This window comes from Platalea leucorodia (genome assembly GCF_965183815.1).
Source record: "Platalea leucorodia genome assembly, chromosome: 23".
NCBI lineage: Eukaryota > Metazoa > Chordata > Aves > Pelecaniformes > Threskiornithidae > Platalea > Platalea leucorodia.
In genome coordinates this window covers 1,779,514-2,016,760 of record NC_138845.1, presented here as the reverse complement: position 1 = coordinate 2,016,760, position 237,247 = coordinate 1,779,514, and the positions used below count along the sequence as shown (strand labels likewise).

Genomic DNA, 237,247 nt, shown 5'->3' with positions numbered 1-237,247 from the left:
TACTCTTAGAGCAGTAGAATGCAACTGCGCTAGTAGATTTATACCAGAGAGGAGAATCCAAAGAAATATTTTCTGTCTTCTCAGTCCTCCCTTTTTGATATTTCATTTAAGTGTCTAGCTTTTGGTGTAGCAGCTCTTCCTGAGGGAGTCTGCATTCTCTGACTGATCCTCTGATTGTTGGGGCTGCCGAACTTTTTACAGAAGAGGCCCAGCACTAGCAGATAGGGTAAGGCAGCTGCTGGAGAAAGGCTCAGTGGTATGGACAATGCTCAGACACCCACATGGCTTTTTTGTGGTTTTGAGGTCTCCACCCAAACAGTGAACTTCATGTGACCCCTCCCAACAGCACCACTGGTTTGTTTAATCAGTGATTAAACTGGAATTTTACTTCCATTTCCAAACATACTTTCTCAGTCCTTACATTCCCTTTTTGTTTTTTAATAAAGCCAAGGCACTAGAAAAATACAACAATCATTAAAGTACCATGGCATAACTTTACTAAGGAGGCATCACACATCTGTATTAGATGCGGTGACTTTAGGGCTGAAGAGCAGAAGCTTTAAACACTATGGAAAGCCGCTATTCCAGGAAGCGAGAAGATACAACCTAGTATCTCTTGAACTTAAGTTCCTGCACAAGTGCCCCGTCAGGTCCTGGAGCCCCTTCTGAGCTCTCGTTCAGGCAGGCAGTTCGGTTCTCCAGGATTCCTTCTTCCAATAGCACGTGTGTCACCTCGACCAAGAACAAACCTTAACTCCGAGAGTGAAGTACAATAGAAAAATAGGTGTGGTGGTATCCTGCAAGATCAGCACAGGTTTTTTCCATGTTGTGTTCCTTTTACAAAATATTTCTTGTTTTCTAACCATCAGTGACTGCAGAGCTGAATACCCCATAATGATTCCCTGAGCTCCTTCCTGAGCGAGAGAAGCTAACTTAGAGCCCATCCTTGTCTCATTATAGTTAGGCTGGCTTTGCCCCTGCATCTTCCTATTCGTTAGCATTTCATTTTGCCTGCAGTTTGAATGCCTGCATACTTGGTGTCGCGAGATCCTCCTCTGGCTCTTTCCAGCCAGTTTGGATATCCCGAATAATTTTGTGTCATCGGTAAACTTTGACACTTCATCGTTTACCTCTTTTTCCAGCTCATTGATGACTATATTGTACAATTCAGGTCTTGGCACAGATGCATGCTTCGTTATAGCACTACACCTTGGAGGCTTATAAAGCAAAAGCTGCTGTTACTTCATGATGAAGGAATCCCAACCTCCCTCCAGTACGGCGACACCGTTTCCTAGCAGTACCGGCAGGACAGCCTCATCTCTCCCCCAGTGTGTTGCAAGCCCCTTTTTGTCTGCAGGTAACTTTAACTACGCAGTTGCTTACTGTGAGCTCTTTCATTCTCGGACACTCACAGTTGCTTCTTTTTCTTGAATTACAGAATTCATTCTCGCTCAGCCCTCTCGGGGACTGGGAAAGATATTGGATCTACCTGATGAACACAGTTATGGGTTTCTTCCCTTTTGTACACATTTCAGGTTATTGCAAAGGCAACAAATAGAAGGGATGAATAGATTCCCTGCAGGATGTATGTTCTTTGCGGGACGAGAACTGCTGAACAGTTCTCGTAGAGCCCTTTCCTGGCAGCTCATGGCTGTTCTTGGCATCAGCGGCTAGAGCTCTAGCCTTTGGAGCCTGTAAGCGTGGGTTCCCATCCGAGAGGCTCCACTAAGTGTTCGTCTAAGAAGTGAGTATTTCATAGGCACTAATCTAGTGATCTGTTTTGGGATCTTCCCAATTGCCACTCATTAGGTGACTCTTGCATTAATAGAAGTTCAGGAAGCACCATCCCCACTTTACGATGGGCGAAGTGAGGAACAGGAACCTGAAATGGCTCTTGAGTAGCCAGTACCAGAGCTGGGATTAAAGTCTAGGGCCCTAGCCCTACCTTTTAGGCATTATATGCTCTTTCTTACCGAGACAGTCATGTCAAGATTTAAATGCCCTTGGGAAGAAGAGAGAGAGATGGAGAAAGAGAGGACAGCGAAAAAGCAGGCGGCTCTGCAGTGCTCCTTTGGAGATCACTGATAACAATATTTCCGAGACAATTAATGAGCTTTTCCCTGTTTATGGTGTCAATCTGTCTTCCTGAGTTGGTGTTCTCAGTGAAGTGCAGGGCTGGGGAGATGAACTGATTAATGCCATTGGTTTTATCCATCTCTTTCCTGGAGCTTATCAGATGTTGTAAGGCCCTTTGGACTTAATGGCCTTTTGAAGGGCCCAATTGCTGACCTGACCGCTGAGGTACTGTCACCAGCACGGCTCCTGGCGAAGCAAAACGTCTCCTGCCAGAAGCCAATGAGTCTTGGACCCCTATTGCTAAATAGGGGACTTCTGGTGGAGTTAAACATTAACATCCTTCACAGCTCCCGTCTGTTCAAGGTTCAAGAAGGGAGCCATGCTGAGTCAGCCTGCAGCTGTACTTCCTGCTCCAGCTCTCTCCTCCCGCTCCATGATTCACTCGCTCCTCCTCTCTGCCAGGAGGTCTTAGTCCTGGACGAAAGAATAAGGCGGCGGCAGAGGGATGCATCAGCTATCTTGCACCGTGTCGTTGGAGATCAGCTCCTGATAACTTGATACCCTGGTGGGTTTCCTGGCTGGCCTACAAGTAATCTTGGTGCAACAAGAAGGGAAACTCATGGGTACCAAAAGACCCCCCTGAGCTGCAGAAGAAGTTTCCTTCAGGTGTTAGCAATGCCACGCTCATGTCACACAGCAGGGCTGTGCTCCTTCCGGGCAGCCCTGGGCAACGGGCTGTGAATTCGTAGGGCAGCTTATTCTTGTCTCGCTGTTGTTCCCTGCGTGGATTGCTTTTATATGGGCACTTTAAATAAAAAGGTAAATCCTTTTACCTGTGGCAGTTTCAAGAGAGTGGCCCGGTAGCAGGGAAGGAGGGTAGGCAGATGAGAAGAGCTGTTTTATTTAATATTATTGCCACAGTGTATACACTCCAGCACTGCCAAGTCGTTGGGCGTAGCCGGAGTCTGACATGGGAAATTGATTGTTCAGTGCTGTTGCCTGGCTGCCTCTTGGAGCTGGGGCTTTGTGCCGATTGCCTCGCGCTGAAGTGCGTTGGAATAAGACCCAGCAATTGCTGCTCATCAGCTCAGAGGCTGCCCGAGGCACCTATCCCATGCTGGTGGGACTTAGTTTTGCCTGGAAAGCAAATCGTTTACTTCAGCATCGATGGAAGCTTGTGAAAATGCAACTGCACAATCTCTGCTGAGCTCAGACCTAGAAACAGAGCCAAAAGTCTCGCTGGCTTTGGATAAAACTTCGCTGTGGTTACAGGCGTCATGGGATCATGTGATGGTGCAGCTGATCTTTCCAACATCCAGCGCTCTTGCTTTAGGCCTCTTTTCCTGCACAATAACACATTTAGAGTTCAAAATGTCGCCTCCTTGCTAGGGTTGTCATTTATCAATACCAGAATTATTGGTCAGGAGTTGTTGAGAAAACTCCTCTGCCTCTGCTTGTGTTCCTGATTCTCCCAGGCGTCTTCCCAGTGTGCCAGCCCATCCACAAAGCCTTCAGCATCCTCAGCCAAGGGATTTCTAAATAGACACAGCATTTCCCGCCAGCACGAAGGCACTCTCTTTCCTACTCGGGACAGCGTGCCACGTCTATCTGTTCCTCAAGTGCTTGGGTTCTCAGTCCAGTGAATTAAGGGAGAAATCACATCTAAGCTGGACTCTGAGCCCCTTTGAGACATGTTGACAGAGAAATGTATGCCTTGAAGCAACTTGAAAAGAACTCTAGGGAGGGAGAAGAGCAGGAAAGTGTCAGTTGTGAGCTGCCGCCCTCTCCCGAGACCTTTCCTCCTGCGAAGAGCACGGCCCTGGCTCTTCAGTGAACTCTCTCTTCCTGCAGGGTAGTGCAGGGTAATGGCAGGCAGAAAGTCAGCTGCTCTGCCACAGGGTTAGTCCTCCGGATAGATGAAAGGAAAGTGGTTTGGTGTCCAAATGAATGTCATGGCTTTAAAGAAGAATTAAAGCCAGATGTTTCCAGCAGGCCTGCTGAGACCAGCCTTTTCTGACATATTTACCAAGCCACCAAGGAGGCCCCGCCAGTGTCTGCAGAGCTCCATGTTGGGAACACCCTGTAATCCCAAAGGCTCCACCGCCGTTGCTGGAGGCACCCTGGCTGGCTGGAAGGACGGCCCACAAGAGCTGAGGCAGAGATAGTGCTGCCAGCTCAATATTTATTCAGTGTTTAAAAATATTTATTCCTCGCTGATAATGGTGATGGTAGCAAGGGTAGAGTAACCAGACCAGATTTAGCACCTTCGGACAAAACACCGGGGCCAAAAGGTGATCTAGCTGTGCTGGCATCAGCTCTAATTTCAGCGGGGGGCTTGCAGGCACAAGGCAGTGTATCGCGGTTAATGGAGTCCAGAACATCATCCCTGTCCCAGGGACTGCCCTCGGACAGGCTGGTGTTCAGCCTGACAGACAGGTAAAGCTTTTGCTGCGCAGGGACTTCATCAGAACCAGGGAGAATGCATTTTATTCTTGCATCACACATGGTGTTTGTATTCAGCTGTGACTGACACTAACGACCGTTCCAGCGTGGGTAGAACAGAGGTAAAATACTAGGAAAAGGGAAACTGAATCCTTGTCTCAGCGCAGCCGGGGAGAGAGCAGCGTTTCTCGCTTTGCTAGGGAGTAACCAAAACCTCAGGACTGCTGGGTGTGTGGTTCCAGCTCACACCCAGCAGTAATTAATCTTTTTGCCAGCATAGCTGCTCCAGGCTTCTGACTACAATAGGTATTGCTCTTTTGCATTCATCAGCCTGCCTGGTGGTTATAGCATTCAACTTCTGGCCTCGTAAGGACAAATTCCTGATGCTGTGCCCTCAGCGCTACCTCGAGGTGGAGTTTCCTCTTGCGAAATCAGCGGGTGCTGAAAATGTCCTGTTGGCTCCGATGACTGGGAAAGGCTTAGCTCGCTGTTTTAGGCGTACGTTCACGGTCCTCATCTTCCTCCTGCCCCATCCCGACTGCTGGGATCCTTGCTGCTCTAGAGTAGCAGGTGAGATGCCCTTGAGATCCAGTGTGCTGCTGGAGCACTGTCTTCTGCTGGGGAATAAAGGATAAATTCAGAAGGTGCACCCGAAGCAAGCAAAATTAAATAGAGCAGAGGAAAGTTAGGTGGCAGGAAATCCCAGTTTTTATTGGCACCCGCTCGTATCAGATAATTTGACCTATAACAAAACTAAATCCCTCCGTAGTCCAGTTCCACAAAGCTGGGCAAATGACTGCCATAAAAAAAGCAGCTTTCTGTCATGCCCTTCGTTTGTTCTGACAATCTGACATCTCATTTCGGTGTGTGCGTCGGTTCGTTCTGCTCTGTAACATCATGGACAGAAGGCACAATTGTTTCTGCTGTGCTTCCAAAACCAACTGTCGAGAGAAGGCCTTTGGGAGAAGAGCAGTGAGCCAGCCAGCAGCGCCCTGGCAGCGCTGGATGCAGTTCAAGGAAAATTGTTTGCCTCGCCATCCTCCTGTAAGTTAACAGTGGATGGTGACTAACAGGCACGAAACTTCACCATGGTGTAAACACAAAGATGTTTGTATTTGCCTTCCAGATAGGTATTAACGTTATCTGATTATAGTGTGTTCTGTTTCTTGAATCGTGTCGCTTCTGCATGGCTCCCTTAGAAGCGAGAGAATTGTTAGGAAGCATGAATTATTGACTAGCTCTATAGACCGCGCCTGTTCCTCCACCCCATCTGCACTTAAAGCCGATGAGGTTGTAAGCGTGGAAGGACTCTGCCAGCACGGGCAGTGTCTTGACCGACGTCCGTGGCCCCTTCACCGGCCGGGCATTTCAGTTAACCGGGGAGCTCTCGCAGGAGCAGGGCAGAACCAGCTTCGGGAGAATTATCTAATCTGAGCATTAGCGATAATTTACATCCCGTCAGGGCCTGGTTTCGGAATCCTGGGCTCCTGTAGGATAGCCAGGTACTCAGCTGGTTTGGAAACGAGGCTCAGAACTATTTTGCGCTGCCATTTCTGTATTGCTTTGATATCTCAGTTTAAAGCGATGAGCACACTAAAAATTAATGAGCAGATTTGGAGATAGAGAGGTCTGTAAAACAGGGATAATGCTTAACTGCTTCACAGGGGGCAGAAGGATTAATGAGGTAATGTTTGCAAAGCGCTTTGAAGATGAAAAGTGCTAAGTCTGATTACATCTGGTGGGTGCAGTAGCTGAGAATGAAGAAGAGGTTCTCAATTCCGTCCTGTAACTACAAGGTCTCGCTAAATGTCAGAATAAATTCCGATCGGAAGATGGCTTGCTCTCGTGCTGTCCCTGGCGGTTTGTACTCAGGTCGCCCCTGGCAGAAGATGGGTTTCCAGAACGAATGCCGCAGTCTGTAAGCAGTCACTTCTCATTTATTCTGCTCCAAGTTACGTATTTGCTTTCTACTACGTTAGTTTGCTTTTCTTCCATTCGCGCGTGTGTCTCGGAGATGCTGGCCAGTGAAAAGCCCACGGCACCCGCCAGCTGGACCGCCAATTTGCAGCGCAGCTTGCGCCACCATTTCTAATCTCGTCAAGGGACCCTGATTATTTCGCCGGCTCTAACTTACCCACCCCGATTTGCTGGACCGTAATCGCAGGCCATCGTGTTTGTTACACGGGGCCTGGGTTCCCTGGTAGGGCGAGCGGCAGAGGGATCCACGCGACGTCCCGCTGCCACGGGCCCCGAGGGCTGAAAACCGCGTCCTTCACCCAAACCACCCCCCTACAGGCACGCGCTCTTTAACAGGACGCTGCTTGATCGCCCGAGATCCCCTGAACAACCCTCGTTCCCCCAAACTGGCTGCAACAAGCTTTGTGGATCTTTCCCTCTTGCTCTAAAGGGAAATGGCTTCAGGGTGGTTTTTTCCCCGCAGGAATCCCCTCCGTGGCCTCGCTCTCCGCAACGCCAGCGAGCCCAGGCGCAGGCGAGCAGGATTCTTGTGTTGGGGGCTTTCAGTAGGTGAGATGTGGCCCTTGCTCTGTCCGTCCGCTGCTCCCACCTCGGGCGCGTCGCCTCCGCAGCGTGAGCACTGAACGTGCAACGCGCGGAATGAACGGTTCTGGCTCCCGCGGGCCCAACCGAGTCCTGCCCAGGGAGGCGAACTGGTTTTATGGCCTGGCCTGGCAAAGGCGCTGCAGGCGGTTTCTGCCCTTTCCAGCTCGGCGCTGTCTGGAGGAAATCCTGCGTCCTGTGACGCTCTCACCGGAGCCAGGGCTCCTCTCCTCGCTCCCGGCGGTGGAAGCCCCGCAGCCGCCCCGGCCCTTCCCCTTCCCCTTCCCCGGCGGCGGACGCGCGGTCCCCGCAGGCGGGCGGGGGGCGAGGCGCGCCGTGACCGCTCCGGCCGCGGCTCTGCTGGCGGGGGCTCGGCCGCGGGGCCCCTCCGCCCGGCGCGGCGCGGCGCGGGGAGCCGGTTCGGCAGTGACCCCTGCGGGCTGCCGCGGGGCGGAACCGAAACGAGGGGAAAGCGGGGAAAAAGCCGCCGGTGCGGGGCCTGGGCGGGCTCTGCTGCGGGGGGGGGCCCGGCCCGCCGCTGGGCGGGGGGGTCCGCCTTCGTTTTGGGGGAGAAAAAAAAGCACTTTGGGCTCTTTCATTTAAAAACCCAAACAAACCCCAAACCCTCGAAATTTATACAGTCCGCGCCCCCCCCCCCCCCCCCCCCCCCCGCGGCTCGGCGGTGCGGGACAGCCCACTCCCGCCGCGGGGGGCGCCGGCGGCCCCCGCCCCGTGGTGCAGCCGCCGCGCCCCCTGGCGGAGCGGTTCCTTCCCCCCCTGCCCCGCGCAGGGAATGGGGCGGCCCGGCCCCGCCCGTGCCCCGGAAGCGCTCGGCGCGCTCCGGAAGAGGCGGTGGGCGGCGGAGGGAGGGAGGGGGCCGGGCCCTGGCGGCAGGAGCCGGAGGCGGAGCCCGGGCGTCCTTATCGCTGGCGCTGGCGCGGCCGCCGCCGGGCAGCGGGGAGCGCGGCGCGGATCGCGGGCCCGCCGGCCTGGGCGCGGGCGGCAGGATGCTGCTGTTCGTGGAGGTGAGGCGCGGCGGGGCGGCGCGGGGCCGGGCCATGTGGCGGGAGGCCGCGCACGCCGCTCCGCGCCGCCGGCCGCGCCGGGGGGAGGGGACGGGGCTGACACAGCAAATCCGGGGGCGGCGGCCGCGGGCCCGGCGGGCGGGGAGGGGGGGGCTCGGCGCTCTGGAAGGTTCCGCCGGTGCCGGGGCCTCCGCGTGGGGGCGGCGGGGGGGGGGGGTGAAAGGCACCGCGGTGACCTTCCGGGGGAGCCGCCGCACCGCGGCCTGCCGTGAAGGTTACGCGCGGCGCGGGCCCTGGGGCGGCCGGGGCCGCCGCGCTCGGCGGCGGGCGGGACTCGCGGGGCCTCCTGCGCCTCGCGGGGGCGGCGGGGAGCGGAGCGGCCCTGGCACCGGCGGGGCGGGCCCGGCCCGGCGCCTCTCGGTAGCACACGGCCGCCCCGCGGGGCTGCACGCCGGCGCTTTCCGCTGGGCCCGGGCGCGCTGGGAGCGGCGGCGCGGCCCGGGCGCGGCGGCCGCGTTAAACGCGTTAATGAAATACTCGGGGTCGATGGGGGCGGGGGGTGATTTACGGCAGCGGGGGGAGAGGGCTCGGCCGGCGGAGCGACCCGGCCGCGTCTGAGCGCGGCGGGCCGGGGGCCGTGTGGGGGCGAGGAGCCCGGCTGCGAGCGCGGTCGGCCCGGCCGCAGGCGTGGAGGTCACCCGGGGAGGGCGCGGGGGGGTGGAGGCGTCGGTGTGTCCGTCCGTCCCTGCGCCACACGGCCGCTCCGCGCGGCAGGAGGGGCGGCGGGCAGCGCGTGGGCCCGGGCCTGGGTCTGCAGCCGCCGCCCGTGCCGGCGCTTCACCGATTTACGGCGTTTCACGGGATTCGGTGAAGCAGTTTCGGCGTTTGCCGGACAAACCCGGGCAACCGCGCTGCTGCTTTAAACTTTGCAATAAGTTTTGTCCAAAAAGTGTACAAAGCCAACAGCTGCTGGGTTAATTAAGAAATGACTGAGGGAAGCCCGTTGATTGCTAGGGGTGTATTCAGTTCAAGTACGATGGTGGTGTCGGTCTTTTACATGAATACCAACGTATATTCCGCAATTAAGAACCTCTAAATAAAAAGGTTTGGGCAACACCACCTCTTAAACTAATTGCCTCTGTTCTGAACCAAATGTTACTTGACTTCCACTGAGAGGAAAAAAATGTGTCATGAACACAGAATGACAGGTCTTAAGATCTTGGTTTTACAGTATTTAACTTGAAGAGGAACTGTTCAAGCTAATCGGAGCTGCAGCCTGATGACCGCAGCCGGGAGCTGCGAGCAGCCGACCTCACCCGAGGCCGAGCGCGGCGGAGAGGAGCCGAGCCTGCGAGACGGAGGTGGCCCCTCCGAGCAGCGGGCGCGCGAGGCAGGTTCTGGAACCCGCAGCGGTGGCATGGAGCGGTTGCATTGTGGATGGGGCTCGGGCTGCTCAAAGGGAGCTGAAGCAAATCAGAGCCTGCGAAGCCAGGCAGCGCGCGGCTGGGTGTTTAGTGAATCCTTTTAAAGCACAAACTTGACTTTGGTTGCTTTGTTTGATCTCCTTTCTCTTCCGCTGATAGCGTTGTGAGTTAGTTTCTGTGATCTTCATTCAGGAAGCATCAATAATGTTTAATTTTGAGCTCCTGAGGACAATCCGGACTTTCTGAAGGTGCCTCTTCGCTGCCAGGACAGGGAACTTGAGCTCTTAACAAGGTGTTCTGAAACACTGTAGTCGGATGCTTGAAAGCAGAAAGCAGCTTTTGTCTCAGGATCTCTGGAGTTGCCTGAAAAATAAGGTACAGCACAGGATTGTGTTAGAAGTCCTGAAGCTTTCGAGAGGATTAGCTGACTTGCTTTAGCTGTCAGCGTTGTATTTTAGACTTAACTGAAGTGTGCATGTGGTGACTGTGAATTGGTCCCTTCACAGTGTGCACGGTGGAATTCTGTTTTCCTTGAACATCTTCTAGCTCAAAAAAACTCACTGCAGCGAGGGAGTGGTGTAAGGCTCGTGCCGGGCCAGCGCGCTGTTGGCAATCGATAATTAAGGTGCATTGGGAATATTATTAAATGCGTTGTGGAAAATGTAATTGATGATGGCTTGCTGTGCTCGCTTTGGGTTCTGGTCAGTTGGGTAGATGTTCCTAATTTAATATATTAGTGATTTATTGGGAAGATTGAAATCTGTGCATTTCAGGTGGGTGAAATGCTGCCCTAATTGTTGCCAGCAATGTTTCGTAGCTAGAAAACCAGGACTGCGTGAAGCACTGAGTATTGCTGGCCCTCTTTTTTAGCAGGTGAGGCTTCCCGCTTCCCTCTAGGTGCCAAACCCCCCAGATTGTCACAGTTTGCACAGAAGTGACGGACACCATTGACGCAGGTGAGGGTGGTACCATCTCCGTACGGCACAGCTGCGCGTTTGCTTTACCGAGGGATGACGGAGGCACCCCTCGTTCTGGGGTGCTCATACTGGCTAATGAGAAAACCACGCTGCATTCAGTGGGAGTAACTCTCTTGTGACCATTAAAGTTAATGTGTGTGCTGAGAATTACCTGGGACGTTCAGAGTGCTGAACCGTTGTTACGTGATATCCTGCAGTCCGGTCCAAAGGAGTTCTGCGTGTCGCTTTTAGCGTGACACCAGCTTTCCCCTCTTTTTTGGTTTGCTTCGGAAAGGCGACAGGTAACTACACTGGGATGTGTCCGAGTCCGCTGCAGATGCCTATTTCCCTACCTGTCGTGGCCCCCAGCCAGCACAAGGCTTCTCTTTGCCAGCCTCCCATAGGTTTGCTGACCTTCGGGGTTTTTTTTTCCCTCTGCTTACATTTCCACTTCTGGAAAATGTTTAGATTCTCACCTCACAAGTTTTATTAAATTCTTTCCTAGATTTTTCCACTTAGATTCCCTTTTAGAGAGGCAGCCTGCTCTGGGGAATGTGTCGCAAGGTCAGTGTTAATATTTTGGTTGCGGGATAATTTGAATTAAAATAGAATGCTTTAAAAGAAACCCTGTCATTTTTGTTGGCTTAATTCAATCTGTTAAATGTAGTTTAGACTGTTGCAATAAGAATAATATTCTTTGCCATCCTTTCAAAATGAGGTAGATGCTTCGATAGTCAATTTTGAGGAGTTGCTGGAGGAGAATCTTTGATCCACATTTGCTGAAAGTGAGGTAAACTAACGGGAAGCTCTGCTGAGGAGGACAGCTTTGTCAGCTCGTGGATACCAGCGAGTGTTCCTAACCTTTGTAACTCTGTAAAGCTTTAACCTCATCATGAAAGTTCCCGATAGCAGCTGGGAGGATTGTTCTGTAGCCAATCAAATGAGCTCGGTATTTGTTAGCCTCAGTTAAATAAGCAAGAATTGATATTTTGGCCTTCTCTTCAGAAGAGCCGCTTGCCAGAATGGAGTGGCACTGCTCCTGGAGCATAGCAGACTGTATTTTCAAAAAGCTTATGTAAATCAGGGACTTTTTATCCCCTCGGAGTCCATGGTGTCTTGCTATTAAGATGCATGACATCAGGGCTGGGTCTCGCAGAATTGCATTACATGTCATTAAGTGTTTCTAGAACAAAGAGGAAGTAGCCCACGCTCTGTTTCAGGTGTGTATTTCAGCCCTGGTATTAATAGGTCCATTCATCACTCTATCAGCCTGACTCTGTTTAGTTTCTTAGCACTTGTCACTTGGACCTGTGATTTCTGAATTTCCGTGTTACCACGTGTGTCTTTCGGTATTTGCTAAAGTGAGTAACCTCATCTGCCATACTCAGAGTTGCTTTTTACTTCTGACCATCTCCAGAAGCGTAGTAGTCTCCCTAAAGTGTTTCAGTTTCACTTTATCATCCTTATTCCTTAAATTTAGTTTCAGCTTGAGCTAAACGCTAACCTCAAAGACGTAAGGTGGTGAGGCAGTGTTTATTTCTATAAAATAATGAATCATCTCCTGGACACATCTTGTCTTTTTTGCTTTGATGAAAAGTAAATTCAAGGAAATGGGATCTGCTGGTTTTCAGTTCCCGAGCGGGTGCCCACGCTGGCAGGTATGCTGCGCCCCGGGAGTGACCAGCAGTTGAGCCGAGTTAAGTTTCGAACTTGCTGAACTGCATTGACAGTGAGAGTATGTGGGTGCAACAGGTTACCGGGTTTTTCTTCTAAGGTTGTTTTGTTGGAGAACAGCTACTCTGAAAACTAAGAAGGGAAACGTGCGCGTGTCCTTTCACGCTGAACTGTTTCTAGCTCTTCTTTCTCTTTCCAGCTGTACTCTTCTGCTAAGAGTAACGGAAGGGGGAAGACTCCATTGTTGTGTGGATCAAATCAGTTGTGCGTGGGGGATTTTGAATCCCAAAGAGGGCCTTGCAAAAATTGTGATCTTTGTCGTGATCTTTGATCCTTCTGTCCTGATCGTCTTGAACCTCTCCAGTGTTGGGAGGCTTTTTGTTATTAAATTTGGGCTTGTCCTTGCAGCAAATCGCTGTGGAACGAGGTGTGACCTTGGCAGAGGAATTATCTCTAAAGCTATTGCAACTCCTTCCTTATCCTTTTGCTTTATGTTTGAGGCCTGGTAGTAAGCCACTCCTTAATTTCAGAATCCAGGAGGCTGGCCTCTGAAATATCAAACTTCCTTATTTGTGAATTTGTGAGATATGAGCTAGGATTAACGGCTTTCGCCTTTTAAATTCAAGCAAACGGTGGGAGTGAAGTGGACTGTCGTTCAATGTCTGAGGGAACCCATTTGGAGGAAAGTGTATGAGTTGCCTGTAGGATGTTAGGAAGTCTTGAGAGGAGAATTTTTGCAAAAGCGTAGTTTTCTACGTGGAAGGAGTTAGTTTTATCGTGGTAGAGCGAAAGCCATTACAGTGCCTGTCCTCTGTGCTGTTGCTGGGTTATTGGACTCCTTACCCAAATGCCTTTGAGCTTCTGAGCAGCTCTCAGGAAGGAACCTTGGAGGGCGCCATCTTTTGCTGTAGAAATAAGTGTTGGTCGGGTTCCAGGTTGGAATCCAGCACTTTCTCGTCTAGATGTCTCATTGTTTACCCTCTTACTCTAATTACGGTCCTGGTTGCCCAGTCTCAAAGTGAGACGATCCTGTTCCCCCCTCCCAGCAGGCTGTGGTGGTGTGTATGTTTGTCTTGGCACTTCAAAAACTTTTCATCTCCTTGGTTACAGGTTTAAGGAAATTATTAGCGTACATTGATGTGTGTAAGATGTAGGTAAGCGCATGGGGAAATGGGGTAGTACTCAGGTAAGTTCATGAGGAATGCTGGCATAGCATAGGTGATGCTTGGTTGGCATAGATGTCACTAATTCAGTAAGTCATTAGTTTCTTCTCCTTGAAATATGTTTTTTTACCTTCCTTTCTAGGAAGGGGTCTGGAGGAGGGAAAATTTCCCTTTCTGGTGAAAGGGGACTGGAGCATTATGACAGTCAAGTCTTTAAAAGCTTGTGAGTTACCAGAGTCCTTGACGGCTAGCCGCTTCCTCTGCTGATGTTGTCGGATGTCAATAAAGAGAGGTTGAAGGCAACACTTCTAATGGAGGTAGAAATGAAATACTTGGAAAATACCAAGGATTTTCCTGTTTTGATTAATGAAAAATCACATAGGTGTTTAATAGCTGGTTAGACATTTGAGATGTGGAACTCTATAGAAAATCACTAAATTCACCTGTATTGTTTGCCTTGACTTCTAAAGCATCTTTGGATTATTTTTCCTAATAAAAGTGTTCTGGTCTCTTCAGCAGGTAACATCGAAAGGTGCTGGCTTAAACCCTAATGCAAAAGTGTGGCAAGAAGTACCCCAAGGGAGTGGTGAGGCTGTGCCACCGACAAATGGCGCAGAGCACTCGTGGCAAGAAACGGCGGCTGCACAAGGGACTCACAGCGAGGGTGAGATGTCGCGGGCCCACGTTTAAACGCTGGCCGTGATACGTCCCTTGCTAGGTAGCACTGAGGGCTCTCTGTAAGAGTTCAGCAGCAAGAAGCAACCACTTGCTCTCGTCCGTGAGGTGGTTGGTGCTGATGTAGCCACAAGTATGAAATGGTCGTGAGAAAGCAGTAGTAGAGATTATAGGTCTGACGAGTGAGCTTTGGTTTAGGGATTCAAGGCGTCCAGAGCTGCGCTAGGACAGAATGCTTCAGCAGGTAACAGGATCCGAGGGGCCCAGTGATGACTGAGTAACGCGCTAAGAGGGAAACAAGATGCTAAATGTGCAGAAATGGATTCATAACTTGTCTTGTTTGCCATTGCTGCACTTTAGTATACACTTGACCCTGTGAACAGGAAGATAAGATCTGAGGGCCACCTACAATCCTGGTAGATCACGGAGGTGCTGCCGAGAACTGTTAGACAGTAGCGTTCGTACTGGAGTAGAAACTGCAAAGCATCTCTCGTTAGCTCCTTCCAGTTTAGTCCGTGTTCCATTTCAGTCCCCATTTTCCATCCTTACCACGTGGTAAGTCCTGTCGTCCAGAACTACATATTCAAATGGTTTAACTCTTCTGATTTGGCTTAGAGTTGATATGAAGCCAATTGTATGGCTGAGGTTGCTCAAAATACGGCAGAGGCCTGTGAGTAGGAAGCAGAAGATTCCCTGGAAAAAGGTTCAGGGAAACTTAAGGGTAAAGAAGGAGGGATTCAGTTTGTGTGGCCCTGTCAAAAGTTTCTGGTAAGTCAGCAGAAGTGAAGAGAGGGCACTGAGTTTGTGCATTGGCTGAAACTCATTTGTCTCTTGGTAACAATATGAAGCAATCATGGCAGTGCTATGCTGCTGGAGAATTAAAGGCAATTTTCCCAAATATGTTCTTGCTTTTAACCAATTTCTAATGTAAGTAGTTGAACAGTATCTCTTTTCAAAGTATGTTTTTCAGTGGATTCATCATTAGTATGGAAAAGATCTAGCAGAGCAGTTGATTTTTTTTTTTTTTTTTGAACAATCTCCTTTGCCTGACTGTCAGATTGAACTGCAGTGGCGCTTGTTTCTCTCTCAAGCAGCTGTGGTGAAGACTAAGCTGCGGTGTCCTGAACAAGAGTGGCCAATTTCAGTGTCATTCCACTGTTTTATAGCAATCGCTAGATGCCCCTGAGTCCTTTATATAAATAAGAATCATGTAATGCATTGATGTAAGTTATTTTAGTGCTTTGTTTTTAGGAACCTCATTTAAAGATTTTAAATTTCAGGTGGAAAGCTTGTTTTTTAGACCCTCTGCCACTTCTGGGGGTCTTACAATGTCACGATCCTATTATTTACTTATCCCTGAGACGCTAGTGCAAACCAGAAGATCTTTCTGAAATTGGAGAGGTAGAAAGTGCTATCCAATACAAAGGAGACGCTGAAAGTCTCAGAAACATGGACTAAGTCTAGACGCTTTCAGTTACAGCGTTCTTGAGTGTTTGCTTTAATGTTGGTAGCCAAAATTTTTCAAACGGAAAATATTTTGAAGCTTATAGTAGGTTTTCTGTTGATGATGCGTTCTTTTGCCAGGTAACATAGAAATTTCAGAGGATAGCTGCAAGCAATATGAAGTGATGTATTCCCCGTCTTGTGAAGCCACAAGAAATGGCACAGGAGTTGATGAAGCATCTGCAAATGGAATTGTCCTAGCAACTGAGGATCTCGGATACCAAATCTATGAAGTGTCTGGTGAGTATTCAAGTTGGAATACCACTGCCAGTATCTGTAATCCTCTGAAGGCTGCTGCAGTTACGACGTGGCTTGTAAACTCAGAGTAGGAACTTTGAAATGTTCCGTTCAGTGCATGTTCAAGAAGATCCAAGCCACCCGTAGCACTTGGCCAGGTAGGTGAAAACCGTGGGATCTAAGTCGTTTCGCGAATGCGTAGTGTGGCGCATCACCTTTTCCTCTGGGTTTTACCCAGAAGGATTCATTCGTTTCTTGTACAATGAAACATGTTCTCGCATTGTATTCTTACCGTGAGACTGAGATCTGATGGTGAATGTCGTAACTTTTAGGTGAAGGCAGCTCCACTGTGTCCACAGAAGACATTAGAGAATGTTTGAAAAAACAACTTGAATTCTGCTTTTCACGGTACAGTACAGTGAATTCAGCTTTCTATAAACCCTTTATTAAAATTGGTGACAAATTTTTCCCTCTTTTGGCTTGATATGTGCTGTCATCTCCATAAAAACGTTAACTGGGAGGGAGGGAGGTGGTTGTGATACAAAACAAGATTTGCTAAAATGCTGTAGGCACCCTGTGGTACCTCTCAGCTGTTTCAGTCCTGTCCGCGCATCCTTGTCCTTTAAGGAGAATTCAGTATGACTTCTACACTTGTAAGATGTTGAAATAATTTAGCTGTGTATCACCAAAAGAGGTCTCTCTGGCCATATCCTTTTTGCAGACTAGCACGCAGATCACTGTAACTTTCATGAAGTTTTTTAATTATCTTCTGCTTTGTGTTGATCTGCTAGGATTTTTTCCAGGAGAGGAAATCTGTGTACATTTTGGCTAGAGTTAGCTGTGAATGATATTGGTGAATATTTAAGCCTGCAGTTATCCTGTTGTTTTGAGGCTTTTGTAAGTAAAGTTCAGAATTTTTATAAAATAGTGAACTTATGTCTTTTTAGTGAGAACCTTTCAAAGGATCTTTACTTGATGTCTCAAATGGATAGTGATCAGTTTGTTCCAATATGGACAATTGCCAACATGGAAGGTATCAAGAAGCTGACAACTGATATGGACCTTATTCTTGAAGTTTTGAGATGTAAGTCTGGGTGTTTGGTGTCTGTATTAGTAGAACAAATTCCTTGCTTTAGAGAAATGTGTTAGTCTCTTAGCTGGTTATGGTGTACTGGTCTGGTAAATGGCGACGGGAACCTCGTTCTGCAGAGGTGTTTGAATAAGTCTGGCCGTTCCAGGCTCCTGAGTTCTAGTTATGCTTTATAATAATCTGCCTCAGTAAGAGGCTACTCTAAGATATTACTAGCAGTGGAAGTCTTATTCTGGGAGTGAACCTAGTCTTCTGATTCAGTGCAAAAGTTTGCTAGAAATGATAAAACTAGAAAAGGCTTATTAGAAAAAGTTAGCTAGAATTCTTCTGACATACTGTCCTGTGTTGATTCTGCACGTGCCTTCTTGTGGAAACGGTTATAAGTGAACTTTTTAAGTTGGGTTTGTTTTTTTTTTTTTCCCTCCTCTTATTTAACTTTTCCTATTAGGGCTCTGTCGAGGAATGTTTGTATATCCTACTTGAATGTGACCTGGGGGAGAATTGAATTTGGGACTGAGCTTTTTAGATATCTGAGCTGTAGATGGAGGCAACATCAGACAAACAGCTAAAACGTACCGAAGATCGAGCAGGCCATAGCTGTGATAAAACACTCCTTTACCCTGGATTCAAGAAATCGGGTTTCCTAAACAGTCCACCGCAGTTCTTTGTTACAAGTTGGATCACGGAGTCCAGTACTGCCGAGATGTTTTGCAGTGCACAATGTCCAATATTAAGCCAACTTTTCTATTTTCATTTCAGCTTCTCCTATGGTACAAGTGGATGAGAGAGGGGAGAAAGTTAGACCAAACCACAAACGATGTATTATCATTCTCCGCGAGATCCCCGAAACAACACCTATAGAGGTAAATAAATAGAAAAGAAAGAAAGAAAAGCCTGTTGATGTTTTTGGAAGGTATCTTCAGCAGTGCTTCAAACAGCAACAGGAAGTGTTGCTTAAAAGGTCAACTGGTATTTAATTTGATTAAACACAGATATTTTTCTTGTAAACCACATGAGTAATTTTTTTCTGCCTGGGTGTATTGGCAAAAAAGCCAAAGCAAGAACTTGTTGTCATTGTTGTCCCTTACTAATGCATTAAAATGCTCTTAAGTAAACTTTTTTCCACCGAAAACTGAGCTAGCTAGGCTTTTCTGGAAGGAAGTTTGAACTGGTCTCTTTTCAGATCCAAAAATAAAATCGGTCCAGGGCATAGCTTGGAATTCAGGCTGAATTTTTGTCACAGTGGTAACTTTACTTGAAGTCAGACGGTTGTTTTGGCAGCAAGAAATGTTACTAAACATTTCTCATTCATTGTGACCCAGTGTGAGCTGAGCTCATTATGTTCAGAGAAGGGAGGATAATAAAATTCCTACTGATATTTGGCTAACAGAGTGATTTAGTTCTTTGTTTTTTTTAAAGTAGTAACACAGGGTGTTTGTCTACTAGCATTTTTAATTAGTTCTTCTAATGCAAATGCTGAACGGCTGCTTTGCCCTCTCTTTAAAATCTGATTATTGCGAAGCTGTCAAGTTGCCTTGATTTAGAAATATTTCTTGGAATCATTCTTGTCTAGATGACTCTTCTGATCTAAAGCCGTGTCTTTGCTACCTCTTTTGTATAGAAATATCACCAGTTCTACGCTGATCTTGGTTTTCGTACCAGATGGGCCTGCTACTTTTTATTTGGGGAGCTCGTAGGCTGGGTTTGGTGTTCTTGGGCTCAGGTAGAGGATAATTTGGTGTCCGGCAGACCCGTCCAGGGAATAAAAGAACATCCCTGGTTGAGGGAAAATTGCAGCTGAGGAGCTGGAGTGTAACCTTTTGTTGGGTTAGTGTTCACTTGGCAGCTTAGAGCTAGGTCCCCTTAACTGCCTGACTTCTGCTCTCCCCTAGGAGGTTAAGGCTCTGTTTAAAAATGAAAACTGCCCCAAAGTGATAAGCTGTGAGTTTGCTCACAACAACAACTGGTACGTTACATTCCAGTCGGATACGGATGCGCAACAGGTAAGGCTGCCTTCAGCTGTTAATGACATCTCAGTTTTGTTATTAACTCTTCCCCTGCTCAAGAGAATTGCACGCGTGCTTCCTGCAGCTAAAAGAAATGTTTATTTACTGATCCCCCTTTTGTTATTTTAAGAGGTTATTGGCAAATTCTAGTTAATAGAGAAAAAAGCTGAGAGATTGTAGGGTTAGAATTCCCTTGTGTGCCTCTTGCCTCCGTACTCTCTGCCGTAACTGACATCTCGTATCCTGAATTTGAAGTGTTAATGAATTTAGCTGGGCTAACAGGGAAGCATATTGCTACACATCCATGTTAAATCGTGTAATATCCTTTGAGAAGTACAATTTTGTCAAGATATTCTAAAGTGGTTTTTTTTTTTGTATCCGCAGGCGTTTAAATACTTAAGGGAAGAAGTGAAAACCTTTCAGGGCAAGCCAGTAATGGTAAGGCTGCTTTATATGAGGTTTCTGATCGAACTGAATTATATATCGTTTCTATTTGAATGGTAGCGTGCATGTAGGGGGGACACTAAGGAATCAGCAGTGAGATGGTTCATAACACTTGCTCTGTAGGCCGTTAACTTGAATGAGGTCATGGGTAGCTTTGAAAAATTACAGTTCAGTGGCTGCTGGTTATTCACAGTGCTGCTTCCCGTGAGGTGTGAAGTACGTTCCCGTTTTGCCTTTCCTTCTCCGCTTTCCCCAGAATCTGGGTCTGCAGAGCTCAGGAGAGGGACTCCTGCCATCAGGAGTCTCTAGCTTGAGTTAGCTGCTCTACAAATACGGCTGGAGCAAGCTGTTTGTGCTGTGAGAGGAACTGTCACAATTGGAGTCTGGGTAGTTACTGCTGTAGAAAGCAGTGTTTATCTCAAACTTGACAGATCCTCTAGGTAAAGCAGCGTGTGTGTCCTTCCCTTTAGCACCCCGTAAGAAGGTAATCTGTATCGATCTTTATCAGAGTTCTTATTTCTAAGCAGTAATCCACCTAGTTCCTCTTCACATCCCTTCTGTTATCATTTCAGTAGGCAAGAAGGATTTCTTGTTCTGCTTCTCCTTTTCTCCCAACTAATGTATGTGATGTGATTTGGTATCTTGCAGGCAAGGATAAAAGCCATCAACACGTTTTTCGCTAAGAATGGTTACCGGGTAGTGGATTCCAGTGTCTATACTCAGCCGGTTCAAACACAAGCACAGTTTGCCTCGCCACTCTTTATGCAGCCTGTATATAGTCCTCAGCAGTACTCTATTTACAGCATTGTGCCTCAGACGTGGTCTCCAAATCCCGCACCTTACTTTGAAACACCACTGGTAAGTAACAGCTGATGAAAATGAGGGGAGGTAGCCCAAAACATCAGTAATAATTTGGTTCACAAATCAAGAGGGTTAGTGGGCTTTTCAGCTGTAGAATGCAAAGGTTTTCTAGTCGCGTCCGTCTGGTTTATGATACTTCACGTTATGTCGTGGACCTGATAAAGCAAGGCTGTCGGAGAGGCTGCGTATCTCACCACTGCCTGCCATTTATTTCAAGAAATTTTGGTGTGAAATTATCCGTTATCCAGTAGCGAATGGTGCTGGAAGAGCTTTGTAGCTCTTCCAGGAACAGGAGGACTCTGATGCTGAAGTAGGGGTGCAGACTGTTAACCTGCTGGGGTTTTCTCTTTAGCAGAATGTTTACAACATGCCAGGTATGGTAGCCCAGCGTAGAAGTACAAACAGACTAGATGAATAACTGCCAAAGCTGATCTCATAAAACTGCAAACGTTTTTCTTTTTAGTTCAGCCATTGAGACTGTTCTGTCTGTTGCAGGCCCCCTTTCCTAACGGTGGATTTGTGAATGGCTTTAATACACCAGGATCATATAAAACAAATGCTGCTTCTTTGAGTATAGGTCGCCCATTCCATAGAAATCGGTAAGATAGCTCTGTCGGTCGTTTGCTCTCTGGGAACTTACAGTATTGAGATCCTGAAGTGTTCCTTGCACTTGTAAAATGCAGCGCCTTCTGATGGGACTAGGTTACTTATCTTGTTTATCAAATATGTATGACGCTTTTCAACTTGATTTATAAAATTAAAATCAAGGTGGCAGCTTAAGATCCTAAAATAATGGACGTATGTGCTGGAGAGAGCAAAGGTAATTCTTTTAACAGCCTCAGAGGAATTTCTGCAGACAAATAAATAACTTCCTCCTAAGGTAATACTTCTAATTATGTTTGTTATACGCAGATTATAAACTCGTGCAGCACAAACGTAAGCTTTTCCTGTTGTGTGATTAGTCTTGCAGAGAGCCATTCAGTTTATGCAGCTGAGAGTTGCATGCCCTGACTGCTGTATGCTAAAACTGCTTGATGCTGAGTCTGTTACTATAATTTATTTGCTTTATCCCCATCTTTCCTGATAACTGTAAGGACTCGGATATAAACACTGGGGAGGGGGACACGGCTTTATATTTGCTGGAGCAGTACTCTCTAAATACAATGGAGTAGTAACCTGTTTGTGTGGGTGGAAATTGTTTTATTTGCAAGCTCTTTCGCTGTATTCAGCATGCGGGCTGGTGGCATGGGAATTGCTTTTTATGCTGTTTGAGAAATCGGTTGACAACTGCCAGTACCGTAAGTGGTTTTGTGATGCAGTTAAGGTCTGTGGCTGCCGGCAGAAGGTGAACTTTGGAATTTGGTCTGCGGTGACTCAGCAGAGTCTTGGTACAGGCTGTGAAGCCGGCAGTATGACTCTACGTGGAAGGCAGGGCAGCTGATTCAGTTACAGCTGCTCAGCTCTCAACTAAGATCTTTTTATAAAGGCTTCTATTTTTTTTGCCTTAAATTGTGCCCAAACTTAAAGCCTGTAAAAACTCTCACATACATGGATCGTGTCAGAAGTATGGATGCTGAAACCGTACAAGAATTGTATGCACCCAAATGTTAACATCTTGAAATGCCCACACGTTCACTGCTGCCTTGTAGAAAACATCCGTATAATCCTTAAGCTTTGAAAACTCTTTTGGTTATGTGAAGACTTTTGTTTGTGAAACTTCAGTCATTGTGAAGTTGCAGCTTTAGGGTCAAGTGTGTACAGGTTCTGCTGGTCTGTCTTGGTTGTCTTATCTTTCCTGCCAATCTTGCTCAGCCTTTGTGCTAGTACAGAGCTGTGTTTTTGCAGTAATAAATCTTCATATTCTGGAAGCAGACATTAGTTACGCTTGAGCAGGAGTCCTCTGCAAACAGGAGGCTGCTAAGGTAACAGCGAGGCACAGCCTTGCAGGTTTGGCCCAGTGATGATCAAGTATCGCGCTAAGAGAGAACAGGTCCAACAGTCGATTGTCTGGGCAGCCTGCACTTCATGCTTTTCCTTCTTTCTCCTCTCTCACATCATCTCTCCTCCTCTCTGCTTTTTTTCTTCCTTATCTTTCCTCGTCTTTTCTGCTTTGCTCTTCTGCCCAGACAAGATTGTGGCCTTCTCAATGACGGGTAAGATTATGAGATCTGAGGGCTGAATAATGACTTGAGAATCTTCCATTTTAAGAACGAATTGAACAAAATGGAAGAACTTAGTTAGCTTACCTCCTCGTCCCTCTGGTCTTTGCTGATGGAAAACTTAACCTTATTGGGGCCTTAAAACTGGTTCTTAATGCTTCTTGAAGGTGTGAAGTATGAATTAATCTTTGTTCAGCCTATCTTCTCTTGAACTGCAGAAGAGCTCATTCAGAGAGGTTCATCCAGCTGCTGCTTTGGGCTTTCTGTCCTGGTTCATTAAACTTGATTTGTTCTGTTGTACAGGCAGTTAATAGTTAAGTATTGGATTTTTCTCTGTAGCTAAACATTTGTTTAAGCCCCTCATATTTATTTTGCCCAGATTTGTTGCAACATCCGTGTGGGAAAGGAAGACTGAGTCTTTGTAACAGAGAATCCTCAGTGCTAATATTGGTTAAATTGATATTTTTCTATCCAGCCATCTAAAAGATAACTTAAAATGTCTTTGGTAAAGCAGATTAATTTGACCACTCAAAATGGGGCTATTAAAAGGTGATTTTTGTTCTGCTTTCTGGTTCATATGAAATCCTGCAAAACTTCCGGCTGTTAATTGCGAGGCTGTGGAGAAGCCCATCAGGTGGTGGTGGAGTTGATTTTTAAAATACCACAGGACGATGGCTGAGCAGAGGGAGGAATCTGCCGCTGCTCCAGCCGCATCGCTTACTGCTGTTCCGATTTAGTGCTAGCAAATGATAATTTGTCATTTGTTGAATTCTCCTATTTTGCTTTCTTTTCCTCCCAACTTAAATTCTCTGGCCAAGTGGGAGAGAACAAGTTTATCGGTGGAAGCTGGAAGGAAACTACCTCTTTGTTAGGCAGTCTAGGGCCCGTGGCATCCACAACGTGCCTTTCTGTATTCACTTAGCTTAGAGAAACCAAAAGCTGCATGATTTATGGTCTGTTGAAAGAAAGGACCCTTTTGCAGGCTGCTCCTCGAGATCGTGTAGTCAAGTTAACTTCTCCTCCTGGACAGGAATCATACGTTGGCTGGCAGTGGGAGAATTTCTTCCGATTGCATGGAATGTTATCATGAGATTGTTTAAAAACAATAAGCATGCAAAATCCTCCTTCTGTCCTTAAATTATGAGATGTGCAGAGCTGATCAGAGGAGAAAGATATAGTTTAAGGTCCTTGCCGAAGCTGGTTGGTGCTGCATGGAAAAGACAGCGAGGTGCAGAAGTGGAAAATAGTCTAAGGCACCTGAATGCTGCTCCAGAAAACTGTTCCATGTTATGGTAGGTCAGAGTTTTTCTGGGTAATTCTGCGTTTAAGACCCTGAGCCTTAACTTGCAGAAACACTGAGAATGCACAGCTGCAACCACGTTCAAAGGAAATACAGCTTTAACGCTGCATAATGAATAACTGGGTAAAATGTCTGGGGTATTGTAAACTGCAGAGTCAGTGTTGTGGGTGTTTGATAACAGGAACGGCGCGACTGAGATCCTGGCTTTTCAGGGTCTTGGGGAGGTGGGCGCTCGGCTACGCTAGCCTTATCTCCCCTAGGTAGTCATCAGCCTAGGTAGTCATCATCTACTTCTTGTTTCAGTTCCGTTTTTTTGCTCGTGGCCAGATGAGTTTGTTCCTCAGGCTTGGCTTGGTTCTCCAGATCACTTTCCAATACCCTGTGCCTGTGCTGCAGGCCCAGACAAATGAAGAATCCCTCTTTGGGGTCTTCTGGCTCTTCTACCACCCCTAGGTTTTGGGGGGGTTTTGTTGGTTGGGTTTGAGGGTTTTTCCCCCCCACTTTGGTATCTGTTGGGTAGTGATCTCGATGTTTTTTTCAAATGGCAAGACTTGACAGGAGGGGAGGTTGCAAGAAAACTAGAACAAACGGAATAGGTGGGGGTAAGGAAGAACAATTTCTTTGTTCTTGACAAACGTATGAAGGAGACGACTTCTCTGACGGGGTTCCAGTACTGACTGACCTCCTTCTTTCTTGTCAGTTATGAATTAACTGTAGTCGGTGGTAGTTTTGCATCGTGTTCTTTAAGCTCTGGATTGCACAGCTGCTGCTCTGTGTCCTGCAGTGTGAAGCCTCACTTCCGATCATCTACCAGCTCGGAACACGCTGTGGAGGGTCCAGCTGCCGCCAGTACCATGCCAATGGGGGATGGACCACTGAACAGAACCAACTCAAGGAATTTTGTTATGGAGCGACATAACAGTACGTTAACGGGGCACCAAGACCAAGGTTATTCCCAGAAGGATTCTCCTACCGCACAGATGGAGCAGAACGGAGATTATGGCATTGGCAGGGGCAGGTAAAGAACTGTGTGTACTACTTCTTGCTGTAACACAGCGATGCAGTTGGGACATGATGGTGGAGGTTCGAATACTTGCGTGAGCCAAGGATCATCAACCATTGGCACAAGATATATTTCTGTAAAGACTGACCAGGAGAAAACTGACACTTAAGTAAACCAGGCGTGATAAATACTTAACTGGGAGCATGAATGCTTCCTGCTTGACTGTACAGCTATTAGTTATTCTGACAAACACCTTGCAGTAAGATACTGAGGTGTCTTTACTTCAAAATAACTGCCTGATTTGTCCCGAGAATTAAAACAGTCGCTGAGGTAAAGCTGGTATTTGTATTGCTGCAAATAATAAGCAAATCCTCGGTTGGGGAATTTGATGCTCCTAAATGTTCCTAAAAGATCAACTGGTTTTATCTTTTGTCTGTTAATTCGGGGCTTAGACACTTGCAAATAAGTGACCAAGACAGATATGTGAGAAATCAGATGGATAAGTTTATTACTATAAAATCATAGGCTACTATTCTCTAATATTGTAGTCTAATTGTCACTGTGCTTGTTCAGATACAATGCTCTAGGGTACCTCCTCCACGGGGAGAGAAAAGAGAAATTGTTTCCCGTATTGGCTATGTTCCAAGAGTGTAAGAGCTTTGACCCCTCCTGAAGATGGAGAACATCCCAGAACTGTATCTTGAGAAACATCAGTAGGCTGCTGTAAATCCCCTGCCACAGGCTCCCCTTTGTGCAGATGAGTGCGCACTTCAGCCGGATGAATGCACTTACTGACTTTTTTTTGCCTTTAAAGGAGGAACGTTTTCAGAGGTCGGAGGAGACGAGAAGATGACCGGGTTTCAGTAAGTTCCACTTCCCTTATTGCGAAGAGTTGCACAAAGCGCAATGTGTTGGCTTTGCGTTTGTTGAAGGAATGGCATAGTCCTTAAATTCTCAGTTCACGTTGTGGGTATTCAGCGTCTCTAGGGAATTCCCTGACACTTGCTTGATGATTTTAACGCTAGGTGTTATGGCTCTATTAACGGGTGTTTTCCTTCTCTAGAGACCTCAGCCTTCAGCAGAAACAAAGACTCAGACACCAAAGTTTGACTTGCTAGCTTCAAATTTCCCACCTTTGCCTGGCAGCACAGCAAAAATACCGGGAGAGCCTGTGCTGGAGAGCAGGATGTCCGATATCGTTAAAGGAGTCTGCAAAGAAAAGGTACCCGCTCCCGCCCGTGGCACGCACGCAGGAGTACGCACACGCCCCGTCTCCCTTCTCCCCTGCTTGAAAAATCAGTTTCTGTTAGAGCTGCATGTTAAAATGCTTTAAGCCCCAACATCACACTGTGTTTGTTAATCTAATAGTGCGTTTTCTGTCTTTCTGTTCTTGGATTCCCTTGCCTTTTTGCAGGTATCTCGCTGAAGCTTCTGTAATTACACTGTTGTGAGCTCACTACTGTTGTGGAATAAAGCAGGCAAAGGAGGAGTGTTGGCTGTTGAAGTAGGAAGAGTTTGTGTGTAGTGTAGGCAAGGGCTTTTTCCAGATGAGTCTGGTATTTGAGCTGGTGGGAGTAGGCAGTGATAATCTGGGTGATGGAGCCTGCCTTCTCCTTTTATCCGCTGCTTGTTTCGCCCATATGAAGGGTGATGAGAGGCGGTGCTCCAAAAGAAGTAGAATTCCTATAATCAGTACTTGAGCAGCCTTTGGAATATCCCACTTTTCAGATGTCTTGCACTGGCATATCGAGGAGCAGTTTAAGCACATCTGCGATCTTTCTATGTTTTGCAACTTAACGCTTTCTGTACAGGAAAGCAAAGATTTGCTGCCCAGCTGTCCAGCTCCTGCTCAGGAAGAACAGACGCACAGCACTGTCCAAGAGCCTGTGACAAGTGTGAGTTCGCCAAGTGAGGCCGAAGCTGTGGTGTTAAGGTATGCAGATGGCTTGAATCACGAATGTTAAAATTTGCGTGTTCTAGCAAAGACTAGCTGGTGTCCAGCAAGGTGGCTGTAATGTTTGTTGCTGCTTCTCCGTCTGTGGTAGGCAGCTTCTCTAGAGGCCGCTAGATGGAAATAACAAATCGTGGCGGTAGCAGCTGTACCATCCTGTTCTGCAAAAAACGCAGTTGTGACTTCAAAGAAAGAAAATACTTTCTCAAACATTGATTTCTGTGGTAGCAGGTTTTAATGTTAAATCGTTCTTGATTCAACAGCACAGTTCAGCCAGACAGCAAACCAGAAGAAGCGTCTGCTCAGAAGGATGTTGCAAGCCACGCTTCCCCGCCGGTGTCTGTCTCTCCTGTCAGCGCCGCAAAGCCGCCAAGGACAAATACCACTTCACCTTCTGCTAATGCAAGTGCAGCTCCTGCTTTGTTGATGCAGGTAAGGCCCAGGGCAGGGAGCGAGTGGGGAGCACGGGGAGCTTCCTCTTGGATGTGCTGCTGTAGCCCTCGGGACCTCCGCTTGCCCAGTTTGCCACAGCTGTGGTGCGATGGCTCGCTGTACGTGTTCTCGCGGCTGTGCCTTGACGTTGTGCCCGGGATGGCCTGGAAGAGCACAGCGTGGGTATTCTGGTGCGTAAACCTTGCTCTTCTCCCTTGATCCCAAAGGAGCCCCGCAAGCTAAGCTATGCTGAAGTTTGCCAGAAGCCCCCAAAGGAGCCTCCTCCAGTTCCTGTTCAGCCTCTGAGGGAACACCGCACCAACATAGTTCCCCCTGCCAAAAATGAAGAAAATGGCACACCTGAGAAGGCTCCGGAGAAGGCTCACGACAAGGTCGAAGGTCGAATGAAGGATTATTCTGGGTTCCGAGGCAACGGGCCTCCCAGGGGAGCTGCTGGGAAAATCAGGGAACAGAGGCGCCAATTTGGACGCAGATCATCGCCTCAGGGAGCACCTCGACGTATCGGCAAGGAGCAGTATGTGCCACCCCGGTCACCAAAGTAACACTTGTCCAGCCAATTATTCTCTATTTAATTTGAGCTGTGGACTAATAAGCAGCAAAGGAGACTGTGAGAAAGAAGTATTCATGAAGGGGAATACTGAACTGGAGCGTGGCTTGTGTGGAGAAGTTGTGGAGGGTCCCAAAATTCATCTCTAAAAGTGATTTCACAAATGCTGGAGGATTCCAATCAATATAAATATAGAGATTATAATTTTTGTATTTTTGTTTTTAATTTGCAGAGGGTTTCCTGCTTGAAATCAGTTTTGGGGTTGTGAACTAGCATTTTGACAAAGCGAAAGAATATGAATTGACAAATTAACCTGTCCCTCGGTGTAGGAGGAAAAGGATAAGAGAATATTATTTTTGAAAAATGAGCGTTTCTGTAAAATTGGAACTTTTTTTAACCTATTTAACATTTGGCTTGTCGGATGATGTGTCTGCCATTGATGGCCTTGCATTGCAGAGCACGTCTGCGGCTGGGGTGCTTGGTCGGCGTGTGAGTGGAACGAGTGCAGCCAGATACTGTTGTCATGACTTAGTCACTGATGATAAAAACTGAATGTACTACTGTAGTAAACTTTGTGTTTCCAGCTTGAAGTATAGTCTCTTGATCTTACTAAAAATTCATTCAGCAAGCTTTTTAAACTATAATTTTTACAGGATACTGGATTGTAGATCAGAGCACACGGACAGCAAAAATTGTCTTCTAGACGCAATTGGAAGGAGGCAGAAGGGAGCACGTCAGAATTTTTAATTTGCCCTTTTTCCTCGCCTCTTTTTGAGGGCAACTTCTTAGGTTTGGGGTTTTTTTTCCTTGCTTGTTACTTTCTCTAATCTCTTTATTACAGACTTTTGTGCATTTATCTTGGTATGTTTTCCTGAGGCAGGCCCAGTGTAGGATCGATGGGGGGCTACGCAGTACGGGATGTTAGCTTCGCAGGTCAAGAGCCTGGAATTCCAGTTGCAGATGTGGAATTCTGCCGTGCAGGTGGGACCTCCGGGCACGGCGTTCTGCGTGCCCCACCGGGGTTAAACTGGTGTCCCTCTGAGTGGCTAGCAAATCGGAGACGTGGCTGGGTTTTCTGTATCCTGACCGATCTTTGTGCTCTGGAGTAGGGCGTTGGATGCTGTGTACTAGAAATCAGGGTTATATCTACTGGGAACTCATTGTTTACAGCTGATGTAGTAGCAACTGACTTTTTTTAACTGTTTAAAGTGGAACTAAAGGTAAAGAGTTAAACAGAACCCCTCATGTTCAGAGAAGCTGCTTGAAAGGTAGCCTCTTGCCTAGCTGTATGCTGACTAAATTTGCAACACTATTGGGTAGTAAGTGGTTAAGTTTAAAGGCGATTACCATACCGACTGAAATAGGAAAATTCAGTGCATTAATCTGCCAAAAGCAGCATGCCAGGGTTCAGAGTTCTGTATAAAGTGTTAGGGAACAGTAGCTTCCAGCAGTAAGAATCACACCTTTTTTGGTTTTTTTTCCTTTCTTTAGTGAATAGCAAGTGTACAAATTTAAAGTCGTAAGTTGTGAACACTGGAAAACTCAATTGTGATATATACCGTAAACATCTTAGTAATATATGCTAGTGTTGCCATTAGAATGAATGTAAGTGGCAGTTAAAATAACTGTGAAAATTTTCATCTTCTGATTTCTTAGCCAGATAACCCGTGGCGACTTCTTACTCAGTAGGCATTCTCTATCAACTGCTTTGAGAACACTCATATCTATTTTTATAAATATATATATAAAGCCAGAGTTGTCATTTCTCTAACTTATTATTCAGCTTGGCAATTGCTTTGATTTGATTCATAACACAATATAATGTATTTATGCAGTTAACTGTTCATTTCTACGCATGTTATATATATATACATATATATAAAAAAAAAAAAAACCAAAATCATTATTCACTTTTAAACTACCTGTACTGGGTTTGGGAGGTTTTTTTAATTTAGTAAAAAAATCGTTGATCACGTCTACAGTTTAGGGATGCTTACAGAACCCTTCTTCATTTATTTCGATAATGCTACATTTGTTGGAACGATAGAGAAGTTTTAAATATTTAAAAGTGTTAAAAGTTCTGAAATGAAATGAATTCAAAGTTAATTTTTAATCATTTTAAAGGCTATAAACAATTACTGCAGTCGAACTGGAAAAAAACAAACCTGTGTGATAGTCACAGATGTTTAGGATAGACGTGCGCGGTCACCGCAGAGCTGAGTAGGCGTGGGGATGCTCACGGCTGCCGTAAGCTGCCCGCTCTTCGGGAGGGGGCTCGTGCAGGCGGGGGTCTCCGGCCTCCGTGGCGAAGGCGGCGTGCCGGTTCTGGTCCACGCGGGCGTCCGCTTGCCGTGCAGCGCATAGAATAACCTTGTAGTGCTGAAAGTATCTGAATTTTTTAACAGTTGTGAAATGTAACTTCTTCATTTATTAGATGTGGGAAAAAAAAAAAACAAAACCAAACCTGCAGGTTAATCTTTCTCGTAAGGTGATTGGAAAAACTTGACCGTGGAAAAGATGCTGTGTATGTCCTGGGTGTGCGTTTTCCAGCAGCAGATTATGGCTCTTGCGCAGTGTATGCAAATAAGTCTGTAAACCTGTTGGCTTTTTCCAGCGTATTCAAACTTCTATCGGATTAGGGCGCTCGTAATTATTTATTTAGTACCTGCGTGCAAGATTTAACATTAGCGTTTCCCTTCTCCCCCCTCCCCCGCTGCAATTTATAACTGTGGTTTTGGTTTTTTTCCTTTCTATTCTTTTTTGGGGGGGGGGAATAACCAAGTAAATATAAAGGCTGTGAAAACCATAGTTTTGTGTGCAAGTTCTCCTGCAGTACTTGTATTGCATGGCAAACGTGTAACTTAGACGGGCTAGCTGCTACCTTCTCATCCCGTAACGGACGCGGGCGAGCTCGCGTCTCTCCCCGCCGGGTTTGCCCCTTCTGACAGACCGGGGAAACGGGGACAAGGCGATGGGCTGGGCGCCGGACCGGCTGCTGGTACAGCTCGCTGATTGCCTTGGAGCTGTGTCGTTCTATCAGCAGAGGTGAAACTGTCCCTCGTTCAACAGCCGTGTTCAGCGCGCGCTTGAAGCGACAAAGAACAGCTCTCCGTGGTTCCTTGGTAGCGTACCACATGATGTAAAGACAAGTTTTCCTACTCTGCTGATATTAAATACCAGAAGGTGCAAATCACACGTAACTTTCAGTTTTATGAACTGTGACTTCTTTTCAGAATTGTTGACTTTTGTTAGCTACAGAAGTGTACTTCCCCAGTTAAGTTCTTTTCCAAATTATTGTGCGTGGAAAAGATTGGGCCGCTCTCTTGTACTTCTGCTGGGGAGTGAAAAGAGAAGTAATTATTTGCATGTGATAGTAAAATTAAAAGTGCAAAATTTTTTTTCCTTTTGATTTCTAAAATTAAGTTAGTTTTATAGTATCTTACATTCCTGCTATCTTTTTTTTTTTTTTTTTAAAGTTAGCCTGGCACAGTATGATGGTGCAGTTTTAGCAGTAGGTTAAAAAAAAAAAAACCAAACAAAAAACAACAAAAAAAGAATTTAAAAAAAAAAAAAGTAACCCACTCTATTAACCAGAAGAGAAAGATGATACTGTGGCAGATCAGTAGCAAATAAGTGACTTAATCAATGCTTTACTGTAGTTCAATAGCTATGGCCTTACTACTTTGTCAATATCAGCTTAATTGTCTTGAAAATGTCCGCTATTTTTACTGTTCCCCAAGTGAGTGTTCACCTGGGGTAAAATATCTGGTATGTACAGATGATATTTTAAATTTGTAAAATGCGCCATTGTATTACAGACGATGCAACAGAAATGCACTTCGGGGGGAAATTGCTTCTGATAAGTTTTTTTGTAAATCCTTGATTACTACAGATATGCAATAGAATTTTTGTTTCTAATTTTGATATTTCCTTCTGAAACATAAGATTGTTGCCATTAATCTGAATGATTTATCATGCTCTTCTTTGTGTGTATATATTACATATAGTCTGAGCTTCCTTTAGGATGGTACATAATTTTGGTTTGTTGTAGTATTTTAGTTGGCTCTTCTCTTCAGTGCCTTTAGCATAGGCACTTCAAGAGGTTAACTGAGTCTGTTTTTAATGTACAGTTGGGAGGACTTGAAATGGAGTTAAAGCAACTTATTTCTGAAAAATCCATCTGCAAACTAACCTGTAACAACTTTAAAATTTTATATTTAAGAACCAGAGGTTTATTTTTATGGAGCTTCAGTTATGGATACAGTTTCCAAAAATGCAACTTCAAATGTAAACAGACTGTGCATAAATGGTTTTTGTTCTAATTTTTATAGAATACAAAATATTCAGATAATATATTGAGCTCAAGTTACGACAGACATCTTGTTCCTCCCGGATGAATCCAGCTTCCCCTTGGCATTTATGATCTCTCTTCAAAGTGGTAGGGCTTCAGTGAAAGGAGAAAAAAAGCAACCTATCTGGCTTCTATACTTTGTCTGTTCTGGTATATTCCTGTTGTCAAAACTGTCCAAAACAAAATTTGTGTAAAGTAGGTTCATGCTTTAAATGTTAAAATGATAATACATGTATTTGTATTTGTTTTTGACATTGCCAAGGTGCTATGGGAAATTGAAATAACAGTTAGAAAAATAAAGCTGATTTAAAAGAAAAAAAAAAAAAACAAAAAACAAAACAACAAAAAAAAACCCCAAGCTCTTCATTGTTGTGCTGTTGAACCGGCTCTGTTCTTTTCCTTTAGATACCTCCCGTTCTCCAGCCTGCAAGTACTGTAGCAAATAGCCGCTGCCCTGCAGCGCCCCTGCCCTTCGTGGCCTTTGCCCGCTCTGAGGGATGGCGTTAGCAGAGCAGAGGGGGTCCCGGAGCGCGGTCACAACCTCGGCGCAGCGATCCCGCAGCCTTAGCTGAGGAGCCGAGTTTGAGGTAAACTTTCTTCTTCAACAGGACAGGCAGAAAAGGCTTTTGTGGTTGGTTGTAGGGTGTTCTCAGCTGCGTCTGAGCCGGGGGGGCCTGCGGCCGTGCCTCCCCCTGCGCTGGGGCCTCCTCCCCTCAGGGAAGCGCGGGAAGGGGCGGCCCTTGGAGGCACCTGAGGGGAGGCGGGAAGCGGCGGCCTCCCCTGAGGGGAGCGCGGGGGCTCGTGGTCCCGCGGAGGGGGCTCCGTCCCGCCCGGGGGCGCTCCCTAAGGCCGTCCCGCACCGCGGCGGGCGGGGGAGAAGCGGATCTCGGCCGCCGGAGCGGCTCCGGTCCGTGGGGGAGCGGGCGGGGGGCGGGCGGCGAGCGGCGGGGCTGCGGCGCGGGGCCGGGCCGCGGGGGGGCGCGCGGCGGCGGCGGTGAGGCGAGGCGGGCGCACCGCCCCGTCACGTGACGGCGGCGCTGGGGCTCAGCATGGCGGAGGTGGCGGCCGCTCCCGCTGCGCCCGCGATCCGGAGCCCCCGGCGCTGAGCCGGAGCCGCGCCGAGCCGGCGGCCGGACCTGCCTTCCCCCCCCCCCGTCCTCCCCTCCGCCCGCCATGGCCGAGCCGGTGGCCGCGGGCGTCTCCTCGCTGCCCCGCGAGGTCCGCGAGCAGCTGGCCGAGCTGGAGCTGGAGCTCTCCGAAGGTGAGGAGCGCCGGGCCGCGCCGCGCCGGGATCCCGCCTGCCCTGCCCTGCCCTGCCCTGCCCCGGGGCCTCCCGCGGCGCGGGCGGGGCGAGCCTCCGTGTGAGGGGGCCGGGGCGAGGGGGGGCAGGAGCGAGGCTTGGGGTGGGTTCGTGGGAGAGGAGGCCCGGGCGAGGGCCGGGTGTGTGAGGGGGCTGCGAGGGAGGCTCCCTGTGAGGGGGCCGGCAGCGTCTGTGTGCGGGCGAGGGGCTCCGAGAGGCTCCGTGCGAGGAGGCCGGGGGCGGCGGATGAGGCTCGGGGGCGCCTGCCCGAGGGGGCCGGTGTCTGGCGGGGGCCGGCGGCGTCGGGGGAGGAAGGGCCCTGCCTGCGGCTGGGGCTGGGGGGGACGAGTGTTGGGCGCTTCGTGTGTGCGGGGGGCTCCCCCGCCTGCGCCCGGGGGTCCCCTTGCCCCTCGGGGGTGATCCCCCTCGGGAGGGTTTTCCTCCTTGCGGCCTCTTTTCTGTAGTTGCTGAGCTCAGGACGTGTAGCGGGAGGGAGAGACCCCCGGGACGGCCAGGGGTCCTGGGGTGGGGGAGACGAAGGAACTTCGGGTAGATAACGAAGACATACCCGGTGTTCTTTTCACTTTCTGAATAAGTTGTTTTGCGTAGCCATAATCGGGACAGAGCATGCGCTTTTTTTTGTTTCCTTTTTTGCATGGGTATGTCTTTGTTTCCCAGTGCTTAAAATGCTGTTCTCAATATAGCTTTGTCGTAAAGTTCCCTCGCGAAGCCGGAGGGCGAGGGATGAATCTGAGGTGGAGGGTGAAAGTTGCAGAGCAGGTAGCTCTGTTTTGCATATCTTTAAATTTCCTCCCTCCGTCAGGGTAAGGAACTGGATGCCATGATCAGGGGGGCTTACTGCATGGTTGCAATAATCTCCTAGTATTAAAACTTATGGAAAAGCAAGTTTCGGTAACATCTTTCTTTACTCTGTCGCTTTGTCCCAGAACGTGCAGTGTATAAAGGAGACCTGTTTACTATTTCGAAGATTAGGAATTCATTCACTGAGCTGGGTGCTGTCAGCCCCCGCTGCCCACATTGGTATATTGTGCTCGATGTTTTGCCAGATGAAAAGGCCACGGTAGTGCTTTCTTAACGCAACTTGTTTGTAGCTAAACTGTTAATGTTAGCTGTTCTTTTTTTTCTTTTTGTCAAATGTTTTTCAGATATACTTTCTGTAAACATTTAACTAAAGTGATAATGCTATCTGGTGTTTTGTTTGGGTACTCCATGATAATAAAGAACTGAAGAACATTCTCTCGTGTTGCTCAAAATGTAATATGAAATGGTTTTTTATGTTTTTTAAGAATTTGCTGACTCTTTCAAGCATTTGCTTCTGTTTTCTGAAACTTGTTTCTTGTGATACTGAAAGCCCATTGTAGTTCGACCCTGTAATATGTAGTACTGCAAAGTTTAAAAAAAATTAAATCCTTTTGCTAGAATGGCTGGCTCTGACATCATGCTAATCTTTAACAAGCTTCTGTAATAGCTTAAACTTCAGTGTTATAGAGTGAAGTTTTCTATGTTATGTAAGTAATTCTCTGAATATTAAATCCACCGTCCCTTTGTGGATTTAATACTCAGATTTCTTAATATGCCTATTATGGATTTGTTTGTGCAAATCACTTTTTCTATCAAAAACCCATGAGTACAAAGAATTTTGTGTGACTGTGTCCCCAAGCTCTTGGAAACATATTTCCCAGTATCTCGTTGGTGAGATAACTGAGGTCTGACCTGTAAAGGAGCCGATCAGTCGGTGAGGTAATGTCATTGTATAGTTCTTGAAAAATATGCCCTAGTTTGAGGCTTAAGCTTAAAGATTTTAAGGCGTACGTGTGCATTGTTCAACTGAACGTGACTATGGACTCTTTATAGTAAACAACATTGAACAGAAGCATTTTATTAAAAATGGTGGTAATGCTTCATGTGTAACTGATTAGTTGTTGCTCAGATAAGAACACTTGATCCTTTTTCTCCCACCCCCTTGTTGCAGCTTTCTTTGTCTGCAGGCTTGGCTGTTTACTATGGAAATGTTTCTGTTGGGTTTTCTGGGTAAGAACACCTCGCTTTTGGAACAGGAGAGGAACTGCATCTGCAGCGAGTTCATACAAGTAGCCCAGGGTCCCTGACAGCAGGAACTGGGAGGTTGCTCTGTCCTTGATATATGATCTTACGGTGGGGAGTACCTGAGCACTGTTTGGAAGATGGCTTCAGGTGCAGGAGACTGCAGGCGTTGAGCGTAAACACGTTGTGTGCTGAGCTTCGCAGTGAGTTTTCTGCCATTAACCACCACGGTGTAGAGAATTTATAACAATATAGGGGAAATATAGTATTAAAATCTTATCTGGCGTTGTGGTTGTGAGAGATGCTGTGTCAGCAAGTAGGATGCAAAGTGGAGCAGGATTAGTTTAATGTATGCTTAAAATAGAAATCATAGTTTGCAATGATGAGCCATGAGACTTTCTTCAGGAACAATCTGTGCGGGCAGAGCAACAGGACTAATTATACCTCTGCCATCCCTGGATTATTCCTTACTGAGCCTTGTGGTCAGCATGGAAGTAACAGTAGCCCCATTCCTGACTACGCTTAAAATGTCTACGCAAAATAGTGGAATGTGTTTCAGGAAACAGTAATTGTTACTAATAAACAGAAATAGCATTTCTTTTTTTTTTTTTTTTAGTCTTTTATTGTGTCTCTTTATTTGGCCTCAGTGATTGATTTGAGTCTCACTCATTTATTTCTAAGCGTGGATAAGAATTCAGTTGTCTTCTGTCAACGTGAAGTACATTATATCCAAATCTTAAACATCGCAGTTCATGGAGGCATCTCATTCCCTTACAGAAGGGATCAGTATTGTTGCCTCTAAATAAAAACGTTAAAATGACAATAACTGTATATAAGCAGTGAATTGAGACGTGGAACTGTGTGAAACCTGGAACCTGCTCATTACTCATGTTTTCCTTCTTTTCTCACTTTTGGGATTTTTTTCTTTCCAGTGCTTTTCTTCATCTGTCAGTAACACCCACATTATGCATCACTAATGATGGGAAGGGCTGTCTTTGTATTTGCATCTGCTTCTTTTTCATGAGTAAAAGTTCCAGGGATGTTAAAGACGACTTTTACCCCAGTTTTCACAGTTCTGTAAGTATAGGAGATTGGTTTTACGCCTTTGGGGTCGAACCACAGCTGTGTGTGAAGGTGACTTTGTATCCACTATATGATGCTGTTTCTTAAAATGTTGGCAGCGCGTGCTGATGAGTTCGCAGAACAAAGTAAGGGCCTGAATTTGTCCCGTATTCAGCTGAAAATGTTAGTATTAAAGCACCTCGGCACTCAGCTTGGGGCTGTCGAGGTGCTCTTATACTTCGCGTGACATTTTCAAGCAGCTCCTCTCACGTTAACCTCATCACAGCTATGTTAATAGAGCTGAGAAACTCTGGAATAGCCGGATTCAAAGGTTCTAATTAAGCACGTTCAGTGGATTTGTTTTATACAGTGCATGTTGTGAGCCTATTGTACGGCTTGTGCGGTAAGGTTTGTTCTGCTGGTGCGACGTAGATGGCGGTGCGACGAGAACTTTGGTTTGAAAGTAGGACAGCTGTCTCCCAGGCCGCAGTGTATGGGCCGGCTTGTCTCTGAGAGGGTTAAGTGCTCTCCTAAAGAGCTTATTTGGCTGCTGGTTTTTGTTTGACTACGGTTTCTGTCTTGTCTGATGTTTTTAACTAGTAAAGGGATGTTAGTGGAGTGAAGGTCAGCTTGTGATATCTATGGAAGTATGAGGTAAGGGGCAGGGGGAACTCCACCTAGTAATAACGAGGAGTTCCCCTGTTAGCAGCTCAGGCCTTGAACATAATTTCAGTCGCTTCTAGGCTATGTGACAGCGTTATCGTATCATTGCTCTTGCCTCATGTACAGAAGGAGCTGGTTTCTGTTTACTTTCCTAGTTAAACATACTGTCTGGTTTGTGATTTTGTGTGGGTGTTTCTGTGAATGGCTTCATGCACCTGTGTTTGTTCCTTTTAAAGCTGATTGTCTCTCACTGAAGAATTGAGGCTCTGTCTGCAGCTTTGTATTAGGATTTTCAGAAGCTGAAGAAATAGCAAGGATGGTGGCATGTGTGGAAAAAGTAGTATCAGCAAAACAGTTGAAACCCAGGACTGAAGGCCAGCCAAATAGGATAGAACCTTACTGGAAGAAAACATGTTGACTCAAGCAAGTGGGTAGAGTCTTTATTTTGTTTGGCTTGAAAATTTCCTACGGAATCATGGTATTTTTCTGTTCTTTCAAAAATTGGGCGTTTCAGTTTTCATTCTTTTGATTGCCAGGCGCCTATCAAAGTAGACGAGGATCTTTTTTTATAGATTAAGTAGCTGAAGCACAGAATTTAAATAGATTAGAGAAGAGTCAGAGGAAGTAATTGTCCGAGTAAGGACTGGCTATGTGGATTTTGCTGAGTGAGCAGAAAGGTTTCCCTTCAGTTTCTTCCCTACCACTCAGAGGGGAACTGTAGCTATAGCACAGAAAAGGTTGAAGAGGAGCTTATGAACGTAAGCAAGTCGGAGCTGATCGTCTTGTAGCTAGCAGGACTTACAGGTGGTTTTTGTGCATTTATGCAGCTCTCACCCACAAGTCTTGCATTAGGCAAAACTAGTAATGGGAAAGCTTTTATGTTGCTTCCTTAATTTACCTGCAGGACTGACAGCTGATGGGTACCAAATCTGCTGAGAAATCTGTGTATGGCTTTGACACAGTCTTTCTGTATGCAGCCAACAAAGGTCCAGTTCTGAGGCTGTGGTTTGAAATGCATACAAAACCTTTCGGAGCATGTCATAGGGAGCTGTTCACGCAAATTCAGAGGCGATCATTCCTGCCTTGTTTGGCTTTACAAAGATTCTGATAAGAGCCTTCGCTTCAGATGATATTGTATTTTTCTTAAGCCTTACAACCCAGGAAAAAGTGATGCAAGCATGGTAGCACATGGGTTCCTGGCAACGTCTGTGTCTCACAGGAAAAGGAAATACAGCTCAAGTCATGATCGAGAGGAGCAAAGTAATAAATTTGTCACCAGCGCATCAAACAGAAGGTCCATAAAATGATCACGAATGTCTACTATGCAGATGGTCAAAGCAGAATGATGTAAATGATTAATGGCTTGGAGAGAGAGAGCAAAACACAAATACTGAAAGAAATATTTTGGCTACTGTGAGTGGGAGTAGATTTTACTGTTGGTACATGATTGAAGCATGTAAACATAGTGAAGAAAAGGAATGTTTTTGGAGCATCCAGGCTGGTATAATAAAGAATAACGAGGAGAGTTAAAGAATGTGCATATTTTTGTGTTGTCCCTTTTATTCTTAGGGAATGAGGAGCGAGTTTGGGGCTATTTTTAAAAGCTGGAGCTCTGACCCTTCGCCTTGGGGAGAGGAGGAAATTAGAGGTTTTGAAGAGAGTCCTCCACCTCGTCCCCGAGTGCTTCTCTGAAAGTCTGCTAGAGTTAGAACCAGTTTTCCTCAGTTGGGTGGAGGGGACATCTGGTAGCAATGATTCCCGGTTTGTCTTTTATGATTCTTACTACTTCTAGTACGGGAGGTATTTGCAGTTTCAGCTGGATACTTAGGCTGGAAGTGTTAATCAGACCTGTTAGCCTGACACATCTGCACTAAAGCCGCATTTGCTGTTCTTTTTGTGGTGTCCTAGATAACTGATCGTCAGTTTTCTATTTTAAATTGTGTGGCATGAAATATTAAGTAGCAAACGGGATGGATGGTAGCATAACTGCATGGAGCCGGAGTGCTGGTCTTTCAAACATGCATCTACCTAGACCATACGTGGAGCTCCATAGGGAAGCAGGCATGTGGAGGACTCCTCGTGTTTCTGGTCCATTGGCGATGCTGTGGAAAGGGTGATGGGTTCCTTCCTGATTCCCTCTATCTGATTAGTTTTTGTCATGAAGCTTTCTATTCATTGGATTTATCATGTTTATTCAGTGGCAAGTTTCAGAAGCCAAAGAGTGAACTAATGGTGAGAAGTCCCAGAGGTGCAAGCAGAAGCTGAATAGCATCCTGTTTTCATTTGTTTCAAATACAATGTTCAGATAATTTCTTAAAATGGTTTTCTTTAAACTCCATGTCTCAAAGTTATAAAAAGCATTTCCTGAATCTCTCAGTGAGTTGCTTGGCTGCTTTTTTGGACCTGGATTAGTAGTGAGAGGAACTGAAGCATTCCTCTGTTGAGGTTGATTCAATCCAAAATTTTTCTTAGAGCTTATGAAATCAGGGAAGAGTCATCAGGCCAGGATGTCTCATTCTATTAATTAGAATGGAAGACTTTTAAATTTGCACCATGTGTGAGGAAACAGTGATTTATAGCTAACGGATACTCTGCAGGCAGCAGCATTCCATCTGCTACACGAATTTTCCCATTGCATTTTGATGAAAAGTCTTGGGAAAAGCCTCACACCTGTATTTCTCATTCTGAATAATGTTTGCCAATGCCGGGTTGTTACTCTCGCCTGAATATTTTTTGAGTAAAATGCCTATTTCTATCAGCTTGCATTTTTTCAAACTTCAACGCTGAGAGTTTCTGAAACGCTGCTTAATGTAATCTCTCCTGCCTGTGTTTATTCTTATACCAAAGATAGTAGATGTAAGAGTAACTTAACTTTCCTGCTGCTCTTGTGAGCAAACACCTTGTTTTATTTAGTGTAACTTAAGCTGATTAAAAGAAAAAGACGGAAGAAGCTTGCTTAAAGTTTTAGCGCTTCTCTGCCAACACGAACTTTTTGTAATTCTTGCTGACTTGAGAATTGCTGATACAAACTAGGTCTTTCTGGGCTTTGAATTCCGTGGGGACGGGAGCCCACAGAGCCTACAGGGCATGCATCAATATATTTTGGGAACCCAGGATGTGAGTTACTGCCTCAGTGATCAGCAACTGAGCCTCTCAGAATTGTTCCCCAGCAGTCAGGCAACCTGCTTTCACCAGCTCCGTGTCCCTAGGGAGCAAAAACAACCAGGAGAATTGTATCCCTGCCTGATAAAATTAGGTCTTCTGTAATCTCTCTCAGAACAGCCGGATGGCTGGCTGCCTTGAAAAACATATGTTTTAATGCAGGAATAATACATTCCATTTAGGATGGCTATAGCCGTGGGAGCCGGTTGACTTAGTGGATAAAGCACTCCCATTTTGCCTTTGGGATCAGGACTAATGTCAAACATCAGGTCTAAAGTGCAGCGGTGGAAAAGAATTGTTTCGGATGTTTTTCCTGTCTTCCGCTCTTAACAGGGATGTTGTTCCTGTGCCTTAGTCCTAAAGGAGTTTGAAAACTAAACCGTCCTATTATTGGAAATACAGCGTAAATTGCAAAGAGGAGGAGTTAGTGCATGCCGTTCTAGATTTTAGCTCACTCTGCATTAAGAAAACTTATTTAGGAATAGCAACATTGATGTTCCTCTAATACACGTTTGCAATAAATTTCTCCGAGAGCAGCATAGGTAACTTGCTGGAGGAAGTTCTGCTTTATCCCTGCCTCTCCTGGTAGAGCTCCCCTGCACAGAGGGAAGACACTGCTGTCATTGCAGCCACACGCGTCTCCGTAGGGCAGACAAAGCCTGCTGTTCTGTTGGGAATTGGTCATCATGTGATACTGCCAGCTCCTCCTTCCGAGCTGCTGAATTTCATTACAGGAAGCTAAGAATAAGTATTTTCCCACTAATAATTTTCCATATGAGCCATTGCAGTAGTTGCCGCAAGGATGGACTGTGGGTGACTGGGTGGGTGTTGAGCTGTGCCGCTGGGAGAGGGAAGGGGGGGCCAGGAAGACAAGCCGTTTGTGCGGGGCAAGCCATGGGAGATGACAGAAGTGCTGAGTTTGGAACGGACAGAAAAAATAAGTTGTGACGGGGCATTTGGTTGGCCATAAATCGGAAGGATATGATCTAAAGTGGGAATGATACAGTAGATAAAGCACCAGCTCGAGAGCTGAAAGGTTTGCTTTCAGGTCCTGTCCGTATGTATGGCTTCATTCCGTAGCTGCACAGCCACCGTTCCAGAAAGGGTAGGCAGATGAGGATGTGCTAAAGACGGGTTTGTGTTGCCTGCTCTCCCACCTGTACCTTTAATGCATCAGCTCTTCATTTAGAGGGCTGATTAATCTTTGACATGAAGAGCCATTTCAATATGAAGCACCTTTTCTGGAAATACTGTAACTTGCTCGCTGGGAACAGCAGCGAATGCATGTGTGTCAGTATGGATGTCCTGATAAGACTGTTTTCTTTGCCTAGTGGTTGCGTCTTCATCATCACCTTTCACTGTAATTACCCACTGTGGAAGCTTTGTGTGCTTCTCTGGAAACAATGATCACATAGATAAGCTGACCAGCCAAAAGAAACCCTGAGGAGGAGAAAGAGGCTTTGAAGTTTTCTGCTTACTTTCTAGAAAGAGGTATGAGCAAAGTTAACAAACAGTTGTAAAAGGTCACTCTTTGCCTTTCCGTCAAGAAGGCAAGATGTGTAGCTAGCAGGGGTTTGTGCTGCATAGCAGCAGCTGACATTCCTGCTCACAATGTGCCTTGTCACTGTGGTAAGGAGAGGGAGAGTTGCTCCCAAGAGCTGGGAAGTGACACGGCAAATTCCAGCCTGTGATTATTCACCATGCGATGGGGAGCTGCGTCAGGTGATGTGAGCGGGAGATAAAAGGTCCTTGATCCTCAGCGGTTCTGCTAGAGGAATAAACAGATCTGCAGCTTATTAAGCGATGCTGTCTTTTTTTTTTTTTTCTTCCCTTAATTGAATATAAGCGGAAAATGCCTATTAAAGGTGTTCCATTTCTGGCATTAAAAAAAAAAAAAGAGATTGTTACGTGTCCCCTAGGGGTGGTTCTAGCAAGGTACTGATGGCATTTGCTTGGATAAATGCAGGGCTTCTTGCGGTGCTGTTTATGTATGTGAAAGGAGAAGGGTGTTGCTGAAAAGTCCGAGGAGTCCGTACTGTGTCTCTGAGCTGGAGAAAAGCGTGTGTCTTCCTATGGTGTGTCCTCAAGAACTACGTTCCTGGTTTCACAGAGCCTTTGTCAGCAGTATTGGCTCAAGGTACTCTCACCTCTTAGCACCCTGCTCTTTTCCATCTTGGAGAGCACAGGCACCTCAGCTCTGCATTTTGCAAAGCTGTGAACTTTGGCAAATTGGAGAGGGCAATTGGTTAAACTTTTAGGAAGGTAAGCTTTGTTTCTTAAAAAAATACTGAACCATTTGCTTCATTTCATGAGCAGTGAAAGCATTTGTAGGTAACCAAATTATAAATTACTTTGATACATTTTTTTAACCTTTTGTGGCAATCCTGAAAAAAATACTGAACAACACGAGACCGAAGCCTGTCTTGTGTTAGCAAAAAGTAGATCTCATAATAGTAAAGTGCTCATGTAAATGTTTTTTGAGACTGAGACTTGTGTTTATTCTTAGGGCAGAAACTTTAAGTGATCCCTTGTGGATTAGAAAAAAAAGAACAATTCGTATTGTAATTGGAATGAAAACCTCCGTACTTGGGCAGTTTTGGATTGGAAGTTGCTGCGGTGAAAAGGGGGAAGTGTGGTTATTGTCAGTGCAGGGACAGGAAGCCGAGATGCACAGAGGTGAGGTGAGTCCCGCGCTGACACAAACCAGCAGCAGAGCTGGGATCTTTTGACGCCAGCCCTCTGCTCCATAGATGAGGGTGCGTTATCACTGACAAAGGAAGAGACTTGGAAGTGTGCAGCCTGATAACTAGTAAATGGATGTCTGTGCAGTCTGCTGGGAGCTTACGTGTTCTTCTGCACGTCCAGGTAACCTGAAGTCTAGCTATGACAGTGGTAGTATGTTTTGGTTGAACGCGTATTGATATAAACCAACCGTATGTGTGGAATTTCTCTTCTCTGCTTTAAATTCTTGAGTCCCTCTTGAAAATGTCCTGAATTTAAAAAGTCCTATGGTGCAGAAAAACTCAATTATTGAGTCCCAAACAGGGAGAATCGTGGATGAAGACAAAGCAAATGAGTCAGATATAAATAATCCTATTATGTCTTGGCTGCAGCCACACCTAGAAACCTTGAACAAACATTGCTGTTCTGTTTAGTTATTCCTGCGTTTGATACACTTTACTTGTTAAGTCCTGTTTTAAAATTGCAGCATGTAAAAATTGTGTAGAGCTAGTTGCCATTAGCGTTAAAGACTTAGGAACGTTGTTTTAGTAATTTTGACCAGAGCCATGGCCGCCTGTGCTAGAGCATATTTAATTTGCTCTCGTATTTCCCCAAAATCAGAAAAATAGAAAACCTTGGAGTTGGTGTTGCCTTGGAAAGACTTCCAAGGCAATTCTTTTTGCAGTAGGCCTTTAAAAAAATGTCTGGCTAGAGCAGCAAACAGGAAGATGTAATTACCCTTTGGCTTTTGTGTATCAAAACATTGTTCATTGTACTAAGCTTTGGTAAAACACTTTTAGTAGTGTTATAGGTTATAGCATGGAAGCCATAAAGAAAAGCATTTGGGTCTAGCAAAATCATACTCGATGTATTATGATTACTGTCATGTATCTTACTAGGTAATTACTTACCTAATAGCATGTGTCTCTTTCTTCCCTCTTTTGTGGTGGAGAAGCTGATTTTTATAAATCTGAACGACGCTATTTTTCAGATGAGACTTTGCAGAGAAAAGAAAAGCTGAACCCTTCTCCCTCCGTCCCTCCCTCCTCTGATTCCTAAGTCTTCTGTTGTAGGTCCTGTAAAGGGGGGCCGGAATTCTTGCCTGTTAAGTGTGGCTGTCGCTAATTCCAAGGGCTTTTTAACACAGGTTAGGGTTTGTTTTTTGGTTCTTGTCCAAACATGTACCATTTGCTTTGCATTGTTCTTTTGTACTGACTGCTATCCTTTGGGCTTTGTATGTGGCCTACGAAATGTGATCCTCTGGCTCCAAAGAGTTGTAGAGATTTGTCTTACGCACGCTTACCTGCAGTAATCCTTCTCAGTTTATCGGTGTTGCAGTGTGACAGCTCATGATATTCAAGCCATTCACTTCCCTGGGATGAGAAGGTAATTTCTTGTGTTGAACCTGATGGGGAAAGCCAAATAGAAGTAAAGTTCATGTACTGGCAGCTCTTCAGGGGCTTATTTATGGAGGCTCGCTCTCCTCTACATTGAGTCTGTAGCAAAGGTGACGCTTTCTTTTTTTTCCACATTCTAGAGATTTAAATGGATTCGGCAAAGCAACAAGGCAGCGGGGCACAGAGCAAGGTAGATGATGGTGGCAAAGTTCTCCATGCCATGCGCGATGCCATAACTTGGCCTGTTCTCTTAGGAAAATAATTACTTCTTATGTTCTCTTGTTTAAAATTACAGAATACCTTCCTGTGGACAATAAAATGGTGTGAAAGACAGAGACATGTTGTACGGCACTGCAGGCACACTCCTCTTCCAGCAGAGACAGAACTATCTGGGCAGAAGGATAAAAGGAAAGACTTGGCGTGGAGAACTGGGGAAGGAGTAAATAGTCTTCTATTAGAATTGAGTTTGGCTTCAGGTTATGAAAGATCTGGCAACAGCACAGCTTAGAGCGCGTTTGCTCCTTTCTGTTGCTCTTGCCGTGCAAAGTGACAACCTCTCGGTTGTGCTGGTACAGCTGCTCCTGGGTCTGGATTGAGGAGCTGACAGGCTTAAAAAAATTAACAGTATTGCTGTTGAATACTTGACGTCATGAGAGGATAGCCTGCAGAGTAGTCCAAGAAAGGAAGAATGAAAGGCGCTAGTGAAGTGGAGATCTGGGAGATGTAAGAGCTTTTTTTTTTTTTCTGTAATTCTGCTGTCAAGAATAGCTGTGTAAGAATAGCTTAGATTTTCTGTGGGTGAAATGTGACAAAAAGTCTCCAAGAGTTATTGTCACACTGGAGTAAGCTAGCAGTTGTTGGATCGTTTCCATGTTTTAAAGGGATTGTTTGAAGCTGTTTCATAGATTCCTAGTTGAAAGGTAGATTTCTGCTCCTTCAGCACATTCCGCCCCAAGCAACTGCAGACAGCATCTCTCTTCTTGACTCACTAAACCAGTTAACGTTTGAGCTTTGAACATATTGTCTGCTATTTAAGTGTTACATACTGTTAGATAGGTAAACGAAAAAGACTGTGCTGGTTGTTCCAGGGAGTTACCTCATGGAGGGGAAAAGCTGACTTGGGTTTCCTGTGATATCCCTTACCTCCGATTGTGCAGGGTGCAAATTCAAAGCCGCCCTGCGTTATCTATGGATGGAGGCACATATGAAAAGGAAGAAGGCAGCTAGGCTAGGGCAGCCTGCCAATTGCTTAAAGCCTTTGTTAGAGACTAAAGGAAACCTGCGCCCATTTAGGCCCTAGTACAGCCCCAGGGGCTTTCTTGGCCTCGTATGTAAAGAAGATGAAGGCAGCCACATGGAAATGATTGCACACTTTTGCATGTCAGTCTACATTAGCTCCTTAGGCCCCGGTTGTTGTGTTTGAACGCTAAGATCTTGTTCTCAAATCTCAGGATTTTCATCCTGTGGGTCTGTCGGTATAGCACTTAACCCATCTGTTGAAACTAAACCATGAGGAAAGTATCTTCTGCGCAAGAACGCTTGCAAAACCGGTCTCTTATTGAACTGCTCAGAGCCCGTATGTGACTTCATCCTGATCACAAGGAAGGAGATGTCTCCAGTGGTCAGGCTTTGCTGCGTTACCTCTGGGAAAGGTGTCTGCCTCTGTGATGACTGGTTTCTCCGTATGATAAATTCCTCATTCTCAGCTTGCTGTGTGCTGAAATAAAAAGGAGAGACAAACTCAAGCATCAGAGTAAATGTCAATTTTAAACCAGTGCCACCAAGCAAATTAGAAACGGGCACACTTTCACTGTCAAATCTGCTGTGCTCTGCCATTTCCCTTTCAACTGCATGAAAAGAAGATTTTGGAATTATTTATAGCCGTTATGCCAGTCTCATCAGGACTGCTAGGTACAGTACTGTCTGCTGTAGCTGAGTGGCGGACTTCTGCAGACTGCATTTCTGGGCTAGGGCTTTTTTTTTTCCTTTTAGAGCTTTTAACATGAAATAATCATATCTGTGCACCGCACAATTGATACGGGTATCATGCTTCAGAGAGCCGTGGTGGAGGTGTCAGGGTGTGAGCACATCCTGTGTTTGCGTCCTTTCATGGAGATGGTAGCTACCTGAGTGTGACTTTGGGGTTTCAGGAGAAATTTTGTTGTGTATCCCTCCAGCAGAATTAGCCAGGGCTAGAAGGAACATCTCTCCAGAGCTTCTTGAATAGAGTCTGACGTACTACAGCCTACAAGGTATTTTTTATGGGTGCTCCAGATTGGCTGTCACTGAAAAGGCAGGTCAGCGTGGTATTTGGTAGGACGATCTCAGCTGGGATACCCCAAGGAATTTATTTTGTTTCCATATTTTTTGTACAGTACTGCCTTAGGCTTCTAGAATGCCCAATGCTTAAGAAGAAATGATCCTATTGTACAAGGGGTATTGAAGAGAAGCGGTTGCCTTATTTCCCAAACATTGTCATTTCTCTTAAGAGACTATTATGTAGCACGGCACGAATTTTACTTATATGAAACATATGGAGTCAGCAGACAAGTCTTACTGAACAAATTGGAGGGCAGCAATCCAAACCGATGCCTGTTGTCTACAGTCCTCCTTTTTCAGAGTTTTTGCTTAATTGCAAGCTTTCTATTTGGACTTTAATTCTTTCGTTTCTCTTTCTTGGCAGAATATCTTGTCTTAAATTATTGCTGTCAACGCGTCCTTAGCCCTTCCTGCTCCCCCATCCCCCTAAATTGTGTAGTACTGTCTGTGGTGCTTCAGATTGCTATAAAAAGGCCATTATGTTTGTAGTTGAAAGCAAAGCTTGCTGTGAATATAATATTTTATCAAAAAGATACAAGCATCTCCCTATTAATATTATTACACTGACACACTGGTTTTATAAACATTTTAGCGTTCTTTGAAATGGTTGATATCTAGTGATGAGGGCTCCATTAGGCATAGTAACAGATGGTTCCTATACAAGTACTTTTCATGTTGTCATCTGTAGCAGAAATACTGAAATGAAAGGGACTGTTAAATTCTCATCTCTTCAACGGTAAGGCTGGGAAGTCAGCGTGTGGTGTGGTGGAGCATCTCGTATTAGCGTAAGGTTGTGTGACCGAGGAGGAAGGAAACCGATATCTAGAATGGTGCCGGACGGACTGGAGAGGGCTAATGAATCATGCTGGAGCAAGACAGTAGAGCGCACAGATACTGGAATGTCCTTAAGCCAGTGGAGCAAGACTACGACGAGGGTGATCTTCAGATGGGAAGACCACAGTATTCTGTAGGATTTCCAGGTTTTAGAAGAGGTAGGACTCCTGCAGTTACTGAGTTAGAGGGAGAGGCCTGGAAAGGCCCTGCCTTCTTTACCAGCCAAAATAGAGGTGGAATTAGGCCATGGACACCGGATAGCTTTGCCAAGGTCACGCTGTGGAGCTGAAGCAGCAGCTTTGCCAAACATCTGCAGTTGCCCAGTGCACCTGCATTCATTTGTAGCTTCCATCGTGTTTTTTTCAGCAGGCGTGATGTGGGATTGGAGACCTCTGTGTCCCCACAAATTAAGATAAGTCTAACTTAGCACCCTCTGCAGTTCTTAGGTTGCTTTTTCAGGTGATGCTTTTGTTAAGTTTTGTATTGTTTTTTTGTTTGGTTGGTTGGTTTTTTTCTGGCCATCTTAGAGTTGTATATTCTTAAATTTTGCTCTGTCCGTGCCTAGAGAGAAATTAGCTGGCACTTCAGGGTTTTTCCTGTGAGAACCAGAGAGTTCAAAGTCTTGGGCTTCTGTTTTACATGAGTAAGTTAGAGGGCTTACATGTTTTTTTGCATAGTAATAAAAGCAGGCTAATACTAATTTTTAATAATAATTCTAATGTCAGAATTAAGTGCTAGTGGGAAATAAAGCAATAAAGATTAGTTTGTTGTTTAAAGTAATTGTGCTTACACCTTTGAGGGAGGTGATGCAGTTTCTCTTAGCAATAGCCAGTCACCTTTGCTTTACATTTATTGCAGAATGAAAGATTAAAATATGATCTCACTCTCATTAAAATTAAGTAATTGATGTCATCGTTCAATTAAAAGATTTTTTGGGAGCTTTCGACAAGTCATTCCCGGTTGCTGTTAAGACCTGACCTACCAAGCATCCTTCAGTTGGAGGGAACGGGGGATAGTTCTCTGTTGAGGAACCGAGAGATAAGGGAGCATCTCAACAAAATAACTACCAAAACCAACCAACCCTGACTGCTGTAAGGCAGTGCTACCAGTGTGCTTCTCCTTCGTGGAGAGGTCTGTCGCGCGGTTGGTTAGAGTCAAAGCACCGTTCTGAAGTAGAGTTGAATATATTCCTCTTAATGCGCTTGTCTCTCCCGGCACTCGTCTTGAAGATGAGCGTTCTGAATATGCACGTGCAGCAAAAGCGGGACTTTGAAGGCAGCGATTCTCACTTTATCTTCAGCCCAAGTTTTTCTCATCGTGCTAAACACAACTGTAAGGCCAATGCAGTACTGATAACCTTTTGTCTCTGCTTTTCATTAGCTGGCATTATAACAATTAGCTGTTGTTACTAGTTCACTGTGAGCGCATTTTGCTGGTTGTTGCTTTTTCAGATAGCTTGCAGTTCCCAACCTGTACAGCTATGGCTTGTGTTTTTTTCTGTTTTATTCATAATTCCATCTAGGCATCACTGTTTGCAAGAAATCTTTCATCTCTAGCTCTGGGCTATACAGGACTGGAGTGGCAAAGGAGACTTGTGGTTTTGTGCTGGCTTCATCATTTTCAGAATATTAATATTTAATTTAGGCTTTTTAAAGCTTTTAGCAGATTTGTCAAGCTTTCTTCCCTGTGGTAGTGTATGTGAGGACAACTTGAGAGAGCATTCTGATTAACTTACAATATGGAAAGTGGTTTTATTTATTTTGATTTATGACTGCAATACTTTTAAGAAGCTCATCCTGTTCTGTAAGTAACTTTGCCATAAGCTTAACCGTAAAATAGATCCAGCAGTTTTTCCTTTTCTCCAGCTAGAGTCCAGCCACGCAAATGCTGTATCACATCCAAGTAACCCTTTTTCTTGCCCATAAAGACCGGTCTATATTGTCAGTCTCCAGTGAAAAACAGGGATGCGGTCAGCTGTGCTGCGTGGGGAGTAGCAGGTTTCAAAGAAACCCTCAGCGGCGTGTCCTCTGCCACTGCTCGTGCTCTCGCTCGCTCCGTACAGAGCGAGACACCGATGTTGCGCTTCTGAATCTCAGAGTGATTTTGCCATGACAGAAATCGTTCTGTTCGCCGCTCAGGCCCTGTGTTACTTTCACGCAAGCAAGCAGTGCCAGCACGAGTGTTTTGGTGACAAGGAAGCGGTCGACTTTCGCTTGGTTAGGGCTGAAATGTGGCTATTTACATTGCTGTTATGTGTTTAGAGGTCTATATAAATGATATTTCATAATTTTTGACCCATTTTTATGATAAATTTGATCTTGCAGAGATTGCAGCTTGTTAGCACAAATAACGCCATGAAGTTTTTACCTGTTACTAGAAATAAAGTTTCTTCTCTTCCAAATTCAAGGTATTTAGTTCCAAGTGAAGAGCCCGTGACATGAGGGCAGATCTGGTGCAGGTAGGTTGCCTTTCAGTGCACGAGATAATTTGGCCTGAAAAACATTTGGACCCAGTTTAGAGATTGATTGGTTTTTTCCACTCTGACTGTGCAGCTGCCTTCAGTACACAAGCTCGTAGTTGTTTTGCCTTGTGCTCACTAAGTTCTTGATTAGGCCTGCGCAGGGGTTGATGCTTTTCGGCTGACAGCCCTCTGAGCTGTGACCGAGTCCCACTTTGAGCCTCCTGAAATCTGGTGTCGTGATTCAAGATGGAAACAACAAAGGGGAGACGCAGCCGGCACTTGGGCCTCTGGCAGAGGCTGGTTTTGTTTGCCAGTTCATGTTTCTTTCCAGTTGGCTAGTGTTTGCTGGGTCAGTTGATCTGTTGTTTAAAAGAATTTGTTTATAGCTAAGTCTGTCTTTTGATACTTTAATGCTGAATTTACCAACAGGAGTTCCAGTTACCTGCTGAAAGCTGTGTCATTTCTAGAGGAACATGTTTGTTTTTCTTCCCTTTTTATTACAAATAAACCACAATCAGTTTATTTCCGCTGTATCAAATGTCTCTGGGCTTCGTGGGAGCAGAGTACAGAAGCGTCAAAATCAAATAGAACAATTTGGGGAGTAACTGCATTTAGGTGTTTGCTTATCCAGCAAAGCAGTACTTGCTTGCTGTTCGATATGCCAGGGGCCAGATGTAAAACTCGCTTCCTTTTTCATTGATATTCAGCTCTTGTGTGTAGTTAGAGGGCTGACTCATTAATATTACAACTGTCATACGTATTGTGTTAGGGCCAGTCCCTATTTTGCAGTCCTCTAAAGTGGAGACAGCGTTGTTGGAAGCCGTCCAACGTGTTCTTCACGAGGCTTCTGTCAGTGAGATTATTAGGCTTTAATCTGTCTCATGGTGATAGCTTTGCTTTTCCAGAAGGGAGTTGCTTTTGTGTGCAGATCAGACCACGCCAGAGCTGGTGGTCGGCCTGGTGAGAGGATGCCTGCTGTAAGGAGAAGAGCTCACCTTTCGGAGAGGGGTGAGGGCTGTCGGATTGCCTGAGCAATTCGGAATAGCAAAGCAGCTTTACGAAGTTCTGGCCTAGGTAGGCTGGGGCTGGGGAGGAATTCAGATGAGATGTTTTCTCAGCCTCTCTATCCAGGCTGCTGCGGAGATTGGAGTTATTGAACAATCGCTGCTTTGTTTGCACAAAGCTTTGTGTCATCCTCTGTTTTTTGTTTTATTGAGAGCCTCAATTCCCCACTACTGAGAATTTCAAGCAAGGTGTTGTGGAGTCATTTGTTGTGATTACTCTGCCGTTGTTGCCTGCTTTATTTTTCACTAATGAAAAATTAACAAGATAGAAATTTTCTCATGTAGAGTTTGGTTATGTGAATGTTTGACAAGAAAATGTGATCTCGGAAGCAGCTTTTTAACAAGGTTGCAGTGACGAATTTTGTAATAAACACGCAATATTTTGGAAGCATATTGTATTGTAAATAATTCCTGTATTAATTTGCTGTCAAACACTTAAGTTTTCAAACTAAATCACATCTGTAAGTGCAATATCTTTTTCTGTAAGCTCTTTTGTTCATTTTGTTTGCATTCTTTTTCTTTTTGTCAAGCTGCTGACTGCGTGCTCTTAAATAATCCTACTGATTTCTCCATACTTCCTTCCCTCTACAAGTGAGACATTTGAGAATTCAGTTTATTTAAATTGGAAAAGGAAATATTGCGCCCTTAGAGAGGCCACAGTTGGAAAATTCGCTGTAAGTAGTAATTGTGGTTTTGGAGATAGCTTGTTGAATAAAATCTTCTTACTTTTAAGTCTGTTTGTTTAGGTTCAAGGTCCACTGGTGTCAGTATAGAAAGGATATTTATCCTCACAGTTTTGAAACTATATTGTGGCAGTGGTGACATTCTGATGCAAGGCAAGAAAAATCCATGTGTTAGGATCTTACCATTTTGGAATGACAGAAATATCTGTCTGATATTGCAACATCCTGCATAACAAGGCCAGCAAATTGAGATTGGCCGTTCCTTCTCTTTATGACAATAGCACGGTTTTTCTACTTAAAGGCAGACAGAGCGAGGGCCACTTTGTACCAAAAATTGAATGTCATTCTCTTTAAAGAGCTGTTAGTGTGCAGAATTAGGAGGAATCGCTGTGCTGGGAGAGGTGCGTGTTCTCCCTTGAAGTAGCTAAGCTCAGTAACTTTGTGGTGGATTTGCAACGTGCCGCTGGATCGTTGAGCTGTGCTCCGAGGGTTCTCATGTTTGCTGCTATAGTACGTTTTGCCCGTTATTTTGATCTTCCACACAGCTTAGAGGCTTTCACATAAGAAGGATCTTGCCGCATCCTGCTATCCAGCCCCTGAACAAAGTGCTTCTGAAGCAGACGTTGACTCTTTAGCATGCCGAAAGAGCCCTGAACAGAAGTCGTTCCTTGCATGATCTTTCTTGTAAAGAGCATTGCAGCTGACAGAATAATGGGTTTTCTTAGGCTTGCTGGTGACATGCCAACATGGTTTCCTTAGCAGTGAAATTCCTCAAGAAGCCATGGTTGCTGATGTAAACATAACTGGAAGCTTAACACAGCCCGTACTGAGCTCAGGGCCTGAAATCTGCTTCTTGTGCCATGCTGTACAGTGCATTTTTCTTCTGTTCTTTCTGTTCCAATCTGGTTTCCCAAGCTTGTAACCAGCCTGAACGGGTCGTGCTCTTCAATCCACAAAAGACGGCCTGGTCTCTGCATAGAGGAGCCTGTACAGCCTCCTGGGCTTGCACGCAGCGAGGATCGCTCCATGGGGCAGCCTCCCGTAGCTCTGGTTTTGTAGAGCTGTGTTTGGGATGGAGGTGGGGTTATTTTAAATTACCATGTGCAGAGCAGGTTTAAGGTTATTGAACAAAGTGCTTTGGTTCCCACTAGTCAGGCTTGGAAGAAATGAAGAGCAAAACCAAGAACAGTTTCGAGCTGCTTACTGCGTCTGCCTCCTGTCCCTTTGTCGGGTACGCTTCTGGAATTTGGTGGGAGTTTCCGCAAGTCAAATTACTAGGGTTGCACACTAATTTGAGGCTGGGTAAAAAATTAATAATCGTATTGCTTTACCTTTAAGTAGTGGAATCCTACTCTGGTGACTAATACTGTTTAGTAGTAACTATCCTAGAGTAAGCACTTGTTAGTGCTGTAAAATGACTGCGGTTTGTGTTTCAGATTTCAGTGCTTTGGGAGGAACAATGTGTTTTGCTCTCTTGAGCAGCCATCGATTTCTCTGCTGCTTTTTTCTGTAAAATGACATCCTTACGAATACGCACTTGGTACTACCTCTTTGGGAAAGGCAGGGCAGGAGGCATGGGGGAAAACGTCGCAATAGATCTCTCGCCTCTTTAGTTCTGAAAAATTCATCCTTGCGATTGTGGGGGTTTTTTTTCTTTTTTTTTTCTTTTTTTAGTGGATTTTTGTTTGGGGAGTGATCTTTTAAGTGTTAATGCTTTCATCAAGATATCTTTGTTTCATCATGCATAATCATCGAGCTCATCCCACTATGATTTGGAATAGCATTTTCCCATCTGGAAATGCGTAATTACCGTGCTACCGTGCAGTGTGACGTGCCAGCCAGGTTAGTGCTCGGTTAACCCTGTGTTTAAAGGGAGGTCAGAGCTGCATTTCCATACCTGAATCAAACAGCGCTGTGTTTGATCAATAGATAGGGGAATAATTGCTCTTAACTTTTTTCTTCTCCCATTCTTGCATCTTATTCAAGAACCTAGAATTTAATTACGAAAAGTAACTTCAGGTGCAGTTGGACTGAAATGGGCTGCCTGTCTAAAACGCTTTTTGGGATGGTTTGGCAAGGTGTTGCTCTGGCGTCAGACTTGGAGGAGAGTTACCAGACAGGAGTACCTGTGGCAGTTGGCTTATGTTAGAAAAATTGAAGCCTGTTTCAAAAGAATTATTAAATATCGGCATCTGAGAGCCGTTAAAGAGGAGGCAAGAGGAATTGTGCGCAGGATTAAAACCCATAGTGGCTTGTATTTTCATCTTACCCCAGGTGGATCCGCTGTGGTAATATTCTGATGTTTTTGTGTGGCCACGTGAGCTGCTGAAAAAAAGGCTGCAGAAATACGATGAGGTTTGTGTGCGAGAGCGCTGAGAGGGAGACAGCCCCGGCGAGGGCCCGTCCTCCCCTGGACCCGAGGTGCAGAATAGATGCCAGGGCCTGTTCGGTTCTGTTGAATACCTCGGCCTGGGGACTGGGCTGTCGCCGATGGCTGTGGGTGGGGTAAAAGCTTCGTACATCTGACTTTAATCAATGCCCACGTTTGTCGGAGCCCCAGCCTGTCACCGACTGCTGCTCACTGCAGGCTGCGGTAAGCCCAAGGGAAGATCCCGTTCGGCTTTCTGACTGCGGCTGGCTATCTACGTGCGTCTGTTTGCAGCAAGACACAGAACTCCCTTTGGGTGCCTGCATGGTTTTGGGTTTACTTTTATTCCTGGGCTAAAAACAGGCTTGATTTGGAAAATCGTCTGTCCACGCTGCTGTGCCTTGTGGAGAAAGCGCGTTCGGTTTCGAATAGGCAGCGGTTGTGTGGGGAGCCTGCTGTAGCAGGGCTGGACGGGCAGCTCCTAGGAGACGGTTGTCAGCACTCGCTGCTCTACTGATTCCGTTTCTACCTTAAGGAAGACAGCGATGTACCTGCCTGCTGAATAAGTGCTGAATCACAGGATTGTTACTCTTGCATGAAGTTTAGTCATTTCCTGAGAAACTTTGGTTTTCAGTCTAGCGGTAGAGGGCTAGGTCTGTGCGTTTTTGCTGCGGATTAAATCCACGGGAATTTCTGCCAGTCTGTGACCAGGTTAGTCAGAGTATGATTCAGGGCAGAACCGCTTCACCTGGGTTTTTTGAACAGGTTGCGAGCTGTCTTGCTTTACTCAGCTGAGACTGTGGGTACAGCTAGTTCTTGCATACGTGTGTGTGACACTTTCTGTTTCTGCTCGTTTATATGCATTATTCTGATGCAGGACTAGTAGTATAAACACTGTTAAGCGCTCCTACATCTAAGCTCGCATTCTTCTCATTGACTACCTATTAAAAATAGATGAAAACGTTTCTCTTGAATAGATTTTGTAAAATGCTGTTTCTGACAAATCCTTGGTTTTGTGCCCTTTATAGCATTCAGAAGGGAAAATGCATTTTTTCCCCATGACAAGTTGTAGCTATTTAAAAGATTTTTTTTTTTTCCCCCTTTCTACCAGGATGGGGTTACATGCAAGATTTATGTGTATATGGGATTAAGCTATTTATGTGCATGTGCTGGTTTTATGGGTAACATGTAAAATTTATGTGGCTGCACTTTGCAATGTAATATCTTGTATAAAGTTGACTTCAGTGACTGTAATTTTGCAGATGTTTATTAGAGGCAGTGAGCAGAGCCTGTGTTTAGTAGGGTTATCAGGGTTGACAGAATTTAGTCATGTGTTTAAAGGTTTTAAGGGGTTATCTTCAAGAGTTTTTGGAACCTTTTAAAAAACGTTTTGCCTTTTGCAGAGGTAGATGTTACCTGTGCATTTGTAGTGTGATTTGAGTTGCTGATGCGCGAGCGCATCGTGCATCCTTTTGGCACGGGTAAGGATCTGAAAGGCAAAGGATTCCTGGCCTTTTACTTCTTGCATACAAATGAACTAGAAGGGGCTCGAAGTTTGGCTTCGTGGTCGTTTGAGCAACTCACCTGGGGAAGTCCTTTGAAGAAACTAAGCGCTGAGAGTACCAGGGTCACGTTGGTGCTGCGTGAACCGCGCACGCGGTCACGCGTAAGAATGTTCTCATGTCTGCTGCGAAGAGAAGGATCAGCAAAGGTGTAGTACATCTAGAAGAGGCTCTTTTATTTACAGCGGTAAGCTTCCAAGCGTTTTTCTGTGTCCCAGTCTCGTGAAGCCTTTGAGAACTCATTTTGCTGACCCTGGGTAGTGCCATTTTCAGCAGAAATGGTAATGATAAGTTACCGTATGTGTCTTTTTTTTTTTTTTTTGGTGGGGGAGGGAGGGTCTTCTGCTGACGCTGATCTGGTGACACCTCCTTTTCATTGGTCACCCCCTGCCCACGCACACAAAGAAAGCTGAACTCTGTCCTTAGCTCACCCAGTTGGGTGATGCATCACATATGGCTTCTAAGATTACTACTCGTAATACATGGGCCCAGACGGGTGAATCGAGGACAGTGGATCCTCTGGAACTCTGGAACGCTTTTGTAAGATAAAGAGATTCTTCAGTATAGTTTCAGTAGTTGGATTTATTGTTTAAAGGTAAAACAACAAAAAAATGACAAAGGCTTAAGGCGCACGGTAAGTGACTTGTGGTGAAGTGCACCTCGTGACCTTAAATGACACAGAGCCAGGCCTCTGCAGCGTGGAAGCCCGGCAACGACCTTGTACGCAGGGTAGGCCGTGCCGCAAAAGCCTAGCCTTGAATCGCGTTCTTTTGAAATAATAAATGCTGAGATTAAAATAGTTTTAATTTGGTAAAGCAACATTCATAAGCCTTTAGAAAAGATTTTTGAAACTGTGGAACAGAGTCCCCACAGTGCTGGAGCCAAGTAGACTTGTACTGTGTATATAAATTAATCTGGAGCTGATCTGTCTGCGAAACTTTCAGTACTGAAACTGTAGCAGTATAATGCTTGTGCTTAACAAACGCAGCTTTGTAAGACTTGCTGGTTCTTCAGTAGCCTATTCATGTTCTTAATGGGAACAGAATGGTGCTGTTAAAGGGAAACTGCTAAGCACAAACCTGTTCTGTTTGTTTATCTTACTGTTTGATTTTGGGGTTTTTTTGGGGGGTGACATATGGAGTGAGTAAGGCTTTATTTCTTTCAAGAAATCGGTGACTTTTTTCTGGAAGACTGTATAGCTCGCAGATCTTGGTATTGTCTTCGAGGAGGAAACCTGATATACAGCTTCAGCAGAAAGGAGGAGGAGGGAATCTTTGAAGCTGCATCATCATTTGGCCTCAAACAGAAAGAGGCAATTGTCTAAACTTGTTTTAAACATAGTTTTTGTGCTGAAGTTATAGCCAAAGAGCATTAGGAGTGCAAGACCATTTAACAGGTATAGTCTGTTTGAACACACAGCTGTAGAAAAAAGGTTTAAACGTTGTCTTTTGGGTTGCTGAAGCCTGGGGTTGAGGCCGTCGTAGCTCTAAGCCTTGGTAAAGCCATCGGGGGCGGGGTGTCTAGGAGTCGCCAGTCCTCCAGGAAATGGAAGAAAGACAATATCTAGCTGCAAAACAAATAAATGAGTGGCGACAACATTTCTTCCTGAAGTGCTGAACTGATTGGGTTGATACCTATTTTCTGTGTAGGCCATAACTGAGTCTTAAGTGCTCAAGTGCATAGCTTCCTCATTTTGGATTTCTCAAACATTCCAAACACACTTGAAAGACCTTATCTGGAAGTGGCACGCAGCAAAAGAACATTTTGGACTTTCAGCTACGCTTCTGGGTTTCAGTGTCTCCAGTTTGGTGTCTGCTTCTGGTCAAGGGCAGGAAATCCAGAATCGAGCTCTGCAAAACCAGGCTTTGTGTTGTATTCTTTCAGAGTAAGTTCCAGGTGGTGAAACTACAGGGAGACGTTCCTGTCGTATGTGCCTGGAGATCAAGCAGGGGAGTAGGCAGGAAAGGCAAAGTCATCAAGGTCATTTATAGGGGTGAGACCTGAAAAGCAGATGCGGTGGTGGTAATAGAATTTATTTCCTTACTTTTGTTATAACCTTGTTACAGTATTTGCTGTTTAAAGAGCGTAGCTGTTTGTGTTTTGGGGTTAATTTCCAGGATTCTCTGTTAACATTAAACTGCTAGAAACATGGATGTATTTCTTTTCAAAAGCATACAAACATTTTTAAAAAATGCATACAAACTGCTTTCAAATTTGAATCTTTTGCTTGATACAGTCAAGTGTTTGGAGGCTTTGTTGGGGAGATGCTGTGCACTACGTGATCATTTTCCTTAATTTCTCCACTGTAGTAATTATGGTTTTGTTAGACAGTAAATGATTCAGTGTTCTCATTCCATGGGGGGAAGGGGAGCAAGGATGTTGAAAGAGGAGTATTGTCTGAGCGTAGCAGGATTAGCTGGTGTTACCACCTTGCACTGATTGAGCACCACTGTTTAGAATAGATCATCAACTCTAATTGCTAAAAAGCAGCCTGGCGTCACAGGGCGGTGAGTCTCCTGAAGTTTCAGGCTTCTCTATTGCATGATTTGAATATAGGTGTAACATCTAGGCTGATCAGTTGTGGTTCACTGGACTTCTGCTCTGCGTAAGCCCCTACCCCTCTGTTTTCAGTTGTTGCTGCGTTTGTCTTTTCCCTTGCGCTCAATGGTCAGAACATCCAGATTGGATTTGCATGATGAGGATCAATTCTAATTTCCTCTCAATAAATTAGGAGAACCATATGAAAAAGGAATCTCTGAATCCATTTTTTGCATTTTTCTAGGGAGTTCTATTTCTCAAATATACACTTGTTTAATCACAAACAAGCAGGGCCTCTTGGACGTCGTCACGGAGGTGTCTGCAGTCAGGATTATTGTCCAGGCGTTCCAAGTGAGGAAAAGTCGTTGCTCCTTGATCGAACCCGTCTTGTTTCTGCAAACCATAAATCTAGAGTTCTTTCCCACTCTGAATCCGCAGAAGGGCATCTCTTGTGTATTTGCAAGACCTGCTGTGTCTTGAAAAGTAGAATTTCTTTAAGTTCTTCTTTTAAAGCTGTCAGAGGAGAGAAGAGATTAAATGAGGGGAGGAGAGGGTTGGAAGAGGGGAACAGTATTGTGATATATAGGGAGATGAGGAATTACTGAAGCAGTGCAGTACCAGTGCCGGCCTCCTGCCAGAGAACCGGCTCTGTGGAGCTGGCTGGGGCTGGTCCATCAGATGCTCTGCAAGCGAGCAGGCAGTCGGGGCTGGTGGCTCTGCAGGGGAAAACTTCTCATGTGCTGGGATGAGTTAACCTTTGTGAGCAGTGCAAGTGGTAGCAGAGCTTTGCATTGGTTGGGGTGGAAAAACTATGAGTTTGGGTAGCATAGTGAGAAAAATGGTAGTGTGTGGAGCTGATGAACTGGACTGTGGTGGTGGTGGGCTGTGTTTACACTTCAGTCTGTTCTGATGTGCTGGTTCCCTCTGGAAGGTGAAGACATCGCTGCTCCTGAGCTGATGGTTGCTGTCACTGCAGCAGAGGTGCAAGGAAGAAGAGACTGGTCCTCCACTGCGTCAGTGATCAGCAGCTTAGCTCGCCCTCGTGTGTCCCTTAAAAAAAAAAAAAAAAAACCACAACCAAAAAACCACCAAACCAAACCCCAAAACCCTAAGGATTCCTGACATCACGTTTTGAGACACTAGGAAAGATCACGACATACAAGAGTCTTATGGTTGTTTACGGCAAAAGGGTCTCGGCTGAAAAGAAAGCGAAGCTTTGCTTTCCTTGGACAAGAATCCCGTTTCCTTAGCAGGGCCTCCTCGGCATGTGGAGGCACAACCATCACTGGTTAGGATATAGATAAATATAGACTACAACTGAACAGAAACAGTTGTAGCTGGGAGAGGGCCAGAAGAATGTCTCAGCAGTAAGTGTTTTTGTTTGTAATTTCTTTCCTAGGAATGAACAAACACTAGCACCATTTTAAAGCTAAATTGTCAGCTCTCATTTGCTTTGCTAATGCTTTCTTTGTAGTGCCGTGTCTTGCATCTGTGTAGAGAGGGGTTGTGGTTCTTGGGTTGTTTTTTTCAGCTAGCTGGAAGAATTTAGCACACCAAATGTCACAAAGTGTTGAATTTATGGAAGCGGGGTTGATGATTTACCAGGTTTATGTAGGAGGAGTGAATGGTTCTTGAGATTGCAGCCCTATTGTCTTGGTTCTCTTCCTGTTGCTGTAATTTATGATATTCGGGGAGGAAGTCCGCATTTTCGTTTGGATCTAGCCGTTGCCATTTCCTGTAGACCAGCGGGAAGGGAAGAGGGTGAAAGAAAATTTCTCTCTTAGTGAATCTTTGGTTTCTGTCTCAGTGGATTGATACCAAATTTGGACTATGGATGACCAAAGAGAAGAGGCTTTATACAAAAAATTTGTTCCACTCGTGCAGCGTATTAAAGGGACACTTGCTTCCAAGACTTGAGATGTCAACTTGGGTGTAACTATTGTGGTTGTAGTAATCTGATCATAATTTTATTGAGATGACTTTACACCTGTAACCCGTGCCTACACACAAGCTTTCTTTCCGAGAGCCTCAGTCCCTGTGTCTTGCAGAGCTTTATTTCAGATAATTGTATTCTGTTTCTAACCTGCGTGGATGGCTATCCTTAAATAAAGAACTCTTCCTTCTAACCTTTTCCGTCCCTGCTGCCTAGTTCCACTTCAGCAGGACTAGTCTAAAAATTTAAGCATTACGCTGTCTAATCCTGTAGGCAGGTGCTTGAGACTGTCAACCTGTTTGTCAAAATAATGGTTGTTTTTCTGTTTATTTCTTTGTTTTAACAAACTCTATGTGGAAATTCAGCCGTGAGAAGACACAGCGCTGCAGGGAAGTCCCAGGAATTCATCACCCTCATTTCTGCTGCTTGAATTTTGCTAGTTGGAACTTTCCTGCTCTTGCCAAATAGCATTAGGCTTTTTATTTTTTTGTTAGCTCATGCTCAGACAATCCTTTTTTCAAGCAATAATGTAAATGATCTGCATCGCATGGTAGTTAACATTGCGAATAGTGTTTTGGCCTCAGTTACCTTCTTGTTTTTCAGTAGTATCTCACCTCAACTTCAAATTTCCCAATGCAAATCTGTGAACCATAAGCCTTGCATTCGTGCGAGGGTAAGTTTGTTTTATTGGTAGGATATTAGCGTGGAGCAAGCGATTGGAGAGAATGCTTTGCTTCCCAGTAAGTAAAACAGAATGTGATACTGAAATTGAGCGTGCTGGTATTTGTTTGTAATGTACTGGTGTTCCTTAGTAATTCTGACAATTTTCTGTGGCAAATGTTTCACTATATATAGTGTGTAACCACCACTGTCAAGAGCCCAATTAAATCTTGTGGGGAAATTAATCACAAAATAACAAGCTACAAACAAATCTGTGGGTTGGCTTATAAGGAACAATCCCTCCCCCTCTCCGTGCAGGTTTGTTTTTCCTGAAGTGGCAGTCACCCTGCTCTATTTGCTACCCAAATGAACAAATGTGGGGAATTAAAGCTTCCTCTGAAAATGGAGAGGCAAATCTCGGAAAAGCTGGTGGATTTTGTAGCTCATGCGGTGGATCAAAACGTTATCCTTTTGGCGTACAGTCTTTGTATAGCTCTTTTTTGAAGGTGTACTTTTCTTACACTGACAGCATACCTTTCTTGTGAGCTGGATTAATTTAACTGAGCTATGTATTGCAATCAAGCATTAAAATTAATGCTTTGGTTGGCATTTCAGTGCTTCATGGACATTCTAATTTTCAGCTGCTGGAGTTGTTTGGACTTGTTGGGGCCTGACTCAAACATAGTGAGATAAAATTTTGTGTGCAAATGCACACCCTCCGCTAAGCAGTGTAAGTACCCATTTCACCTTCGAAACTCTTAGGCGTTTCAAGCGACACTGACATTTGACTGTCCAGCACAAAGGAGTGAAGTCCATTCCCTTTCCAAGCATTTCAATACTGCAAAATCACCTATATAACCAAAATGGCCTGTTAGCCGGAGTGTTTTAGCAGAGGCGCTGGTTGCGTTGGGAGGCTTAGAGTCTAAACCCTTTAATCACCTTTTCTGATGCGGCCCTCCAGATCAGGCTGGAAGTGTCTGCCAGGAGGATGCTGTAAGGCAGCAAACACAGTGGCCTGTGCTGCTCAGCGTCTAATACTCTGTTGCCTTGCAATAATCAGGCTCACGGCAAAGAAAACACGCCGTTTGCGACCACTAGTTTCTAAATGTGGGCTTAATTTTAGCTTGAGAAGTAATACCAAATAATTCTGTTTTCTCATGGCTGTGTGTTTGATCGCTTCCCATCTTTTGGCCCCAAGAGATAAGAGGTTACAAGTGCAGGTCAGGCGACAAAAAGGCTTGAAATGCTGCAGGGCTTTTTGTTTTAATCCCTTCAAGGTTTCGGTCTTTCTTGTGGTTCTGATGCAATGTGAGAAATTAAAACAAAAGACAGCAGCCAGATGGTACATCTCCAGGATCAGACAGATTAGGTTTTTAAAAAAGGTTAAAGTTTACCAATATTTATTCTCTTCTGGAGTTTTTGCCTCTGTGGAGCTCGGGCATCTGTCTTCTGCGTGCTTCTACCAGTAGGCAAACGGTGAAATTACAGCTACTACCAGGTTAGAAAAACCCACGACCCCCTAGCTTGCTTTCACCGCATCTCAAACAGACGTGGTTAAAAGTCTGGTCGTCTGGATCGCAGGGCTTGCTGGCTGGGCAGTAGTCTAGAAGTTGACTCTGTTCATCCTTGCCTCAGTTTTCGGAGGTGCCCTAAGCAGCTCCTGCAGTGGACTGGCTTTATTTGCTAAAGGCTGCTCTCAGTTTGATTAGTTTAAGAGAGGCTCTGAACTTGCACTTTCCTTTTGCCCTGTCGTTTGGGAATTATTCCATTTTGTTAGCCTAAGTTGGCTTTGTGGTTACAAATATTTTCATGCACTCCGAGTTTCCCGGTTTAGGTTTTCATTGCTTTGATATTCCATTTAGATAGCTGTTCTGATTCAAATTATTGCATTTAAATAGTGTATAGTTTCTATCCCTGATCCCAAGGGAAACTACAGAAGTTCTGTGGCATGGAAGCTTTGAAATCATAATGTACTCACATTTATTTGGTTTCAGGTTTTCTTCAGCATATGCATTGCTGCGTTCAGGTGAAACCTTCATGTCACTGAAAAGAAAAGCAAACAGACCTCAAACTGAAAAATGAGGACATGGTTAAATGAGTTTTCTTTCCTTGGTTTTAGGGGACATCACACAAAAGGGGTATGAGAAGAAGAGGGCAAAGCTTCTGGCTCCCTATGTTCCACAAACCCAAGGTAGGTACTTGTTTCAGCGGGCGTAAGAGCTTTGCATAGCCTTGACTTTAAAGGGAGCTGTGGCGTGGAGCACTGAGATTTCATTTGCCAACTCTGAAGTATTCTGTTTCGTATGTGTTTCCTTAGCTATCTAATAATTACACTGCGGAGGCTGCCTGGGTGCCACGAAGTCACGGGCAGTATTTTGCCTCTGGTTCGCTTGTTCATATTGAACTCCAGGGATTCCTGGTCGTTCCAGAGCTGTTTGGTGGGTCTCCGTAGAGTGCTGTGTATTTCAACACTTTGTGTGCCCTGTCTTTACCTCCCACGTACATAAATCACATCCCACTCCCTTGTCAGCTGAGAACTCAAGGGCTTTGAATCAATCGTGAAGTGTGAGGTCCTCAAGAATAATTCTTGAAACCGTCTGAAAAGCGGCTTAACTGCAGAGTTGGTCTGTACTGCGCCCGTCTTCCAGCCATCTTAATTCCTTGTTGGAGAAACATCAGAATTTTCATAATTTGTTGGTTTATTTTACCAGAGTGACTGAATTCATGTACTTTGTTTACATCTGTTTCTTTTGCTTCAAAGATCCTGATTGTATGTAGGATAATTATATGTAATTGTAAACTGAAGGACATGGCTGAAAGTATGCCTAATAATTATTATGGGGATGCTTACCCAAAATAATTGCACTACTGATATGCTGAGATGCTTAACCATTAAAAACTAATGTGTCTGGCTCTTAGCAGTTTGGGGAGTGAATGGCTATGACAGGCAGTCATGACTGGACTTACTGTAATTTACTGAGACTGAACTACTGCCAAAAAAATAAAAACAGAGTGAAGGCTAAGAGTGCATTTATTGACTATCAGCGCTGCCTCTGTTGGGGAAAGATCGCATAGGGTTTTTTCTGCTGAAATTGCAGCCGTTCGCTTCAGGCAATTGCTTGAGGAACATAAAAGGGCTTTGCCAGTGTCATGCGGTAGCTTCTGCTCCGAAAGCCTTGGTGGTTGCATTCCTGCTCTCCTCCATCCCGGCTGTTTCTCAACTTTGTTTTGGTTGCCCATTCAACAAAAGCCGGTGCCCATTCTCTTGTCCAACACCTACTGCCCCACTGGGTGCTTTATATACAAAAGAATAGTGTGCTCTCTCTGAGCTAACATACTGAAGGTAGCAAGGCAAGCAAAAATTGGGTTTTAGCCTTCAAGTTTGAGATTTTGTTACAAACAGCTGAGTACTGAGGACTGCCTGCCTGAACCAGGATGTGATAGGGATCTCTGAGGCTGTTGCTACCTTTCTATCAAATCTGTTTCTGTTCTTTAAAGAAACCAGAAAGTAATACACATGACTAATCCCTCTTTGGAGTCTTTATAAGTAGCTATTTGTTAAGCAGGTTTTACAGTCTCTCAGTCCAACGTGTATACCAGTGGAGATCTTCAGCCTTAGAAGGAAACGTGGGCTCCTTCCGTGTCCTTCTTGGCAGACTTGCTTTTGTCCTGCCGTCTGGTGGAGGCTGAAGCTCTACAAGTTGCTTTTCATCTGACGACGTGATCTTGTGCCCCTCATGCCTGTCGCTTTGCACATGTTTGGTTTGTTTCAGAAAATGTTGTTTAATTAGGAGGAAAAAAAAAAAAGTGTTTGGCAAGACTGTCTGTGGCCCTGCTATTTTAATTGTCACGCTTTTGAAAGCTGCAGAATGAGGCGAAGTTCAAGAAGAGACACAGGCTGATAGGAGGTCGCCAATTAAGACTGCATTTTGAGCGCCATTCTGGCTCAGTCCTCCAGCTTTTTATATAATATCCAGCTGCCCTTATAGCTGGGAATCTCCCGTCGTAAAAATCCTGTTGAAGTCATGCATGAGGGGTTCAGAATCAGGTCACCTCGTTAATGAGAAGAAAATTAATTTAGTCCACAACAACAACAAAAATATTTACTCCTGGCATTCAGCATATTGCATTTCTCAGAGCACCTTCCTGATGTTAGCTAATGCATCGTCTCCATTGCCTAGATGTGAAATGAGACGAAGGCAGGCCTGATGGCATGTCAGGGCACGTCAGCATTATAATTTGGGAGATTCCTATTGCTAAATCTGTGCTCCATTCACATTGCCTCTGGGAGCTTGCCTCATTATTTTAGAGTTAAGGCAGCAATGTTAATTACCTAAAGATACATGTTTTCCTGGTGCGACATCCATTTTTGTAAATGGAAGTTACTGAGGCGATGGAGCGGTGATACCAGCGCTGCTGCTCCTCTCTTCTGCGCTGGCTGCTGCGCTGAGGGCTTTGCAGACGGTGTTTTGAGCAGCTTCCCAGGTTGTGCACGTTAAGTAACGCTGCCGATTTCACTGCTGCCCGAACCAAAACAGGGAGGACAGGCGTGCTTGTTTCATGTTACACTACTGACTAACCGCCTGCGAAAATCAAGAAAGGCCGCCCTGCTGTCATCTCATCCTTGGTGCCCTTCTGAATGCATCTCACCAGCTAGACCGTAAGTTCCCTTTTGAAGCAGACTGGGGTCTCGGTGCTTTGAGATGTTGCTTTTATTGGAGTGACGCTGACGTGTTCAAGTCACTCGGAGTCGTTTGCGAGGACCGAATATTTTTATGCCTATTTTAAAAAGATGCAATGCAGTGCTATTCTTTGCTATTTTGAAAAACGCTTTTTGGATTGACAGATGAACTGCTCTGCTCCTAGGAGACGGTACAGTAACTCAGCACCTCTTGAAACTAGTTTTTGCTGCAGACTAGAGGCAAACTTCTGCCTAGGGAAAGAGCTCCTGTCCATATCAGTTGCTGCCAATCTGGAAAAGCATTTACAACTCTTTAGCTCAAACAATGCAGACGCAGGAATGCCTTCTGCCCAAATTAGCAGCCCTTGCACATAGGCTGTTGGCAGAGTACGTTTTCTTGCTATTTAAGATAATGCATTCCGTTCCTCTGCTAATGTGTAAAGGAAATTATATTCATTAAGCACTGATTCCCTGTCAGAACCTTTTTATGTAACTGCTAGAGTGCTCTCGCTCCTGTTTTCTATTCTCATGATGAAAAAAAAGGAAAAATTAAAACTTTTAAGCAAGCAAAGAGAACGTTGGAGTACTTACTGCTTTTATTGACAAGGTAAGATGAATGTGATCCAGTAGTTTTTGTGTTCCGGTGCCTCAGGGAGAGGTGTTGGAAGACAGGACTAATATGCTTGTAAACCTGTTGAAACTGATAATATTTGAAGCTAATTTAATTGATCTGTGAATTTTAGCTGTTAATGCATGTTTTGTTGGGTTTTCTGCTTCGTGTTGTTCACGGATAGCACTAGGTGGGAACATTATAGATTCGGTTACTTTAGTGTTTCGTTTCTTTGAAATCGTGGCACTTCGGAAACGAAGCATTTCTTTTTTGCTTCCCGAGTGGGCCGTCATTTATTTCCTGTCTCAGAAGAGTTCTTCCTGCCCCCCGTGTGTTGTGGACTGCCAATAAGCCAGCAGAGCTCTACTGTAAAGTTTGCTTTTTGTTTGTTTGTTCCCCCCCCATCTTTCAGCATCATGTTATTTCAAATGGGAGCTAATGTGGAACTGTAACCAGTGATAAAACAGCTTTGTCTAAACCTGTAAATCACGCACACGCGCTCCAGCTTAGCGTTGTTTAGAGAGTTTCACCCTTTTACAAGATCTGACTTGCAGCTACCACAAATGGGGAATTATTTTCTTCTTTATTCAGTCTGAGGGGTACCACGGTTTCAAGTAAAGCTTATCACTTGACTCTAGGAAATGCATTTCCCCATCTTTGAAATAATATCCAGGACTACATCAATGGAGCCCCTGAATGCTTCCTTCACGTCTTGTACCAGGCAGAATTAGGATCCCTCTAGCTAGTAACTGAACCTCCTAAATCTGGCGAGTTCTCAGCCTTCTCAGTGCTGGAAGACAGCAGCGATCACACCTAAGCTCGTGCAGCCGTGCCTGCTGCTGAGCGAGGCTGTCCCTGTGTTCTGGAAGTGCTGTTCAGGCTGACTTGTAAACCTTAGATACTCGGCTTTGTTAATTACAGGATTTTAAAAGGCATGTAGCTTGAAAAAATCATCTTGTTATAAGGAATAGCCAGTCGAACAGTAGCACTTCTGTTCAATTCTGTATGCAAAACAGCAGAATAACAGGTTTGCCTGCTGCTTCTGTCAGATGAATCTAGCATTTACTGTCCTTGCTATTAATGTAAACATTTATTCTTGTTGATCATACATGATGCTTATAATGATTCTTTTAATCTAAAAATCTTTTTATGAAAAAAATCTCTGACTCTCAATCATTGAGCCTCTTCCTTCAAGAAAACACAGGGATCACAAAGCAGTCAATTCTCTTTAAAAACGAAGGACAATTTAAAAATCCATAGCATCCCTCAAAAGCGAATCTAAAATAATTTATTTTTCATGTCTCTGTAGATTCGCATGCTGCCAGCAGCAACTGCAGCTATGGCAGGATTATTCGAAAGGGGATGCTACATGAGTCACCTATCACCTGCCAGGCTTGGCTCGCTTGTGTGGCTTTGTTGTATTACCGTTTGTGATTTACTGTAGCTATGCACTTTTTCCCTCATCTGTGCTTGAATGCTTTGTTAGGCTACTGTACCATGTTATTATGTCATAGCGAAATATTTAAACAAAGAGCTTGCTCTTGGTGTGTCATGTTACTTACAGACACGTTTGATCCCTCTGTAAACGGAATGTCATGTTTGCCTCGTGATGCCCTGCAGAGCAGATGAGATGCTCTTGCAAGACTTACAAGAGAACTGAATATGAATTTAATAATTCATTTAAAATAGTGTTAAATCTGCTGCTGACATCTAGTGGGTGCTTGAATTCGTAAATACTCGAGTGATCAGAAAGCATTAAGCTTTTCCTCTCAGTTTGTGAAGTTGTCTTGGGTTTGGATCAAAAGAAAACGCTCTCGTTTTTGATGAAGGCACGTATATGCTACAAAGATGTTAAACTAGTCATCGGTGGAATGTGTTCCAGAATGACAGGAAAGGGGCACAAACACTGTTTTGTTTGGAGGTGGGCAAACTGAGATTTTGCATTGAAAATCTTGTTCCGAAGTCCAGGTCTTGCGCTTACCTGATCCTGCACCTAAACCACAGAGGTCTCTCTTCCTTTTCCATTCTGCTTTTTGTGCTGCTGGCATCTTTGTGCAGGTGATGGTTATGTTTTGATAAGCAAATACAGAACTCTGTGTTATATGTTATGATATCCAAAAAATACCAGTGAAAATGGGGAATAGTTGTTTGTGCCCCTAATATGGTTTGAGAGTTCCTGGCTAGCAGGAGACGTTCTTTTTAACTAGAAATAAAGGTTCTAATTTTTTGGCATGATAGTTTAAGGAATCATTAAAACATAAGCTCGGTAGCTTGCCTCCAATGAATGTTGATATCGCAAACAGAACTACTAAAAATTTGAGTAAGAGGTGAAAAGTTTTGAAAAGGTTCCCAGGCCAAAGAGTAATGCTAGGGGTTAAGAGAGAACTTCTTCCAGGAGCGTGTTGCCCCCGTATTCTTGAATTTTTTCCAAAGCCTATAGTGCTGGGCTAAGTGGATAGTTAGTTGGCTGTAACATTCAATTAATATTCTGCTCTGTAGGATCTTGGAAGGTATAGGAGATGGCTGAAGATCTCTGTAACTAGTTAGGTGTGATTTGCTGGTATTGTAAGTTCCCTGAGCTTGAGGCGCTTGCCTTGAGTTGTTTACCTAAAACCACACACTAAGAAAGTGGTGTAACAGGAATTGGAATCCAGGATTTGTGGTTTCCCCTTCATTTCTCTAATCCTTCGGTAGTTTGTGAGAATTCATAAGCGGCGCATATTTAGATGACACAATTGCTCTTCTTTTTGCGTGACTTCAGGTGACAACCTGAAGGTAATGACAGCTGTATGAGCTTCAGTTTTTAAAAGTTCCCACTGATGCACAATTCATTGTAGAACTGGGACTCCAGTAGCAACGATTCCTAGTGTCCCTTGCTGAATTAGGTAAAATGATAATTTCTTATCAGATTATCTGTTTAGCTCCCTATATTCATGAGAAAGACAAACTTGCCAGGATGATAAAGCCACTCACTTCTTGACATCCTGAAAGGAGCCAGAACCTGGACAACTAGAGGTCTGTTTAGTTTTGTAATTAATATGAACAGCAAAGGCTCTCGCCACTGGTATTTTATTGGTTTTCCTGTCAATAACGTGCACTGGTCAGCGGAACACTGAGTAACGAACCCGGCTTTTCAACATATTTTTCTATGGGTTTGCTCGTCTTCCCACCTCCAACTTAATTTGGGATAATGACTTATTGCATCAGTCAAACCCCTTTATTCGTTGTGCCCATAGCAGCGGTGTCTACGAGGAGACGGGTGTAAATGACTATGATCTCTGAAAACAGTTTACATGTATCGCTTTACCACAAATTAAACTGCTAATTAATTGTCTTCCGTCTTAATGCAATAATGAGGGTATGGTGCAATCCTGTTCCCACCGGAAACATGGCAAAGTAGGGGGCAAACCGTACCGGTACGAAATCACAAAACGCTGAAGTTCATTGCAAATGGCCCGTTTAAGTGTGTGGAAGCGTAGGACTCACCTGCCTTATCTACTATTTCATTTGTCAAGACTTATCTGAATTTTATCATCTTTGCTTTTGTATTTTGTAATGAATTCTTTAAAGGTGACTTCATCTCCCTTTATCACTGATAGGTTACTTAAATCATGTGAAATTGTGTATTATGTCAGCTGCTTCAGATTTGCTGCAAATTGTCTCTTCCTTCCAGTGCCTAACCACCCCTTAAAAAGAAAAAAGCTGGAAAAAACTGTTAAGAGTAAGGTCAAAGAAGGGACAGGTATCTCTTAACTGATGAGGGTATAATTGGACAGAAGTATTAATATACTAATTAGATCCACTTCACTACAAAAAAAAAAAAGGGTAAATCCTGTAATTATATGGTAAAAGAGAAGGGTATAGTCAAAAAAAGCTACTTCTGTTTCCTGCTCTCGGAGAACTGTGGACTGTTTTGCAGGGGTTGATCCAGCACTGCAGAAGGAGTCCAGAACTCAGATGCCCGTTCCATCTGCAACTCCAGCCTCAGCAGCATCATCATCCTCCTCCTCATCCAAATTTCACCGAGCTCGCTCGGGGGGAGCCAGAGATGAACGCTATCGATCTGGTAAGGGCAGGAGCAGGAGTTCACCTGGGATTCCTGTTAGTGAGGAAGAATGTACCACGTCCTCTCAAGGAGTCAAGCTTGGTATTCATCCACTGATGCAAAGTCCTGCCTTGGTAGTTCTGTATAAAGAAACATCAGACTTGTAGGACTGCAGCTGCTGAATCAAAAAGAAGGCTAAGTAGAAAAAGCAAATCACTTTTTGCCACCTTGATTTTCTGGCTTGAATGCAACTATTCAGTGCAAGTCGTTCACAGAATGGAAAGCCTGTTTTAACCACGTCTGTAGGTAACCAGATACAGTGAAGTGGCAGGTAATAGTTTGTTCCTGGAATTGGCGATTGCTGTGCATATCTGCTCTAGGCGCTTGGAGAATGAGCGCTGGCTTTCTCTGTCTGTGCTTAAAGGACTTCCAAAGAGCAGCAGAAATGGCTGGCTAGTGCCCGGCTGATTTCCTTCCCCACTTGAGGAAAGGAGAAGGTGGCCGCACCTGTTTCTTGTTGCCACCTGGTTTTGTTTTTCACTTTGCATTAACAAGATTTAAGTTTTCTTCTCAACAGGGGCAAATAAAGTATCTCAAATACACCTTTGCCAGTAACACTGCTATCATATACCACCATTTCATAAAGCATTAGAAGAGCCTAGTTTTCTGCGTTTTGGAAAAGCATAATTAAAACACATTAATCTGAGAAATGCATGTAGATGACCTCCCCCTTGTCGCCGTAGTTTTTAACAAGTTGTCTTCTCATCACCAGTGATGAGTCTTCCTTTAAAGAGGTCTGGACCTTTGCAGAGGGATGGGAGCCTCACGTCCTAGCCTGTTTCAGTTACTAATCAAGCGTGTATTTACAGCCGCAGTTAGTAACTTTCAAGATTTACATGAAATCTGCACCCATTCAGGTTTTTGAACATAAGGTTTTTCCTAAATCAGGCGGGGGGCTCAGAATTTGTCAGTTTATAGACCAGAGTTGCACCTGGGGCTGTATACACTGTTAGCTTATCTGCATATTTTAAAATATGCACAAACATATCTTAGGATAATCTTTGGCTGAAGGGAACAATCTGGTGGGGTTGGGGTTTCTGTAAAAGTTGCTACAGACACAGGAATATAATGACTAATCCAGAAGATTCCAGACTAAAAGCCTGGCCCTGCTATATAGCTTGCTAACTTTAGAAACCTCAGTTAGTTTCCCTGTTTTTTTAAAAAAAAAAAAAAAAGGAAATGTTACTCACGAGATGGCAAAACGTAGTTGTTCGGGAAGGTACTGTAAAATGGAGACTTGCATAAATACAGAGCGCTAGCAGTGTTTCCACATGTGTAAGCCTTTGTGTTTTTCTTCCTCCTCTACTGTTGCAAAACTGCGTATATGAACTTCCATTTTGCAGATATCCACACAGAAGCAGTTCAAGCAGCACTGGCAAAACACAAAGAACAGAAGATGGCCCTGCCCATGCCAACAAAAAGACGGTCTACGTTTGTTCAGTCTCCGGCTGATGCCTGCACTCCCCCAGGTTAGGTTCTTACAGCGTGCGTGTCTGTGTGGATGTTAAGGTACGCATTAGTAACAGTTTCCCAATCAAGAGGCTGCAATTGTCAAAATATTCGAGCTCTTCGGCACATTTGTAGGTAGTCTGTTCCTCCCGTAGCTCTCTTGCTACAGTTGAGCAGCTGCTTGTTTTCATGGAGCTGCTGTTAGGGCTGTGAAGATGACTCCTCTTCCAGGAGCTTTTAAAGAATCAACTGGCAAGAGCTGAGCAGGCTTTCTGGACTGAGGCTTCTTCTTTTGCTTCCCTCGCATCTATTTCAGTTGCATAATTCATGTTTTGATTTTGTTAAGGTTTAATACTCAACATGCAGGAAAAGGATTTGCAGCGATGTACGTTTCTGGGCAAGGACCTTGGAGGGGGTCCTGTGGGATTCCAGGACTTGCAGGACTTTTCCTTCCTAACCCCTCCCGTGTAATGGCTGCAGCAAAATACCTCGGATAACGTGGTGTCTGTTATGGTGCATGTGCATCAGACTGTTAGTAAACCTCTCTGTTCTCAAGCAGCTCTACGCACTGGCTTAAAAATGAATATGTGTAATTTTTGGCAGTGACTTTTATGTTGTCTCTCATTGTGCAGAAGCATCACAGTCATTTGGAATGACAAAGTCATCTGAATATTATGAATTCATATCTCATTGTGAATTCGTATCCCTCTCTGAAACTGCTCTGCTAGGCCACTTCACTCATACCTATTCTTTTACCTCCTTTTTTCTTTATACTTCTTCTTTTCTTTTCCTTTCTGGGGACTACTGCACGTTCGTGGTGTCTGCTTGGGTCTCAGCTTTGTACTGACTTGTCCAGGACTACAGCACATTCTGAGCTGTGGGTACTACACAAATAAAGGCTAGCGCTTACAGAGTGTCTGGAATCAGTCTTTTTCTTCTGCTCGTAACTGCATTCTACTTCGGCAAGTAGGTAGAACATGATTTAATAGTTTGATTTACAACTAGAGCATAGGCAGGCAATCACTTTGAAGAACACGTAAATTTTAGGCCAAAGCCTAACTGAATGTTTCTGTGTAGCGCTGCACAACTTAAGATATCAAGTGATGAGTGCTTTCTTCATGATAAATAAATAATTAGTTCACAGCTTTAGGATAGACAATTTATCTGTTCTCTTGGAAATGCAGGATGCAGTTCCTTGTTGCAGTCTTCTCTGATTTGTTTTGTTTTGGGGTTGGTTTTTTGTTTGTTTTCTGCAATTGAAAGGGACCCATTTAGAATACCAGACAAAAGCATTTTCTGCGTGTGGCCTTGGCACATTTGTTTCCCAGTGCCTGCATTCTGCTTTGTTCCCGTGAATTTTCAGTTTTAACAATGATACTGACCCCTCGCTTTCCATTTCAGAATTACCAAAGTTAGGCAATACAGCGTCTGATATTATAGAATATGAATGGAAAAGTAATGAGAGATAAGTTAATAAACTTGGAGAACGCAAGGGAAGGACACTTGTCTGAGGAGGTGAATCTTTCGTGTGCTTTAAAGGGGCAAGACACCAGGGGTAAATGTGTTCACACTGGAGATGTCTGCTGCTTTAACTTCTGTTTTGGCCAATGTAACCTTGTTTGACGCAGCCTGTGAGAAAAAGATCTTCATATTACAAGCCTGTGCCCTTGATATGTGAATTGGAAAGAGAGCATGTTCAGTGCAATGTGCTTTTCCCTAAGCAGCTAGATTTTCTTTTCTGCTTCCACACAGACACGTCTTCCGCATCCGAGGATGAGGGGTCGCTAAGGCGCCAAGCTGCTCTTTCTGCTGCATTGCATCAGAGCTTACAGAATGCTGAGTCTTGGATCAACCGATCTATTCAGGGGTCATCCACATCTTCATCAGCATCTTCTACACTTTCCCATGGAGAAGGCAAAGGGACCAGTGGGTCACTAGCTGATGTATTTGCCAATACTCGAATAGGTAGGAGATGGGTATGAACAGAAAATTCGCTTCAAGTTCAGATTGTATTAATAAAGCTGGAGTTGTCCATTGCATAAGGGAAATTCGGATCAAGAGTTTAGTTAGTTTTGATGGAACTTGCTAGGATTTGTTGGAGTTGCACCGTCACGATGGTTTTTTTTTCCTAAGAATTTCAGAATATTGAGTTGGTTGAAAAAGGAGAAGTGGGGAGCAGGAGCTTATCGAAGCAGAAAAGACTCCAGGGTGTGATGACAGTATTGACAGGGTCAGTCGGCACGACTTTCTCTCTGTATACCGTGTTGCTTATGTTTACAGCTATTTGAAGCTCCTGTGTGTACAAAGCTACCGTATGCAAGTAGCATTTGGCATCTGTGTCCTGATGCATACCATAGGGGTGTCTTTGCCTGTCGAGTGGGGGAAATGCTGTGTTTTAACATTCTCATTTTGCTTTAAGCCCTAATGGTTTATTGTTTGCGTTAGATTTAAAAAAAAAAAAAAAGAAAAGAAAAGAAAAAGAACCAAAACCAGCCATATATGTGAACAAATGAGCGTGTCATTAAAAAAATGGTTTTAGCAGAGTAAAGATTTTAGCACAGACCTTTCATGACTAGCCTGAGAAATAATCAGGGCATCCAGGTATTGAGAAGACGGAGCAAAATCTACAGATCTGGATACCCCAGGCTCAGTTTTTTGAGGCTCTGAGGTGCTCCTTGCTGCTGATGCTTCTGTATGAAATTGCAAAGTTTGTTTTTGCTCTGTGTGTTTGTCTTATTTTATCTGCTGTTAAGGATATTACTGTGTCTTAGGAGGTGTCTGTATTTTGTGTGCTCTCTGCTTTTGCTTAACTGGTTTGGGGCAAGCAGTGCATAGAAGTGCTGGTGTTTTTAACTGTTCCACTTTTTTTTTTTTTTAATTGCTGTTATTTTTGTTTGTTGCTGGGATGCAAGTTGTTTTCTGAAACGGAAAACTGGGGAAATTGCCCATAAAATGTAGTCCGTATAATTAATGTGTCTTTGAAGCAGAGAGGCTGTTTTTAATTGGAGCATACAGAAAGCCACGTTACCTTTTGTAATGAATTAAGGTAATATAGCTTTTTACCTACTATCTAATATAATTAGTATTTTATGCAAAAGAGAAGTTTAAAATCTTTGTTGGAATTCTATTTGCCGTGTAGATGCCACATTCATCCTGTGTTAACACCTAACTTAAATGAATAGAAACTCTCACATACGCATTTTTAGACATCTCTTCGGAGACAGCAATAAAAAGTCCTGCAAATGTTTGGAGCTGTACAAGATCTAGGTCCTTCCTCCTGATCTTAGAAGCTCAATACATGAGAAATATTCCTTGCCACCAGATCTCCAAGGCTACGCAGAAATGGATTTTTTTTTCTCCTTAGGAAGCGGGGCGCAGAGAATCAACCGCAAAAACCTTTCTGTGGGAACTACTCAGTATCTGATCTCCTTCAGGCTCGCTCTGTGCAAGCCAACATACGGTTTCAAAGCTGTTGCTTTTTTTCCTCCATAAGCAAGAGCTGCTGGTTCTGTTAAGCTAGAATAGAATATTCTTGCCCTATCGGATGATTGAACCTACCGCGCTGTATAAAGAAATCCCATGTAAGCAAAAATCGCTTATTTAAAGAGAAAGTTAACGAGAGAGTTACTGAAGTATGCAGAGTTAGTTGCAGTTTTGAAGCTTACAAACTCATCTGAAAAGCAGAACAGTGTCTTGCAACTCAAAGCAACAGTAAGACCTAGCTTGCTCTATTCATTGCATTTTAAGTTTATTATTTAACTGCTGGGCAGGCTCGTGCTGTTTAGCCACCGAACTGGAAGAAATTTAAACCCAACATGATTTTTTGCTGATCTGCTTTAGTCAATAGCCTCCTGCGTGTTTTGTTTTAGAAAGCCCTTGCTGACAGAAAAGTTAAATAGTGTAATTCTAGCAAGAGAGATTACTGCATAGGTGATGTAGGTTTTTGTTCTGGGGCTTTGAATATTTTAGAGCCTATGTGGATCTCAAACTTTTTTTTTTTTTTTACAGTACTGAATGTCAAGAGCTTGAGCTTGATTTGAAGGTTAGAAACCAAGAATAGGAATTCTGTTTTGCTGAACGACTTTCCTGACGTGGACAAAGCCACTCATCTTGTGCCTTTGTTTTCTGTTTTCCAGAACAGATAATGTGCACCTCCTAGAGCTACTTTATATTTAGGAAGCGGTGTGTTTAGCATTAATAAGAGCTTCCATACATTCAACCCATTAAATTATTAAGATTGTTGGTAGCAGGTAACTAACGCTTTGCTTGTTCCATCTGCTAATAGAAGGTATACGTTAACTGCCATCTCAATTTTCTCCCTTTTTTTAGAAAATTTCTCAGTTCCCCCAGACGTCACAGCAACTACCTCCTCTTCCTCAGCACGCCCAGCAGCGATTGACCTTCCTCCTTCAGGGATTGTGAAAGGCATGCACAAGGGATCTAATCGCTCTAGTCTCATGGATACTGCTGATGGTACGGAACCTTTCAGGCTACCCAGAAAGCAGAATGGTGTTAAGGAAGGTGTCGCATGATTTATTCTCCCAACTCAAGTGTATCCCGTTTAAGCACTTCACAAATTTGAAACGGTTATGGCATTAGCATTAACACATTCCTGTGCCGCAGTTACGACATCGGCATTAACACGTTCCCCTGCTGCAGCAATTACCTACTATGTACTGAACTGGAGGGAATCACGGGAGAGATAACAGGCTTTTCTCTTCTCTACCACTTTTTAAGAAAAAAATCACAAACGCATAGGTAGGCTAACTGTTTTTAAAAGCTTTTTTCCTAGAATCCCCAAAAGTAAAGGTATGATGAGTGAAATAATGTAATTCTTAACTATAATTAGGGTCCCATGAAGCTGATAACACTCACTCTAAGCTGGTTGACATAAACCTTTGTGCAGAGGGGCAGCGTTAACGCTTCTGGTCTTGTTGTGTCCTCCCTCTGCTGGCAGTCTTGCACAGCGGTCGATCGATGCTGCAGGCAGGCGCAAATCTGTAGGCTGTGTTTTACAGCAAGTACTGTGTGTCAGAGACAGATGGAAATCAGGCTTTGGAAGGGAGTAAATGCTTTAAAAATGAATTTCTATTACTAGCATTTCCTGACCACCGAGTTAATACAGAACGGCTGTAATACTTACTGATGCCATCCTGCACTGGCACAGCCTTTAATAATGGAAGCCAGTAGTTGAACGAGTGGGCGCACCAAGAGAAGTATCCTCCGGTGGAAGGAGGTGAGATGTAAACGTTAATCGACATGATGAACACTTTTATTAGGCAAAATCTTTCCCTCCAGGTGTTCCTGTGAGTAGCAGAGTCTCCACAAAAATTCAACAGTTGCTTAACACCTTGAAAAGACCTAAAAGACCACCCCTGAAAGAATTTTTTGTGGATGATTTTGAAGAAATTGTGGAAGGTAATAGCACCAAATAATGTTTTTTATTAATCATTTGTTATAAGTACGCAGATAGGCACAGTGCTGAATTTATTTATGCCATTGTTTTTGAAGTTGACTCCGATTGATTTGCTATTTGCAGCTAGCAGTAGCCTTCATGAATGGTCTGATATAAAAGCAATGTGTGAAATAATTTACTGTACTGCTGAGTTTTGGGTGGCCTCCTCAACACTAAACTTCTTACAATAACTAAAGCTTATTAACAAAAATATTTAAATAGATTTTTGGAAACCCCTTCATTTGCTTAGGCTGCTTTAATTTCCCAAAAGGAATTGTCTGTACTGGTAATTTCATTACAACCTTATTTTGTAAGATTGTTTGCCTTTTCTTCAATTCTGTGTTACTTTCCTCACTGTTGTAATTAATAGCGCCGTAGGAGAAGACTGCCTATGATGTTTTGTTTTGTGCAGGTCTTCCTAGGGAATGAAATGTGATAGGGGTTGTTAAACCTAAACGCGATGAGGAAGAGCATTTGTTTTCAGTGCGTCTGTGCAGCTTCACTCTCTGGTAACAAATGGGCAGAGATGAACTGGAAACATTATTGAATTTTCTTCAGTTCCACAGCCTGACCCCAATCAGCCCAAGCCAGAGGGACGCCAGATGACACCCGTGAAGGGAGAGCCCCTGGGAGTTGTTTGTAACTGGCCTCCTGCCTTAGAAGCAGCACTGCAGCGCTGGGGAACCACGCAAGCTAAATGCCCCTGCCTGACAGCACTGGATGTCACAGGAAAACCAGTTTATACCCTCACGTATGGTGAGTTGAGCCTCGGCTTCCATCGCTCTAAACTGCTCCGAAAGAGCAGTAGTGGACAGAATGCCGGGTTGTTGGTCTTAGTATGGTTGCAGATACCTTCCTGGGCTTTGAGAGCTTTGTAGACAAAGCAGTGTAACTGAAACGGAGGGCGTGACTGTAGAGGGTAAAAGCAGTCAAGAACTGAAATATTCTCTTGTGTGCTGGGGTGATTAGAGTTGTGCAAGTCTCTCTTCTTTGTGTTCTAGGCAAATTGTGGAGCAGAAGTCTCAAGCTGGCCTACACACTGCTTAATAAACTGGGGACCAAAAATGAACCCGTGTTAAAACCTGGAGATAGGGTAATGAGTTTGGGACTGTCTGGTTCTCCCTCTGAAATAAAAAGAGGGGTTTGGGGGGCTGTAACTTACCACAGGCACTATAATCTTATTCCTTTAATAGCAAGACTCTTATCCCAGGGACAGGCTATTTGGGAAAGAAACTTTTGTGATTTTTCAGTCCTTCTGGCTGCTCTGTAAGCAACTTCTTGGCTCTGGACTTTGAAATACATCTAAGGAAGAGCATTGCACCTCTGAGAGAAATAGAGTTTTAGATCTTTGTGCTTTGGCTGTGTGTGCATCTTCATGTGTGTGGGCACACAGAGAATGCTGGCATTACTGCGTGAGGAACTCATGCACATACCAGATACTCCGTGGAAGGCCCTGTGAAAAATGCTGTGGTAGAATGTGAAATAACACAAAGCTTTCTGACTTTTAGTCACTATAGATCTGAACTTTGCGATTTTTCCTTGTATTGCAACTAACAAAACATTTTTGTGAATTGTAGGTAGCCCTTGTTTATCCCAACAACGACCCGGTCATGTTTATGGTGGCGTTTTACGGCTGTCTCCTAGCAGAAGTCATACCAGTGCCTATAGAGGTACCTCTTACCAGAAAGGTAACGTTGATGGAACTTAGAGGAGTGATAGGCTGATGTGGGATGAAAACCAAGTCAGACCATCAACCTCTGAAAGCGCTTCACAGCATCCAGCTGCTGCCTTAGCAGCTCCGTATCACCACAATATGCAAGACCTTTGTGAACCTGCAATAGCTGTTTAAAAATGGAAAAACGTATTGACCAGAGAAGCTGTGCTGAGTAGCTGGAAACGGTCGATTCACCTAAATGCTGTAGTCTTCATTCTGTTATTGCAAATCATTTATACGGTACAGATAATATTGTGAATCTGCCCTCTGGTCGATGTGAAGGGGGTCTGATTTCCAGCCATGCTTAGCATCTGCCGGTCTTTTGACTTTGCTGGAGACTGAAGGTGCTAAGTATTTCTGAAGACTTCGAGGCACTTTTTTGTAAATTATTTCCTCAACGAAATGTTTTCTTTACCCTTACCACAATTTTTGCAGTATTGCCATATTATTGCCATGTCAAGAACTGTCTAAAACTATAGAATTTTGTAAGAGGAAACAAAAGAAACAGGATAATGGCAAACATATGGCAAGAGAGGTGGTAATGAGATGGTAAGCTAGGCTGGTAACACTATGGGAATCACAGAGCTTTGCTTTCATTTGTCTGCAACGTGACAACTGCTATAGCAACGAAATACAAAATTAAAACTTCTCCCAGTATTTGCCCAATCAGATTTCTTAGAGAGGTACCTCATTTCCCTGCTTTTTATCATTGTGCAATAGAAATTAGTTCCTGGGGAAAGAGAGGCCTTGTTATTTCAGTGTAAATATACGCTTTTCTTTTTTGCCTCATGGTTCCTCTTTGAAGCATCTGGGCTTCCATTAATGAAAATAAATGGTGTATGCTCGATGCCGAGCTGCTGAGCATGAGCACTTGTTTTCTGTGGATTTCACATCCAATGCGTTTTCGTCTTGCCAATGTAATATTTGTTTTATGTATAAAGAGCTCCCTTTGAGAATCACCAAATTTCTCTGCAATCTGTCCCCAGTTACATAATGTTTCATTTTTGAACAAAATGAATTGAAAAGAGCAGACTTGGTATGCAGAAGATGAAGTAGCCCTTCTGCATTTTTGTGATGGCTTATCATTTTCCTATGGACTTTTACTGGCTTGTAGGCACGTCTCCATTTTCACCCAGCAGGCCTTTGTGCTGGATATATATCATCTTCCAAAATGTGTTATTATGTCAGCTTAGAAGCGGTTTTATTCATCCCTGCCAGACAGTGGTTGTCATTTGGGCTTGAAACCATTGCCAGACATTGGATGTAGGCGGAGAAGGACAAATCAAAGGAAAGAGTGTTTGTGGGCATGGATTGTTTCTTCTTTTTCCTCCCGCGCGATCCATAATGTTACCATCCAGTTACCAGAGCATTACCAAACCTTGGATTTTGGTAATGGGAAAGTTGACTTATGTCATCTTTAAACAGGAATGACTTTTTTCCCCCCTCTTCCCTCAGGATGCTGGTGGTCAGCAGATTGGTTTTCTGCTGGGAAGCTGTGGTATTGCTTTGGCCCTCACCACTGAAGTTTGTCTGAAAGGGCTTCCAAAAACCCAAAATGGAGAAATCGTGCAGTTTAAAGGTTAGATCAGTTGTATACTTGCTTTTGGTTGTACTTTTGCTATAGCTGAACTGTCTGAAAGTGGTTGTCGGAAGTGTGAAGGCATTTGGGGGGTGGCAAAGCGAGCAACTTTTTTGATAGCACCACTTAACTGTCGTAGGTTTTATGCATATGGTTTAGATCGAGCCATGCATCTGACAGAATTGCTTTGTTCTGGAAGACCCAATGAATCCACCTTACAAGCCAGGGTTGTCCTCAGATCCTTTCAGTGGCATTTGGCAGGATCAAAAGCAGTTTTATTAATGAGACAACAAGCTATATTTAGAAATACTGCAGGGATCTTTCCTGCGTAGAGGAAGTGCCTTGTTGCCCACTGCACTCCCTGATGAGAAACGAGATGAACCTTCTGGCTAGTAGCTTGGCTTGGACTGGTATTTTGCTTGTGTAACTGAACTTGGACAAATGATGGGGTTTTAGTGTATCCTTGCAGAATATAAATCCCTTAATAAATAAACTGATATTAGTATTCTACTTTAATTTTGGCTCTAGGTTGGCCCAGACTCAAATGGGTTGTGACAGATTCAAAATATCTCTCCAAATCTCCTAAGGACTGGCAGCCCAACATCTCAGCTGCAGGAACTGAGCCAGCATATATTGAGGTAAGTAGTGAATGGGGAATAGAAAGTAGTTTCCGTGAGCTGAATTTAATGTTCTGATCACCAAGGGGATAATACTTTCACCTCACTACCTTAAACTTCCCAGTTTCTAGCCGCTGAAACAAGTCTTTCCCTGTGTACAACCTGCTGTGAAGCTTATTTTAGGTTTGAATATCTTTGTGGCCTCGAGCACTGCTCAAAATGGACAACACTGTTCTTGTTCCAGAAAGCTAGTAATTGAGACAGCTGAGCTCTCTCAGATAGCGTACTTGATAACACAGATTTCTGAAACTATTTGAGCCAACAGCATTTACAATTTTCTGTTCTTCCTAGCAGAGCTTATTGTCGTTTGTACACCTCAGTAAGGCAACTTCTAGGAATTGCAGTGGTTTAAGTAGTAACAGTAATTTGGCTATTCTAAAATTACAGATTGGCTTTTCGGTTTACTTACGGGCGCAGGAAGAGAGGCTGTGAGAAGTAGCAGTAGTGAAACAAACACAAATACGTTCAATTGCCATCTTAATCTCCTGGCTCTCTGGAGTTAGCTGAACATGTCTGCTACCCGAATAACTGTATTTTCTGTAGTGAACCTTGCTGGTACCTTTCTACAAGAAGGTACTTTCTTGAGTATGTCTCAGCAGCTTTAGAGGAACAAAACTTTATTTATATGGATTCTGTGATTTAATTTTCTCCGCATGTGGGATCCAGAGTCACACCCTGACTTTTTTTTCTCCTCTGTAGTACAAGACGAGCAAAGAGGGCAGCGTTATGGGTGTCACAGTGTCTCGGATTGCCATGCTGTCTCACTGCCAAGCCTTGTCTCAGGCCTGCAACTATTCTGAAGGTAGGTGATGTCACAGAAACATCAAAGGAATGAAGGTTCAGCGACATCATTTTCAATGGTTGCTTCTCATATTTTTAACAGCTGTCTATGAGTAACCAATACACAATAGTATCCACTTAAAAAAAAAAAACAAAAGTAAAAGAAAAAAGTGCAGATTAATTCTCCCCCAGAAGTGAAGACTGTAATCTTTTCCATCCAAAACTACATCATTTTCATTGCCGTAGTGAAAAGGAATAAAAATCACGTCTAGAAAGTTAACAGGTCTGTTCTGATGACTCAAAAGGGGAGCAGATGAATCAAAAGTGGAGCATTTTCCAAGGAGCTGGAGTCTCTCTCTCACTGATCACCCATTAAAATGTCTTTCCAAACTTTTGTTCTTGAGAGCGTGTGTAAATATCAAAGCACCTCTTGCATAAACTGGTTCTGTACTAGTCACACGAGGCTTTTTGGCTAACCCAGAAATGGAGGTTAGAAATTGCTGGTGGGAGTACAGAGCGCTCTGCTATAGGGTATGGTTTTAGTCTGCTCTACCTTGTAAATCAAGCTAATTTATATATCCATGACTGAAACTTTATTTTTAGAGCTGTATGTCATAGTACTTTAAAATGCAGAGTTTGTCTTTTGGAAGCCATCGCTTTAATTTCCATTGCTTCTGGGAGTCAGTGCTTGAATGATGTTCTCTACTCTCTTCCCCTGCTACTGCTCATGCATAATGAGGTTAAGACCCTTTCTGTTCTCCTGATGTACATTGCAGGCTGGAATGTCATTTTCTTGCAACTTTCTGGGACGCGTTCCTTCTCTTAAATGGATGTTCGGTTGTGTTATTTTGCATAACAAAGAGCCCTGACTAGTAGAACGTATAATCAGACAAACAAGGCTCTGCTCTTGTTTGCTACATGTGTACCTCTTGGAGCAGATCTGACAGATTCAAACGTATGCAGATTCTAGCATAAATAATGGTCACGGCTCTCCCGGCACATTTCACTTCAAAACTCCAACTTTCTTTCCCCAGGTGAAACGATAGTGAATGTTTTGGATTTTAAGAAGGATGCAGGGTTGTGGCATGGCATTCTAACGGTGAGTTGAGCCTGTGAAGCATTTCGTAACTCTTTATAATTGCAACATTTGAGGAGATGGTTGAGGACCATTACCTGTTAAGGCAACCATTTTTCTCCCTGCTCGATCCGCAGTTCTCTGGAGGAAGCGTAGAAGCATCCTGAGTAAACTTATGTGAATTCATGGCGGGGTAGGGGTTGATGGGGAGTGAGGGTGACTCCTATTTCTGCTTCATAATAGGTTTTGTGGGCCCTTTTCTTAAAATCTTTTTCTGCTTTTCAGAATGTAATGAACAAACTGCATACTATCAGCGTGCCCTATTCTGTGATGAAAACCTGTCCGCTGTCATGGGTGCAGAGAGTTCATGCCCACAAAGGTACCTGTGTATGTCCCACAACTTTAGCTTGAAGTTCTCAGGATAAATGAGTGAGAGGCATTAAAATCTCAAACGCTTCAGAGCCTGTCTTCTTGCTCTTCCATGACAAATCACAAGGGCACTTGTTGAGCCCAGCAAGGTCCATTGATCCTCTCCGAGGACGTTCAGGTGGTGATAATGATTTATGCACTTTGGAGGAGGGGCTGCAATAGCGACAGACCCTGGCTCAGGTGGTGGGCAAATGGCCTGTGTGCCGCAGCAGATGCTATTGTATGTTGGGGTTTGCTGTTACTGCAGGCTCAACTAATTAAGGCTTGCTTGCTTTAGTGAGAATTTTCTCATTTGGGAGTGTTGGAGTGTGTATTCATATGAAAATGACTCACGGAAAGCTTTTATTTGTTCTTATGTGGGTTTTTTGTGTTGTTTTGCAGCAAAAGTTGCTTTAGTCAAGTGTCGAGACTTGCACTGGGCCATGATGGCCCATCGAGACCAAAGAGATGTCAGTTTGAGTTCTCTGCGCATGCTGATTGTAACCGATGGTGCAAATCCTTGTGAGTATGCTCGTCCTGCTGTTTTCAGGAGAGAGGTTTCTCAGCTAGTTGTCTCACAGGCTCAAGCTTAACTCCTCTTGTAGATACTTCTGAGAAGATTTCAGTTAGGGCAGCTGTCTAGTAGCACAGAGCTGTGGATTGTGGTACTTGAGCACCAGAGCAAGGGGTTTTCTGTGCTCTCATCCTTTGAGTACGAGTTGTGAAAGATACTGCACGGTAAGAAACAGGAGAGTTGAATGGGGAGCTCTTCTGTGTAAAAGAGAATTCTGGTAGACACAGTGAGATTGGTTTTAAATTGCTCACAGGGGATAAGGTAAAGGCTTTTAAGAAGAACTTTGAAGGGGAAAAAATCCCCAGAAAAATCTGCAAGGAATGCTCTTAGTGAAAAGGCTTAAAGAGGCAAATTGGGGGAGAAAAGCAGACTTGTTCAAGAGACTCCGCCTGTTCCCAGGTCACGTTCAGTAGGCACGTAAGCTTCTTGGTGGCTGGTATCTTGGACGATGCTACCTGGAGTTTTTAGATGTGATACAGTATATATACTCTGCAAATACACTGCACTTATTTCTAGGTTATTTTACAGACAATTTTAAAAATCAAATTATGTGAAGTCATAGTGCCATATTTTCTTTCTTTCCAGGGTCTGTTTCCTCCTGTGATGCCTTCCTGAGCTTGTTTCAGAGCCATGGGCTTAAACCAGAGGCAATTTGTCCATGTGCCACATCTCCAGAAGCAATGACTATTGCAATACGGAGGTAATGGGCGTACAGCATTGCGGTCTGTTTGCTAGATGAAGTGATGCAGGCTGAGGTTTGTTCACACATCAGTTGGTTGTAGTTGACTTGAGCATGTAATAAGCTCCACTGACATTTACTGTGTGTGCTCAGGTGTTCAAGTAGCTAAATTGTTAAACGTTTCTCCTAAGATCCGAGTGCTTTTCTTCTGCTAAGGTGTGTGACAGCTCAAGAGTGCCTGTAAGAACTGTGCACTGCTTTCTCCTACTCTTGATTTAAACAGCTAGCGTGGTGTTCTCGAAACTGAGGTTAAATTTGATACCGCTTTGGACAGTCATTTTCATAGTCTGTTTCTGCCCATTGCTGCCTTCTGTAATAAATAGCCCTGTAATCATCTGGCCTGGGAGCTGGTGTTTAACATGGGGTAGCCTAAAGAGCTGGAAGAGGAGTTGCGCTTGCCCAAGAATACGGTTTCTTACTTATTGATCAACGTGGCTGTTCTGGGAGGCAATCTCTGCTGCCATCCCACAGTTTTAAATTTGTTATGCAAAGAAGAGACACTGAAATATGCATATTTCTGTTGCTGTGATATCTTCATCCGAGTCTAATAATAGCCTGTATGCCTGATTTAGTGTATTGATTCTGTGTCCTTCAAAGGCCTGGGGTCCCCGGGGCACCTTTGCCTGGAAGAGCCATCCTGTCCATGAACGGGCTGAGTTTTGGTGTGATTCGTGTCAACACCGAAGATAAAAACTCTGCTCTCACTGTCCAGGATGTTGGCCACGTGATGCCAGGAGGTAAAAATGTGCAGGAGTCCCCTGTAAGACCTTTTTGCACGTGGTCTGGAACGTTTTAGGAAAAGAACCGGTCAGTGTTGTCTCCCGTATTCAGCCTCGGCGTCGGGGGAGGTTAGGCAGTCCCCGTGCTGTGTTGTCATGGCTGTCACAGTTAAATGTCTCGGTTCTTATACCAAGCAAGTCTTGGGGACGATCTTAACAATGCGTAATTTGTCCTAGGAATGATGTGTATAGTGAAGCCTGATGGACCACCTCAGCTCTGTAAAGCGGATGAGATTGGTGAAATCTGTGTTAGCTCCAGGGCAGGAGGAATGATGTATTATGGGCTGACGGGGGTGACAAAGAATACATTTGAGGTATGTACAGTAGACTGCATCTTGCTTTCCCCGTTTCCTGTGTAGAACTGGTAGCCTTGTATCATCTCCTGGGTTTGTAACTTAAGCGTTAATGTTGTTGTTTAAAAAGATACAGGGAAAAACTCATTACAGTTAGGTATATTCAGTGTTCCCCTCTCATAGAGGTGTCCCACAGTGCTAAACCGACGCCTGCACCGAGGATTCCCTCCCCTTCTCCTCACTTCACTTGCGTATAGCGCAATTCTGGATGTGGGGAATGTTTTTCTGTTCGCAGGCCAAATCCACTTTGCCTCCAATGTCCTCCCTTCCGTTGCAGGTTATCCCCGTGAACTCGGCTGGCTCTCCGGTGGGTGATGTGCCATTTGTCCGTTCCGGCTTGCTGGGGTTTGTTGGACCTGTACGTAATACAGTTTTTGAGCTTAAATTGCTGTATGCTTTTGTTCGTGCTAATAGCCCTCAGTGTTTAAAAGAAAAGCATTTGGGTGCAGACGTGTGTGTGAGGATAGCTTGCTGTGGGTCAGACAGCTGAGAGTTAATGGGTTTGCCGGAGCCGGTAGGAGCCCTTGCTTTTCCAGCATGTTGTCATTGCAGTGCCTTACTGTGTTGCTCGTTACGTTTTTAGATTGCTAATTCTTCTAAAACCAAGTGTAAGAAGCTTTTTGTGCGGCAGTTCTGCTATGCATGCTGGAGTGTCTTGTCTCACTGAGTGGCTAGAATGCTTCTGGTTTAGTCAGACATGATGTGATTTAACGAGAAAGAAAACATGCTTTACACAAATTCCATTGATCTCACCATAGTTACGAAATGTGCAAGTCATCAAAGACATTTGAATATCTGCTTTATGTAAGTTACTCACTGATACCTTTTTGTCTTTCAGGGCAGTTTGGTGTTTGTGGTTGGAAAAATGGACGGATTGCTGACAGTTAGCGGGCGCAGACATAATGCCGATGACATTGTAGCAACTGGATTGGCAGTAGAGTCTATAAAAACAGTTTACCGAGGAAGGTTAGCAGAATTAACCTTGCCCCTCCCCATAAGCTTCTGCATGCAATATAGCGAAACAGGACCTTTAGCAGGATCTCTGATTTCTCTTCAGTAACTGGTTGGTTTGGGTAGCTCAGTTAAAGTAAATACATTTTTGGTTCAGACAGTAATTGGCCTGATCCTGCCCAACACAGGTCTGTTTTCCCCACTATCCTGTCTGGCTTTTCATTAAGTCTGTGTACTTTAGGGGAAGGAATCAAGTAGCAAGATAAGTCAGCCACATGCAGAATTTATTTCTCTGTCTCTGTAGAATTTACTTTTAAGCCTCTGTAGTAGGTAGCTGCTGGCTGATGCTCTGCAGCAAGGAAGAGTTTCGTTAATGTCCAAAGATACTTTGTTTTATTTAGCAGTTGTGGATATAATTTTCTAGATCCTCAGGCAGGGTTGGAGCTAAGACTTAACAGGAGATTTTAAGCCCCCTAGGTCATGTAGACACTGTTAAAGCTTTTATTGCACTGGTGATTTGCCACAGGTTGGAACAGAAATGGGATAGCAGGTTGAGAGGACGGGGGACTATGCTACGTAGAAATTTCATCGGAAGGTGGAATTAATCCCTTACGTACTTCACAAAGTCTTTCCTTTTTGACTCGATTTTAATTGTCTACTGTTTTTTCCTCTGTGTTTGTCCCATGGGTTTTTATACGAGTTCTGTCTTCAGTCTTTTTCCTTGGGTTTCCTATTCCCAAGGAGTACAACTGGAATTTGTGCCAATATGGCTCTCCCCTTTTTCCTCAGGATTGCTGTGTTCTCAGTGTCTGTCTTCTACGATGAGAGGATTGTGGTGGTTGCAGAGCAGAGGCCAGATGCCTCTGAAGAGGACAGTTTTCAGTGGATGAGTCGAGTGCTGCAGGTGAGCCCACTTACATAGGTGGACGAGGTGAATTGGTGCAGTTTTTCAGTGTGTGGGCAGATAAGAGGCCATCAGCATGCCCCAGATGGAAAGAGCACAGGCTCATGATCCCTCTTGGCACAAGGTATTTTTACAGGGTCACAAGCTGGGTACATCTGCTGTGTACAAGCTGTTCTGTTATGTCCTGAAGGTCCTGGGAAAGCGGCTGCAACACAGAACAGCGTAGGCTCTGACGAAGTGGTCAGCATTTTGCTGGCAAGATGACTGTGTCGAGAAACGCGGTTGCCTCTCAGCACTGCAGAGCAGATCCAGTGCTCGAGCTTAGGAGTTCTGCTTTTAGTCTTGGATCACGCTGGTGCTCAAAGTTATGCTTTAAAGCCACCCTTATCTTCGGAGATTCGTTTTCAGCAGGGAGACAGGAAGCAGAGAAAGGTTAAAACAGCTGAATGAGTGTAGTCCTAAGAAAAGAGAATGAGTAGCAAGTACTTACTGTGAGAGCTGCTTGCATTGCATGTATGTCATTCTTGGGAATGATGTTTCGGGTTGTGAAGTATGCAAACTGGGGAGCAAAACCAGGGAAGTACCTGGTGGTCTGAATAATGTATTAGATGCCCGAATGCTGAGGCGGACAAAAAGGAACAGAGCGTGATGGTTCAGAGGAGACAGATGGATAAAATCCTGAGATCAAAATCATATGATTCATCAAGCAACTGTGTATATTTTGGGATTTTGGTCATGAAAGATTTAAAGGTGGATTTCTTGTCTATGAAATGAGCTATAAAGGCAGGGATGCTAACAAGCACTTAACTCTGCCATAGGGCTCGCTGATGTTAGAGGTGAAATGGAATGATAGCGACTGACTTGCTCCCCAGTACCTTACAAATGCGGGGATTTGTCTTGCAGTGGGTCAGTGCAGCCAGTAACAGTAGGCTGTCTGCAACAGTACCAAGAACTCGAGTGACCATCTTTCCTTTCCCTAGGCAATCGACAGCATTCACCAAGTGGGCGTATATTGCCTTGCCCTTGTGCCGGCCAATACTTTGCCAAAAACTCCGCTGGGAGGGATCCATATCTCTCAAACTAAACAGCACTTTCTGGAGGGCTCTCTGCATCCGTGCAACATCCTCATGTGCCCACACACCTGTGTGACGAACTTGCCAAAACCCAGGCAGAAGCAACCAGGTAACAAGAGCCCCTTTGGTTTAGCGTTAGTAGACTGACGTTCACAACCTCGGACCTAGGAAGCTGTGCGATGCCTCCGACACCGAGTGTCCTACTTGCTGGGGATCAGAGCTTGTCTTGTGGCCTGGGGCTGAGGCGTGTTTGAGGCCCTTCTTTGCATCTATCAGTCAGGAATTTTGATTCCTGCCTTTGAACTCTTTGGGATTCTCTCTACCGATGAATAGGAGACTAGCAATGCCTTCCGAACTCTATCAGTGAGGTTTCATTACCTCTCTTCTTGCACCCGTGCCCAGGAGCAGTGGGATCCTACAGAGAGTCTTTGTACCTTTGCTGACCTGCAGATTGCAGTTCTAGGCCAGCTCTTTCCCATTTGCAGTAAAAGTCCAGATTTCGTTCATGCGGCTGTTCTTTATCAACAGGCGTTGGCCCTGCCTCTGTGATGGTGGGGAACCTGGTTGCTGGGAAGCGTATTGCTCAAGCCTCTGGAAGAGATCTCGGTCAAATAGAAGACAATGATTTAGTTAAAAAGGTAAATCAGTATTTGTTACAGCTAGAGAATGGGAAAAGAATTTACCCTACAGCTGAATGCAAAGCAGCAAGGTGAAGTGGACTGAAGTACTGCCTCTGAAGTAGAAGCACTAGTATTTAACTGCTGCCTCTTTGTTTCAGCACCAGTTCCTGACAGAGGTATTGCAGTGGAGAGCTCAAGCAACTCCTGACCACCCACTCTTCCTTTTATTAAACGCCAAGGTACAGTCAGTGCTGAGTTGTTGGGTTTTTTAAGGTCCGCAGCATGTTATTCAGTGCAAGTTTGAGACCGTGTTTAAAATCTTTTGCCCACTCCAGTGTCCTCTTCTTAGTCTCTGTATTGGATTTTGCCCATAGATTTGTAACTTAAAATTTGAACCTTCGAACCTATAGGTCACTTCATGTAAATGACTGTCATGGTTCAATGCTTCATTTTAAAACTGAGCGTGTTTGTAGGTCCCACTGGTTCCTGTATCATTTAATGGTGTATCCCTGTTGAGTATATTCTGGCAAGGTTCTGGTGCAAGAAGACCTGAACTGACTCCCTGGAAGGTAGAATTTTCTAGAGCAGATCTAACTCCATCTCTATCTTTTTGATATTGTAGTGGATAAATGGCTCACTGAATGCCGGCAGCCTATAGGTATAGATAACTAGTAGCTATAGACTGACGCTAGCAAACGAGTTTGGGTTGGTTGTTTGGTTGGTTTTTTTTCTGCAGCAGCAGCCATTTTACTGACGCATGTGTTGTGCCAGGCCTTGCTTAGAGCATTTTTGTCTCCTTTCAAGGGAACCACTGTATGCACAGCCACCTGCCTTCAGTTGCACAAAAAAGCTGAGAGAATTGCATCAGTTCTGTGTGACAAAGGACATCTCAATGCAGGAGACAATGTGGTGCTTCTTTATCCTCCTGGTAAGCAAGTTTTAATAATGACTGCATCCCACTGTGGAAAGGCAGCATGGTCTTTCTTTGAAATCTCATTGAGATCTGGAAATACAGGAGAGATCATTGAAACAGCGATACCTTAGGGACTGCATAACTCACTGGCCTGGTTTTGACTCCAGAGAGGGCTGTCCTAATGGACAGCTTGCAGTATCAGGACTCGAACTTCGATTCTCTAGAGTTTTGGAAAAGCCAATTTGTACCTTCTCGCTCCTGGCTAGATCTTGCTGTGTTGTGATGTTTAGAATAAAAACTTCAAAGACTTCTGTGGTTATCAAAGATCCTCTGGTACGAGATGTTCACTGCAAAGTTATTAGAAACTTGCGACCGCACTGCACGTGCTGGAGAGTTGCGCTAGTCACCCTACCAGTGACTCCTCAGCTCCCGGTCTGTTCAGATCTTGTTTGTCTGAAGCCACGTTGCCAGTTGGCAGCTTTTCATCCAGGGAAAGCACGTAGTTTGCTCTGAGAAATGGCAGGGTGGCTTCTGGTAGAGACTGGTGCCGTCGCCTTCAGCTGCGCAGAAAGCGGGCGCTTCATCTGGGGCTGTTGGGAGCCTTTCCCACGGCAGTCGGCTGGGCACAGCGGGAAGCGCAGTCTGCCTGCTGCGGCTGGTAGCACACGGCTTAACCACTTGGTGCAAGATGCTCACTGCCAGTAAGAGGTGCTCTCTGCTGTGTGTCCTTCTTGCCCTGCCAGATAATTCCGTTTTGTCCTGACTGCCTTTTGAGTCATTTGACACTTGGAACATTCTTTTCCTGTAAGATGGATATGGTTTTTTGTGTGGTCTGTCCTCTCTACTTTCCCAGTCCCCTATCCCAGCCTTTCTTAGCTTCCTTCTTGCGCTGCCCTCGGTGTTTGAACTGTTTATGTTACACATCTGTGCTGTGGAAGTGACTAGTGTGTGTACCTTCTTCTAATGGAAATTGTAACCAATGCTTGGAGAAAAATTCCTCAGGGGAAAGGCTGGTGTCACCAGGGCATCCATCCACCGGTGTCCTGCCCTACAGCCTGTCGTGTCCTTGCAGGCATTGAGCTAATCACCGCGTTCTATGGCTGTTTGTACGCTGGCTGCATCCCCGTGACCGTGAGACCACCTCATGCTCAGAGCCTCACTGCTACTCTGCCCACTGTGCGAATGATCGTGGAAGTGAGTAACGGGGCTGTGGCTGAGAGCGGGGCTGGAGCGCTCTTGCTTCGGCCGCTCGGACTCGAGCGGTTAACACAGCTCTCCAAACTCCCATGCTGTTTACGTGACAGCAGTGATGGAAGCACGCCTTATAACTGAAGGACAGTGTTTTCATTCATAAAATACACGAGAGAAACACCTCTCCTTATGTGGCAAGGCGAATTGCTATGAAACAGGTTGGTTTTGAGAGATACTAACGTGATGTTAGCACTTAAAATTTCACATTGACACTGCTTAGCGCTGGGCAAGTGCGGATCCTGCTCTTAGCTACCTTCCAAGCCCAGTAAGCAGGAAAGGATGCCTCCCCGTTATAACTGTGGGGAGAAAGCTGCATCCAGACTGTGTAATGTTCTCACCTGCTCTAAAGCTCTTGACGTGGTTATTCCCATTTTAGTCTGCGTTTGGGGTTTTAGTGAAGGAAGAGTAGAGAGCAGTGTTGCAAAAGCCAAAGAAATTAATGCGAGTTTGTTAGGGGAAGCTGGCTACAGATGGTAAAATACACTCTCTGAACATCAGATCTTGCAATGACAGTGCCACTGGGACATGCTTTTGTCTGTTTTTTTTTTAGTAACTGTTTATCTTTTCAGGTCAGCAAAGCTGCCTGTATTCTCACTACCCAGACCTTAATGAGACTACTGAAATCCAGGGAGGCAGCTGCTGCTGTAGATGTGAAAACCTGGCCAACCATCATTGACACAGGTGCGGTCCATGGGCTAAAAGACTTTTTGAAGTTCAGTGTAGGCGTTACCATTGACTTCCAAAGGGACTGCCCCCCACTTCAGGTGCTAACTGGATGGCTCTTAAGAATTTGTTTGAATATTTAGAAAAACAATCCAAGATACAAGCTAGGTCTGGCCTTGTTTACTGACATCTCGTCTGCATTTGTTGAGCTATGCGTGGAAGATAATTTTACTGAAAAGCCATGTTGCAGACAACTGTTAATTTCCGTAAGACAAGAGCGAGTTGGTCTCTTCTCCCTTTTCCTGAGAACAAATAATTTTCTACATGGGAAGATTTGGCAAGGATCTTGTCATATACTAGTCTGTCTCTTTTGGAAAGAGAGTTAATAGAAAGCTTAATAGTCCATCTCCAGGCTTTTTGAAAGTTGTGTTCTCCTTTCAAATACCAGTTCAGTAATCAAAAATTAACCACGTTTGTTCCTTTCTTGTACAGATGACTTGCCCAGGAAGCGGCTGTCTCAGATCTACAAGCCACCTACGCCTGAAATGTTAGCATATCTAGATTTTAGCGTTTCCACGACAGGCATGCTTACAGGAGTAAAGGTACAGTAAAATGGTTTTAGAAGTCAGGGGTTTTGGTGTCTTGTTTTCGGCTGATATTCTGAACCACCTCTCCCCTCGACCACCACCAAAGCTGGCTCTTGTAGCTTAAATAAAGACCATGCTTTTCTTCCAACAAAGCTGTGGATTCGCTGCAGACATTGCAGTGCGGTTGTGCTGAAGAATTAGTTCTGCAGTGTAGGAAGACGGGCCTCTACAGTGGGCATCGGGAATTCTGCTGCTGCCTCCCACTGGAGAGCTGCCTGTTAGGAGAGCAGGGAGCGATGCGAGCAGCATAGCTGTGAGCTGCTGCTTTCCCCCCACCGAGAGCAGAACAGGAATGCAGTTGACAGAGAAGAGGGTAAGAAACTAAAAAATGAAAGCCTTAGACTGTCATTAACGATCAGCTCAGTGTTTGGAGTCCGAGATGCCTAAAGCTTTTAAGCGATAGCAATGGGTATCGCTGTCTGTGGTTTACTGTGGCTCAGAGGGTTCTGCAGCGCTCTGCCTCTGCTATGGAAGGTAAAGGAAGAAGAAATGTAGTTCATGGAGCAGTGTTATCAAGGCAAAGCTATCTTTGTTCTTACCTGCCTGTCTTGATGAAGCCCTATTTTGATGTCCATGAATTTCAGCACAGTTTCTCTGTCGCTTGTGTTGCAGATGTCCCACGCAGCAGTGAGTGGCCTTTGCAGGGCAATCAAGCTTCAGTGTGAGCTCTACTCCTCTCGGCAGATTGCAATTTGTCTTGACCCCTATTGTGGACTAGGTTTTGTGCTCTGGTGCCTTTGCAGGTATGGCTTTGAGGGGAAAAAGGAAGAGATGAATTCTTGGCTGGGTAGAAATGGGAAATGGCAGTCCACGTCTTTTATCTGCTGTAATTACAGCCAGATTATGTTGATATTACCAAAATGACTAATTTACAGTAAGGGGAGAATTTGTCTTTGAACTGACAATAATACGTTCCCTTTTCCTGCGGATTAGCAAGATGTTATCCTATCTTGATTATGTATATTTGTGCTGCCAACTATTACTGGCTCCAGAATGTTTCTCTTGCCTTTCTTCCTTGATTATATGTTGCAGTAAGGGAGTTTTCATTCTGTAAACTGTGTGGTTGAGCCAGTTCTCTTCCTTCACTCTGACAGTGCGTGTGCACGTTTGTGTGTGTATAAATTGTTATTCTGGTCCAGTAAGTTGTATTTTTAATACGGTGTTGCTGCAGAAGGTGGGCATTGGAGCTATTATCAGTTTGCCTCAGATGCAGAGTCCCACGACCTGCTTTTGGTCTAGCAGGAATGTAACGTGAAAATACAGTGAATACTAATTTAAAGATAACCACGTGCTACACAAAAATGTTTTCTTTCTTCATGTTCTTCACAGTGTGTATTCTGGACACCAGTCAATTTTAATTCCTCCTATGGAGCTGGAATCCAATCTTTTTCTCTGGTTATCTACTGTCAGCCAGTATAAAATAAGGGACACTTTCTGTTCCTATTCAGTCATGGAACTGTGCACAAAGGGACTTGGAAACCAAGTTGAAATGTTAAAGGTAAGAAATGTTTCCTGAATGCTATGTTACATAAATTAAGGAAACTGTGGTAGTAAAGCAAAGCGATACGATTGTAAAATACAAGAGCGTACATGGTGCACAAGTCCCCAGTCCACAGCTTGCTCAAAAAGCAAAAGCAACAAAAAAAGTGTTTGCAGCCCCAGGAAATGAAAAGGGTTGAAATTGAGTAGGGCGTCTGTGTTGCAGCGTGGGCAGCCCGTTGCCAGCGAGTGTCAGAGACTGCTGGGCAAGCCCTGAAGAGAGGATGCCAGCAGCAGAATGCTATGCAGAAGAATTGCTTATATAACAGCCTGCAGTGGAGGCTCAGACCAGCACATGATGTAAAGCACGCATGTTAGGCCATTTGCTAAATAGAGGTGTTTTCTCCTTGGAGATGAGAGGAAGGGGAAAATATAGCTACAAAAAACGCTTGAGGCGGCTTTTTGCATAGGGTTTACCGAAATAGTGTACTCCATCTAGGAGATTAAGGGCCAGCCTTGTTCTGCTGGTGGCGCAGGGTTCTGAAGGTGTCTGCTTTGGGGTGTGCCACCAGTTAAACAGAGTAAGGCACGGATTCGAACAACTGGCTAGTGCTGTTCGGTGCATTCGTGATCATGTCTAGAAATAATAATGGATTCTGGTCCCACTTTTGTTGAAGACACAGTGTAATCCCAGTAAATGACTTTACTCTCACTTGGTTTGGTTTCCATCTATATAAATAGTGAATAACAGATGTAATCGTAGCTGAAAAGCACTGCAGAAGCACGTGATGTTCTGTAGCGGAGGAAGAAGCACCGTTAACGCGTATTTTGTTCCAGCAGTATTTCTAGGCTCTGGTCAGATGCATTTTATAATTATAAATAGAAGCTGAAAAGAGGAAATAACTTGAACACAAGAACGGGGTTTGTCCTGCATTTCTTGAGTGATTTCTTTGGGATTCCAGGGATAGAAAGCAAATGTCACTTCTTGCGAGCAAACAGATCTTGGTGCGGCGTGGCAGAGGTAATCAACATATACGGTACTTTGCACCCATTTGTGTCTTTTCCAGGCACGAGGAATTAATCTGTCCTGTGTCCGGACTTGTGTGGTAGTTGCAGAGGAACGGCCGCGAGTTTCTCTCACTCATTCCTTCTCCAAACTCTTCAAGGACATTGGCCTGTCGTCTCGTGCTGTGAGCACCACCTTCGGATCCCGAGTCAACGTTGCTATCTGTTTACAGGTAACGCCAGTGCTTTCTGGTGCGCGTGTTGTCACTGGCGTCAGGTTTCCAGATTCCGTTGCGTTCTGAATCCGCAAACTTCCTACTCTGCACGTGCTTCTGCGTTAGCGTAGCCCAACATCTGCTTTGTAGAGAACAGCTGGCACAAGATTTAAGCAGCTTCTCTTGTTTTCATCTGCCAGATTATATCACAGATGCTCAAAACAACTGAAACATGACATTAGAGAACCGTTTATTTCCACGTAAACAATGACTGTGGTTGCCCCAGGGCTGCTAGCTGAGAGCGCTTGGGCTGTCTCCCCAGCAGCTCCCCCCTCCCCAGAGATGCATCCCACACTGGTGTCGCACTGGTACGGAGAGAAAATAGCTCGTTTGCCGAAGTGTTTCCCTTAGTGCAACCGCAGAGGTGGGGAAATGTGCATATGAATTGTGCTGCCAGTAGGAAACCCCTGGAAACGTTTATGAGCTCAGGCAGAAGTTACCCTGACTTCTGTAGAGACATTAATTTTTTTTCAAAAATGTTAACTCTTCAGGGAACATCCGGGCCCGATCCCACCACGGTGTACGTAGATCTGAAATCCTTGAGACATGACAGGTACAGTAAGTTTACTTAAACTTATTAAATAACTATATAAAACGTTGTAATGCTACTGAGCTATCACACCTCTCAGCAGATTTCAGCTCTTTTTTTCCCTGACAATATTTTCTTTACCTTCAGAGTACGTCTGGTGGAAAGGGGAGCTCCGCAAAGCCTGCTGCTTTCAGAATCTGGGAAGGTAACTTCACGTTATTACCTGGCAGGGCACGCGGCATCCGATGACCACCCTTTTGGTTTTACGCCCCTTACGATGCAGATGCGTAGCTAGGAAAGGTAGTCTTGTGGCGTGGTATGAGAAGAGGCGATAGCTGGTTACACTGTTCCTCTGGAGAGTTAGTTTGATTTATAATAAAGTGTCTGTTGATTTAGGAGCATGCTTTGCTGAAACAATCGGGTTTCTGTTTGCAGTAAATGAACCATATCAAAAGTGTCTGCTGTCGTATCCTTGAAATCAGCATGCGTTTGAGATTTACTGTAGCTCTTATTCCCTTCTTTAAATGGATCAACAAAAAGATGTTTCCCAGTAGTTTTGAACATTGGACTCTTCAAAATCAAGGTCTAGCAACGTTTACAGGCCTAGAATCCCCTACCTATGTGGCTCTTGAGTCACGAAATACATTCATACCGTTGGCGTGCTTCAGTGTACGTGTCCTAGCATGTGTTGTACCTGTTTGCAGTGGCCGTGGGTGAAAGCACGCCTTTCGGAGGTAAATGACCAGCTTTTGTATTTTAGTTGTGCATGAAGATAATTCACATATGAGTTACCTATTCCTTCTTGTGATCTTTAGATTTTACCTGGAGTCAAAGTAGTCATTGTTAATCCAGAGACAAAAGGGCCTCTTGGAGACTCTCATCTTGGGGAGGTAAGCGCAGATTTTGCTATTTGGGTAGCTTCTCTTGTCTGCTGCTTGAGCTGTATTCTCTCTGTTCGCTTATGTAAGTTGCTGGGTGACAGTGTGCGAGTGGTAATGCTCGCAGGCCTTTTTAAGCTGAATTCCTGCTGGAGTGTTCAGAATTTGGGTGTGTTATTTTACTGTCAAGTTTAAAGAAAAAGAAAGCCTACTGGAAAGGAAGGCTTATTCCGCTCTAAATCTTGCATAACTGGCTTCCAAATAATCTAATTTACATTTTGCTTTCCTTATCTTGACTACACACCAGTATATTTGATCTGTGTTGATAGATAATTCTCAATTTTTGGACTTCACGTGTTATAAAAATCCGCAGTTTGTTTACTCAGTTAATCCTCAGCTTACAGCTATTAGGAGAGTAGGTCTGCAAGACGCATTTTTAAGATTCTACGGGATATTTGGAGGTTTGAGCTAAATGCAAAACATTTTTGGATCTGGAAAATCTTAGATAAAAGGAGAACCTTCTTGTTACAGTTTGTTACCCGCTTCATTTTAATACTCCAGCGATGCTCTGGTTCCGTAGTGTGCGGATCTGACTGCTTTCCCACTTCCTGTACAGATTTGGGTTAATAGCCCCCACACGGCCAGTGGCTACTATACCATCTACGACAATGAAACCCTGCAAGCTGATCATTTCAACACCCGTCTGAGCTTTGGCGATGCTGCTCAGACACTTTGGGCTCGGACTGGATACCTCGGGTTTGTTCGTCGGACAGAGCTCACAGCTGCCAGTGGAGGTATGGCAGAAATTAGCCTTCGTCTTTTAAATGAAGATGGCAGAAATTAGTCTTCATCTTTTAAATGAAGAGTTTTCTTTCGTACTATGCAGCGAATAAGTCCTGAGCCACGTGTCTGGATACAAGAGACACTTTGTTTTATCTAAATCCCATTTATTGTCTGCCATTTTCTGTTTTCACGCTATGCGTACGCTTCGTTTCCCATCTCTCCTCTCCAGAGCGCCATGATGCACTGTATGTCGTCGGAGCACTGGATGAAACTTTGGAACTGAGGGGACTGCGTTACCATCCGATCGATATTGAGACTTCAGTATCTCGAACGCACAGAAGCATTGCTGAATGGTAAAACAGCTGCGAAAAACGAGCTCATCCTAACCTAGCTGAAATGTAGCAGTGTTTATGCAAAGATGCAGGATTTGACAGAAAAAAATACATAAGGCAAATTCAGATACTGTTTTGTGTTACCATCAGCAAGTCATGCACCTCGTTTCCCATCTGTAGAGCAGAGTAATACTGGGCTGACTGACTCAGTGTTTTCTCACGAGCCTTAATTCAAAATAGAAATGATGATTTCCTGCTCTGTGGTGTAAAGAACCATTTATGTTTGAGTCAGTGAAGGCAGCACTGAGTTCCCATTTCACACTAGGTAATACTGAGGTATGTTTGAACGGATCTTTGCCACATCTTGGAGTTAGGTCGCTTGGAAATGCAGCCCAAAGCAGGCGGTAAACTCCATCTAAGGATAAAGAATTGTAAATTTTGGATCTTTGTGAAAATAACTGGGTTTTCTGTTTGTTTGTTTGTTTGTTTTTTCTTTTTAACTTTAGTGCTGTATTCACATGGACCAACCTGCTCGTGGTCGTTGTGGAGCTGTGTGGCTGTGAACAGGAGGCCCTGGATTTAGTTCCTCTGGTTACAAATGTGGTTCTGGAAGAACATTACCTAATTGTGGGAGTGGTGGTGGTAGTGGATCCCGGAGTTATTCCTATCAATTCCAGGGGAGAGAAACAGCGAATGCATCTCCGCGACAGTTTCCTAGCTGATCAGTTAGACCCCATATATGTAGCCTATAACATGTAACATGTACGGGGGAGGCGATGTTCAGAAACTGTGCGGGACCGCTGAGTGACAAAGGGTGGCTATAGAAACGAAGCTGGTGAAAATTACTAATACTTGATATAAAGTTTGAGATTGCTGCCATATTCCCTTCATCTCATCCTGTGGTATTAAGATCACGTTAACTACCAACGGACAAAAGGAAATGTGGTAGACAATGGAAAACATTTGTAACAGTTTACTGAAATATTAGCTTTATAGAAAATGCAAATTGACAAGTGTGTGAGCTACAAAATTCCTAAGGCCTTTACAGTAGTGTTACTTTTTTCATCGGTTGTACATATTTGTATTTTTATCTAATACTGTTTTAGGATTCTATAAGGGGAGGGTTTATTTAGTTAAGATAATAAACTATTAAGAAAAGGGTCATCAGAGTTCTGCAGTTCCCTACTATATAATGTACTTTGCATCTGTACTGTAGCTGTTCATTCCACGGGATCACACAACTTATTTAAAATTGTGCCATGACCAAATCAATAACTTACGGAATCTAAGAGTTACTTATTCATATAGATATTTCTTGAATTTAAAAAGAATTTTGCCTATATTTTAAATATGTAAATAATATTATACATAATTCACTTAGATAGAAAATTAACTTGGATAATGATGACAGCTGAAGGTAGACATTTTTAAGGACACGTAACCTCTCTGGTCCTTAGCATAATTACATTTGGTTAGACAACTAATGTGAGAGACACACATCTTTCACAAGCTTTCTTATTTCAGGATGTAGTCTTTTATTGCTGGCCAGAAGTGTGTCATAGCACGTAGAAACCTATGATTTCAAGGCACATCTTTCTAAAAGAGGCTGAATTTAAACAGTAACGTGGAATTTGGTGGAAATCGCAGTGCAACTCCAAAATGCTTAACTGAAAGGGTGCGCCTGAGCGACAGCCTCTGCCTCCACCCCCTGAGACACCTGGTGCTTACAGGGAAAAACCCTTTCGATTGGCACACAGGTAAATTCACTGTTTGTGCAGTTCATTGTTCCATTCGGTTCCCTCTGGGTAGAGCAAGAAGTATTGCAAATAGGCTTTAACCTAAACTGGGAGGCAACAACCCAGTTTTCCTCAAAGCATTCGCTAGAAAGAATTAGATAATTCTGGGGTTTAAGTTGAATGCCATTTTTCTTTTACAGGAGGAGGCACAAAAATGAGGCAGAGCAATTCTGGTAAACACATCGTTAAATAACTTCGGGAAAATTCATAGCCCAGCTTTCAAAATAGTGTGTCAGTTTTCACATTAGTAAATGTAAAGAAACAGAAGCCTTAGAGTAGCAGGCATAAGCTCTTGCTGTTAGGAAGCAATTGCACACCGGGCTGAGGGAGAGACGGTGTTCAAGCTTTGACTCAAAATTACCTTTCTTTCATCTAATACTTAATAATCTGTTAAGAACAAATAAATTCCTATGGGTGTTAAGAAAACAAGATTTTGGAAGCAATGAGAGCTGATGCCAGATACTGCAACAGGTTTTTTTGAGTCAAATGTGGTATACAGTGTAAATAAACTTGTTATTAGAATGTTCCAGATTACCTCATTCAAAGTTTTTAGGCAGTTTTTAAAAGGCTTATAGCGTGAACTCTGAAGATCCTGTGGCAGTTATCAGAGCAGAACCCAGTGCGTCTGTAAGCACAGCGGTTTTGTCCTTGAAAATCTCCTGATGCATTTTGTTAGTTCTTCGCTGAAGGCAAGAGTATTAAAATTCAGATAAGAAGTTCTGAATGATATTTTTGAAAAATATTTGGTGGGGGAATAGATTTAGAAACTGCAAGTTACTATGTCAAGTCCAGAGGTAAGAGTTCTTTGCAAGTGCTTCGGTTTACAGGCGTGCACTTCTGAGCAATTCCGTTTCTGTGTCTCCAGCAGTAGAAAGCCAGCACCGCAGATGCGATTTTCCTGGTCTTGTGCTGCTGCCTGGGGGTGCAGGTTGTTCTGGTAGCAGTAGGGATACTCTCTGCTTTCTTAAGATGTGCGTCCTAAAACCCCTGTGCATGAAGCCCTTAACATATTTAGTTTTAACAAGTTGGCTGCAAAGTGAGGCGAGTGCCAGGTGTAACCGTGACTGATGCAGCTGCTGCTGCAACTTATTTAGGGTGCGAAGTGCACAGAAGTTGTTCTCCGTTGGCAGCCAGCGAAGTCTTGTTATTACACGTTACGCATCACGCTATTTCTCATGTTTTCTTGCACAGCAAAGTGCTTGCAGTACAGCTTCACTTCGTTGTTGCCCATTTCAGAAAAAATTCTGGTGGTCTCGACCTTTTTCTTACTCAAAGCTTTAGATAAATTGTTTCAAGAAATACTTTATTTGTGGATTTTAAGTACCATTCTAGGAGTCTTTTTTTTTAATCGCAATTTTTCAGAAATAAAAAATGCAGGTATTATTTTGATCAAAGATTCCCGGTATGTGGCAGATCGACTTTCTGAAATGGCATTTTTGAATGACGTACTGGATTATTTTGATGATTTTTTTTTTTTTTTTTTTTTTTTGCTTGGTTTTTATTTGGCTAGGTGCATTGATAGGCTCTTACGGTTCGGGGTTTTATCTTGCAAGTTTACTGTGTGCTCTTAATCTTCATTCTGGCATGTTACGTTTCTCTGTGTCGGAGAACTGTAAGTTTACAGTCCTGCCCCTAGAACGAGATAACATTCCATTCTCCGCGGCCAGTAAGTGACACAGAGCAGCTGGCCAGTCCTGGCTTTATTGAATGCTTTTGTCCATGTTTGGCACAGTGAAAAGCAACGTAGTGGAGAGGAGGAAACGAGGAGCTGTGAATTGGAAGCCCCGATTCTAGCTCCGGCTCTGCTAACGGCTTGCCACAAGACCTTCAACGGGTCGTTTCACTCCTTCGGTTTCCTCATCTGTGGATGAGGCCATTAGCTAATCCTCACAACGTCCCTGTGAGGTAACTAACTGTACAGCACTAAGTGCTAAGTATTTTTCATTGCTAGCCTCTTTGAGGTTGGGGTCAGTTTGTTCTTCCAAACTGATAAAATGATTATTGGGTTGTCGTGGGAGGGCTGTGAAAAGATGCGACCGTTTTGCTTTGCAGCGGTTGCTCGGTCTCTTTCCATAGGAGAACAGGCTGAGATACTTACCTTCAGCAAACGGCAGGGCCGCTGATGCGCGTGCTCAGGTTCAGGGTTGGATGCTTTTCCGTGACTGCTGAACCGGGCGCCGAGTCCCAAGCAGCAGGCTCTCCACGCCACTTTGACTCTGCAGCTTGGCCGGTTGCAGAAGGCAGATCACTTCCTACTGTTGTCCATCCGATTCCAAGCTAACAGCTGCAGTGAAACTTCAAAACTAGGAATTCTTAACACTTTGAACTCAAGTATTTTGTATGTCTTACTGTTTATGAATATTCCCTAAGCAAAATGTGTGGCTACAGGTAATTTCAAGTCCTTTTTTGTTAAAATTTGCACTGCGTTTCTGATTTAAATAAATGTAATTAAGATGTGTCATACTAACTGTCCTAAAAATGACGTTGTAAAAACGAGATAAGTTTTAGCCCTAAATGCAATTTCTCTTTAATTTCTGTCAACCTATTTACCATTGTCAAATTCAGACTACAGCATTATGTAATTATGTACAAAGTTTTTATTTATTTAAAATTAGATTAGATATACATTTTTAAATTTAACATCTGGCTGGACAGTGTTCCATTAACGCATTGATTGTGTTTCCTTTGTCTTGTGTTAATAAATATTGATGCCTGATTGCTCGCTTAGTCCTTCATCTGCTGTTTCTCCAAAGGAATTTTTTTGTCCGTTTTTGTCTTGAGGAAGCAAGCACTGGTTAGCGTTTTTCCTGGTGAGAGGGAGAACTTGTAAGTATTTCTGCAATCTGTTACATCGCTTGGATATAGAAATGTAGGAGAGTGAAGCTGCGAGGGCCGAGCCCCCCGCGCTGCCGTGGCAGGACAGAGTAGCCCTGTGCCCGCAGCAGCCGCCCGTTCCGCGTCTGAAATCAGAGTTACAACAGAGCGCACTCGCCGGGGAGGCACTAGGTGCAGTTTTAAGCACGACCTACCTATATTCCAGATTTTCCTGTAGTATTAAATACTCTTTATTCAGTTTCCGGTTAGGATTCAGGACTGGGCTGTTTCATTTTGAACTGGAATTCAGCGAGGGAAGCGCGGCTCTCAAACCCGTGCGATTCCCAGCAAGCTGCGAGGGGTTTTGTCCTCGGGAGGGCTGAAGCAGCTGCGTAAGGCGCTGCGTGAGCTGACGGAGGAGAAACTGTGGTGGCATTTGAGACTTAACACTGGATAATCTCTGCTGTCCTAAACCAACCATGGCGTTCTTATGAAGATTTATTTTAAATATTCATAAATGTGAGCATATAGTTTAGTACCAGTGAGGATGTGATTAGCAATAGAATCTAACACCAGCTACCGTCTATGCGCGTACCTGTCAATGGTTGTGTGTTTCGGGTTTAGAATATACTTGGACACGTTATTTCCTACAAATGATGAGTAGCAATTTCACCGTGGTTTCTTTTGAAAACATTTCATTTTCAGTACATCTTTATTTTAAAATTATTTGCTTAATATTGGGAAAACCACTTTTAAAACAAACAAACAAAAAACCCCGTAACTTTGAATTGTTACATTAACCAAGTAAATAAATGGAAATAAATCATGCACCTGCTAGTGTTGATTAGTTTGACTTTACAGGGATGAAGGGCTTGGTAAAACCAGGTCAGGACCAGGGGGACTTCAGGAAAGAAAAACTTAAAAGAAAACAAACATTGAAAACTGCAAACGAAATAATGTAAGAGTTCTATGTAGCAGCAAGAAAAAAAAGAATATATATGACACTAATGCTTTAACCAAACCCCTTTCTCATGTAATCTTTTACAGTTTGTGTTAGGACAAGTCGGGATGCTAAAAATCAGGGGAAAGGTTTCCATTCGCGCTGGTGATTAGCTGGAGGTGACAGGTTTTACAGGCACCACTGACTGCGTGCTGCGAGAACAATCCCTGTGCAGAGGGGCTCTCGCCCCCCATCTTCGTTAACTTTTAATTCAGAAAAGCAGTAATTAGCCCCGCCTGTGAGGAACCGCAGCCAAAATCCTCCCCGCTCCCTTTACGTTTGACCTTTGTTTGGTCCAAAGCAGCCACTGTGCGATGCCTGAAATTCCTTTTCACTAATACAGCTGCTCTAAAGATTAAAAATAAAAGCGAGGCAGCAGGAGCTTACGGAGCAAGCGTCCCCCCCCCGCGCTGGAAGGCCGCCGCGGGCCTGGCGCGGGGGTAGAAGCCGGCCCCGCTGCACTTTCGCTGCTGTTTGGCGCTCTGTGTTACGCGGGGCTGCGCGCACCCGCGTCCCGGCTGGGGATAAAGCGGAATAGCGTGGTTTTGGCGGAGGCGAGCGCGCTCCTCTCCCCGCCGGGGCCGGGGCCGGGGCCGGGGCCGGGGCCGGGGCCGGGGCCGGGGCCGGGGCCGGGGCCGGGGCCGGGGCCGGGGCCGGGGCCGGGGCCGGGGCCTGCGCAGGCCGCCGGCGGCACCTTCCCGCCCTCGGGCCGGCAGCGGCGCTCTACCGCCGCCTCTCTATGGCACCCGTGGTTGGAAACCGCCGGGCGGAGGCGGCGCCAGAGCGGACGCTCTAGCCTCCGCCCGCGGGGCTCTATGCTGTGGGAACTCTATGGTGGGGATTTCTAGGCGAGGCCTCGGCGGGGACTCTATGGTCGCAGCCCGCCCACCCCGAGCGTCCCGCGCGGGCCCGCCGTGTTTACGATGCCGCCGGCGCCGGTTTCCTGAGGCGGAGACGGGCGCGGCGGCGGCGGCTCTCCCCACGCGCGGCCACCGGCGGGGCCCGGCGGGCCTCTGAGGTAAGAGCGGGCGCCGCCGAGGCGCGGGCGGGCGGGGGAGGCCGCCCCTCTCCCCCTCGGCCCGCCCGCCCCTTCCCCCCCCCCCCCCCCCCGCCCCCGCCGGGCCCGGAGCGGCCGCTCCCGCCGCCCCCGCCGGCCGCGGGCCTAGGCCGGGCCCGGCCAGGCCGCGCCGCGCCGCTCCCCTCAGCGCCCGGCGCCGTCCCGCCGCGCCGCCCGCTCTGCTCCGGGCCGCGAGGGGATGGCCGAGTCCCGCCACGGGCCGGGGACCGGGCTGCGGCGCGGCCGCTCCCCTCAGCCGGGGCCCGCCTCGCCCCTTCCCGGCGGGCGGCCGCCGCGGAGGACCCCCGGGGAGCTCCCGCCCCGCCGCCCCAGCCAGGTGCGCCGGGCCCGAGGCGCCGCGCTCCCGCCGCGGCCTGGGGCCGCTCGCCCCGCGCCGGGAGAGGCTGCGGCCGGGGCCCCGCTCCGCCGCGGGTGCTGCTGCCCCCCGGCCCCGGCCCCGGGGCAGGGCCGGCGCCGCGGAGGAGCCCCCGGGACCGCGGGGGGGGATCGCGGGGGGCTGGGGGTGGGGAGGGGGGGCCCCCGGGCCCCGGCGCGGAGCTCTCGGGCGGCGGCTTCAGCCCGGTTTGGCTCGGTCTTCAGTAGGAGGGCAGCGGCGGTCTCTCTCCTTTCCAGAGCGACCGATAAAAAATAGGGTGATTACCTACGGACGGCAGCGATTCCCTTTTTCCCCATTAATTTTGAGCACCGCTTTTGTCAGCCGAGTCTTCCAGCACTCGGGGCAATGACTATCGGGTTGGTTCAGGGCGGCTGGATGCAAATTGTTTGTCAGTGATCTCACTGATATTTTCCTCTCCCAAATATCGAGATCGCTTCTGTCAATATACTATGCACATTTTTAGACTGCAGGCTTGTGTTTCTGAGGCCGCGTGTCATGGGAACGCTCCCTAAGCTTCGTGTCGCTGTAGAAGGCTGGGGCGGGGGGGAAGTGGAAGAAAACACATATGGAAAGTACTCCTGAAGTTTTAAGGAGCGTTCGTGTGTGTATTTGTAGAATGGGATCCAAAACTGTCACTGGGTACATTGACTCAGGTCTCCTCGCTTGCTTTCTGGCACGAACTGGTAGGATGTGCTGTCCCTTGCCTCCGTCTTTCACCGATTCCTGGAAAAAACTGGAGTTCTGTCAGTCTTCTGGACGAAAAAACTTTCCCTAAGTGTTATAATTGCAAAATTAAGTAAATAGTATTTTAACTGCTGGAGCTGGTGAAGACAGCTTGTTTTGAGACGTTAAAGAATCCAAAATTTCACCAGCTTGCTTGAGTATAATTTCACCAAATGTTTTAAATGGCTTTCTGTAATTTGTACATGTCAGTATTTGGCTCTTGTCACTTAGTATTTGAGAATAAAATTCTGTGTCCAGTATTCTTTGATTTCTGACTTTATAAAGTCTTTTTAAAAAAAAATCAATTGCCTCTTACAATATTTCAGGACTGAAATATCGTTCAGGCCTTTCCTCTGCTAGATTTAAAAGGGCAAAACAGAACTTGGTTTCTTCCTTTGGTGCTCTCGCACTACAGCTCACTTCTCTTTGCCTTGGTGTACGGCTTTTGTGTTCCATTATCTTATTCTTTGCTTCCTGATTATGCTTTGAAGCTTCATCTGAGGCTGGAAATCCATGGTTTTAGTCATTTTATGAGCATTTAACTAGAGACAATCCCCGTCTCGGATGATCTGCATTGCGAACAGGCAGAAACAAAGTAGTAGGGACAAGAGCGCCGTACGCTGTGTATGGGACGCTGAAGTAAAGAGGGATTCGGAGTAAAATCCTGGGGAGGTTGTTGCTGCACAGGCGCAGTGTGTCTGTAAGGGGACCGTCTCCTGAGCGTTTGAGGCTGGTTTTCATCAGGATTAGTGAAAGTTGTGGCAATGGGTTTTTCTTGTTCGTTTGTTCTTTTTTAATTGATGCTCCTCAGCCATGCAGGGGGTTTTTAGTGGTTCTTGAGTGGTGGCTCAGCCTGAGGAAGGTGGTATCGGGAACTTCGGGATGATAAGTTAAACTTGCCCACAATGAAGCGCAACATTCCCGTTTCCTTTAAAAGGAAGATACGTTTAAGGCTCAAACTCACGTTTAAAGTGAGATGAGTTTCTTTGGCTGGAGAGACCCAATTCTGAGAAGTTTAAAAGCCCTTCAAAGCCAGCTTCATAACGCTGCTATTGCAGAATCCTTTCGTTTAGATTAAAGTACTTTTGAGAGGTAGCTGCGTGGAGGCATTGTTTTTATTCTGAAAAGCGTCATCCTGACCTATCCGATTGCAAACCCATGGTTTTCGTACAGATTGGAACAGGAATTATTTTCTGGCTCATAAAACACGGGGTGTTGCTTTTATGAATTCCCTCCTGCCAGTATTCCGTGACACGTAAAGCTCAGCCTTCACCCCAAACTACACAGCTGGTTTCAGCTAAACGTATATTCTGTTTTAACTGCGCTGTAAAAAGCTGAAACCCTGATATGTTTTCTGTCTCTGGTACTTCTTTTCGAAGCTTGAGAGCTTGCAGGTTGAGGTTTTTCATTGGAACTCTCTAAAAGCCGAGAGATGGTAATCGCTGTTTCAGGTGTTCGCAGAAGGCCATTCCAATGGAAAATGCGTGTTTTTCCAGCTAAATAGGTTGTTTTAACAAGATAGAGGCACGCGAGTCGTCTTGTGAGAGTCACGCGAGGCCAAATAGCGTATTGCACCTCCTGTATCCAGCGGAGGATACAAGATGCAGCAGTAATTTTCACCGCGTTAAAATCGCTCGCTAAATCTTTTTTTATTAGTATTATTTTACTAAGATTCATCGGCGTTGGGTGAATATTCAGTTAAATATTGCAGAGCAAGCAGAGATGAAGTGAACTTGAAAAAGCATACTTGTAATGGGAAATACTACTTTTTTTTATTCTTGTAAGTAGGACTTCACACCTAGAGAGAAAGATCAGCAAAAACCTCTGTGCTTTCTCCCCGCTTTGTTTGTTTGGGGTGGTTTTGTATCTATCAGTTTCATTGTTCCTTGCAGTCTGTTTTGCCGCTGTTGCGAGTCTTTCATGGGACAATGAGGCAGAGAAAAACAGTAAAAGAGAGAGGGGGAGACAGAATGTGGTTTAGCACTACAGAAATGAATTGGGTAGTTCTGTAGCACTGGAAATTTATTTTAATTTTTGCTGTTGACTGGATTTCAGTTTGACAGTGCCCTGTTTACTTGTGACACTTAGTATGTCTCCCTTTGCAGGGCTACAAAACGTAGATTTTTCCTTTATAAAAAACCTAAAACTACATTAGAGGGTATATAAAGTTGCGGCCCTTATACATGCTTGTCTGCTCTTCATTTTTTTATGGCCTCGAGATACTTAAATTACTTATGTTCTCAATTTTCTTTCCTTAAAAATAAAAAAAAAAAAGCCCAAGCAGTCTTTGTGACTTTGAGGCGAGCTGTGCAGCAGTAGTGACTGAAAACAGAAAACCCTGGAATCGCGTTGCCCCGCTCCTGCGGCGGGGCCGGCTTCTTGCAGGCGTGAGCGGCGCGGAGCCGAGCAGGGCGTCAGTCGGGATCCTCGTCTCCGATTCACGCTCCCGACGACGCGGAGGGGAAAGCACTGTCGCATGGGCAGCCGCGGCGCCGTGATAATCTCGGCAAAGGCAGTCGGGATAGTTCTGATAGCTGAAGGTTTCCAGAAGCTGGGAGCAGCTGAAGCACTGCCCTGCTCCCGTGAGCTTCCTACTCCAGAGTGAAGCCTTCGTTTTGCTGCTTCAGCTTAAACTATGGATGAATCGTTTTATGTTTGTAGACAGAAGGATGTTGGGAAGCTGTATCGTATGTTAGGGAACGTTTTTTCCGTGCTGTGGAGGATACGGTTTCAGGTATCACCCAGCCATCGCTTTTCTCTCCACAAAGTCCTGTTTTAGTAACATATTTGAGGAGTTCTGCAGCGGGACTCCTCAGATGAGTAACGATTGCAAGAACAAGATTCTGCTCTTGGTGTACATTGACTTTTTACCCTCTAAGTATACGTCAGGCTGCAAGAGCTGTGGTTTATCTCAGTAGGGAAAAATCAATGACTCACATTTCCACAGAAAGAAATGTAATTTCCAGTCTCATAGCAACTGTCCTTTCAACAGTTTCAAACCTTCTGTGACAAAATGTTTAACACTCACCGATCATCTTTTAATGCTCTAGGCTGGTCCACCCACTCACCCCACGTAAAAGCATGCATTTTTACATCACTAAATCCCCCAATATTGGAGGGGGGATGCTGTCAAGACACGTTGGACAGTTAAATATAAAATCTTAGAAATGAGAGAAGTGTTACTGACTGTGTTATATGGAGACGGAGTGACTTCTGCAGGGTTTGAAATTCAAAACTGTGTTCTCTATACTTCGATTTTGAATCCCTGTTTTGTTTTCATACACCTTCGGATGTTTTAAAATAGGTTTGGCTGGTAGCTTGGGTGAAATATTTTGGAAAATAATTTTACTTAGAGCAAGATATTGTTTAGTATGAATGCTTCATCTGGGTTTTCTTCCTAGATCTCATGACTTGGCTTGTTTATTTTCACAAAAAAACAGGAAATGCAGTAAATATATTTGGCAGTAAACTTCAGCGCGGGGTAGGCCTGAACCAGCGCTGGCAGGCGGTCGGGCTGCAGGTGTTGTCGGGGCGAAACGGGACTTGTCTCCTGCTGCGGAACGGGGGCTCGTGCCGCCCTGGGCTCCGAGGCCTCGCGAGGCGGCCGGCCGGGTGCTGCGCCCGACCTGCCCCAAGCCACGGGCGAGTCGGCGCAAGGGCTCCCGCCGTGCCTTTCCCCTCCTGGCCCCGCGAGAAGGCGTAACAACAACGCTCAGGGTGTCGTAGCGGCAGAAAGCGCTCTGCCATTCCCTAATAGAAAGTGCCATCGAAGGACAACGAACTAATTAAACGTGTCCAAATAAGGCTACGAGCTTTCTGCACTGAGATTCTCTGAAATATCAGTGGAAGTTGGGCACCTGTCTGCTGTTCAAATTTATCATTAACTGAATTTAACTCGTTACTTTTCTTGTAGTTGATTATGGAAGAGGTGCACAAGAGCAGCAGTAACAGTTCAGTGACGCCTTCCCAAACATCAGCTGTACAAGGTACAACACTACAGGCAGCTCAGCTCTCTCATATTGCTCAACAGGTAAAGCCTGGGCCAAATCTCAGCAAAACATTTGAGGTAGTTAAGAGCCATTTTTTATGTACTACAGACTATATTCATTCTCGAGCTTTAGAAACACACAGAGAAGAAAAAACAAAAGAAGGTTGAGAAAAAAGTACTTGTTTGTTGATGGATGACGCAAAATTAATAAAATGGTTTGTGTCCAAACGACTGAAATTAAATTTCATGCTCGTACAATGCAAAAATGCAGCCGAGCATTTTTGTGAAATCGTACGTCCTTTGAAATCCTCATCGACCTGGCGTACAGGAGCTGCTTAGTAATGCATTGAGGACCTAATTTTCTTCCCCCCCCTCCCCCGAAAAAGCATTTATAGCTCCTTTTGTAGTAATGGCAATCCGGGGTGCTCAGCACCATGGAAACACTTGGATTTTAGCCCAACAGGAGCGTACTTAATGTAATAAATCATAGGAAGTTGGAAATTTGACGTACTTAGTACAAGGTAACATCAGTTTCAAAGCTTTATCCTGAATTCCTCGTGATTCTGCAGCCGAAGGAGCGTCCCTTGCAGGGAACGTCTGCTCCCGCAGCCCCGGAGCCGCCCGGTGAAACGGCAAAGTTTGCAGCTCGTCCACTGTTTACCCTCTGGAGGCGACGTAGATTTTGATGCAAAATTTAGATAACTGCATGAGGCAAGGACAGGACAGAATATCAGCAAGCATCCTGTTGTTTGTTTATAGCCTGTTTTTCTGATCCGTTGTTATACGAGATTGCCAATGTCACTGAATATTATGATGTACAATACGAAAGTAGTATTAAATGAAAAGAGAGCCGTGCGAGTTTTAGTGATCCCTTCATCTTTTCGTATATTCCAGATTAATAAAAGTAGTGAAGAAATTCGGTGAGGGAGCTTGTTATTTACTTATGCATCTACGTGTATAACTTTAATCAATTTTTAAGTGCAAAGGCTTGTGCGAGTTCAACATCAAAAATACAAATCTGTTCGAATATAAAAAGTATTTTATATCGGAGTAGCAGTAGTAATTAACTTTTTGCCAATTAAACCTAGATTACAGCTACAACATTTATTGAACTTGATCACATTTTAAAACAGTAAAGAACAGATGCCGTTAATTTTTTATTTGGAAAAAATCTGCTCTTTGTTCTTCTTCCTTGTCCAGAGCTTGCATACCTTGCCTCCTTCAGCATCCTTTCTGCTCTGGTGCCTTTCATACAGCCCTTGTGCCTTGAGCTTTCTGAGTAGATTGGTCAGCTTTTGCTGTACTTAACTCTTGTGATTTCTTCTCTGTGAAACCGTTGAACCATAGCCTCGTACCGGTTGCTTACAAAAAATAATCCAAGAACACCAAATATGTACATTGTTCGTGCTACCTTCTGCATTCCTTCAGTAGCGTTAGTCTGCTCTGTCCGAAGCCCCCCGTCTCGTTGATCATTCCGTCTTGATTTAGATTTTAAACTTCTATTACCTTTAACAAGAATTAAGGCTACTTATTAGGCACTTTTATTTCTGCTTACCTAAGTCTAAGACGCTCTTAAAATGGAATCAAAGCTTAAAAAAATGAACTGCCGCAAATGTGGGGCTTTATCTGTGCATATGGCTGGAGTTACGTGAACGCAGTCGTGCTCAGTTAGTCTCGGTGTTGCGATTCTGCAGAAGTCTGCTTCGCTGAGCTTTGTTTAGAACTGCATGTATTTAAGTCGCAGCACTTTAATCTTTTGCATATAATGCTACATATTTGATTTTCCCCCAGCCTAAGTCAAATAAGTAACTGTTTCAGCCTTTTGTGTATGCAGATATGTATCTCAAAAATTTATATCTTTAAAGGATACCTTCTGTGACTTAATTAGACTTAAAAGAAGCTTCTGCTAATGCATGTTCTCCACCAGTTTTCCTACGTGTCTATACACTTTCTGAACGCTGTGGCACAAACGCTTTTGTTAACGATTCTCTGATTTGTTGTAGATGTCTCTAAGAGGTCCTGCTCCCCTGACAGTTGTTCAGCTTCCTGGAGAGCAAGTCCAGGTCCAGGGAGTCATTCAGACAGCCCAGTCCTCTTCGGTAATCCACTCACCCCAGGTGCAAACAGTGCAGGTAACTACGGAACGTCTGTGAAACAGCCCAGAGTCCTGTTTCACGTACGTGAAAAGACTTGTGACGGCTTGTCTGGCTCAGCTAACTCTGCCGCAGCGCAGCCTTCCTGGCCCTGCTGTGAGAGCCAGCGAGCAGTCCAGCGACGGTGTTTTGGGGCTACATCGCTCTTCATGTTGAAACTATTTGCAGTGCTGAAGTTGCCTTTGGAGTTGAAATTAAACTATTTGACATTGCTTCCCTTTATAAAAAACCAAAACAAACCCATGGCTCTTTAGCTGCTGCTCTTACCAGACGCGCAGTCGGTGTTTTACTCCCCAGGTAAGGAGAGCGTAGAACAACCCAACAAAGAACATGTGTTTGGAAAAGGTAGACCTGAATGGCGGCGGACGAACTGTTGATTGCTCACCTCGTGTAGGCTGTAACTGCGTTTCTGGGGTACCGAAGCATTCCGCTTGTGTCTCTTACTCACTTGCCATGTGATTTTTGTCCAAGCCACTTCAGAGAGGCGCCGTGGGGAGTTCACAGCCGAGTCTGTTACTGCTCCATTCGGTTCTTGGCTGCCCTCTGGGCAGCACGGCGTTGGAGTTACGCTGTGAAATCACTGCACTAGTCAGCCGAGCGACTGGAAGAGCTGTGCTAAAAAGCATTTAATTTGTCGCTGATCCTTTGCACCGTGCTTATCTATTCGTAGGACATTAAATCGATAAACCATGATAAGAAAACCTATAATGCATTTTCAGCTATCGTTGTTCCTGTAGCATCAGATCATGGAAAAGAAAACACATTTCTCTTTTCTGGAAACAGTTAAGCATCTGTTTTAGTAGGTTGTCTTTACTCGAGTCTCCGCTAATCCCTTTCCTATCATCCTGTTCTAGTTGCAGGGTCCCCACTGACTGTATTCTTTCCCTTTTTTTCCCTGTAATTTATGAACATTGTGGCCTTGTTGCTCAGAGGGGAAAAAAAGTGACACATGAGCAGCTTTTTTTTAAATGTTGATAGTAGGTTGTTCTTTTTGTCTCCGTAGCGGCAGTTAAGTGAGAAATGCTTTTCCAAGAGCTGTATGCGCTCTTCTTGACTTTTTGTTGCTGGCACGCGGATAAGTACAATAAATGTTTTGTTAGCTTGTATTTAATAAGGAGCATCAGAGAAAAAAATAACGCTTGCCAACTGGATGAGGACACAGTGGAATAAAGAGAAAATTATAGATAATACTTTGCATATTTGCTCCCTGTTATGCTGCTGCCTTAAATACTATTTTCATCTGACACTCATATTCTGACCAACAAAATGCACTGCTCTTCTGCCTACAGAGAAGATTTCAAGTATTTTAGGTGTTTGTCTGTGTACAGAAACGGTTTTCCTGTTCCCTTTCCCACCACCTCCTTAGACAATTATGTGTGGGAGCGGCTCACCTTTTCAGACCACATCAGCTCATAAGATAGTTAGGCTCGTGTGGTTTATATGAAAATAATAAACCATTTGTATTTCTTCACACTGCTGTTTTAAAATTTCTGGATTGACTAATCCTGCAGTTTAATCCAGCTAGAACAGCTAGCTTCAGAGGGTGGCCATTTTTCAGTTTTTAATGTGATAAATAGTTTGGGAGAATCTCTTAAGCTTTTCCTTTTTGCGTTTATGTAGTTTTCATGTAGCTTTAGCTCACGTACAATTAAAGTGTGTAACCTCTTCTGGGTATTTCTTCGGGAGGGTAGCGGATAACCACGTGGAATGTGTTTTTTAGGTATCTTCTTTGTCTGAGAGCGAAGATTCTCAGGATTCATCCGATAGCATAGGCTCTTCACAGAAAGCTCGAGGCATCTTAGCTCGTCGTCCATCTTACCGGTAAGTACTATATGTAATATATTTTGTATTTTTATTTGAAACCAAAATAGCAACTTCTTCCAATAGCTTCACATATTCTGTCAGCCTCTAAGTTGTTTTCTTTCTCTTGAAACATGCGTTGGATCTGTTCGCGCAGTAAACGTTTTGAGGATGCTGTGTTAGCTACCGTTTGCTACAGGGGAGCTTTGACTTAACTGGAGATCAGCTTCAACGTGATGTGGCATAGGGAAGATTGTTTGTCAGCTGAGAGTTTACTCAGTTATATCATCTCACTGAAATGAGGAGTGCAGTCAAATGCCACATCCTAGCTTTTCAAGTAATAAATGTTAGAAACTTAGCACAAAATTGAATATTTTTTACAATAAAGTTCTGAAAAATTTAAAAGACAGTTTATGAACCTACCTGATCCTCCTATCTGTGATTATTGTTCCTGCTTCTGCCACTGCTTCTCCTTTTTTGAACGTTTTATCCACTTTTCTTAGTACTTTCTGACAGCTTCATCTCATCTTGAATTACGTACCAGAACAAATAATTCAGGAGGGATTTTATTATTTCGCATGCAGTCAAAAACGGTGGTGGAAAAGAGCAGTTCTGAATCTTCAGTTAAAGTAGCCAGGACAGGAGAATACGAGCTGTAAGCAGAGCTTCTATGGGAGAGCTGTTTAGCCTGCGGGTTTGGGATCGGGAGTTGTCAGTTCTGCTTTTCTCTTCGTATAACTGCCGCTAAGTCATCATTTGGCCTGGGGTAAGATGCAGAAAAGTCCTGCTTCCTTTGGCTCCTCTTCGAAGGAGAGACGTGTCTGTTCCCATAGGGTATCGTTCCACAGGCCGTGGGCTGGCTTGAGAAGCTGTGCAAGGGCTGAATTAGATGCAGAAAAGAAATGGAAGGTCCTACTGTGTACTGAAAGAGCGAAAGATCTAATTTTTAAACTTTTCTGTAGGAATCTACTCCTCCTTAGTTCATTCTGACACCAGACAGAGCAAACTGCTTTTAATTGGATATACAAAGCCTATTCTTGAGAGAATTAGAGGATCAAGTTGTAAATCAGAAAAATCTCTTTAATATATCCCTGGAAAATGTTTATGGTGGAAACTCCGATGCAGCTTTTACTGAAATGAAATGATGCGGCTGCAGTGCTAGTTTTCGGCACACCGTTTTTCTGGAGATTACCAAAATCTACTGCAAATGGTGCAGGTTTTCGTTGCAGGCTTACCAGCCCAAACATCTACAGCTTTTAGAGGATAACGATTGAAAATCTGGAATCCGTGCCGATTTGCACATCCACATAGTTTATAAATCAGTAGCTGACTTGAATTGCTTTTAGCTCGTAAAATGATTCAAATATTTAACTAAAATCTAGACTACAGAAATGTAATGACAGAAAGAGTTTGAGGCAATCACCTCACACAAAATTTTGTTAATTCCAAAAGCTGTTGTACATCAAAATTTTAGTGTTTCTCTCTGTAACGCAGAATAGGGATAGGAGTTTAACTTGTCGCAGTTTTTGCCTGCTGTTAGAGCTGATAAAGAAACTCTTTTTTATAGAAAAATTTTGAAAGATCTCTCTTCCGAAGATACGCGCGATAGAAAAGGAGATGAGGAGAGTCCTGGTGTCTCCACTGTTACGTCTATGTCCGTTCCCACGCCTATCTACCAGACGAGCACTGGACAGTACAGTACGTTATACAAAATATGTGCCTGACTGGACACATTTTTTATTCAACTTGCCTCAAAACACAGCTTTTCTTTTTGTTATATATTTGACTAAGATGAAACTCAAAAGGTCTGGTTATTTATCTAACAGTTAACAAAGTTAGTACTGTTATTACGTGGAAATAGACTGGTATCTAGAGACTCCAGGTAAACTCAGTGCTTCGCTGTCTTCGTTTTTGCATGTTAAGACAAGGCATTCAGAGGATGTTGTTATGAAACACAGAGCAGTCTTCTAGTGTTAGATTTAGTCCCAAACGTAAGATCAGTGAAGATACCATTATATGTCTCATAGGGCCACACCAGAAGGTGTTCCTGTGGTATCAGGGAGGGAGCAAAAAAAGGGCTTGGTCCTTTGATTTTATCACCTCGTGTTCACTGTGCTTGTGAACCAAAAAGCAAGCTGCTCCGGCGCCTGGAGCGCCTCCTCGCCGTCCTCCTCTGAGCTGGCTGTTCAGGCCGCTGGTTCTCGCTTCCCCCGCTCCTGTGCCCGTCTGGATTTTTCCCCTTTCCCGAGAATGATTCCACGGAGGAGCCACCAGCTGTGGCCGCGTGGGCCCACGTGGAGCCGGTGTCTGGCTCGGGGCAGAGACCTCGTCTCAGCGAGGCCAGCCCTGCGGCTCCCCCCGCTCCCGACACCTCGCCACGTACACCCGATAGGTTTAGGAAGAACCCAGCAGCAAGATCTGGTAGTTCAAAGTGACAGAAGAAAAAAGCCTTTCAGACCTGGCGGTATCTTCCAGCAGCGGGAACAGACGTCCAGCCTACGGGTGTACCTTTATCTGCATTCATAATGTACAGCTACAAATGTTGTTGTGCGTGTTCCTTTTTCTTTTAAGTTGCCATTGCAGCAAATGGCTTGCAGCTGGCCAGCCCAGGTACAGATGGTGTGCAAGGTCTGCAGACACTAACGATGACAAATGCTGGCGGCGCTCAGCCGGGGACAACAATACTGCAGTACGCACAAACGTCAGATGGTCAACAGATACTTGTCCCCAGCAACCAGGTGGTAGTGCAGAGTGAGTACGCCTTCTGGAAGCGGTGCGGAATTCCCGCCCCTAGCTCGGGCGTCGCTTTCTAACGCTCCCACGTTTCGATGTCTTGTGCTATTATCGCAACAGCTGCGTCGGGAGACATGCAGACGTACCAGATCCGCAGCACGCCGACTACCACGTCCCTTCCTCAGACTGTGGTGATGACATCTCCTGTCACTCTGACATCACAGACGAGCAAGACAGATGATCCGCAGTTGAAACGAGAAATAAGGCTGATGAAGAACAGGTACGTACGTGCACGTGGGCTGCTTTGATTTCTCAGTTTAACGTGCTGAAATACATCTTCAGAGGACAAACGACGAGTCTTGCGAGCTGACGTTACCCGTTGTGCCATCAGTACGGTACGCTGCACCCAGCGACTGAAAACCTTGGGAATTCTGACCAAAGCTTGCTACGCGTTCTGGCTCACACAGCTGGGAGAAAACAAAGTGTTTTTTCCCTGCAGACTGACTGCCGTGTGTCTTACCAGATACCGCGAAATTTCCTGCTCTCCACCTATCGTCGTGGCCGCCTCAGTTTGTTTTGCTCACGATTGCAGTGCCAGCCCTCTCCTCTCGTGCTGGTCAGAATCGTAACATTCATAAAATAGACGCATCTCAAATCTAAAATAAACCATTGCTTCTGCTTGTCTGTTCCAGAGAAGCTGCTCGAGAATGCCGTAGGAAGAAGAAAGAGTATGTTAAATGTCTGGAAAATCGAGTTGCGGTCCTGGAAAATCAGAACAAAACTCTAATTGAAGAGCTAAAAACTTTGAAAGATCTTTACTGTCATAAAAGTGTGTAAGAAAAGAAGGTAAAACTTTTGTGGACTGTTTAAATTTGAGAGGAGAATTTTTTTTTTTTTATACTGAATTTTTTAAACTAGATGAAAGGTCAAAAATGAAACTTTTCTACCTAGATTTCACAACTTAAAGACTATATAGATTTTATTTACAACATGTTGGTGACAAAGTACAAAAAGGAAACAAGAAAACCTCACCAAAATTCCTGCTGGCACAACTGGAAACTTGATAAAGTCAAGATTGCATCTACAAAAAAAGGACAGTCCCGTTTTACGAGGCAGGCGATTAGAATTCCTTTGAAAATTTCTACAAATACCTCTTGTAACGGAGGCAATATTTGGTTACAGTTAAAACGCGGATGAAATGGAATCCTTGCCATAGTTGACATTATTAGTAACATTTATAACCAGTATATGTTTCGATTTCTTACTCTTTTTCGATCCTTACTTTTTCTTTCAGTTATTTGTATGTAAATATTTTTATTTTAACCTGTAAGTTGTTATTTACAGGTGCAGATGATTAAAGAAGCTAATACTTTGCTAGAGGTATAAATTATGTTTACTCTTTCTCAGCTGACAGCTTAAAAAGTTGGGGTTTTTTTTCAATGTTTGCTGTGTTTATCAAATCTGGAAAGGATCTGCAGAAAGCAGCGAGAGGCCTAGTCCTGAAAGCGCCCGAGGCGCATGAAATGAGGTGTTGACTTCTCCTAAGAGAACGCAACACGTCCGATTCTTGTGAAGTACGGTGTGGCAGAACGAGCACTGGTGAAGAGGAGTTTCTGAGGAATGATTTCACGATAGTCTGTTCTTAGTTGCTGGGCACGATAAACATCTATAACTGAAAAATAAATTGTGTGCTGATTATATATACAATTAAACACGCATTGCTTATTCTGTCTGGAGATTCTACTGTGCTTTGGAACATTTAAACCAAATAGAAGAAGAACGATAAAATAAAACAAATCGAAGATGTATACCAAAGGGATAATGAGGTTCTAATATATGGTTTATACGCTGAAAGTAGCGCAAAATTTCCGGACTAATTTTGTAAGGTAGGCGATATTTTGCAAAGTAACAGTATCTTTGTAAGAAAATATTCTATTGAAAACAGGTAGATGGTTGGTATATTTTGTAGCTAAATTGTGATCTTTACAAATTCTGAAATTGAGTTTATATACGTATTTTGACAGTTTATATATTTCATTTTAGTAAACAAATGAAATATTTTGTGAACCAGATTTTCAAGCCTATATTTTTATGGATAGTACAAAGTCAAATGAGATCGTCTTTGGTGTAGGAGATATTTGAATTAATTTTGTATGTCTGTAGGCAACTTGCGAAAAAAAACGGATCCTAAAGAGTATTGGGAAAAAAAGAAAAAAAAAATAATGAAACAAACAGAGGTCAGGGCTTTTTATTCCCCACAGTTGATATTATCTGCACGTTAGATCTGATTGCTATCGGAGATTCTAGTTTGTACGATTTTAATCGGTTTCAGGTGAAAACGCAAGGTTTGACATGATCAGGACTCTTTTGGGTGTGGAATCTCCATTCCTGGAGAGGCTCAAAAGCCGCCTGGCCGTGGCCCCGGGCACCCTGCTCCCGGCCACCCCGCCGGCGCGGGGCGCTGGGCAAGGGCACCCCCGGGGCCCCCTCCAGCCTCAGCCGTTCTGTGGTTCTGTGATTCTGTGAAATAGAAAACTGTGTCTGCAGTGCTTATTGCATGAATAATAACTACACTATTTTCCATAGTTAGGATTGAATCCTGCTTCCAGTTATGTCAGCGGGAATTGCACTATGGACTATGCTATTAAAAAGGTGTTAGAGCTACGTGTGTGTGTTGTGCTAGCTCAGATCTGAATGGAATTAAAAGATGTACTCACTCCCTAGATGTGTAATGCTTATCATATGGTCAGTCGGTATTTTTTATTTTACTCATTTTTGAATTAATGGACTTCCTAGCAAGCAGAGCTCTTGGCAACCGGTATGAGAAAGACTGCATTCCACAATCACGTTGTTAGTAGGCTATAAAAATATTATTTTCTCTAAAGTTCCTGAACACACGATAGTTACAGACGCGATCCACAATAACGTTTCCTTTAGGCCAAAACGGAGCTTACGCTTGCGTTCGCCATCGCGTCGCACAAGAGTGCTTCTGCTGCCCGTCAGGAATAGCGAGCGAGGCTGCGAACGTCGTCGCGTTAGGGAACTGCTCCGAAAGAGGTGTGTGGCGCCTCCGGTTTCTGTTAGTGGGATTTCGGGAAAAACGAGCACCTGGGAAGGTGCTGAGCACCTCAGAGAATTGGACCTTTTCGCGCGCGCTCCCGTCGGGTGTGCGGACGCTGTTTGGCATATGTTGAAGAGGGTTTGACCTACAGTACTGAAACTAATTTGGTAACTCCTCTGTATGGTATTCTGATCCTCCCTGTGTGCTGTTGTTCCTTTACCTTCTTTTGTAATACGGAATAATAATAAAAAAAGCTATCGAGTGTTAAGACTGTAAAAAAAATGGTGGCCAATTCTTTCTGTATTCAGCAAGTGAAACAAATGTAGCGCTGCCAGACATAACGTTAGTAAATTTTTATCCTCTTAAAATAGCGTTTTGGAAAGAGCAGCTTCTTTTTCATCATGGAAATATTAAACAGTAACACGAGTTTGCTCTTTAAGTCATCACTTATCATGAAGTACTTATTTTGGATTTACTTCAAAAGCTAGATTGTAAGAGAGTAAAATCTATGTCCTGAGAGTAAGAGACATAGCACCTAATACTGTTCCGCTGGTTATTTCCAAACAGAAGTACATGCTTTATATGAATTGTAAATATTTGTCGAAACAATTAGGTGGTTGCAGATTTTGACCTTGGTAAATAAAGTCGCCAAAATATAATTCTGACGTTCCTTATTTATTTTCAATGAAGGTAGTACTGCAGCGGTTCTGACCCAACGTGCATACGTTGTGTGGTACCGCGTCTTTTAGGGTGGCCAAGAAGAAATATTTGGTCTACGAAACAGCACCCGGAGATCTTTTATCGGATGTGTCCTGTCAGCAGCCCGAGTGCTCGGTTATTTGTGTGTGAATTTTAGTCATCGCTAAAATGAACCAGCGGAGAATACCTTTGATCTTTCTGCAGGTTTTTTTTCCTTTTCAGGCAACTGAGCCCCTGTTAACCAAAACCAGTTTGTGCTCTCCTAGTGTTCAGCCGGCAGAGGGGGTATCTCTGCCGGCTCCGGAATCGGTGGCATTGCTGAGCGGTGCTTAAGCTTCTGAGAAAAGCACTGAAACAGGGTAGGAAAAAAGTATTTTCAGTTGGTAACGTTTCTATATTCAATTGCATTATTAGGGTCGAGGTTGGCATCGTTTCCTCTGTTGTTAGGATGGGTATCGAAGGCAGAAAACAAAAAAGATAACACAATTGCAAACATGACTTCTACAAAAATAAGCGTATGTCCTTTGGCTCTCAGATTTATTCTGGAACAGGAGTTCGCTCTCTTCAGCGTTTCAGCAGGCAGACCAGACCTCTGCGATGGCCGCGCGACGCTTTGTCCCTTTAGAAACTACGCAAGTACTGCCCGTATCACGGTCAGAAAGGTGGTAAGCGTAACGCTGGCGGGGTTCACAGCCCCGTTACTCAACAGAAGTTCAGATTTTATCCAGCTTCTGTATTGGGATAAACGGACGTAGATCCCAGGAAATTGGGGTCGGCCGCAGCCGACTCCAAAACTAGCGATCCCTATGAGATAGTATTTGTTGGTACCAGGGTGGTAGCACGCTAAAGGTCCACCGCTGTCGCCCTATAAACAAACAATAAAAAAGCTGGTAACGTACGTTCCCTTCCAGGAGTCAACGTAGAATTAAGTCAGTAACGCATCCACTTGTTCTTTAAACTTTTTTTAATCAGCTACGTTAACTGGACAGTAATAATGACAGTGATACGTGGATAGTAGTGCACAGAAAAATAAAGATAAAGCTTGGTGATGCTGGGTGCTAGAATACCCTGCCTGCGTTAGTTTCAGTGTCTTTAACTGAACGTTTTGTTCTCGTTTTTCTTTCTGCACCTTTTCAGGCTCGGGCTTGTCTCCCTGAGCCTTCTCACGCGTCGGTTAACACGAGAATACATTGCCCGCACAGTGCATAAGCACCAAGAAGCACGGTCGTGAACACCCAACCCTGAGTCTTTGCCGTATCGGCTACTTAAAGGAAAACTGCTGCGGAAAGCAGGAAGCGTATCGGACACCGTGCTTAGGAATACGTTAGGGTTTTCAATTATAAATGTCTCCGTATCACAACTGGTGCCCCAGCTTCTGCGTACTGGTGCTTCTGACCCGAAAGCTGTCTTTTCTGAGAAAGGGATGCCGATTGCTCAGCACTTAAATAAAACTATTGCCGCGTCACTGAACCGTATCGCTTCCTGCTGCTGCTGCTCTCTTTCAAAAGCCTGAAAACAGGGAAGGTGCTTGTGTGCTTCGCAGGCACCGCGTACCTGCAGCGGTCCCTGCGTGCATCCCGACCCACGTTCGCGTAACGTAGCGTTTAACGACCTCGTTGTGGCAAGCGGTGTGTAAATAGAAGCGTGTGTGCGGTCCTTCTCCTTTCGCTTTAGCTCAGTCTTGTCTTCTTCCGAGTATCGCTGAATTCGTTGTGTACGGTTTTTCTTTGGAATCACCACCTCGCCTCTCTCTCTATTTATGATGCTTCTTTTGCAGCTTGCCACGTTTCCCGGTTAGTGTTTGTGCCATTTGAAGTCGTTACGCTACACATGCTGGTCGTCACGGTGCCCCCGAGAGCGGCTGGGCGCTTTCCGCAGCGGCGGGCCAGGCGCCGCGTTCACGCTTACCTGACAGCTGTCGGTGCCTCCTGATCGAGAGCCAGCGCAAATCATGTTGTTGTTGACCAGGCCTCCGTACGCATCCGAACCGTTGCAGACGCTAGAAGGAATGATTTCCACTTGTGCTTCTTTTAACACGGCCGAAGTTTTACCTGTAAAGGAAGGCAGCGTATAGAAAGGTAAAATATTTTTGCTGTTGTGTCTAGCCATTCTTACCGTGCTCTTTTTTCCTGTTTGGCTGGCTTAAGCCTGTTCCTCTATGTGTTCAGACGTGTGCAAAACACAGATTGTGCCTGCTTCGAATGGATTTAAACTTCAGTGGGTTAAGGATTTGCAGACTTGGATCCGATGTCGTTTTTGCAGTTCTTACTCGGAAGAAACACCGATGATAACGATACCGCCTTGCTCAGGGGTGACTTAGCAAACAAGCTTATGTCATCGCCAGCTGCCCTTGACATTGCCACGCCAGAACGATGCGCGCCACCAACTGACATCATACCGAGTTTGTGCTCGTTGGGATTAACGAGAGAATTTGAGGGAGTGCAGCCATTTGTAAAATACCCCGGGACCCCCAAGTTCACAAGGCGCGGCACCAGAATTGTTGTTTTTCAATAAAAAAGCTACTTCTAGCAGCCCACATTGAGTAGCTGTACCATGAATCGGACAGCCAGGCTACTTTATGTTCTTTTTTTGTGTGTTCTACTTGGAAGAAAGGCTAGAAAATTTGTGCCTTTGGTTCCATTGCGTGGATCTAATCTGCTTTCAATGGAAAAACCACTGAAAGCAGATATTTGATGGCAGAAGGATTCAACGACGTTGTATGATGAGGCCATAACCTGAACAAATTCAGTTCTCTCAGTCAGCTTGAGGGACTGGAACCCAGATCGGTTACGTGGCTTATAAACTGATCAACAACGCAAGGAAATCCGTACCTTTTTCTGCTGTGCGCCCCCAACCGCTAATGAAGCACTCGGTGTCGTTGTCGATGGACGGGCGAAGGGGCGCAGGCGGTAAGCAGATAGGCTGAATGTAGTCGCTGTAGCGTACTGCGGAATCGAGTTTGAATAACGCAATATCATTTTCAAATGTTTCTCTCTTGAATTCCGGGTGCACAGCGATGCTTCTAATACTTCTTTTTGCTGCGTGCTCACCGTGTTTCCAAAGGTTATGCACGCCCAAAACGGCTCTCCAGGAATATGGGTCCCTAAGGGAGAATTCATGGGTTTTTTTTACAATTACGTCCAAGTAAATACGTTTCTTGATGGCATTGTTTTAACCGATGGTTTTACTGTTGGCTTATGCACCTTTAGGAATATACGTTGAAAATTCTGTAGCAAAGATTGTCTGGAACGTATTTGGCTGATGACCCTTTTGTTCTGCACTCTCGCTTTGCCCGGGGCTGGTTATGGCTGTTAAGGCACAGTCGGGTTAATGGTTTACGCTGATAACGCAGAGTTTGCTTCCCGCCCCGTCTCGCAGAGGCCAGCCGGGAGATACTCTTTGGAAAAAGATAAAAACGTGGATTTGTTTTGCAGAAAGGAGGGAGTCTTATGCCCGCAATGCTTATAAAGACTGTGCTCCTACCTAGGTTTGGGAAGTCCATTAACTAGAAGTTACAAATAATGAATATCAACTTAATACTAAATTTAGAAATAGGGCCGGAGTCATTCAGGCCTAATTTCTATTCGAGTATGTTGAAAAAAATCTTCACTGATATTAAGTGAGAATTGAGTTTGGCCTGCGATGAGCAAAGGGCAGGCTGTAAAATTCAGATTAACCTCCAAAATTCCCCAGAGTGTAAGGCAAAAATTAAATTATTTGCGATATAATGCCTCTCTAATGTTTGTAAAAGTGCGTTTAAAGAAACAAGGAGCTGATCTAACAATGTCCCAATAAATTATAATAAATTCCAAAGTTCAGACATTCTTACAGTTCAGTTTCCCTTGGGTCATGGTTATGTCAACACAGTCGGTATGAACTTGCCTGAACTAGTGTGCGGATTTTGCAACTGTGTTAAAGGACTACGGAGAAGACAACAGTGATCAGAGAGCTGAAATGCAGCCGAACTGCTGTAAGTGCAAGTGAAAGGCCTGTTCTAAGGAGTGTTTTTACCATCTTGTCCAAAAAAAAAAAAGTAGTTAAGTCCCAAATCGTTGGTTCTGTTAAACGGGAAAAAATGGAATACTGTTAAAACTTATAGATTGTAATGTAAATATTGCAACATTTTCTTTTTGCAGTGAGCTTTACTAGTTTAGAAGAATCTATTAATCAGAAAAATTAAGAGCCCCGTGACAAAAAAAAAGCCCCCAACCTAACAAAAACGTCACCTAGATCATAAACAAATGGCCCTTTATTAAAAACAAGAAAGGTGGTTCTGGGCCAAGCCAGAGGTGCGTAGCCGAGACTTCTTCATGCTGACTTATCAAGACTTTGCATCCTGTGCTGGGCACACGGGACCAGGACCAGGACCAGGACAGCAAAGGTGACAAAGGGGACGGGTTTTGGTGACAAAAGGGACAAAGAGGACAGTGTTTGGTGACAAAAGGGACGGTTTGTGGTCCTTAGCGCCACAACCAGCCCCTCCTACGGCCGCATCGGTAATCGGGAGCTGCACAGTTTGGGTCTGCACGTTGGTTCTGCACCATGGGAGCTCGGTCCGTGTCTGTCCCATGGATTTGCCGTTTGGTTAGTGATACCGTAGGTATCGCTGCTCATCCACCGTGCCCTCCTCACACTTAATAAAGAGAGGTATTAGCGTGAACACGTACTTCCTTCCCGTAACGCAGTGGCCAGCGGTAAGTACTGAATTCTCGTTCACTAGAACTCCACCGCAAACGTGTGCGAAATGTACACCGGCCTGGTGAATCTGGAGGCTGACGGACCACGGCCACGCTCCGGCCTGCGCGTCGCGGCCGCCCACGATCCGGGCCCCCGAGAGGCCGCCCAGGAGCGGCCGTTGTCCGCACTCTGCAAAACACAACCCAGTCCGTTAGCATCCTTCAAACCGCGAAACGGGAGCTTTTGGTGCACTGGGTTTTGTTTGGGGTTTTTGTTTGTTTCTTTGTTTTTCATCTACAGTGTTCCCTGCTGCGGGGGTTTTGGTGTTTGCGGCCGGAGCCCGGCTGCTGGAGACCCCAGGGCTGTTTCCTTCGCTTGTACGAAACGCGTGCGTTTCCTCTGGTTGTACGCGTATTTCTCGTGGAGGGATTTACGGTGTGCCTTGGGGGTAGGCGGGTTCCCGTCGCCGCTGCTTGATGAATTCACCCGACCCAGGTGCGGGTGAAGGTTTCCCCTGAGGCTGTGGGGAGCCGCGGGGCACCGCAGCCCGCCCCCCTTCCCCCGCTCCCCGCCTGCCCTCTCCGGCCCCTCAACCGCCCGCCGCGCCCCTTCCCACCCCCGCTGCCCCGCCGCAGCCACGCTACCCTCCGCGGAAGCCGGCGGGGCCACCCCCCCGGGCAGGGTGGTCGCCAGGAGCGGCAGCAGCAGCAGCAGGGCGGCGGCGGGCCGCCCCCGCCGCATCCTCGGGCCAGCGGGACAAAATGGCGGCGGGGCCGGGCCGCGGGGGCGCCGCCAACGGCCGCCGAGGCGGCGGCGCCTCGCAAAGAAACTCCCTAGCCCGTCACGTTCAGCACGAGGATTTTAATGCTCTGGTGGCGAACAGCGTTAGGACCGGTTACCGCGCAGGAGCGGGCAGGCAGCCGAGCGGCCGAGAGGCTGTGGTAAGCGTTATGTGGGGAGGCAGGGCGTGCGCCTGCCCTCCCCTCCGCCCCCCCGCTGTAAATAGACGTTGCGGCGTTCGCATCTGCCGCCCGTGCTGTGAGGGAGCGCGGGGAGAGCGTCGGGCCCAGCGCTGGCGGGCAATGGCGCGCCGAGCCCCGGCTGCTGCCAGCGCGGGCAGCGCCTGGCGGAGCCCTTCCCAGAGCGAATCGGCGAAGCTCCCTGGGGTTAACGCGTTGCTTTTCTTCTGCTCGCTGGGCTGCCCGGCCTTGTGCCGCGGCCTCCTGCTGGGATCCCCCGTGGGGCTGGCGAGGCACGCTCAGCGGCGCCAGGGCTCCGGAGGTGCTGAGAAAACTGGTCCTCCCTTCTCGCTCGACGCTTGAATCAGAAACTTAATTCAAGTCCTTCACCGTGTTGCTTAGATTCGGACACCTGGATTAGCCTACACCGTGTCGTTTGCGTTACGTCGGGGACTTTCTGTGGGGCAGGGGAGGAGGCCCGGCGGGGCGGCGGGGGTTACTTCACGGCGTAGCCGATGATGTGGGGCTGGATGGGCGTCCAGGGCAGCGCCACGCTTATGTGCTGTACGTTCAGCTCCGAGAAGTTGGCCTGTTCGAGATCCTTCCATATCTCCCTCGTGAGGCAGCAGCCGGCAAAGACGAGTTTCCAAGTTGGGTAGCAGATCTGCTGCCAAAAATACTTCCAGCTGGAACGATCGGCGGCCACGTGCTCTAAGAAATAGAAAGCGCCTCCCTGGGAAAACACAAAAGTCGCCTTACAGAGGCGCAGCAGGTGCTGGGGCTGCGCCGAGCTGCTCCCTCCATCCCGCCTCCTCTCGGGCACAGAGCGGCGGGCGTGCGGTTTGCTCGCGGTTTGCTCGCTCATCGGCGTTCCCCCAGCCCTGCCCTGCCCGCTTGTTGCTTTTGTGGTGCCAGCTGGAATTCATGTCAGCAGGAAATCTGCAGAGACTCAGAATGCCTATTCAAAAGGCGTGAAAGATGTGCTCATTTGATCCCTCTTTTATTATAGCAATAGTTTGTTGTCTTTTTTGTTTCAATTACCGTTGCTAGCGTGTCATTTTTTTCAAAGGAAACTAAGAGAAATGTATTAATCCTACTCAAACTCGTCAGTTTTTGACAACCCAGAGGATTGTCTTGAAAATGCCATTTTAAAGGCTGAAAGTCTATTGCAAAAATACCCCAACAAAACAGCTTTTTTTAATCTTTGGCTTGATGAGTATACTACAGGGAATGAAGGCATTTAATTAGACTGGTGTAGTCATACAGGTAGCTCAGCCCCACTTCTAGGAGGCTAAAGCCGTTTATTTAAAATGCAGACTTTCAGTCTCGATCAGAGGACTTCCCACTCAAGGAAAATCTGGTGTGTGTGGGGAGAGACACCACCGCAGGAACCAGTTCTGCTTGACATGATATACTGTAATTACTTATAAAATTAGCGGCCGTTCTAGTTACCAGACTATGTTACTTTTAGGGTTTTACTGTTAGGAATAGGACAGACTGACCACTATGTTGCTACTGCTTTGCACCATTTAGCAGTGCCGAGTGGTTGTTAATCTGATTTAAGTAAGGAAATAAACTGGGTCTGGTTTGTAAGCTCGAAACCAACTTTTTTTTTCCTTTTTTTTTTTTCTCCTTTCTATTCTTTTGGTGCAGTGCCTCTGGAATAGATGATAAAGGTAATAACAGGGCTTTTTAGTCAGATACTCACTGGTCTGAGCACTCGCAGTACCTCCTTCAGGGTGCCGGTCACACTGTGCACGGAGCAGAGGACCAAGGTGCAGACGACGGCGTCCACGGAACCGCTGGGCACCTGGCGCAGGTCTTCTCCTGCGGCCACTAGGAAACGCTCGTACTGGATGTGCTGGTTCTTGTTCATGTTTCTCGAGAGGCCTTGCTGGAAGCTGGGGTTTATGTCAGTGCACGTGACTTTGCAGCCTGGTGGGTAGAACTGGAAGTTAGTGCCGTAGCCGGTCCCGATCTCCAGCAGCTTCAGCTCTCCCGAGGGGCTCCTGAAGTCAGGTAGATTACGAAATAGCTCCTGTTTCTGCTTCTTTATTTTCCGCTCGTGAATTGCAGAAAGCTTCTCTAAAATGAAAGGAAAAAATATCTTCCTACAGAAAGGCTCCCATATGCCCAGGAACGATAGCAGGTAGATGGGCATGGCAAGCAGCGCGAGGCAGGCGCGGAAGAGGAGGATGCTGGCCTCTGTCATTTCCAGCGCGGGGCAGAGGATCCGTACTCGGCAAAACTAGTTCTTCTGTGCCTTAGAGCCCTTGGAATTCAGACCGAGCTGCGTTCGTGGACTCGCCGCGTTCCTCTTGAAGTATATTCAGCTCCTTGGATTGATCTGGTAGACTTTTCTCTACAGCTGATTTTAAAGTCCGGTCACAGGCAAGGAAGGGAAAAACAGGACCGCATACCAAACGGTTGCGGTCGCGTCCCAGCTCTGGCAGAGGAGGAGCTGCGAGCCTGTTGCGTAAGCAGGGTGAACCGGGCTGCACAACTTTGTATGTAACCGCTGGCAAAATGTCATAAGATCCCCAAATTTGGCGTTCAGCAGTCTCAGGTTACAGTTCATATATCTTAAAGCAACCGTGTGTCCTCTTTAGTGAGCTGAAGGAAATTAATCTGAACTCTGGATTTGCTGTAGGCGTTTCGTTAGGAGTTTGATTAACATTTCATTTAAAATGCGTTTGGTGAAGAGTTAATTTACCGTCCCGTTGTAAGCAGCTGGATGAGCGAGTCAGCTACTTGCTCCGTGCTCTCTCTGCAACAGCAGTTCTCGGTCTTTTCACTCTGTGGACGCCTGAAATACTTTGGTATGCGCATACCGAAGTGCCGTGAATGAGCTTGCTTTTCTTAGTTATCTTTGAGACCTTTGATGGGGGTCGTGGAACAGAGATAAAACAATTTAGTAACTCAGTGATCGCTGCAGACAGTATATGGCTTGGGTTTATTAACTTCATAAGCTTGAGTCAACAACGACCGGGCTGTTGTATGCTAAATGCAGTCTGTAAAACTTTTTCAACTTTGCGGTCGCCAGTGCTTTTTCAGAGGACTGGATAACGATGTAGATTAGCCGCTAGCATTTAATTGCCCCGCTCCGGGTGAGCCTAGTACAGGGAGAGGAGGACTTCGGGTCCCTAATAAAGGCAGCGCTATGGTGAGTTGCGTTGGATTTTGGTTTTCTGTTGGGCGACGGGCAGGCCCGTCGTCCGATGAGTTGCCTCTTCCCTCTAGTGGTAGTAAAGCAAATCTAAACCCCAGCGTACGGCGGCATCGTTATTGGACTGCTTTATTAACGCGCTCTGTTGTCATACCTTCGTACCTCCACCTTGTGGCAGCTACGTTAAAGAAAGAAATTTGAACAATGGGAATTACCTTCTGTGTAGAGTAGTGGGATGTGCATGGAGCGCAAAATAGAGACATTAATGCATTATTTTCTTATCATCTGTACCGGGTTTTAACTCCGTGCCGCGATACTGCGGGGCATCATAGGAAAGGTTAAACAGTGGCCAACAGAGCAGCACCTGCTCTTGGTGTCCTCGGGGAGTTTAACTGGAAAACATTTCTAATGAAACTCCGGGCTTTTAAAAGAGACCTCTTTAAGGTGTGATCTGCATTGGAGGGAGAGTGGAAAATGAAGAGGTAAAACATGTTAGTAGAGCATGACAGAAGGGCTCTAAGGACATGGCTGATCTAGTAACAGCGTTTTACAGGGGAGATGAGGTTTCTGCCGTCTGATTTAACAAATGCCAGTTTTCTCCCAGTGTAAAGAGACGTTCCGTGTTTCGCTTTGTAGGTGGCTGTTTGAAGTTAAACCCGCGCTGATCGCGTTAGCACCTCGCGGCCGGGGAGAACCGTGCCCAGCGAACCGGCGAGCGCTTCCCTGAATCAACACGAGTCCTGTCCGGGAGCGCTGTACTGGCGCGGGCCAACGAACGCCTGCTCGTAAATGCATTTCATAACAGGCAGACTGAACTGAAAATGCTCGTACTGATGCTCTATCTATTATGCACGTGTCCTGTATCGGAAACGTTAGAGGTTGGGCATTATTCTCTGCCCTTAGAAAAATGTTAGCCCTCTGTGCTTGCTTCCACGTATCTTCTGTTCCCTTTCTTCCTTCTCCCCCTTCTCAACTCTCTGAGATGCTGACCCCTCCGTTATTTTGTACTGGACTGAAACGTGTTGTCTGGGCTGCTTTCCAGTTTGCCTGGTCCCTGTGCAGCAGCTCTGTTTCAGGGCTCTGTCCGGAAAGGCTATCGAACACATGGAAGAACGTCGGTCCCAGTTTGAATGTGCTGTGGATGCTCGGGCAGTTTTCCATGCTTTTATTCCGGGGAGCCAGCTGCTGTGTAAGGGCTGGAAACCTCCTCTAAAGCGTGAGAGGAGCACCGAAGGGAGGCCCTGCGTCCCGCAGTGCTCGTGGGCATTTATTTTACTGCGTACCCAATGATATGAGGACTAGTAGGAATCCAGTAAGGTGTGACACGAATGCGCCTCAAATGCAGTTCTGAGAAATTAGTTTTCTCCAGCTCCTTCTCTGTCTCTCTGCTCAAGGAACACCCGTCTCCAAAATACTTCCAGGCTGGGTCACAGACCTTTTGCCAAAAGTAGGTCCAACTGGAATGATCTGCAGCCACGTGCTCCAAGAAGTAGAAAGCTCCACCCTGGAAAACAGTGCCATAAAAAAAAATTTAAAAGGACTTAGGGCTGTTCACCTCTGTATGCAGGATTTTGTCTTTTGCGTATTGGTAAGCGCGCTGCCTTTTATCACCCCTCTGAAGACCAGCCGCCTTTCCTCGATGTTACGCGTGCTAGAGTCGTGTTTGGTTTGAACTGTGAGGTCTCTAAAAATGCAGCTTTCGTTGAAGATGGTGGCCGTTACTGGACGACTGCGCCTTCGCCGACAGGCGCTGCTTGGGGCGGCGCAGGAGGCAGAGCGGCCTGGTGGCGGGAGCTGCTGCCGCCGGGTTTTGGTCTCTGCCTTGGACGATCTCGGACAAACCGCTTTAACTTCCTTGTGTTTCAGGTTTTCTCATCTGAGAAGTGTGAATGAACAATTTGCTTGCCCTACATAGCAGCAAGGAAGAGAGTTTCTTCCTTAATGTTTAAAAACCATGTGAGAGAACTTTAGCGAGCAGAAGTTTAGTGGCCCAGGCTACAGGCGGTATCTGTAGTGCCCAACAGGTTTGTGATTGTCGGTCTCCCGAACCCTATCAATGTTTAATTCTGTCTTTGACCGCATCTGTTCAATGTCTTTCCATGTTTATAAATAACAGATAAAAAGCAAATCTAGCGCTGTAAGCAAACCTTTCCTGTAAAACTTGTTCAGTGGAGCCAAACGAGAGAAGTCACGGGCTCAGAGCTGGTGTTTCCTTCCTCCTCTTAGTGGAGTGTGTTGGGTCTGATCTTCCCCCTTCCCTAGGTTTGCTGCGTAGGAGCGTGCAGGATTGCCTCGCGGAGTTAATCAGGTGTGCAGCCACACGCAGGGCTGAAGTCTCATTTACGCGTGCAGGCTCTGGCCAGTTACACAGATTTAGCTCACCTGTGTGGATAGGATTTGCCTTAAGTTAATTTAAACTCTTCCCCGGTTATTCTAACTGGAGGAAAAAGTATTGCAAGAGCGGTATGTGAATGTGGAAGCGTCACCTTAGATTATAATGAAAATACCTGCTTAGGTGGATGAGTTTTAAAGATAAGAGGGAGGCTTGCTAGAGAACATGCATGGCGACTGAGCTGAAGCCGTTGTTAATCGGTGTTGCCATGCTCATCCCCTCCTGCTCCCCCCCCCACCACCACTGGGCTGCAGTAATCCTGCTTATCCCGTACCGCTCTCCTCCTCCTCCTTCTAGCTCCCAGCACCTCCTGCGTTGTTGGTTGGGGCTTATTTTTGTTTTTTCTTCTTTTCTTTTTCTTTCTGCAACAGCCTCGGCCTTGGAGTTTTTGCAGGTTGCCCGGCTGCAGGTGCGGGAGCCAGGCTGCCCGGATTGAGGAGCCGTGTCCCTCGCTGGCCCGGGCAGCCGGCACCACCTCCAGCCCTGGTGCGTGCACGGTCCTGCCGGGGCGGGCGAGGGGCAGCAGGCTGGGCTGGTTCTTTCATCCACAGGTGAAGCAGCGCAAAAGAAAATGACTTGTGAGTGGATAAGTGGGTATGACGGTTGATTTTAAACTTTCTTGGCCTGCTGCAGGTGACTGCATTTATCCTAAACGTAGGTCAGTACACACAACTTGGCTTATCGCGACACAAATCGGCATCCCCGATCTCCCTCGTGCTGCCCCAGCTTACCAGCCTGAGCACTCGCAAAACCTCCGCCAGGACTTTCTGGACGTTGGTCACGGAGCACAGCACTAAGGTGCACACCACCACGTCCACGGTGCCGTCCCGTATTTGATGCAGTTTCTCGCCAGAAGCAACCACCAAATGTTCAAGCTTAACGTGACGGTTCTCCGAGAGGCTCTTGAGGAGAAACTTTCTGAAATGGGGATTAGGGTCGGCGCACGTCAGCCGGCAGCCAGGTGGGTAGAACTGGAAATTGGTGCCGGTGCCCGTGCCGATTTCCAGCAACGTGAGCTGGCCCGAAGGGCCTGCAAATTTTCTTAAGTTGCTGAAGAGCTCTTGTTTCTGCTTGCAGACCTTATGGTTGTAGAGGGGCGCCACCTTGGCCATGACGTATGGGAAGACTCTCTTGTAGAAGGAGCCCCATGCGCCCAGGCGGGCGAGCAGGTGGAGCGGGAGGAGGAGGAGGCGGACGCATTGCTGAAGGCAGGAGGCCAGCACCATCCCCACGGGGAGCGCGCACCCGGCCCGGTCCACAGCCCCGGCTGCTCCCCCGAAGCGGATGTGTCTGTCCGTCCGTCCGTCCGTCCGTCCCGTCGGTCTGGCCGGGCGCCAGGCGCCCTCTTAAAGCGGCAGCGCCGCGGTTGTGCAGAGCTGAGCGGCCTCGGCAGCGAGCCCGCAGGGCTGCGCCTGCTCGGTAACGGGTAAGCCGGTCTGAACGTATTGCCTGCGCGGAGACCTTGAGCTGGATCGACTGGGAAAGCTCGGATCCTGCCTGCTTGGAGCCTGTTACCCGGGAGAGCCAACCCTTCCCAACCCCACGAGAACGCTGCCTGTCGGTGGCGTGGCTGCCGTCTCGTCGCCGCTCTGACCGGCTCCTGGCGGCTGTGCCGCCGCGTGCGGTGCGCGCTCACCGGACCCCTCGCCTCTCCCGGCGACTCGCGGGTTTAGGTGCTAGCTCATCATATAGGAGATGCAGAGCTTCCTTAAGAACGTGCTGCGCTTGCGTAACGGAAGGATTGCACCCGTGATACAGGAGAAGTCTTAGACTATAGCAATCTCCGGCTGTCCACACGTAACAACCTGTTTAAATTACATAGTCATTCCGGCTACTGAACTTTGTTTTAGCTTCAGCTGGCTTGCGCGGCGTGTGCTCCAGCAGCGGTACACGGCCACCCTGCGTGCTTTGCAGAGGCGCGTACATGACACGTCCCTCTCCCCGGAGCCTGGGAACTGAGAGGCAGATCGGAGGTCGCCGCGCCTAAGGCGAGGGCTGTAATGATGAAATAAGGAAAAGGCAGTAGCCTTACCAAGCATTTTTTTTCATACAGAGCAGCTGCGTGCTCCTTAAAGAGACAGCACAGCGCCAGGTAGTTATCCTTCAGATCGAGAATTACAGAACTACCTTAGTGCAAAACCAGAACTACCTTAGTACCAAACCGGCTGGTTTTGTTCTCTTTTAACCCAAGGAGGGGTGTTGTGGGTTTTATCAGCTTTACTGTTCTGATTACAGGCAAGCATGAACCATTAGCTGGGGCTGTAATATTTATCTGCTTTACGTGGCAGCATTATTTTGGAAATACTTTCAAGCTCTGAGTGTGCGCGCTCTCTGAGGATTCCCTTTCGACCTGGATGGGGATAATGAGCTCGATAGTCCTCAGCAGAAGGGTGGCCGGGGCAGCCTGCGCAAGTCCAGCTCTGTAGAGGGATTCCGCTGAGCTTTGTGCCTCTTACCGGGGCCAGAGCCTCTCCCAGGCGGTGCCAGGGTTGCTTAGGTCAATTGGGACCGTTTTGTTTTGTTATCACTGTTCAACCTCTGAGGGCGTTGACCTATTTATTTCTTTAAGCGCCTTGCTTAAAGACATCTTATACAAAGTGTAATAACACCCCCGGGGCCCCAGAGCGTCCTTGAAGTATTTCTGGTGCGCGGCCGCCCCGGGGACCCGCGCGCCCGCCGTCCCCGGCCCTCTCTGGGTGCCCTAGTTGGGAGCCGGGGGGTGCTCCTGCGTTTGCACCCGGGGCCAGCTGGCCCGGCCCCTCTGCCGGTGCCCGCACTTCAAGCTGCCGCGCCGTCACCTATGCGGAGAAGTTTGTTTTTTTTTCCTTATGTTACGCGACTTAACTTCCACGTTTGGACACTTCAGCACTCTGTATCTGGGAGGTACTATCCTGTTTCTCAGCAGTTGGTCATCGGTGGGTTTTTTCCTATATTTCAGGCTTTTTATTTCCACTTATTTCGCATCTGCTGGAAATTTAAGCCTTGGTGAGAACCACGCTACAGACGGTCTGGTTTGGACTGAAGAGTTCTCAGAATCTGTAGCTTTCTGTAGCAGCTTATTTAATGTGGGTGTAAGTGCTTTTGATTAGTTATGGCTTGAGACATCCACGTTTTTTAGGTTGCGTCTGCCCTTGTGTTACAGTCCCATAGAAGTCAGCAATGTGAAGTGCGGGCAGATTTAGTTCCTGTGTCGTTTCTAAAGCAAGATAAATGAGTTCTCCAGCACAGTGCTGTGTCCTGCTCCTGCCAGCTTGTCTGCTCAGCACACAGCTCCTACAGCTCTGCTCAGAGGACAAAGATTTAAAATTCTGTGACGAGGACATTCCTGCAAGGTGGTGGGTGTTTTTTTTTTTTCTAAACCAGCAACCTCATAACAGCGTTTCAGGTTGTTCTTTCAGCAACACCGGCACAGTCCCGTCGAGAAGAACAGCTATGTAATAATAAAAATTGATCCTAAAATTGCAGTCATAAATTATGGGCGTAACATTACAGGCATAAATTCTGTGTGTAAAGGAGGAGGAGTTGTCTCTCTTAACTGAAGGAGGGCAGCTTGGGTCAATTACTAGCACTCTCGCGCTCACTGTTTGACTGGGAAAACCAGAGAGGTGCACGCGTGCTGGGTTGTAGGCGAGGACAGCATCCCGTAGTAGGCTTCCAGCGCGGTGGTGAGCTGCTGGGCGCTGAGGAGCTCCCGGCTCCCGGAGAGACCCGCTGGGGAAGGACCCCTGGGAAGGAATCTACTGGCCCAGGCCGCCGTTGGGAGGGAGAAGCCAAGACGGGGCCCAGACCCACCGGGCCCAGACCGTCCCTGTGACGGACGTGCCGCTTGGGCGCCTTTCGATGGCCTTTGTAAAATCTTGCTGTTACCGGACAGCCCAGGGCTGAGGTCAGGAGCAATTCGCGGCGATGCGACCTGCGACGTGCGCGGCAGTTTGGAGTTTTAGCTTATCCTGAAACTGTGGGAAAAAAAAAGAAGAAAATGTGTTTGGCTGACACCAAGTTTTCCTTTTGCTCTGCTGACGACCTGTGTCACGGATCGCGGTCCGTGCGCGCTTGTTACGGGACTTTCGCGGCGTTGGCCCGCGGTGACGCGCTGGCCCGCGCAAAGTTTGGCTCTAAGCGGTAGAAATTGTTGTTCTTGAGCCGGGGTCGTCGCCGGGCTGTGCGCACACCCGCCGGCTGCTCGGCCGAGCCCAGCATCTCTTTTCCACCGGCCCCGCCGTGGTTCCCGGTGTCTCGGATGATCGCGGTGGGGGCCGACGCTGGGAGCCGCGTCCGTGCTACCGGTACCGGCTGGGCGGGCCCGGCTCGTCCCTGGGCGGGCGTGCGCGCCGCCGGCTCGCGAAAGCTCGGCTTAACCTGGCCTAGGGCTGCGCCCGGGAAGCCGGCGGGGGGCTCGGGGCCGCCTCGCCCCCCAGGCGGGGCCCGGGGCCGCGGGCACTCGGCGAAGCGCCCCGGCTCCCCGCAGCGGTCCCCGGGCGGCAGCGGCGCCGTGCGGGGCCGGGAGTTTTGCCACGCTCCCTAAGCCCTCTGCCGGCGGGCAGCGGCTGGGCAGGGGCCGCCGCGCCGCGGGGGGGGCAGCGCAGGCAGCGCAGGCAGCGCAGGCAGCGCACCAAGATGGCGACAACCGCAGTTCCTCCTGCAGCTCCCCCACCTCCGCAGTCCAGCAACGCCTTGCGGGAGACGCGCTAGTGCAGCGGCCACAGTAAGTTGCAGCCCCGGCGCGGGGGGTGCCCGGGGTCTCCCAGCCTTTGCTCCCCCGCATCGCTGTTGGGGTTTTTTTCCCCAGATTCATGCCCCCCCCCCCCCCCGGCAGCGCACGCTCTTCCCCCTGCCCCCCCCGGCGGGGGCTTTGCCGCAGAGCGATTCTCCGGCAGCGCTGGGCTGGCGGGGGCGGCGGCAGCCCCCCGCCCCAAATCCGCGGGCTGCAGGGGGGGGCCCGGGCAGCCGGGCCCCTCTGCCCCCTGCGGCGGAGCGGTCGCCCCGATGGGCGCCCGTTCTCTCGGCGCTCGGGGAGGGGGGAGCGGGGTGCCCCCCTCCTCCCCCCACCCAGCGCCGCCCTCCGCGCCCCGGCGGCAGCCGGGATGCTGGGGGCGCCCGGGGCAGCCCCGGCCCCGGGTGGGGGAAGGCCCCCGCTCCCCCCGGGCCCCCCGGGAAGGGGGATGCCAGCCCTCCAGCCGCCGGCCCTGCGGCCTCGGGGTCAGCCTTCGCCGGCTGGGAGGGGGCGGCTCCCCTGCACCCACCCCCAGCCTGGAGCGGCGGGAGCGCCTTTGGGCCACCTTCTCCATCCCTCCGTCCGTCCGTCTGTCCGCCCACCCCCCCGCAGCCCGGGGAGCCCGCGGGGCCTCTCCCGGGCCCCTAAATTCGGGGCCGTGCTCTTTGTCTGCGTCTCGGGGAGGGAGAGAGGAGGGATAACGGGAGTTCTCGGCATCCCTTCCGCCCTCGGCCCCAGCTGCGGGGCTGGTCCGTCCCTCCAGCACCCCCTTGTCTCCAGCCCAGCACCCCCAGGCTCCCGCTGCCAGGGGAGGGGGAGAAGTTGGAGGACGGAGTTTTGTGGGGGAGACGCATGGGGCGGCTTTGAGGTTCCAGCCTGACCCAGATGTTGGCATCGTGGTTTGCGCTCTCGCTTCCTTCCACCACGCAGATTTTGGGGGAACGGCGAGGGCAGATGTATTTTATTTTATTTTTTCCCTCCCGGGGAGAGGGAATTGCACGTTCACGAGCTTTTTCTATTAAAAATCTGGGTGTCTTCTTCCCCTCCCCCCCCTCCTTTCTGGTGCAAATTATGCCCAGCTGATGTGGGGGTGGGGAGGCTGGAAGAGATGCTCCACGGCAGTAGCTGCAGATGATCCGAGGTAAAGTCTAAAAGTCTGACGGGAAGGGGAGCGTGCGAGCGGCAGGCCTGCGCGCGAGGGCCAGCGCGGCTGGAGCCGGCCTTCTGTAAGGGCCTGAATTTTGGAGAGGGATCCCCGGTGCGGTAGGTTCATCCGCCGCCGGCTTCCCGCGTGTGCCGTGCTGCGGGATCGGCGCGAGGCCCAGGAGGGGCCGGTTTGTGGGGCGCCGGTTGGTTCTGCTGCGTGCAGAGGGGTAACCCGGTCCCGGGAACGCTGCAGCGTTGCACCCGCCCCCGCGCAGCCCGTGACCCGCACGTCCCCGTTTCACACTGGGCAGGATTTAATGGTAAGGGACGAGGGTGCTGTAGGAGCCCAGTTGCCCCCCCCTCCTGGCCCCTTTAGGGGCGAAACGGGGGGAGAGCTTTGCCTGGGGCTTTTCCCAGGGGTGGCTGGCGGCCCTGTCCTGGGGGGGGCTGGCCCTCTTCTCGCAGGGGAGCGCTGGTTTTTCCTGCGGGTGTGATGGATGCTCTTCTGAAAAGAGATCACGGTGCAGGACAGGCGGCGTGCGGGGGTGACCCCGGTGGGGTGTGTGGGGGTACCACCATGGGGGTGTGCGGGGGTAACCCCAGTGGGGGTGTGCAGGGGCTACCCCCAGTGGGGGTGTGCGGGGGTAACCCCGGTGGGGTGTGCGGGGGTACCCCGGTGGGGTGTGCAGGGTTACCCCCAGTGGGGGTGTGCGGGGGTAACCCCGGTGGGGTGTGCGGGGGTACCCCGGTGGGGTGTGCAGGGTTACCCCCAGTGGGGGTGTGCGGGGGTAACCCCCGGTGGGGTGTGCAGGGGTAACCCCAATGGAGGTGTGTGGGGGGTACCCCTGTGAGGTGTGTGGGGGTAACCCCCGTGGGGTGTGCAGGGTAACCCCGGTGGGGTGTGCGGGGGGGTGACCCCGGTGGGGGTGTGTAGGGGTAACCCCCAATGGGGGTGTGTGGGGGTGACCCCGGTGGGGTGTGCGGGGGTACCCCGGTGGGGTGTGCGGGGTAGCCCCAATGAGGGTGTGCGGGGGTACCCCGGTGGGGTGTGCGGGGGTGACCCCCAGTAGGGGTGTGCGGGGTAGCCCCAATGAGGGTGTGCGGGGGGTATCCCGGGGGGGTGTGCGGGGCTACCCCCAATGAGGGTGTGCGGGGGGTGACCCCGGGGGGGTGTGCGGGGGTGACCCCGGAGGGGTGTGCGGGGGTACCCCGGGGGGGTGTGCGGGGGTGACCCCGGGGGGGTGTGCGGGGGTACCCCGGGGGGGTGTGCGGGGGTGACCCCGGAGGGGTGTGCGGGGGTACCCCGGGGGGGTGTGCGGTGGTACCCCGGGGGGGTGTGCGGGGGTGACCCCGGTGGCGGTGGCGCGGAGCGCTTCCTCCCGCGGGGGCCGAGCTCCTCTCGCCGCTCCCCCTGCGGTGCCGCCCCGAGGAGGCCGCGGCGCTGGCGCTGCCGGCGGCACCCGCGTGGTGCTGGAGCGGACAGCGCCCGGCCCCCGCCGCTCCCGCGCCCCGCCGCCACCGGGGCCGCTCCGCCCGCCCGGGGCCCCGCCGCTCCCGGGCCCCCGCCGCTCCCGGGCCCCCGCCGCTCCCGGCCCCCGCCGCTCCCGGGGCCCCGCCGCTCCCGGCCCCCGCCGCTCCCGGGCCCCGCCGCAACCGGGGCCGCTCCGCCCGCCCGGGCCCCCGCCGCTCCCCGGCCCCCGCCGCTCCCGGGCCCCCGCCGCTCCCGGGGTCCCCGCCGCTCTCGGGGTCCCTTCGCCCGCCCGGGCCCCCCGCGGCCGCCGCCGCCCTCCGCCCCGGTGTCTCACCCCGGTGTCTCGCCGGTTCTCGGGGGCAGGGTGCCGTTACGTAAAGTGCGTGAGGCCGTTTGTAACCCATCCCCGTCCCCGGGGGCTGCAGGGCGAGAGGAGGGGAGCTGCTGCGCTGTAGAGTAAGGGACGAGCGGTCAGGGCCCATCGCGGCGCTCCAGAATGCCGCTTTCCGTACGAGTGGAACGCAGGGACTCTCAGAGCTGGGCGAGTTGTGTTTTCCATCCGCGCCGCGTTTGGGAAGTCCCCGTTCTTAGCTTCGGGGACGTTTAAATAAAACGATTAACAACGTGGCTGAAGGGCTACCCGATCCTTATTTACACGTTTCAACGCTTCTACGGCGTCATTCATCCTGGGTGAGAGGGCCTGCACCTAGTACAAACAATTTAACCAGTTATATAAGCTCAGACGTATGGCTTAGCTCTCGATGATGGTATGGATAGCGTGCTGCTCGGTGGAACGAGCACAATTATGCGAATATTTTGCGAACAGAGGTGGGAAGCTAGGTTTCTAATGAAGAGAGAGCGATTGCATGTCGCAAGAAATTGAGCACGGATGTACTTTAATTCTCAGTTAAAGGAGGTGAAATGAAAGAGAGACAAAGTCAGCGCTGAGCGAAGATGAAGTAGCTGGAAAATCTAAATCGTGGTATCGTCTTCCTGCCTTTCGTTGCTATGTCTGCATTCATTGTGGGGTTGCTTGGCTGGTTTAGCATGCTTTCTCCTTAGAACGCGCTGAGAGGGCTTTACATACCAATTGATCCTTGCTATTTTTCAATGGCCGGAGAGGCGATGGGCCCCAGGGGCCGTACGTGACGCCGGGGCACGCCGTCCTCGTGCAGTCACGTGATTTCCATTCACTATCGATCGCCGGCCTCCCGAAGCGGCTGCAGCTGCCATTGACATCCGCAAATACACGGGAATCAATAATTTATTGTTGTGTTCAAAGAAACGGCTTGGATTAAGGAAGGTGCGGTAAAGTAACAAAAGCCCCAGAGCTGAGAACGAGCATGGGGCAAATAATTAAGAAACAGAGAGGGGAGATTGCGCCTGATGGCTTGCGTGAGCGGTAGCGGGTTGTCAGAGCTTGTCAGCGTGGGGTATTGGCTTGAATTTAGTGGGGTTCAGAAATAACCAAGCGCTCGGACTTCCCCCTTATGCCCTCTTACTCCACTTCTTTGTGGAGCGGACAGTCGCTACGCTGGAGACTACGCGTGAAGAAGCGGCTTACTGCCGCAGAAGCCTGTGAAAACCCTCCTTGGCATCCGCTCAGATTCAAGACTGGCTTTTAACACTTCGCATGAAGGCGTGCCTTAGGAAAGGCTGTCTTTAAATACTGTTCCGACGTTAGAGTAACTTCTGCCTTCTCTTCCCTCTGTCTTGCCCTGTATCGAAGTTTTATTCCTGCCTAATGGAGCACGCCAGCAGACAGGGTATTTTAAGTGGAAAGAGTAGCCAGCAGGGACTGGACTGTAGCAAAACCGTGAAATTGCTCCTTTCTGAAAACAGCCATTTCAAAATGCAAAAATCTTGCTGTCTAAGGCCACAAGGTCCCATTCCATGTTGCTCTAGCAGAAAGGTATGAGGAGTTTATAAATAAAGTATTCCGAGCAGTTAATTCCAGGAGGATTTAAAAAAAAAAAAAAAAAAGGCCGTAATGTTTTTCGCTGTTGAATGGCGTATAACGCATTGTGAACTTCGCAGGCAGTGGTCTTACATAAATAAAACCTTCACTGCTAGAGAAGTAGGGAGCAGATAATATTGAGAACGGCTAAAAGCCCTCTCCTTTCTCTCTTTTTCTCTTGAGATGTACACAGTGTTACTTATTTTTACTACAACTCCCTATATGAATTTAAAAACCCAATAAAAGGAACATGCACGGAGTTGTTCCTTTCCGTAGGCTTGGGCGTGCTTGGGACCCGGTCAGCCCGACTCCCGCTTGCTGGGGATCAGGAGCTCCTGCAGCTTGTTGGGGCAAACTCAGCAGTGCCCGGCTCTCTTTGGCCGTTGAGATGATATTCCTGGCATTGAGTTTTGAGGAAGGATACTTGAAAAACAGAGCGGTTGAAGCGCATCACAGAGAGGTTACGTATCTGTCCCCGGTGCTTCAGCTTACCTAATTTTCTTTCCGTGGCTGAGGGCATGCCCAGGCACAGACTAAATTGTTTCTATAACTAACGCTAGACAAGAATATTGTTATTCTGAAGACAAGAATAATAAAAAGTTGTCTTTATTTCCAGGCATGTTGAATTCCCAGCAGTTCTGTGGAAGTCTAAGAGGTGTCGATGCTCAATATCATTAAAAACCAGACTGCTTCTAAGGAGCCTAGCTCTTAACTAAGGGGGCCTGGCGTTACAGTTATGAATTTGCAGAGCTGGATACCCAGTCCTTAGGCCGTTTGCGGATTTAATCAGCCTTAGGGATTTACTGCGACTTAAGCGATACGTAGGCCCTTCAGCGCGAGAGAGATTTCACCTGGGTGGGAAAGCACTGGAGAAGCACGAGGCTGAACGACTGCTGCTCTTCCAGCGGCGATTCCAGCAGAAGGTGAACTTTTTTTGGCTGTCCGGTGAAATCGGTAGCGCGATGGTAATGTTAAAACAACTCGGAACGGCTGACGTTAGGGGAGGGTGATTTGTGTCTGATCGGATGAGAGGTGCGTGGGCCGGTAAGAAGGGATGAAGGCAGCACAACGCAGGCGGCCGCAGGGAACGGCGGGTCCGCAGGGGTTGTGTTCCCCAGCATCGCAGAAACTCTGAGACCTGTGTTGTGTGAGGGCAGAGGACTAGAAGGGGGGTCAGTTACTGTCCGTCCCTTCATGGGTGTCCGTATTTGCCCCGTTTGTTATCGCACCATTTGTAATCATGCCGTTTGAGTGCTCCACATTAAATGAATTCCTCCAAAATCACTGTACAGGATAATTGTTACCTTGCTCCTATTTTATGGGTCACTGATAGGCTGAATGAATTGAGCAAGGAATTAAATTTGGGTTAGTGTCTTAACTCTCGCACAATAACTATTTTGAACAATTCTTTATTCAGAAGTTAGGCTTTAAAAGGGGGGAAGTTGAAGTGCTGCGCTTCGGCTGGCTCGGCCTGGGTGGGTCTCCAGGGTCCCGGTGAGCTCGGTGATAGACGCTGACGTGGGGACGGGAGAGCGGGGCTTAGCTGTTTGAGTCCTTGTGGCTTACTGGTGGCACTACAGAAGTCACACTGCTCCCGGCAGGGATGGAAAAAGCCCACGTTACGAGATCTTTAGTTTCTCGGGTTTTTATTAAAGCATCTTTAAATATTAATATGTTTCGTAATATTTTTCTGTTGCTTTTGGTTGCTACTGTGCTCCTCTCTCCTCCCTACGTTTCTGGTCGTGTTTTTACCTTTAGAGGCGTGTGTTCAAGTTCAGTTCAGCCGCTGCTGTTTCAAGAGCGTAACTGCTCTCTTGCCCTGTCCGGAGCCTGCCCTCGAGCTCTGCGTAGAGCCGAGCGCCCGGGAAGCTTCTGCCATGGTTTACGCAGGGTGGGGGAAATGACCAGCCACAAAACAATAAATATTGCTTGCAAGTGGAAAATATTTCCTTTTTCTTCCGCTTTATAGCGTCACCTGTGACGTGAGGGCTTTTCTAAGGGAAGGGTTCCTCCTGCGTCTCAGCCAGTTGTCGCTGTACCTTTTCATTGATAAAATCGGCCTGTTCTAGACAGAGAATTTACTGCAGATGGAGAAGATCGGCGAGTTCTTCCGAAGGCCATTTCCAGCCACGGGTTTTCTCACGCGTGGATATTTTGGTTCGGCTTGAAGCTTTTTAGGCTTTCACGCAGTAGAATTTCAGAGGGCTCTTCATCTACCCTATTTTTTCCTTTGTGCCCCAACGCTGCAGGTTCAAATCAAGAGCCACGTGCGCCTGTGTGGGTTACATAAAAATTCATTTGGAAGGGCTGTCTCTCGAAGGAACTGAAAGACGTACTGCGAATGACTGAATCTTGCAAATTAATAAATGAAGAAATGTATTAAAGCGAAGATATTGCCTCAAAAGTGTTTTTTTAATTTATTTTGACAATCAGCTTGAATAATTTATTAGAATATTTCATAATGTACCAGTAAATGGACTGCTGGGAACATTTAGAAAAAATAATTAAGTCTTAGCAACTGGGCACCTCAGTACAGCGTTTTTTCTGGTGTAAAATCTTTGGTCTTTGAAAAATGTGTGTGCGGTCTGGCCGCAGGGAGTTCTGCGCGCCCAGCTCCGGGTGCCCGGGACGAAGGCCTGAGCCCCCCGCGGGCTCTGGGACCTGAAAGAAATTCCAGCATTTACGCTTACCAATTTCTGCGTAGCCCAGCGAGACCGTACGCAGTTGTAAAATCAAATTTACGAGCTTTTTAGCCTAAAGCAGCTTGCCACGCGGAGCAGCCCCGGCTGCGCTTCAGCGGCCCGGAGGTGCCATTGTGGAAGCGCCTTTAGCGATGGGGACGAGGACGAGCCGCCCGGCTCTGCCAGGGCGCCGCGGGAAGCGGGACGGGTGCTTGCGAGGCAGAGGAGTTGCCTCGCTGCCGGGTGCAAAGCCGGGCGCGCTGGGTGTGGGGAGCTTTCTGGCGGCCCCTTAGTAACAGGACGGAGCCTGGGAGCGTCCCGGGGCTTGTGGTCAGCCTCCAGTTCCACCGCCGATTTCCAGGTCACCCCGGACAGATTATTTTCCCTTCCTACGTTTCTCTCTCTGCAGCGAAACTTTTCTACTTAAATCCTGAGATCTTCAGGATGAGGATAGTTTAATATTTGTTCATTCAGTCAACATGTGGGTAAGGACTAATTTTAGTAAAGGTCTTTAAGTAGTAGTTTTATTTTAAAAAATCAAATCATTAGATAATGCCTGATGTTTTTTTCATACCTTCTAGTAACTAATTTAAATACACAAAAAAGGGAAAGGAATGAAAATCAGCTCACCCTCTTGGTGGTGCTTCCCACACAGGCCTCTACAGCAGAAAGTTTTACCAAAATAGGCAGACTGGAGCCTGAATTCCCCCAAGAAGCAGATGTGCCGACACCCTCGTTCTACGTGGCTGGTTTGGGGGGGATTTGGGGGGGTTTTTTAGCAGATGTTCACGCACTCTAAGCTCATTCTGTTCTTCCAATGACGAACCCGTCCCGTGGTGAATGCCGACGGACGTTTAAAAAATTACTGTATCCTCGTGAAAATTTTTGGTTGTTATTGAGGTTTTCTTTTCTTTCTGCCGAGCAGAACGGTAAATCGTGAAAGCGGAAATCTTGATGCTCTCACCCTTTTTTGTTTCAGTAGCGACTGGGACGCTCCCCGCGCCCAGTTTGGGCCGCTGCTCCTTGCTGGTGCGACGGGCTGCAGGTGTGGTTGCACGGCCCTGACAGCGGGCTCTGCGCCGCGCCTGGGCCTGGAGGACGCTCCAAACTATTCCTCTGTATATTTGTGGTTTGTTTTTTAACTAAAACTAGCTCTCTGCAATATCCTGGGTAGTTATGCCCGCGTACGCCGAGTAAAGGTAAAGATCAGGAGGTGGCTGTCGGAGCTGCAAAGCGCGACTTGTCGTCGTAAGGACAGGTAACGTTGTGCTATCAACGATACAAAAACTGCTGTAGGTCTGATTTAAGGAACTGAATAAACATTCCGTTCCCATCCTTTTCAGTGGACATCCTAGTTTTGTCCGTTATCTTAATATGGGATAATTTACCGGGAAAACGAAGCCAGGACAGGCAATAACTTCCCACGAAATGAACGGTCGCTGTTCTGTACTGCTACCAAGCAGGTACCAGCCCGTAGGTACCAAGTGCTGAAACAAAAGCAATCGCTTCTCCTGACTTCGGAATGGCCCGCGCCGCGCGTGAGCACGACGGGAATAGGTGGCGTGAGGCAAACTTGGAACCTGGTTTGTCGGCGTAGCATCAAAGTGGGTCTTGATTTACTAACGGACAGGCTCTTTGCAAAAGCGCCGTGAGGGGCGGTTGTGTACCAGGTTGGGGGGGGATTGTTCGGCTTTTTTATTGCTTTTGGTTTGGGTTTGTTTTTTAAATGGCCACTTAGCAGATTAGTTGGTTGCTTCCCGTTGCCGGTTGTGTAATTGTGCATACAAATCAGGCATTCGTTTGTGCCTTCGTTTTTCCCTTTTTTATGCTGTGTCCCTGAGCTACTTTGGTTTCTAAATTCAGGCCTTACATATTTATCTGTGCCATTCAATTAGACCACATCCCCAATGCTGCTATATAGTTTCACAGTATGTGGGAAATTTGGTAATTAAATGCATGCAAATGCTGCAAGAATAGAATAAATTAATTTTTCTTTAATATCAGCAGGCTATTCTGTGATGTTTGGAGAGATAATGTGACCAAGATACTGGCTTTTCTCTCCCCTTCTTGCCATCTTTTTTGAGTCTTTATTGTTATTACTCTGGAAATGCCTGGTCAAGTTTGTATGGAAAGAATCCCAGCCCAGGCTGCGCCGTGTAGTTCCATAAGGAGGGAGATCTATACTTCAGCTTTTTGGCTCCCCAAATAAAACCTGCGACGGGAACAGCGTTTGAGGTCTACGGGTGCGGCGCAGCTTTAGATTTGCACGTGAATCGGAGCCTTCAGAAAGCGTGCAAGTGGCCGCCTCGCAGCTAGGGCGAGGCGGTTGCACGGGATCACCTGAAATCAGTTGGCAGGAGCCTTTGCGCTGGGGGTTCTGGCTTTCGGAAATACCCCGGGTGCTACGGTAAAGGCTGGGCTCTCCAGGTGTTCTTAAAAAAAGGACTGCGTTATTTTTGTGCTGTATTTACAAATGAAGCCCACTGCAAGCCATAGGAAGTTGCGATTCTCGGTTTCGGCGCGTGCCCGTTGCTGAGGCTGGGCAAACGTCTCCCAGCTCGTCCTTACGGGCGGGAGCGCGCCTCCGATGTGGGATGTCCTGGCTTCTCCGAACTCTTCCCGCGTGCATACAGCACAGTCGGCAACGCCAAGGGCTGTAAAGACCGTTGGCGGCTAACATCACGCTGAAATAGCTGAATTTTAATTTAGTCCTGTATCATAGTTTTCAAGGAATTTGAAAGTCATTCTTCTTTCAGAGATCCTAAATCTGTAATATGTATTTTGATGCTGTGTGTGTGTTAGTCTAAACGATCTGACCTTACTGATGGTTGTTTTTCCTTACTGAAGGGACCTTATCCCGCGTAGCTTTGGGAGCCTTTCCGTGCCGTGTGCTCGTGGTCATTTTGCCTTTCCTCTCGAGTTCGTTGCCGCTGTGTGGGTCCCTCCCTGAAGTGCCAAGCCGTGTCGGGGCTGGGTCGTATTCCAGCCTGCAGTGCTGCAGTGCTGTTGCATCAGTGCAGGGTTTCTGTAATTCCTCTCCTCTCTTGGCCTCCTCCTGGAGTGTGAAAAGCTCGAAGAGGTACCAGCAGCTCAGAAATGCAATATATTCTCGTTGCTGGTTCTCGAGCGAGAGCTTGGCAAAAGGTGCAAAGCTGCAGAGGGTTTGTAGGCGGCTGGATTCAGATAAAGGAGCTTCCTCGCAGCTCTGCTCTCTTGTAGGAGTCGGGGGAAGAGAGCGAGGTGCTCTTCGTAGGGACAGTGGAAAATCCCGCCCGGGGTCTGTGCTCCTGCTGGAAGCCCTGCGGGGTCTTTTTCAGCTGTGCTTCTGCACCTCGTCCGCCTCCCTCTTCTTTTTATCATGGAGAAGTGCTCGTTTGCCTTGCATCTGATGCAAAGAAGGCTCCGTGTCTAACCCACTTATTATAGAAATTCGACTTTCAGAAATTACTATTGTACTTGATGAGTGTCTTTTAAAATTATTTCATTCTTAGGGCCTGAAATGAATAGAAACCCTGATAATTATATTTATGTACAATGAACGGGGGAGGTTGGCCTTCCCGTGGCAGAGGCGTAGCGTGCGCGGGGGAAGGGAGAGGTGAGCCCGCCGGGGTCGGGGTCCTACCGCAAGGAGCGTTCAGCGTGCTCCCTGGCATTACGGAGACTTCTCCTTAACTGCTATGCTATCCGATAGGACACGAAGGAGCGTTTTTTCCAAAAGATCTCAGCATATCGCGCACATATCGGCTCCTGCGCTCTCCCGTAAACCCAGCCCCAAGTGTGGAGGGGGGGGCTTCGCCAGATGCCTTCTTAGCGGGGTAAGGATGTGCTAATACCCAGCCCTTCTTAGGCACGGCTGAGCGCCTTGTCACCACCCTGGGAATCGAGCTGACTTGGAATTTTTATCTAATAATAATAATCAGTTTGCTAGAGAGCAGTGACTGGTAGAATAATTTTTGCAGAAAATACTGGGTTTTGATGAAGTTGCTTATCAGAACGGTTTCTGTGGTCCAGAATAGAGGCTGTGTTCAGGAGACAGCCCGATCAGGACAGCCGTCCGCGTGGCCGCTGGAGAGCCGGGTCTGCGTGCCACCTTGGCTCGTGTTGCCAGCCCTGGGTGAAGCAGTGCGGTGGGCAGGGGTGGGCAGGGGCGGGCAGCTTCACCCAGTGTCCAGCGCTTGCTGTCCACCTGCCTGTAGCTTGTGTTGGGACTGGAAAGCAGCAGGTCTGCTTGCTGTGTGAGGGCTCGAAGACCAGAGTTGCCTTGGGATCTTCAGTGCTGTGCTCGTGCCTGTCTGTTTTTGCCGTGACTGACTTTGTTCTGCCTGTGCTGTTTGCTCCCCTGCAGAGCTGACCTGTCCCGGCTGCAACATAACTAAAGAAGCTGCTGCAGGATGAAAAGATGGCAGCACGGCTGCTCGCACCACCAGGCCCTGATAGTTTTAAACCCTTCACTCCGGAGTCTCTGGCTAACATTGAGAAACACATTGCAGAATTAAAAAAGAAGCAGCGTCCAAAGCAAGACAGCAGCCACCGGGATGACGATGAAGACAGCAAACTAAAACCAAACAGTGACCTTGAGGCGGGGAAGAATTTGCCTTTCATCTACGGGGACATCCCAAAAGGCCTGGTTGCTGTACCACTGGAGGACTTTGACCCTTATTATATGACCCAGAAAGTGAGTCTGCAAGAAAGAAGTCGCTAAATGGCCTTTTTCTTAGGAAATTGCAGGTTTGGGTATGGTTTAAGTAGAAGACAAAGAATGGAGTCTTTGGATGGGGCTTGCTTGGTTGGTTTGGTATATATTTTTCTTTGAGGTTTAATAGAGATTATATGGTCAATCTTTAAGCACCTGCTTGGATGGAGTTAGGAGAACAAGGTCTGGAAACCAAAACCAGATAAAGTTGTGCCAAAGTTGTGCCGTTTTTAACCATGAGGGCAATAAGAAGAATTTAATCGAGGGGTAACGGTAATGGTTTTAAGTGTGTGTTTCATTTCTTGCATGGAATTCAGTCTGAATGTGATCGTTACGAAGCAGTGGGATATAGAATCATGACAAAAAAGAAGTGCGATAAACTAATTAACTCGCTTTCATCTTCATAACTCATAACTTCATAACTTTTAAATATTTGTCTGTGGAATTAAGGTGATATGGCAGGAGGCATTTATGGGTGCCGAGATGTATTAAGAAATGAAGTGGTGTCATGAGGGAAGTGGTGAGTAAGCCAACACCGTGCTGGAAATGGAGGGGAGGGATCTTCTCCTGGTGAAATAAGGAAGAGCATGGTCACTGATTTTCTTAGAAGGCTAGATGACTTAAAACTGGGGTTCCTTTCTACTGTGTAATTTCATTGCTTACTTTGATAGACATTTAATTTGAAGAAGCTGAGATAATTACCATCTATAACTCAGGCTCAGCTGTGCCACTGGAGAAGCTGGCGGTTTGACCGTATACGTGACAGCAGTTGTGATGGGACCGTTCAGAGCTTGGGTGGAATGGCTGTCGTGTAAAATCAGCAAGTTGTCCCGGGTAACGAAAGGCTTCATGGCTTTGGGTTGGGGCAGGCATCTCTTGCCACCCTCAGAAGTGATTCTGTGACTGGCAGGGCGTTATTCTCATGAAACCAGCTGGATTTGCTGCTAACGTTGGGTACAACTGATCATTCTTTTCTGCATTTACACTAGTGAATTTGGTGCTCGTTTGTTGTCTCGGTGGTGCTAGGAGTACAGGTCCCAACTCCGAACAGGGCTTCGAAGTCCAGTGATTTGTGTATGTGTTGAACACCAGGCAGACTGGTGTCCAGGTGGATGTTGTACTTACGGAAACGTTATCCCTCGGGAATATTTTCTCTTTATTAAACAAATATTTTCTCTTTATTAGACAAACCTGGTGTCGCCTGGGTTTGGTGCGGGCAGCTGAAGAGCCGTTGCCAGGATCTCTTGGGCGGCGTGTGGCCGCTTGCACCCAGCCGAAGGAGGCGTCACGGAACGGCGCTGCAAACCCGAGCAGGAGTGCTGCGTGCCCTCTCCGTGCCCGTGTAGCTGAACGGCCAGCGCACGTGGGAGGACTGGGCCACGTTCTTTCTAGCTGAAACAGGAGAGCGGTGCCAGAAGGGCAGCGGGCACTGCCTTGTCCTGCAGCGCTGGGAAAGGCTTCTTGGGTGCCTCAATGTTCCCCCAGCAGTAGGAGGCAGAGGGGAACCCCGCTGGCCTGCACGCTTGATCAGTCTCCCTATTTGCCTCCCAACACAATGCTATTAATAAATCTTTCATTTTTAGAGAAAAATAAGGCACATTCCCAACTTTGAAGGCATCTGTCGTGTCTCCAGGAGAGAGCCGTACGTTTCTGCGCGTAGCCGCTGCAGAGTTTCAGCTCGCTCGGCGTGCCTGCCCTGCGGAGAGGCGAGCTCTCCGCGGAGCTGGAGCAGCTGCAGATGGAGGGGAAGGTTCTGGAGACGGGAGACAAACTCGCACAGCCCTGCCAACCCCGTCCTTGCTGTTCTGTGAGAAGAGCCTTGCTCTCCCCCTAAACACCGGATTAACGTTTTACTGGCTCTGTTTCTGTTGCGTCCCCGTCAGTATGGCGATAGCTTCGGGGTGTGCTACTTCTTTGCTGCTTCAAATAGTCAGTGGCTTCCCACAAAGAATTTTTTTAAGGCCATTAAAAAAGGCCCTTCTCTGAATCATCAGGAATTGCGAATCTGCTTGAATCATGGGAAGTTTTCCAAGATATTTTTTTTTTTCCCCCCTCTCCAGCATTTGCCAGAAGGCTTTGCATCATAGGTCTTTTCTTTTAAAGCTAGACGTACAGCATGCATAGGAACAAATCAGCTGGTTGCTCTTCCTTGCAGTAGGACACAGTGATCTTGGTTTATCTAAGGAAACTGAAACTGCATTTTAACTGAGAAGCTGAACTTCCCGGTGGCCTGTTAACTGATATTTAAAGGAGAAACAGCGTGACCTAGAAACAGAACCATGGTACAGGGGGTCAAAACTCCTGGGTCTGGAGCCCAGCCCTGCAAGCGATGGTTTTGTCCGAGCTACTTCTCTTTTCTCTGCTCAGTTTCATCTTGCAAAATGGGAGTAACGGCTCTTAGGAGAATCGGGAAAGTCCCTTTGCTCACAGGTAGCAGATTTTGGAGCTAATTTCGCTCCTTTTTGTCTTTATGTCAGTTCCAGAGAGAATTTTTTTCATGATTCTTTGTTTTGCAAGTAGTAATCACCTTCCAGTTCCTGGCCTGAAGCACGTGGTAGAAGCAGTACTTGCCCATGATATTTTTTGTGGAAACCTGAAACATTTCAATTGAAAAACCCCGAAAGGCAGGTACGTGAACTTCCTTGTTTACAGGTGCAAACAAAATTCGGGAAAGATGTGAGCATCCCTGGCGATGAAAGCAAAGCAGCTGATTGCCTCGTAGTCTGGTCTTCCTTCAGTGTTTGCGTAAGCAAGAGGCAAGGACCATCATCCTCTTTCACTTCCGCAACCTTAGTGGTATTTTTTTTTTTAAATGTTTTTCCATCTTTTAGACCGCTCTTTCCTTCTCTTCCATTTATGGCCTAGGCTATCCTCCTGCTAAACAGCGCCTCGCCCCGTTCTTTCCCATTGAACGTGACTTTTGCCAGGTCGTGGTCGTCTTCCTCAAGGAACTTCCATTTCACTCAGGATGAGTCTCATGCTTGCTACAGAGCGAGGTGAAGGTGCTGGTGCTCCTGCAATGGCTCCATTTACGAGGCAGTAGCAGGTCCCTGAATATTGTGGGAATTGAGACCATATATAAGCTTAGGTGGATTGATTTCCATGGAAAAATCAACCCTGCGGTTGTAGAGGACTGTCTGTACGTCCGTGAACATCTGAGGCTGGAGTGGGATTGCCTGGGGTCGCCTATAGCTCGCAGATGAGCACCTGAGGATCTTTCTAGTGCCCATGTGCCAATGGAGTGACTCGCAACTTCGTCAAGTCAGCTGCACAGTTTGGAAATGGGCCCTCCGGTCCAGAGCGTCACCTTGACGGCGTGGACCTGGGAAGGCGAGAGGGATGTGCGAGAGCAGCCCGCGGGAGGCACGTCTGGCTCCAGCCTGTGCTTCAAGGAGCCTTCGCCGCTGACTTCTGCAGGGGCAGGTAATGGCCCTGCAAGGTCACGAGACCGTTAATGAGGTTTGAATCTCAGTGAAGTCACTGAAACAGAGGGAAGAATCAAAACTATCTCAAAAATCAGCCTTTTATCCTTATTTCCAAAAGCTCTCCCCTTTCCGGGTCTTGCATGTTTGATGTTATTTTTTCTTCCACTCCATCTCTCCAGTAGGCTTAAAAGGAGCAGGAACAGTAAGCGTGCCCTCCCTGCTGTCATGGTAGAACGAAGACAGGAGAGTGCCATCCCTGTCGGGCGTCTTCTCCGGTCCTTTCTGGGTGTTGATGGAAGGCGAAGTGTAACCGAGCCATTTGCTGCTGTACGGCTTTTCATGAGACGACAGATAATGGTGGTGCTTGCGTCCAGTCCTAAGGGTTGCCGTAGCCCGTAGAGCTTTCCTGCTCTGCTCGGGGCGTGCCGAGTGTGGCACGGACCGGGAGGCGAGCGAATCTGCTGCAGTCACCTAAATAGCTGCAGCCCACTGGCGAGGAGGGGAAGGAAGGAGAATCGTTTCCGCTTCTGAGGCAGAATGAGTTTCCTTACATAGGCAGATTGGGCTGTCGTGAAATCCAGATCGGTTTCTCAGTGTTGCATGTTGAACAATATTTGTTTTTTAAAACATAGCTTTCAGGAATGTTTTATTTGATACATTTCAAAAAATGTCAGGGTTTTTTTCTATGTTGGGCTTGAAACAAGAGATTAAAGCAAGAGCAAAATGTGGCAGATACTTTTTCCCCATAAGCTTTTCAGTGGTGAAGAATGGGTTACTAAGAAAGAATACATCTGTCCCCTTGGGGGGGGGGAATTAATATTAAATAATGTGTTTTCTGTATTAGGAAGTACATCTCTATAAGCCAAAACAGTATTGAAGAGTATTTTGCATTGACGTTTAATTCTGTATATACTTCTTCAGCCTGCAGGGTGCCAGAGCTCCCTGTAAATTAATTTTGAAAATAGCTGTGTTAAAGTAACTTGCTCAGGGTGTCATCGGAAAGTCGTCGCTCTCCCTTGCTTAGCATTGAGAGTAAGGCAGGCATCAGCTACCACCGTAGGAATATGGTTCCATATGTTCTTAGGCTGTTCACAAAGCTGTTTTCTTCTTAAATCTTCTGCCCACTCTTCCTCACTTTTCAGCCATTACAGAAATGCTTCATGTAAAACCTGCATGAAGCAAGAGCATTTTAAATCTTCACATAGCTGGAATGCTTTGTGCCATCACTTGATCCGTTCTGTCACGCTCTCCAGCATAGCTTCTTTAATGCACTATTTTGCAAATTGATTTAGAGAAGACTTCTCTTTTGTGATCGTAATACTTTTTATATGAGAACTATTTCTAAGGTTTCCGTAAAGCGTAGATTCCCAGCCAGCTTGAAGAAAACTGAAGTGGACAGAGCCTTTTTCACAACTCTCTGACAACAAACTGAGACGTTTGAAAGTCCAACCAGACTTCATCTCTTAGGAGAAGACTGCCAAACGCCTTTCTGCAGGTATCGCCTTTCTCTGAGTGTTGAGCTTTGCCTCAGCAGATCTTAAAAGGGCTTAAGGATGTTCTTGGACCCGGACCAGCAAACATTTTAAGAGCATGCAGCCATTTTGAAATTGAGTTTTAATATGTCAGCAGCATAAAGAAAAACTAAGATCAGGTTTTAAATTGCCAAACACTTTTTGGCTTTTGTGCTCTTCTACCTATTGACAAGGCCAAGCAGAGATTTGCCCAGGATTTTGTAAGATACACAAGGGAACTGGAGCAGCGGATCTGGGAACCGTCGGAATCGATGAGCCGGCTGGAAGGTATGGCACCTCGTTTGTGTTCCGGTGGTACGGCGAGGCCCGGTTATGATGGGCTTCATAGACAGGAGTAACTTCAGCAAGGATTACGGTCTGAAAAGAGAAAGCTGGGCAGAGCATGGAGGAGAAAACAAGGAGCTGCCTCATGTGAGGTCGTGTAACGATGAAGGACTAAGCTGGCAGGCAGAATGTGGAGTTCATGTTCGGTAGGCAATTGCCCTGATCGTTGGATGAAACAGCTTATATTACAACAGGGAACGCCAAATTTTCTGGCTCGATCCTTGCGAAACAGCTATTGAAAAGGAATGTTTCCGCGTAATCGCTGTAGCGTGCCAAGGCAAAGAGTGCCCGACCCTCCATGCAGAGCATTCACGTCCTCTCCCCCCGCCGGAGCCGGCGTGCTCTTCCAGCAGAGCTCTGAGGTCTGGGGGCTGGTTCGCAGCTGCGAAGCAGCGTGCACGTACCTGCGTCCCCATGCGGAGAACGCTTTTACTTCTGCCTTGCTGAGCTGTGCCTGAGCAAACCACAGAGCTCCCGCACGGTGATTTTTCCCACGTAGAAATGGAGGCATAGGGAAACTGAGCCACCTCACAGAGCCACTGCCTGGCTTTTGGGGGAATTTCTTTGTCCAGCTCACCTTCTGCCCACGTAACGTTCAGCACAGTCACGTCGGAGATTTCATTGCTTAAAAGCTGTGGTAGAGTTGAGAGCTCCGTGTCGTGCCAGGGGCACAGCTGCAGCCTGCGAGCGTCCCGGTGTGACGGGTATCCCGCTCCGAAGCCTCTGCAGGGGACAGCGAGAGAAGGTTTAAAAATGAATGGTCTGTGAGTCTTGAAAAGTTTGTGGTGTGCGGGAAGGAGAGAGAGCTGGTTCTTAAAATCGGCTGTCCCTTGACCACTCTGTAATCCGCAATTTTGAAAAACTTATGGCCTTTTAGAATATCGTTACATGCCAGGGTAATCTGTTCATTAATTCTTGATGCTGCAATTTAAGAGCTGTCCAGGGTTGTCTTTAAAGTGCTTTTTGTTGGGAGATGCATTAGTGGTTATGCTAACTAATCTTTCTCACTCAGTGCTGAACCACAATCTGATTTTGATTTCCTTTTCAAATAATTTACGCTCAATGGCCTAATTTAGCCAAATGAGCTAAAATCCGTTGTTTCACTTACTAGGAGGGAAATGACAAATTTCCTAAGAGCGAGTCTCCTGGGGAAGCACAGTGACTGCGTTGGCAGAAAGCCCTCGTGGATTCCCTCGTGTTGGACTCCGGGAGGCTCGGGGCTGTGCCAAACGGGGGGCTGGTGCCGGGGACCGAGCCTGCAGCGAGGCCGGCTCTGCTGCCGTCCCCTGCAGCGGTCGGGGTTCATCCCGCCTCGCTGACGCTGCGGCATCCCCGAGGGAATGGGAAATGGGAAAATGGTGCCGGGGAAAGGGCTTTAGCTTTTCAGCGCACACAAATTGCTTTTTTCCCTTCAAGCTGAGCGGTAGGTGCATTGAGTGTGCTGGTATTAAGCAACCACAGTTCTAATTTTGCCTCTCCAGATGGCTGCGTGTGATTCTCCCGGTGCTTTTTGATATGCATGTTCGCTAGCGGGGAGATGAAATAGTGGGTCTGTATTTTAAGGCTGGTGATGGAGAGATGAGATCGATTCTGCCTCACGTTTACATGATTCATTCCACAGGTTCTGTATAAAGTAGCGAACCTTACATCTCGCTAATTAAAGGCAATGGGAGCACATGACTGTGCCTGGAGTTGGTGCACCAACGCGGAATGTGCTCAGAATTGCCAGCGAGTGGGGACGCTGGGTGTCTGACTTGTGTCTGCTGGGGTGGGGGACCCTACCCTGACATTTGCTTTCCGCTTACCTGTCCATCTTCCTTTGCAGGTGAGGTGCTGTCTTGTAAAAAGACGATTCGGTGTGGTAGCTGTTAGCGAGGTTTGGGAAGGAGGCACAGGCTACACCGACACCGTGCCAGAGAGATGGTCTTGTGCACGGGGCGATGGCGTGAAGTCTGGGTTCAGCTGCTGATTCTGCTCTCCTGAATTTGTGGTCCTTGGTTGCGTTGGGCCTCGGTTCTTATCGATCAGATAGGGATAAGAGAGCCTCCACCCTTGCGTGATGCAAATGCGCGCTCTTGGATGGGAGATGTTGCTTCTGCTCTGTCTGAGGTGTCTAGTAAAATGGATGGCTTGGAGTAGAATTATTCATGATGTGCTGGTAGGTATGTTTTACCCTAATGGGAACTTCAGAAAGGAGATTATTCTTTAAAAAAGCAGAAAATGCTGGTTTTTACCATGGACGTTGTTCGTCTTTTTTTGTACAATTCATGCTTTGATTTTCATGCATTAACACTCTCTCTCTCTTTTCTCTTTCTTTCTTTGTTTCTCTACAGACCTTTGTAGTACTAAACAGAGGGAAAACACTCTTCCGATTTAGTGCCACACCTGCCTTGTACATTTTAAGTCCTTTTAATCTGTTTAGAAGAATAGCTATTAAAATTTTGATACATTCATATCCTTTTTATTACTGAGTTATTTTTGCCTGTGTATATTCACTGAAAAGTCTCTTACCTATTGTCTTATTGCTCAGTTCAAATAGTGTCTATGAATTACGGTTCTGCAGCTGGTGAAGTTGGATTGGCCTCAGAGCGTACTCAAAAACGTGCTTTTTTTGAATGAAAAAGCCAGGTCCTGTGGACATATCCAATCAAGTAAACTTTTCGGTTGTTTGCCCGGCTAAACTGTACCTCTCGGTGTCCATTCTTCATCAGTGCACAGACACGGATCAGTTTTGGAACAGAGATGATTTAAGGTTATGCTTCACGTGAAGAGGGGTTGAGCTTTAACTAGCTGCTAAAATGGTTAAACAGAATTAGTATCTGGAGAAGGAGCCAAAGATACCTTATATGCAATTAGACGCTGACTAATTTCTTGCTCTTTTGGCATCTCTCAAACTTCTTTCTACTGGCGAGGCTGTTCCAAAATGTTCCACTGCAGGGCTTCAGACAGCTCTGATAGCTTCGGAAACATCAGCTGCATGTGTGATTAGGAGAGAAAAAAAAAAAAGTAGTGTATTGGATGCGCAGCTTTGCCCTGTTTATTTATTTATTTTGAGAAAGCGACTCTAAAACGGAAACACGTTCATTTGTTGGTTTAGAGGCTTCTATATCCTTACGCCCTGCCTCTCATATGAAGAAAAAGCTTTTCCATCTTTTCAGAGTCGACTTGGGGTCTGAGGCTGGGAACATTTTCTTTGGCTCGCGCGTTATTTCTCACTCCCCTCTGGATGTGCTGGGGCGCAGCTGAGGGGTGCAGATCTGTCAGGATGAGACCGAGGTGCTGGCACTGGATCTTGGGCCGTGATCTAAGATCCATTCGAGTCTGCTTGAACAGTTTTGGAAGGCAAACAGCTTTGGATCTGGCCCTGGATTTCACCATTCTGCTAATAATTCAGTAGTTAAAACCCGCTCAGCCTTCTAATTCTGAAATGGTGCTGTCCCTGCAACGCTGCTCGCATCAGTCCAGCACCTTCCCCTGCAAACGCGAGACACGAGGTCCTCAGCACGCAGAGGGAGCAGAGATGTTTGGAAAGATTTGTAACATTTTCTCCAAGCTAAATCCTAGGTGTCCGTGGATTGCAACGCCGCTTTCCCATTGGATATATTAGCAGACGATATATTTTGATGTTACGGAATAGATGGGATTATTTGGGGAGACATTTTCATTAAGACATGTGATTTTTGAATTGCTGAGACATACCAGAAAATACAAAATAAATTGAATGGTGCCATAAAAGTACTGTTTATGTACAGTCGCCCCTGGGCTTATTTCCCATGACTGCTGGAAGCACCTGGCTCGTAGTTGTAGTCCACAGAGAAGAGACTGGAAATTGCTGTTGAATTTTATGGCAGTAGAGCAGGGAGCTGGGAGCTGATGTGCAGAGCCATGCTGGTGTCCCTTTGATCCTTGACCTTGTTCTACAGTATTTAGCATGATCATTATGTGCACTATTTTGACCAACTGTGTATTCATGACTTTTAGTAACCCACCCGAATGGTCGAAGAATGTGGAGTAAGTAATGCTTCTTGTGTTTTTAAGAATCTCGCAGAATGTTGTTTCTCTTCTATTGAGAAATCTGTCCTACTCACGTTTAAGTTAGCATGAATACAAGTCGTCTTTTGTATCCACATTGTTTAGACAAAAGTGTTTGTAATTAATCTTTTTTCATGACTACAATGACATTTCTGCAAACTTCTCAGCGCGGCTCTCTTTCTTCCTCATAACAGGTATACATTCACTGGTATTTATACGTTTGAATCACTTGTGAAAATTATCGCAAGAGGTTTCTGTATAGATGGCTTTACTTTCCTCCGTGATCCGTGGAACTGGCTAGATTTCAGTGTGATCATGATGGCGTAAGTTGTGTTTTCAGATCATTTCAGGTATTTGTGGCATGCGGGAGGGGATGAGACCTTAGGAAGAGGGTGGGCGTGTAAGGGAAAAATAAACGAAGGAAAACTTAAGTGAATCCCCAAAAGATTCTTGATTTTTCAACAGAAAGCTTTAGCCTGACATGGAGTCACAGATGTAAAACGCAACGCCATGGAGTTAGTGGAGTTGCTGCTGCAAAAGCCAGGGTTTTCTGAAAACTGCCTTTATTAATATAAGACTTTATAATAGTGCCTAGCATTTTAGATTGCTGACATGCCAGAGTGGCAGCTTGTTCTGTTAAGCACAGGACTAGGAGCCGAACACCTTTAAAGTCTAGTCTCTACCGCTCCTTCCCTCCTTGGGCTTGCATGTTCCCATTTCCCGGGCTGCGACTTGCGGTTGAACGGGTATTAACCCGTGTCCGATGAGGGGGCAGTGTCAGAAAAGGCGACGCTTTATTTTCCTTCCTCATTCTTTTCTCTTGTGCCAGATCAGCTTACATTGGTCTGATAATGAGGATTCATGGGGATGTCTGAATTCGCAGCTGAACCAGGAGACGCACGCTAGATTTCTGGTTTTTTCCTTATTGGCCCGCGTTGATCGTTGCTTAGGCTTAGTACCGCTGACGAAAACCGGGTGTATGTCACTGGTAGTCTGAGTCGTCGGTGGAAGAGATTTTTTTTTTTTTTTTTTTCCCCTTTTACATTTGTTTTTGGAATACCGCACGTGCGCACGTTGGGGCTCCCGTAGTCAGCAACGGCCGATGAAAACTGAGGGATCACGTAGGATCAGGAGCCTAGTTTTCAAGGGTTCAGAGCACTTGAATTTAATTGTAGTAAAACGCTTTAATCATAAAATGCCTTTTTTTGGCTGGATTCTGCACCCAGGGTTGTTGATTTTCCTGAGGTTTTGCTCTTTTTCTACTTGCCTTTTCGTCGCGTATTTAAATGATACGCAAAGGGTTGGACGTTGTACGCAAAAGGCAAATAGCCAGTCGCTCCCGACACTTCAGTTTTGCTTCGGAACAGGCGGGGGTCTGCCGCGCACGGTGTAAACGCGCCTGGGCGGGCGAGGCTCCCCGTTCCGCGCGCGCAGACCGAATCCCACCGGTGAATTGGTTATTTCCTTGGCTTCTCGATGCACGAACAAGGAACAGCGCGCCAGCTTTCACAGGCCCAGGGCATCGGTCTTAAATAAATGGGCTAAATCTCCAGCTGATCCAACTTTGTAACCTCCTCTTTTCCAGCGAGGTTGCCTGTAGACTTCAAATACAATCCTTTTTTGTGTCGGGCTGGAGCAAGCCCCTGCGTTATTTAAATCCCACTAAGAGAGCCTAGCTTTTATGAAGCGCTTGAGACCTTTCTGCACCAGAAAGGATCTGGAATATTGTGCGTTTCTTTGCTTTTTCATACCACGATTCTCCCCAGGCAGCACAGAGGAAATATTCTGTTCTAAGTTGTGGTAAAATGCAACTCTCTTAACCTTGCACTAAGCCTCTTCTCCTCTGCGTATCTCAGGTGTATCCCCTTGTAAAATGGGGTTAACCATGCCTACCTGTGGCTCACGAGCAGGCGGTAAAGCTAAAGGATTACAATGAAGGATGCTAATCAAAGCAAAAGATGATCATGCTTTATTAAAAACATGAAGTGAAGCGAATATTCCTGAAACCACTGAACTGAGACGATGTCACCAAGTCTCCTCGCACATTCGACAGTTTTACGATTACCTCCTTTTGTAGAGATAGCGTTAAATTTTCAAGTCCTGTATAGGCGAGAACACAAGTATCTCGCCATGCGCCTGGACAGGCTGGTTGCAGCGTGGAGAGACTTAAACTGTGCTTTGGCTCTGAAATGTTCTGTCTCTCTCTCTCTTTTAAATGCCGGTTCGAAAGCATTTTAAATTACACACTGTTTCCTACAAACAGACAACTATGTGAAAAGGAAGGTGACCCCAACGGTGCCATTAACTCTGGTTTAATTCTGCAGGTATATAACAGAGTTTGTAAACCTAGGCAATGTTTCAGCTCTGCGCACTTTCAGGGTTCTGAGAGCTTTGAAAACTATTTCTGTAATTCCAGGTAAGGCGGCCTCCGGTTGGTGTTAGCTGTTGGGTACAGGCCCCTGTGAGTGATGTATTGCTTTGTCTGTAGTTGTTGTTTTATTTTGGTGTGTGTATTGTCATTGTGTTTTTTGTGTGTGACCTCCCTCATTGCAGATATGTCACAGAGTTTGTGGACCTTGGGAATGTCTCAGCATTGAGAACTTTCAGAGTTCTCCGAGCTTTGAAAACTATCTCTGTTATTCCAGGTGAGAACCATTAAGCATTAAAGGCTGGTCTTGCGTGTATCTCTTTCCCGTATCCCCCCTCCCGTCCTGCATCGCTTATTTCTCAGAAACGGCACTGGGATATTTTTGATGGGCTTTGCAGTCTGTATAAACAGAGTAGCTTGAAATTAAGGCTTCTGGGCCATCAAATTATGGGATGCACAGTCTGCTGTTCCGTACTTCTTTATCCCTGTGCACCCCTGCGGCTATCCGATCTCTGAAATGAAAGCCAGGCCTAAAGTTTGGTTCCAGATGAATAAAGGATCGGCCGCTGCCTTCCTCCTCAGGCTGAACAGTCTCTTGCTCAGCGAGACATCCCGTCATCGTCAGTGTTTCTAGAGTCGCTTTAGGAATAAGTTTGTAAAGCAAGTGAGCAAAACTCAACCAAGCTTCAGACCTTTCTGCGCGAGGCTACTGCAGTTACTTGGAGTCAGATGGGATTTGGGGCAGGTTGCCTTGTAATGCCAATAAGCTTGTGTCCCCGTCTTCAGGAAGGGTTGATGCTGCCATTTTGAGATAGACTAAGCTAAACGGAGCATTGGCACCACCAGCTTTTGCATTCGTATGTTGTGGCGGAACCGCTTGTCAGCCTATTAATGCAATAGCGTGTGGCCCAAAGTACTGACTGCGCTTTCAGTGAGCCAGAAGTCCTCTTTCATAGCCCTGCCAGCTTCACGTGCCACCCCCAGAGCTGGACTTCGCAGGACCGTCACTTACAAAGCTGCTTCTCACTCAGTCGGGGTGTCAGAGGGTAAGCGATGGCCCTTCCTTTCTTGTAGGAGACCACGGAGGCGTTATGGACTGAGAACGTGATTCTGATCCTGAATTCTTGTATAGAAAAGTCTCGTGCAGGTGGTTTCTCCAAAGTGTCCCTAACTTTCAGCTCAAGCTCCAGACTCAGTTCTCATAGGCACTGAAGCACCTGTAGTCTTCCAGTTTTCAGGTGCTTGACCTGTCTCAGGGTAGGCACCTTAAATAATCACTTGATGAGTTCTGCTCTTCTATTTCTTTGTCCTTTGTTTCCTAATGCATTAGCTGCTAATGGTTCTTTTGCTTTCTCAGGCTACACTTGCACATACGTTTGCCAGAAAAGAGACTGTGGAATTGTAGGGGCCCATCACTTTTGTCCCCATTCCAGACTGCTAAACCCATCAGATGTACGTGGCTGTTGTGCATGACGTCCTTAAGTGGCACCTGCTTTCCTTGCACCGAATGGGAGTATGCTAGAAGAACGTTCTTACGTAGCCTTCCTTAATGTTTGGCAGTGCACATACAAAGAGCAAAAGATGTTTGGTAGTCGCTGTTAGCAGTGCACCGGGCGGATCTGAAGCGCAGTTGCGATTCTGTCGGCCTGCTGCAGGTATTCACTGGCTTGCTCAAAGAAAAGCATCGATGTTCAAATAAGTTTCGTATGTGTTTTGCTTTCATAATCGTAGCAAAGTGAAGATGATGCGACTTTAATGAGCTGGTTACGCAATGTGTGACAGCATGCCTTGCCTTCCTACGGAAAGGAGCAGAGCAGTTCAGTTTTGTATCATTCTCTCCGTACTACTGAACATTAATGGAGTTTTCCTTTTATTTCAAACGACAGCAAGGGGGGGATCTGAGCCCCTCTAAATTCAGTGCAGCCATACTTTTTACTACGGGGATGAGTTGCTGCACACTTTTATTGAAGGGGTGATTTGCCGCACGCAGCCGGGGGGCTCCTGTTGGGGTGCTGGCACACCGAACGCAGCCGCGGCTGGCGCTGTAAGGGGCACAGCTGTGGTTATTGGTGCCGGTCAGGCTCTGGGGCAGGATTGCCCAGCCGCGGCTCCGCAGCACGTAGGAAAGCGCAGCCCTCGCTCCCCTCTCCGTTTCGTGACTAACGGTGGGAGGAACGCAAAGCGTTTGTGCGGCGAGCCTTTTGGGTTATTTAATATGAACTAAGGCATTGAGTGCTCCTTATGGGTTTTAGTGCCATCATGTCTCAGGGCAGAAGTGAGTTTTTAGAATACGCTTAATATTAAAATAGAAAGGGGTTCCCCTTCTACTTCAGCACGTGTAATGGAGTGGAAATTTTAACACTGCGGTGAGCTGATGAGAAAATTATCTTGCTCTTATGACGAGTGCTAACTACATCTTCTATCAATAATTGGAATTGTCCTCAGTGTGTTTTTTAGACAAGATAAAAATGGGAAATATTACCGGAATATTACGTGCCACTGGATAAAATTCCATGCAGGTAGAGGGTCTGTATAGATTTGTGTGACAGGAACAGACTGTGGCATCCATAAGCTAAAATATCAAAATATCGCTTTCATCTTATGGCTTGATAGACCATATTAAACTCTGCGGTGGTCTAAATCTTTTTATTGGCACTTGAGTCATCGGTATTTTAAGTTGCTAATGCCATCAGTCTCCGTGCGTTGCCAGCCTGTGACACACCTGCATTGAAGAGGAGCCGGGGCAATCCGGATCCGCAGCACGTGGAGGCCGTTGCTTCAGCTGCGGTTGTGGCAGCTGCCTTTGCCCGGCGGCGGCACTGGGAACGCTCTTGCTGCCCGTTTATCTTCTTGGTTCAAACCCCGTTCTCCCTGGCTGCCTATGAGAGAGCAACGTACAAACCAGGACCGCAGGCGCTGGTGCAAACGGCTGCATGTGCAGAGCGGTGCATATTTGAGCGGTGGGGATGAGCATGCAAGCGAGCGTTGCAACGGTGCTGTGTCTGCCAGAACTAACAGCAAAACCTGCTTTGTCTTGGAGTAGGGCTTTGGCTTTGATGAAAAGTTTTGAAGACTGAAGTACAAGACATTTTAAAAAATTATTCCTCCATAAGAATTCCTTTTTATCCATGTATTTTTGAATCTTTATGTCCCTGATATGGATCAAACCTCTGCTGGTATAGAAAGGTTTCTTGTCACAGGTTTATTATAGAAAGCTTACGTGGCCTCAGCCAGAGACTCGGATCTGACCAGCCCCGACTTCAGCTGGATCTGTGATGGTTTTTCCCCTCCTCCTTCCTCCCTTCAGCCTCCTTCACTCCTCATTTATAAATGCAAGATCATCCTACTTAACATCAGAAGGGCTCATTAGAGGGCCCCAGTATGGTTCCTGCATCCCAAGTTCTTGCTTGTTTAGATCCATCTCCTGAAAGCATTGGTGCTGCACCTTCCCCGGGTCCTGGATGGTTCCTCTTACAGACCAGACTGGTTTGGAAAACCGGCAGGATTCTTGGCCTGTGCCTGAGCTTGCTTTTATTATCGAGCCTTGCCTATTAATGATCCTGGTGGCCTTGGTAAAACCCGAAGAGCCAGCACTGTGGGTGAAATCCTGCCCTACCCGTAACAAAACCCGTGATCATTAAATGGAAGATGCAGCTCCCGCAAGGAAAGGGGAAGTGCTGGAACAGTTTAGTTAAGCAGTAGAAACTTAAGATGTAGACAGTTCGAAAGGTATTTGATCTTTGTAAGTTGTTGTAGCTTGTGCCAATAAGCCAGGCTTAAACACAACTAAATGTGTCCGTGGAGAGGTTTGTAGCAGTGTAGCTTAATTTAACATCTCTGTTTCGACAAACCCCGCTTTCATGGCACCGACTCCTGAGTACGCTTTGCATCCTCTGCTGCAAGGCTCGGATATTCTCAGGGATGAACGCCGGTGTTTTGGTTTGTTCCAACTATTGCTAGTTCACCATCGAAACCGGAGAGCTTGCTTCATTCGTCACCTTTATTGTACCGTGTGGCAAAGCCTGAATGCGAGCGGTGCTTCCCGGGAACCTGGCCGGTTTATAGCAACAGGCTTTTGCCACCGTGTAGTGGTTGCGAGGTACTGTATGTATTTGAATTTGCAATGTCTTTTCATTCTACCGGAGTGATTTCTAGTCTTGTTTTCTTCTCTGCAGGCTTGAAGACCATTGTGGGTGCCCTAATTCAGTCTGTGAAGAAGCTGTCAGATGTAATGATCTTGACAGTGTTTTGTCTCAGTGTCTTTGCTCTGATCGGGTTGCAGCTGTTTATGGGCAATTTAAGGAACAAGTGTGTGATATGGCCGATTAATGTGAATGAGACTTTCCTGGATAACGGCTCTAGGGGCTTTGACTGGGAGGAATACACCAACAATATGTGTAGGTATTTCTGCAGTGATACTCCCTGAAACCTTCTTATTTGGCTTAATGCTGCTGACCAGGATTTCTGACGTGCCTTATAACGTGGCGTGTCCGGCTTTGCACAGTAAAAACCCCTGGCTCAGATACTTTTCAGTTTTTAGAAACCTGGCCTTGTTAAGGTGTTCCTAGTTGGGTCTTGGCTGTGCTCTTCTAGCTAACTATTTTGTCAAAAATGCATTTTTTTCTGTTTTGTTTCCAATTAAAAACTGTTTAAATATGGCACACGGGAAGTAACTCTGCCCATTTAAATCCCTGGGCTGAACGTCAGGTCCTTCACTTAGTTTTCCCAAGCTCTTCAGAGGATGCACGTGAAGTTGGTACCTGTTTCTGCTTTGCAGCATCCTTCCACGCTGGCAGGATTTCAGAGCTGGAAACGATGCCGCAGATGATCAAGGAACCAGCCTCCAAGTTTTGTAACTTGGTTTCTTCCTCCCTTCTCACTTGGAACTTCTCTACTGTGCCGTCAGCTAGTTTTACGTCTTTATTCAACGTGCTATACTGACTTCCAGAAAGGTGTTTAAACTCGGGCACAGTTAGTGGGGCTAATGTTATTTAAAGCTGAGTTAGTTTACTGATAAATTTATCAGTAGGGGATCTAGAGGGCTCTTCAGTGAAGGTTTTTATGGTGCTATAGTATGTTAAATCCTCTAACTCCATATGTGTGTGCGTGTAATCTTTTCTTTTTCATCTTCTTCAGCAAATTTTTACATAATTCCTGGCGCCCCTGATCCTTTGCTCTGTGGTAACAGCTCAGATGCAGGGTGAGTGTTGAGCTTTATTAAAAGTAGAGACTCTGATTACCATTGCTGTTGGTTAACGATGGCAAAACCTTCGGAGTATTTCCTATTGCTTCCTTTGTTAGTTCTGGTGTTATTTCACGTGTAAAAGGTTTCATGTGTCTTAATCTAGTTATTAATCCATTGTCACTGTCTGTTTGACTAATATAACGTAAGGTGACATTCCTCGTGTCGTCTCAGGAGGCAGGTATGTCTAACGGCGATTGCTAGTGGCATTATTCCCCTCTGAATCCAGCCATAAGAATCATCAGAGAAGTAGGGGATGGAGGTTCAGAAATGGAAACTTTCCATGTGCTACTGCCTCCAATGGGTTTTTCACCCAGTCCTTCAGCTCTGAAGACCCTTACGGCAAAAGCTGGGCCTTTTGGCTCACACTGGGTTAAAAGCCCTAGAGAGCCGCATCGTGTTTCCATAGGACAAAGATAACAGGGCTTTTCTGAATCCTGTCTGTCAGTCTCCTTGTCTGCTGTTCTTACTTGACACAGAAAGCAAAATGCATGCCATTTGTTACGAGGGTCGTGAAAATCTCCGTAAGCGTGGATAACGTGCACGTTGTCATCTTGCTCCATCCTTTTCCTGCCGCGATGCCCTGAAATGGCTGTCGTCTTCTTCACAGTCAATGTCCGGAGGGGTACACGTGCATGAAAGCAGGACGGAACCCCAACTACGGTTACACAAGCTTTGACACTTTCAGCTGGGCTTTTCTGGCTTTATTTCGCCTTATGACTCAGGACTTTTGGGAAAACTTGTATCAATTAGTAAGTAAACGCTTTGCTTCGGTGTTACACAAGATGAGAATTCGGGGACGATACAGGAAAGGAAAACGGGACGAGCTTTATTTTATTCCTTCTGTCTGAAAGAGTAACTACAAGTAAAGGTGCACAACGAGGTGCTGCGTGTGGAGGAGGAAGGGGACGTGTTCTGTAAGCGGGTGTTGCACCTTGAAGTCCAGGAGGGGTGGCGGGTCCCCAGCCTGCGTACAGCTGCACCGTGAGTTGATTCCGGAGGGACCTGGCCGCCGGCTGCAGAAGGTCGCGAGCGGTTCAGCTCTGCTCACAGAAGGTGCTCAGGCGCTTTTGGAGGGCAGAGCGTTTCCTTGTAACCTGAGGATGGTTTGGGGACCTTGCTGAAATGGCTTTTCTGCTGTTTTGTTTTGTTTGAAGGGAGTCTAAGCATCGAGTTTCACACGGTGCTTCTGAATCGTTTTCAGTTGCATCCGTCGGATGTTCCCTTAAGAGAAGAGGAGGGATGTCACCTTTTGTGCTTATGGCTAATGAATGTGCAGTGTCTTAGAGCTTCGCAGTGGAAGCGCTGAGACGTTAAATATTCAGCACCGCTGTATTTTCTTAGAAGCATTCAGGTCAAGAAACTTGGGATCAGTTCACGTATTGGGTGTCGCTCTGAAATTGCTTTCCCCTTTCCTTTTCTCTTCCCTTTACCGTGCTTTTCTACTTCCAGACCTTACGAGCAGCAGGAAAAACCTACATGATCTTCTTTGTCTTGGTGATCTTTGTGGGATCGTTCTATCTGGTTAATCTAATTTTGGCTGTGGTAGCTATGGCCTATGAAGAGCAGAACCAGGCCACGTTGGAGGAGGCAGAGCAGAAGGAGGCAGAATTTAAGGCCATGTTAGAACAACTGAAAAAGCAGCAGGAAGAAGCACAAGTGAGTGTTTTGATTGTATATTTTTTTGATGCATTTACATATTTTAAGATTTATTTGCCTGTTATTCCAGAGCAGTGATATATACTCAAAAAATGCAGCAGTGCCATGGCTGGCTTGCCCTGGCATCGCGTCCTCTGTTGGCTGGGGTTGGCGTTGTGTGCTCCCTCTTTGCTCTGCTGCTGCTCTCTTTTCCCGAGTCACCTGCAAGCTCGCTGTGTTTATTTTGTACTAGAAAACTCCCTTCTATTAAGGAAATTTTAAATGTTCCCAGAGTTCCTAGTTAAGCGTGGGAATATCTTTGCAAGACAGACAAGTGCATCTTTGTTGGTCCTTTATCAAATGCTTATAAACAAAGCTGAGGGACTGACGGAGGTTTTACTACCTGCAAAAGTAGACTATAAAAATTTTTACAAGTCCTGGCTGCAAGTTTCTTCCAAGAGAAAGAATAAGCATCTCAGTCCTGCCCCAAAGACTTGTACTTGCATGTATTAAGCCCCACTCTTTCTTAAAGCAGAAAATGGAGTATTAATCATGGTAAGATCTGATTTCTCTTTCCCTTCTCTTGCCTACACCCTCAGGCTGCTGCTATGGTCACTTCGGCAGGGACGGTCTCTGAAGATGCTGTGGAGGATGATGGGGGCGGGAGGATGTCTCGGAGCTCTTCAGAGATTTCCAAACTCAGTTCCAAGAGCGCCAAGGAGCGTCGAAACAGGAGGAAAAAACGAAAGGACAAGGAACTGTCGGAAGGAGAGGAGAAGTGTGACAATGAAAAGGTGTTCAAGTCTGAATCCGAGGATGGCATGAGGAGGAAAGCGTTCAGGCTGCCAGATAACAGGCTAGGAAGGAAGTTTTCCATCATGAACCAGGTAGTTTTCATTTCCTTCACTAATGTTTATGCTTGCTTGTAGTCAGGATAATATTCTAGTTTAGATCCTGATTAGCACGTCAAAGGAATCCGCCCGCTGTCTTAAACTTGCAGCGGATCGGAAGGACACTTACAGCCCAGGTTTCCAGCCCTTGCACACACTTACCCTGGCACAACTTGTTCCTGAGAGTAGTGAGTCTAACCAGATAACTCCTTCACCGACGTAGCTCAGCCAGCCACGAGTGAACAACTCGTGAAGTGTAGCTGACGACGGAGCGGCGATGGTTTGTGTAGACACGGAGAGGGAGCGAAACCACTTTAGCAGCGTTTGACGGCACTGCAGCGCTTTGTTTCCATGCTATTCACGCTGTTGTCATGTCTTTCTTTTCTCCCTCCTAGTCTCTCCTCAGTATCCCAGGCTCCCCTTTTCTCTCCCGACACAATAGCAAGAGCAGCATCTTCAGCTACAAAGGACGATTTCGTGACCCGGGTTCAGAGAACGAGTTTGCCGATGACGAGCACAGCACAGTGGAGGAAAGCGAAGGCAGGAGAGACTCCCTCTTCATCCCCATCCGCGGTCGCGATCGAAGGAGCAGCTACAGCGGCTACAGCGGCTACAGCCAAGGCAGCCGCTCCTCGCGGATCTTCCCCAACCTCCGCCGAAACGTGAAGAGGAACAGCACGGTGGATTGTAACGGCGTGGTGTCCCTCATCGGTGGCCCACCTTCCAGCATGCCCGGGGGACGCCTTCTGCCTGAGGTGAAAATAGATAAGGCAGCTACCGATGACAGTGTAAGGAAGTCAATGAGTAGATAGCATAGGCATGGCGGTCTGTCCTCTTCTCCTCTCCCGTATGCCGCCCTTCGAGCGAGCCAGCCACCCTGGCAGAATGAGAGTCGGTCTGTCTGACCGCAGACGATAAAGTCTGTGTTGGATTAAACACCCTGTGCTTTAACTTCCCCTTTCTTTCCTTCTCAAACGCGGTGACCCGCCTCCCTCTCCCCCCGGCTTCCTGGGAAAAAAAGGCTTGGAATGGAGTCCTTAATTAAAGGACTAATAATAGTAGGAACCTTGGTGTACGCCAGGGCAATGCATAAGGAGCTATTTAAAGCGTGGGAATGGGGAAACCAACCAAAGTTTGTTGCAAATGTTCTTCACGATAAGGTAAAATATTTGGGGATTTAAAGGGAAACGCAAACAATCTTTTAGCCCTCACGAAGCTTTGCAAGGGTAGCTGTTAGTAAAAGAAGGATTTTTAAGAATAAATTTTTTTAATTTTGGAATTTTCCTTGACTGTCACTTTCTGTGATTAGTTGATTTGAATTGGTATTGAGTAACCTTTTTAATGGATCGACGTTTCAGAATGCGGGAGAGAAACACAGCTCAAAAAATAGAATATATGTTAGTAGGGCGTAAAAGAATCTGGATAAGATTGAAACAACATCATTTGAGAGATACCTAAATCAGTTGTTTCTGAGAAAAGTCTGGTTACCGTGCCTATAAATTCCAAGCTATTTTTTTTTTAGTTATTTCAATTCTTGCAACCTGTTTGACCTTAATTAGTTATGTTAAGCATCAGTTGCTACCTGTTTTTTTTCTTCCCTAGTTAGCATGTTAATACCATGTTTTGCTTCAGTATTTAATTCTTTCTTACACAGCATGAATGTGGCAGGAATAGTAATCTGCATGATGCATGCGTAAAAGAGAAAGTATTACTTAGCGGTTATTTTGCTAACTCTGTATGTAGAGAGAGCTCAACATGCAACGAGCAATTAACTGTCACGGTGGGAGAGCTGCATGGGCTCTGCAGAGACCGCGGTTCACAAGCAGACAGCGGCAAATTCCTGTAACGAGGCAGAAAAAAGCAGTTATCTGTTAGTACCCGAGATTGTCTGTGCCTACACAGGGACGGGCATGTCCAGAGCAATCTTAGGAGGGAAACCGGGAGGCGCCTTTAGCCGTGCAAGCTCTTTGACTTGAGGGGAGCAAGGTGATCCCTCGCAAGGGTGAAATCGAGACACGGTTTCACGTCCCTGTTGTGTTAGAAAATGGGCTTCATAGCGGGCCAGAGCGGGAGGAATCCCCGTTAGCTCTCAGACAGTGATGGGGCTGAGCCTCCTTTATCCTAATTTTCAGATGCAGATTTTGAAATAAATGTCGATACCGTCAAGTGCTTGGTTCCTAAACCGCATTCATTTGGGCGCTCAAATGCGGCTGGGGTGGAGTTCACACTCTGACCAGGCGCGTTGTGAAGCGGACCGGTGAAAAGAGTCACGGCCTGTCTGTGGTAGCACAGAGTGTAAACTCTTCTGTACTACAGCAGTCTGCGGTAGGAATGTTCTTTAAAATACAGTCCTTAATTTGTCTAAGGCTGCAAAGTACCGGTACTAGCAGAAACGAGGGCTTGAGCTTTGGTTTTGGCCACTTACATAAGACAGGAGAGTGAGAAGGGTGGCAGGAACAAAGATGTTTTTCTCTCTGGGGCATATGTGCCATATTTCTAGGCTGATAGCATGTAAAATACTGGGAAGATGAAGAGTTTATATTAATCAGCGTATGAATTTTGCAGGGTACTACCGAAATCGAAATTAGAAAGAAACCCGGTGGGTCTCTCTTGGTCTCGATGGATCAGGTGAATGCATCCTATGGAAGAAAGGATCGAACCAACAGCGTAATGACCGGGTTGACGAATACCCTTGTTGAGGGTAGGTATGGTCGGAGGCGCGCCTGTGGTACTTTTCGGTGCGTACGTATCGGTTGCCCTCTCGTGGTGTGTTGTAGGAAGACAGAGGACCCGTCCCGCCGGCAGCTGTAGGATGGTTCCTGACACCACATCTGCCCCGGGTTCCCTGTGCTGGCCGCCCCTCTGCACGGCCGGAGGTGCGGCCGGGCGCAAAATACGGGCACGGGGACACGTGTCCGCTCGGTTTGTCCGAGAGGACGCCAAATGGCAATCACGAGATGGCTTCCTAGTGGCTGTGGGGATCAGAGCGGTAGCTGGTCTCTAAGGGGGCTGGGTTGGGGGTGTAGGGTGGGGGTACGGGCTCGGGTCAGGCCCCATCTGGTCGGGCGAGTGCTGCACAGCAGCGATCAGTTTTGAGCCCTGGGTGCCTGCCAGGACGTGCGTGCCCTTCAGATACACGGAATTCAGCTGTCCCTGCTTTCCGGTAGTACATATTCATGCATTGGTTTTGCCTAAACCTGCTTCTTTTGAGTCATTCTTGATGCAGACGTATTTATTAGAGTTTATTTTACTTGGGTTTGCATCTGAATTATATAGATACAGAGGCAAAGACAACAAAGAGTTGTAACTTTACAATAACGAGTATGCAGTGTGGAGATTATAGGAGTGAGGCAGCGTCTGATACAGGCGTTCTGTCTTCTGCCGTCTCCCAAGGACTGGAGAGACCCTCCTTTGCCTACAGGCCACGGGAGAAGAAGATCTGAGCTACAGCAGGAGCTGCAATGTGACAGCTGTCAAAAAAGAAAGGGACTGCTGCATGACGGAAATTCAGAAATGGACAGCACACGGAGATGAGATTTCCAAATATGTTATGCAGGAGCCAGCAAGAATTTATGAACAGCAGCCATATGAGGTTGATGATCTCAAATTCCTGCTGTCTCCTGCAATAAAATTGTATGAAAACTAAATATACTTAGAAACAGAGCAAGGTTCTTCTGCTGCTTCCCTCCTGCGCAAACGCCTACAGGCTACAGTGCTACGGTCCTCTTTTTTAACTTTAGAAATTCCAAGGCAACTAAATACTAAGCAACCAGAGAACCAATGAGAAGGAGAGCGCAGTGGTCTTTTCCCTACCCATAAAAAAGAAAACTTCAGCATGAACAGCTGTATAGCCTGAATGGAACCATTGCAAGTCAAGGAGCAGAGGGGGAACTCCTGATTTTCATTCTTTTTCCCCTAAGCACTTGAAATAAGGCGGTTTAAACAAATGGACGCAGCATCATGTTTGATTTCTGTAAATGGATGTGGTTTCTCTTAACCAGGTTGTTCCTGTTTAAAATCCTTTGCAGCATTATGTCATGTATTTCCTCTTTTAGACCACGTCTGCATTCAGCACAGAATTCATTTAAGTTATTTAAAAACTGGCACCAAAGACAGTTTAGAATCTGTAACTTTGATTTAAACCATTTTACCTTGATCAGTTCTGAGTTAAATGTATCCCTTCGTTTACAGTAACTTGGATTGAATCGTAAGCTCCGCACGGGGCTGTTGCGCAGGTTTAGAGCTGCACTTCCCGCTGACCTGATGCAGACGTGATGTAGCTCTTGCCTCCGTACAAAGGAGAAGTGCAAAGACTTGACTTGACTCTTCTGTCGGCGGCGGTCTGCATGATTGACCATGGTCCTCAAGTTCATGGCTTAGTAACTCTTTGTCCTACGCTATTGCCGAGCATCCTGGAGTTCTTTTGCTTTGAGTGTTGTATGCACATACGGCCAAACGTGTCTTTGGCCCAAGAATATCGAATTGTTGTGCAAGCAGGGAGACACGAGAGAGGTTCAGGACAGGCAAAATCAGGCAGTATTTTAGCTGTGCTGAGCGTCAGACAGATCCAGCAGCTCTAGAGGTGAAGACTGAACGCTGTTGCTGTTTTGTTCTGTAACCGTAGAGCTGGAAGAGTCCCAGAGGAAGTGTCCCCCTTGCTGGTACAAATTTGCCAACACGTTCTTGATCTGGGAATGCCACCCGTACTGGATCAAGCTGAAGGAGATAGTGAACTTAATTGTCATGGATCCTTTCGTTGACTTGGCCATCACCATCTGTATTGTGCTGAACACTTTGTTCATGGCAATGGAGCACCATCCTATGACCCCAGAGTTTGAACATGTGCTCTCCGTAGGAAATCTGGTAAGATAGCATTGGTAAATATTCCTTCCAGATCTGCTCCTACTGGGATACGTTGTTAATGTAGACTTAGACTGAAAGACCCGCTGTCCCAGACGCTAGAGGACACTGAGCGGCGTGAGCTTGCCCTCGCTGCAGTCTGTGGCCGCTCAGAGATGTTTGCTAAGGCTGCACTTCCCTGGTCGGAATTTGTTACTACTTAAAAATCCATCTGTTAATTCCTGGTATCCCTGAGTAGGTCGGTGATCCTTGCGCTGCGTCAGGGGAGAAAAGACCGTTGCGGACAAGCACGTGGCATCGCGCAGGCTGCATGTTTGAATTGGCGTGACAAACGGCATTGTTCGATATTTAGCCTGAAGACCAGAAAAAGAACAAAAGCGAAACTTTGCCTGTTCTTTGTCTGTCTCTCCTTACCACTCCAGGTTTTCACTGGAATTTTCACGGCAGAAATGTTCCTGAAGCTCATTGCCATGGATCCCTACTATTATTTCCAAGAAGGCTGGAACATCTTTGATGGATTTATTGTCTCCCTGAGTTTAATGGAACTGAGTCTAGCAGATGTGGAAGGACTTTCTGTGCTGCGATCTTTCCGATTGGTATTCCATATTCCAGTTCTTTTTGAACGTTACTATCTTGGAGCTACTAGACAGCTTTTTGCATAAGTAAAGGCAAAACCCACTTTTTTTTTTGGTTTGGGGGAGGACAGAGATGGAATGGTGTCATTTTTGTGGTCTTTTCTTACTTCACAACTGCTGTTTATGAGATCTGAGCAACAGCTCATTGCATGTAGGCAGCGAGGGATGACTCGGGAGATGCATTGGTGTAGGGCACTTAACATGGATGGAGACGGACCGTGTTAGAATGTGCCTCGTATTTCACGTGGACAAATTTGGTAGGCTTTATGCTACAGTATAATAAAAGTGCTGAATACCTAGAGCCTTCATGTGCTTTAACTTGTGCTGTCAGTGATTAAGCTTTTGAAAATGAAATTACCAAAAGCTCAAGGTTAGATTTTTGGGCACAGAGAACCACAACTGAGGTTGGATTTTCCAAGGAGCACAGTACTCAGAAGCTCCCGCTTACATCCAGCTTCAGAAAGTCTGTCTCCAAATGAGATTCTCTGGAAATTAAACTTTGATTGCGTGTTCTGGATATGCCAGGAAAAGTCCTTTTTTTCCAGAGGAAGATGAGAGGCATTCAGGAAAGAAAAAGTAAATTTTTGTGACACACACGCTTCAAATAAGTCTCCTGACTTCCTTCATGTTGCAAAGTTTGCAGAGCAAGCTAGAAGCTCCATACTTTTCCGTTGTAAAGGGAGATCACCGTGGGGGGGATAACTAGGTACAAAATATAGGAGGCCAAATTCAAAGAGAAGCTAAGCATTCCCTCCTCCCACTGACTCCCGTAGCAGAAACATGGGCTTCTGTTTATGTAAAATACAAGATGGCTGATGTTTAGAAAGTTCTACCTGATTTTCCTCTTTGTTTAAGATGAGATTAAATTAAGTGTCATTTTTCTGTTTTGTTTTTTGGTTTTTTTTTGTAGTTGAGAGTCTTCAAACTGGCCAAGTCCTGGCCCACTCTGAACATGCTGATAAAAATCATCGGTAACTCAGTGGGTGCTTTGGGGAACTTGACCTTGGTGCTAGCCATCATCGTGTTCATCTTTGCTGTGGTGGGCATGCAGCTCTTCGGCAAAAGCTACAAGGAGTGTGTCTGCAAGATCAATCCGGAGTGTGAGCTACCCCGCTGGCACATGCACGATTTCTTCCACTCCTTCCTTATTGTCTTCCGTGTGTTGTGTGGGGAATGGATTGAGACCATGTGGGATTGTATGGAAGTAGCAGGACAGGCCATGTGCTTGATTGTCTTCATGATGGTCATGGTCATCGGAAATTTAGTGGTCAGTAAATGGTTACTGCTGGGCTTTATTGCTTGCCTCTGGGTGGGGTAGAACACGGGGAGACCACAGGGCTAGGGAGTAACGATTTGTGAGTCTGTTCCAGCTCCGTTGGGGTCCTTGATGGCCTTTGACGTACGAACAGTCCTGTTGACTTGGCTGGCACAATATTAAGGATGTGCTTTGCTTGGTTAGGGCCTTAAACAGTTGCCCACGAATAAAGCACTTTGCAATAAAAGCTGGAGGTACGAAACCCTCAGTCAAAGGGGACAGACCCCCACCTTGCCTGAGGGGGTAGAAGAAGCTTAAAAGAAGCAAAACCTGGCTTTTCAAATGCCAGGAGAGGAAATAATTTGGTACGCAGGGGAGGGTCCTGAAGCGTTAAAATCAGGTTGGAAGTTTCTTCTAAAATCTGCCCACTAGCTCAATCATGAGGTATAGTTGTGTGCAAGAATCGGCTGGTGAAATTGCACGGCCTGTTGTGTGGGAGGTTAGACTAGATCATCATGTTTCCTTCTGGCCCTAAATTTTATGAAGAAAAGTCTATGGAGGAAAATGTAAGCAAGAATGAAGTCGTGTGAACAGTTGCATATCTTAAAAGTAGCGTTGTGCGCTCTCTCTGAGGGGACTTGTCTCGCCAAGGGATTTTGACAAAATAAGTCTTGGGGACAACTACTAGATGTGGGCAAGGAGACAGAGCTGGGAGCGGTCACTCAAAATGCCTAGATTTGGCCCATTTCCCTTGAGCCAGAGATGGGCCTAAACCCATAACACTGAATTTAAATCCCTTGGATGGCTGCTGCTGAAATCCCTCTCTCGAACGTCTGCAGTCTGGATCCTGCAAGGGCTCTGTGTCGGGGACGCGGGGACCCTTTTACCTGCACCAAAGCCCCCTGACCCCAGCGGAGCTGTGCTGCGCAGGGCTCCCCCGTTCATGCAACGCGTTGCAGGATCGGCGCCTTGTTCCTTGAGTCCTCGGTAGGGCTGCGGGGCACAGAGCTGGCTCTCGGCGTGGTGTTTGGAGACGGCTCTGCAGCCCCTGTTACATCAGCAGGACGCGGGTGGCTAAATACGTTCAGCTTTGGGAATAAAACCCTTGTGTGTCAGCTCTGCCAAGCGTGACCTCTTCTCCTTCAGGTGCTGAACCTGTTCTTGGCCTTGCTACTGAGCTCCTTCAGCGCAGACAACTTGGCAGCAACAGATGATGACGGGGAGATGAACAACCTGCAGATCTCTGTTATCCGCATCAAGAAGGGCATTGCCTGGATCAAGGCAAAAGTGCGTGAGTTCATGCAGACTCATTTCAAGCAGAGAGAGGCAGATGAGGTCAAACCCTTGGATGAATTGTACGACAAGAAGGTGAACTGCATTGCCAACCACACAGGGGCTGATATCAACAGAGATATTGATTATCAGAAGAATGGCAATGGCACGACGAGTGGAATTGGGAGCAGTGTGGAGAAGTACATAATAGATGAAGATCACATGTCCTTCATCAATAACCCCAATCTCACTGTCCGGGTACCTATTGCTGTAGGTGAATCAGATTTTGAAAATCTCAACACAGAAGATTTCAGCAGTGATACAGATCCTGATGGCAGCAAAGAGGTAGGATGAAATGTTAAAATTCATTCTAGTCATTTGGCCCTCGTCTGAGTGCCTGGAAGCATCTTGGGAGGGACAACTAGATAGTTCCAGCACAAAACTTCTGTTTATGTTATGGTGTTATCTTTGCACTCGAGACAGAAGTTTCTTGTGCTAGTTGCTCTATGGAGAGCCACAAATACTTACAAATATATATGCTGTCAGTACTTAATACTGTCTGTCCTGTTACCATGAGATGTAAGGTGGGTCAGGATCTTAATGAGGTGAAGTGAGGAAACAACTTCCATTACAGTAAATCTGGTGGACAAATTGCTGAGTCATCGTGAAGCTTGATATTTGTTGGGAACTAATTATAGATTGGGTTGGGTTTGGTTTTGTGTTCAAGAAACTTGATGAGAGCAGCTCCTCCGAAGGTAGCACCATTGATATAAAGCCTGAAGTGGAAGAAGTCCCTGTGGAGGCACCAGAGGAGTACCTGGACCCAGATGCATGCTTCACAGAAGGTAAGCTGACTGTGCGTGTAGGAGGAAGCCTCTGAGCCGTTTTGGGGACCTGTCTACTGTAAGCTTACCTTAAGGTTAGGTCTCAGTCTGGATCAGGGCTGGCTGTCAGCTTAGTTTGGGACCCTTCTTGGACCCTGCATCACAGGTGAACGAGTTCAGAAGAATTTGCAAGGTGAAGGCCTTGGAGATGCAGTTGCCATTGCAAGGATCCGGATGACCTGTAGGTAGGGCGGGTTGATCGGTTGTACAATTGATGCCTTGAGTACTAAGAAGCAGAAGAATCTGGCTTCTGGTCGAGTTTTTTTCCCTTCTGTCGCTGGCCTCAATGTCTTTCAGTAACTGATCCATTACAGGTATTCCCATGGCAAAGATATTTTAAATGGTTCAAGGTTATTTTATCAGGAAGTTTTCCATTCCTCTTCTGTCAAGTGCATGGATACCTCACCAAATATAACAAGCTTAATCTGTTCCCAAATTGATGTTAATTCAGGTGCCCAGATACAGAAGTGGCAAAAGTAGTCGTAAAATCCTCAAGAAAGCGAGAGTTTTAACTGAAACGCAGCGTGTTTAATATTGTTGGCATCAAAACTGCTTCTAGACAATGGCAATTTTATGTTCTTACATTTTCTCCTCTGCTGCCTAGCAAAATTTGGGCTCATGCTCCTTTGTGCGCTGTCCCCACTCCAGGTTGTATGCAGCGCTGTAAATGTTGTCAGGTCAATATTGAGGAGGGGCTGGGGAAGTCTTGGTGGACCTTGAGGAAGACTTGTTTCCTGATTGTGGAACATAACTGGTTTGAGACTTTCATCATCTTCATGATCCTACTGAGCAGTGGTGCTCTGGTGAGTAAAACACAGGAATAGGGTGGCTCGGTTGTGTTAAGCTGGGTGACGTTTAATTGGGAAAGCCGTATGTAGGAAATTTGGGGAAAAAGAAAGCTGTGATGATTTGTACTTGGAAAACAACACAGCTCCGTTGTGGTAGGCACTGTACAAAAGCCTTTATTAATGATTTTTGTTTAGTTTAAATTGAGAATGAAGACTGAAAGCCTGCAAATCTGGGTTCTGATCGTAGCTTGACTAGAAATGTGAGGATTTTGGACAAAGTCAGCCTGTGTCTATGTCTCATTTTCACATTACTGAACAAGAATAATGATATTTGCCTGTCTTCACTTTCCCATCTTTGCAGACCTTCTCGACCTTGTGGTGTCGCATAGACACAAATAATCACTGTATTTGTTTGTTTTCACACAGTACGCCCCGTGTTTAGTAGATAGGGTTATACAACAGACGCCTTCAGCCCGCCTTACGCACGAGTTTCAGGACAGCAGTCCACAACGATTCGTATCCCACAGCAGTAGCCTGGTTTCCTTTGCGTGCGCAGCTTCCACGGCAATCAGCAGTCTGATTGCCAACGAGCTCGGCCCTTTTGGATGCGCTGAGCTGCAGAGAAAACCTGCCCGTGTCTGGCACTGGAGTGATACCAGTTGCTGAACATTTAGATATAAAGGCTTGGACTCAGATCCCCAAAGGGCAGAGAAGTTCTTGTGTTATTTATTCAGGACTTTCCTTTTTTTTGTTTGGCGTTGGAGTGTTGCAACTACTAGAGCAGATAAGGTGCGCTGTGTAAGAGCTGCGGTTCCACTGCTCATCTCGGTATCGTTTGAATAAGCTTCTGGATAACGACATTTAACTGTGGAATAAATCCGATATAATGACACGAGTACCTGGTTGTTCCCCAGGCTTTTGAGGATATTTACATAGAACAGAGAAAAACCATCCGGACCATCCTGGAGTACGCAGACAAGGTCTTCACTTACATTTTCATCCTGGAGATGTTGCTGAAATGGTGCGCTTACGGATTTGTCAAGTTTTTCACTAACGCCTGGTGCTGGCTGGATTTCCTCATTGTGGCTGTATGTATCCTCTCCTCCTTATTTCTGGTTGGAAAAAAATGTTAGTTAGAGGAATGCTGGGGTAATGTTTTCTCCTGAGAAGTGTCCTAACCGAGTCATTTATTTAATGAGGATTCAATCCCAGATATCTCTTAAGTTTCCAAAACAAGGATAAAACCCTTGAGCCCTTTGAGTATTGCTAGCGTTTCCTATGCAACTGTGGAATTTCTGCCCCGCAGGTCCTAAGGAGCCTGCAGAGACAAAGGAGGGGTTTCCAGCCCTTGGCCCTTTTGCTCCGCTGACAATACTGTTTCTAAGAGGCCTGCCTGCACGTTGAGCTCCTGGAAGGTGTTACCAGTGGGAGAACTTGTGCAGACATGGTATTCCTTGGTGACACCCTCTTCTGTAATCGTTTTCTTGCGTTATTAACGACGGGTATGACGAGGCAGGCAAAACCTTCCCATCCCACCGCCTGACGAGGTGTGGTGTTCTGAGCGTTGGGCGCATAGGTTTGTGAAACTCCGAGTACTTTGAAAGCTTATTGTGCGAAATGAAGTTCAACATCATCCTCCTTCTGTTAAAAAGATCTAATGCCCGGGAGAGGAAAAAGCAGGACGGTATCAAACAACAGAGCTTGCTGATAAGGGATCGTAGCACGACCAAGGGAAACGGTCGGTCCGGACAGACCGGCCCAGGATCGCCCTGGAATTCCCCTGCAGAACATCTTGGTAGGGAGAATGAATTTGAGAACTAAAAGAAGAAAGACAATAGAGAGAAGCATTAGCAATAAATTAGACTCTGAAGCACAGCAAGGGCATTTAAAATAAACGGAATTCATGCTGTCAAAAGCGGCAGAAAATTATGGAATTCGATAGGACCTGAAGTCCAACGAATTGCAAAAAAAGGAACTTTAGAATCCCAAGTGCTTGGGATCTTTTAAAGCGTTTCATCACATCCAGTTGTGAATCAGTGTCCTTAGCGAATGCCCCAAGAGCCAAGTGTAAAAAGAAAAAAAATTTAAAATTTTTCCAAGCTTCTCATTTGGAGCGTTTTGAATATGATTCAGTTATGCCAAGTTGCTGTTCGGTGACATTATCACTCTGGAAATATTTCTGAGTAGGTGGAGGAACTATGCTTGGAATTCAGGGGCAGAAGTGACTCAAGATGTCTACGTTTCCTGTGGAAAACTGAATTTTAAATTTTTTTTTTCCTAAAAAGAAGTCCTCTCTGATCCCCTTGGCACCTTTCCTTTTAACACACATCTTGAAGTAGTAACTCTTCCTTTCTGAAAATAACCCTGTATCTCTCTACTGCCTTAAGATGAAGTACAAGTGCTAACATGGGAACTAGCGCGAGATACCGCCTATTCTTCCGTGCCGCTTTGAGGAGGGTGTCTCAGCAGATGAAATTCTTTGGGGTACTGTATTAAAAAGACGACCAGCAGCTGAGCACAAAAATAGCATTCAGAGTCCTTATGCTTCATGCTGTGAGTTGAATTCCAGCTGTTGGGAACAAGTGAAGTACGCAGATGTGTTACAAATTTCATTTGCTTCCCAAGTATCCGGCTGCTGGTGGAATAACGCTAAGGAGCTTCCCAGTCAGGTAACACGTTCACAGGGAGTGAACAGGCGCATATGTGCAGGGAACCTGAATTCACAGTGCTGTAGGAGAAATTTCTCTTTTCGCTTGCTGTCGGAGACAGGAGAGTTGCACATTTTTGTCCGCAAAAAACCTGAAATGTGAATTCGAGATGCCAAAATATTACTCGACAAACTCTCAGCTATGCATCGTGTCCTGTATCTGTTAAATCACTTTTTTTTTTTTTTTCCCCAAATTCTCTAATGTGACATAGACGGGGTTCGAGTGAAGTCAGGATGGCAGCCGTAACTAATAGAGAATAAGCCTTCGCATCATAACAACGCTCTTGAATGTTATTTTTCAGGTTTGATAGCATTGTCAAATAATCCTCCTCCTCTGATCCCCAAAGCTTGCTGGGTGTATTTGTGAAGACAGAGTCTTTTTCTGGGTAATAATGAAGGCTTCTGCTTTTCAGTCAATCTGGAATTCCTTTTGTCTGACATCGGTGCCTGCTGTGTCTTCTGTCGGAGTGTCCCGAGAGAATAATACTGAAAAGACCCCATGAAAGCTAAAACAGCCGTTAGACGTTTTGCTGCCGTTGTGTTAGCTTCCTTCTCGGGAGCGAGGCGTTATCCCAAGGGAAGAAGCTCTAGAAGTGAGGATTCGGTGAAGCCTGTACCCTGTATCGTATTTACAGGGTAAAACACCGTAGTTCTCTGCCTGTGGCCCTTCTAGCCCGTAGTTTGAAATCTGGGACCAGGACTTTGATGTAGCGGTGTTGCCCTGGGCTTGGTCCCGCCCGGGGAAGGCTGATCACAGAGGCTTCGTTGGAAACCTTTGGGACACCCTGGCGGGTTTCCAATCAGTCTAATTTTAAAATCAGACCACCACATGCAAAAACCAAAGAGCCACGTTGCCCTATATTGTGGCCACTTATTTTGGGGTAGATATGAAGACAGAAAAAGCCTGAAGCACATGCACAAACAGTAAAATGAGATGAAGTCTGTGTTTTCCTACATGTTCATGCATTTGTAATCTGGTCCTGAAATTTCCCTGGAAGACGTGTGGAATAAGAACCGTCCTTGTAATGAATTTCACATTATTATCTTAATATCCTTTTTTTTAAAAAGAATGATAAATAGGAAGTGTCCTGTTCTGAGAATTAGGCTAAAAACACCCCACTGTTATAGGAGGAGGTCTCATGTTTTTCCATTACTTGTTACTGTATATTGATGTCTTTTTTTTTCCTTAAAAAAGGTTGACATATCTGTTCTTATCTGTGTTGTAATGTGATACTAGCCAAAAATGAAAGATAGCGGGATGCTGGTGAACTGGTGTCCGTAGATACTCTTTACATAGGGCCAAGTCATGTCTGATCTAAAGAGCTTTCCGTTGGCTCGCGTGGGAGATGGGCTGCTGCCCTAAACACGCGTGCCAGCTCAAGAAGTAGATGGCCCCGCGCTTTCAGGCTTTAGGTGACGCAGGGCTTAATCCTGCGGGACCCTGAGCTGCTCTCAGTACCAGTTGGTTGAGGATATTCAGTAATTCACAGGTGTAAAGCCTAAACCTGATTCCAAGCTGCTAAAGAAAATAGGTCGTCTTTGTGGTTATGGTATTGAAAAATGGATATAAATTGAAAACTGGCCCCAGCTGTGCCGCGGTGTCGGTGCGTGAGCCCCAGCAGCCGCGCGATCGCCGTAGGCCTCGGTTTGCCCGTCCGTCAGACGGACTTGCCCGTCCCCATCTTCCCTCCGAGGCGCCCGCAAACGTCACTGCAGCCGCAAGCAGGCACAAAAAGCGCACGCCAGCGGCTCCGTGTTACAGGCAGAAAAAACAGACCCGTCCTTGGGTTTTCAGGCGGCAGAAGCTGGAACCGGCTGCCTCAGCGCCGTGTGTGACGGGGTCGGTGTTCCCGTTTTTCGGAATTACTTTGGCAGAAGCAGGCTCAGGCAGGCGTCCCGTCCCTGACGGCCGTTGCCACGGATGGAGCACCGCCACTCAGCCTGAGCACGGTGGCTTGCTATGCAAGTTGAGCGCAGTTTGTGCAGTGTGTGTATTTATCTGTATTCTTTCTCATAGGTACCTTTAAAATTTGTCTGGCTTAAATTTAATGGGAGCCGCTGGGATCCTGCAGACAGTAAAGGGCGAGGGTAAGGTTTTTGTCATCGTTTGGGCTCTTCCTTCCGACAGACCCCTTCTCCGTCTGTGTGTCTCTGCCTCTCTCTCACTTATCTTTCCCCTCTGTTCTTTTCTTACGCCTTTCTCAACCGCATTATTTCCTTCCAGGTCGTTTCAGTCAAGTGAAGTAGGCAGCTGGTGTCATGTCTTCGGTATTTATTATGGGGGCCGCCCCGGCTGGCAGTCTGGGCTGGGCAATCAGTGCTAGGGGATTCATTCTAACAGTCTGGAACCTTTTTTTTCTTTTTCTTTTTTTCTTTCTTTTTTTCTTTCTCTCTTTTTTTTTTTTTTTTTCTATTTTCTGTGTAGGTCTCTTTAGTCAGCCTTATAGCTAATGCCCTGGGCTACTCGGAACTAGGTGCCATAAAGTCCCTTAGGACACTAAGAGCTTTGAGGCCTTTAAGAGCGTTGTCCCGATTTGAGGGGATGAGGGTAAGATGCCATTAGCAGCTGATCCTTCTGCATGCCTGTGGAGCGGTTTTTTTTAAGCATGCTAGAACTGATCAAAACTGGTGGAAAGACAATTCCAAACAGAATCATGATGCAGCTGCTGACTCGGTCACCCCTACCGTGGATGTCCCCTCACCCTGCCCACCGCTGCACCCTCCCCTCTTAAGAAAGGGAGATGCATCCAGCTGCCTCATTACATTAATTACTGGCCCGAACCACATGCCATTTGTAGACGATGTTAACACTTGGCTGTTCTCATTTAGCCTGGCTTCTACCTCTAGCATCCGAGGGGGCTTCTCAGCTGTAACTTTTTTGATCTAGGGAGAATCACCAGGTGCAAAGAAGCAGAATTTGAACCACCTCAGTGTCTCCAGCCCCTCTAGGTGTTGGCCGCTGGTGGAATTGGACTGAAAGACTCTATCTGAGGGGTTGTTAAAAATGCAATCTGCCTGCAAGGGGGTGAAAGGCTGCTTCCTTTCTCGGATCACTCAGGCCTTCAGGAAGGGACTGGCGGGGAGCTCGGCTGTTTGCAAAAAAGGCTTTGGTTTAATTCCTCTTGTTGCACCTTGTTGTTCTCGGTCCAGTCTGGTGGTGACTGGAAGCCTTGTCTGATAGTGAAGCTTTTCCTTTCCACTCCCTCCCTTTTACCATGCTTTATGGTCCCCTGTCCTGTCACTGTGGAACCAGCAACGAAGCACAAGCAAAGCATTGAACTTAACAAGCTTTCCGCAAATTGTTAGACAGCACCACTGTCTTGGGGATTCGAAATTAGTGCAGCGTCTCGTTACTTTGCCACTAATGGTCTGCATTTTGCTGCTTTTTTTCCATTTGGGATTGAGATAGTCTTAAAAGAACATGCAAAGAAATTGTATGTTTCTGTTAAGTAAAGGGTACGTTGTATTAATGGGTTTCCCAGTTGCTCTTAGAACAATAATGTAAGTCTCTTGTGCTAGGTCCCAGTTAGCTCACAATTAGAGATATTACAAGAGATAAAATTACGTATTTAAAGGAAAAAAAAAAGGGAAGGGAGTAGCAGTCGCAGTTTTACTACGGGGCCACCTGGATCCTTCTGATCTCCTTTGAATTTGCTGTAGCGTAACTGAGCGCAAAACACAGCGCGCGAGAGGCAGCGAGCTGGTCAGGAATCCTCAAATTCCAGAGGAAGTGGCAGAAATAAGTGATACCGTAACTAATCCAAAGAGGGTTGTTTCATCCCTAATATGTTACCCTGCCATTATTTCTTTGTGTCAGTTAGCTTAATTCTAAACTTTATTCTATAATACAGGCACAAAGGATGAAAACTTCTCCATCGACACAAAGCCAGAGCTTTTGCTGGGCTGGGTTCAGGTCCCACCTAAGAGTATGATCACGCAGGAGAAGGCCTAGCACTAAGCCTGGAGATACTAAAAGCTATTTTTAAGCCGTGCTGGAGAGAAGCTGTGATTTCTAGTGCACGATCAGGAACTTCTCATGCTTCAAGTGGGGGATTTGCACCACAGCAAAACCGATAGAGAGTTACGACTGCAGCCCTCTTAGTTCCCTAAACCCAATTATTTTCCCTGTGTTTTGACTTGAAGACAAGTGTTGCTGCCCCATACAGCCAGAACAATTCTTCTGAGCCAGAGAACAGAGATTTGAAATGCCTTTGCAAAGGAAACATAAAATGTAGTTCTTTGCTTTTCTCTACTCCATAGTAATCTGCATTTTCAAGAGCTTGCTCTGCTCTTAAATTATTCAGGAATTTGACAGTAATGCTATGAAACGTGCATGCGTTTTTGTCAGTCCGCACACAAAAGCCATGTTCCTTCTCTCAGATCTTTTTGAATGCGGTATCAATTTAACGTGCTGTAAGGGACCATATTTCAGGAGGATGTGGCGCTTTTTTCGCTTCCCGTGATGAACTGGAGTAAACGACCATGTTACTATCTGAAGGATCTTAAATCCGGCAGGCGTGCTGCTGTTGTGTCGGTGCTCAGCAGCAGAGCACCCTATTATTCGGATGAAGGGAGAATGCAAGGAAAGGCATCCTGTGCCGAGCCTGTCTGGAGGGCCTGGCTCTAACCTGTGTCTTTATACCTCACTGGGTCTACAGCGACGAATTCCTGACGTCCTTTAACAGTTGTTGTAATGCTCCTTGCTGTCTAGATCACCGTTGTCTTCCCTTTCCCTTCATGCCTGCGGTGATGGAGGGCAGGTGCTTGCTGCAGAGCTTATGGAGGGTGGAGGTTGCATCCAGGAGGAGAGGGGACGCTTGATGGTGGCCAGGAGCAGCCGTGGCTCAGGTGCCACTGCTTGAGGACTCCCGGATCACCGTGTAATTGAGTAGTCTTTCAAAACTAAGGCAAAGGGGTAAAAACAGTTTAGATTCTGTTCATCTATTAAAGGAATCTAAATTAGGAGATCATAATAAAAGATTTAATATCCTGCTGACCTAACTCTATTAAAAGCCTGATAGCTTACATTTTGTCATGTGTTGGCCAGGGATGCTTAGGGACATGGTGCTCCCAAACTCTGAAAGGCTAAAATTAGGAGATGGTGGAAGATACGAGCTCTGACAAAACCCATTATCGCTTCCCGCCGTGTTTGCTGCAGTTTGGAGGAAGGAACATGGCTTTTCTGTCTTCTTGAGCCTGCATAGCTGCATGCTCAGCTGTCTGCCTGAGACAACATGATTGGCCTTGCTTAGTCACAAATATGATCTTGGTGTTTACAGCGACTCACTGCTTAGTCTTAACAGAGCAACGCCGGGCTTGGTCCTGTCCCCACCGCAGTCAGTGCCACGCAGTTTGCTGGCGAGCTCGGTGGGAGCAGGAGGCAGGCTCTGAAGTGATAACAGCCTTGTTTGAAAGTGGGGGATGGCCGTAGGGGCCACTGGCTGATAAGACCCATCGAATCCATGAGCAAACGTGTCCTCAAACTTGGCTCTGAGAAAATTCTAGCTAGGAGCCTGTTTGTTCCTAAGAAGAGAGTCTGAGCCTCACGCAGTAATGCCCCCCTCTCCCTTTTGGCAACGAAAATTGTTTAAAATAATTAAAAAGAAGTAACAAGCCAAAATCAAACCCAGTAAATCGAACAACCTGGCCTGTTTTATTTGAAAAACAGAGCTTCGGTAGGTGGCTTTTAAGCAGAATTTTTTACCGCTTGGAATAAGTTCACTGCCAACTTCTGCGTGGAGTAAACGCCACAGATCTGTCAGTGGCCTTACCTCCTATTCCCCCCCCAAAAACAGCTGTATTGATGCTTGCTGTTTCCTGCCTCGTGTTTTATACTGAAACTTTTTCCCACCCCTTCCAACACAGGTGGTTGTCAACGCCTTGGTTGGCGCTATCCCTTCCATTATGAATGTGTTGTTGGTCTGCCTTATCTTCTGGCTGATTTTCAGCATTATGGGGGTTAACCTGTTTGCCGGGAAATATCATTACTGCTTTAATGAAACAGCTGAGGAGCGCTTTGAAATAGAGGTTGTTAACAACAAGACAGACTGCGAAGCACTGATGCCACCCAACTCCACTGAGATTCGATGGAAGAATGTGAAAATTAACTTTGACAACGTTGGGGCAGGATATCTGGCTCTTCTGCAAGTGGTAAGTTTTGCGTTCGCCGTCTCCCTAGTAGTGGTAAATACAAGCTGCTTCTAATGCATTTTGACTGCTTCCCGTTAATCCCACTCGGGTTTGGGTCTGGAATAAAACTGCCGTTTTATCTTTCATCCCTTTGCCTAGTATGGGTCTCCCAGCATAGCAAGTGGCCCCAACTCTGCTCTTCAAAGAGTCTGCCAAACCTTCCATGAGACAACAGTAAACCTGTTTAGATTCATTTCTCATAGAACCGTTGAACAGCTTGGGTGGGAGGGGACCTTCAAAGGCCATCCAGTCCAGCCCGGCTGCGGCGAGCAGGGACATCCCCAGCCGGATCAGGCTGCCCAGACCCCCTCCAGCCTGGCCTCGAATGTTGCCAGGGATGGGGCAGCCACCACCTCTGGGCAACCTGGGCCAGGGTTTCACCACCTTCGTTGTAAAAAATTTCTTCCTTATATCCAGCCTGAATCTGTCCTCGTTCAGTTTCAAACCATTCCCCCTTGTCCTATCGCAACAGGCCCTGCTAACAAGTTTTTCCCCATCTTTCTGACCAGCCCCCCTTAAGCACGGCAAGGCCGCAGTGAGGTCTCCCCGCAGCCCCCTCCTCCCCAGGCTGAACCCCCCCAGCTCTCAGCCTGTCCCCCCAGCAGAGCTGGGCCACCCTCGGAGCATTGCGGTGGCCTCCCCTGGCCCCGCTCCCACAGCTCCACGTCCTTCCCATGCTGGGGACCCCCGAGCTGGACGCGGGGCTCCAGGGGGGGTCTCCCCAGAGCGGGGCAGAGGGGCAGAATCCCCTCCCTCGCCTCGCTGCCCACGCTGCGGGGGATGCAGCCCAGGAGACGCTTGGCTTTCTGGGCTACGAGAGCACATTGCCGGCCCGTGGCCAGCTTTTCATCCCCCAGCACCCCCAAGTCCTTCTCGGCAGGGCTGCTCTCCATCCCTTCATCCCCCAGCCTGTATGGATACCAGGGGTTGCCCCGACCCAGGTGCGGGACCTTGCCCTTGGCCTTGTTGAACCTCATGAGGTTCACGTGGGCCCACTTCTCCGGCTTGATTCATTTCATTTAGATTAAATGAAAAGAGGAATATTTATGTAATATTAGAGTTCAGCACACAGGGCGATCAAGAGTGCCAGGGAATCCTTGACACAGCTGGCACAAACCAGACTTGTTCTTTTGCTTCGGGTGACGTCTGTCTAAGAGAGCGTGTGTTTTCTCTGCTAGGCTACTTTCAAGGGCTGGATGGACATCATGTACGCAGCAGTAGATTCCAGAAAGGTAAAGTGCGTGACCGCAAACTCACCTCCTAATATTTCACTCTGTTGTTTTGCTTTGGTAAAATCAGGAGTAAAAATTGTAGAGCTATGCTTACGTTATGTCTTTAATGCTGTGATTGTTTCATTTGCTCTGTTAGTGTGGTAAGTTAAAAGATGCTCAAGAAAATCCCGAAAAGGGCAGGGTTCTTCTGGTTGCTTTAGGGGCAGGGAAACTCCTGCGGGAGTAGAAATAGAGTGAAGAAAGGAATACCGTGAAGTTACGTATTTCAGCATCAGAATAAGTTACGGGGAGGAACTAGCCAGAAGGTCCTCCGCGAGCCTTGCATGGGAGCCCAAGTGCTGGTTTGAATCCAGTTTTGAAATTATGTCTGGGTTGGAGCTCGCTCTTCAGGCACTTTTCTTGTTCTTCCATGCTGGACTCACGCAAATACCATTACTTCCTTTTTGCTTTCTAACTTTTCCTTCTCTTCTCTTGGTTTTAGATTAAAAGGTTTTTAAATGCATTTTCTTGTCCTACACTGTGAATGCAGGGTAGGAAACAAGTAGTATGGCTATGTCAGGACAGTGTCAAAAAATGTTCTTTTCTTTTTGATCAGCCGATGGTCTTACACGTCCCTCTTCAAAAGAAAGAACGATGTCTTCACTTGGGCAGTACTTGTCGTTAAAACGATCATGTCCTTTGTGATCTGCAAAGCACTGTATATGTTACGGGCACTGACCGCCTTTACAGTGAAAGTCAGTTTTCGCTGTAGCATATTATATTTCTGAAAATTAGATCACCATCCTCCTGGTCTATACATGCAATATGCATGCATATAGTTTTGCTTTACTTTAAACAGCGTGAGGACCCGGGTTTCCATATATAACTACAGCTTTATAAAGCATGACTGCCTTACATGGGAATGCTTGGAAACATGGATCTTGTTTTGACTCTATTTGTATGATGTCTTTGAAATGTCATTTATTTCTCTTCTTATCTCCCATTCAGCAAGAAGAGCAACCCAAGTATGAGGACAACATTTACATGTACATATATTTTGTTATCTTCATTATCTTTGGCTCCTTTTTCACCCTGAACTTGTTCATTGGTGTCATCATTGACAACTTCAATCAACAAAAGAAAAAGATAAGTGATCTGTGTTCGCTGTTTAGTAGGGGAGCTGAGACCTGCTCGAGGGATGTTGAGTCTTCAGGTTGATGGGGTTTTCTGCAAAATAAAGGCCCAGGACCTTCAGCCTGGGGCACAGGGCTCCCCTCAGAGCCGTGGGCTGCGGAGCCGCCGCCGCTCGGCGCGTGGCTCCCTACCCGGCCCCGCTGAGACTGGCTGCCCGGGCGCAGGGAGGGCGAGAGGCAGCCCAAAGCTTTACGTAAAACTCCAGCCAGATTAGACATGTTCCTTAGACTACGCTTTCCTGCATTTCTGGGTTTTTTTGCCATGACTAAAATATACAGACTGGAAGTAAGATGTCTTCCTTGCCTCTCCCTCCGTCTCGCTCTCAAATACGGCTTTTCTTCGCTCTAAGTCAAGCTGAGGATTTGCATGTATGCGGTACCTGCTAAATGGCCTGACACCTCTGCTGCCTGTTTGTCGCAAATGAGATCGAGGGGACGGGGAAGGATGTAGTGCAATAAAACGGATTATTCATAGGAAAAATAGTCCGCTTTCTTTAAAGGAAAATCGGTACGCCTTGGGTATTAGTATAAGTTATTTCTGTCTAAAATAGCTGCCACCAACTTCCCATATGGCAGGTATCCTCATGACTTAGCTAGGATGTTATTCCTTTCCCTTCTGGTGTATGAGCTGATTGTAACCAGTTTTTCTTTTGCCCCTTTACTTTGGAGGTCAAGATATTTTCATGACGGAAGAACAAAAGAAGTACTATAATGCCATGAAAAAACTGGGCTCAAAGAAACCTCAGAAACCTATCCCCCGACCTCTGGTGAGTATGTTATAAAGGAACCGAAGGAAAAAACCTGCAGAGTAGACTTTCAAAGGAGCTTCGGCTCCAAAAGCATCCTTTGTTCTAACTCATGCTGGGCTCCACATCACCACGTTCATGTCATTATAATTCAGGTATCATCTGAGAAAGGTTAAAATGCTCCAGCTGTGGTTGATGTTAATCAGTTGGCTCACTTGGATCAACAAAACAATCTGAAAGCCCTGTCTGGCCGAGAGGCTCTAAATGGAGAGTAGGAGGCCTCCTGGCATCAGTGAGCGGGATGTCGGGCAATTAGACAGCCTGGTGGGTTGCACCGATCGAGGCCTAAGCACATTTCCCTGCTTTCCGAAAGGCTTTGCGTGGGATATTGGGTGAGTCCTCAGGTACGGCTGCGGATAAGGCATCCTGCTGCTGGAACTAGACTGCTGCCAGGCCGCAGAAGAGGTAGTTGAAGTCTAGTTCAGGTGCCCTGCGGTCAGCGTCACCACTGCAAGGTGGACCTGGCTGCTTTCTCCAGTTGTGAACAGGAGTGCATCGCCCTGCCTTGGTCTCAACAAAGAGGAAGATAGCTGGTAATAGGGTTGTGGTAGCATGTTTGGGGTATAAATAATAGCATTTTCCTACCTTTCCCATAAACAGATTGAATTGTGGCTAGAGTTTGCCTTGAAAGCTTCATAAGATACTGAAAAAACTGTCCTCATCCCTCTTTCCGCCAATAGAGAAGTAGTTTGTTGACTAATGGTAGATTTTTGTTCAAACTTGTTTGGTTCATTGTCTCTCTCCTGTTGCACAGAACCGCATTCAAGGAGCTGTCTTTGACTTTGTAACTCAGCAAGCATTTGATATAGTCATCATGATGCTCATTTGCCTCAACATGGTGACCATGATGGTGGAGACAGACACACAAAGCAAGCAGATGGAGGACATCCTTTACTGGATCAACCTGGTGTTTGTCATCTTCTTCACCTGTGAGTGTGTGCTGAAGATGTTCGCCTTGCGGCACTATTATTTCACCATCGGGTGGAACATTTTTGACTTCGTGGTTGTGATTCTGTCCATCGTGGGTAAGTGCGACACCAATTAGAGAGAGGTCTGTGAGTGCTAGGCTGTCTTGGTGTTTGCAGAGTAGAGCACGTTCTTGTCTTTGAAGGGGATATAGAGGTACCAGGACTTCTAGGGTCTCTTCTTAGCCTTGGGAAGAGGCTGTGGCAGAATGTGGCAGCTTGAAGTCCTGACTAATGCACCCTCCTCCCTCTGTCCTGGCCTTCATTTCCAGCTGTATGGAGTAAAACATTTGACAATTGCTCTCCCTGTCTTTAAAAACAGAAATTTTACTCACCTCATCAGAATGTTATAATGCTTACTAACCACTGAAAATAGCATTGCAGTGCTTCCAGCATCAGCATGTGATTTGCACTCTTGTTTTCAGTTTGGTTGAATGTTGAATCGACCAGTTTCCTCCAACAGGTTTTTGGGTTTTAGCAGCTAATCTGTAAAATAGCCGTAACCTCACAAATACGACAGGGTCACTCAGAAAGCTTGGCTGGATGCAGCTCTGCCCAGGCGTACTGACAAAACACCAACTGAGACCGTCCTGCAGTATAAAACTCAGAGCCGGGTTTGCTGGTCTGCTGCTAGAAATAAGATTAATCTTAGATACTTTTAGCACCTTCAAAATAGAGTCCATAGCCTGACTCCCATGGCAGAGTTAGGCACCGAGAGCTAGACACCTCCGAGAAACCACTCATCCATCCTTAATCCAGGTGGGAGGAATCGCTCTGCAGCTGTCCGTCTCTCCCTCTCCATGTAGGAGAGCTACTTAGGGAGCCAGAGCTAAGACTTAGCTGCCTGAAGGTGAGGCCTCTGAATCGCCGGCCCCTTTGAAATTCTGACCACGGTGTTCTGTGTTCCCAGTCCCTTGACTAGGTTCAGAAGCGGCAGCAGACTGCGTCTCCATTGTCACACTTGTCCCCTCTCTTCTTCTTTAGGAATGTTCCTGGCTGAAATCATCGAGAAGTATTTTGTGTCACCCACTCTCTTCCGAGTCATCCGACTGGCTCGCATTGGACGTATCCTGCGTTTGATCAAAGGAGCCAAAGGAATCCGCACCTTGCTTTTTGCCTTAATGATGTCCTTGCCTGCCTTGTTCAACATCGGCCTCTTGCTGTTCTTGGTCATGTTCATCTTCTCCATCTTTGGCATGTCAAACTTTGCCTACGTCAAGCATGAGGCTGGCATAGATGATATGTTCAACTTTGAGACCTTTGGCAACAGCATGATCTGCTTGTTCCAGATCACCACATCAGCTGGTTGGGATGGCCTGCTGCTGCCAATCCTAAACCGGCCTCCAGACTGCGACCTAGACAAGGAGCACCCCGGGAGTGGTTTTAAGGGGGATTGTGGGAACCCTTCGGTGGGGATATTTTTCTTTGTGAGTTATATCATCATCTCCTTCCTGATCGTGGTCAACATGTACATTGCCATCATCCTGGAGAACTTCAGCGTGGCGACAGAGGAGAGCGCAGATCCACTGAGTGAGGACGACTTTGAGACCTTCTACGAGATCTGGGAGAAATTCGACCCCGATGCCACACAGTTCATCGAGTACAGCAAGCTCGCAGACTTCGCTGACGCTTTGGAACATCCTCTCCGCGTCCCAAAACCCAACACCATTGAACTCATTGCCATGGACCTGCCTATGGTAAGTGGAGACAGGATCCACTGTTTAGACATCCTGTTTGCCTTCACCAAACGTGTCCTGGGGGACAGCGGAGAGCTGGATATACTGAGGCAACAGATGGAGGAAAGATTTGTGGCGTCCAACCCTTCCAAAGTGTCTTATGAGCCTATCACAACTACGCTGCGGCGTAAGCAGGAAGAAGTGTCAGCGGTGGTTATCCAGAGGGCTTACCGGGCTCGTTTAGCACGACGGGGCTTTATCAGCCGAAGGCCTGTCTCCACAAAACTGGAAAACGGAGGAGCAAACAGGGAGAAAAAAGAAGGCACCCCATCTACTGCGTCGCTCCCGTCGTACGACAGCGTTACCAAACCGGAGAAGGAGAAACAGCAACGGGCGGAGGAAGGAAGACGAGAACGAGCGAAAAGACAAAAAGACGTCAGGGAATCCAAGTGTTGAGACAAAATAATAGAATTGTACAAATTAAAATATTTGCAAGTGAAAAGATTGTTTACAAACTTCATGAAATATATCAATACAGAACAGCTGTGGAGACACTTACCTGAAGATCTTATACCAAACATAGTCTGCTTACTGTGTGACAGCGTTGCATCTAAAGCAGTGACCTACCACCTGTTTAAAGGACCCTTGTAAACAAACATTTAAACACAAAAAAGGAAAAAAAATGGATTTTCTATTGTTTGGGCAGGTGGATACTGCATGTTCCACATCAGTCAATGCAACTTAGGACAAACAAGCAAAATAAAACACACACACACACAGAAACAAAACCTGCTGCTGGGATTCATATATTTTCCAAAGCAGCCAAAAATGGATTTTATTTTCCCATTTTGTTGATTATTATTGAAAGAAAACCCAGAAGTCACAATGTTAAGGGGTTTGTTCATGCAAGACTAGATTTGCATTTAGTTAAGCAGCAAAAAAAAAAGAAAAAAAAAAAGAAAAAAGTTAAAACAAGTTAAACAAAAAAAAAAAGGAAAAAAGAAACAAACCACCCATTTAGCCCATGCCATTTAATTGTCATCGTTTCTTTGATATTTATTATCTGCATTCTACTTTCTACATGGGCTTTACTTGGTTTGGGAGATGGGGTAATCGGGTACCTTCAGCCTGCAGACAGCTCAGGCTGATTCCCCCCAAAAAAGTGCTCGTTCAATGCATAGAAGCGACTTGCATGATGGCATGCCGTGACCAGGAACCATGCATGAGGAACCGTGAAACCACCAGACACTCCGTAACCTGTCCACAGCAGTGTGTTAAGCCATAAATTCGAGGCACTCCACTGACTACCGTACACTGTATTTGGAGACAAGCTCTAACACTAACCGGGCCCTCACCAGTACTTCCCAGTTCTTAGCGATCTTTCGTAGACCCGCCAGTAGGGGAAAAACCCAACGACCAGAACACGCAGATGAAGTAATTGTGTGTGTATGTTTAACGACGTCTCTTTTTTTTCCATACAGCCATCTTTTTGCACACTGAAATATAACAAAACTAAATGCTGCTCTGGACCTCGTCCGAGGGGGGGTGATAAAAACGAGAATGGCTTGTTATGCCGTGTCACTAAAACCAAAATCTAGGGCTTAAAGACCAGTCAGTAAGTTCATTTGTATCCTGCGATATTTACCATTGATATTAATGATTGTTCAGCCTCCATCCTGCAGCATAAACACTTTTTTTTTTTAAGAGATAAGTGCTAAAAAAGTAGCATTTTATCTCTGCCGGTAGAAACGTGGGGAGCTTACCCACAGCAGTGCCGCTGGCGGGGCTGGGGGACGGGGACGTGACTCTCGGCACTCGGTTGTCCCACGGCCATCGCCATTCCTGCTCCGGGTGGGATGCTGAGGCGCGGGCGGCTCTCGGAAACCCTGAACCCTTCCTCCCGTGGCAGCAGTTTTTGCAGCTCTGCGCTTCGCTGCCGCGTGGGTTCTCTCACTTCTGGAGCCACGAGGGTTTTTAACAAGACGCAGCGCAGGCACGGCCGCGGCGCGGGGTGCGGGGCGGCGAAGCCGGCTGCCGGCCGCCTTCACCTTCCTCCCGTTGCTTACGCTTTCGTAGAGCGGCGACTGAAACGGCCCCGCAGGTTGGGTAGGAATCGGAGCTACCTCTCGCCTAATCTTCTCGCTGCAGCAGTCCATAACGCCGCAGGCGTCATGAGCCAAGTCCAAACCTTTCTTTTTCTCAGTGACCAGACTCGGACATCCCCAGATCCCGTTTCGCGGTGTCCTCACGGCCAAGCCAGCTCTCGGGTTGAGACGGTTTTCTTCAGGGCCAGCGTGGGTCTTCTCGCAGGGTAGGGCAGCGCCGGTGCTTCGCCGCCGGCCGTCGGACGGCGAAGCGAGGGGTCGGCGCCGCCGCTCACCCGAGCGGGAGGTGCTGGGGTTAAGCGTGGGCGCTTGAATGCGGACCAAATTAAGGGTAAAAAAAAAAAAAAAACAACCCAAGACAACAGAAGCCGATGGCAGGACGAATCTCGGTTTGCGTAATCTCACACCCCAGAAAAATGGCAGGAGTCGCTTCAAAAAGGCGACCAAGCGGGAAGCCACCCAGCAGCCGCGGGTGCCGAGTCCGGCGGCCTCGACGCGCAGCCTGGCCGGCGCCGCCTCAGCGGAGCCCTTCTGCGCCCAGGAGCCTTCTCCCTCCCGGCGGCCCGTGCCCCACTTGCTCCTAGGATAAGATGTATAGTAACAAAGGGAAAAAACGACATACATATGTACAGGCTACATTGTAAACAGCACAAAAAAAAAGAAAAAATAGCTGAAAAGTGTGGTTGAACTTTTTAAGAGAATATTATAAATACTGTAATATATCATTTTATTTTATCGGCATGCCTTTTTGTAAATACAAAGAATTACAAAATAATAGAATGGCTTCTGGCTTATGCCATTGTCCATGTTTATTTTTATTTTTTTAATATTTTTCTGTTTTCCTTAGACTTTAGATAGCCAGTAAACATCCCCTAAAGAAAAAAAACCAGACAAACAAAACCCTACCCCCCCAAACTACATTTAAAAAAAAAAAAAAAAAGGCTTTATTGCAAATGATCTTTGCAACAGCAAAAGTATATATTTTTGGGGTTCCAACGTGCAATAAGTTGACCACTTCTATGCAAGATTTGGCTAAACTTCATAATTGTTCTTAAGCTGGGCTATTGACTCGTAGGTGAAGCTTGGTACGTTTAGCGTTCGTGCTGGCAATTTCATTAAGCTACTCAGTTACTTTAAAATAAAAAGTCCCTTCAAACGATGTATATATATTTATTTTTTTAACATTGGATGTGTATGAAATGCCAGAGGCCGGCGGTACGGGCCGTCAGCACGGCTGAGAAGGAGCAGGAACGAGGCGGTTGGTCCGCTGCTCGCGGCCGAGCCGGTCCCGCTCTCCAAGCAGGGGTTTGGGGTCCCTTTCCTCTGGGTTTGCTCCCCAGGGAGGGATTGCCGCCGCTCGCGGGTGCCGGCCGACGGGTCGGCGTTTCTGTTCGCCTGCGCCGGGTGAAGCCGAGGCCGGAGAGGAAACTTTGGTCAAAGAGCGTTGGGAACATCGGCGTCACCCGCAGGTCTCCGGCCGCGCGCGCGGAATTTCCGTCCCGGGGTTGTGGGAATACGGCGAGGGGGGTGGTGCCATTGAAAAGGCGTAGCCAAAAATCAAGACTACAGCAAGTAGCTCTCTTCCCTCCCCCCCTTACGAAATCCTCCCTTTTGGGTTAACGCGCGACGGCGTTCTGCCAAGAGCAGAGGGGAAGGGCGATAAAGAAATACCAATTCAAGCTGCTTTTACTCACTTTTCCTGTTCACCTTTTTTTAAAATATAGAAGCCAATGTCGAACAAAACAAATGAAAATAAAACCGTGATGTTACATAGAGGCCACACCCGAGTTTGAATTATTTAATTTTCCGCCGCAAAAAAAAAAACACAAAAAAAAATGTTAAAAGCTGTAAAAGATCAATAGTGAAGATTAGTGTATTAGAAATTGCATGGTGGCTCATAATGATCTTACCCAACATGATTAACAATTACGTTACTATAAGCCAAAAGAAAACGAAATAAATGTTACCCTTTTCACTGTACGAGGTAAGGTTGTCTTGGTGTCCCAATTATTTGCCTGGTTGCATTCTCCCCACCTCCGCCACGCTTCCTTCAAGGCTCTTTTAGCGCGGCGTTGCCTGAAGCCCGCAGGCGAGAGCAGGGCGAGCGGCAGCGGGAGCTGTTGGAGGGGAGCTGGGTTGTCTGGGGCTCCGCGGGTGCCGGGCGGGCACGGCTCGGCCTCGCGCCCCCTCCTCCGCGGCCGGCGCTGGGCGCCGGTGCTGGGCCCGCGGGCGCCGGTGCTGGGCCCACGGGCGCCGGCGCTGGGCCCACGGGCGCCGGCGCGGCCAGGGTCAGCGCCTGCGCGGGGCTCCTGCCCCCGGGGCCGTCGGGCTGGGCCCACAGCAGCGTCACCGGGCTCGTCCCTCGCTCCGGGCGCAGGGGACGGCTCTGCTGCTGCTGCTGCCCACGTTGGACCTGCTCTGGCCAGGGAGGGCTTCGCTCCGCGGCGCCTCACCCCGAGCCCCTCTCGCTTGCGTAGGAGTCACGTAAAAAGCCGAGCCAAAGCCGATGGAGCCCATCCCAGCGGCCGCCCGCCCTTGGCCACGCAGCGCCAGGGCAGGTGGGAGCCAGCAGCTCCCGCGCAGGGGCGGTGCTGGGGGACCCCCGCCGCAGCCCTCGCCTGGGCGCGCCGCTGCGAGAGCGCGGCTCCGCGGCCCCGCGCTCCGCTCGCTTCCTCCAGCATCGGCGGCACCCAGCGGGGTCCCGTGCGCAGGGACAGGGACCGGTCGGGGGACCCCACCCACGCTCCCGAGGCACGGGGTCCTGCTGCGCAGCGGCGCTGAAGGGCCCTAAACTGGGGCTGCGGCCGGCGGCGGGTGACCCCCGCACCCACCGGCAGCCCACCGGCAGCCCACCGGCAGCCCACCGGCCGGGCCGGCTTCTCCCACTTTTGACCCACGGGGCTGAGCAGGGCACGAGCTCCCGGCGCTGCCTCTGCCGCGGCGGAGGGCAGGACTTAACCCGAAGCTGTTGCAAGTCAAATAGCCAAGGTATCGCCTTGAAATTACTTTTCCTATGAGAGTTTTGGTCCAATTCATTCAAGAGAGGGGAATTTTGCTGCTCGGTTAAGGCCAGCTAGCTTAGCACCGCAAGACATGGAGCGCGGCCGCGCGCCTCGCCGGGTCAAGGTGTCGGACACCACCACCACCGGTTTGATTTTTTTTTAAAAACGAGTAAAGTTAAACAAGCAATCACGCCCCCGTTGCCAGTTTGCTGCGTGTCGTGATTTTGTAGAGCCGTGCGTGCGCATGAGGGCGTCCCGCAGTAAAAGCGCGGGCCGCGGGGCGGGGGGACTCTCCCCGGCTGTAAATCCCTACCTCACAGGGGTGTTGTGAGGCTTCGGTAGCCACCGCCTGTACCGCACCGGGAACCGCGGGCGCCGAGGTGCGCGCAGCCGGAGCGGGGCACCGGGGGGCCGACAAAACCGCCGCTACGCCCATCCCGAACCGGCGCGGCCCCGGCCGCCCAGCGCGGCCAGCCTCTCCGCGGCGCGTAGCCTCTTCGCGACACTGGTTTTTCCCCCCGTGCTGTACTTGCTCCCCACTTTCGCTCCTAGGTTTTATCCTGCTCTGTTTTACGTGACGAAAGGAGGGGTGAAGCTGGCTGGGGAGGGCGGGAGGAGGAGCGCGGTGAAGCAGCGGGCTGGGAGGCTGGTGGCTGAACTTTGAGTTCCTTTGTACTGTACATCTTTTTACTTTGGAATTTGCAATAAAGAGGTACGTCCATCTTGTTTTAACAACTTCTCCTGGCTGCCCTGTCGTTCTGTTACCTTTGCGCAGCGGCACCCGCGCCCCCGAAAGCTCCGCCAGGTCAGCGCTTCTGCAGGCAGGGCTCCCGCCGCGGCTTTACAAAGCCAGGCTGATCCGAAGCGCGGACCTCCAGCTCCAGGCCCTGCCCTGAAGGAGCACCCGGGCTCCCCGTCGGGGGGATCATCCCGGCCTCGAAACCCCCACGGTCTCAACGCAAAGCTGGTACCAGCCCTAGCAGGGCCTATTCGCGCTTTAGGGAGGCCGAGTGCTAAATTGCGTCAGGGGACGGATCCTGCCACGACCGCTCTGCGCCTGCTTCCTCGCTTTAGCCTGCCCCTGCAAACGCACACGGCTCGGGGAGATCTGCGAGCCCTGAGCAGCATCTCTGGCCGTCAGGGGAGAGCCCTCCTTCCGCTCCAGAGTAAACGCCATTGTCCCTTACAGCCATCAGACTCACAGCATCCTCCGAGCTCCGGTCCCTGCCATCCCACCGGCACCGGGCTACGAGTGGCTCCTCGGGCTCCCCGCGGCCGAGGCAGACGGGCCGCAGCGCGGGAGGACGGCGCGGCAGATGGCAAAACAGCCGTTCCCCCCCCAGGAGCCGCGATTCCCACGCCGGGGCCGGCAGCAGCACGAGCGGGGCGGCCGCTGGGCCCTGGCCTTCACCGACGGCCGGGAGCCGCCCCGAGAGGAGCCGGGAACCGGCTGCACCGGTGCTTTGGGATACAGCACTCCAAGGGCAGCGGGTGCAACTGCATTTAGAAGAAAACCCCGTAAGACACAGTTAACCCTTTCGCTTGTCTTTTAAAGCCGCGCTCAGGGCGATTCGTCCTTCCCTTTCTTCTCCGATACTTGCGCGCGACTGCTCGCTGGCCGGACCGACGCAAGCCGTTTCTTGATACAAAATACAGGTTTTAATTCTAATTTCAGCAACGCAGATGGCTATGATCAGATCCAGAGCACTTTGGGTCCCCACACCCCCCCTTTTTGTTGCGCTGGTTTGATTCCAGCGGTGGGGAGAGGCCACGGATGCTCCGGGAGAGCGGAGGGGCCCGGGGACCCCCGCTGGGCACAGCCGGACCCGGCAGCGTCACCCGGGGACCTCCAGCTTTTGTGGGTACGCACACGCACGAGGCCAGCGAGGCTTCTCGGAGCCACGGGCATGTTCCAATATTTGCAATTCTCCCTGCGCGGTCGCTTTCTCCGCTGGGCCACATCCTGCCCTCCCCAGCCCCATCAGCAACACAAACCCCATCCGAGCCTCGCCGTAACACGCAGCCGGTGGGTTTTGGTTACTTCACTGGAGCTCCTTGGCTAAGACACGGAGAGAAAAACCTAAACCCGCAGTAAGAGAGAGACCAAGACGGGAGCGAAGCCCCCAGGCCGTCGGCAGCTCCGATGGCTCCTCGCCCGCCCGGCTCCCACGGTTGTCGTCCAGGGCGACTCCGAGCACAAACCGCCTCTACCGCAACACCGACTCCGGCCACCGGTGTTATAATTAACCTCTCTCCCGTGAATAATTAACCCCAGGTGCTGGCTTAGCCTAACAACCCCGCAGAGAGCTTTTGTCCCCTCCCCGTCTGGGGGGAACTGGGAGGTGGGGAGACCCCGCGCGGGGCCGCAGCGAGGACGTGGCCGAGGGGGCTCTGCCCGGCTCCGTCCCTGCCGTGGGGCAGCGACAACCGGGGACATCTCCGGCGCAGCGGGGGATGATGGGGACGGCCGGTGGCCGTCCAGCCCTGGGTGCTCCAGCAGGACCCGAGCCGAGGCCGGGACCCTCCCTGCCCGGGAGAACACGCGGCGTCGGGCTCTGCATCTCAGCCCCTCCACGAGGCTTTATTGAGTCCCGTTTTTCCCTCCAGCAGCTTCTGGGAGATGCTCCAGTTTGGGCGACATCCCAGTTTCAGGTGGCGTCCGAGCCCAGCGCCCAGCGGCAGGAGTACACAGCGGCCGCGGCAAAGAGGCCGGAGGCGAGGAAGCCCCCCAGGATGCCCGAGACCACGGGGCCGACCCAGCCCAGGAGGCTGCGGGTGTACGGGGGGGGCGGCCGCCTCTCGAAGCGCAGGTCCCCCGGGTCCCCGGCCGGGGCCCTCCTGCCCCGCGCCCCACCGTGCCGCTCGCCCTCCAGCAGCAGGGAGGAGGTGAGGTGCTGCACGGCGCGGCCGTACTCCTCCACGTTCCTCCGCAGCTCCAGGCTCCTGTCCTGGTTCAGGTTTTTCCCCAGCTCCCGGGCGATGTCAGAGCGCCCGATTTGGTGGAGGCCGCGGGCCAGCCGGTCCCAAGTCGTCACCTCTCCCGCCGTCTCCAGCCACTCCCGTAGAGCCTCCGAGCACCCCATGGGGCCGCGGAGGTCCCGGCGGCGGCGGGGGCGGAGGGGGTTGTTCTCCTCGGAGAGCTGCTCCAGCTCCCGCGCCCCCAGGTCCCCATCGGGCCCCGCCAGCCGCCCCCGGAGCTGGCGGCACTCGGAGGGGGACAGCAGCTCGGCGATGCGGCTCATGGTGTGACTGCCCACATTGGCCGCCACCGTGTCCTCACACCAGCCGCCCGCCGCCAGCAAGAGCAGGACGAGTCCCACGGGTACCAGCATCGCTTGGGTGCCCCGGAACGCAGACGCTCGCCGCCGCCGCCCAGCCTGACCTCACAGGCCGGAGCATTCCGGGGGCGCATCCCCCGTCCCCCGGCGCACCGTCCCGCGTCACCCCCAGCACGGAGCACCTCCCGCCCGCACCGCTGCGCCCCAGCTCAGCGCCTGGCCTCCAGCCCGGGCCCCCCAGCATCCCTCCCCTGCCCAGTTCAGCCCGGCTGAGCACAAACGCTCGCAGGCAGGGAGATGGGGACAGACTGGACGGGCCCTCGATTCCCAGCAGAGCCAAACCAAAGGGCTGGAAATTTAATGCTGTCTGCGAGGGGCTTCAGGGCACCTTCGTCACAGGCAGTGATGTTCGTCCGTCTGTCCGTCCCTCCAGGCACAACAGCTTTTGCTTCCCGCGTCCTGCCTGCGCCGGTGGGACCCAGCTCGGCTGGGTCTGCCCGGGCTCGGCAGGTGCCGTCCCCACGTCCCTGCCGGCACCTTTGCCGGGGCTGGGGCTGGCCACCGCTCGCCGGGGACCACCAGCCTCCTCCCATCTCCCGAAGGCCCAGGGCCAAGGCAGCCGCTCCCCTCTCCCTCCCCAGGGAGGGGGTCCGGAGCCCCCCACCCCCCGCTGGGAACCTGCGCGCTCCTCTCCCACCCCAAACTGATGGAGCAGAGGCATCTGAGCCGAAGTGGTTTTGCTCGGGGACCAGCAAGGACCCCATAACCACGAGGTGGCAATGCAGCCCCGGCCGCGCGCCCGCTTTTTCATCGGGGTGGCGATAAAGCTGCGATTTCCCCCGCTCGCCCCAAAGGGAGCGGCCAGGACCAGAGAGCAGGAGAAGGAGCCGTTCCCCGCGGGGCGGCCGGCGTGGGCTCACGGTGCCGGGCCCCATCCTCTGCCGTTGCCTCTCCCAGCTCCGCGAGGCTTCTGCTCCCTCCGAGCATCCTCCAAGCAGCAAAGCCGCCGGAGGTGCCGGTGCCCGAGGGCCTCGCCCTGCCACGAGCGTTTTTAGGAGCCTGATCAAGGTGGTTGCGACGGGCAGCCCCACGCCGGGGCAGAAAGCCACGGCCCCACAGCTCCGAAACGTGTCCCATCTCCCCGGGAGGGCGAACGGGGAGGGAGGGAAGGGGCCCGCGCGGCTCCTTTGGGAGCGTAAATACAGAGAAGATGGGAAACCGCAGCTGCGGAGCCCCGAACGCGCCGAGCAAAACGCGCTGCAGCCGCCCCCTGCCCTGACCCCGCTCCACGGGGACCCGCGGGAGGGTTTTCCAGGAGCTCCTGCCGTGCCGAGAGCTGCCCTGTGGCACCAAACCGGCTCAGAGCCGCCCAGCTGCCCTCGTGGCCCCCCGGCTACAAGCCCAGCACCCACCCAAAGACCAACAAACTCTGCAGGAAAACACCAAATCCAGGCAGGGACAGCGGCCATCCCGCGGGCTTTTCTAACGAGACCGCTTTTGCCTCGATGCCCTTATTGAATCTTGCTACAGCCGGGGACTCGGACACGCAAACCCCTGCTCGCTGCTCCGCTCCTGCCGCCGCATGAAGGTGGGTTCCTCCTCCCGCAGCCCTGCCGGCCGAAGCAGCGCCGAGCACACGGTCCCGGGGGGCTTTTCCCAGCCCCATCCCCGTTAACGTTCAATTCTCCATCGACGGCAGGGAGTTTTTTCCCTAAGGATGCCAGCTTTGAGGACTAACACCACTGCTGCCATCCTCTTGCTGCTGCCCCCCCAGAAATGCTCCTCCCCACCCTCGCTGCCAAAAGCTTCGGGAGCGCCTCTCGGGGAGGGTCCGTGGAGGAGCCGGGACCACCCCGGGGCTCCCCAGGAGGAAAACGCCGCCGGGGCGATGCACCAGGCCGCCGGGGCAGGAGGAAACGCCCGCGCGCGTCCCACCGTCCCGGCGACGAGGACAGCGGCGAGCGGCACGCGTGGCCGGGCTGGGGAGGAATGCCAGGAATGCCGCGCCGTCAGCCCAGCGCGTCCTGCGCGGGACTTGGCCTGGGTTTGGGCAGAGCAGGCCGGTTTCACGAGTTTTGTGGAATCGAGTGTCCGAAAGGTCAGAGTCCAGCTGCAAATTCATTTTAATAACCTGAGATGCCGGGAAGCGTCCGCCTTGCCTCCCTGTGCCGGCACATCCCAGTTAGGGCCAGCCCGTGGCCAAGCCCGGCATTTTCCCCGGCTGGGGCGGGCAGAGCGTGGCCGGACGCTGTTATTCCAGGCGGGATAACCAGCTCGGATGCTGCAGCGCAGCCCTGGCAAGGGGCTCCCCATCCCCATCTCCCCATCCCGGTGCTGCAGGGCTTTGGTCACGGACAGACACCCTGTGCTGGCTACTGCCGGGCTTGGCAACAAAAGCAAACGCTGCTGGCCGCGGCCGAGCCAGGAGCCCCTCAAAGCCAAGACTGGCCCGGCGCCGCCCGCGATCGCCGGCTGGAGCGAGCCCCAAACCTCGCCCCGGCGCCGCGGGGCCGCACAAAGCGAAGTTGCGAAGCGCAAATGGCACCAGCGAGGCCGGGGCGCGGGGACGCGTGCAGCGTCCCTTGCAGCAGGTGGAGAGGAGCCGAGCCCCCCTTTGCCAGAGGGGGAGGAGGAGGGAGCCTTCCTCCCATTTTCCCGGCTCGTGACTCCGCAGCCCATCCACCACGTAATTTATTCATAGCGCAGTAACCTCAGGGGTCCCGATAAAAGGCCGGAGCTGCCGCATTGTTCCGGATGCGCCAGCGCCAGCACAAAGGCTCCGGGCACCTCCCGGCCACCGGCCAGGGATGCCACCGCGTCCCCTCCCGTACGGGGGGCTACGGCGCCCGGTTCCTCGCCCTCCACCCACCGAAACACCCCGAAGCCGCCGCACTAATTGGTTATTTCTGCTCTGGGCCCGTCTCGGGCGAGCTGCGCGCCTGCTGCTGGGCTCAGCTCCTGCGCCGGGCGCGGGCATCAGCCCGGCCGAGGCGCTTGGGAAAACAAACAAGCGGCCATGGGCCGGGAGCTGCTTTTCCCCTTACTGCCATTAATAACAGCGGCAAAGGGCGACAAATCCATCCCTGCGGCACGGCCGGGGTCCCGCGGGGACGGAGGGAGGCGGGTCCGGTCCCACACAGCCACCAGGGACGAGCGTCCCCTCCTTTGGGGTGACAGCGACGCTGGGGGACGGGGACGGCACGCGGGGCTCGGGTCAGGGCTGCTCGCTTTGCACGGCTGGCGGTCACGGAGCTGCGACGCCGGCCGGAGCTCACGGCGAAGCGTCTCTGGTTATCAACACGCAGAGCCCGGCCATCGACCGGGCGCCCCGATGCGCACCTGCGGCGGAGCTAGAGGGGACGCGAGCACGCTTGGATCGCGGGGGACGCACGGCAACGTCGAGTGGGAAACCCTCCCCATGGCACCCAGGGAAGGGCGCAGCCACGGAGATCCGCAGCGGGGGCATCTGCGGGGATCCCCCACGGCACGCTCCCAGCGGCGCCGAAATCGCAGCCTTTGCCGCAGCCGCGCGGCTCCCGACCAGAGCGAAGCGCTGCCCCGCTCGCTCGGCAGCGCCCCTGCGACTCGGAAGCTGCCCCGCACACGGGGAAGCGATTACCTGAATTAACTGATTTCAGGATGCAAAACTGTCCAAGCACGTAACTTAACGCACAAAAAAAGAAACCGGGGTGAGGACGTCACAAGCCTCGGACAAACGAACGCCCCACAACTGATGAGTTACATGAAACTTGGAGAAACAGATGCTCGATACAAGCAACTCCGCTTAAAAAAAGGTAAAATTTGGACCCAACCAACAAAGAGAAAATAAACCCAGCACGAAACCCGAGCCAGCCCAGACGCCGCAGAGCAAAGCTGGCAGCCAGGCAGCTGTGTCCCCCCTTCAGCCCCCACGGCCGCCCCTCGTACCTGCGGGCGCTGGATGGGGCATCGCCGGCAGCAGCCAAACCCCAGCCCCCCGTGAGCCCCCCGTGAGCCCCCCGGGCCGGGGGGGCTTTGCAGCAGGACCTCAGTGCCCACTGCCCCCAGGCAGCTCCTCCCGTGCTGCTGCCCTGACGAGGGGATGGGGCCCACCTGGACCCCCCCGACGAGGGGATGGGGCCCACCTGGACCCCCCTGATGAGGGGATGGGGCTCACCTGGACCCCCCCGACGAGGGGATGGGGCCCACCTGGACCCCCCTGACGAGGGGATGGGGCCCACCTGGACCCCCCAACACCCCTGACAGGGGCAGGGGAGGGCTGAGGCTCTGCCCTTCCCCTGGCTGCAATACCCCCCCCCTTTAATGCCCCCTCCCCACACCCCTGCAATGCCCCCCCCCCCCGCAATGCCCCCCACCCCCCCCATACCAGCACCCCCCGGGGGCTGAAAAAGCCCGGGGGGCGAGGGCTGGGCGCAGGCACGGCAGGCGGGCGTTCAGGTAATCTCTTTAATACTGTGTAATACTTTTCTTTTTAAAATACAGCATTTCTTGAGGTAGACCATTACAGTTCAAAAGCATTTCTTTTTCAGACATTAATAAGACATGAATTAAATACTTTCATGTACAATATGTTGCAAAATGAGGTAGAAATGGTTACAGAGAGTGTACAAAGTCAAATATGATAATAATAATAATAAAAAGTCTTCAGGAACCCAGTACCACTTTTTGGAGGGGGGGGGAGGCGTCGGCCCCGGTGATGCCCTTTACGGGCAGGCAGCTGCCTGCACGCGCCCGTGCACGCTTAGATGGGAAACTGCAGGAAACCCGGGAAAAGGTCCCAGCGCCGGCGGAGGCCTCGCTCCCGCCACGGGGGAGCCCCCGAGGGCGCGGACCCTGAGGTTCTGGGGGGCTGCTCCGAGCAGCGGCCGGTGCCGGTGGGCGGCAGCGGAGCGGCTGCCTCCCCCGGTACAATATATAGCTCTAAAAAAAAAAATAAAAAAAATTAATATTATTTTTTTAAGTGGGAAAAGCCCCCCACCCGGCGATGCGCGGTGGATGGGGGGGCAGGTGGACGTGCAGTAGGTTCACGCTCGGTGCGACGCAGCTTTGCCTCCGACGGTGGCCAGCAAGGGGGGAGCGGGGCTGACCCCAGCCGCCGCCGCAGCCCGGGCCCCCGGGGCCGGAGCGGGGGCAAACAGCACCCGGGGCAAAACCCGCGGCCCACGCTCAGCCCTGCGAGGCTTTTTGGGGGGGGAAAAGTGATTTCCCCACGCTTTGCGGCCACCGCCAGGCTCTGCCGGGGCTTCTTGTTGCTCAGAGGTGGCAGCCGCGGTGGGAAGCCACAAAACCCCTTATTTTGGGTGAAAAGGGAGCGCGGCGCCCTGGCAGCGGCAGCGGCACCGGCGTCCTCGCCGGCAAAGCCCGGACGGCCCCCGGGCCCCATCCCCAGCGCAAGACCGGCACCGGGAGGATCCCCGCGGCCCAGCCTGGCACGGGGGCGGGTGCCCCCCGAGCCCCCGGCCCCGGGGGCGGTGGGAGACGCTGGAGGATGGCGGACCCAGCCCGATCCAAAAAGTGGTGCTAGCGACAGCTTCCAAACTACGGCACTAATACTCTTTCCGTTGAAGACACGTTACTCCACCAAACGCTACAATAACAATGTTTAAAAAAAAAAAAAATTAAAATAAAATTATGGCATAATATACGTGAAAAGCACCCAAAATACATTCAACTTTCATCTTTGTAACAGCTTCAAGTTTTTTTTCTTTGCTTTCTTCCTTCTTTCTGTCACCCTTTTTGGAAGCAAACGCACGAGGCAGCTTTGTCCCAGGTCTGAAAACTCTTAAAAATCTCTTTTTCCTTTTCTGAGAAGATAAAAAGAGTTTTTAAAAACACATTCTTTTTTTTTTTTTCTGAGGTAATTCTTTTCCTGAGTAGTTAAAAAGAAAAAACAAAAAAATACTACATACCTTACAAAAATAAAAAACCAAGTCTAGTATATTAAACAATCTACAGCATTTTACTCCAACCCCCCCTGGTTCTGCGTCCCCCCCCGCTCCCCCCTCCCCGATCAAGGACATCGCCGCCGGGCTGCTCGCGCCACGTGCGAGGGGGCTGCTTTGCTCGAAAGACGCCCGAGGTATTTCTGTTAGGAACAATAAAAGCCATCAAAAACAAAAAAAATAATAATCGAGCCTCTGGATAGCCGGGGAGCTCGTGCATCCGACGCCGGAAAGCCGGATCCCGAGGCGCCGCCGGCCCCGCTCGCTGCATCGCTGGTCCAGGGACGGATGAACGGGAAAATAATAAATAGGTTATCCTGAGTTCGGTGGGCGACGGCTTCCGAAAAACCGAGGAGAGGAAAAGCCTGGCCGAGTCCGAAGTAATAAAGAAGAGGTATACGTCGTGCTGCCGTCGGGGCTGGCCGGGGTCTCCTGCACTTTGGGAGGAAGGGGTCCGGCCCCGGCGCGGCTCTGGGGGAGAACCGGAGCCCCCGCAGACCCCAGCCCGGCCCCTCCAAACCCTGCCTTCATCGGCCAAGTCCTGAAAGCAGCCCCCGAGCCTGGGGCTGGGGCGAGGGGTCCGTCCCCGCACCCCCGGCCCCCCGACGCCGCGCTGTCAGTGCCTGGTGCCGTACATTTTGTCCCACTCCAGGAACAAGTCCAGCTCCTTCTGGGAGGCGGCGGGGCGGACCTTGCAGAACGCCTTCTCAAAGTCCTGGTAGGAGGTGGGCTGGATCTGGCCCGGCAAACCGTGCAGCGTGGTAGCCCCGGCGTGCTGGCAGAGCTGGACCAGCTCGCTGCCCGAGAAGTTCTCCGTGTGCTGCACCAGGGAGGCCATCTCCCGCTCGCTCAGGCAGGAGCTCTGCTGAGCCAGGGCATGATGGAGGATCTGCCGCCGGGCGATGCTGTCCGGCGGGGAGATGTAGAACCGCTTGGCGAAGCGCCGGTGGGAAGCTTCGTCCATGCTGCCAGGCCGGGAGGTGGTCCCGATGATGACCACGTTCTGCTCGGATGAGGTAGCCACGTTGTCCAGGTAGGAGAGGAGCTGGGACTTGAGGTTGCTCACCTGGCTGCCATCCTCACCAGCCCGGGCCACCAGCAAGGACTCGGCCTCGGTGATGAGCACCACCGCGGGCTGCCGGCAGCTGGCCACGAAGAAGACGGTCTGCAGGATCTTCTCGGCTTCAGCTTTCCAGGTGGAGAGCAGGGTTGTCCCACTGAGCTTCAGCAAGGTGGAGCCCAGCTGGGTGGAGATGCACCGGCTCAGCAGGCTCTTCCCCGTGCCGCGGGGACCGAACAGCAGGATGGTTCGGGGCGGCCGGCTCGCCCCGGTGTAGGCGCCGGGACGCAGGATGGGCCACACCAGCTCCTCCTCGATGGCGGCCTTCACGGAGACCTGCCCGGCGATGTCCGTCCACTGCACGGGCGGCCCCCGCTCCACGATCTTGGTGTTCACCAGCTCCAAGACCAGGGGGTCGACGTTCTTGGGCTGCTCCTCCACCGGCGGGCTGCCAAAGACCGGCGCCTTGGGGGGCAGCCGCAGCGGGAAGGGGGGGCCCGGCTCGGCCGCCCGCTCCCCGTTGGCAAGGGGGGGGCTGAACTTCTCGAAGGGCTCTGCCGGCCGCAGCGGAGCATCCCCGGTGCCGTAGGGTGGCGAGACCATACTCTTCATCGGCTGCCCGCCATACTTGCCGGCATGCTCCTCGGCGTTCCCGGCTCCTGCCGGCCGCTTCCCGGGCTTGAAGGCCACCTGGGGGGACTCGGTGCTGCCACCAAACCCATTGCCCCGGCACTCGCCGTTGTCCGACATGGGGTAGGGGGACTTTGGCTGCTCGTAGCTGTATTTCCTATACCTGCCCTCCCCCTCGTCCTCCCCGCCGGAGATGTCGAAAGCCTTCCTCTTCAGGGCGCCCGCCGCCTCGGTGCCGAGGGGCGGCACGGCCAGGGGGGCCAAGCCGGCACCCTGGTAGCCGTAACCGGGGACCCCGGGCGGGCGGGCAGCGGGCGGCGGGGCCGGGATGGGGGTGGGCGCCGCGATGCCGGAGGGCAGGTAGGAGGCGGAGGGATGGGGCGGGTGGATGGTCCCGTAGCCCGGCTGCGGCGGGTAGCTGCCGGCGGCGTAGTTGTACATGGGGCCGGAGGAGCCGTAGCCTGGCACCAGGGTGGGCGAGGGGTGCGGGGGCTGCAGGAGCCCTGAGCCGTGGAGGGCAGGAGGGTGCGGGGGGGGGAGCGCTGCCGCCGGCTGGGTGCAGTAGCCGGAGGGCAAGTAGGTGCCACCGTAGCCTGAGGGGTACTCCTGAGATGACCCGAGCCCGCCGGAGCCGGCAGCGGCTCCTCCGCAGGAGTTACCGGGGTACATGGGATCAGCGAGGTTGGTGGACACCACGGGGGAGCCGCCGAGCCCGATGGCCCCGCCGCTGGGGGGGACGGCGGGCGGCACCACCCCCTTGGCGCCAGGGAGGCCATCGTGGATGGGGGTCAGGGGGTAGGCGCCGTCGGAGCCGTGCGCCACCGGCCAGGGCTCCCCGTCCCCCTTCTGCCCGTTAACCGGCCCGAAGGCTCCATCCCCGTAGCCGCTCAGCGCCGGGCGCTCGTAGGGCGCGTCCAGCACCCCCGAGTACTTCTCGGCGTACCTCTTGAGGAGGTTGGAGGCGGTGAGCGCGGAGATGTCGTCGTTGGCCCAGGCGTAGTTGAAGCGCTGGCGGGTGCTGGGGTAGAGGTCGGACTTGTGGGCTGGCGAGGAGGTGGTGGAGGAGACGTCGAGGTGCTGCTCCGGCCACTGGTTCAGGGACTGGGCATGCTCTGGTGACCAGTGCATCTTCGACAGACCTGCGGGGGACAGGACAGCACGGGGTGAGAGCAGCGAAACAGGGACAAGCACCTCTCTGCACCGGGGATCTCCAAAAACCACCACGCTGCCCTGTCCTTCTGGACCACGTGGCACCTCCTGACTGCAAACGCGTGCTCTCAATTATGCTCATGCTCTAAAATTTCCTGGCAAAAATCCTCTCAACCACCACCAGCGCAAATATCCCCCAGGAACAGCAACCACGAGCGCTTCAGAGAACCCAGCCAGCTCAAGTTTTGATGGTCACATCACCCAACAGAATAAAATATTCAGGTTATCAAACCATGGCTAGCCAAGGCGATACTCGTGGTGCAGCTCCCCGTGCTGTCGGCAGTGCCGCAGTGCCAAGCATCGGCACACGTAGCCAGCGCACAACCCTGCCCTGGGATGCCCCGCCTGGAGCAGAGTGTAATTATAATATTATAACGCATATAACATTAATAGCATGTAGCCAGGTGGCTGGGGAATAGGGGCTGCGCTGCGCACACCCACACGCCTGCAGGTGGGAGCAGCTCCTCGCCCCGGGCTGAGCGCAAGCCTTTGCCCGCATCCCTGTGCTCAGCCCCGCCATCGGTGCCGGTACCGACGGGCTGCGCGCGGCCCCACCAGAACAATTGCTCTGGCAAAGGGGAAGACAGAAACGCCACGGCCGTGTCCGGACCCAGCCCTGCGCTGGGGCTGCAATGGCGGCGGGAGGGAAACACAGCCCGGGGGGCTCTGCAGGACCTGCCGGGGGTCCCTGCTCACCCCACTGCCCCGCGTCGCCGTGCCCCCCGTGTCCCTGTCACCCCACGGCTCCGCATCGTGGCGATGCCGAGGTCGGCGTCACCCTCTCTTGCTCCGGCCCCCAAATACCAGGCGGGCCCCGAGCACCCGCAGAAGGTGGAGGCAGCGTCCCCCATCACCACCCCCGGCGCGGGTCCCCCCGGTCCCCCCGGTCCCCCCAGTCCCCCCAGTCCCCCCTGCCCTTATGCCCAAGGCCCCCGGGGACGGCTGAAGCAGGAGCCGGGAGGGGACCTCGCGCACCATTCACTCGCCTCCCTCAGCCTTTAAGCCACTTTGTGACCACAGCACAATTAGATTACTTAATGCTTTAATTGACTTATATGGCATTTGTACTTCCACTTTGGATATCAAACTTACACAAGAGGATTTAAATGGCGGCTTTGCGTGGCTTTATCCGGCAGCCTCCCTGCATTTACTGGCCATTATTAAAGTGCTCCCGATAGATAAACGGTCAGGCAGAGAGAGCCACGACAGCCTGCGGGAAAGGGCCCTTTTTAATGAACACAAAGGAGAACGCTGCCCAATAAACCTGCGCTCCGGCAGCCGATTCTCCCCGAGCCGTACGCGGGGTCTGGCTGGGCGGAGAAGGACGGAGGGGGCCCTTCCTCGCCTGCGAGCGAAGGCATTGAGAAGCTATTAAAGGGAAAACTGAGGGTTTGGATGGCTCCATGAGGAATAAGGCGTTTTTTAGATTTTTGGGTTTTGTTTCTTGAAGGAACTCAAGCAGCAGGAGTTTCCATCCTTGCCAGACCCCTGGGCAGCGGTGCACGGTGTGCTGCAGGTGCAGCCCACAGCTACTTCTGCCCCCCAAATCCATAGAGACCGCAAACGCCGGGGGCTCAGGGCGGGAGGAGAGGGCTCCGGGAGGCGCGGGGAGGCCGACTGCTCCAGCAGCCGCCGGCGCGCGGGGCGCGGGGCAGAGCAGCTCGGCAGCAGCGAGGTGCCACCACCACGCCCGGCAAATCCCGGCGGCATTTCCAGGCTGTTTCTTCCGAAGCCGAGGAGCAGCCGCGCTCGATGGCGGCACGGACACCCTCACCCATCCCTCCTGGAGAAGGGGGGACCTGGCAGCCGAGCAAATCTACGTCTTCCTTCTCCTGCGATCCAGCGGCTCGATTTCCAAGGACAACACACCCCGAGGGCAGACACAAACCTCGCACACCACCACTCACTTCGCCGTGGAGCGCCCAGCTTTTCCCCACCGCAGGGATCAACAGCGCCCGAAGCCCACTGCTCCGACACCAGCTAAAAACTGGCGTCTACAAACCAGCACGGTGCTGGGAATCGCTTTTCTAAGGGCTGGCAAGAGGGCGGCCAGCCCGCGGTGCGCAGCTGGATGCCCGCCATCACGGCGCGGGCCAGGGCCGCTCCTCCAGCCCCGTCCCCGAGCACCAGGTCCCGTGCAAAACAGCAAAGCCGCTGCAAGAAAATGGATGCGCAGGCATGGGTTTGCATGAGCACTGCTGCCACCAGAGCAAACCCGAGCACGAAAGGACTGAGAAGCAAACCCGCCTCCATCCGACCCATTTAAAGACGAGATGCATTTGGGAGAAGAAAAGCCAAAACCCCGGGAAAGCCCGGTCGCACCCTGGAAAACCAGGCGGAGGGGGAGGGCCGGCGGGCAGGGAGAAGTTGTCAGGGGTTTGAAATGGGACGTGAATGAGGCGGCGGAGCGGGACAGATGTTTCAATGCTCCCCTTGGCAGTGTGAGAAAATTACTGTCCAGTGACCAAATGGCCGGGCCGGTTCCCACCCTCGCTGCTGCCCATTATCCCCAGCGCAAGACAAAGGCGGGCAGGGGGGGCTGGGCAGGGGAGAATCCTATTGTTCCCGCCCGCCCTAATTATGGAAATCTTGTTAATCTATTCAGCAGCGACTCTGAACTGGGCTTTTGTTCGGGGGCTTTTTAGCGGGGCGCACCGCCGAGGGTGTCCAACGGCTGAGCGCCGGGGATGGGGTGCGCGCCCTCCCGCGCCGCCCCCCCGGCAAAAGCTCTGGCCGGGGGATTTCAGGCGCGGCCACGAGGCCGCGGGGACGCAGGGCTGCCCCGAGCGGCATCCCGGCGCGGGCCGTCTTTGTTGGAGCGCAACTACCTCATCCGCAGCCCTCGCACGCAGAACACGCCACGTACGCGCACACGCACGTACCCGTATTTTATACGCTCGTGTCCCAGCCACACGGACACGTACCCACCGCTAATGCTGGTGCATAAAAACTCACGGCAAAACCTACGCAGGCAAACACAGAGATGACCCGCAGGCAGCATATGCTGATGGCTGCAGCAATCCAGCATCCCTAGGGGGATCAGGACAGGGTTGGAATGGATTTGGAGGGCAAAGAAGGAGAGGGAGCATGCACGAGCAAACACGCTCAAGCTGAGGATGCGCTAAAGGCAGGGTTTAAATCCAGCCGAGCACCCAGGACCCCGCAGGAGGTCACCCCTGATGCAGCGCCCGGCGGCACAGCGGCAATCCGCAGCCCCGCAGCGCAAGGCTGGATGTGTCTCGACATCTCCTGGGGCAGCCCTTGCTGCTCCGCAGAAGCATCCCAGCCCCTGGGAGGGAGCAGACGCTGCCGCCGCTCGGCTCCCAGTGCAGGAACGAGCCGATGCGCCGCCTCCGCGATGCTTTGCTCGTACCTCCGCTGTCTTGCTGGTTCAAACACTGACGGCTCCTTTTTCTGCGGAGCTGCCAGCTTGGAGGATTTATGCTTGTTTCAAAAGACGTTGAGCAGTTTCGTTATCCCTGCAATTACCCGCAGGAGCGCGGCCCGATGCGATCGGCTTCCCGGGCAGGGAGAGCCCGGCCTGGCTCCGGGGGCTGCCCGAGTTCCCAGGTTTTTCATTCTCTGACGTGCGAACACTGGGCCCAGAGGGAGCAAACCTGGGTGCTGGGAGTCCTGTTTCACAGCCCAGCCTTCACCAAGACTTCTCATATCAGGCATGTTGCGTGTGATGGATCTTCTGTGCTGGATTTTGCTACCAAGGACCTGGACCAAGCACCCACAGCACGAATGCAGCTTCACATCAACGCAACTCCTGCACCAAAGCTTCGCTGATGCAGCCGGATTCGTGGCACTGAGAGGTGTCGGCATCCCTGCAGAGATGCTCCAGGTCTTGCAGCAGCCTCAGCGATGTCTGCAAGGCTAAAGGCAAGCTAGGTCCGAGTCTGCCCAGCAAACGCCAGGCAGGGGAATGACTTTTTCTTCTTTTAAATGAGCCATTTCCTAATGATCTTTTCAGCTTCTCCTGCCAGGAGCTCGTCCCGGGCTGGGGTTTGTCCCTGCCTCCCAAGAGCAGCGTAGGCAAAGTGCAACGGCGAGTCAAATCACAGCGATAAACGAGTTCTAACCCGTGCAGATGCTCCATTTACACTCACTGTGGACCTGAGGGTCGTGGCAATGTTTCTGAAATGTTTTAGCATTAATCCTGTAGATTATAGCAACACTTCTGCACGTCGATACGCACATTTAAGCTAGATACCAGTCACCTCTAGTAAATCCCTACGTGACGGGTCCAGAATAGGCAAAACAGCCCAGCAGCGATTTACGCCGGTGGCAGAGCTGGTCCCGACGCCAGGACCAGGGCAAGGAGAGCACAAAGCCACACTTAGACGTGATTGAACCCCAGCGCGATACCTGGCAGCATTTGCAAAGGGTGAGGCATTTAACCCCCAGCCCTCCCCTGCACGCCGAGGCCGGGCAGCCCATTTCTTGGCACGCTGCCGGAGCGCAAACAGCAAGTTTTCCAAGGCAAATTTGAGTTGTTTGGCAAATCCATCGGGGAGCTGCATTTCTTTGTCCGCCACATTCCCAGTCCCCTCCTAACCACCGCCGACAAAGCGAAGGATGGTATTGCAATCAGAGCGGGGTCAATGTACATATGTTAAAAGGATTTAGGCTAACTCCCACCGTGGCCTCTCCCCACCCCCAGGAGAAACAACCTCCACCCCGGTCGGTGCGAGCCGAAGGCTCCAGCGTCCGCTCTGTCCACTCATACATCAAGTGCAGAGCAGCTGGACACCAGCACGGACCGGGAGTGACCAACGGGCCATCGCCCATCTGTGCTGCTCCAGCACCCGGCCAGCAAATGAAAAATTAATACGGATCCGCTCAGCCTGGCAGCAGCTGAGCATCCCCCATCTGTCACGGCCAGAGGAGAAACTCTCGGCTAAATGTCACCGGGAGGAAACCGTACACGGCGCGTGGCCCTGGGAATCCCCAGATCGAGGGGACATGGCAATAAAATCCAGATATTATCAATAACGAGCTGATGCAATGAATGGATTTCAGGAATCTTGCTCCATCTTTCAATATAAGATGGACGGGAGAAAAAGAAGCAATAAAAGGGATCTTAAAAACCGCGAAAAAAGATCAGCTTGTTTCTTGCTATTGATGTTTTTCTTAACATCGCCTATCTCCGGGTCTCATGGACCACTCAGGCCTGCTGAGATCTGGGCTTCAGCCTTGCACCCACCCCAGGAACACGGGACAAAACTGCAGAACTGTTTGTTTGGGTCTGGAAACCGCTGAAAGGTGGGACTGCCGCAACCTCCCCGCTCCTGCCACACCACCGGCACGCTCCCTCCAGTGCTTCGAAGACGAACACTAATCCCGAAAGATTAATTATTGCATTAACCCATCACCATCTTGCCCGCTCCCTGCCACGGGCGTGCTTCAGCACGTGCAAAACACAGCTCCCTCCAACAGCATTCCCGCTCCCGGCCACGCCGTCGCTTCTCCTGCCCCGACCCGCCTCGTCTGCTGCAGGACGTTCCTTGGGGCGGCGCTCCAGCCGTGCGCTCCACCAGACCGCCGCCTGCACGACGGCTCGCGGGCAGCAAGGAGGTTTTTAGCAAGAGCATCACTCAGCGTTCAGGTCATCCAAGTCCATCACCCCTCAAGGTCAACTCAGAGCAGATGCTCAAGGTGCAGGAGAAACCTCAGCGCGCCCCAGAGAAGGGTGCCACGGCCCACGGGTGCTGCTCAGATCCCTGTCGGGACCGAAGCCCTTCACCAAAATTTCATTCCTTGACACCGGGCAAGCTCCCCGGGGCCCGGGGCTGGACCCAGCCCATTTTTGGAGGATTACATTAGAGAGGAAAATCCATTTCTAATCAGCAGAACCATTTCCCCAAACAGACGTGGCCCCATAAAAAGGTCAGGAGGTCTAACGGACCCAATTTGCATGCAATCTGCATGACAACGGCCAAGCCGTTGGGTGGTGAGCGCACCCCGAAGCTCCTGGCCCCACCACCCAGTCCCATGCAGGATTTTGCCTCCTGCTTCTGCCCCCGACCCATGGCGAGGCTGGAGGACGCGGAGCGATGAGGACGCCGCTGCTCCCACGGGGGCTGAAGGCCTGCGCTTGGCACGGACGTGACCACGGCCATCTCCTCCTCAAGCCCATCTAGAAACACGCCACGTGAAACCACCCGCGGAGATTTCGGCTGCGTGTATGCATGTTCACGTGGTCTAGAGAGGGATGTAGGGAAATAGTTTGAAGGCATCTTTATACCATCTCCATCTCCGCTCCTGCAGAAGCCCCTCGGCACAGGACGTGCTGTCAGCAAAGACGGAAGCTGCTCTGCAAAACTTCTTGTCCTGACCTCGCTCCATTCAAAACCACTTGTTGAAACCCATCAGGACTCACCACGTCCCCCTGAGAGGGACTGTCTGACCCCACCTGAACCCCCAGGCGGAGGATCTGGGGGGCCACGCTCCCAGATGGCCCCCAGCAGCCCCCAGCCAGCGCCGAGCTGGCGGCCGGGCGACCCGTGATGCTGCGCAGTGGGATGTCGGTGGTGGCGGTGGGATGCAACCTCTGGGATCTGTGCTACGACGGCATGAGAAGAAGAAAAGCCAAAGCGTTACGGGGCCGGACACTGAGCGCGGCTGCCGGACCGCTGCTGCACCCCGGGGAGCCGTGGTCTGATCCGCACCCAGCGCTGTGAACGCCTGGGGTGGGGGTCTACGAACCCTGATACACACATAAACCTCTGAAGGCTGGAAACAATTTGAAATGACTTATTTTTCCAAGAAGAAAGCATTGCCGTTACGTTTCATCTTCCCACAAGCACTTGGATGAAGGTCATTAAATGCAGGAGATGCTGTGCAGCTCGGGAAGGGGCCCAGGGACCGGACACCCCCCACCCCTGCCCAAGCCCTCTCCTCCCGGGGTGTTTTTCCTGATGAAGCTCCGATAACGGAGTCCCCCGGGGGCAGAAGCCAAGGCAGGAGCCACCAGCCCCTGGTCTATCTTCTCCAATATCTGGCCTTGGGCCAGGGTCAGTGCCGGGGGCTGCGGCGGACGCGGGAACCGGGCTGCAGCAGGGAGATAATTTGCCCCGTGCGCTGGAGCCTGTCCGCAGCGGTAGCAGCAACGCTCCAGCTCATCTCCTCCACGGAACGAATCAATCTTAATTAACTCTAATTCTGGGGAGCCTCCCAGCCCTATCCAGCACCGCACAACGCGGTTGTATTTTCCGCCTCGGTGCCCTGCCGGGCAGCGCGCTCCGCAGGGAATTGAGCAAAAATTCTTCTTTTCCATCATTTCTGCATCTCCTTTCTCGTGGTCGCCGTCACACACCCTGCGGGATGACGGACCCCGTCCCCATCCCCTGTGGACCACCTTCCCTGCCCTCGGCACCCGCAGCTTCACCGTCTCCCGGCCGGCCCCGCCGGAGCTGGGCTGGGGGAGGCCTCTCTCGGTGGCTTTTGTTTTCACAAGCCTTTTGACTCGCGGATTCTTTTTTAAACACCGCCTCAGCGGCCTGAAAAGCCGAGCTCCCTCCTGCACTCCATTCACTAATGGATTTTCCAGAAGTTCCCTTTTTTTGGCTTCTTTCTTTGCTGACACTGCTGCCCTCATCCACGCCCGAGGCTGCAGCTCCCCTCTGCCGTACGCCTGCGCTTGCACGGACGGACGGACGGACCGGCTTTGGGGACCCGTGTGCCACGCTCGGAGCAGCCGCCCCTATGGCTCCCACCTTCTGAGCCCGCGAGTTTGCATGGATACGTGGCCATTATAAGCCAATTATAATTATATATGATTATATGGCACAGGGTGCAAACGTCTCAACCTGCCACTACAGGGTTGCTGCTCAAAAAAAAGAAAAGGTTAAAGAAGAATAAGGTGGCAGCAGCGTGGGGGTGAGGGCATCGCCGGGAAATCGGGGAGAAGTTTGGTGCCGGGCTGGCTCCGTGCAAGAGCCTATCGATCGGGGCAGCGCCGCTCCTGCCTCTTAGAGCTAATCCTACGGCAGAAATAATTCATTTTCCTCCCTTTTCAGCAGCCACTCATTAAAAAGTAATCACCTTGTAGGAGGAGGGTACGAACAGCCCAAGGTCAGATCCATAACGACGTTATTTCTGGAGCGTGTACCTGGCTCGCGCCGAGCAGCGGCCATGCTGCCGACCCCAGCCCTGCCCGCGCGGAGCCAGCGGCTTCGGCCCCACGGCTGGGCCCTGCCTCGCCGCTCGGGTTGGCGGCGATTAAGATGCAAATGGAAATATCTTTCCATTAGCAGATATTCACTCCTGTGAGCGCTGCCCGCCAGCACCCGCGGCCGAGCACCCAGGTTGTGCTGCACGGATGTTGCTCTCATCGACCCCAAGCATCCGCAACGCCTAAGGTGGAAAATAGGAACAATGCTTCAAAAGGTATCTTTTAAATCTCATTATTTGGTGGCATCTCCAATAAATCTCCAAATCTCCAGCTCCCGATTTATTTTTACATTGCTGGGAGTTCACTGCAGCTGCTAAAATCTGTTTTTCTAAGAGCGTTGAAGCTGCAAAGTGTAAGATGAAGAAGCGTCACTGTGTCCACGCCAGCGGCACGAGCGGAGGGACCGTGCGGGTGCCGGCGCTGGCTGGGACGTACGTGAGGAAATACCGAAATAACACCTGGACGGCCGTGCCGCTCGCGCCGGCATCTGAGCAAGCACCGGGGCTCGGTGCGAGCCGTGGGCGCAGCATCGTCCTCCTCCCGCCCCGAGGGACGTCCCGGGCAGAGCCGGCCGGGGACGATGCCGCGACACGCAGCCGCAGCATTCGCCCCCAAGGCCGCACGCCCCGTAACCACATCTCCTGCATTCCTCGCCCGGCACGGCAACGCCGGCACCGAGCCCCTGGGGCTCATCCACACGCGGAGCCGGGACCGCGGCACCTCGGCACTGCTCTCAGGTTGCCATAAACCCATCCCGGGTACAACATCCTGCCCCGCGCCGTTACTGATCCGCCCGGGGGATCGGGGTGCAGCCCCGGGGGGTCCCAGGAGGGAGAGCGTGGGCTCAGAGCGACGGCCCCATCCCTGCGGCACAGCCAAGGGCTGCCAGGTCTGGCAAAGTCCAACCTGCTCGCGGCATGTCGGCATTTTAGCAGATTTACGTTTGCAACACGTGGCCTGATTCAGCGTTTGGAGGGAGGAGGCGGCGATGCTCTGGGAACCGGCCGGAGCGCAGGGCTGGGACGGGGACATAGCACCGGGGACGGGAGGCAGGACAGGGCTGGTCCCTGGGATCCGGCAGCTCCAGATCCAGCCAAACTATGGGAATACAGCTACAGCGATGCCAGAATGGGTAAGAAACCCCCCGAGCGAAACCCTTCCCGGTTACACCCACGGTGGGGATGCATGCAGAGCTCTGCTGCCTCACCGCGCGGGGCTGGGGAGCCCGGTGTCCCCCCGGTGACACAAGGTGCTGGGCACACGGGACACGTGCGTGACCAGGGCGGGACGCACAGGACAAGCCCTTCAAAACACACTCAACCTCTCTAACCTCCCGTGCACGGCACAGCCTCGCAGCACGTCACCCCTGGCCTTTAATTACACATTTCTGCAGCCATTAGGCCTCTCACCATCAATTACACCCACATTATCCCGCTCCGGGAGGCAGCAGGACGTGGGGAGCAGAGTCAAGTGCTTTGCAGACTCTTTCCAAAGGAAATAAGCAGCCTCCGACGGGAACGTCCCCTCGCCGCGGCAGAGCCCAGGCAGCAGACAAAGCAGCCCGGCAGCCGGTCCCCCTGCTCTTCAGAGGCCTAAAGCAACGCCGAGAAAGATTAATCACAGGGAAAGGACCCGGGCTCCGGCGTCCCCTGATGCCACGAGTCCCCTCCAGCTTGGTGCTGCCGCTGCACCTCTCATCTGTTTACACAGCAAAGTCTTTGTGAGGAGCAGGCTCCTCTTCTGAGTGCGGCCGGGGCAGGGAAAGGGGTACTTATTCAGCTATTATTCAGCTTTTTTTTTGTAGGCAAGACAAGTGTGGGTTAAAGTGCAATTTGTCTTGACATTAGTTTTCACTTTCTTGGGGGGGGAGAAAAAAAAGCGGCTCATTTTTCTTTTGAGGGAAAACACTCGCCTGGGTACCACATCTCCGCCAGCCGAGCATCCCATCCCGGGTGAGTGCACCCCAGCATCCCACCGGGGAACACACCCCAGCACCCCACCCAGGAATGCACCCCAGCATCCCACCCTGGGAGAGCGTACCCCAGCATCCCATCCCAGGGGAGCACACCCCAGCATCCCATCCCGGGTGAGTGCACCCCAGCATCCCACCCGGGAACGCACCCCACCATCCCACCCTGGGAGAGCACACCCCAGCATCCCACCCGGGAACGCACCCCAGCACCCCACCCGGGAGCGCACCCCAGCACCCCAGTCCAGGGCGAGGGGCCCCTGGCACCACCACAACACAGGCCACGATGGCATCACTGTAATTAAACGAACACGCCCCACTTCTCCGTGATTGTCTGTCCTCGGGAGAAAGGAGCTAGGAAGGAAACCTTTAACTTGCACCCTGCCCTGCTCTCAACTGTAAGTCAGCAGCGTCTGCGAGGCCTTGGCTGGGTTTATTAGGGCCCCCATAAAGATCAGGGGTTGCTGATAAGCGACCCGAGGCATGCACCACTGGAGGAAAAATTGTGCTAGCGATCTGTACAATTTAACCAACATTAACTTCAGCTGATGACAGGCCACAAGGCCAGGAGAGAGATTTTACAACACCCTCGTTACACAGCAAAATAAACTTTGCTGCGGAGAGCCGGTGCTGACTCGAAACTCTTGCTCCCGTGAAGAGGAGACCCGAGCCCAGAGCTGCCGAGGCACGGCCGTCCCCGGGCCGGTCTGCTGGGCAGCGCCCGCGCGTGCAGCGGCGTCCCCTGCAAATCAAGACCGGGATTCACGGAGCAGAAAAAGCACCAGGATCCTGCTCAGAGCACGAGGGAGAAAAGGGGGAAGAGCTCTTCTCACCGCCCCGGAGCGCCAGAACAAGCCCAGTCCAAAGGAAAAACCCGCAGGAAAATATACCAGAAGTAATCCTGGCAACGAACTCACGGCGGCAGGACCTCGCAAGGGGAGAAACTGTTTCTCAGGACTGGGAATTGCCTGGTCTGGCACTGGGAGGAACTGGTTTATTCCCTGCTTGGCTGCTGATCCCGCAATGGGAATTTTCCTGCTTAGTGCTAATAAAGTCTGGTTTAGCCCCAACAGCTCCCTTCGATCGGGAGCTGGGTGCCACCGCTGGCACGCGTGTCCCCGGGGACGAGAGTGCCAGGCAGCCGGTGACACACGCAAGTGACCGTGCAGCACCAGCAGCACCGGCAGCACCGGCAGCACCGGCAGCAGGGACAAGCTTTCTGGAGCCAGAGCACCACAGAGCTGCTGAACCCGCGCGTTAACCAGCACGGCCCTCCACACCCCTAAAGGAAGAAAACCATCTTTATTCTGCTAAAACGCGACAAGAGAAGGACCCGCCTCGCCGGCGCCCGAGCTGGGGCCGCTCGCTGGCGCGGGGAGCGGAGGAAGGGAGCGCGGCGAGCAAAGGAGATGCTCAGAGCCACGAGCCTCGCGCTTTCCTGCACGCTGCAAAATTCCAGCTGATGTTTGGCCAGATGCGACGGGATCTGCCCCGGGACGACAAAAGGAGCCTCCCCGACGGCCCTGTCAAACGGCAAAGCCCCGCTTCCAGCCGTATAATCACTGGAGCTCAAAAAATATAACTGAAAAGTGTTCAGAATGGCATAAACGCAAGGGTCAGCGTCGCGCAAGGGTCACTATGGCTTCTCCAGATGCATTAATGCCATCTGCGGGGAAATTCCCTTTAGGAATCCTCGCTCAAATCTGGTGCTCCCGTATCTGCTGCCGTGAACTGTGGATTGAGGGATTTCTCCTTCCTTCCCTACACGCAACCCATCTCCTTGCAGCTGGAGGGACGAAAGCAGGGGGGCGCAGAACCCCCAAACCATCAGAAAAGCAGAGACAGAAGAGAAGAAAGGAGAATTTTTGGCTGTTTGCAGAAGAATCTGGAGGTGGCATTTCTACCCTCAGGAATATCTCCTCAACTAAAATGCAAAAATAATGAATATGAATAAAGTCCGCAGCCTCTGCAAACGCCAGGGAGACACGGCACACGCTTCCAGGCTCCTTCCAGGAATTTTTTTTAATGACGCAAGAGGTGCGGTCGTTACAGAGGTGACGATGTGCCGTGCAGAATCGTTTTATTCCTTCTAATCCGCTGCGGCGGGATGCGATACCGGCTTTGGAGGCGAACGCTCCCGGAGGCTTTTGTGTTTACCTTTTCCGCGGGGGAAGGAGGAGGTGAATTAAGTGACCCGATGGCCACTCCCTTGGCCTAGGGTTAGGCCCTCGCATCTGTATTTGGGCACCCGAAATAACAGCCTCTTTTTTTTTTTTTTTTTTCCCCAGCAGCTACTGGAATGCCCTGGAGCGGAGGATGGACGCGGGGTGAGGGCTCACGACTTCCAGCCCACTCAGGCGCCTCGAAAGAGGTCTGGGAGCAGCCTGGAGCGGGGATTTGGGAAAACCGCGGCCCCGGCTCGTATCGGTCTGTACGAACACGCGAAGCAGCGCCAGGATCATCTCCTGGCCATCCGCCTCCTCCCCACATGGGAGCAAAGGGAGCCTCGGCTGCGCTGGCGGGAATCTACAAACGCAGACGCGCTGGCTTCTTCAACAACCGTTTTCTGTATTTCAGAGCAGCCAGGGAAACCCGCTTCGGAGATTTCTCGGCGCTTATTCCGCGTTTTAACTTGGGGAATTAACTCTGACGGGACGCAGGAGGAGAGGCTGGGCTACGGGACCACGTCGAACCGGCACCAAAGCCAAGATGCTGGTAAAGCCCCAACCCAGACCTCAGAAGGGAGAAAAAGGCCGGGGGAAAGGGAGGGAGGAGAAAACACCGGCTCCAGATAAGCAATTGTTAACATGATCCATATGGTACACAACTTGCCTTTCTGTTTAACCAAAATGATAATGGCAAAAGGGAAGAATGCGGCGGGGGCTCCGCGGGAGAACAAAGGCGGCTGCGAAACCCTTCCCCGCTCCAGCGAAAACGAATTGTGAGCGGGGCGAGCCCGCGGCCGCCCCTCCCGGCCCAGCCGCCCCGAAACCCCGCCGGCTCGCTCCTTCTGCTCCACGAACGCTTCACAGCCGAAACACGGAGCAGGGAGTGAAACTGCAGCTGTCAGCAGTAAAATAAAAAAAAAAAAAAAAAAAGAAATATCTGACAAGTATTAACAGGGACGTTTTCACAATCAATAATAAACTTTAAATGGGAGCTGCGGCTCAGGACCAGCACTGATGTAAACACCGAGCCCGTTCCTCTCAGATCTGGGATGAATTCAGCCCTGGGTGTTTATGTTATTGCAGGACCCCGCGGCTTTCCGAGGAACACAATACAGTACATGCCATTCATTATCCCCGGCAGTCCCCCAAGAGAAAATGTCAACACACTTCTGCTAAAGAGAGCTAAAACAAATGTTTAATGTGATAAACAACTCCTGGGCCTCAGACCCTGCAGAAATGTTTAATTCAGAACCACCTCTAAGAACAAACAGGCGCCGGAGCCGCACGCCGGCGTCCAGGAGCGGCAAAGCCGGCTCCCTGTCATCGCCGGCCGCGCGCCGCAGCAGCGCCGCAGCCAGCTCCCGGCCGTCGGCGCTGCTGGGGGCGCGTTGGAAGGAAACCGGGGAAGAACCGCGGCAATTCCCGTGCAGGGAATCAGTAAATCAATCCCGAGCTGTTACTATCGTATTCACGCACCCTCCACAAAGACCGGGCGTCCAAATTGAACACCACGCGCGCCCGAGTTCTCTGACGAATTCAGTTCAGCACATCTGCACCCCTGAAATCTGCTTGTGGCAAAACCGAGATCGAATTAATGATGACGTTCATTTTTGTGATCCCAGAGTGAAACTAGGAATGATGGAAACCAGCACACAGTGTCTCCAAAACCAGGAGAATTTACGCTGGAAGACGCATTACAAAGCCATTTAATAACCTTTCTGGTTTTTTTTTCCAAGTGCCTTTTGTCCCCCAAGTGGAAAGAGCACACTTCAAGAAAAAAAAAAAGACAGACGAGGACCTTTCAGGCGAAGCTGCTCATTAAAAATTGCCATCAGCTCCTCAACGCCACGACTGTTTTGAAGGCGAGCGCTCCAGCGTGCGCTTGACGTGCGACAGCGGCCAAGGGGAGCGCGCATTGTTCCTGGGCGGCGGAGGGATGGAGGGGTGGAGGGAGGGATGGAGGGAGGGAGGGAGGGATGGGGGGAGGGATGGAGGGATGAGGGGATGGAGGGGTGGATGGATGGAGGGGTGGATGGATGGAGGGATGGAGGGATGGGGGGATGGAGGGGTGGATGGAGGGATGGGGGGATGGATGGAGGGACGGACGGAGGGAGGGATGGGGGAGGGACGGACGGACGGTCCCCCCTCGGGGCGTGGGAGCCTCCGGAGCGGCCGGGGCCGGGCACCCCGGGCCGCCCGCCGCGCTCGCCCCCGAGCAGGCTCGGCTCATGTCACGACCGCGTTTGCCCGGGGCTCCCGGCGCCGTTTTCGGGGAGAGGAGGGAGGGGAGCGGCAGAGGCCCGGGAGGCGCTGGGTCACCGGGCGCACCCAAAACCGGGGCTCGGGGGGCACCGGGCGGGCGGGAACCGGCTCGGCCCGGAGCGGGGCAGCGCGGGGGATGCTCCGCCGGCAGCGCGGGGGGCCGCCCCATCCCTCCCTGCCTGCTTCCCTGCCTGCTTCCCTGCCTGCTTCCCGCCCGCCCCCCCGCCCGCCCCCGGCGGGACCCCGGCCCCACTCACCTCCTCATGCCGGCGGGCCCTAGCGCAGCCCGGCGGCGGGCGGCCGTACGGGGCGCCGCATCCTGCCGCTGCCGCCCGGACAATGCGGGGCGGCGCGGCGGCCCGCGGGCGGCGGGGGCTGGGGCCGGCGCTGGGGCTGGGGCCGGCGCTGGGCTGGGGCTGGGGCCGGGGCCGGGGCCGGGGCCGGGGCCGGGGCCCGCCCGCCGCTCAGGGCCCGCCCCTGCGCCGCGGCGGGGCGGAGCGCGGCGGAGCGGAGCGGAGCGGCCCCCGGGGCCGCGGGGGGAGGCGGGGGCGGCCCCGCTGCCGGAGCGGGGCTGGGGCGGGCACAGGCCCCGCCGCCCGGCCCGGCCCGGCCCGGCCCAAAGGCAGCGCGGAGGAGCGGGCAGGGAGCGCAGGGGCGGGCAGCCGAGACCCCGGCATGGCGGCAGCCCCGCACCCCGACCCGCTCGCCCCAGCACCCCGCTGCCCGTGCGCCCTGCCTTCCCGCACCCCAGTGCCCAGACAGCCCGCCTTCCCGCACCCCAGTGCCCAGACAGCCCGCCTTCCCGCACCCCCGTGCCCAAACACCCTGCCTTCCCGCACCCCCGTGCCCGTGCACCCTGCCTTCCCGCACCCCCGTGCCCAAACACCCCGCCTTCCCACACCCCCGTGCCCAGACACCCTGCCTTCCCGCACCCCCGTGCCCAGACACCCTGCCTTCCCGCACCCCCGTGCCCAAACACCCTGCCTTCCCGCACCCCCGTGCCCAAACACCCCGCCTTCCCACACCCCCGTGCCCAGACACCCTGCCTTCCCGCACCCCCGTGCCCAAACACCCTGCCTTCCCGCACCCCCGTGCCCAAACACCCTGCCTTCCCGCACCCCAGTGCCCAGACACCCTGCCTTCCCGCACCCCCGTGCCCAAACACCCTGCCTTCCCGCACCCCCGTGCCCAAACACCCTGCCTTCCCGCACCCCAGTGCCCAGACACCCCGCCTTCCCGCACCCCAGTGCCCAGACACCCTGCCTTCCCGCACCCCAGTGCCCAAACACCCTGCCTTCCTGCACCCCCGTGCCCAGACACCCCGCCTTCCCGCACCCCAGTGCCCGTGCACCCTGCCTTCCTGCACCCCCAGTGCTCGTGCGCCCTGCCTTCCTGCACCCCAGTGCCCAGACACCCCACCTTCCCGCACCCCCGTGCCCTAACACCCTGCCTTCCCGCCCCCCCGTGCCCAGACACCCTGCCTTCCCGCACCCCAGTGCCCAGACACCCCGCCTTCCCGCACCCCAGTGCCCAGACACCCTGCCTTCCCGCACCCCAGTGCCCAAACACCCTGCCTTCCCGCACCCCAGTGCCCAAACACCCTGCCTTCCTGCACCCCCGTGCCCAGACACCCCGCCTTCCCGCACCCCAGTGCCCGTGCACCCTGCCTTCCTGCACCCCCAGTGCCCGTGCGCCCTGCCTTCCTGCACCCCAGCACCCCAGTGCCCATGCACCTGTCCATCCTAGCACCCTGGCATCCCACCACCCATGTACCCTGCACCCCAGCATCCCAGCACCCCTGCACCCCAGCCTCCTGCACCCCAGTGCCCATGGACCCCAGCCCCCATGCATTTCATCCTGCTGCACCCCAGCGTCCCACCACCCATGCACCCCAACCCGCTGCAACCCAGCATCCCAGTGCCCATGCACCCTGACCCCCTGCACCCCAGCCCCCCAGCCCCCGTGCATTCCATCCTCCTGCACCCCAGCACCCATGCACCCTGCCTTGCTGCACCCCCGCACCCATACATTCCAGCCTCCTACATCCTAGCACCCATGCACTCCAGCACCTGGCATCCTGCTACCCCAGCATTGTTGCCCCCCAGCCCCTTGCACCCTGTTCTCCTGCCCCCTTCTACACCAGCTCCAGTATCCCAGCACCCCGGCCCCCCAGCACCCTGACCCCTGCACCCCAGCTCCGGCCCTGCCCGTACCCCCGAGGACCCAGCTGCGGCCTGCGGGAAGCCGTGGGCTGGGTCCTCAGCTGCTGAACCGCGCTCGGAGGAATCCCAAATACCTGGCATACTTTCCTACTATTAGTTTACTGTGCAAAAATAAAACAGTTGCCCCAAGGACACCGTGTCGATGGGAGGTGTCCACAGGACAACCCATTTATTAAGGCATTAGCCACCCCACCGAAAACCCTCCGGACCCGCGCGGTCTTCGCCCAGCCCGGGATCCGCTGGGCCGGGGCGGCGGGTGACGCGCTCCCTTCTCCGGGCCCAGAACGTCACCTTCTTCGGGACGGTTTGAGAGCGCCCCGCAGCCACCTCGCCTTTGCTCTCCGAACCCCCGCTTCATTTCATTTCACCAGCTCGGGCTCTTCCCTGATGTAATCACGTTACGGCGTTATTTCCCTCACGTGAACGTTGTGCCACATCCCTCAGGGAGGATGACACATTTTTCTTTTCAGGAGCAGGCGAGCGTTGCCTGTGCTCGGGCAGATGTTAGCGCCGCAGGCAGCCTTTGCCTGCACCGCCCCGGACCCACGAGCGATGCGACTCAGCGGCGAAACCCGAACGCCGGTGCGGAGCGGGCGCGCTGTTTGTTTTAACCCGGCTGCAATCCACGCACAGGAATACCGCTTCTCCGGCTGGCCTGAGGAAAGCCTGGAAAGGACAAATTAATCGGAATCAAGCAGAGAGGCGGGCAGCCCTGCGCGGGCAGGGCGCAGCAAGGGGAGGGGTGGGCAGGGGTCCGTGCCCCGGGGTCCCGTGGCAGTTGTCCTCGCCCCGGCCCCGTGACGGCAGCGCTTCCAGCCGCTGCTGGCTCGGGGCGCAACGCGGGACGTTCGCGGGGACGGCTCCAGCGGGGGCCTTGTCTTGGCCTGAGCGATTTGACGCAATTTCATTAATTGGGGTTCTCCCACGGAGACGAACTCGGGCACCGCCTCGGTCCTTTCCCAGCTGCCGCTTCCAAGCATCGCCCCATCTGCGAGCCCATTTTGCTCCCACCTTGAATTCTCCTAGCGCGGCTTATTTACATGCAAAAAAATCCTATTTTTTCTCCCCCCAGCTGCAACAATGCACCATTGTGCTTTTTAATTTGGGTGCGACAAAGAAGAAGCCGTTATTTAACGCGCGCGGAGCCCGCTCAGCGCTGGGAACGCGCGTGGACGTGGCACCTAAACGCTGGAGGCTCAGTTCTGCTCCGGCTCAGCTTTAGGAGAGGGATTACGTGTCACGGCTCCCCGCAGAAGCCGCTCACCGACCTGGCAGGGGCTTCCCGCTCTTCCCATCTTGGTAGAAAACCTCCGGGCGCTGGAGGTTCCCATTTTAACTCCACCACTAAATTTTTTATCAGGGGAAAATGCCTAAAATTGCTCCCCCCGCCCGGACCACCCCTCATCCCTGCACCCACCACTGGTTTTTCCTGGAAACCCGGCGCTCCGGGAGGGACATCCAGGGCTCTTCCACATTCAACAGGGAGAGGAATGAACTCAGCTTCTTGCTGCGTCCCCGAGGGGTGCCTGGATGAGTCCCTTATCTTCACCCACCAGCGGAGGGAGCAGCCCAAATGCCGGCAACCAGGGATGAATTTTTTGCGTGTGATTGCAGTAAGAGACCAAAAATCTGCAAACGCCTGAGCCGCGGGGCTGCCGGACGCGCCGGGACCTGCACCGTGCACCCGATGCCCTGGGCCAGCTCACCCCAGGGCGGCTCTGGCTCCGGCTGAGCCTCCCCCTCCCAGCCCTCTCAGGGTTTCACCATCCCAGTTTGGCACCCAGCGAAGCTCAGCGTGGGTCCGGGGAGCCGCTGCTGGAACGAAAACGCCGCCTTCCCCACTCCCTGCCCGGACCTCGCCCGCCTCCCCTCCCTGCGGCACAGCGGGATGCTGCGGTGCTCACCGCTAGCGTCGGGCACCGGGGAGCGGAGAACACGCACGTCGTTTCCCCACCGCCTTCTCGTAGCGCTGAAACCCCCCGGGAGACGAGTGCGCGGGCACAGGCGCGTGGCTCGCGGCCAGCACGGGCACAGGCGCGTGGCTCGCGGCCAGCACGGGCACGCTCGGTGCGACGCACGGCCGGGCGGCCGGAGCGGCTCTTACTGGATAGAGGTAGGGAGGTGCCAAGCAGGACTGGGTATTTCCCGACGGGATCGAGCTTGGCTTGTTCTGGTCCTGCCTCACGGTACCCAGGATCGCATGACGGCGCTGCTGAGAGGCAGCTTGTCGAGGCGATGCCAGCCATCGACCTCTCCCCACCACGGTGCTTCGTTTGCCCGCGGTCGCCCATCAGGCTCCGGCAGCGGCTCCTCCAGGGCCGGGACTTCCCAGCATCACCAAACCGTGATTTTGGCTGCGTGCATCTGGGTGCTGCCGTCCTGAGAACAGTATCTAATGATACTAATCCTAGCGAGCTATAAAACGAGCCTGACATTTGCTGTGGTTCCGGTTTCACGAGGTATAAGCTGCCTTTTATTAAACTGGGAAGCCGGATTTCTAGCCCTGCTTGCAGAGTTCAAACTCACCTCATTAGCCAAGGAAACGCTGGATGGGAACTGCGGGGTCACGCAATTTATTTTCACTAATCACTCCCCATGATTCCTTTAAAAAATAAACTCCTAATCAAAAGTCCGAATTCGTTAATTATTTCTCTGTTTGATCAGCAATAGAAACCATCAGCAAAAATCCGTGCTGACACCTTCTTCTTAAAAACACTGGGGTTTCTCTTCTCCCACAGGGAAGCTGGCATTCCACAGCTCACATTAGCGTTTAACGACAAAATATGATAATCCGAGGGCCGCGGGTTTTGGACATGTGATGCCTGATATTTGCTGCCGGTTCACGGAGGGGTGACACCTCCCTTCCCTCGGCGGGAGCAGCTGGGCCGAGAGCAGGGCTGGGAGCTCAAAGCGCCCACCGCCGCGCCAGAGGCATTAATTGAAGAGGCCTCTAATTATTTAATGTCCTCATTCCCTAGGGATTGGGAAGAGCTATAGATTCCCACTACAAAGGGTTTAAAATCTGGCCACGAACCCGTGAGGGGGCGAGCTGAAATGCTCACGGCTCATCCCCGGATGGTGGGACGGGGTTGAGATCCGCTTTGGCTGGAAGGGAGATGCCGGAGATGGGACGCCAGACCAGGACGTGCCTCAATGCTCCGTTTCGGGGAGCAGCCCATTTCAGCTCCTAAAAACGAGCAGACCGGCGGCTTACGGCCCAGCGGCGCTGGCAGCAACGTGGCAGGAGGCCGCATCCCCGTGAATCATCACATCGGGACGAAGAGTGCTGTAGAGAGACTTTAATCCCAGCCCCGCTTTGCAGGCAGAGCATCGCCCTGCGGGGCTGGAGACTGTGCCGTGCTCAGGGCTGGGGTCTGGCTGAAAGCCGTGGGGACCCCGAGAAACTGGCGGCTCTTCAGCAAAGGGGACCCCTCGCCGGGACGGCCGGGAAGTGCGTTGCTGCTTTCGGGGGGTCTCAGATCCACCGAGCGCCCGGGATCCCGCTGGAAGCCCTGTGCACAGGAATAAAACCCGCAGGCAGAGCGGATTATCCTGCTGGAACACGCTGCCTTCGTGTCAGGGAGCAATTACCCTGATCTGCCGCCCTCCGGCCAAGCACTTAACTCTTCACACCTCCAAAAGCAGTAAAACACGCAGCACCGCCAAAAAGCTCGTGCAAACCCCGCACTCGATCTCTGCCGGGGCAGGGGCAGGGGGACGGGCACGAGCCGAGGCTCCGCGGCGCGGAGGGCGGCTTTCTGCTCCGCAAAAACCAGCTGCCCAGCGTCTGCGCACGGTCGGGTACCGGCCCAGATTCAGGCCGGTTTGAGAGGTCTGCCAGTGACCTCCGGCTCAGTCTGGTGCTGAGCATCGAAGGATACCAGTTGTGCCAGTATAACCAGTTACAGAATTTGGGTATAGGCCAGGTCTAATTGCAAACAGCAGTTAATGGAGTCAGTGCCCTTAGGAAGGAATATTCTTTTCAGAGCACAGATGGAGAAAATGAGGCCAAGAAGCATTAAATGGTTGCCCACCAGCAAGCGGTAAGGACGGGGACGGACCCGGGAGCCCTGACCCCACGCTAACGCTCGTGGCACCGGCCCCGAAACCCCACGGGACCTGCCAGGGCGGGGAGCGCAGCAATGCACAGCCCAGAAATTAAAGCCAGGATAGAAATTAAGAACAGCGACAAACTGAAAAAAGGAATATTTTCCCCTGGGTTTGATGCCACCACTGTCCTGGGATTGCTGCTAAGGCAAGAGCGAGGTCCTTGCTCCTGGGACGCTGCGCGCCCAGCCTGCTCTGAGCAAGTCCCTGGCGACAAAATGCATCACGGCGCTTCACGCCATGCAGAGACATTTGCCAGAGCCGGCACCGTGCCCGCGGTGGCAGCAGCCAGCAGCACGGCAATGCCGGCACATCCCCGGAGCGGCCACGTCGCGGTGAGCCCGCGGGAGCTGCGGGGCAGGGCAGGGAGGGACAAGGCGGTGGGATTTTTGGAAGCGGGTCGGGTGGGTCCCGTGCCCTCGGCCAGCGATGCTTTCGGAGGGTGCCTGAGACGCTCTGCCAAGCTGCGCATCTCCTGCTGCTTTCTCCTCTTCCAACGCCCTCGAAGCCCTCCACGATGGCGGCACGGACCCTGTGCCGGCAGCGACGCCGTCCCACGACCGGCAGGAGGAAGGCGACCCGGTCCCACCGGGTTTGCACCCAGAGCCTGGGGAGCTCAGCTTCATTGCACCAGCAAAGCCGCCGATTCCAACGAAGGGCACCCAGGGTGAGGGGCACCCAGGACCCGCGGGCTGCGTGTCCGGCAGTGCTGGGGCAGCCGGCTCGGACCTCTCCCCCTGCTCCCCGCGCTGCAGCCATCTCCCAGTTCCCCTGGAGCCGCTTCTGGCAAACTGGGAAGGGGGGAGGAGCTGGGACTCTGCCCGGGGAGACGTTGCACCGCAGCGGTCATTAAAAATCTTCCCAGGCCCCCAACTCCCTCATTCAGCCAGACAACCATCAATCTACAAATTATTTTAAAGCACCATGCCAGAGCGGAAGGGTGATTTATGCCTTACAAGGCTCGAGCTATTTTCATTTGTCTGATTTATTAACGTTACATAAAATTACAGAGAGCTGCTGATTTATTAGCGGCAGGGCTGGATCCTCGCTGCTCGTGCTCTCTCCCGGGATTCGGGGATACCTGCTCCCGGTGACAAGATCAAAAGCACACCAACTCCTAACAGCGACAAGCTTTCTGCTCACACGCTTTTGGAAAGCAAAGTCCTTCAGCTTCCAGAAACCGCGGTTTGCCTCTTGGAAATGGGTCCCCTGTTCATGAAGAGCTCGCACCGCATTTCTGGAGGAGATGATGCTTGTAAAGAAGCAGAAATTGGGGAAGGAGCTCGTGGCACAAGGCTCAGTCCTGGTTTTAGCAATGAGAGACCCCCCGAATTGTCACATGTGAAATAGCTGAGCTGCGCCGTCCCCTCCCCGGCCCGAGCGAAGCCTCTGGTTTCAGTAAGCGCAGCGGAGGGGGCACAGGGCGGTGTGGGGGCCCGGGACCCCCCCTCGGCCTCCACCGAGAGCACAAAAGGAGTTTAACAGCTTCATCTCCCACATCTGGTTGTGCTTAAAATTCATGTAGCTAATAGGGCTTTTTCCAGCCCAGCGCAAGCAGAAGGCTGGAGCCGGGGGCTGCGCTGCTGGCGGCTGGGGAGCGTCCCCGGCCCGAGCATCCCCGCTCCCGTTTGCAATTAAACCCAGCTCCTCCTCTCCGGCAAGAGGTGAAGCTGCCTCAGTTCCCTTCCCTTTCTCCACGGAGGGGAAGGAATAACCACGGGCTGCCTGCTTGGCTCCCGCAGAGGTTCAGCACCCCCGGTCCCCGCTTTGCAGAAGGGGAGCAGCACGACGGGCCAGCCACGAGCCCCAGAGCATCGCTCCCACCCGGGGACCCCGTTCGCACCAAACTGCGCAAAGACGGAGGAGGCCGAGGGTCCATTAGCAGCTTTATTTACTTAAAGCGGCCCCCGGGGATAAACACGGCGGCTCGAGGATCCCGGTCCATCCCGAGGAGGGTCCTCGTGGGCTTATCTCTGCTGCGAGGCAGCGGAGGGGAGCGAGAGGACTTCCAGGAGCTCTTTGTTTAGTCCATTTGTGTAAGGAAAATCGTAATTCAGCCCCAAGATCTTACCCCGGGGCAAACATGTCCCCTTCATTCAAAAAAAAGCAAAGTCCCACGGCTATGAGAATGATTTGGGGATGAGCCGCTGGCACGGAGCCAGCAGAGCAGCCGCTGCCACCGGGCTGGGCGCTGCCACCGACGCCGGCTTCGGCCGGGGTCCAGCTGCGGGGTTTAATCCCCCCGCACGCCCGATTTAGCACCAGTGGCTGCAGAACCGGGGCCGCGCTCCGCACGCACAAAGGGAAAAGATTTATCTTGAGAGGCTAAATCCACTTAGAGGAGCTTTAGGGGCCATAAATTGATTGCTCAGGGGACGCCGCGACGGCAACAGGAAACAGCTCCATATTTACTGAGGTTTCTGTGTTTTTTCTGCGTCACGAACCGCGCGCTCGCTGAGCAGGCGTATGGGTCTGAAACGGCAATCAAAGCCCCTGCTCGCGGGGTGGGATTAAAAGGAGGCGGCTGGACTCTCTGCAAAGGGCGACCCAACATCCCCGTGGCCGTGGCAGCCCCCAGCCGCGCTGCCACCAACCCCCAGTTGCAGGGCAAGATGTGAAATGAAACCCTCGTCCAAGGCAGGGAAAATCGTGGCTCTGCCTGCAGGTTGCTGCATCCCAGGACCACTTCCAGCATCCCCGCGAGCCGCGGCTCGGGCAGCGTTGGGTGCTTGGCAGCAGGAACTGGGAGAGCAAAACCAAGATGCAGCAAAGCTGCACCGGGCACAGGGAAGCAACGCTCAGAATCACCCCCCTGTCTGAAGAACTGCGTCCTAACCAGAAACAGTGAGCAAAATAGCAAATAATAAGCAAATCATAAGCAAATCCGACTTTTTCTGCTCCTTTCATCCATCTGACTCCTGTCTTCTTTCTAACCCTGTTCTTTATTTTCAGCCAACGAGACATTTGCATCTGAAGTGAGAAACAGGGAGAGTTTCTCCTGAAGGGTTTGGTTCCGCGTAGGCGCCGGGCAGGACTCACCGGGACGGGGCTTCCCTCGGGACTGCCGGCGCGCAGGGAACCCCGGCAGCTCAGACGGCCGTGCATCCCCGGTGCAATGTCCGTGTAATCCCACCCTGACCCATTTCCCCTCCGTTGCAGAACATAGAGTGTCGTTAAAAAAAAAAAAACAAAAAGACACTAATTTCCCCTGCACCAGTTTTTTCCAGGGGCCAGAAATTCCTCTGCACAAGAGGCCTCATTGCCAGTAAACATCAGCCGAGCATCTCCGGCTCCGCGTGTTAAACAGAGCGGAGCGACGTGAGCAACGGCTGCGTTTAAGGGTGGGCGCAGACGGGGCCAAGCGCAGGGATGGGGACTGGCAGCACGTTCCTCCCCGCGGCACGGGCACGGGGAGTGAGTTAACACCGAGCCTCAGAGGGGCTTCATTTAAGCATGCGCTTAAAGATGCGGAGAGCCGAGGCAGGAGAAGGGCCCAGGACAGCAGAGCATCCCGCACGGCTGATAGAAAAGCCCCGGGAAAACGCTGCACAACTCCGGAGCATCCTCTGCACGTTGTACCCAGCGCCTGGTGGGGCACCCTGCCCTCCCGAGCAGCGGTCGGGGGGGTTTCACCTTAAGATATGTATCGAAATTTTGTAATTAAAGGCTAGTTGCCCCTTGCATTTAACCCAGGCGGTTTCTAAACACTCACAGTCCACCTCCCCGCACCAAGCGAAGCCCCAACGGGAGCACAATGGAGTCTTGTTTCTGGTAACCCGAGATGCCTTCGTCCCAGCTCTTTAATTTTAGACTCCAACGCGCTTGCATTCCTCAGCACTACAATGGCAGATATTTATACTCTGGAATGCAGAGCCCAGTGCTAATTTAACAGGGCTGGGTAACCCAGGGCTGCTCCCAAACCGGGCTCTCGCCGAGATAAAGTTGGACCAGGCAGAGTTTTATGGGTTTACAAATCTTTGCGTTTGTTCGCTGGCCCCCTCGGATCCCCATAAAAGTTACCGGATGCTCCCGGTGAAGGCACCGGCCACCTCGCCCGGCAGATGGACAAGCCAGCTGCGTTGGACGGGGAGGGTGGCACGGCCGCTGCCCGAAGAACCGGCTTCTGCCTCTAACGAGGGGCCGTATGGAGAGGTGCAAAACCCCCCTCGTCTGGACGTGAGTCCGTCCTCTGGATGCAGGCGAGAGCTGCCCGGGCGCGCAGAGCACGAGGGACCTGCAGAGGCTGTTTTGGCTCAGGACACAGGACCTCTTGCTCGAGCTGATGTGACTGTGGAGGGTCCCGTGTCCCGGGTCTGCTGCAATGCCAAAAAATCTCTTTTACAGCCCTCAGCGTGACACGACTCTCCCAGTAAGCCTTTCCACTGCTGTCCTGGGGAAGGACCTTCTGGCTGGGCCACAGCAGCAGCTCGAGCTGGTCCAAAGGGGCCACCTCCCTCGGCTCCCCAGGGCCGGCGGGGTCTCAGGCTGCTCCTCCTGACGACCTCCAACGTCCAGGGAAAGGAGGGAAGTGCCCTTGCAGTCTCCTCAACGTGGCTGACAAGGCTGGAGCTGCTCAGGACCCTCACAGCAGCTTCATCTTTGCTTTTCCCTCTGCCATGCCTCCATTCTCCCGATCCATAAAAGACAAGGATGAAGTTTTGGGTGCCGGTGGACATCCCTGCCTGGTGGCCTGTCCCTGAAGAAGGATGCTGTAGGACAGTGACCGCAAACCCCGAGGGAGCATCAATGATCTCCATTTCAGAGCCACGGAGGCGGGCGCCGCGCGGCGTTACCCACTCGTGCATGGAGGAAGCCACGCTGACGCCTGCAAAGTGGTCCCAACTTCACCGGGTCGGGGGGACGGCAGCTAATTGAGAGAGGAGCAGTATTAGCAGATAAGGGAAGAGGTCAGCGCTGCAAAGCTAAATCCTTGACCTGTTATTTAAAAGGTCAGGCAGAGTTCAATAGACTACTCCAGGTCAATTCACTCAATTAAAATATTAAAAGTTCGAGGCAGGAGCACAGAGATGGAGGTTATTCCCCTCTCCTCCTCACAGGGGAGAGAGATTAGGGATTATGTCGGGGGTCCTGGTGGGCAAGGGGACATGCAACGAGAGGCAAGGAGCAGAGATTTATTCCCAAATCGGATGATTGTAAGACAAAATCTCTGGCCATATCCAATGCTACAGAATCCAGCGTTTATCAGAGCTTGCCCCGGCCCCGGGAGCCCAGACTCTGTAGATGGCGTTAGGGACAAGGGAGGGGAATCCATGAAACCGCGTGTCCTCAGCCTTATGCTGCTGGGAGACAGTGGCCATCTCCAGCCAACGTGTCCCACCGCCAGCCCTCGGGGCGGGAAGACCCCGCTCCCATCCCTACCGCCGCTCAGCTCTGTTGAAGAGACAGAAATCTCATCCTGGCCAGGGTGCTCCTCCGTACCCGCTCTGGCTAAAAGAGGCCGGGATTTGGGCTGCGCTGGCAGAAAATTGGTGCAAAAGGTGACGGCGAGGTGGTTCTGCTTCCGAACCGAAGGGCCAGCGCTGCCCACGCGGCACCGCCGTGGACGAGCATCGGCTGGGGAGCGGCCGCACCCACCGGTGTCGGTGTCTGGGGGGAGAAGGATTCCCAGGAGCTACAGGTTATGTTTTGTGCCTCCATGGGGTTTGGGGCTTTTCTGCTGAGGGTGGCCAGGACGCTCGGCCACGGCACAGCCGGAGCACGCAGGAGGCATTCAGGCTCCCGGCGCCGTACGCAACCCACCCCTACCCATATCGAAAGTGCTTCTCGCGCCCTCCCCACACCCGCAGCCTCCTACAGCAACTCCAATTAATCTCTGTCATGGGGGTAATCAAAAGGAGAGGGGACAGTGGCATATAGTCGCGTCAGCAATTAATCTAATTCCGTTTAATGGAAAGAAGGGAAGGGCAGGCTCTCGGGGCAGAGGCATCACCGGGGAGGACCCCCGGGCCAAGGCTGAGCGCACGATGGGGCGCTCCTGCCTCCGCAGCCAGGAGTGGGGAACGATTTAGGCCCCAGTGCTTCTGTACTCAGAGGAGAGGATTATTTGGACCACGGAAATAACATCTGTAAAATCATGACTCCCTCATCCATCCCTGTCACAGGTCTCCTCCGTTAGGAGTGGGGTCAAGAGAACGGCACCCACAAGCTGCCTGAGGCTCAAGGACCAAGCAGCACAGCAGGGATGACGTCCCCAAGAGCTGGCCTTCCTTTCCATAAATATTTGAGGATAAGCTGTGATTCTTCTTCCTCCTGCCCCAATATTTGGCCAGCTCCAAGCCTGGCTGGCAGGAACACGTGGTCTTCCCAGCAGCTGCGGTCCCAGCAAAGCAGGCAGCCCCATCATAAAACCCAGCATTGCTGGTGTTTGAAAACTTGCCGGATCTCATCAGCTGGATGAAAGAAAGCAGTGTCCTGTCTCAGCTGGAGTGATGCCACCCACGGTTTGTGTCCATGATGTCCCACATGAGCCGTCGTAGAGAAGCAAAGGTTTTGTCTGTAGTGGATAAACAAAGGTTGCTCCTCTCCAAGCGGGCCTTGCGCCAAGCGAGCATGCTTTATAAGAATAAATAAAAGCTTTCAGCAAAATTAGCAACAGAAGGAATAGATAAACACTAAGGAGATATTGACTTCTGTTGAGGTGAATGTCAAGATTTATTGACCTGGGGAGGTAAATATTGACCAAGGCAAAGCTAAGGTCAATAATTAACTCAAGGGATGATAAATCAACGCGCAATGAAACATGAACTCTGGGCGAGCGTTGTTACAGACATTTTGAATGTCTCCATTGAGGAACCTCTTGACTTTCTGCAAGACTTTTGGTTAGGTAGCAGGACCTCAAACACATCATGGATGTGCCTACTGCCCTCCAGCAACCAGGAAGGAAGAACAGTGTTTTGATGAAGAAAGTCCTAAATCTGAAGACTCTACAGCTCTGTGCCCTAAAATTGGTTCCGTTTTGGAAGAAAGCCATGGGTCTAGGGTGGTTGCTTGAATTTAGGACAAAGCACCAATCGTATGGCTGTTTCCAGGCTTATGCAAGTCCAGGTTTGGTCCTTATTGCTCATGAACCCAGCGAGATGAAGCTTTTCTTCTGAGTTGAGGCTGTGGTGGAGGCAGAAGAGGGCTGAGGCGACGATCGCCGGTCCAACACCCG

The 237,247-nt window shown here is 49.1% G+C and overlaps 9 protein-coding genes across 23 annotated transcripts; 4 read left to right on the top strand and 5 right to left on the bottom strand.

Annotated features, from left to right (window-relative positions):
• The first annotated feature begins 7,993 nt into the window (after positions 1-7,993).
• LARP4 (La ribonucleoprotein 4) lies at positions 7,994-29,712 on the top strand. 10 transcript variants are annotated; one of them, XM_082332456.1, is made up of 17 exons: positions 8,035-8,102; positions 13,462-13,636; positions 13,836-13,983; positions 15,579-15,737; positions 16,067-16,142; positions 16,682-16,818; positions 17,584-17,687; positions 18,717-18,827; positions 19,215-19,268; positions 19,923-20,132; positions 20,631-20,734; positions 24,379-24,612; positions 25,412-25,460; positions 25,661-25,819; positions 26,409-26,530; positions 26,812-26,980; positions 27,208-29,712. In XM_082332456.1, exons 2-17 carry the CDS (start codon positions 13,586-13,588, stop codon positions 27,541-27,543), a joined length of 2,223 nt encoding a protein of 740 aa, XP_082188582.1. In that variant the 5' UTR covers positions 8,035-8,102; positions 13,462-13,585; the 3' UTR covers positions 27,544-29,712. The 10 variants fall into 10 exon arrangements, with proteins under 10 accessions (XP_082188584.1, XP_082188585.1, XP_082188582.1 ...); XM_082332453.1 differs by having other exon boundaries at positions 8,041-8,102; positions 9,334-13,636; XM_082332455.1 differs by lacking the exon at positions 8,035-8,102 and adding an exon at positions 8,888-9,496 and having other exon boundaries at positions 13,466-13,636.
• Positions 29,713-29,852: 140 nt separating this feature from the next.
• DIP2B (disco interacting protein 2 homolog B) lies at positions 29,853-102,483 on the top strand. 4 transcript variants are annotated; one of them, XM_082332444.1, is made up of 39 exons: positions 29,853-32,486; positions 62,810-62,881; positions 63,008-63,128; positions 69,901-70,047; positions 71,430-71,555; positions 73,288-73,500; positions 75,865-76,008; positions 76,834-76,953; positions 77,549-77,746; positions 77,992-78,083; positions 78,568-78,678; positions 80,160-80,283; positions 80,812-80,921; positions 81,660-81,762; positions 82,775-82,839; positions 83,101-83,194; positions 83,626-83,745; positions 84,383-84,497; positions 85,134-85,273; positions 85,493-85,629; positions 85,946-86,026; positions 86,507-86,634; positions 87,409-87,523; positions 88,504-88,705; positions 89,125-89,234; positions 89,375-89,455; positions 90,021-90,144; positions 91,202-91,323; positions 91,950-92,061; positions 92,536-92,645; positions 93,303-93,433; positions 94,020-94,188; positions 95,237-95,407; positions 95,941-96,002; positions 96,126-96,183; positions 96,794-96,868; positions 97,473-97,650; positions 97,869-97,992; positions 98,478-102,483. In XM_082332444.1, the coding sequence occupies exons 2-39, from the start codon at positions 62,831-62,833 to the stop codon at positions 98,728-98,730; spliced, it is 4,737 nt and encodes a 1,578-aa protein (XP_082188570.1). In that variant the 5' UTR covers positions 29,853-32,486; positions 62,810-62,830; the 3' UTR covers positions 98,731-102,483. The 4 variants fall into 4 exon arrangements, with proteins under 4 accessions (XP_082188570.1, XP_082188571.1, XP_082188572.1 ...); XM_082332445.1 differs by lacking the exons at positions 29,853-32,486; positions 63,008-63,128 and adding an exon at positions 32,955-33,160 and having other exon boundaries at positions 98,478-102,482; XM_082332446.1 differs by lacking the exons at positions 29,853-32,486; positions 62,810-62,881; positions 63,008-63,128 and adding an exon at positions 32,955-33,160 and having other exon boundaries at positions 98,478-102,482.
• Positions 102,484-104,361: 1,878 nt separating this feature from the next.
• Positions 104,362-118,144, top strand: ATF1 (activating transcription factor 1). The gene is given in 9 exon segments (XM_082332477.1): positions 104,362-104,478; positions 104,480-104,599; positions 109,672-109,788; positions 111,750-111,878; positions 113,620-113,720; positions 115,267-115,397; positions 116,271-116,450; positions 116,553-116,712; positions 117,125-118,144. Coding segments are annotated over 9 exon segments (1,149 nt in total). The 5' UTR covers positions 104,362-104,412; the 3' UTR covers positions 117,270-118,144.
• A 2,419-nt stretch (positions 118,145-120,563) lies between these two features.
• TMPRSS12 (transmembrane serine protease 12) lies at positions 120,564-125,610 on the bottom strand (the record flags this gene model as incomplete). The annotated part of the gene is made up of 5 exons (XM_082332247.1): positions 120,564-121,057; positions 122,101-122,243; positions 123,024-123,295; positions 124,860-125,058; positions 125,514-125,610. The coding sequence occupies 5 exons, from the start codon at positions 125,608-125,610 to the stop codon at positions 120,821-120,823; spliced, it is 948 nt and encodes a 315-aa protein (XP_082188373.1). The 3' UTR covers positions 120,564-120,820.
• A 118-nt stretch (positions 125,611-125,728) lies between these two features.
• LOC309600292 (thiol S-methyltransferase TMT1A-like) lies at positions 125,729-128,311 on the bottom strand. The gene is made up of 2 exons (XM_082332480.1): positions 127,537-128,311; positions 125,729-126,561 (listed from the first exon to the last, which is right to left on the bottom strand). Exons 1-2 carry the CDS (start codon positions 128,038-128,040, stop codon positions 126,325-126,327), a joined length of 741 nt encoding a protein of 246 aa, XP_082188606.1. The 5' UTR covers positions 128,041-128,311; the 3' UTR covers positions 125,729-126,324.
• Positions 128,312-130,261: 1,950 nt separating this feature from the next.
• On the bottom strand, positions 130,262-133,375 carry LOC309600293 (thiol S-methyltransferase TMT1A-like; the record flags this gene model as incomplete). The annotated part of the gene is made up of 2 exons (XM_082332481.1): positions 132,118-133,375; positions 130,262-130,498 (listed from the first exon to the last, which is right to left on the bottom strand). The coding sequence occupies exons 1-2, from the start codon at positions 132,610-132,612 to the stop codon at positions 130,262-130,264; spliced, it is 732 nt and encodes a 243-aa protein (XP_082188607.1). The 5' UTR covers positions 132,613-133,375.
• Positions 133,376-136,007: 2,632 nt separating this feature from the next.
• SCN8A (sodium voltage-gated channel alpha subunit 8) lies at positions 136,008-195,970 on the top strand. 3 transcript variants are annotated; one of them, XM_082332441.1, is made up of 26 exons: positions 136,008-136,091; positions 147,701-148,030; positions 155,663-155,783; positions 157,253-157,340; positions 157,556-157,684; positions 159,915-160,006; positions 163,905-164,126; positions 164,866-164,929; positions 165,582-165,723; positions 166,424-166,630; positions 167,209-167,496; positions 167,895-168,254; positions 170,065-170,200; positions 172,124-172,362; positions 172,782-172,955; positions 173,905-174,261; positions 175,396-175,866; positions 176,249-176,366; positions 177,054-177,208; positions 178,108-178,281; positions 185,766-186,050; positions 187,268-187,321; positions 188,309-188,446; positions 189,156-189,260; positions 190,054-190,324; positions 191,249-195,970. In XM_082332441.1, exons 2-26 carry the CDS (start codon positions 147,755-147,757, stop codon positions 192,394-192,396), a joined length of 5,814 nt encoding a protein of 1,937 aa, XP_082188567.1. In that variant the 5' UTR covers positions 136,008-136,091; positions 147,701-147,754; the 3' UTR covers positions 192,397-195,970. The 3 variants fall into 3 exon arrangements, with proteins under 3 accessions (XP_082188567.1, XP_082188568.1, XP_082188569.1); XM_082332442.1 differs by lacking the exons at positions 155,663-155,783; positions 157,253-157,340; positions 157,556-157,684; ... (2 more) ...; positions 164,866-164,929; positions 165,582-165,723; XM_082332443.1 differs by lacking the exons at positions 136,008-136,091; positions 155,663-155,783; positions 157,253-157,340; ... (2 more) ...; positions 163,905-164,126; positions 164,866-164,929 and having other exon boundaries at positions 147,969-148,030.
• Positions 195,971-199,695: 3,725 nt separating this feature from the next.
• TMDD1 (transmembrane and death domain 1) lies at positions 199,696-200,379 on the bottom strand (the record flags this gene model as incomplete). Its single annotated transcript, XM_082332246.1, has 1 exon — positions 199,696-200,379. One exon carries the CDS (start codon positions 200,377-200,379, stop codon positions 199,696-199,698), a length of 684 nt encoding a protein of 227 aa, XP_082188372.1.
• A 6,504-nt stretch (positions 200,380-206,883) lies between these two features.
• FIGNL2 (fidgetin like 2) lies at positions 206,884-209,085 on the bottom strand (the record flags this gene model as incomplete). Its single annotated transcript, XM_082332462.1, has 1 exon — positions 206,884-209,085. The coding sequence occupies one exon, from the start codon at positions 209,083-209,085 to the stop codon at positions 206,884-206,886; it is 2,202 nt and encodes a 733-aa protein (XP_082188588.1).
• Between the last annotated feature and the right edge of the window lie 28,162 nt (positions 209,086-237,247).

What these genes read in the sequence shown, in the direction of transcription:
- LARP4 (XM_082332456.1), top strand. Translation starts at nt 13,586, where the DNA reads ATGTTGTCGGATGTCAATAAAGAGAGGTTGAAGGCAACACTTCTAATG. An exon ending in CTTACTTTGAAACACCACTG is followed by an intron (nt 20,133 to 20,630) that starts GTAAGTAACAGC and finishes TGTCTGTTGCAG; the next exon opens with GCCCCCTTTCCTAACGGTGG. An exon ending in GAGAAGATGACCGGGTTTCA is followed by an intron (nt 25,461 to 25,660) that starts GTAAGTTCCACT and finishes TTCCTTCTCTAG; the next exon opens with AGACCTCAGCCTTCAGCAGA.
- LOC309600292 (XM_082332480.1), bottom strand. Translation starts at nt 128,040, where the DNA reads ATGACAGAGGCCAGCATCCTCCTCTTCCGCGCCTGCCTCGCGCTGCTT. An exon ending in TACTGCGAGTGCTCAGACCA is followed by an intron (nt 126,562 to 127,536) that starts GTGAGTATCTGA and finishes GTGTTTTCCCAG; the next exon opens with GGAGGCGCTTTCTATTTCTT.
- SCN8A (XM_082332441.1), top strand. Translation starts at nt 147,755, where the DNA reads ATGGCAGCACGGCTGCTCGCACCACCAGGCCCTGATAGTTTTAAACCC. An exon ending in CTTATTATATGACCCAGAAA is followed by an intron (nt 148,031 to 155,662) that starts GTGAGTCTGCAA and finishes GTTTCTCTACAG; the next exon opens with ACCTTTGTAGTACTAAACAG. An exon ending in AACCTATCCCCCGACCTCTG is followed by an intron (nt 189,261 to 190,053) that starts GTGAGTATGTTA and finishes CCTGTTGCACAG; the next exon opens with AACCGCATTCAAGGAGCTGT.
- DIP2B (XM_082332444.1), top strand. Translation starts at nt 62,831, where the DNA reads ATGAGAAGAAGAGGGCAAAGCTTCTGGCTCCCTATGTTCCACAAACCC. An exon ending in GCATGCTTACAGGAGTAAAG is followed by an intron (nt 92,646 to 93,302) that starts GTACAGTAAAAT and finishes CTTGTGTTGCAG; the next exon opens with ATGTCCCACGCAGCAGTGAG. An exon ending in AAATCCTTGAGACATGACAG is followed by an intron (nt 96,003 to 96,125) that starts GTACAGTAAGTT and finishes CTTTACCTTCAG; the next exon opens with AGTACGTCTGGTGGAAAGGG.